The following is a 277,876-nucleotide window of genomic DNA, read 5'->3' on the forward strand; positions in this document are numbered from 1 at the left end:
TGATTCTTTTTGACAGAGGCAATGGGTATTTTCTTTGATGTCTGCATCCAACTAGAGTCAAATATAGTATAAATTATGGCACCATAGTAAAAACTGACCATTTGCTCTTTCCTGATTTTGGTAAGGTATTTATCATTGGCAATCCTTGAGCTTGCTACTTCATTCTCCCCACCCCCAGTGTTCCCCTGTAGCTCTGTTCAAGGGCAAGTGCATCCATCAACTGCAAGGAGAATAGGGTCTTTAACAGCTAGGACATCTTTTAGTGTCTTGACAATAATTTGGTATGAAAATAGCAAAAAGAAAGACATCCCAACCAAAATGTAATGTGCTCTTGCTGACTAAGATTAAGAAACTCTGTATCTCCAGGGTTGCAGAAATGCAGGGGCCCCTATATATCACAAGGCAAGGTCTGATGTATAATGAGAAACATCTAGATTGAAAAAATAATGAAAGGCCATTGCTTCCTACATCCTGGGGACACTAGACTCTGCTGCAAAGTCAGCCAGAGCTGCTTGAAATGTTAATGCTGCACTAATGACTCTATAGTTTTAAGCATCTGGAAACTGATTTATAACAACTTTAGCAATTGCTTACCCTCTTAGCTGAAATTTCTCCTACCTCTTCACAGCTCCAATGTGGTAAAACTGTTGAAAATCATATTTCAATCATTAAAGTATGTGTGGAGCAGGGAGAGAAATTCTGCTTTTTACATTTTTACACATGGGTAAGTAACTTACTTGTTTTCAAAATGTTAATTTTATCACATTGTTTCAGAAAAATGCCTTTTTATATCAGAAAAAATTGGATTAGAAATACCAAAATTACAAATGTCAGAAAATCATGTTTTGGGCATGCCTGTGGATTATCCACAAAAATACATGTTCAGGTTCGTAGCTGGTGTAGTTCTATTTACTTTAGTAGAACTACGCTGATTGACACCAGCTGAGGATCTGCCCCATGCTGCACAATGCTCAAGAAAGCCCAAGGCAAATAGGAAACTTTCCTTGATGATGTGAGGGTGTAGACCAGCAATTTCTGCAACATTAACATTTCCTTTAAAAAAAATCTAGTCCAATGCATGCTGAATGAAAAGTGACGGACTGTTGACGTCTTGAGTATTACTCCGGAAAGAATTCTTTGCCACTATGTGTGCGCAAAATTTATGTCCCCCACAGATTTCTTTGCTTCCCCGCAGAAAAATGACTTTCTGACAGGGAAGCAAAGGGAAGCCACAAGAGCAGTCATGCAACCCTACCCTGCGCCGGGGGCTCGGCTGCTAGTCCTGGCTGGGCTGGGGAGGACGAGACTTCTTCTTCCCCTGCACAGCATCTGGGGCTAGGTCAGACCCACTCCCAGATTTCTCCCCTGGCTGCAGGAAGCTCTGCAAACTCCCCCTCCCCACTTCCTGCACCCATCGCTCCTCAGCTGCAGGGGGAGGGATCCCTGTACAGGGAGCTGCTCCCCCATCTGCCCAACCTCTGTGCATCCAGACCCCCTCAGACCCAGACCCAGACCCTCCTGCTGAGCCTCACCTCCCCCCCCATGAACCCCACTTCCCCTGCACCTGGATCACTTCAACGAGCCACCCACACCTGGATCCCCACCCCAAGTCCCAACCAGCTGCACCTGGATCGCCACCTCAGAGTCCCACTCACTCAGCATCTGGACCCCCCACTGAGCCCCCACACCCAGACCACCCTGCCAAGCTCTAGCCCCCCCACACCCAGACCCCCTTGCTGAGCCCCCAATCACCTTCACCTGGACCCCCCTTCAGAGTCCCATTACTATTGCATCCAGAACCCCCAACAAGCCCCTGTGCATCCAGAACTGCCCCCGACCTCCTGCATCTGGATCCCCCACAGAGCTGCCAACACCCAGATTGCCTCACACAGAACCCTCTCAATCCACACCTGGATCCCCCCACACTAAGTCCCTCCACACTTCTATCCTGCCTTGCTGAGCCTGCTTGCTCACATGGAGGGGCAGGGCCCTGGAGTGTTTCTGGGGCAGGCCCAGTCCTTGTGCTGCGTCAGGGTTGGGTGCAGCCTCTCTGCTGAATCTGTGTCCCGGGGGGTGGGGGGAAAACAGGTGGGGAGCTGTACAGTGATCTCCCACCTCTGTGCAGCCAGTGGCCTGTGCTCCCCTATGCCATGCTGGAGCCTACACATTTATTTGACAAATAAAATGTGCAGAATTTTAAAATATTGTGTGCTGAATTTTTATTTTTTTGGCACAGAATGCCCTCATGAGTAGAGTATGCAGATAACTCCTGTACCTTTGAAGCTGTTCCTCAGACCAAATTCTTCCCTCAATTCAACATGTGCAACACAACTGATGTAATTGGTGTTATATAGGTGTAAACTGGAGGGTCTTTTCACATTATTTCCATCTTGTGTTATACTAATGGTCAGTCATACTTGTATATGTGATAACTCCCGCTCTTTTTTTTCTTTTCCAGACAATCCAAAGATACCCAAATGCAACAAAACTATGATATAATATGGATGGGAACTTAAGTGCTCTTGTGATGAAATTCAAACATGCGGTCCCACAGAAAGTGCAACTTGGCCATATTGCACCTCTTTATTAAGACATTAAATAACATTCCCACTAATACAAAAAATAATAATTCTCCTTGATGTAAGAACTTATAATTCTGTATGTCTTAATTTTTGTCTGCTTAAATTCTTAACTGTAGCCTTGCATTAATACAGCTTTCCACAATGAATATATCGTAAAACAAAATCATTAACTGAGGGAACGTATAACAAAATCCTCACTCAGCCAACGTGAAATGAAACACTGCAAGTTACTCTCCTTTGGTGGTTTTCAAAATCTTCCCATTAATTCAGAATTGAAAGATTAGTTGCCAAGCAAGTAAGTGTTAGGAAGTGTTGGCTAAATTATTTATTGTGGCTAGATGCTGGTAGCTCTAGAGTCTCGGTGATCAGCTACCAAAAATACGAAGTTCAGAAGCTGTAGATCCTGGTGCCGTACAAGAGTGGGTAAGAAAAACTGAAAAAGGTGCTTTCAGAGCCAGATGATGGTATTGACTTAAAACAAGGTAGGCAAAACTTATTGTTTTCTTGGATCAGCTAGAAGTAATTAGATACTTCTCACATAGCACCTTGTTTCAGCACTAAGTTAGACCGCATCATTTTGTATGTATAGTTGGGATCATGTTTTCCAATGTGGATTACTTTTAATTTATCAGTATTGAATTTCACCTGCCATTTTGTTGCCCAGTCACCCAGTTTTGTGAGATCCCTTTGTAATTCTTTGCATACTGCTTTGGGCTTAACTATCTTAACTATTTTAACTAGTGCCCATCCTCTCCTCCACTGACCAATCTGGTAGATGAGTGTGACAGCTAAGGCCTTGCACAAAGAATTACATCTCAGGAGTGACTGGTATATGTGCCACACTAAGACTCAGCACATGTGCAGTGCTATAAGTATTCATACCAGATCACAGACATTAACTAATTGATGAGATATTGGTCAATTTTTCCATAAACTGCAGCTCAATCCTGCTACTGAAAAAGCACAGGAAGCTGGGACTGAGGTCTTCATGTATTGTTCCTGAAGGCAGAAGTTGAAAGGAAAATAGCAAGGCAATGAAAACTTGCCACCTATGTTTCTACTATTCACACTATTTAAAATAAACAAACAGCTGGGAAATCAAATTTTTCATTTTACTGGAAAAACTGCATTCAGGCTGGGATTTTCAAAGGGGCTGAAGAAAGATAGTCTCCATAATCTAATTGAAATTCAGTAGAATTTGGGCACTTAAATCCCTTAATTGCTGTTGAAAAGTCCAGAGTATATGCTGTTGGCTGCCTTGTTAGAGTCTAAAAACTTTGGTCTAATGCACAGGTGAGCAAACTACAGCCCGCGGGACCATCCTGAGTGGCTCTTTTGCTCCCATCTGGGTAGGCTAGCCCCTGTCCCCTCCCCCCCACAGCCTCAGCTTGCCATGATGCTAGCATTCTGGGTGGCAGGGCTGAGAGCTCTTGCTGGATAGTGTGGCAGCATGGTGGCCAGGGTGCGTGGCTGCCAGGCCTGCTGCTCTGAGTGGCATGGTAAGGAGGTGGGGTGCGGGGGGGTTGGATAAGGGGCAGGGGGTCCCGAGGGGCAGTCAGGGTCGGATGTTCTGAGGGGGGCAGTCAGGGGGCAGGAAGTGGGAGGGGCCGGATAAGGGGTGGGATCCAGGCTGTTTGGGGGAGCACAGCCTTCCCTACCTGACCCTCCATACAATTTCAGAACCCTGATGTGGCCCTCAGCCCAAAAAGTTTGCCCACCCCGGTCTAATGGCTACCTCAGAAACTCTAGTGCAATGGTTTTCAACCTGTGGTCTCCAGACTTCTGAGGGGTCCACAGCCTATGTCTTAAGGGTCTGCAAAAAGTGACTATGGAAATAAAGATTCAGAACCCAGAAAAGGCATTCTGGTTTTCTGATCAAAAGAAAGTGTCTACCCCCCACCTACAGGACAAAACCCAGAAGTGTTGGCATTACCACAACAGCCCACAGTTTAGTGCCCTGGCAAATGCCATGCTGAGCTTGTGGCAACATGTACAGTTGAATTTGGTTCGATCAATTTTCAGTCTCAGACTTGGATGGTAGGGGTCTGCGGACCACAGGCTGAACTCCCAAAGGGGTGCACGCCTCTATTTGACATATGTTAGGGGTCCGCAAATGAAAAAAGGTTAAAAACCACTGCGCTAGTGCAATATATGAGACACCTCCAGTCCCATGTTGCTGGTTCACCCACAGGACTCTAGCAAAGCACCTGAGCTGGAACCCGATGCCTGGGCCTCCTGCAAAGCACCTGAGCTGGTCCCCAGACCTAGGGCCGGACACTCCCCAGCTCTGCTGCGCCCTCCCGCCCCGGCTGAGTGGGGGCGCAGGGGGGCACGTTTGTCACGCGCCTGCGGAGAGCTGAGCCCAACTTTTTCTGGCTCAGGCTCGCCGGCCGCAGGTGTCCGGGCAGCCGAGCCGAGCCCAGCCCAGCCCCGGGCCGCACTTGGCGGCCGCCGCTGCTCCGCTAGCCCAGCAGGCGCGTGCGGGGGGGGGAACACGCCTTCGAGGGAGGGAGGAAAAAAAAGCCCCGAGTTCCGCTTCCTGAAGGCGCCTTGGCCGGGGCTGCGCCCGACGGGCTGCAGGGGAGCCGGCTGCTGCGGGCACTCGGCGCGGGGCTCGCTGGGCACATGGCAGGGGAGCGGAGCCGCCGCTTCACCCGCAGCCGGCTGAGACCCGGCTTGGCGGCGGAGCTCCGCCAGAGCGTCGCCTCGGCAGCCGCCGCCCACCACCAGCCGCGCGTGAGTTGGAGCCTCGTCTCCGCGGGGTCGGGACCGCGCGGGCGGGCAGAGCGAGCTCCCCGGCGGCTCCCGGGCGGGGCTCCCCCGCCCCGGGGCGCGGCGCGCAGAACGCCGCGGTGTGGAGCTGGGCGGGAGCGCTCCGCGCTGTGCGGAAGGGGCGAGAGCTCTGTGCCCTGGGGCTGTGGGGTTTCAAACTTTTTTTTTCTGGCAACGCAGTTGAAGAAAATTGTTGATGCCTGGGGATGAGGGGTTTGGGCTGTGGAGAGGGCTCTGGGCTGGGGCAGAGGGTTGGGAGGGGGCCAGGGCTCTGGGCTGGGGGTGCAGGCTCTGGGGTGGGGCCAGGGAAGAGGGGTTTGGGGAGCAGGAGGGGGCTCTGGGTTTGGGGGGGCTCCAGGCTGGGGCAGAGCATTGGGGTGGGGGAGGGGGTCAGGGCTCTGGGCTGGGGATACAGGCTCTGGGCTGGGGCCGGTGATGAGGGGTTTGGGGTGCAGTAAGGGGCTCTGGTATGGGGGGGCTCAGGGCAGGGAATTGGGCCATGGGGTTACCTCGGGCAGCTCCAGGTCAGTGGCATAGCGGGAGTGCTAAGGCAGGCTTCCTGCCTGTCCTGGCAACGCGGATTGCCAGGCAGCAGGTCAGGCTCCTAGGTGGAGGCGCGCAAGCGGCTCTGTGTGGCTCTCACCTGCAGGCACCGTCAGTCGTCCCGTCCCCAGATCCAGTGCTCGGGGCGGGGGCAGCACGCGGAGCCCTATGGCTCTCTCCGCCTAGGAGCTGGACCTGCTGCTGGCTGCTTCCAGGGCACAGCACGGTGTCAGAACAGATAAGGACTAGCTTGTCTTAGCTGGGCAGCACCGCCGACGGGACTTTTAATGACCCGGTCAGTAGTACTGACCAGAGACGCCGCGACCCAGTGCCTTACATTCCGTGACCCAGTACTGGGTCGCGACCCACAGTTTGAAAACCACTGCCCTAGAGCCCTCTGTAGTGTATGGTAGGGTATTGAGAGGTCTATAATGTATACAGAGTTCGAGTATATAGAGAGGTGTGCAGTAAGGTATGGAGGCTCTAGGGTAGTGAGCGGTCTATAGTGTACCTTTTAGTATGGACATGTTTAAGGGTACAGAGAGATCTATAGTGTACAGTTCTCCATATGGAGAAGTTGGCATGTTACAGTGGGCAAGGAGGTCTCTAGAGTATAGAGTGCAATGTATCAGTTAGTATGTACTAGTATATATTGTATAGAAATACTCACTATATTGATCAATTTAGAGATCTCCATTGTATGGCTCCATGTGCCAGCATATACTCCATAGTTACCTCTTCTATATGGAGATTTCATCCATCAATCTTTTATAATATGTGTACCATTATATGATATACAGATATTTTAATTGCATAGATCTGTGTCTCATCTAAAATGTGTGTGACTTATGTACTTGTATAAACTGTATATAGATCTCCAAGCAGTTCAGATGACTTTGTGGTAGGGTTTATGGCTGTCATAGATCTAGGACTGTTTTGGGAATGAGCAATTTTAATGAATGAGATTTTAACAGTTTTCAGTGCACATTACAAAATCACACTGCATATGCACCTTTTCACAAAAAATGAGATACTCTTAAAAACTGCCGGGAGGGATTCTCCTTCCAAATGAGTCACACGTGGCAAGTTTGTGGACAAGTAGTATCCATGATTTAGGTGGAGAAGAAAGTTTTTCAACCATTTTTATGTGTGTGTTTGAGGCCCGTGTTTTCTGTACTGTAAGATCAATCTTGTAAAGACTTAAGCACATGCTTAATTTAATTCACTGTGAGTAGTCCTATTCATGTGGGCTATTCAGAGTCTGTAAAATTAAACAAGTATGCCTAAGGCCTTGTTTACACTATGGGGAGAGATCGACAGCTGAAGTTGCGTAATTTAGATCTATGTGTATAATGTAGCTGAAGTCGATGTACTTTGATCTACTTGCCGTGGGGTCCACATTACACAATGTCGACTGGAGATGCTCTCCTATCGACTCCTCTTGCGCTTCTCGTTCAGATGGAGTACAGGAGTCGACAGAAGAGTGAAAAGGAGTACTTGTGGCACCTTGGAGACTAACAAATTTATTAGAGCATAAGCTTTCGTGAGCTACAGCTCACTTCATCGGATGCATACATACACAGAAGAGTGATCTGTGGTCAGTTTAGTGGGTCTCCCATGCATTGAACCTCCGGTAAGTGTAGATGAGTCTTTGCGGGATCAGGGTAAAGGAATGGACAAATTGCAAGGTAAAAATGCCTTTTGGAGTGTATAAAACATCCACCTGTAACATGCTCCTTAGAGCATAAAGGTACCTCTAATGAAGGCCACTTTAAAGATGTTAGCCTGCATGGTTTTTAGCACCAGTGTACAGTAAGTACAGCAGGAAGTTTTTAAGTTAAACTTTTAATTTGTCTTTTTGGGGGTCAAGCTGTATCTTGTACCTAGACTGATTTTCATTTGCTACACAAGGGCACAAAGGTTAAGTATGGAAATCTCTGAGTAAGCTGTTCTCATTCCCATGTGATTTTAGGTACTTCACAGGATATTTTAAATATTTTCTTTGTGGTTATTTTTTTATTGAAATGCTTGTAAGTTCCTGGTTATTGCCGTAGAAAATCCCCTGGGTGAAAAGGCCAAAGACACGACACTTACACAGAGATTCTTGCCCTCATGTTAATACATTCCTGAAAATCATAATTATAAGGCCTGATTCGTCATTTCCCTGCATCTTACGTAGTTGTTATACTGGAGCAAAAGGGGTGTAAAATGCTTTTTAATGACCTGGTAGCATTTACATCCTTTTTGTACTGGTGTAAACTGCAGGACAATGGAGAATGAGGTCCATGCTTTATAAGCAGGAAAGAACATAATTAGAATTGCTGAAGTTCACAGAGAACTATCAATTTACCTTTTAGAATGAGACAAGATATGTTAGCAGCATTTTCAAAATTAAGAACCCTCTTTGATTTATTTATTCATTTATATATTTTTAAATAATCCATTAAAGGGAGGGGATAAATGGCTCCCTCTTGGATGAATAACCAGACGATAACTTATGTGATTGATCAAATTTATACAGGTAAATATTTCCCTTTCGATGTTCTAGGAGAAGATATCTGACTCAAGTAGGGGAAAGAGTTTGACAGACCAGGGAAAATCAACAGCAGTTGCCACTAAAAAGCTAGCATTTGTTATCGGTTACCACACACTGGTGCCTAAGTCACTGCAGTTTCCCCCTGTACTTAGAATAGGAAATAACTGAAGTAGCAATGTCCCCACAGGCTGATGGGCAGTTTGTTTGGTTTAATGGGCCCTGTACTCCATTCCCGATGGACAGCCCTGGAAATGGAGCTGTCTGCTAAGAGAATAGCCAGTTCAGTCTTCCTAGCTATCTAAAAGCCAAATACAATTCATCTTTTCCCCTACCCCATTGCTTTCTGAATTTGCAGTGCTTTCCCTAGTCATCCTCCAGGGTCTAGGGGAAATGATTCATAACCTCTGACACTGAGTCATGAGTGAGGTGGATTGCATAAGAGCTGTGCTGCTTTCCGAAGACAGTTCCACTCGTCAAACCATCCTTTCAAGAACTAAAGGAGTCTCCATAGCCTGGGCAAACTGTTTCACTGCAGCCAGCTCTGCACTGCTGAAAGCTGGGGACTAGAATTTGGACCATTTGGAAGTGCCAGATTCTATGCATGCAGTTTTCACATGTATTGAACCTGCAAACTTTTAGACCTGAAGAACTTTATAGGTAGCACAAAGCATGCTTACACACGCGCTAAAGAAATGTGGTCCTTCTTCAAGGAGAACATTGCTCAACGCTATGGTCTTTGCTTTTTCATTTTTAGATATAATTTTAAAGGGGGTCAACTTAAAATCAGATACTGTAAGCAAACTAAGGCTATGTCTACACTACAACCTTAAGTCGACCTATGTTAGGTCAATTTTCAGCCTCCACGTTAATTACTGTGGTGGTTGATGTCCACACTACCCTTCTTCTATTGGCAGTGCGCGTCTTCACCAGGAGCACTTCCATCGACTGAAGAGGGGCAGTGTGGGGGACTGAGAGCCTGGGCTCTCAGCTCCATGCAGCTCCCCACTGGGAACCGAGTTGTCCATCAGGGCTTCTCGCCTTCCCACTCCCAGTTAGGAGCAGGGGGGGCAGCGGCCTGAGGCTTCTTGTCTCTAGCAGGAAGCTCTGCACCTGGATCTGGGTCAGCTGCTGTGCTCCTGGCAGGGAGACACCCGGGTGGGGGAGACAGCAGGATTCCCAGTGGGTACCCAGCTGGGGAGCCAGAGCTGGTTTTCTTGTCAATTGCACGGCTCCATTAGAGCCCTGAAAATTGACAAGAATGACAGCCAACAGCCAATGTAAGGAATGCAGTGTCTACACAGACACTGCATTGCCCTAACTACGCCAACATAAGCCCTATGGCTCTCACCAGGGTGGTTTTATTATGTAGGCATTACAGGAGAGTTACAAACTGTGTACTGTAAACAAGGCCTGATTTGTAACATTTTCTAGTTACAACTTAGATTATTAAAACTGACAGTATTTTAGAAATACTTTCTACCAAAGAAAACACTACTGAAGAAGAAGCAAAAATGAAACGGAGCAGTCTAGTTTAACTGAACAAGGTGAATAAAATGCAAAACAGTAAACCTGATGCATAAATGGTGGCAAGCAAATTTAGATTTAAAAAATTCTTTCAGTTGTAGTAACATAAAGTGTATTAGTGACCTAAGTAAGCAATAAAATACAAATCCTATATTAAAGTTAACAATATCCCTTTAAAATATCCCTTTATACTTGAACAGCAGTCAGGAATTTTTGTATGTAATTTCTGAGAGCCTTGTTCTGTTGGCTGGTGGAATATAACCTTGCTGGGATACGTCAGAATTTATAGTTTGGTTTCTAAAACAAAATACAAAGGGATCCTCCAAGATTTTTGTCTCTTACCAAATATGAACAGATGCCTATTCAAATTGAGTTTTCAGTTAGATGTGTTAGTGGAGGCTCTTAGGGACATTCAGTTTTTGAGCTCCATTCACCATCAGCAGGAATAATGGTTCTAAAGGTGTGTTGCGTGTTTTGAATGTATACCTATCTTTGGGAATATTAATGAAGTTACCATCTTTTTACAGTGGTTTTGTGGGGGATGGGGATAGGTGGATTGTACCTTTACTAACTTTGCCTGTGAAAGCCAAAGTACATATTTTTATTCTTTATGCTTAGAAACCCAGGCCAGGATTCAAAGCTATTCTCTTAAGGGTGAAATCCACTCTACTCATATAAAACCTGAGTAGCTGGGCTCTGTATGAGTCCAGCATGGGAGTAGGGAGGAAGAATAGGTGTAATCCACCCTGATCACCTGAACTCAGGGCCAAGATGCATGGCTACAAAACTATTTGCTGGAATAGTTATCACAGCCTCTCTGCACCTGTTGGGCAGTGTTGGAAGCCACTGGATCTGTACAGACACAGATTCCATGGAACCTTCTCTGGCCAGCTCCCACCATGGTCTTCTATGCAGGGCTGGAGATTCTTTCTACAGTGCTCAAGGTGTGTGTAGGCATTGCTGCATTTCCCCTTCAGCCACAATGCAGGGCCCAAGCATTGTGGAATACCCTCATTGGTCTTCTGCACTATGGGTGAATATTAGTCTAGAAAAGAAAAGGAAAATGTGACCTGTATTAGGCAAGAAATTATGGTAGCTATTTTGTTTCTTTTATCTCAGCCTCTTCAGATGGAGTAAACATGCTTATTTGTCAACAAAGTTACCTTATTTTATTTAAAGTGCAGTGTGAATCCTGGCTTCTATTCTTGTTTACTGGAGTAATTTGCGCAGGCTATGCCCTTATTTATCCCATGATGATGAGGCTCCATTATTGTAAATCGTTCTTATTAGGAATTACCATGGGACATGTGCAGCTTGTTCACAGTATAGCAGCATCTTTAAGTATTGCAGTCATGTTCCACGTGATCTTCCTTCCGTACTATGACTGCCTAAGATGTGACATTCTGGGACAAAATCCCCATGTGTTGTGATCCCTTTATGACACTCTGAGAGTGACAAGGAGCTATAAATCTGGGAGCCCTGGCTACTGTGGAATAACATGGCTTTCTGCCTTGGCATCAGAAGTGTGGCAGGAGAAAGAGGGCATGGCCAGAATCTACTGGCTCTTTTTGACTTGTGGGCTTCCCTATGCAGGTTCCTCCAACCACTGTAAAAAAAAAAAAAAATTAAAAATGAAAATTAAAAAATGTCCATTTCCTTTTCATACACTCGCTTTTATCTGTCATTGAAAATAAAATGTCAAGGGCCATTTAAAACTTAGTACAGTATTCTGTTCATGTACTGGAGGCACAGGAAAGTGCCTCTGCATCATCTGGGAAGAAGTGTGAATTTGTATTTATTATTTGGAGTTATATTATGTAAATCAGAGACTTCTCCAGTGCCCAAAAATGGTGAATGAGAAAGCAGAGATTGAAGGACAAGTGTATGTGCAACACTTCTTGGCATGTTTTAGAGAACATAATATTTCAACATTAACGTATTCTGCATTAGTTGCACAAGCATTTTTTCCAGAAACCTACCATGCTGTCTGAAAGCTCTGTAATATTACTCATGCTGTTCCAATAATTGCAAAATGCTTAATTATTTTATTTTAATTCTTTATAATTAAAAAATGCAATTTACAAATCTGTTTAATGAAACAGTCAAGTATAAACAATTTGCTTAAACTATTCCACACATTTCTTCTTAAAACAAAGTTCCAAAAATGTTGCAAACTTTTTGTTACTTTGTCTTAAATATGTGGGCTTGTTTTGAAATTGCTAGGTACGAGTTAACTATAATTGTCCATGCAAGTTGGGTAATTGTTTACACAAATAGCAAGTTAATTTGTTTGTCACTCAGTTTGTATGTGCAGTTGTAGTAATACTTAGGTGGGAGCTCCTGATATGTGAGCCAATATTAGTCATGACACACATCTGCAGGTGGTGGTTCTGGATCGCTAACCTATTGGCCAAATACCTTCGCGGTGCGCCTCTATTTTCCGAACAAAATCAGTGGCTGACAGTTTATGCAGGCAGTGTGGAATGGTTGACATTTACCCTTCATTTTAATGAGCCTTAAGTGATTTCTCGTCTCATCTCTCTTACTAACTGGGTTAATAGCAGTGTGGAATCAGGATCTTGTTCCATGTGCCATTTGTACTGGCAGAAATTCCTTTCCATTGTACTGTGTGCAGCCCAGTGCAGATGGTTATGGTATTTAGTGACCTCTCTGGCCTTTTGGTTCTGTTTCTTATAACAAAATGTTAGGTATCTCTCTCACACTGTTTATCCTGTGTCTGTATTCCACTTTAATGATTCTTTGGAATACTCATGCTTCAAATGTATATTCTGAGTAGTGGGTTTGAAATGAGCAATACAAATTCCATTAATATGGCGAGTTCACAGGTTGCTGGGGATTTTTAGTTTCAGGTCTAACTTTTAATTCTGAAGATAGTTATCACTTCTAAATGTGGTGGTTTCCTCAATACACTCGTGCTACATCCTTCTTTCTCCTTTCGTTCTCTTGCAGTGTGTGAAAACAAAGTTGTGCACATTCACTTTGTAGAAAAAGTGATCAGTTTTCAGATGACAGTGTCAACAAGAACACATAACCCATTAGTATTCAAAATACTAATCAAGACATTGAGCTTGGGTAGTAGAAATACCCCTGGGCCAAATCCTGAGGTCCTTATTCAGTGTTTACTCAGTCCATAGTCAGGTAAAGCCCATTGACTTCAGAATTATTACAAATACCATGCTTACATGAATGGAATTTATATTGTGAATTTTTGATATTTGGAAGGTACAGTGTTGACTTGAACACTTTTGGGTACATATGTTATTCTGGAGATGAGCTGTGAATGGGCTCTTCACTTCTGAGAATGTTCTAATGTCCTCTTTATATCAATTATGTATTGAAATCAGACGGACATCATTTGAGATAGTATTAGTGCCATGCTTCCAATATATAAAATGTGTGGTATATATTGCTCTATCTGTAGATAGAATGCACTCTGTAACTTAGAGCAGATACTACATGTTAGCCTGTAGACTTTTTAAAATGTAATGATTTATTTTAAAAACAATTCATATGCAAAGATGTTATGTTTGTGATACAAACTCAAAAACAAGCAAAGGTGAAAACTAAACACACATTGAGTAAAATATTGATGCTGTTGAAATCAATAGGCATTTTGTCACTAATTTCCGTGGGGGCAGGATTTCACCCATTGTTGTCTCTATTACTTAGGCAAAATAGAGCACTACCTGAAGCCTCAATCATGTGAAGCGATCTGCTATCTGATTCTTTATACATCTACTGCTGAGGTCAGTGGTGTTCTACTCATACAATGGCATCTCTCCTCAGCCTGCCCTGAGTAGCCCACAGAAGTCTGAACCACCAGGTCCTTTGGCTGCAAGATCAGGTTCCCCAAAGCCAGCTCTGCCACATCCGCTGCTGTCAGGTCCTGTTAAACGAAGTCTCCATTAGATCAGCTACTGCTGGGATCTGTTCCACAAAACAGCCTTGTTCCATTTGATATGTTGCTAGGTTCAGCGCCACAAAGGCTCCGAAATCTCTGAATAGAAAACCCAGAGCAAAGCAAGATCCCCAGAGTCCTTCTTTTCCCTAACAGTCTCTGGTTGACTTCGGGCTCACTACACAATCTGAGTCCCATTACCTGTCTGTTCAGTGTGACCCACCTTTCCCAGGCTGTACCTTTCAGAATCTTCCCACCTTTTATAAATTCACCTACATGAAACATTTAATATCACTTCCAAAACAGAACTCAAACTCCAATCAATGCCACGTACAACACTATACAGAAATGCACTGGAGCAAAATGATGATTCATATCAATGAAGCCTGCCAGAGCTAGCTTTCTCTTTTTCCTCTATAGGGGGAAAAGAGAATTTTCTTTCCCTTTAAACCTTCTAAGTCTAACATGTTCCATTAATTTTTTTTTCTCCTTGTGTTGTTGATACGTATTTACAAACTTAACAGTAGTCGAAATACTTTTTTGGGGGTCTGTTAATTGGTATCTTTGATATGTAATCTTTTCTAAGTGATAGATGCTTGAAAGGGCTTCATGCTGATTATTATTAAACATTTACATATTGTACATGGTGGTTTACAAGTATAGAGTAAGACCATTCCCTTGTAGTGCTGTAGGCAATGCTAAGTAGCCTCCCCTCCCCAGGACTTGTAAGGAGGAAAGGGGTTTCCATTGCTCCTTCACATCTACACAACACCAGCCAAAATCTGGCCTTAACTGCTATGCCTGTTTTGGAACAAAATGCTGAAGACCTTAGATACTGTGATACGAGTTTGTTTTAAAAGCTTAAGCAAATACATAAAATTGGTAAACGTATACTCATTTCACTCACACTAGACTTGTACTGGCAGCATTCCAGCATCTTTGCCAACTGGGATTTTCAGAGGAGGCTAATTCAATCGGAGTGGGGTGCCAAACTCCTTTAGGATTCTTTCAGTATCTCAAATGGCACTATTCATTCATGCAGGCTAATAACAAAGGGTAAAAATCTCATGTAAGGAAATGATGTACACTATTATTGTTTAAAACAACTAATTCATTATTACATTCTCTACATAATATTGCTGTTATATCTCTACATTTTAGTGGGGGGTGTGTGTGTGTATATATATAATATAAACAAACACCAAAATGTAGCAAGATATATCTGAATAGAATCATTTCTTTGCTCTATGTGTGGAATATGTGTAATTCCCTCCAAATTCTGAATTCCATATGATATATAAGAAGTAAAAGGCTTTTCTATCACAGAGTCTGAAATTGGCTTGTTTACCTTTCTCATCTTTGAGGGTAATGTAGACTGACTTAAAGCAAACATGATTCTAGGTTGCTTTGACATGTTGACCTAAATTAAATGATGTAGATATAATGAAATTTAATGAATGCAACTGAGTTAGATATAATAGGGGGGAAAGCTTCCTTTCTAAATGTAATCATTTATCAACAAGAATAAAATAGAAATGTCTATTTCTGAAACAGGAATGACTAAGTATGTTTAGCACAGAAACTTTTTTTCTTGCTCTATTGTACTTGGTTTCGGTTAATATAGTAGATGTTGATTCTTTGAATCTCTCATTGTTTGAACATGTCATTGCCCGCTATGTGGAAATTGTTTTCTGGTAGGGGCACCCGATCTTGTTCCCACTTACACTTGTTATAAACTGATGCATCTCCTCTGACTTTAATATATTAACTCCTAAGTTACAGTGAGATAAGTAAGAATACAGTTGGGCTCACCAGTGTTTTATAAAGCATGCATATGCATTTCCTAAACATATGTGAAAATACAGTCAAAATGATGTGGTTAAGCCAGTGGATAGTCAGAGATAAGACTGTTGGTTTTATCTGAAAGCTAGCAGGAATATTTAAGGTTAACTGTATGTTAAATATATCTGTATTTAATGTAAGTTCACCAGTGATTTTTTTTTTTTTGGTCTGAACTTGAGTTTACTTTTACAGACTCAGGTAAAAACTGTCTAGAATTGGGGATCTCCTTTTGAGGTCTAGGTTTTATCAACCTTTGGAACAATTTTGAAGGTTCACAATACTAATTTGACTTAGCGCTTCCCTCCCCTCCTGTTATTTAAAATAAGGAATTACCCGCCCACCTTTTGGATGATTCAATTAAAAATCAAACAAATATATTTTCTGGCTGAAGGAAAATCTGCATTTTATAATAGAGTTAGAAGAATTCCCCAAAGCTAGTGGATGGTACAAGCAGGTTTCCCAAATAGATTTCTATAGACTGTGCTGTATTTATCTTTTTCATTTTAATGGCTTTGTTTTTCTCTGCTCCATTTTTAACATGCCCTCCATGGGCAGAGGAACCATGTAGACGAGCCAGCACAAAGTCTTTGCATCACTCAAGTCCTCAAAGTGGAGCTTAAGGCAAATTTGAGTGGTTCACAGGCTGTGTTCTGGCTTTCTCCTTGGGGTGAATGTTATTGTGCTCACTCTCTGCTCCATTCCTCGCTCTTTTTTTCCATTGTTTTTTCTCTGTGCTCTGTTTTACATAGTCTCTCTCCTTAGTCAAATTGATTTCAAGTTTGAGTTCAAGACAAACCCACTGTGTTCAAGAGCAGTTTATAATGGTCTAAACCAGTTTCTCACCTCTATTTTAACCCAGACATATTCCTTTTCAGCCCTGACTATGGGCCCTATGCTTAGCTGTTCCTGAGAGGTACTGAGTTGCTACTGACATCATTGGGAACTGAGGATACTGAGGATGTTCAAATCCTCTGATGGTCAATGTCTGTGGTATTATCATTGGTTGCCAAGTATTTTGGGTGGGTTGTTATGCTGATGGTGCATTTAAATATGCTGTGAAATAAATTATATCAAAGTGCATGAACTCTTTACTATGATGAGTGAATGTGTCCTTTCATCTGACTAAAGTCATCTCCCATTTTTTCCATTTAGAGTTAGCAGAGAGCCATCCAACTAGAGTGGAGCATGTTATCTGTTTACTATCCTTGATTAATATTTTATTTCGCTTTTAGAGTAAATTGATGCATTTTACATTATTTTCATGTGCCTTGGTGTTTTGGAGCAACACATACACCCTGCGCCCCCATGTTCATCCTTATAATGTGATTGTGTGGTATCCAATGCAAAGTTTGTCATGTTGGATGTCTTCAGAAGGCTCATGATGCACTGAACATTGTTGTTATAGTAATGTTATAGGTTGTAATTTCATGTATATAGTTATGAGGCTCAAAATGTGTCCTCATGGCTTAAAACAAGCCCAGGCAAAACTCTCCAGGAGCAGAGGGGCAGTTCACACCTCATCAGGGCATGTATGGGACAAACCCAGCCAGCCTCACAGGGAGAAAGGACACTGGCCTAGGCAGCAAGAAAGGATCTTTTGGACTCTGGAGTGAGTCACCCCCCTTTACTTGGTCAGTTTGGGACTACGATGAGATAATGCGCACCTGACTCTGAAGTGGGGGGGGAGGGGTGAAGCCAAGAGGGAAGAAAGAACATGGTAAAAGGGAGAGACATTTGCTATGCTCTCTCTTTCCCTCCCACCTCCATCTACAGACACCACCACCAAGTGACTGAAGTGTTGATCAAAGGGGAGAGCCTTGCTGAGGGGCAACCAGCCAGCTTGTGGTGAGAAGCATCTAAGTTTGTAAGGGCACTGAAAGTGTTAAGATCAGCTTAGAATGCGTTTTGCTTTTATTTCATTTGACCAAATCTGACTTGTTGTGCTTTGACTTATAATCACTTAAAATCTATCTTTTGTAGTTAATAAGTTTGTTTATTCTACTTGAAGCAGTGTGTTTGGTTTGAAGTGTGTCAGAGACTCCCCTTGGGATAACAAGCCTGGTACATATCAATTTCTTTGTTAAATTGACGAACTCATATGGGCTTGCAATGTCCAGCGGGCATAACTGGACACTGCAAGATGGAGATTCCTAGGGCTGTGGCTGGGACCGGAGGTATTGGCTAGTGTCATTCGGTTGCACAATCCAAGCAGCGGCTGGCCAAAAGCATGCACTCATGTAGCTGGGAGCAGCTTACGTGCTAGAGGCTGTGCGTGAACAGCCCGGGAGTGGGGGTTCTCACAGCAGAGCAGGGTAAGGCTGGCTCCCAGAGTCGAGAATTGGAGTCACCTAGCAGATCACCAGTCCAGATAACACTAGGGGAACATCACAACCTTATTCCCCGTGTCATGTGCTGAATGCCCTCAACCTTGCAGTATCTAGGCCATAAGTTTCCATAGGAGTCTCTTTCACCAAAGAACTTTGTATTTCAGTTCTCCTACATCTGTTTTGCAATATCGTTTTCTCTTTTGTCAGATTTTGTAGGTTATAAAGTAACTGGTGGTGTTGGCACCAGTCATTCGCATCAGTCAGTCTCTCTTTTGAGGTTTGAAACTTCTATTTATTTTTGTGGGCCAAATCTTGGCTCCATTGAGGTCGATGAAAGTTTTCTCATTGGCTTCTTTGGGACCAGAATTTTTAGCTATTTCATTGGAGGATCCTTTGTGTATCCCTGACTCATCCTATGAGAGTACATAGGGCCACCAACAATAGAGAACACAAAGGCAGGAACTTCTAGGGCAGCAAATTTTAGTAACACCAGAAGCACTAGAATGAGCACTAGTGTAAATGGTAGGTTATAACTTGAAGTCTTTAAATCATGATTTGAGGACTTCAGTAACTCAGCTAGAGGTTAGGGGTCGGTTACAGGAGTGGGTGGGTGGTTGAGGTTCTGTGGCCTGCAATGTGCAGCAGGTCAGACAAGATGATCATGATCAAGATGGTCTGACCTTAAAGTCTATGAACACACTATGCTAGAGCAGTTTTGCTACCTTATATTGGGAAATCAAAGAGTTTCTGGTTTGCATTTAGCAATATTTATTCTACATTTTGTACCTGCAGTGTTTGCATTCAGTTCTAAGCACCACCTTACTGACAAATTTCAGACAATTCAGCAACAAAAATGATCATCAAGAATTGGAAGGACTGACTCATGAAGGAGGTTTAAAAAGAGCTAATATGGATAGTATGGCTTGTATATATGGGATGGCTAAGATGAAAGGTAAAACTGCTCTTGCCTTACTCATGTGAGGAGTCCAATTAAAGTCAGTGGAAGTACTTGTGTGAGTAAGGCAATCACAGTTTTGTCCTGTGAGACATAACAATATACAAATATTTGAAGGATGTGTAAACCCCCAAGAGGGAGAGGAAATACTGAGTATATTATGCAAGGAAAGGTACAACTAGCACTAGTGAGATGACCGTGGGAAAATTTAGGCAGAGTAGTAGAGGAATCTTCCTGACGGTGGATCCATTAGGTGGAGGAACTGTCTCACTTAAGGAAGCCTCGTGATTTGGGATTTTTATATGTAGACTGAACAAAATATGGCAAAATGTACTGCACAGTACCATTTTGCATTGGCAGGGAGGTAACTTGGATGAGTAAATGATTTGTTTTCAATTCTGACTTTCATGATTCTGCATACAAGTTTATTCATCAATAAATATTTAGTATAATCATGAATAGACTTCAGTACTACTTTCAAAATAGCGCATGATCAGTATAGGTGTTTTCCTATTCTTATACATGCAAAGTGTACTAAAATATGTTCTGAGCTATCAGATGGCCCCATTCTCAGTACCTGAACATGTGTTTCCTTTTCTCCTGTTGATGAATCCCAGACAGACAATTCATCATCCCATTGGCACATGGAGAGCAAATGTAGAACAGAGAAAGTATGGAAGTAAAATATTGTTCTAAATTGAAATTCAGTCCGTAAGAAGCGTCTGTGTATTCCAAAGCTCACAACTCATTTTAAAGCATTGACTGGACTTTGCCCCAGATATGAATCATTTGACTCTGGAAACTGTGTTATTGCATGGCATTTCTGCACTTACTGAAACCATTTAATTAAACAATTTAATCTGCAAACACTGGCTGAGGCCAAGTCATGGAACATGAGTTTGACTTGTGTATCCTATTTGGATAATACAAATCCCTATATATTTAAAGCAATGTTATCGGGATTTAGTCTCATAACTCCCACTGACCTTAATGAGAATCACACAGCTAAAACATAGCCTGTTTCCAGGGGTGAAAGTAAGTTAGAGGACTCATCGGTACGCCGGAGTCCTGAGCAGGGGGCATGGCCTCAACTGGAAGAAGCGTGGCCTTAACCGGAAGAGGCAGGGCCTTAAATCCCTGGGCCCTTTAAATCTTGATTTAAAGGGCCAGGGCTCTAGCTGTGCTAGTGGCGGCTGGGAGCCCCGAGCCCTTTAAATCACCCCCCAGCTACCAGCTGCAGAGGCGGCTGGGAACCACGGGGCTCCGGGGTGATTTAAAGGGCCCAGGGCTCTAGCTGCCGCTACCACAGCGGAGCCCCAGGCCTTTTAAATCACTGAGGAGCCCTCGGGATTCCCGGCTGCCAGAGCCCAGAGCTTTAAAGGGCCTGGGGCTCTGCTGTGGTAGCGGCTGCCTGAGCCCTTTAAATCCCTGCCTGAGCCCTGCTGCCCGAGCCCTGGGGTAGCGGTGGCTGGGCTCCGTCAGGGATTTAAAGGGCCCCAGGGCTCTAGCTGCCGCTTCTGCCCCGGCCCTTTAAATCCCCTCCGGAGCCCCGCCACCGCTACCCTAGGGCTTTGGCAGCAGGGCTCAGGTGGAGATTTAAAGGGCCTGTGCGGTAGCAGCGGCTGGAGCTCCGGGGCCCTTTAAATCCAAGCCGCAGATCTGCCGCCACTACCCCCAGGGCTTTAAATTGCTGTCTGGGAAAGCCGGTCCTGGTACGGCGCACCGGCTCTTACCAGTACACCGTACCGGGGCGTACCAGCTTACTTTCACCTCTGCCTGTATCTGAGAATTTAGGAGGAACTGATCAAGCTGAAACTCAACAAATGCACGAGCAGAGATTTAGCTTATTCTTGTTCCTAATCAGCAGCTTCAGGAAGCCTTCACAAAGTAGCCATAGTATATTTAAGCCTGAAGGAGTATTGTAGTCTCTCTCTCAAAGGTTCCCTGCCACTTTCTTCTTGGAGTCAAATATGGTTCCAAAGATTCTGATTACTCCATAAAGTTTGTAAAGAGTTAGACCTCATATCATGTAGTAGATGCAGTGAGGTTCTGTGCTTGTTCGGAGAATGGAAAACTATGGATGACCAAGAAGATGTAGCACTTAAAAGAACGATGTGGACATGAGAAAAACACCTTTTGCCTGGTTTATTTAAAAGTATGTCAGTAAGGATAAGTGTAGGACCACCAGTCCCTGATGGAATGTCTCCCTTCAGTCCCCATGTATCCCTCCAGTCACAACACATGACAACAGGCATTGTAATGGTGTGCTTTGTTGGAATGGAGCACAATGCAGTACCGAATGCCCCTTATTAAAAAGGAAATCTGCCATGTATTTTAGTTGCTCTTGCAATAACAACCCTCCATATTTGTCTTGCATTGCCTGTACGGTACACTTACATGATCCTCACACATGAACATCGAACACCCACTTACTGGCTCTCCTCTCCTTCTGTTCCCCAGACTGCTGCTCTTGCGCCTCCTGATCATCTCTCCTTTGTCTCTTTCTCTGATTCTGCTCTGAGCCTTCATTCATGCTTTTCTAGACAAGCACCCTATCTCTTCCTGCCCAGGGCCGCACTGAAGGGACCGCTGCTGAAGTGCTGCCGAAAAAACCCGGAGCACCGCTCTGTCAATAAAAGCGCCCCTGGGTGAGTGCCTTTTTTGTGGTTGCTCTCCCCGTTCACTCCACCTGGCTATGCCACTGGCCCTTCCATAAAAAAAAGTTGCAATACTATAGAATACTATATTCTCGTGGGGGCCCCTGCGGGGCCCAGGGCCTGGGGCAAATTGCCCCACGTTCCCCCCCCTCTGGGCAGCCCTGTTCCTGCCTTTCTTCATAGCCCGTCTTAAAACCCACTTCTTCCAGGAATTCTTCCTTCCTTGTTCCCAAGCTACTAATCTCTCTATTCCCTCTTTTAACTGAACTTTAACTAAACCATTTTTCAGTGTCATATTGAGTATTGTATGTCTTTGTGTTGCCTAAATTAGATTGTAAACTCTTTGGGTCTGGGAATGTGTCCTTCTCTGAGTGTCAAGTGCCAAATGATGATATGGTTCTATATAAATAATTGCTAATATAATCATTATAATATATATTTATAAGATGTTGAAATGTAATTCAAATAATAGCTAGTGCATCTTTTTGAAAAGGGAAAAATATACTCATACATTTTTGATATTCATGCTTCTTTAGTGTTTCAAAAGCTTCATATTTATTACATAGTGGTGGAATGCCTTGATATACAAAGTTTTCTTGTTTTAATGAAAGCTTGGAGAAGTACATAAATATTAATGTAAAATAAATAGCTGCCCGGTCTCAATTTATATTCCTTGGAGTAATGTAATATAATATATATAAGGAGAACCTCTTTTGGAAAGACACACTTTGTTATTTAAACCTCATGCTGCAGGGTATTGGGATGTGCCTCCACTAAGACAAGTTCTTGAAGTTGTGTTCTTGCTGTTAAACCCTTGATGCTTGTGAGTATGTTTCTCTTCTCATTTGCTGATGCATTTTTGAGTAGCACTAACCAGAGGAAATCTCAAATCACAGTGCTAAGGGCTCAAACAGGAGATTCCTGTTTCTAAAGCTGAAATCTGGTTTTTGGTTTCTTTGCCAGTCTGTGGGTGAGTGCTGGAGCTTAGTGCAATGATTGTAGGTGGCAGAATTTTGTAAACTAAAGTTTGCTGGTATGGTTAAACCCTGCATAGTCCAGACATTATAGGGATGCTTTTCAAAGATGTTTAGCACCCAATGCTCTAACTGAAATCAACAGGCATCGTTAGCACTCAGCACTTCTGGAAATCTGGCCCTGTGTCCTCACTAGCATGTTTATCACAAGTGTTCAAATAACATTCACACTAAGAAACATGGGTTTAAACACAAGCAGTGTTACTTCTTCATAGGCCAATGGCACATATGCACCAGTGATTTTTCCAGCATTTGGTTTTAACATTTATATTTGTTAATACAATTTTTCCACCCCAACAGCACATGTCCCGACCCCTCATTTCATGAAAAAATGTTCTGTTTAGTTTTAGGTTCCGGTAAAAACCCCTTTTATCCAAACTCTCACTGGAGTCTGTGGGAATTCAGTGCGAGGATTGTAGGATTGGTCTCTACATTGTTTGAAAAGTCCTACCTACCTTGTGCTCCCATTGAAGTCCATGGGAGTTTTAACAGACTTCAATGAGACTAGGATTGGGACAGTCAGCTCTAATGCTATTGTGATGTGCATGTTGAAATATCTAAACTCATGTCACTTACAACTGGAGCTGGCTGGAAAGTTTTGGTGAGGAAAACTTTCTCCACAAGACACAGTGAAATGTTTGCAGAAAAAAATTGTCTCCGTTTCTGATCTGCTAAACGTTTAGTCCCTGATTTTGCAAAGAGCTCTGAGTACAACTATAACTCTGTGCCTTGTGAAGAGCCCCATTGAAATTCTTGCCCTATGTGAGGCCCGTAGCTGTGACAGACTAGTAATTAGACCCCCTCCATTACACATCCCCTACAGTTTCTTTGGAGGCCTCTTTTTAAAGAAGACATTCAGAAATGATCATCCATTCATACAATCCCATATGCTGATTTGCTAATAATAAGGCCAAATGATGTAGTCCTGACTCTTGCCCAGATAAGGACTGCAGGATTATCCCCACAGCTAGTAACACATAATTAGTTCTGTTAGTGTTTGTTTACAAGGAAGTTTTAGAAATATTTTTTGTTTAAGGGGAAAAAAAAAATCTCCAAGCCATGACCAAGCAGTGACGCTGCTGCTCTATTCAGCATAAATTAACAGTTAATTTTGCTCTAAGATTGAGATAATGAAAATGTAGTGAGGCATAATTGCAGACTGTATAGTTGATTTTAGACAGCTTGGCAGGAAACAGGTTTACTGTTTCCTGTTCTGTTTGATGTGTTGTCAGCTTGCTCATAAATATGTTCATGTGACATTTCAACGTTTGCATCTGGTGTGACTTATCTGCTGGGCTGAATGGGCAATGCTGGTAACAGCTGAATGTAAATATTGTTCTAATTAAGGTGTCGGGCAGATTCTAGTCTGTTACACCAATATAATTCCCCAGTAACTCCACTGGCATCCGTGGAGTTATTCCGGATTCATACCTGTATAACTGAGATTAGAATACTGGGGATCAGATTTTGTCACTAAGGCCAGGCTCACACTGGTTTGTGGAGCTACTCTAACCCAGGTCAAAGTACCTGGAATCATTGTGACTTAAGGAGGCGCTATGCTTCCTGGAGCTTCTAAGATGGGTAACCACTGCACCGCCTCTTGGGAGGGTCCACTGTGTCCTTCCCTTTATGAATTGCCAAATCAACTGACTGAGTGTGCAGCAGATGAGGTGGGCATGTCTCCATCTTCTCCCGCCCCTTTGGTGATGGCTTATATCCTTCTTTCCCTTGAGCACTCAAGCAAGTGCCAGCCAGAGTCTGGCTTTAAGTGTAACCTAGCTGACTTTATAATGACTTTCCTGTTTCAGTTTTCTGGTTTCATTTTTGCACATCATAGAATGCCCCTAGCATTTGGCCAAAATTGTTATAATTGGCAGTTTCTGTGAATGACAAATCCTGGCATGGAATAGCAGCAGTATCAAGACTGAGCTGCAGTTGCTAAAGCTACCATGCCACAATACTTGAGTTTGCTATGCTTGGCTCAAGCTAGTGGTAATAGCTCCACATTTCCATAATCACTAAGGGCCAGATTGTGTTACCCTTACTCATACTGAGAAATATTTTACACTATGAGCAGCCCTATTGATTTCAGTGTTACCACTTAAGGAGTAAGATAGTATTCAGGGAGAATAAAGGTATCCGTATATTCCCTGTGTGTGGGTGCATTCATTCACAGCTAAATTGCTGCTAAACTGCTCCTAATTTGCTATACAGCTTGACAAAAGATTAAATGTCAGTACAGTAAAGTAAGTGATTTGTATTGTTTAGCTGCATCTCTAGATATTATGAAGTCAACTTAACATTCCATGTCAAGTGATAAATGATGGTTAACATGTAACACAGATTTCTTCTAATTTTATTAGAACACTAAGACTGCTGTAGTGAATTACAGGGTACCCGACACCAGTCACTGTCCTGGCATTGTACAGTTTACCTGATGTTAACAAAGGTAGAAATTAAATATATTCCTGTCTCAGATTAAAAATAATAGGGTTGAAGAGAAAGTGTCAAAATGTCTGATGAAAACTTCCAAGAGCACAGATAAGTTTTTTGTTAGAAAACAAGCAATGGGCTGATGTGTCCAAGTTGAAGGAAGTGACAATCTGCAACAATTAAGCTAGTTAGTCATGCAATTGCACTTTTCTTTAGTGCCACCTGCTGAAAGTGGAACACAAGCCTACTGAAAGCCTAAATGACAGCAGAAAAACAACTGGGGTGGTCTAAGAGGGTTGGTCATCTATTTAAAAAATGTAATTGCATGTTCAGCACAAGTAGAGAACTAATTGCTTGCCTTAAATTAGTCAGTGCGTTCACATGTGTAAGTAATTAGGATTTCTTGACAAGAACTCTTTGATTGCTTTGTCCTCCATTTCCTACCCTTGTGGAAAGTCCTGCAGAACTAGAGGGAGATGAAATCAATATCTGGGTTTTACAAAAGTTTTCAAGTTTTATAAAATTTCCTCTGAAACCCTTCAGAATATAATAGAGAATGATATTTCTTTAATGTTTTGCATCAATTTGTAGGATTCTATGCAGAAGGACTATAATTCTCTATTAAATCTTATAGGATTGGTCTAAAACTCTAAAGAAAGTTGGTAGCCTTTCCACTAAATTTTATAGAACTTTTCCATAAGGCTATGATTTTTTTTTAAATTCAAATAAAAGAAAAAGAAAATAAATGATTAAAGGAGCTTAAAAGTTAAAAAGAAGTTTTGCCAACCAGACATTTCACTGAATGAAAATGAAAACTACTTGTATTTAATGTATTTAGCTCATGTAGTTACTACCCACATTTTAATCTCATTTAAGGTACAGTATTAATCTTTCAAGTAATAACACCCATGATACTAATCAAACTATTATTTTTCTAAAGACTATAGCTTGAAATACCAATCAGAAGATGTGTTTTCAAACACACTGTTACAACTTGACAAATGCAGACCAAACAATTTATACACAGTTTGGGTTGTTTTTTGCTAACTTTGCATTTAATTGAATAGAGAGCCTTGTGGATGTGAATATTATTTGCTATCAGCAAGGCAGGTTCATTAGTTTTGCTTTTTAGAAAGTTACCCTCCCCCCATTTGGAGACCAAGTAAAAGAAATGACGAGTGAAATCCAGAAGGGAGACATGTAAATTAAAAACACATGCTGAACGAAAAAGGGAAAAAGCTGTCCAGACTGCAGAACACCACAAGATGGCTCATTAGATTTTAACAGTCGATACTGCAAGAGCATTGCTGGGCTGCCAAAAAAGCAGAGCAAGATCACATGTAAAAAGTGCAAGATGTTTTCTTGGCATGATAACTGTCTTAGGGCAAAATTGTGGTTTTAAGGAACTTCTTTAGTTGGGCCGCAAGACTTAGCAGAAGAGCTGAGCACCGGTAGCTGCTTCCAGATGCCTTGTTCCTAAAAGAGGCACAATACTGCATTGGGAAAGTGTAGGCCTTTTTTGGCATTCTCTTTTAGGGAGCAACCTGGACGTTCTTCTGTACAATCCACAGGCTAATGCAGAAGGCACAGGGCTGGCTTAGTCCTACCTTATTTGGCAACACTAGACCTGCTGCCCACTCTGGTCTGATCCAAAGTCCATTGAAGTCAAAGGAAAGTCTTCTATCTTACAGGCAGGTCTTTCTACCGACTGGCAATAGATTCTCATGGGGCCCCATTCTGGAAAATGATCTGCCCTTGGGGAGTTCCATTTACTTCAGTGGGATTCCAGGTGGGTGCAACAGTCTGATTCCTTTGCAAGATTAGTGCCATAATCCTTGTGCACTAGACATGTCAGGCTTGGGATTGTGCCTGCTGCAAAGACAGGGGGAAGGCTTGTTTGTGCCCTCTCCCCCTGCGCGCTCCTACAGGGCTAGACACAATTTAGCCATGTTTTTTTCTTATGGGATTAATTTTTCAGTTTAATTCATTTTTAGGTAATTCATTAAAAAGTGAGGCTTTTGAGAATTCCAAGGGCCTGACCCTGATTCCCATTGGAATCCTTGGGCATTGTCGTTGAGTAAGGGTTACACAGTCAGGCCAGTAGGTGTAAAAAGGTATGAAAAAAATGGAAATATATAATATTACATTGATGGCACAAGTAAACTGTAGCTGCTTGTTCCTATTATCTATTAGTAAAGATCCCACAGAGTCTCTCCCGCATCTGAACTCCACTCAACACAGGAGAGTGGGGTGGAGGAACATCAGAGTTTAGTATAACTTCCTGATTCTGTGGACCTGTTTGTGCCAGCCTATGTTTAAGTGAACTGCATTAAGCCAAGGGATCATACGCCAGATGAGCATCAGCAGAGCAGAGAACTCCCCTGAGTGAAAGAGCCAGGTCACAGATGAAAACTGGTCTCATAATTTCAGCTCTGTTGGGGCATGCAAATGGTGCCATATGTGTCATGATAACAGTCCACTAACTCATGACTGAATAACTCATTTACCACAAGTGATTTATTTTTCCTTTCTTTTTCCCTTTGCTTTGCTGTTCTGCCTTGATTTCATTACACATCCTTCCTTTTCTGTCACCTTTACTTTCTTTATCCCCACTTTTGGGCCTCTTTTTCCTGTCTCCAACTGTAAAAGCTTACAGTGAGCAATTGCCTGTGATTGTTCATTTTGCTTCTAGGCAAAGCTCTTCACGTATGGAGCCTACTACAAAGTCAGAGTGAGTAAGAGGAGTCTGTTTCCCCTTTTTATCTGCTTCTGCGTAGAGATGAAATCAGCTAGTAACCTATTTCATTTCTCTTTCCATGTTATATAGAGAACCTACTGCAAAGGGAAAAAGAGGGTTAGTCAATTTCTCTCTTTTCATCTACTCATTAGTGCAGCCTCCACCAGCTTCTTCTCTCCCTGTAAATTTAAGACATTCAGGCTGAGATCTTAAACAGGTGATCATATGGGACAGGAAGGATTAAATGCATCAGATTAATAGATATTTGACCTGTCTAGTTATCTCTTCTGAACCTTGAAGACTTTAACAGGTTAATCTGGTATTTAGTTCCTCGCATAATCTTGAATTTTAATAGGCACAATGATACTCACAGCAGGAAGAAAATGGAGCCAGCAGAGTGGATTCTGTTTTAAAAAAAAAAAAAAATTGGCATTAAGCAGGGAATAGCCATAGATCAATGTAGTTAAATAATTCATTTAGTAATCCATGTTTGATTACAGGCAAGAATCACAACTCTGAGGTCCTAATGAGAAAGGCACAGGGCAGAACAAAACCCTCTATAGAGGAACTTAGACATTTCTCCTCTGCTCCTTCCTCTCCGCCCCCCCAGTGTTTGGGTGCTATTCTCCCATTCCTCTGGAATTTCTGCCATGTGTGCTCTTGTTTCATGTAGTCCCAACTGTTGAGGTTACTGGCTGCATAACAGAGTTTCTCCTTTGCAAACGGCTTTAGTTAAACAAACTTGGTTGTGAATGAAGCCTGCCTCAATGGTTTATTAGCTGCATGCTGTTCCCTTCTGTGCAGTGCAATCTAACAGTTTATGTTGTCCTCTGTTGGATTGTATGGAAAGGCATTAGACCATAAGAATTCCTTTAAATCCCCTAAAAGATTCCCAGGCATGTACATTTGTCCTGCTCAAATACATTGTTTTATGGATAAGGGAGGTGCACAGGAGAAGATGATTATGTGTCGATGGAAGGCATCTTCTGAGTTGTTTCTCTCCTAGGCAGAGTATGGAGAGGTGTAGCTACTCTGTTCACACATTTACAAAGCAATAACTCTCAAACTGTATTTCAGAAACCAAGTTGTGCATTTTTTTCTTATATAACCATCTAAAGAAACCATCAGCCTGGAATGAAGGCAGATCGGAACAGAGGAAAGATATTTCACCTGCAAATTGTTTTGTGGGTCAAGGTGTCAGTACTTTAGAATTCTGAATTCCTCCTTGCTCCAAATTTCGGTTGCTTCTTTCAGAAACTACGTCTTGTCTCAATAAATGTTGGTCTGGTGAGAGAATCCCTCATTAGGGAGTGTAAGAGAGAGGCTGGCAGAAAATGCAAACTTGAATGGTACTGCTGAACAAGTGCATTAGGGTCCTAGGAACTCTGGGGGTTTTGTTTTATATTTATCCTTCCTCACGCCCCTCCTGTTGTAATATGTGCATATCTTTTTGCTTATACCATGTATGTATTTAATACAGTGGTTCCCAAACTTGTTCCGCCGCTTGTGCAGGGAAAGCCCCTGGCGGGGTGGCCGGGCCGATTTGTTTACTTACCGCGTCCTCAGGTTTGGCCGATCGCGGCTCCCAGCGGCCACGGTTTGCTGCTTCAGGCCAATGGGAGCTGCTGGAAGCAGCGCGGGCCGAGGGACCTACTGGCTGCCGCTTCCAGCAGCTCCCATTAGCCTGGAGCAGCGAACCATGGCCACTGGGAGCCGCGATTGGCCAAACCTGTGGACGCAGCAGGTAAACAAACCGGCCCGGCCCGCCAGGGGCTTTCCCTGCACAAGTGGCGGAACAAGTTTGGGAACCATTGATTTAATATTTAATGCTCTGGCATGTTCTGTGCAGGAGGATAAAAAGATGCAGTGCACACAAAGTAGTCAATATAGAAATGCAAACCAGACAAATTCTTTGAGGCTGGTGCAGTCAGGTGTAGCTAGATGAATGCAGCAGATGTACGTGCAAGTAGCAATATATGGCCCTTTGTTCTCCATCACTGGGGCATCTGCATGACAGTATTGCTCCATGGATATTTTGGGTTCTGTATGACCCATGTGTTCTACAAGCATTATCATGAAGCTGCTCATCACCCTCAGTAAATAAAGGTTGCCCAATCTTTTGTTAGATTTGTTTTGTGTTGGTCTTTGGTTGGCATATCCCTCAGGTGATTTCTGGCTTTAAAGGATATCCTGATATAATGATGGTGCCTCCTAATAGGTAGCCATAGTGTCACCCATCTTTGAATGTGTGCCTCCAGTCTCACCCTGTGTTCAGCCTATGCTGGGTTTGCGCTACTCACTGCTGGACAGTGCTGCCTACTGGCTGTTCTGGGGATTAGCTCAGTCAGGCTGATGCTCCTTCCAGTGGTTACACCCCGTCAGTTTCTCCTCTGCAGCCAATCTTGATATGCCCTTTCCCCACACCAAAAACAGGTCCTCCAACACAATCGCTTATTTGGTCGGCTCTCTGGTCCCTCACCTCAGTCCTTGCCCCCTAGTAAGGCTCTTTGCTTCCTTTCAAATAGAGGTATTCCCACTTCAGGTGCCCCCTGCTCCCACAGCTATAGCACCTTCAGGGTGGGCTTTTGGCCTCCTAGCTCCGGAGCACCTTTCCCATTCCTGACCCTTACGATGACTCCTGCTTCTTCCCTGCAGGATTCTGTACGGTTGCTGCTGTTGCCTAGGTACCCGCACCATGCGGTCTTGTAAATACAAATGGGCTTTCTACAGTATCTGCTGGTTCTCAAATATTGGTCCTCACATAGCATGGACCCACCCTTGTTGCTTCTCAGCTCCCCTCTGTGGGAGCGGCAACTCCAGCATCCACCCTAGTAAGGGACAACTTACTAAGGGACAGAGTCCGTACTGTGAGCATTTCCATTTTTGCCTTCTTTAGGGGTTCTCTCTCTGTTATGGCCCTTTGCAGCAGAGTTCAACTACCTTACAGCGTGTCTCTGCCACTCACTTCATGGTTCTTGTCAGACACGGTCCGTTATTGACCCCATGTATCAGAGGTAACCATCCTGCCTGCATTCTCCTCCAAATGTGCCAGGTTTGCTCCACTCATCCCTGGACAGTGTCACTTCCTGGCGGTTCTGGTGATTAGCTCGGTCAGGCCAATGTTCCTTCCAGCAGTTATACCTCATCAGTAGAGCCCTGCGCAGTTACAAAGTTTATATCCATGGATGAAGATATATAAATAAATACATAAATCTGTATCCACAGAGCTGCAGGGCTTTACCAGGAACCACAACAGTGAAAGCAGCAGTATGTCGGGCTGCCCCTTCCAGAAGCCAGCACCCAGCCCGGGCAGCTGCTCTGGTATGGCTGTACTGCCCCCAGCCCGACCCACTGGAGTGGGCACCAGGCTCACCAGGAGCTGTTCCTGGTTGCACTAGTGTGTGCAAGCAGCTTCCGTGTTGCTGGACAGAAGTCCCTTCCATGCAGCAGTCTGCATCTCCTGTCTGGCAGCATGCAAGCCACTTGTACACACTAGTTAGACCAGGGCCCGGTGCCTGCCCCAGTGGGCCCGGTGCCTGCCCCAGTGGATGGGGCAGCTCAACATGCTGCTGCTTTCATTGGTGTGGTTCCCAGTAAATCCCTGCAGCTCCGTGTGTACCAATTTATATCTGCAGATATAAATTTTTTATCCGTGCAGGGTTCTACCCATCAGTTTCTCCTCTGCAGCCCTTCTCTTGCTCCAGGAACCACAGCATCCTCTCTGTGACTTAACCCTGTGGCCAGGTCACTATTATGGTTTCCCCTTCCAGGGTGAGTATCAAGGTTCTTGCTCTCCAGCAGTCTCAGGCAGTCTTCCGTTTCACTGCCTCACAGTGCCACTCTGACCGTGGGTGGTAGGAGAACCTGGGCCTACCTTCTACTCCGGTTTCTGGTTCAGGGACCCTCTACACAGCAGCCAAGGTCTATTCTCTGCACCTTGCTGCTTTTCCCTGAGCTGCTTCCACATCTGACCTTCCCCTACTCCTCTGGGTTTGCTAGTCTCTTCACTCCCCCCCTCCCAGGGAGTAATTTTAGCCCTCCAACACTTCTCCCTGCTGCCTCCCCTGCTTCCAATTTCCTGCCTCTTGTAGAAACCACACCTGTCCTTTGCAGGTGAGCTTCTCTCTAATTAGCTGCATCCAGCCTAAAATTCCCTTGTTTGCAGCCTAATCAGCTGATTGGGCCCACCTGCCCTAACTCAGCTCTTGCAGGGCCAGTGTGGGGAGCACACCCAAGTACATGGCCCTTTCCGCTTCTCATTCAAATATGCTGGACTTCAACTATTACTGTCCTGAATGTCAGAGATTAGCTCTGTTTCTGTTCCTTTTTGTTTTTTTCCCTTAGCAAGGGTGTGCAGGCACTGAGCAAAATCTCCTCCATGTGGCTTTGCCAATACTTCTGAATTTTGATCAACAACATACATACTTATATTCCTGGCCCTCACCTGAACAGGGACTGCTAACTATGAATCAAGGCAAGGCATGGTGATTTTACAAAATACACAAATAGGGACTAAGCTGAGATCATAACAGATCTTTTTCAGTTGTGACAAACCCAAAGTTCACTGAAGTCAATAAGAGCCTGTCCATTGACTTTGTCAGGTTTTCAGTCAGACTCTAAAAAGGAACTTAATAGTGCATGAACCTCCCATGGTATTGAATCCATATTCTGGCCATCTTCTATTCTGAACATCCTTGTGCTATGGACATTTGAGCCAAACCCTTATATTATATTCTAAATTTCATTACCCTTGGCTGGTTTATTTTAGAATAGTGAAATTTGCTGTTACAGCAATAAGCTGCCATACATTCCTGAGTTTTTGTTAAGCGCTTTTTATCTTCTCCTCCCCCCCCCCCCCCACGTGGTTCCATAAGGAGTAGGTTTAGTTCTAGGATGGTGAGTGAAGAATCCATTTGTTCCCATGTGGGAAGAGTGACTTTTAGTGTATCTATGACTTTTATTCTTAAACTTCATTTGTGAAATCACATATACAAGAATCTTTAAAGAATCTCAAACCATAACAAAGATAACAGCATAGTGTTCGTTGTTAAAATTGGTGAGCACTGTCACAAACATCAGTGTGTTTTATTGAGTGAAACCAGACTGACAAGTTTCAGAGTAGCAGCCGTGTGTGTCTGTATTCGCAAAAAGAAAAGGAGTACTAGTGGCACCTTTTTCCTCCAAGCCAACTTTACATTTCAGGACTTATCCTCTTGGTCTAGTAAAAAGAAAGCATCTTAGGAACAGGACCAGCTTTGTTAGACCACTTGAGGGGTTGTTTGTGAGTCCAGTGTGACAATTTAATGCTCTATTTTCCTCAAATCTTTTTGAATTCTCTACAATGACTTCATGGGGCAACTTAGGTCCTTTCTGGGAACCACTAGTACGTTGTCTGGTTTTGTAATATGGCTTATTTGCGCAGAATTCACTTCACTAATATTAGTCTGGCATTATTTTTAACTTCTGGTAAATGTTCTTCCCGTAGCTTATTTTAATGTGTGTTTTTATTTAGTGCTATGCAATGGTAAGGGTGGATTTAGGAGGATCTAAATAATACACTTTTATTGGATAATAAAGGATCTAAAAAAGACATTTGTTTTTTAACTCCAGTGATGGATTTATGTTTTTCTGGTATATACTTAAGGAAAACTCAGTAAGAGCTATTATTTTCTTTGCATTAGAGTGCTCTAGCCATTCTGTTCTTTAGCCAGTACAGTTAAGGACTGATCGAAAGCCTCTTGAACTCCATGGAAGCCTTTCCATTAAGTTCACTGAGCTTTGGATCTGTTACTTTATGCATACTGAGAGAACTACCTTGCTGGGCAAGTAGTCCCATTGATTTCAATAGGTTTGCTCTTATAGCAAGCTACTTTTCAAAGTAAAGATTGGAGAATCAGTGTGTTCCTGCATGTTTCATATAGATTAAAAATCAGATTGCAACAACTACTTTTAAGGTGTGCATACGTGCATGTAGATTTACATCTCACTGTATGTATATATCACCTGTTATTTAACATCATACAGTTTTATGGAAATTAATACTAAAGGAAAGTTATCAAGTAGGGAGAAAAGGAAAAAAATATATTGGGAAGGAGAAGAGTTAAAAACCAGTGCACACCCTGCTTATATGACCCATATCAGCGCCTCTTTGCAACTGCCTAAGGACAGTGTTTTCTAGAACTCCCCATGCAGCAAAGTTGGCTCTGCATTGTCTCCAACACAGGCCAGTGGCGAAGTCTGAACCGGAGTGTTTCAAAAGAAGATACTAACTGACATTGTGAAGACTGTGTAGTAGCTCTGCACCACACTCAGCGATGAACTGCGTATGCAGCTTTCACATTGTCACTTCCTCATCTCTAGCTGTGCTTGCCACTGCATAGATTAGATTCGAACTGTTTCAGCCTACGTTCTTTTACTAGTTCAATACAGACTTTCTAGACCTACTCCTGTACTCCTTACTCAGTCTGTACTTCCATTAAATTCAACAGCAGTTTTATGGTCAAGAAAGGGCTGTCTCAGGATTTCAGGTTTTGAGTCTTACACTCCTATTTTTATGTTAAAAAAAACTCATAAACATTATGGATGGAATAAACCATGTTGCTATGATATCCAGCCACAATGGCTAAGGGTTTGATGATATATCTGTCTTTCAACTACTACTCTCTAGAGGGTGCCACATATTAACTTTCTGCAGGCCCTCATTTAATGGTTTATCGAGTAGCTGGGTGATAAGTCATCCTAGGATATACAATGTCCTAAGTATATAGCATCCTAAATATTTCTTAGTAGTATAGGGTAAGTGTGCTAGAAATTAAATGACTGCATTTTGTTCAGCATCTTACTCACTGTCTACTGAATAAATTCTTAAGTGATTTAAATTTTATTTTGATTACAAGTTAATAAATATGAATTGAAAAAACCTTAATGTTATCCAAGGGTGAATGCAGCATAAACAAAATATAAATAAAACTAATTATATATTGCACAGAGACTATCTTGGCCAGTTAATGAAGTAACCAGTTATCTGGATTTACCAAGAATATCTAGTGAAGATCAGTTTATTTAGAGTGGATGGGGTGGGTTAACATAGAAGCTTGACTAGATGCGTGAAAAGACATCAAGGTTTTGCTTCTGGTTTTGCGACTGACGCATTGCATGACCTTTGGCAGAGCCCTTAGCCACTTTGTGTCTCAGTTTAGAACCCTGTACAATGCTTATAATAATACTTGCCTAGTGTGTAGTTGTGTTTTGAGAATTCATGAATTAATGCTTGTAAAATACTTGGAGATCCTCCGGTAAAAGGCATGATAGAAGCACAAAATATTAATATTATTTATCAGTAGCTCCTATTTATTGTGAGTGTTTGAACTTTCTTCAGAATAAGCTTACACTCCACAAATGTGCTTTAAAATGCTATCCTGAATCACTGTAGTACAAGTTAAACCTTCAGTACAAGCAGTACAAGTTAAACCTGCAGTGATAGGCATACTTGGAAAAAACATTGTGCAAGATGTTGTGGCCCAAAACTTTGGCTATGGGAAGGAAGTGGACAGTGCAGCTCTGGAGGAGATTGCAAGGTGACATTTTTGCTCCCATGATCCTGAGCGAAGTACACCGGAATGCTGGCTCTGTGCTACTGTGGGATCCCCCAACAGTGTGGTATGACTCCCTTGTCTAGCTTAGTTGGCTTTTGATCCCTAATGCATAAAATGGGGTATGCTATAGTGGGGGATTTGGCCTTATATCATTCGTTTAGTGACACTATCTTTGTGGTTGAGGAGATGCTTTAATTATAAGCCTCTGCTTCCAGGGGCTTACTGTGCTTTCCAGAAAGATTATCCTTTAGGCTATTTCCTACTTATGATCTCAGCCTCAAAGTTGATCAGTTTGGAAATTGGGTAAGATCCCACTATTCTTCGTTTGAAGTGTCTGAGCATGAAGAGAGATTTGCTCACTTTGAGAAATTTTCCTGGTGCTCTTTTTCTTGCAATTGTGTACCTCAAAACTTTTAAAATTCCGGATGTCCTGGAGACAAGGGCCTCTGGCGTGTCTGAGGAAAATTGCCTTTGCCAGGAAGAATAGACTTTCTCGAGACAATGGGTGAAGAGACCCTGTCCAGACTTGTGTTCACAGGGGTGCTGTGGATGGTGGTGAGATGTCTAGGATGCTGGGCAAGGAGCATTGTAATTCTTAATGCCTTACTGGAAGATGCTCAGATAGTACAGTGATAAGGGTGATATAAGAACCATATAGAATAGAAAGAACTAAAGATTTGTTATTATCTTCATGACAGAAGAATACATACTTTTTAATTATGAGGGCTCTGATAATATAATTCCAGATGCGTTGAACAAGACATGGTCAATTTACTGTGCACACATCTGCATAGTAGCAAAAGAACTGAGATATCCCCATCTGCCATCTTTATTAAAGCTGTCTCACACTACAGCTGTCCAAATTCTTTGCAGTGAATCATTTTTTTCTCTGTTTGAGAGTTCTGTGAACAGACTTTGATTTTTACAGATCTGCTCAATATTTGATGAACTGATTCTGTGAATAGGTTTCAGTCTTTGGATTGTCTGCAAACCATTCTCTGTGACTATGACTTTGAGTACATTATAATTTAAGACAGACTGTGTCATTTTTACTCACATGGAATAGTTCTTTTCTCCTCCACTAGGTCCATTGTAACCACAGAGCAATAATATGGATGTTACCCTTTGAAATTTGTTACTTATTATTATTATTTTTATGACTATATCGCTTTGGGGCTCCATGCCTACTTGGGCAAGACTTAATATGAACATGTAATAGCTGCAAGCCCCGCCCTGAAGAGTTTATAATCTTATTTGTGCTGTGTGGTTGGTCCCTTAAATCACGGGTTATTTCTGTTCTGACCAAATGACTGAAGATTTATTTTAGTGCAGACACTTCTAGTGTGAATCTTTATGCAAACACATATTGTCATGGGAATTTGAGGCATGTGTTTTCTACAAACAAATGAAAAATCACCCAAATATTCATAAAACAGGGATTGTGCATACAGTTCAAGTAAATTCAGAGACGTGTGTAATCAAATACAAATTGCAGCATTCCCTAGTTGTCCCAATCTGAGATATTAGAGATGAAAGGCCAGTGCTTCATTTACAAAGACATTTCCTTAATTAGATAATCTCCTTTTAAGGTGAATTCATTCCTCCTCCCCAAATAATGCCCTCAATCCAGGGTTTGGGGGTGCTGCAGGCAGGATGGTCCACTGGGGTTAGAGCATTAGTCTGAGACTTGGGTTCAATTCTCGTTCCGACCAGAGACTTGCTATCTGATCTTGGGCAAGTCACTTAGCCTCTCTGTGCCTTAGTTCCTCATTTGTACAGTGGTGATAATAGCACTGCCTTAACTCACAGGGGTGTAGTGAGGATAAATGCATTAAGGATTGTAAGGTGCCCAAATACTTTGGCAATGGGAGTCATATCAGTATCTAGATAATGCCCTCTGGCTTCTATTGCAGCTAGATATGGAATAGCATTTGCAGCCCTTCCACACCAGATGCTTGGGGGTGAAAGAGCCATTAGATTGTCATAAACCTGGAGGCACTGTTCTATCAAAAATATGTTAATAACTTTAAATAATTGTATTATTTGCTTGATGACTGATAATTATAGTCACCTGGCTGATATTTAGTTACCTAAGGTGTATTGTGGTGATTAGTTAATGTTTGTGAAGTGTTTTAGAGATGAGATGTTCCATGTAAGTGGTGAATATTTTTTTTTAACCTCAGAAGTACTAGCGAGTATTATGGACAATAATCAGAACCAACATTATTATTCTCCTGTATCACTGTTTGAAAATTGCAGACAGTGCAAAAATACGGTTTGTCTAAAGTATTTTTAACTTTTTTTTTCAGTCTTATCTCACTTTCCTGTCTGTCTTGAGGCATGAGTGACTGAATGCAACAAACATATGTAAAGTTCAAAACTTTTGTTTCTCTTCATTCTGCCCTTAGGTTTTGTGAAGTGTTTTGTAACGGTGCTTTCTGGGAAGGACCCATATTACAATACTTTCTAGTTTGTTTTCTCTTCTATGAGACTTTGTTGTGAACTTAAGAACTCAGACATGCTACTCATTGGCGTTCTGAAAACATCTTACAGATGGTCTCTCCTTATCCTCTGTTGAAGGAGATTAATGAGCTTCAATTCTAAGCAACCTGCACAAATGCTCCACCATCTAGTCTACACAGAACAGGTAGCTAAGTTTATAAATCCACATCCTGTGGATCTTAATTAGAAGCCACATGTACTCTTATCAACCATCTTTTGGTATTTGTTTACCACTTCATGCCTCACTCTGCTGTAAACCTAATTTCATTGTCATTTCCTTCCTGAATGTGCATACTCTTTTTACTGTGAATTTATTGACTGAATTTAGGCATTGAATTTAGTTACTCTAGATGGGCCGAATACTGCAGTCTTTATTGGGACAAAACTCCTGCTGAAGTCCACAGGAGTTTGGTTAGAGCCTGTGCAACTGAACGGAAGGTGTGGTCTCTGAGAGGTACATCACAGTGTGTGTAAATTTGCACAGTTGCCAAATTACTGAGAACTGGGTGTTAATGGATATATATTGTATCCACACGATGAATGAATGAATGAAGAAGATATATATGTCACTGAAGACTTAAAGTTGATAGAACTGCATATTGTTGGATTCAATATAAGTGGGGGAAGACATAAATCTATATCTAGAGTGGGCAAATCGTTGTCAGTTACATTATATCCTGCTAGAGGAGGGGACACAATCAGACAGATAATAATTAATAAAATTGAGAGATTGGTAAAATAATCATGATTGTTAACGAATAATACAATATTAATACAAAATATTAATTAAATTTGTGGTGACATCTTAAAATTCTCATGGTTGGAGCCTGAAAAAATATACACCCAGAAATAAAGGATGGTCCAGAGGTTAGGGTCCTCACCTAGGGCTTGAAAGAATTTGAGAAGTGAACAATATTTCCACCAAGGCCAATGTGTGAGGAGTGTGCACACAGAGAGGAAATGGGGTGTTCCCATGTGAAACCTATTCCACAAGTGTGGTGCTTGGAAATGACAGTGTGAACAGTACGAAGATGGATGATAAAGACATTTTGAACAAGTTTTATAAACAGACCTAGTAGAGGGTCACAGTAAAGAGTATGAAGAATCTTGGTTTGGTCAGGGAAAGACAAGAGATCACCCCTTTATAGTAAAAAAAAAAACCAAAAAAAAAAAAAACAAAAAAAACCAACCCCAAAGTCTAAAATTCCACAATCTGAATCCAAATAGTCTTTATCATATTAAAACAATGTAATAGACTATTTAATTAGTCATTTAGAACCACTTAAAGCCACTTTCCAGGAGCATGGTAGCATGAAGTACTGAGAGCCCTTCCCTCCGGCTGATTTTGGTGGCCTGATCCTGATGTCAGCAGGGTTTGAGAGTGCTGTTTTTCAGAATCAGGTCCTTGATACAGTGCAGGAAGGCAGATAGATGTCGTCTCTCTTTCAGCTTTGCTTGCCTACCCCAAACTCTGCAGACACAGTAAGAGCAGCAATTCTGAACAAAATCCTCTTAAATGAGCTATGATACCCTCACTCTGAGCATAAACTTAATCATCAAATGGCCCCATTGACTTCAGCTTAGTAGCAAGGTACTAAGAAAAGGAGTACTTGTGGCACCTTAGAGACTAACCAATTTATTTGAGCATAAGCTTTCGTGAGCTACAGCTCACTTCATCGGATGCATACTGTGGAAAGTGTAGAAGATCTCTTCATATACACACAAAGCATGAAAAAATACCTCCTCCCACCCCACTCTCCTGCTGCTAATAGCTTATCTAAAGTGATCACTCTCCTTACAATGTGTATGATAATCAAGTTGGGCCATTTCCAACACAAATCCAGGGTTTAACAAGAACGTCTAAGGACATATATGGCATATATCACATTCACCTGCACATCCACCAATGTGATATATGCCATCATGTGCCAGCAATGCCCCTCTGCCATGTACATTGGTCAAACTGGACAGTCTCTACGTAAAAGAATAAATGGACACAAATCAGATGTCAAGAATTAAAACATTCATAAACCAGTCGGAGAACACTTCAATCTCTCCGGTCATCCGATTACAGACATGAAAGTTGCTATATTACAACAAAAAAACTTCCAATCCAGACTCCAGCGAGAAACTGTTGAATTGGAATTCATTTGCAAATTGGATACAATTAACTTAGGCTTGAATAGAGACTGGGAGTGGCTAAGTCATTATGCAAGGTAACCTATTTCCCCTTGTTTTTTCCTCCCCCCCACAGACATTCTTGTTAAACCCTGGATTTGTGCTGAAAATGGCCCAACTTGATTATCATACACATTGTAAGGAGAGTGATCACTTTAGATAAGCTATTAGCAGCAGGAGAGGGAGGTGGGAGGAGGTATTTTTTCATGCTTTGTGTGTATATAAAAAGATCTTCTACACTTTCCACAGTATGCATCCGATGAAGTGAGCTGTAGCTCAAGAAAGCTTATGCTCAAATAAATTGGTTAGTCTAAGGTGCCACAAGTCCTCCTTTTCTTTTTGCGAATACAGACTAACACGGCTGTTCCTCTGAAACCTAGAAAGGTACTAGTTATCATGGGATAGTGCCTGATGCTGCACCACTGAACGTGAGGGGAGTTTTGCCATTGGCTTCAACACTGTTAATAAATAAAATACAGGTGTAATATAAATTTAAAAGATACCTAAGGGGCTGTCTTATTTTGATGGCTCTAATGCATCTGTGTGTACAGCCATTGTATTGCTGGATTTGAGGAGTCCTTCCCTTGGGCCTATTACGCTTCCCAGTTGATTCTGGGAAACTTTCACGGGAGAGTGCATCAGCCACTTTGTTAGAAGCTCCTGAGATGTGTTGGATGTCGAAATCAAAATCTTGGAGAGCTAAACTCCACCGAAGAAGTTTTGTTATTTCCCGTGGCGGTATGAAGCCACTGCAGCGCAGCATGGTCTGTTTGCAGGTGGAAACGCCGTCCCCAAACATATGGGCGTAGCTTTTCCAGAGCTTAGACAATGGCATAACATTCTTTTTCACTGACTGACCAGTTGCTTTCCCTCTCAGACAGCTTTTTGCTGAGAAACAGGGTGGAATTCTTGATCCGGTCCTTCCTGCATTAAAACTGCTCCTACACCACGCTCTGAGGCATCTGTGGTTACTAGGAACGGTTTGTCAAAGTCTGGGGCCCTTAGCACAGGGTCAGACATGAGTGTCGCTTTAAGCTGGTGAAAGGCCTTCTGACACTCTTTGGTCCACTGAATGGCATTTCACTGTTTCTTTTTGGTTAGGTCTGTCAGTGGGGCAGCGATTTGGCTATATTGCGGTACAAATCACCTGTAATATCCGGCCAAGCCTAAGAAGGATTGGACCAGTTTCTTTAACTTTGGGACAGGCCACTTCTGGATAGCATCCACTTTGGCCTGTAGGGGGTTGATAGTTCCTTGACCCACCTGGTGTCCAACGTAAGTCACTCTGTTTAGGCCTATTTGACACTTCTTAGCCTTAACAGTTAGTCTTGCCTCCCTTATGCACTCAAGGACTTTTTGTAGATGTTCCAGGTGGTCTGCCCAGGAATCTGAAAATATGGCCACATTGTCAAGGTAGGTGACTACATATTCTGCTGATCCCACTAGGAGACCATCTACAAGTCTTCGGAAGGTGGTGGGTGCATTCCGCAGCCCGAAAGGGAGTACATTAAATTCATACAACCCGAGATGTGTGGTGAAGGCTGACCTTTCCTTGGCGGATTCATCTAGTGGTACCTGCCAGTATCCCTTGGTAAAGTCCAAGGTAGAGATGAACTGGGCCCATCCCAGTTTCTCTAATAGTTCATCTGTGCGTGGCATTGGATGGTTGTCTGGGCGAGTTACGTTTTTGTGTGGACTACCATAAGCTAAATGCTGTATTTCCCCATCTGGTTTGGGAACTAGAACCACTGGAGATGCCCATGCACTTTCAGAGGGGCGGATTACACCCATCTGTAACATATCCTGGATCTCCCATTCTATAGCAGTTTTAGCTTGAGGAGACACCCGGTAAGGTTGGACTTTAATTGGGTGAGCATTACCTGTGTCAATGGAGTGGTATGCCCATTCAGTCAGTCCTGGGGTGGCTGAGAACGTCGGCGCGTAGCTGGTGCATAGCTCCTTGATCTGCTGTTGCTGCATACGCCCAAGGGTCATGGAGAGGTTCACCTCTTCCACACCACCAGCACTTTTCCCTTCAGAGTGGACACCTTCAGGCCACTCAGCATCATGTCCTCCCTGGGCTGTAAACAGACAAACCTTTAATTCTCTTGAATAAAAGGGCTTTAGAGAATTAATATGGTACACCTTAGGCTTTTGGTTGGAGGTGGTGAATGCTATGAGATAATTAACAGCTCCCAGGTACTCCTGGACCATGAATGGCCCTTCCCACGACACTTCCATTTTATGGGCCTGGAGCGCCTTTAAGACCATGACCTGATCCCCTACTTTGAAGGAACGCTCTCTGGCGTGTTTATCATACCAGGCTTTTTGCTCTTTTTGAGCATCCTGTAGGTTTTCTTTAGCAAGGGCTAAAGAGGTTTGGAGGGTGTTTTTGTAGGTTGGTTACAAAGTCCGGAATGTTAGTTCCTGGAGAAGGTGTAAACCCCTCCCATTGCTGTTTCACCAACTGTAATGGCCCCTTAACCTCGCGGCCATATACAGGTTCAAATGGTGAAAACCCTAAATTGGGATGTGGTACAGCTCTGTAGGCAAAGAGCAAGTGCTGCAACACTAGGTCCCAATCATTGGAGTGCTCATTTACGAATTTACGTATCATGGCCCCCAAAGTTCCATTAACCTTCTCCACCATGCCATTTGTTTGATAATGGTAAGGAGTGGCAACCAAGTGATTTACCCCATGAGCTTCCCAAAGGTTTTTCATAGTTCCTGCCAGGAAATTAGTTCCTGCATCTGTGAGGATGTCGGAGGGCCAACCTACCCTGGCAAAAATGTCTGCTAGTGCCTGGCACACACTTTTAGCCCTGGTATTGCTTAGAGCTACTGCTTCCGGCCATCGGGTGGCAAAATCCATGGAAGTCAGTATGTACTGCTTTCCTCTGGGTGTCTTTTTCAGAAAAGGACCCAGAATATCCACAGCTACTCGCTGAAATGGAACCTCAATGATGGGGAGTGGCTGGAGAGGGGCTTTGACCTGGTCTTGGGGTTTTCCCACTCTTCGGCATACCTCACAAGACTGGACATAAGTAGAGACATCCTTGCCCATTCCCTCCCAGTGGAATGACGTCCCCAAATGGTCTTTGGTCCTGTTCACCCCAGCATAGCCACTAGGATGATCGTGGGCTAAGCTCAAGAGCTTTACCCGGTACTTAGTTGGAACTACCAACTGTCTCTGAGGATGCCAGTCTTCCTGATGTCCACCAGAAAGAAAGAAAGAAAGAGTTTCCTTGTATAAAAGTCCTCTTTCTACAACAAATCTGGGTCGATTAGAAGAGCTGAGAGGTGGTGGGTTGCTCCGGGCTGCCGTCCAAGCTCTCTGGAGGCTTTCATCTGCTTCCTGTTTGGTCTGGAACTGTTCCTTTGATGCTGGAGACATCAGTTCCTCATTGGATTGTGGACCTAGGCTTGGTCCCTCTGGAAGCGATGTAGGGGATGGGGCTGTTTCCGTTGACTGTGAACCTCTCTCCGCTGGTGCTCTATGTTGGGGTTCAGGCTCCGGCTGAGCCTCTGGTGTAGGGTTATTGGCCGCTGCCGGTTCAGGTTTGCTGGGGCCCTCAGGTGTTGGGGTTGCAAGCAGTGGATTCAGTGCTGGCAATGGGTTTGGTGCTGGTTGTTCCGCTGGTTCCGGTTCTGGGACTGGCTCTGTCTGGGTTTCTGGGACAGGATCCACTATTGCTGTTGCAGACATTGGCCTGGTGTCCGGGTCCATCACCTCTGACCGGGACCTGGTAGAAGTTTCCGGAACAGAGCTAGGCGTGACGGCTTGTTTAGCCTGGCTGCGGGTGACCACTCCCACCCTCTTGGCTAGCTTCACATGTTTGGCTAAGTCTTCCCCCAACAGCATGGGAATGGGATAATCATTGTAGACTTCAAAAGTCCACGTTCCTGACCAGCCCTTGTACTAGACAGGCAACTTGGCTGTAGGCAAATTGAAAGAGTTGGACTTGAAGGGTTGAATCGTCACTTGGATCTCTGGTTTGCTTATATTGGGGTCCACTAAGGAAGCATGGATAGCTGACACTTGTGCTCCGGTGTCCCTCCACGCGGTGACCTTCTTCCCACCCACACTCCCAGATACCCTCGGAGCAGAGGGAAACTGTGAGATATCTGGGCCTGAGGGACCTCTGGTGTGATTCCGGTGCAATGAACTGTAATCTGTTGGGGTTCTTGGGGCAGTTGGCCTTTACATGCCTCGGCTCGTTACATTTAAAACATTGTCCAACTGACGGGTCACTGGGGCGAGGTGGGTTGCTGGAGAATGGTGTGGCGGGACAATAAGGTGGCTGGAGGGTTCCTTGGGGGGTAGTTGTGGCCTTGGGCTGCCCCCGGTAGTAGGGTGTGGTCTGAGGTTGTCCCTTCTGGTATACACTCCAATTGTGACCAGTTTTTTTCTTTTCTGCCACCTCCACCTATTTGGCTCCAATCTCCCCTGCCTCGATTACAGTTTTGGGCTTCCCGTCTAGGATGAATCTTTCTATTTCCTCAGGAACACCCTCTAAGAACTGCTCCATTTGCATTAGGAAGGGAAAATTTACTGGAGATTTAACACTTGCTCCTGATATCCAGGCATCCCAATGTTTCACAGTGTGGTAGGCATGTCGGGTAAATGACACGTCTGGTTTCCACCGTAGGGCTCTGAATCGCCAACGGGAACGCTTGGGTGTTAGCCCCATTCTGACTCTTGACTGGTTTTAAACAGTTCATACTGGTTCATATGTTCCTTAGGCATTTCAGCCACCACCTCAGCTAAGGATCCACTGAGCTGCGGCCTCAGCTCTACCATGTACTGGTCTGTAGAGATGCTGTACCCAAGGCAGGCCCTTTCGAAGTTTTCTAAGAAGGCCTCAGTATCCTCGCCTGCCTTGTAGGTGGGGAACTTTCTGGGATGGGAAGTGGTACCTGGAGAAGGATTGCTAGGGTTTGTTGGTATATTCTGCTGAACCTTTTTCCTTCTCCATCTCCAGTGCATGCTTCCTCTCTTTTTCCTTCTCCTCCAGTTCTTTGTCCCTTGCCTCCATAGCTCTCCTATGGGCAGCTTCTTGGTTCTTTTCTGTCTCTCTCGCTGCCTCCAGTTCTCTCCTATGGGCAGCCTCTTTGGCTGTTTCTGCCTTGGGTTCTGTCATGTTTGCCTCTCTGTTTTTAACTAATTTTATACCAGAGAGTAAGAAATAAAACAAACAGCTTGTCTTGTAAAATTTTGCTGTGCTGTAATATGATACCTATATTCTCTGATAGTGATTATCAGCCTACAGAAAAATCCTTAACAAACAAACAAACCTAACACCTTTGTCTCCAGTCAAATAGACAGAAAACCCCTCTAGTTGCTCTTAGGTAAAAAAAAAAAAAAAAAACTTCTTCAGGTCTGTGAAGACTTGTGAATTTCCCTGCAGAAGTAACTACCCTGCCTTTAGGTAGAGAAAACTCCAGCTCACAAAAGACAATTCCCTTTTGTCTCTGCTCTGGCCCCCAAGCAGAGACACAAAAAAAAAAAAAAAAAAAAAAAACCCTCTAACTGCTTTCAGCTTAAAATCTGCTTTCCAGCAGCCCAAAGGAGAAAAAAAAAAATTTCCTTTTTAAAATCTGTGCTTCTGGTTCAAAAAATCTCAAATTGATCTCAAAATGATTTCAAGTTAATCCACTGCTCTGCCACCATGTCAAGGTTCCTTCCCCACTCTGAACTCTAGGGTACAGATGTGGGGACCTGCATGAATACCCCCTAAGATTATTTTACCAGCTTAGGTTAAAACTTCCCCAAGGTACAAACTATTTTACTTTTTGTCCTTGGACTTTATTGCTGCCACCATCAAGCATCTAACAAATATATAACAGGAAAAGAGTGCACCTGGAAATGTCTTTCCCCCCAAACTCCTCCCCAAACCTTACACCCCCTTTCCTGGGGAAGGCTTGATAAAAATCCTCACCAATTTCAATAGGTGAACACAGACCCAAATCCTTGGATCTTAAGACCAATGAAAAAGCAATCAGGTTCTTAAAAGAGAATTTTAATGAAAGAAAAAGTAAAAGAAAAACCTCTGTAAAATCAGGATGGTAAATACCTTACAGGGTAGTCAGATTCAAAACATAAAGAATCCCTCTAGGCAAAACCTTAAGTTACAAAAAGACACAGAAACAGGAATATACATTCCATTCAGCACAGCTTATTTTATCAGCCATTTAAACAAAACAGAATCTAATGCATATCTGGCTAGATTACTTACTAAATTCTAAGACTCCCTTCCTTTTCTGTTCCTGGCAATGGCATCCCACAGACAGAGAGAACCTTTGTTTCTCCCCCTCCAGCTTTGAAAGTATCTTGTCTCCTCATTGGTCATTTTGGTCAGGTGCCAGTGAGGTTATCCTAGCTTCTTAACCCTTTCCAGGTGAAAGGGTTTTTCCTCTGGCCAGGAGGGATTTAAAGGTGTTTACCCTTCCCTTTATATTTATGACAGCAACCCACAAGGCAGTACAGCAGTCACCATAACAGCCAGCTACAAAAGCTGTGCAGGAAATAAACCAGACTCAGATTGATGCTCCTGGAATTAGTTAGGAATTTGTGTCCCACAGGCTTCCAAGTGTATTTTGTGCTTGGCCAAGGTGTCAACTCCAGTACTGGAGCAGATTGGGTATTGATGAAAATATAAACAATGCCCCCAAAACAGGTGAGATTACTGATTTGGTATGGAAATTACACAGCTGTGCCACTGGGCTGCTGTGATCCCATTAGAAAAGTTAGACTTATAAGTGTATTCATGACGTGGGGCCTCCTCTTTAGTGTGAACATTTATGTATGATGGTTTTGTCTATATGAGAGTGAACGTCTGTGCCCAGTGAGAGAGCTGGAGGTAGAAGAGCCAGGATTGTTTTATGTTAGGACTGAGGTGCATTGACAAAGCTGTGAGTGAGTTTGTGCAGTGCCTGCCCGTGCTAATAGCTTTTTTTCTATAAGTACTGAAAAGAGATAGAGACAAGAAATACTGGCAGCAAGTGCAATGCTTTTAAAGAACACATTTCACTTCTCTGGCAAATGCTTTAATTAAAATGATGTTGTCTTTTGACAGATTACTGGGCAATTAAAGCCTAATCAAACCCAGCATACAATGGTCCTATGGAACAGTGTGGGTCCTATTCCCATTTTATGCTTAAAGGAACAGTATTTCCAAACATCATAGTAACAGAAAATTACTGGCCTGCTCATGCCCCCATGCAAATCACTGGCCAAACTCTCATTGCCTTCAATATGAACAGCCCCTTTATGTAATATAATTGTATTTTTGGATGCATATTTGTTTAAGGGAAAGCTGCTGCATTGGAAACCCTATTTGGAAATTCTTAGTTCACATTTTAAGAGAAATCCATTTTCTGCGAGATATTTTTAGTGCTAACTTCCTCTGAAGCAGTATTACCTTACACTATATATCATTAGATGTTGATATGTTTCCAAGCTGATCATATGATTTCTAAGCACAGCTTTTACTGCTTTCTGAATGACTTGTCTGGCAGGAGTCAGAAGGCTAAGTTGTTAACTGCTAACAGCTTCTTTTCTTTGCCTGAATTCTTACTGATAAAACATTAGAACAGCTTACAATTACCTTTCTTAGAAGGTCAGCTGTGCTTTATTCAGCTTAAGACCTCATTAGCAAAGATCCTTCTTCACACAAGCTGCCTATGTAAATGTAAAAATGTATTAGTCTGCAGAACAACTGCATGTGTGGGAACACACAACAACTATATTACTGAGAGGCATTTCAGAGCTGAACACTGGCATTTCTCATTGAGACACTGATATTTCAACATGACCTGGGAGAAACAGTCCATATTTTTGCATTTATTATTGCTCATTACATTTTCCAACTCAAGTAAGTTCACTGTATTTCAGAAAATGACAAGACGTAAAAATTGCAGCTCAGATCCTTCAGTGAGCCATAGCCAGTTTCTTTTCTCAGGAAAAACACCCTAAATGGAGAATTTTATAAATCTGTCTGTCTGTCAGTGCTAAGTTTACTGATTTGATACCATTAATTATTTTCCTGCACGTGATTATTACCAGTCATTTAAACTGCTCCTGTCAATTTTTAACAAACAGCTGGTTTATTTGAACTGGGAATTTTAATGCTTTCAGTTCCATTAAACTGGAATCAGAGAAGGATTATTATAAAAGACAGGAAGCAAATGTTCTGACATGAATTCGGAAGCACACAGAGAGAAAAATATCTTAATACTACATGCGTGTGTTTAGTTTCAGTGGATCAGATCAAATCTTTCCTATATCTGCATCCAAGCTATTTGGTTGTGATCAGATGATCAGAATTCAAGGAGGCGATTGGAGAGCTAACTGGCTGCAGCTGCATTGTAGGCTGTTTTCAGGGACAAGGAGCCACTGTTTTTCAAACATAGCATAAACATAGAAGTTATTTTGTAGGCTTCAGGATGCAGATATGGGTTGTGCTGCCAGCATTGTTCTGCTTCAAGCCTTTCGTTCTGTGGTACAGAGGAACTGTCCACATATTTGTAGACGACGACAACAGGAATTGTCACATGAAATTCTGCCACTGGATAGTGATGATGAAATGAACAGACCTAGAATCCTCACCATAATGGTACAGTATACTTTTAGCAAACAGACATAGCTGACAGGATTATTATTACAGATGTTATATGATTTATTGACTTTAACTATGTAGATGGAGGAAAAGAGCATTAGATAGACTGTTTGCAAGTGTGTACTAGCTTTCTGGTAGATTTGCTGTCTTTGTTATCAGAGCTGAAATTTTACTTTCATCTATAGCTAGAACTGTGAACTGCACATATGCTGCCTAAAAAGCAACACTGTTATTAACTTTCCTTTGTGTTTTGTGTTATAAGATATATTGCAAGCATTAGAACCATAATATTGTTTAAAGTATCTTATTTCACACTCTGAATTCCAAAGAGCCAGCTCAGAAATTGTGCACTAAGTCTGTTCATCATAGGAAACTTTGCCTCAACCAGGATGCAGACAGAATGTATAGCAAGGTGTATGCAAATTACTTTCCATAGGTCCTGCAACAGGCTGTTTGTATGATAAAAATCCTTTGCTGATTTTTTAGTTCCAAACTCTGAGCTACCCTTAAATGAAAAAATAAAATTTGTTAGCTAGCTAGTGAGTTCCTTGGTTCTGTATCTCCTTGTTTTGAAAGATTATCAGCCTTTAAATGAGTGTTGTTTGCTTTCTAAATTAGACATTTATTTTTAACTTAAGCTGTGATTGAAATAAAACAAGCACTGCAGGTCATTTATTAGGATTCTGTTTGATCAATCAATGTGTGACAGAGCATTTCCTTATTTAAAGCACTGTTTGAGATGAAGAATATATGAACTACTTCGTTACTGCAGTTCCTCTCTGGATATAGACACTGTTATAATTTTCAGAATTTTGAAAGGTTTGGATCTAAGTGCTGAGTTATAATCACTTGTCGTCTCTTATATAACAATTTGATACTGTATTACCATTATGTAGTAATCATATTAGAAAACCACTGCAGTCATTATTATAGACAGTACATCAGAGCCATCATGTACATCATTTGAATGATACAAAGAGACTCGTCACTAAAGCACATTATAAAGAAGTCCAGAGTGTGTTCACTGATCCCTTACCTTATCATTATGCATGTTGATTTGTATATAAGTGGGCACTGGGAACAATAGGTAATTTATACCTATTGTGAGATTAACAGAGCGTTAGAAATACTGTGTTGCAGTCATGGTAACTATGGTAAGACACATTGGGTCAGATCCTAGTAATGCCAGCTTACAGCGGCTGAAGATCTGGCCCAGTATTCATGGTGTTGATAACTTGTCATGGCAACAAAAGGGACTCTTTTCATCACTGTAGCTCTGATATCTTAAATCTGTTGTTTTAAACTCTGGTTCCCATATAATGCACAGTTTATTCCTTCAGTTAAAAGTTAAATAACTGCCCAAAGAGAAATTTAAAAATAATTGTGTCTCTGACACTAGTAGTTACTAGGATTGCATAGAATATGCTGTGACAAGGGACCTAAAGAAAGTGCAGTGTGAGAAAGTACTGACCACCCCATTTAATCTGTTATAATGCTTAGAGTAAAAGCATAGAGTCTTGTTTCAGTTCAGATTGGAGCTGATGTGCAATGCATTTTGGTAGCCCTGTCACAGTCCCAAATTACATATAATCTGGGCTGCATCACCCCCGCACCCCCCCCCCCCGGGAGAGGGGGCTAAGAAAGAGGATCTCCCTGCAAAGATCCCCTTGCAGTGTTCCTCCCAGATCATATTGTCAGGGGGTGGGATTTACCCCCACATGGAATGAAATGTGGGGTCTACCCACAAACCTGAGGGATTCTTAGGAATCCATAGGAGGTCAGTGCCAACCAGAGGGCCCTCCGCCAGCAGCCCATGTCCATTCCCCACAGAGCTGTGCTTCCAGGGATTCCTTCTGATCTCAAACGGATTTCCGTACTACAAAAGTGGCCCTGCAAAACAGGTACTTGAGACATAACTTCTCATGGGCCAGATCAGTTAGCGTGTGTTGCTTGGGCCCCACCTTCACCCAACGTGAGGCCACTCACTTTTATCAACAGCCCACTCAGTGTCCCCCCCCACCCCCCGTGCAGATCTGTATCCCACAGAAATCCCCCATAAGGCATCTTAGTAAATTGAGGGGAGGACATTGTTGATCCCCACTTCCTTGTGGGAGAGGGGAGATTTGGGTGCAAAGTCTAGCTCTCCATTTGGGCTGGTTTAGGTTTAGACTAGATTGAGAGTGTTGCCTACCAAAAAAGCTACTGAGCAGTAACAGGCTAAAATAAATGGTCTTTCCCTTGTGCATGTTTTTTTTGTTTCCCCAGATCTGAGGGATTATTTCATTCTACCATTAAAAGCAGTTAGTTACCATTTAAGTTAAATAGGATTGCACCTGAAATAAATTGCTATCAAGCTTTGCAGTTAAACTCTGTAATGATATGGAGCATGAGTAACTTCAAAAGAAAGAGCTGCTTTAGAATTCTTAAACATGGCAATAATATACAGTACTGTTTTTAGTAGATTTCATATGTTCGTTGAAAGGGCAGCATGAGAAAGAAGAATGATTGAAGGCTGCTTAATCCTAGTAAAATGTATGTATGAGCCTAACAGAATCTTGCTTGGTCTGTGACAGATCAGTGAAGTTTATGTATGGATAATGTGCTAGAGACTGTTACACGGACATGCAATAGAGCATTTGCATCCAACTAACGTTGGTCACGTTACAATGATTTCAGGAGCTAAAGTGATCGTGCCTGGTTTATTATGACGTTTTCATATTTGAAGGTACTAAGGGATTTGGATGCCCAAGGAATGCAGGATCAGGTCCTAAAAATACGACATACACCAAAAATAATTACATTTTGTGGCCGGATCCTCAGCTGTTGTAATCCAGTATTTCAGTGGAGCTGTCAGCTGAAGATCTGGTCCTGTGTCTCCAGGCACTTAGTCCATCTTTCACGGGAGAGTGAGTCCCATTTAACCTTTGTGCTTGTTGCACTGGAAATAGACGATAGGATAAGAATTTATTTCAGTATTAAGGTATTCAGAGAAGATTGTATTTTTTAAAGTATCTTCTATATGGAATAACTGCTCCAAGCATCCCTCTTGCTTCATACCTTGTGGAATTGTTTTCTCAAGCCTATTTATTACGTGGACCAGAAGTGAAATTTGTAAGTCACATGATCTAGATTAGAGAGCACTCTCTGAAGCACTGAATACAGCAATTTACCCCCAAAGTACTTCTAACAACTGGGCACCTGTACTTTATGTTCTACAGTTTTATAAATTAGCTTACACTTGCATCCCTCTTCATTCATCAACACAAACATTCTAATGTGGTTGTGGTTATCTCAGGAATTGTGCTTTACCACATCACATTCAGTAGGGTCAAGGATTCAGGGAGATGCAGGAGGATTTGGTTCCCCATTTTAATATGATTTCAGCCATTTGGCAAATGTAGGTGAAAGGAAAAAAGAGAGAGGAAGAGAAAAAGAAGGCAGAAAAATGAGAGAACCTCTCTTTATGAAGTTCATTTATTGCACATCAACTGACAAGGTCCTCTCGGTTCCTCAGCTCATGATGACTTTCACTTGAACATTTGATTCTTATTTATTATTTGTATTATGGTAACACCTAGAGCCTAGCTCCAACAGTGCTAGGCACTGCACCCACATAAAAAGATGGTCTGTGCCTCAAAGGGCATACATTTTCAGTATAAGATGAGAGACAGCAGGATACAGCAAGCAGACAAGGGAAACACAAGGTAACAGTGAGATAATTGTAAGTGTAATGGTCTGTGACCACTGTTTACCAACTGCCTAGTCATTGACATGAGCTTTATCACATTCACAGCAGAGGATTCTAGCATTCTAGTCATTACAGAAGACCAGTCTGATGTCTTTGTTGGCTGATTTTTTCAATTTATATTATATTATATTTATATAAATCCTGATTAGATGGATTATTAATCATTTTCTTAGATGTATCCCTAAAGGTACTTATATCTGGGAAATGGTATAAATGAGACAAGAAAAACAGAAAGAACTGCCTGATGGCTGAGGATATAACCTTGTCTCTGAACCTGAACAGAATCCTGGAGCCACAGGAAATGAGCATCCAGTGACCACTCAGGAGTTGTATGAATTGATTCAGTGTGATCAGTGGCTCAGCACTTAGAAGTCCATCACATTAATTCATACATCTTAGGAGGATATCCCATTGATGACCTCACTCCAATTCACTATGAAATCAACAATGTGCTTGTGTGGGTGTGAGCTTAAAAAAATCAGCACAGAATATAAACAATCATAAACAGTATGTGTGTAAGGGGAAAAACAAAAAAAGAAGAGACTCAAGCAAAGGAAAAAGTACTAAAAAGGAATGAATACCTCTCTGTATGTAGATTTTATTTAGAACTATGCAAATCAGTTGGTAGGTAAAGTGTTTAGAAAGGGAGGGGTAACATTTGGGGAGAAATTTTGCTTCGAAAGCACATGACTGAAAAGACCTTGAATTTTGCCTCCTGGATTGCTCTTTGTCTTTTCTGATGATACATGCTGTTGTATTTGTGACAGCTGATAGAATAAGAACAAAGGTTGATATTTGTTGAGGATACAATGGTTTTTCTCAATGTCCAGTTATACCCAAGCCAATAAGCTTTGTACTTTTATCAACATACTATGACTTGAACTCAGCAATAGCAAAATAATCATACTTAACTCCTGTATAACATTTTTCATCCCTTGATCTCAATGCACTTTGAAAAGCAAGGGAAGTATCATTATTCCCCTTTGTATACATGGACAAACAGAGAGGTTTGAAGTGACTTTCCCAAGTATGCTGTATGGGTCAGTGGCAGATACAGGTCAGATTCGGCTCTCTGTTACACAGGTGACAATCTGGAGAAAGTCTGTTGGGACAGATTCTCATCTCACTTGCATTGATGTAAATCGGAAGTAACTCCATGGATGTCAGTGGAACTGTATATCTATAAAACCAGTGAGAGTGAGATGAGAGTCAGGCCCAGTATGTTTTCACAGGGTCTGGAGACAGAGCCTTGTTGTGTGTCTGAAATGTAACTCGACAAAAGTGTTCTTCAGGTTCTGTTGCATAATACTTATTAATTTACATGTAAATTTTAATCTGTGGTGCACTTATCATTGCATCATATGTAGGCATTTACTTAATTAAAACCAATATAGTATCTGTACACCCTATAATAATTACCATCAATAGGTGCCCATCCCTACACATAATTTCAAGATCTCCCAACCATAATTCAGTATTAAGCAAACCCTTGGCCAAATAGAGGAGACTAGCACATTGTTCTGAAGGTCAGTAATCTAGGTTCTACTGGATGCCAACTCCGTGTGACAGAAAAGCTGTCTCTTAATTAGCCAAATTCTCTAGGGCTTGAGAGATCAAAATCAACAGTGCAAATAAAATATATATTATTTTTCCTTTTAGGGGTAAACTTTCATGTTTATCTTGATTTGTGAACACATTTGACATTTTCCTTTATGCTTTAGGTATAGGCAGGGCTTAAATTCAGCTGGAGTCCTCCAGAGTAGAGCTTCAGTAAATATTTTCAAACCCATGAGAGCCCCAGCAAGCCTCATGGGGAAGAAGCCCCAAGCCTTAGGGCTCTAGAAAATATTCTGTGAGAATTTAATCCATGGATATAGGGCCTTATCATACTCCCATTGCATACAATGGGAATTTTGCCATGGACTTGAGGAGGAAGCAGGCCTTTACTTTATATAAATTGTTGGCAAAAGAGTTTGGGAGTAGGGGAAGTAATGTAAATGATACATACAATGCATTTGTCCCATGAAAAGTTACTCTCCAACAGTACTATTGTGGGATTCCTTGATTATTGCTTTTCAGAGACTTTTTTCATGTAACAAATGATCTACACGCTCAGTGATGACTTCTCAACCTACTGAGTTCAGTAGGCTTGCACAGTTGTAATTGGTTGGAACTTAACAAACAATTCTGTTGATGGTGGATGAGAAGGTATAGAATCCATCTCACTCAGTCTGAGCTGGGTTGGGTATGCTGTGTTAAAAGAAGTAAACTTCTTTTGCCAGTGTAGTCAGTAAGAATTGTTGAACAAGTGCAGGGAGTAGTAAGAAGTAAGTAAGTAACTCAGTAAGAAATAGCCATTTTTACATAGTCACTTTTCAAAGTAAGGTGCATTTTCATTCTCTACAGCACTGTAATTCTGCTTAAAGGGTGCATATTGTCTGAAAAGTGACTGTTCACTCAGTTCTGAGCAGATCTTCTCCTTTGGATATCACTAGTTATGCCTCTGATAACTTCAGTGACACATTTATTATTTATTTAATTATTTATTTTCTCCTTCTGTTAGACCTGCACAGACAGTTCTAATACAACAGAATGAACTGGATTTTATTCTGGCTTGCACACTTATGGAATTGTTAACTGAATTCTGGTGGTGGAATATTAAATGTGTGTGTTCAGAAAGCTAGAGTTGAATAAGCAAAGCATCCTCCCACAGGGCAAAGAAGAGCCTGTCTCTTGTTTGTGAGAGGTAACTTATCTATTATTAAGCAATCTGCAGTTGTACAATGGAGGCAGAAATTAAGGGAACAGAGAAAAGTCTGTGGCAGTATCATCCTGCAAAAGCAACAATGTTTAACTAAGGGTGCTGTGCTTAAGCAATTTGTAATAGTATAATATGTTGCATATATATGGTAATTCACAGGTCTGAAATGCTCTTCAATAAATAATTTTAAATAATTTGTTCTCCATAATGTCCCTGTAAGATAAGATTGTTTGTTCTATTACCCCAATTTTACAAATGGGGAAATTGAGACAAAGTAAAGTGACTTGTGCAAGGCTACGCAGCAAGAAGGTTGTAGAGATGGGAACAAAATTCAGGATTTCCTGACTTTGATCATTTGTAGCCACATATTTCTCTGTTCTTCCCAGAGCCTCACATTGTGAACACATTTATACACAAATATGTTCACATGCGTGTTTGAGCTACTTATCTGGACCACCGTCTCTGATTCCTTGTCAACAATTCTGTCTGACTCTAGTTCCAATAAGCTATAAAAGAGATTGAATTCTCTAGTTGCTCTTCAGATTCATCTCTTGATTTGCCAGTCCATGAGTTCATGTCTTCTGAGGCTGCAAAGCTACACACGTGCATGTAGAGAGAATGGATGCAAGGAAGGAGATTCCCATGGAGGATGTCCTGGACCCTTGGACTTGGGGGAATGAGTACTCTTTCGGGTGGGACCTCTTTTGATCCTGACATGTTACTTCACATAGGACCCACCCAAACGAAACTACCCAAGAAGGCAATTCCTGCATTGATGATTGTTCTCTCTCTTCTTCGTATAACAATTTCATGTAAACCAGTGTGCCGATATTCCCTGAGGACCAACTATGGGTAGAATTTCTTTTCTCGCAGTAAAGAGGTAGATATAGATGTAAATGTTAAGACAGAGACACACTAGTCAGAAATAATCACAAATATTTTTCCTGCAGTCTCTAATATTCCCAAATCTCCATAATAATAAATTAAAGAATCCATCTTTCCTTGGTGCAAAGAGGCAGAATCATTGGCTTCAGCAGATGGACCCAGATTTACACTTCAGTAGATAAAGCAGTGACCCTAAGATCAATAGATAGAATCTGAACTCAGGAGTTCTACAATGTGAAATTGACTATGTTGTATATCTTCCTAGATTCAAAAGTCTGTGCTAGTGCATTATTTTACCCTATTGTACCATGGAGATTCTGTTGTTTCCTATTAAATATATACCATTACCATTGTTAATACATCGTTAGCAGTATGGTTTAAAGATTTTAAGTGAAGCAATGTTTTGCTGGTAGTCTATTTTTTGCCAAAACAAAGCCATTTCACCCTTCTCCTGTTAGACCAAAACCAAACCAAAATCTGAGTTTCAACTTATCGCTTGATGGCTTTTATTTTGTGGCTAATGTACTCCCTTGCCTCCTCAATCTCTTTTCCGAGAAATCTATTGGCAAATTTTACTTCCAGGGGTAAGTACTAAGAGTAAAACTCAGCCTAACAGCAGCCTGCAGTAAACAAGTCCAGCTTTTAGAAAAGTCTCTGGGCCAAAGTGACAAACTAGTATAACTTAATTTGAACTGATTTGACACTCTATGCAAAATGAGTGTAACTGGATGGCATTTAGGTACCAAACTGATGGGTGTGTTCTACAAACCTAGGCAAGTGAATATTTTACAAGCCAAGAGGGTGCAGCAGGAAAAGCAACTGACAAAGAGGATGTAAAGTAGAGAAGCACTTCCCCCACCATCGCCTCTGCCCAGATTTAATTTACTCCCTGTACCATCAGAGCTCCCAGTCTCCATTTCTATTCACTAAAAAAGCCTGAAGTTGATTCAAATAGAATGCAAAGTAAATGTATGTTGTTCTGCACACCCTCAGAATGCCATAGCAGTGCCAGTTTGACTACTTTGCCATTAACATTCACATCCATTTCCTGACCAATGTACTGTATGCCCAATACATATCTTACACCAGCATTTATACCACTGCTTGACTTTGGCTCAATTTTTTATCTTGTTTCTACCAATGTAAATGCAGACTAGCTTGAGTAGAGTTCTGCTGGATTTAAATGGATATAAATGACTCTGTCCCAAAGTCTCTGGTTGCACACATGGGTGTGTTGACTTAACCTGGAAACAAGTAAGCACTGTAAGAGATCTAATGCATGAGCACTGTAAAGAGAAATGAACTATCTGAAAAAGCCAGCCATTGGCGGGGAAGGGGTGGGGAAAAGAGAGAGAGACAGAAAGAGATCAAGAGGCAAAGGAGAGCTGATTGAGGAGAAAGAGGGAAGTCAAGTGTAAAATACTTTTTTCTTCTCATCTCAAATAAAACTGGTATGTTGCTGTTAAAATATATATTTGTAAAATTTACTTTTTAATCACTGGCTCTCATTAATTTGTCTTGATGCAGCAAGATGTTCCAATCAATGACATGGCTTTTTTTCTTCTTTTTCTACCTGAAAGATGCTTGGGGCTTTTTTTTTTTTTTTAAAAGGCCTATTCTTCCCTTCTTTCCACCCCTCGCCCCCCCCCCCCAGAAAAAAGCCTTGATTGCTGGATAAATATTTATCCAGCTCACTCTTGGTTAGGTTAGAAAACTGAAGGAAGGGAGTGTGCCAAAGCTGTTCCTGCTGTTCCAGGTTCAGATACAGTTTTTCTTCATCATCAAGCAATCGCAACTCACAGGGCTTTATTCTGGTCTCTGCTATACCCATGTAAATCCAGAATAGCTCCATCAAAGTCATCAGTGTGGCTTATTTCAGAATCTGGCCCCATGCAAATGGCCACTGCTCTTGGAAGACTGGTAGGTTAATCAACAAACAATTACTCTCCCAATTTTCTAGCTGACCCCCATCAAATGAATGGCTTCTAATGCCTGTAGAAGTTGCACCTTATTAAGTACCCTTCCTAGCAGCCATAATTTTGGCCAGAGGAGTAGGGGAAAATGACAATGTCTCCTGCAGGAACCTTCCTCCCTGTCTTTGCACAACAACATCCTCTAAACAGTTCCAGGGTTCATTCTTATAAGAACGGAAAAAGGGTGGTTGGGGGGTGGGGGGTGGAGGGAATGGAAGAGGAGGTAGAGGGGTCAGATTTTGCTGTTGATCAAGTTTAGGTACTGAATGGCTGAGGGATAAAGTGGTGATTGGATATAGAGATTTTCACCTGTAGATCATTGGTTCAGATCTGACCTAGGCTGGGATACTCACTGAAAGGCATTAACTCTTGATGGCCACTGGTGTGTTATAGTAATGATAAGGTACATTTTGGGTCTGTTAACCTTGACTGTGTCCCTAATATGTGCTCCTAAAAACTGATTTGAAATCTTTTCTAACATTTTACGATTGTGATCTATTATTTAATCCAAAGCACATATTGACAATGATTAATTTGATTGTTTGTTTACTGTATATAGTGTTATACTAAACTAATATCCAATGAAAAATAAACATATTACAGCGTTTTCAGACTTGCTGATGTCTCCAGGATCACTCTGAAACAGTATAAAACATCTTTATAAAACATCTATTTTCTGTTTCCTCTTCCTTCTCTCTGTCTGCCATCTATCACACCCTATTTTTTTCCCATTACTTTTGGTATTTTCTTGAAAGTACAGAGCCAAATTCTGTTCTCAACTACACTGGTATAAATCCAGCCAAATTTACCCTGGGGCTAGGCTTTTGTAATACAGCAATGGTCTGGTCATAGGATTCTTATACATGTCAAGAATGGAACAATTAAAGGAGGTAGAATGGAAAATAGATGTGTTCCTACCTCAGACCAAAACACAGGGCTGCTATCATACAGAACGGTGCATATAATAATTTGAATAGTCTGCTTGACTGTATCAGGGGACTGTTTTGTACAGCACCTAGCACAATGGGATATTGATTCATGACTAGGACTCCTAGGCACTATGATAATACAAATAATAAGTAATAACCTCAGAGATCAGCTATAAAACTAGCCTATTAGGAGTTGAAGATCATGCCGCTCACCGTTTTCTTTGGCTTTTCTGTAAGGTCTTGGGTTTGATCTATGACCTTGATGTCATCAGGATTTTTGTTTGGTCTAAAGGTAATGTACAGGGGAACACTTTTTTGGTACATATGAAGGAATTGTTTCATTTACAAGGATAAACTCAGTTAGTAGAAATAATTTTTAAAATGTAATTTGCTTGCTCAGGATATCCCCTTTGAGATGTTCCCCCTTAGTATATAATATCTGCAAACATGTTTCAGCAGTGTGTATAGCAGAACTTGGGCCACATCTGCCCTTTGGTACACCCCATTGCAATTGGTTGTGTAGGAGTGACTAAGGGTGGAAATGAGCCCAGTAGCTCTAAGCTTTTGAAACTTAATGTAAGGGGACTGTTGTCCCCTTACTAACATTCAGTGGGAGTGTTTTAGTTTCTAGCTCCCAGTACTAAAGGGGGAAGGGTCAATGGGGAATCAGGACCCTGAGACTGACAGCCCCAGAAACAATGGGGAGAGGCCAATCCTCCAGGTCAGCGTGAATGACAGGGCGGGCAGGCTAATCAGGAGGCCAGGGAGGTCCTGTCCTCTGTGTGAGCTGGAATTGCCTGGGTCAGACAGAGTGGGGCCGAGCTAAGCCGAGCTAAGGAGAAAGTAGGGGCCCAAGCTAAGCTGGGGAGCAGAGCTGTGCCAGATACAGGGTGAGCAGACCCTGTCCTGGGAGCAGAGCTGCAGCCCCAAAGCCAGAGGCACAGCCCAGAGAGAGCAGACTTGCCCTGGGAGGAGAGCTGCAGCAACCAGAGCCAGAGGGGCCAGAAAGCAGGTCAGTGCTGGGAGCAGAGTCACAGAAGCAGCCTGCAGAGCAGACCTGTCCTGGGAGCAGAGCTGTAGCAACCAGAGCCAGAGGGGCCAAAGCAGCAGCCCAGGGAGCTGGAGGCAGAGCAGCAGCAGCGCTGAGACAGAGTGGTGGAGCCTGAGCAGTCCAGAGGTGGATGCGGTGAGCAGCTGCGGAGAGCAAGGGGGGCCCTGGGCAGCGGGCCCAGCACAGGGAGACGCCTCAGCCAAGAGGCTCTGCAGGCCAGGCTTGGATCGTAACCCCGACAGGGTGGGCACAACGCTGGGAAGAAGGGTCCTACCACTTAGAGCCTGAGAGCGTGTGGCCACCACCAAAGCAAGTGTCCAACCCACAGCATCCCTGCAGCACAGTCAGGGCCTGAGAAGAAGGCCTGGGACTTACAAGGAGCAGACTGTGATGTGCCCTGACATTCCAGAGACACTGTTTGTGATGTTCCCTGCCACAGAGCGGGTTGATGTGTTTCCTTTAACCTTTCCCATTTTCCCTTATTCTTTTTAAAATTAATTGTTGATGAAATAACTTGCATTTGCTTTAACTTGTATGTAATGGTCAGTGGGTCAGAGAAGTGCCCAGTGTAGAGAGAGTACCCCGGAGGGGGACACCCTAGCCCCTGTCCTAGGTGACCACAGCAAGGTTGGGGATCGAGCCCCCCAGGAATCCTGGGCCCAGCCTTGTTGGGGTTACGAGGACCCTGCCAGACAGGAGAGTGGAAGGGGAGCCCTCAAGGGCAGGGAGGCCTCTGGGTGAAGGAAGTGGGACCGAGGACTCAGATCCTTTTGCTAGCCCACTTCACTGGGGTAGTGCAGAAGCCAGAAAAGTTCCCCACAAGAGCGGGACTATTCCCCCACTTACATTAAGGACAGGTTCCTAAGTGAGGGATAACAACTAAGCTAACTCATCTCTCCTCCTCCTTTATTTCCAGTGCTGCCATGACCCCAGCTCTTTCCCTGGCTTTCACTCCACCCTTCAACATGCTTAAGGAGCTTTTGTTCATCCCCCTTGGGCACCCACAGCTCCCTAGAAACACCAGGCACCAACATAGAGCATCCAGTCCCCTGTTCTCCATTCATCTGCCAAGTGGCCTCTAAGCATGCATTTGCTCTGTAACCCTGCTACACTAGGGTTGCTGAAGCTACTCTCAACCACCTACCACCAGCAGGTTCTCAGCATTAGGCCAGAGAGTAAAACAGGGTCCCCGAGGAAGTAAGGTGGACAAAGCATGAGCCTGGAGACAGGTTCTGCCAGGAGTGGTACTGCCTACCCTGACCTCAGAACCCTCACCTCTTCTCAGCACAACGTCTGCTATGGGCTTCCTCTCGTCTTTTGGAACTGGCCAGGTAAAAAGAGTAAAGTTCCTTGTAACTGGCCAATCCCTAAGAGTTAAAGACCTAGAATACTACAGGAAATGTTCATAAAACACAGTACATTTCAGCAAGCACTTTTTAAACTGAACATGAGCAGACAATAGGAAAGAATATTTCCTAGCAGAGCCAGTTCTGATATTCGCAAAAAGAAAAGGAGTACTTGTGGCACCTTAGAGACTTAACAAATTTGTTAGTCTCTAAGCTGCCACAAGTACTCCCCATTTCTTTCTGTGAACACAGACTAACACGGCTGCTACTCTGAAACCTCAGTTCTGATATTGGCTTTGTTTGTTTGTGAAGTCTCTGCAGACTTTAATATTTACAAATGTATTTGCTATTCACAATTGTTTGGCAGAACATATTTCAGCCTGTGGCTTGCAGGGTGGATTGATTTAAATCATGGCTATTTAAATCAGGAATTTAAATCATGATTTAAATCATCAATTTTAATTAACTTTTCCATTTGTACTTCAGTTATTTTCTAAAGAATGGTGCATTCTCATTGGTTGGCTATAACCATCACCATATGTAGATTTACAACTAAATAGAACCTTTACACTAGATTTGGTACATCTTTTTGCCACCAGTTTGGGTACACTATAACTACATACATTTATTTAAGCAATTAAATGGCTTATTATTTTCAGATTCTTATTACTTGTACATTTTTAGTATGTCAGAAAATGGTGAATGATATATTGCTTATTATTAGATAATTTGTATCAAGCTGCATTGGGATGATAACTGCATTAGAATGGCTAATTAAACACACAAAACAGCATATAAATTTTATTTTTAGTAAACAGAACAATCCTAAAATACAGTATATGACACATTGTGCCATATTTGTAAAGTTTGACCTCAAAAGTTATATGTTTTTTCCTCTGATTCCTTCTTTATAGAGATAAACGGCCTTTAACTCAGAGTTTTTGATAAAGGCTCATGGATTCAGCGTACTTATTTTTAATTTAAATGCTTTAAGAGATTATAATAAGGTTAGGCCTTAACATATTTTGTATTGAATTCAGATTTCATTTTGAACAGGTTTATTTTTAAACTTAAATAGCAAAATAATAAAATCTGAGTTAAATAAAAAATCTGAGATTTTAAATTTTTTTTAAAATAAAATGATTTTTATCCAGCCTGATGGATTGTTGATGAACTGTTTGCTTTGCGTATGTCTTCAGCTCTTTATTGTTAACTCCTTGTATTGTGTGATAGTGTATTGTGTGCACCTAAGTTGCATGGCTTTGTTTCCACTGACTGCATGACAGAACCTTTATTAATAAGGGCAAGGACTTGCGGTGTGACTAATGAATATAGCCATAACTGTGTGCAAACAGCCTTGAACATGGGTTTTCACATGTAGAACACTTATTCTTCGAACACTGATACAAACAGAAAACAATCTGCAGGAATATTTGTGAGCAAGTGAACAAAAAATGGTGCACACAGTAAAACTGAAGAGTTATTTGTAAATAGTACAAATGGTTTGAGAAAGTGCTCAGTTCTAATCTTTATGCAGTAGATCATTATTCATATTAGAATTACTGTAGGACACACCAATTCATAGTATAAAGCTGATGTCTGAGCCATGTGTTAACATCCTTGCTTTTGTCAGTGTGAGTGATACTGTTCACATTTAGTGCAGTTTATTTTTAAATTTATGTATATTTTAAATGTTTGTTCATTAAACAAAAAAGACATGTTTTGACAAACAAACAAAAATTTCCCCCAAAATGTCTGAGAGGTGAGTTGAATTTGTACCAACTCCCAAGGAGAATTTTTACACAGTATTTTTAAACTGCCAAAAACTATTGCATGCTTCAGTCATTTATGGATTCATAGATATTAAGGTCAGAAGGGACCATTATGATCATCTAGTTCGACCTCCTGCACAACGCAGCCCACAGAATCTCACCCACCCACTCCTGCCTGTCAGTTTTCCTTTTAAAAACAAAATTGAAAGCAGTTTAGAGTTATACAAATATGGCAAAGCATTCCAGCCTGGTGATCTTGTACATTATCTGATACATATTTAAGAGACAAGGAGATTTCTTGGGAAGGATTTGTTCCAAGGCTGAGACTATATTTGCTTAGTTTAGCACACAAAAGGGAACAGACTGGGAAAGAACTGCAAGCAGGCTCTGCTTTAGTAACTATCCACATCCCTTGCTAATGTAAGGGGACTGTTGCCCCCTTACTAACATTCAGTGGGGGTGTTTTAGTTGCTAGCTCCCAGTACTTAAAGGGGGAAGGGTCAATGGGGAATCAGGACCCTGAGACTGACAGTCCCTAAGAGCAATGGGGAGAGGCCAATCCTCCAGGTCAGCGTGAATGACAGGGCGGGCAGGCTAATCAGGGAGTCAGGAGGCCAGGGAGGTCCCGTCCTCCATGTGAGAGACAGAGACCGGCCGAGCTAAGGAGAAAGCAGGGGCTCAAGCTAAGCTGGGAGCAGAGCTGCAGCCCCAAAGCCAGAGGCACAGCCCAGAGAGAGCAGACTTGCCCTGGGAGCAGAGGTGGAGCAACCAGAGCTAGAGGGGCCAGAAGAGCAGCCCACGAAGCAGGTCAGTGCTGGGAGCAGAGTCACAGAAGCAGCCTGCAGAGAAGACCTGTCCTGGGAGCAGAGCTGCAGCAACCAGAGGCAGAGGGGCCAAAGAAGCAGCCCAGGGAGTTGGAGGCAGAGCAGCAGCAGCAGTGCTGAGGCAGACTGGAGCTGGGGCTGGAGCAGTCCAGAGTCGGGTGTTGTGAGCAGCTGAGGAGAGCGAGGGGGACTCTGGGCAGTGGGCCCAGCACAGGGAGACACCTCAGCCAAGAGGCTCTGCAGGCCAGACTCGTGCGTGCAGATTGGTAACCCTGACAGGGTGGGGGCAACGCTGGGAAGAAGGGCCCTGCCACCTAAAGCCTGAGAGCGTGTGGCCACCACCAGAGCGAGTGTCCAACCCACAGCATCCCTGCAGCACAGCCAGGGTCTGAGAAGAAGGTCTGGGACTTACAAGGTGCAGACTGTGAAGTGCCCTGACATTCCAGAGACACTGTTCGTGATGTTCCCTGCCACAGAGCAGGGTGATGTTTCCTTTAACCTTTCCCATTTTCCCTTTTTCTTTTTAAAATTAATTGTTGATTAAATAACTTTTAACTTGTATGTAATGATCAGTGGGTCAGAGAAGTGCCCAGGGCAGAGAGAGTACCCCGGAGTGGGGACACCCTAGCCCCTGTTCTAAGTGACCACAGCAGGGTTGGGGATCGAGCCCCCCAGGAATCCTGGGCCCAACCTTGTTGGGGTTGTGAGGACCCTGCCAGACAGGAGAGTGGAAGGGGAATCCTCAAGGGCAGGGAGGCAACTCGGTAAAGGAAGTGGGAGTGAGAATTCAGATCCTTTCGCTAGCCCGCTTCACCGGGGTAGTGCAGAAGCCAGGAAAGTTCCCCACAATAGCGGGACTATTCCCCTGCTTACACTGGCACTTGTTTCTGGTAGATGCAGGATGTATTTGTAGAGAATCAGAAGTTAACCGCTTAGCTTCTGAGCTCCTGACGCTCCCTCCTTTGTTGTGTTTAAATGCTGTTTCATTGAAATCATCAACAGTATGTTCCATGTTGCAGTACTGGTTGAATGGATTAATTGGACTGACATGGTACATAACCCAGCTAGCTGGGTAGAGCCAGATTGTCCCTGTCCCCAGTGTAGGTGTATGTCAAGGTTCCTTCCCCACTCTGAACTCTAGGGTACAGATGTGGGGACCTGCATGAAAGACTCCCTAAGCTTATTCTTACCAGTTTAGGTTAAAAACTTCCTCAAGGTACAAACTTTGCCTTGTCCTTGAACCCTATGCTGTCACCACCAAGCGTGTTAAACAAAGAACCAGGAAAGAGCCCACTTGGAGATGTCTTCCCCCTAAAATATACCCCCAAGACCTACACCCCCTTTCCTGGGGAAGGCTTGATAAAAATCTTCACCAATTTGTACAGGTGAACACAGACCCAAACCTTTGGATCATAAGAACAATGAAAAAACAATCAGGTTCTTAAAAGAAGAATTTTAATTAAAGAAAAGGTAAAAGAATCACCTCTGTAAAATCAGGATGGTAAATACCTTACAGGGTAATCAGATTCAAAACACAGAGAATCCCTTTAGGCAAAACCTTAAGTTACAAAAAGACACAAAAACAGGAATATACATTCCATTCAGCACAGCTATTTACCAGCCATTAAACAAAAGAAATCTAACGCATTTCTAGCTAGATTACTTACTAACTTTTTACAGGAGTTCTGAGCTGCATTCCTGATCTGTTCCCAGCAAAAGCGTCACACAGACAGACCCTTTGCCGCACCCCCCCCCCCCACTTTGAAAGTATCTTGTCTCCTCATTGGTCATTTTGGTCAGGTGCCAGCGAGGTTACCCTAGTTTCTTAACCCTTTACAGGTGAAAGGGTTTTTTCTCTGGCCAGGAGGGATTTTATAGCACTGGGGACAGAAAGGTGGTTACCCTTCCCTTTATATTTATGACAGGGTAGGATGATTAAGGCTCAAGAGGAAAGGATCATCTTTGTGCACGCCACACAACGGGAAGATTCCCTTTGGAGAAAATCACCCCCAGGAAGGTGGGGAGGAAACACGGCTGTGGTTCTACCCTCTGTCAGCCCCCAGCAGGCTTGGGCTGGAGCACCTAGAGGAGCAGGTTTGCCTCTTGAGTTGTCCTTGGGGCTGCAGGGATCTGTGGAGGCCTTTAGTAAGGGTAAATTCCACAATCTAGCCCTTAATGCTCAGTGTAACATTCATTCTTTTTCTTTCCTAGCTTTTGAAATATTATTGCACTTTGTTGTATCCTCTTGCCTGTTTTCACCTGTACTTCATTGGCTCTACTCACATAATGCTTTCAGGATCAGGCTAATAGTTTGCAAAGTATGTTTATGAAGAGCTAATAAAGGTGTCAGTTGTAAAGCAAAACAAAACTGGATAGCACGTTCGCTGTGAATGCCATGATAGAAGAGCTCTTTGGAATGATACTAGGAAGTTACCTTCCTATAAGAAATAAAACCACATGATATTAACATTACCAGCACTGGACAATATATCTCTTAACTCTTGGAGCTGAAGTGAAATGTTGGCTGAGATTCACATGCGTAGTTCTATGTGCAAACTGGTGGGAATGTGTAGCAAAAATCCCAGAAAACCCATAGCTGATAAAAGTACCCTTGCCTGCATTGTAACTGAAAACAGATATACCTAATACAAAGAAAAGGAACAAGGAAATGGATGTTCTGCTAGTTTCTCTTCCCAGGTCTAGGCATCTCAGGTTGAGTAACTAGGTCCACCATAAATTCTTGCTGGGGTGTCGCTTGGTTTGGGGGGTGATGGGAGGGAGTATTCAGAGCCTAATGGTAGGAGATCAGGAGAAACCTAATAGGCAGAGCTGGGTTCAGCCCTACATGTTACTTCGCACAAGGCCCCACAAAACTAGGGCCAGTTCTGGGGTACAGGATTTCCTCTGTTCCTGTCTGTCTCTTCCAGCCTTTCTTCATGTTCATAAATAAATAAATAACTACTTCATCAGTGATTTAAAAAAAACAACAACACCCATTTATCACAAATATCTATTAGGGTTCCCAGTTATCAGCTTCTAATCCCAGCTAAGCCATAAAATGCCCCCCCATCCAGAGCTGATGAGCCATTAATAAGTCCAGGTGACTGAAACTTTAGTTGTAGTATTACAGTAATGCCGACAGGCCACCGTGGCAGCTGGGGGCATGTTGGGCTAGGCACTGTTACAAGCACATAGCAAGAGAGTCCTTGCCTTTAAGAGCTTATGGTTTAAGCACCCAAAGGATGGGACAGGAAACGGAAGTGAAGTGACGTGTCGTCGGTTGTACAGTGGCAGCGCCAAGAATAGAACACTGGTCTTTTGACTCCCAGTCCAGCGCTGTGTACACTGGCCCAAACTGGTTCTGCCTCCAAACCTGTGCAGACCATCTAGAAGAGGAGAGGGGCTAAGAGAGCATTTTGTTTTGAATTCCTTTCCCCTTGCTGCGCACTAAACTAAATTAATGCAAATCTTACTAGCAGGACTTCACATTCATTCCTTATGTAGTAAAAGAAAAAGGGAGTCCATCACAGCCGCTTTTGAAATTCCTAATCTTTTTATATGTCTGCCAAAATCACATTATGAGCTGGGTATTTCAGAGTATCCAAAGGATAGATTATCACGTGTGGTCTGTTTCCACTGAGCTGCTCAGAATAGACCCAGGAGCTGTGAGGATATGCACATATGTGTCTGGGGCCACGAGAATGCAATATTTAACAGAGTAGCTCTCAGGCACAGCAACACAGACTTATGCACATAGTACAGTATAAGGAGAGAGACCAGTTTAGTGGTTAAGAACAAAGCAGTCAAGGGGATCCCATGGTCTAATCCTGACAGAGCTACTGATAGACTGTATGACCTTGGCCAAGTTGCTTGACCTCCTCCTGCTTCAATCATGCTAGCTGGGAAATTGGGTAAAAATGTGGAATTTCTCTGTAAACCAGATGTTGTGTTTGAGCTGAGCTTTTCTGGGCAAATAAATAAAGAAAAACAATTCTTTTTGTAACTGACAATAGACATCAATGGCACACATTAGAACCACCGCGTGCAGTGGAAGCCAGAAACTGCAAACAGCATCATGTCTGGAAATAGTAAACAAAGATGATTAAATTATTTAATGGCCTCTTATGGCCCTTCATCATTATTCGTGTTTTGTTATCAAGACATGACTCCAGCCCTACTCTATGAAAACGAGTAATTTTTTTTAAGATTTCCCAATGGAGTAAACTAAAGAAGAAATTAAAGTAATTGCTTATTTTGTTTTTGTCTGAATCAGCAGGATTAAATGGCTAATGGAAGGTTTATGTTCACTGCCCCGATTCCTGATGTATGAAAGCTGGGAAAGAATTCTGTTTGTTTAGGGGGAATAATACAGCCCAGTTTTGATGCAACCTACTTAGGGGCACTAGGGGCCAAAGCCGATGAAATACTGTATTTTGTCTGTGCTGCTGGACAGCATAGCAGAGAACCCACATATAGAGACTCCACACCCCCAACTAGGAACCAAGGGCTGCTGTACAATATGTCACCTCCCTTCCCCCTACCCTCATTGCTACTACTCCTGAGAGATGTGGGAGGGAGTGCTGGTGGTGAAAAAAGAGAGTTGGGGCCAGATTCTCTTCTCTCCTCTCACTAGTTTTATGGACATATAAATCCATTGACTTCATTGGAGCTACTCTTTGTTGGCACCAGTGCAAATGAAAGGAGAATCAGGGGCGAGGAGTAGCAGATGAACATATCATGCACCCCTTGGGTGCAGGTGGATTTCCAACGTGGAAGTCTGCCCAGAAGTTGCAGCTGATCAGACCAACAGTATCTTCCATTGCAACCTCACTCCAAGATGCATCTGATAGCGAGTTGCAGCATAACAGCAAGGTTACTATGAATGACATGCTGAGAAGGGGAAATAGGAGCAACAGATAGCTGTGCATCCGTTACTAGCCTCCCAAGATCCGCATGGATGTAGGGACTGCTCCTTCCACACACAGCTGACCATGCTTCCCAAATGGGAGAACTGGGAGGAATTTTCATGAGTAGAAACTTGGAAAACCAATGAAGGGGTAGCAGGTGGCTCAGGATGTACTAACAGCAAGCGCCCATGAATGCTGTTCAGGCGGTTTGAGGTTGTGTGTGTGTGTGTACTGTAAGACCCATTAAGCACTCTATGTGAAATCAAACGCATGACTGACAAAATACCCTCACCAAGACCTCCCTCTTCCTCTCCCCTCAGAAGGAAGTTTCAACCAGGAAGGAGTCCCATGGACTCTGACTGTGAACAAAGAAGCTGGCAAGTGCAACCCATTGAAAGCTCATGACACCACTACTTCCATGAGAGGGTGTGTCTTCACCTTTCATGCAGTGGACAGAAATAGAGGAACCTTTCACATATTTGTTCTGCATGAGATACACTAATACCTGTGGCATGAAGCGAAGATAAAAGCACAGTGAAAAGAACAGTTGGAATCAGTGCACTGTCAGCCTCAGAAGAAAAGATTGACATAGCTGGAGCTGGTGACCTCAGGAGCCAATGTCTGGAAAGGCACATTAGCAGGGCCCTGGCAGATATTATAAAAGAGACTTGTGTTTTCCTTTCATGGCTGTTTGTTGCAGAGATGTTGTCACACTGCCTTGGAGAGCTTACCTTGTGTGCTAATGTCACAGTTATCATGATGAATTCTCAGCCCTCCATGTGGTCAGAGCTAGTTTTACAGATTTGTAGAGCAAGTGAAAGAATGAGCTTGTTTAACCCTTCAGCTGGACTGATCACATGCTTAAAGTTAAGCAAATGCTTAAGTGCTTGGTTAGATCAGAGCCTGGGTGCTCAACAGGAACACGTCCTATTTGCCTGGCAAATGTCAGCTTTGTGCACCCTGCTGATTCGGTGCTAGAGCAGTTCTGAAAAAAGTTGTTTGTTTAATACTGAAGTAGGGTTTTTTCACTCTTCCTGTTCTCGAAAATGGTAGAACTGTTTTTTCCTCAGTAAAAACATGCTTTCGGGCAAACACTAACTTGGAACATTTCAGCCCCAAAGGTGACACTTTTGTAAAGTTTTGAGCACCTGAAGACAAATGGTTAGAATAGAAAGAACTATGCAACTTAAATTGCAATAGCTGCTTCTTCTCCTGCTGAAATGTTTGGTTTACCTGTTTAAGGAGGAGATCTTGACAAGCATGGTGTTCCCATTGGTGCATTCACAAACCACTAATGAGCTGTTAACATGTTCAACATCATGAAGAGGCAGATAATAGTGGTCTTTGGCAAAGAAAGATTAATGTCTGACTTCTGATACAATATCTTTCTCTCTGGATTTTTGGCATTTAGACCATGGAATCTGTGTGGGGTGTATGACATCGATCATAATTAATTTCTTAGTAGTGCTCTGACAAATCTCTGAAGGGATGACAAATTTATATCTGATATGATTCTGTCAGTCCAATTGCATGACCTACTTTTAGCAATGTTGCATTGTTGGAGCACGCAGGATCAGATGAACAATAATTATGTGCTTCTGAATTGAAAATGAAAGCAAAGATGATGAATATAAACAGCAATAGCAGTGTATATTTATGTAACTTATCGGCTAATGCAACCTATACACTATTATCCAGATTATCATTCTCAGTTTCTGAAATATACTAGCACAGCCTTCAGCTCTTGTGACTCTCACGCGGCATCCAATTGTTGGCCAGAAAAGATGGGGGAGCCCAATAGAGTATGTAACACTGAACATCTTGCAGAAGATTGCCAGAGGAATGATCACAATAGCATTAAGTGTCAGACTCTCAAGTCTCCCCACAGGGCTCCATCTTTTGTATTTTTTTAACTTCTTATTGGTTCCTGAGTTCACGTCCATGTGCTGTGAGTGATGGGAAGTGAATTTGCAGCTACTTCTGTTTCCTCTGCAGAAGTCAGAAATTTGGCATGATCTTTGCTATTTAGCTCTTTATTTTTTGTGGCTCACGCAGGAACTGCAACAGATTAGGAAATGCTGCATGCCATTCAAAAGAGACAGAGAATGATTTTGTACTTCTTTTGGTGGAGGAAATAACGGAAGATTTCTGTACAATTAATATAGTTTCAGTGTTGGCCTGATTTTACAGAGGCTATAGTCTATATTCCTTCAGCCAGGCTTCTACATCTCAAGAATTTAAGTAATGTGCTGTTTTGTTTTGTTTTTACCCTGCCACTTGGCAGCAATTAACATCAGGAAATATAATACTCTGAGTGGATAGATGACTTGGCTTTGGCAAAATAAGCAGTATAAGAGTGAGCAGAAAAGATTCTCCTTTTGATTTAGTCACTGATTTTAAGAGTTAAGTGTTATTCTTATTAGTTATTTTTAGTGGTAGTTATTTTTAAGTAAGCCAATTTAGGTTGATATGGAAGAGAATGAACTCCTCTGTCCACACAACACTGCAACACATGTGGTGGCAGAGCAGCCTTTCACATATCACCTCACGCAGGTTCCTCACCTCTGATGTATGCATGAGAAGGCCTAGAAATGAGAATGGTGTTTAGTCTCCATGTCACTCGGTCATCACCTCTTTGCCAGTTAACGCATTCCCTTCCAATATTTATCACCTTCCCTTACAATTCTTTTCTTTCCTTTATTTACTTTTCTTTTTAAATAGTCCTTCCTTGTTTCTTTCTCTGGGGGAGCATTTTAGAAGTGTGATGTTTTATTATGGTTTTGTATATTCTATTTGGTTTTATTGTGTTGTGAAGAATGTGTGGGGAAAAAAAAGTCCACATTTTCCAAAGTCCATCTCCAATGCATGCATGTGCAAGTTCTTCCTATGGGTGCACAAATCAGGGACACATTTTCAACCTGCTCTATGTTGTATGTGTCAGTATCCTTCTGGGACAAAAGTACTGAGCAGACTGCAATGCTTTCATTCTCCTGACACTTGCTGTGAGTTCTTATCATTGCATGTGAGTTCCAATGAGTCTAAAGAAATTGAGGACTCTGAGTTTGTTGAAAGTGCCAGCATTGTTACTTGGAGCTAAGGTTACATTATGATTCATTTTTGTAGAATATAGACAGATTATATAGTTTTGGGAGGACAGTATGATTTCAAGTTCAGTACATCAACTATAAGTTTAAATATTTGGCCTAATATCCTTAGAAAGTGTCTTTATATTTGAGATTGTTAACTGAAGATGTGGATCTTTGACACTTAATATTCATATTTCTGTAGGGCCACCATCAAAACACTAATGAAACAAAGGACAGCAAAGCACATTGATGGTTCATTTCTGTGTACAGCTACACATGCGCGTATCAGTGCATATCATGAATCCAAACTGAAGTTAATGACAACATGAAATAATTCATAGATGTAGGGGGAAAACAAATTACATCAGATGAAGATTTGAACAGAAACAAAGAAAGAAAGAGAGTTGTTATTTTTTAATTGGAGTTTCATTGAAGATAAAGCAGATCAGATACCAACTGGCCACAAAGCTAAAGAATATATAGCCATTTCTAGAAAAGAAAGAAAGAAAGAATCACATTGATATCCAGATACTTCATATTGTTAGGTTCATTCTAAACACTGAAAACTTTGAAAATGGTCAGCTAAGACATTGGAGCAGATGCTAGTCAAACACTGAAGTAACTAACTGACATTTCATCATTTCGCTGAATACTTCAACATTCTCTGGAACCCAAATGTCTCAGCCAGATGCAACAGCTCCCAGTTACCAGGCAAGGATCCTGGAAGAGGGAGAACCGCTTGTGGTGATCCAGCCTGTTTAAAAAAAATAGTTGGGGCAACACTGAGGCTTAGTAACATCACTTTGTTACCTGGGGACGCTCATAATACAAATAATAATGTTTACATTGCACTTTATGGTTGTGACTTTTAAAGCAGTTCAGGGGATTTAGCCATATTAATGTATCCAATTTAATAGACATTTAAGCTGATAATTATTTCAAGATCAGTCATTCAGACCTGCACCAGCAGAAATTGGGAAGGTTTCAGAGGCAGAAATGCTCAGTGCAGGAGGAAAGGAACACCTTACAGTGCTGTCTGGTAGCTACTGTCTCTGCCATTTAAGGGCCTGACCTAAAGTCAATAGGAGTCTTCCCTTGGCTCCAGTGGGCTTTGGATGAAGACCTAAAAGAGTGGTGTTGATAGGAGAACCTCTGTAACAATAAGTTCCTTTAGACAAAGGTGAGAGAAGAAGAGGAAATAATAGGGATATCCTTGAGCCCCATGAAGAGTTGCATGGAGCAAACTGCTCTCACCAGCTCTCACCCATCATGGTCCTACTCAGCTACTGGTATATATAAAACAGCTTCCAAAAGTATAAAAACAAGAGAGACTTGTGTAACCCACACCCCTCCTGGGTGTGATGTTCTGTCCCAGCTAGTGGCTCTGAGACCACATAAAGAGGGAGAGTTAAATGAGTCTGCTGTACAGCCTTAGTTAACAGCCAGTTGGCTTTTAGCTCATGCGGTAGAGGCTCATGCACTAAGCTCCAGAGGTCCCCTGCCTGCTGATGACTGGGATCCGTCAGCCTTACACTTGCACTCTCCAGCATCTGCTTGACAGGATCCTACAGAGTGAATCTGTTCCAGAGGGCTGAGAGAAGTCTATTATCATTCTTTCAATAAAAAAAAAAGTTTAACTACTGAATGCTTGCAACAATTATACGGAAACATCAGTTTACTGTTCTATTCGCAACATTAATGTGTGTGGTAATCTAAATGATGTAGTGGTCAAGATCTGTAAAAGTCCAAAGATCTCTAAAGATCCATAATTTCCTTGATGTAATTTCCTTGTAAGGAACTTGCTGGCTGCCACTGTCAAGATTGAGGAGTAATTAGGATATAAATTACAGTAGGTGCCAGGAAAGTTTTATTTTACACTTTTACTAGGAGATAAGATATTACTGGTCCCAATGATATTCCCTATTATAGGTACAGAGAATACCTGCTCAAAACAGCAATGTCTTACCCACCAGAAAAAAGGTAAAAGAAAGATTTTTTTTATTACACCCACCAGCGTACCAGTCCTACTTATATATATTTGTTGTTCCGCCACCTCTTACATGTTTTCTGTTGATTTCTCAATATTCAGACTGTGGGCTTCTCAGCACAGAGACGGTGCCTTCAGCTATGCATGTAACACTCAAAGCCTGCTGCGGGTGCTACCAGAAATTATAATAAATAATACTGGGAGTCACATCATTGAAGAAAGACAGGAAGATTCTCAATAGGGATAGAAAAATGGGTGTAAGTAGAATAACAAGCAACTTGAACCTAAAATCACCTTTTATTTATGTTGAGGTTCATAGAAGTTCAGTTAACTTCAGGAAGCAGAAGTGACAATATTCCCTGCTGCCCTTGCAGGATCTCCAGCCTGACCAGAATCCGGAAGGATAGGAGAGAGCCTCCAGTTTCTTGTCAGGTCTCCAGTTTCAGTATAGAGACTTTAGAGATTGGATAAAGTTCAAATCTGCATCTTGATTTTGGAATGTTTTTCTGAGCCAAACTAAGGACCAGACTCTGACAGGCCTTTAAATATGTGTGCTGCGGGGGGCAGGAAGTGTGTGACAGATATTGTATCTTTTGGGCCATTAAATATATAAATTATTTATGTATGATTGTGTTTTACTTCTTGGGGTGGGGGTACCACAGCTCTTTTGGGAACTTAAACAGTGGGAGGTGTCAAAGGCAAGTCACTGCAACTAAACAGCTCTATAGTGGTATCAGCCCCTGGAGGGGTTTATTTGTACTGGTTCAAGCTGGGTTATCCAGAGACTAGAAGACAAAGAAATGGCTTTTGATATAAAAGGATGAGCTTGAAGTGACACAAGGCTTTCTTTCTGATCCAGCAAATGGACAGGACCTTCTGTCCAAGAGGGCCCCATTGTGGCAGGATTGAAAAGACAGCGGCCAGCGAGGCCCAATAAGGCTGAGGGGTAACTTCTGGTAAGCTTTTAGCATGTGTATAGGGACTTTTATTGGGTTTTTTTTGTAAATATGTTTTGTCTGTAATGCTTTTACCTTAAGAATAAATGTACTTGCTTAGAAGGAGGTGTGTGGTAACTTGTAACTGCTGGCAATACACTGTTCATAGTCCTCAGAGAAAAAACAATTCAGAGACATTGGTCGTCACTCATTATTCCCTTTTCAGGGTGGCGGGCAACAATACTATGCTCATTCCAACCTGGGGCAGTGACTAGAAGTCACATTTTGGCCCAACACTTCTGTCCCTTCTCAGTTTCACTCATCAGTAATGTTCAGCCTATTTTCCTGCAATTAAGCAATAGTGAAAGAGGTCTGAGGAAAGGAAACCTTATGGCCCTTTGGCATGATAAAGTGTTAGAGAAAGTGGTCGATATTCTAAAGAGACTCTGAGAGGAATCTATACCTGAATTAAGTTAATTCAACAGAGCTGAAGTTTCCAGCATTAAATTTAATGTCTGGCAAGGATGTTTTGTCTTGGCAGTTCCATCCACTGTGTCATGTGAGAGGCTGTTAGGAATCAACTAGAGTAGAGTGGTTTGAGAGAAAATAAGGAAGAATTCCAGCTTTGTTAATGTTGTGGTTCTGTATTGTTAGCCACTGGCAATGTCTGCATGTCTTGGCAAAGGACTTCTCTTTTCCATCTCTTACTGCCAGACAGTGAAGACTTTCACTGCTTTGCTTAATGTGTGTACAGTGAAACCTATCTTAAGCAATCAATGGAGAGATCAGCAAAATTCATTTGCTTAATAGAGATGGTCTTCTAATAAAGAAAAAAAAGCAGAATTTTGCTCAGTAGGGGGGAGGGGTGGTCTCTGAAGGCAGGAAGTGGCCTATTAAGAGTGGTCTGTTGTTCAGGTTTCACTGTATTCTAAGTTGTGAAATGTCATAGACAAAAACAAGCAGGCTGATCCAGCTGACATACTGTTTCATAAGGATGTGCTGTAGCAGTTCATCCTTCCAAACGGCCATCAGAAGACAAGAACTCTCACATTTGGCATGGGAATACTGCACATGGGTTACTACTAGAAATATGGAATACTGCAGAGGTTTTGAAAGATGCCTAAAGACATTCAGGAGTTGAAAAGGGTTTGTTGGAAATTGGAAGGAAAACATGGCACTCAGGACAAAGTCACAGGCCTCAGACTATGTGCTGCATGATGACTGTAAAAAATTATAGGAATGTTATTTTTACTGCAGTTTGAAGCTTTTTGAAAAAGGAATGCATAGCTAGCTTTTGCACCCACAACTCAGGAAGAGAGAATAACAGACAGACATAGCTCAGCCATAGTGAGAATTAAGGAAAACTGCCAATTGTCTTGGATCAAACACATCATTTAAAAAAAAAAGAGTGACCCATAAAGAGAATATGTGATGGGAAAATATAGCATGACACATATCCTTAGCTATGGCCAAGCAGTGGTGGTGGAAAAGTGTCCTTTGTGCTCTTCCAGTCCTGGGATATCTATATACTTGTCTAATCCCCTATCTTAGTTTAGAGTAGCTTGACAGCTGCCCTAAATTATATTGCTGCCATTGTCTTCAAGAAGCTGTAGCCTTGGCTTGCTAGAATGTAAGAAGCTCCAAGATCTGGTCCCACATCCAGTATATCCCCTATCCTAGCAGCAGGGACAGAGATGTTTAGGAGCTGTTATAATGGCTCTATATCGCCAGAGGAACCCTGTACTCTGTGATTGATCCTCCTGTGGTTAGCTCTGTGGGCTCTAAACCTGTTTTGTACCAGTAATGCCTATGAAGGGGACTGCAAGTTAATTGACTGAGCTAGCTTTTGCGGAAATGGCTATACAGTATATCAGGTAGATCTAATGTGACCTGAGGAGATCATGGGACTGTATGCATCGGTGATACTTCCTATATGGTTACCAAAGCCTTAGATTAATAATGCTTCTATAGAAATGCAGCCTGGATGTTACAGAAAGGTAATCTTTTAGCCTTCCTGTATGTGACCCTGTAGAATTAGAGCTAGATGACCAAATTCTGTTCAGTTAGAATGTTATAAATGCAGAGTAATTCAGATGACACCAAATGGACAGATTCCTTTTTGAAGCCAGCAGAATTACCCTGGATTCAAACTGTTGTTAAAGGGAGAATACGCTTAAAAATCCCAACGCAAAAAGGAGGATGTAGAAAGTGTTCTGAGAAGTGTTGTAAATAGGAAAGAGAGAGGGATTTTTTTTTAAATTGAGAGTATTTTCAGAAGATATTTTCTCTTCAATAGTTTTTTTAGACTACATTCTCTGGTAATAAATATTCTTTTATTCAGATATTTTATACATCAGTGGGGAGGAAAAATTAAAGCAGAGATTTCTTGTATTATATCTTACAAGTCAAAAACATAATTTGAACAATCATATATCAAAAATGTCTATAGCTGTCTATTGTCTATAGATGTAACATTTTACAGAGCTTTTCTTCCTCTTATTGGTACCTCATACCGTTGAAAAAGAGGAACTGTTATTCAGATACAAAAAGCGGAGTTTATTTAACCTCAGATGTCTGAAAATGATGACCTAAGTAACTGTTCTCAAAAATGGGAGTTATGGTGGATAGCAAAGAAGATTCTTGTCTTGAGAATAAACTTTTTCGGTTTATTCAGATTGCAAATGCATATGTAACAGCAGCTGCGTCCATACAAGCAGAACTCAGTCAGAGGCAATGCGTAGTGTGTGTGTGTGTGTGTGGGGGGGGGCGTATGGTTATGCAGGGTCACGTGCCCCCTCCCTTGATTTCTGCCAGGGTTTATATGCCCTGCCCTGAACCCTGCTGAAGACCGTCAAAACCTTAAAATTGTGCCCCCGCCCCACTATCGTCTCTGAACTCAGTCATTTTGGCTTTTGACCAATGAAGAGTTTGGCGGGGAGGGGGCTGGGTAAAGGACATAAATGTTTTTTTGGAGGCAAAGATAGACGTTAAGCTGTAATAATTTCTCTACAGCTTCCTATTTCAATCTGCTATAAAGACAAGGTGCTAAGCTTTTATTTATGGCTTAATGAGATACTGTCTTCCCAATAGCAGAATATTACTCACAGGAAGCAATGAGTTATTGCTGGTTTTCTTTTCCTTTCTGTTCAGTTACTGTGGATACAGCATGTGTTAAGTTTTAGACACACTTCCCTCTTGAACAGTCTTCATTCGGGTTGCTGAAGCTGCTGAAGCAAAAAGGTTAAAGGAACACAGTTTTTAAAGAGCGATTTGTTTGCTGCTTGAGTTCCCATTGATACAATGAGCTTTCGAGGGAAAGTTTTCAAAAGGGAGCCCAGTGAACTATGGAGGAAGAGAAGGACTGTTAGGCGAGTAAATCAAGGGGAAATTCACAGATTAAGTTGCGTATGTATATTTATTTATTTTTCTTTTGTCTACTGCTTTTCAAGCCTCGTTAAAAATCACAGGGCAAATCCTCGTCAGCGGCCTACTCATGGGTAGTAAGGGGCATGGGATTTGGTCCTTGGTGTCTCCATATGAAAAAAATCAAGGAATGATTGAATGAAATGAAAGCATTGACACCTCAGTGTGTATGACGGAACCTATGATATAGCACAACGTGTATAAAGCAAGTGCTGATACTCCTACTCATGCAGAATTATACTTTGTAACACACTGAAGCCAATGGTGCTACTTGTAAAGTGCTGCTCTTTGTGAATAAGGGTATCACAATCTGACTCTATACAGATTGTGTTTGTATTGTATTTCTGAGAGGGGAAAAAAAAAGAAAACCAATATTCTTTTACAGTGGTGTGGACAAATGGAGAGGGCCTGGACAAAAAGACCTGGGTAGAAATCCTGCCCCATTGAAGTCAATGGGAGTTTTGCCATGTACTGCAATCGGGCAAGGATTTCATCTCTGAGATTTACTACTGGCCCTGCCATTAATTCACTGTGGGACATTCGGCAAGTCACTTAACCACTCTACATGTAAGTTTCCCTTGGTGTCAAAGCTTACCGGCCTTTGTAAAGTGCTTTGAGATGACAGCATTACTTTGAGAGATAATAGGTCCTTTTCCTCACATAGGTATTATGAAAATTTGTGGAAGACCTGGGTTTATATGTTATATCATGTATTTTTTTTCTTATATTAGTGGAGACCCCTTTTTCTGGTTATTGTAAGAAAATTAATTAAAAGTTAATACGCTTGAAGTGAATTTATTTTAACTAGCGCTTCCTCAAGAGGAAAAAATCCCAAACCTTTGATACATTAAAAATTGGTCAGCCAGGTTGACTTGAGACTTAGGTTCACAGTTCCCCGAGATAAGTGTTTTGTTTCTGCTTGCTGAGATATCTCTCAGCCTGCCATGTAGGAGATATTTATGACATGGAAATGAATCAGCTGTTAGGATAAAAGCAAAAATAACATTAAAATGTAGTTCTTGTTGGGCTAGCTCATTGTCAGGCAATTGAAGACACCGTGTGCCAGCCTTCCAAGTGAACTCAAAAATGCTTCTGCAGTTTCCACAGTATGCATCCGATGAAGTGAGCTGTAGCTCACGAAAGCTTATGCTCAAATAAATTGGTTAGTCTCTAAGGTGCCACAAGTACTCCTTTTCTTTTTGCGAATACAGACTAACACGGCTGTTACTCTGAAACCTGTAAAAAATGCAGGCAAATTTTCAGAAGATCTCGGCTCCCATTTGGGTACTGAAATAAATGGCCAGGTTTTCAAAGTATCACAGCCGGGGCTACTGAGTGCTGCTGAGCACTTCTTTAGGCTGAAGTCCTTCGAAATTCTAGCCCTATGAGTCTACTCCAGTTAGTGGCAAAACTCAGTGGTACAGGATCAGGTTGTATGTGCCTGAAAACAAAAACATCTTAAGAGCCTTAAAATTGGCAGCACATGAAATAAACACATGTCTTTTGCAAAGCAGCACAGTCTTTGTGGCACATGAAATAAACTTGTGTTTTTTGGAAATTTTTGTAAACTGAAGCGTTTAGAACATACTATTCCTTTTAGCCTTTGCTAATGATAATTATTCTCTCTCTCTTGTTTTGTTCTGACAGCATATAAAGGGAAATCTAAAACTTCATACCTTTTGTCAGCCTTTTATAGTCAATCTGCATTTCTCATAGCTTATAGATCTCAACATTTAAGCTTCATAGTACCTTGTTGCTTTATAATAAGGGCTTAATCTTGGTCCCATTGAAATCAATAAGACTTTGATGGGTGCGGGACACTGTTGCATGATTTATCACATAAAATCCTATGCTAAGAGGACTTTTGGCCTCATCCTGCAAATCCTAATGTATGTGAATAATGACCACTAGTGCAGCATCAGGCCTAAAGGAAAATAGGATCGCAAGCTTGCTAGTGATAAACTATAATAGAAGAAGTGAAAGTAAACACATTGTTTTTAAATGGATGTAAGTACATTTGCTAATACTTGTTCGCATTTGTGGCCAGATCCTCAGCTAGTGTAAACTGGCCTAATTCTTTTGATTTTTAATGGTGCCACACTGATGTACAGCAACTAAAGTTCTGGCCCTCAAAAGTATAAATAGTGATTTATAGAAGATGATAAAAACAGTATCCTTTGAATTATGCATCTAGCCATTCTGAAGGAAAAGGGACTTAGGACACTAAAAGGTTATCCAGAAGCAGTACATAGCATCAGTTTCAATCAGACATCCAGACATTCTTATTACATTTTCCTTTAGCTGACTGGCTGTTGTAATTTCTGTGTTCATTTAAGCGGGATTTTCTTTTTTTCTCTTTTAACAAAGCCTGGCATTTGCTCTGAACTGTGTTCTTTTTAAGTTCAGGTTACAATAAGATGGAACCACTGTCACATATTATTCTGCCAGTGTATTTCTCCATAGTTTGTTTAGTCCCTAGGCGAGTAGCAAAACATGGGTTCCCTCAGATTTACTTCTGTTGTTTGCAGCCTGTCTTTCAACCCAATATTTCATAACTGGAGTGCACAAATTCTTTTGCCAAGGGCGTTTTTGCTGTCAATCAGTAGTTGTTCTTTCCAGAGTGGCTGCAGATATCGTCAGTGTGTCAGGATGCTATGGATCCAAGTTGTGGAGTACCCTTTGCTCAGCCTGAAGGCAGTGAGCTCAGCACCTCCCAGGAAGCAATTAGCGATATACAGGATCAGGCTCTGTGTTTGCTGTAACGGGTTGTCTAATATCTGCCAGAAACTATTTTATAAATACTTAATTACCTCGGAATGATTTAGAATGTCTGTAGATTTTGGATGAGTTCACTATAGTTGGCCTGGTTCTGTTCCTGTTTACAATGGTGTAACTATTAATTTCACTAGAGGTGTTCCTGATAAACATCAGTGTGAGGGCGGAAACAAGCCCTGTATATCTGTCTGGGCTGTTAAGACATTTGTATAGCCAGTGATCACTTTTACAAATGAATCCTTGATAGAATGTAGAAAAACATAGTAAAATATAATTATTTATTGAGATACACTGCATGAAAAGTAGATATAATTGACTATATTGTAACTGACTGCAGAATAGATAGAAGAAATAAGAGAGATCTCCATTGTATGACAATGACATATTATTAAATACTGCATAGAACAATCTCTAAAGAATATTTGCTAAATATTTAGAGTGGATATAAGAGTTTGTGCTATGTGTATTTTTGCTTTTGATTACAGAGATTTATAAGATGGTACAGCATTTTAAAGGACTATTTAACAGTAGTTTTATAATGTCCCAGATCAAAACTAAAGGAAAATTTAAAACCTACCCCTGCCAAAACATATTCTTTGGCCACTTATTGTGATTTTATCATGAAACTCATGATATTTGGTGTTTTGATTAAAGCTCCAACTTATGGATTCATTTGATGTTGAAAGCCTCTCAGTTTTCATGTAAGAAAAGAAAAATATAAAAAAAGAAGTTTCTAGCCCTCCTTTTTTCCAGACAAACACTGGAAAACATAATCCAACTGTACCCTAAGGCTCAAAAATAAAAAGAATCCATTTTAAAAAATCTCATGATTTTAGAGGCCTCATTCTTGATGTTTAAATATTTCCGATTGGCAGTGTTGCACACATTCACAGACATGCCATCTCTTAATCCAAATGCTACGTATTACTATTTGTAGTGCACATGCCACTTCCTGTCTTAGTGGAGGAGGTGTGCCAGATTGGACTGGCAGAGGAATGACCACTCCTGGGGTCCTGTTTGGAGTGAGTTATGTTCTCCTGCAATAGAGCCCTCACTCTTTTTCTCCATGCCCAGAACACAGGTGGAAAATATCCATGGATGGAGCTGGGGAGAGATAGATTGGTTTGGGGCAGACTCCACTGCTCTAAAACACCCACTGGCCAATTCCAGGGGAGGTAGGGAGCCATTTGTTATTTGTGGGCCCATAGCCATTCTTGCTGGTGCAAGTTGCCCTTCCTGCTTTGTTCTACAGGGCTTAGTTGTCAGAGCTTGGTAAAATAACATAATAGGAAGGGATGATATATATTAGTAAATATTTTAGCAACTTGTGGCTGGTGTCCAGTGCAGATCAAAAGGCCAGCTTCTGGGGTGATCCTGATCACAGTCCCAAGAGGGACGGATGGACCCTGTTAGCCTGTGGGGTGAGAGGAGGTCTTCAATCTTCAAACATTGAGGTCTTCCTCTTCTGTACCCGCATTCTCCCATGCAGTGGGAGGGTGGCAGGGTGAAGCTGAATCAGAAGTTGGGATTTGGGTAGGGGAGCTAACTCCCATTCCTTTGTTGTATGACATCAGACTATTCAACCCATGCTGGACCCGATTAATGCCTGGTGGCCAACCTGTGTCCTTAATATTAAAAATAAACTAAAGTTGTGGCCTGTTGCTTTCAATCCATTTAGGTGTGTATGTCATACTTCTCTTGTGTGTCCTGACTGAATGCAAATAACAGAAATGTGCTCTATTTAGCCATAACCCAGATTTAAAATACTTGCAGTAGTATTAGTTGGCCATGCCAATTCATAATTCAGCAAAGTTGTTGTTCCAAGACAGCCTTTCTTAAGCTTTTGCAGACATCATTAATGTAAATTCTCCAAGTATTATATGGGTGAAATTTACACTACCTCCAAAATGCCTGTTTAAATGAGCTTTGTGCTGAAACCGCTGATAGAATTCTCCACCCCAACCTGCCAGCAGGCCCAGTGGACCACTGCCACTTTAATTCCTATGTGAGACAGTGGATCCATATAATTGTGAATCTCTTGAGCATGTTGTCAAACAACCCTGACACAATAGCTTAATCAGGGCTAGTGCAGAGTCCCCCACTATGATCCATAGGGAAGGCAGAGATACACCTCCCTCCACAGCGTGAAGTAGCTGCTATGGGGCAGCTCTGCTGCAGCCAAATTTTCTGGCCCAGGGTTTGATATCCTCCTCCCAAACCTGCCACCTGTCCCCTATATACAACCCAAGTGTTCAGACTCTATGAAGGTGAAGTGAAAAATCATCATGGGATTCTGTCACCTCTGCATAATGGCTTTGAGGTTGAAATTAACGTGATGGCTTTAAAAGAAAACATTTTGCCAGTGTTGTTATATTCCGTTCTGATTAGTGTCATATAAAGGGAGAACAAATGGAGCAGCTGTTTGGAGCCAAGGGATGTTTTATGTAAATAAAACTATAAACCCTAGGATATTGACAAGACATTTTTCACCCTAAGTTACCTACGAACAAGTATTTAGTCAACACCTGTGAAATATTTATAATTTAGAAACCTGCTAGCAGCATTTTAAATTGAAGAATAAAAAAAGTCTACATTTTTAATGAATTAAATTAAAAATTTCACCAATATGTTTAGGGATCATAATGCCACCTGTATAGTAATGGTAAATCCAGCAATTGGTTTATTGTATGAGATTTATTTATCCTGTTCCCCAAAGTGTTTAGAGCTAAACTTCCACCTACTGTGTAAAGTGGGCCAAACAATTAATTTTCTTGTTCTTTTGAATATTATTCCAAACCTTATCTGTAATTCTACTTAATTGTAGACATTAGGTAGAATTACAGATAGTATTCGGACATTGTAGATATGTCAAGTCCTAGCCATATGGGATATACATACAAATATATAGCCCTGATGCAGGAAAGCACTTAGGCATGCATGTAATTTTAAGTACCAAAACAAGATTTCACTATATGCTTAAAGTTAAGCACAGGCTGAAGCATCTTTCGTGATCCCTGGAAAAGATCTGTGGCTTTATGTGTCACTAAAATCCCTGAAAGCTATGGGAGACCACACCTTTCAATGCCAGCAATGCCCCTCTGCCATGTACATTGGCCAAACCAGACAGTCTCTACGTAAAAGAATAAATGGATGCAAATCAGACGTCAAGAATTATAACATTCAAAAACCAGTCAGAGAGCACTTCAATCTCCCTGGTCACTCGATTACACACTTAAAAGTCGCAATATTACAACAAAAAACATCAAAAACAGACTCCAATGAGAGACTGTTGAATTGGAATTAATTTGCAAACTGGACACCATTAAATTAGGCTTGAATAAAGACTGGGAGTGGATGGGTCATTACACAAAGTAAAACTATGTCCCCTTGCTTATTCCCCCCCACACACTGTTACTCACACCTTCTTGTCAACTGTTGGAAATGGGCCATCCTGATCATCGCTACAAAAGGTTTTTTTCGCCTGCTGATAGTAGCTCACCTTAACTGATCACTCTCGTTATAGTGTTTATGGCAACACACATTTTTTTCATGTTCTCTTTGTGTATATGTATATCTTCCTACTATATTTTCCACTGTATGCATCCAATGAAGTGGGTTTTAGCCCACGAAAGCTTATCCTTCATGGAAACTGGCTCTCTCTCTCACTGCTTGCTGTAGCCAGGGCCGGATTTCCAATTAGGCACAGCAGGCATGTGCCTAGGGGCCTGGCATTCTAGGGGCACCTAAAAGTTAAAAAGTAGGTTAAAAGTTTAAAAGTTAATACAGTAGAACCTCAGAGTTGCGAACATCTTGGAAATGGAGGTTGTCCATAACTCTGAAATATTCCGTAACTCTGAAGAAGAGCTCAGCCACATGGGGGGGTTCGTGCTGCAGCTGCTGGGTGTGGGGCGCCAGGCTGTGGGTGGGGGGGAAGTTGGGGCTTCTGATTCTCAGGGTGCCAAAGCTTTGGGCTGGGGGCTTGGGGCTCCTGCCCCATGGGAGCACCAGGGCTCAGCACTTTAAACCTGGGAGAGTGCCTCTGGGGTTCCCCACAGCTCTGCTCCCTGCTTCAGTGGGGAGGGGGACCCAAGGGCTCGAGGTTTTAGCTACGGGGGGAGCGCTGGGGCTGAAACTGGCTCTCCCCCTGTAGCTAAAGCCCCAAGCCCCGGCGCACGCGCACGCACACACACACCCCTCCTGGGGCTGAAGGTGGGAACAGAGCTGCAGGGCTGAAACCCAGAGCTCCCTTGTGGGCTGAAGTTGGGAGCGGATCCACAGCTGAAGCCCAGAGCCCCAGTGCTCCCCCTGTCTAAAGACCTGAGCCCTGAAGCCCGAAGCTGCAGTCTCAACCCCCCGTGGCTGAAGCTTTAGCCCCAAGGTAGTACAGTATTTGCTTTGCATGTGTGTGTATGCACGTACTGCTGTCTGATTGAGGACTTACGGGTCCACAGGGTGTCCGGTAGACGTGTAAGTCTGTAACGCTGGTGTTCATATCTTTGAGGTTCTACTGTATTTAAATTATTGTTTATATATATTTTCGTTTAATTTTTTATGGAAAACACAAAGGTCATTTGTAGACATGGGGGGTGGCACACTGAAGATGCTGTGCTTAGATGTGTGTAAGGTATAAATCCAGCCCTGACTGTAGACCCATGGCTTCTTCAGTGGTAGCCACAACAAGATGGGGATGTGTGGGAGGGAAGAGAAGGATGTCAACTGCCTGGTGTGAGAGAGGGTTTGAATATAGCTGGGGGGCTCTCTGATACTTCTAGCTCAAACACTATTAGGTGGAGTGTTGGGGAAACCTTAATCTCCATTTGGTAGCACTGTCTCCACTTCCTGGATGGAAATTCCACTTCGAGGTTGTCAGCCATAAGTGGTGGTGGGCCATCCTGCCCATTCAGTCCCACTGTCACTGACTGTCTCTCAAGTTGGGATGAATCAGCACAAGCACGCACACACACTCTTGCCTCCTAATCTTGCATATGGTAGCACATCACCTTCCAGGACCAAATTGTTATACTGTATTTGATAGCTAGGTTATGCAGTCACATTACTCTGCCCTTGTAGAAGGCAAGGTGGGTTGGGTGACCGTGTAGATATTATGTGGCCACCTCAGATACTACATAGCCTCACTGTCATCCATTTGGATATGCCCCAGCGTCCATGACTGTCAAGTCTGGTGGTGCCATGTAGTTGTTGTGGAATACTTACAGTGAACGGTGCTAACGCCAGGATTAAAATTCAGTCCTATCCCAAATTTACAAAATGCATGATGTTAAAAATACGTAGTAGCTTCAACTGTGGCAAGATTGGTAAAGAGATATTTAATATAAATAGGCCCACCCTGGTGACATAATATTAACTATGTATGTATCCAGGTAGACAATGTCAAAAATGTGAAACTGTATAATATGCTAGATACACTACTTGATTACCAAAAAAAATCTAGTGCTCAAGTTACAGTGCAAGAATCGTTGAAGCATTCTGCAGCCATGTCACCTGGGGCTCTTAGAAGTTGAGCAGGATTGGTCCTGGTCAGTATTTGGGTGGGAGACCAAAAAAAGCACAGTGCCTGAGGGAGTGATATTTCTGTAAATGTCCCTTTTCCTTGCAAGTCAGTTTTGTTTCAGTGTTTCAGCATGGTGTTAGGGTGAACTGTTTTTTAGACACCACATTTTGAATGAGATATAAAATTAAGGTCCTGGCTCTGTTGGTCATCCAAAAATCTCATGGCACTTTTCATGAGCAGACAGGGTCTATCCTGGAGTCCTGAGTATATTCCAGTTTGGGTAATGATGTTCCATCTACTTAAATTCTTTCTCCCCTGCATCTATGTCACTTAAACTTCAGGTGATTTTCTGCCTTTCTTGCATGAAGCCTCTAAAAGAGAATACAGGCCTATAGCTTTTGGATAATTTAAATAGTATCTATGAAAAATAATAATATAACAGTTAAAATGATAGATAGTAATAGAATTGTATTATATTATATTTTGTTTAGTACCAGAAGTTGGGATTCAGTTTGGTTTTTAGGATTAGAACATTGCCTGGAAGGACTCTTGAGAGACTAGCAGTCTCATTGACATCATTTCTCTAGCACTCAAAGAGAAGCTTCTTCAAGAAGATGGTTTACAAATCATTTTGTCCCACAATTATGAAGAAGAAATTGGTACCAGAATTAACACACAATGTTCCTGTAGCCTTTGGCAAGCCATAGTCAGTCATGTACCATATCTGTTTCTGTAAAATCAATTATGTGGATATTTTGGGTCATTATTGCTGAGAAAGTAACATCATTCCATCTGGAAGAGAAGATTATGGGTTTAGATCTCATTGTAGGAGGTGGGATTTTGCTCAATGCTGATGAAGCGATACATCACTGGTGGAAAAGTTATGGGCTGGTTTACATATGTGAAATTAAATGGAGATTATCTATTGCTGGTATTGGCCCAGGTGCGCATTATAGATCTCTCAACACTATTCAAAAAGGCTATGGAAGAGTCCATTGTCCTCAACAACACACTTTCTCTGGATAGTAAAAGGTGCTGTCATAAGTAGTTATTATAGTAGGTAGGGTGATGGTGAGTGCCTCTTTTATATTCACATAATCATTCTAGCACAGCTACTATAATTCATTTCTCATTTGAGATAGATAATATAAAAAGCACGATAAAAATCTAATTCCAAGTAATACAATCTTGGCTGCAAGATTGTCTAATTGGTCCATTTCCAAAAGAAACAGACAAGTTAAATTCAGGACAGACCATCTTTTGGTGGTTAAAGCTGTAAATCAGCCCTACTCCATTACAGATCTCTCTGCCAAAAGTGGTGGGGAGAAACACACTAATCCTAACATTCTAAGATTCTGTCTGCCCGTGACAAGAAAATTTGAGCAGTCAGTCCCCTTCATCTAAAGATATACTACTAACTAAAGCAGCCAGGATTTCCCATCAGAAAATACATCAGTGCTAAGCTTTGCCAAATCTTAACAATTGACTATATAGAGCAGTGGCTCTCAACCTCTCCAAACTATTGTACCCCTTTCCGGAGTCTGATTTGTTTTGTGTACCACCAAGTTACACCTCCCTTGAAATACAAAAATACAAAAGTGTCATGGCACGCTATTACTGAAAATTTTTTTACTTTCTCATTTTTACCATGTAATGATAAAATAAATCAATTAGAATATAAATACTGTACTTACATTTCAGAGTATAGTATACAGAACAGTATAAACAAGTTGTATGAAATTTTAGTGTGTACTGACTTTGCTAGGCCTTTTTATGAAGCTTGTTGTAAAACTAAGTAAATATCTAGAGTCATGTCTACACTACGAAAGTACTCCGATTTTACAGAAGTCAATTTTTGGGAACAGATTGTATAAAGATGAGTGCATGTGTCCACACTAAGCACATTAATTCGGCAGTGTGCGTCCACAGTACCGTGGCAAGCATTGATATTCCAAGTGATGCACTATGGGTAGCTATCCCACAGTTCCCGCAGTCCCCGCTGCCCATTGGAATTCTGGGCTGAGCTCCCAATGCCTAATGGGGCCAAAAATTTGTCACGGGTGGTTATGGGTAAATGTCATCAGTCAACCCTCCCTCCTTCCATGAAAGCAACAGCAGACAATCATTTCGCGCCCTTTTCCCTGGATTGCCTGAGCAGATGCCATAGCATGGCAAGCATGGAGCCCGTTCAGCTCACCGCAGCAGTTATGACCATTTTAAACACCTCACGCATTATCATGCAGTTTATGCAGAACCAGCACCTGAAAACCAGGCGAGGAGGCGACGGCAGTGCAGTGATGAGGACGTGAACACAGATTTCTCTAAAACCACGGTCCCCAGCAATTTGGAGATCATGGTGTTACTGGGGCAGGCTCATGCTGTGGAACACCGATTCTGGGCCCGGGAAACAAGCACAGAGTGATGGGACCGCATAATGTTGCAGGTTTGGGATGATTCCCAGTGGCTCCAAAACTTTTGCATGCATAAGGGCACTTTCCTGGAACTTTGTGACTTGCTTTCCCCTGCCCTGAAGCGCAAGAATGCCAAGATGAGAGCAGCCCTCACAGTTCATGAATGATAGCAATAGCCCAGTGGAAGCTTGCAATGCCTGACTGCTACCGGTCAGTCGGAAATCAATTTGGAGGGGGCTGCTGTGATCCAAGTAGCCAATGCAATCACTGACCTTCTGCTAACAAGGGTAGTGACTCTGGGAAATGTGCAGGTCATAGTGGATGGCTTTGCTGCAATGGGGTTCCCTAAGTGTGGTGGGGCGATAGATGGAACGCATATCCCTGTTTTGGCACCGGACCACCTTGCCAACCAGTAAGTAAACCTCAAGGGGTACTTCTCAATGGTGCTGCAAGCACTGGTGGATCACAAGGGACGTTTCACCAACGTCAACGTGGGATGGCTGGGAAAGGTTCATGATGCTCGCGTCTTCAGGAGCTCTGGTCTGTTTAAATGGCTGCAGGAAGGGATTTACTTCCCAGACCAGGAAATAACTATTGGGGATGTTGAAATGCCTATAGTTATCCTTGGGGACCCAGCCTACCCCTTAATGCCCTGGCTCATGAAGCCATACACAGGCAGCCTGGACAGTAGTAAGGAGCAGTTCAACTGTAGGCTGAGCAAGTGCAGAATGGTGGTAGAGTGTGCATTTGGATGTTTAAAGGGTCACTGGCGCAGTTTACTGACTCGGTTAGACCTCAGCGAAACCAATATTCCCACTGTTATTACTGTTTGCTGTGCTCTCCACAATCTCTGTGAGAGTAAGGGGGAGATGTTTATGGCTGAGTGGGAGGTTGAGGCAAATCACCTGGCCGCTTAATACGTGCAGCCAGACACCAGGTCAGTTAGAATAGCACAGCAGGAAGCGGTGCGCATCAGAGAAGCTTTGAAAACCAGTTTCATGACTGGCCATGGTACTGTGTGACACTTCTGTTTGTTTCTCCTTGATGAAAACCCACCCCCTTGGTTGCCTCTAAATTCCCTGTAAGCCACCCGCCCTCCTCCCTTCGATCACAGCTTGCTTGCAAAGGAAATAAAGTCACTATCATTTTAAAAACATGTATTCTTTATTAATTGATTATAAAAATAGGGAGATAACACACAAGGTAGCCTGGGTGGGGTGTGGGAGGAGGGTAGGAGGAAAGGAAAAGGCCACTTAAAAACTTGTTGAATGACAGCCTTCTGTTGCTTGGGCTGTCCACTGGGGTGGAGTGGTTGGGTGCCCGGAGCCTTCCCCCCCGCCGTTTTTGGGCGTCTGGGTGCGGAGACTAGGGAACTTGGGGAGGAGGGAGGGTGGTTAAACAGGGGCTGGAGCGGCAGTCTGTGATCCTGCTGCCGTTCATGAACTTCCACCAGACGCCGGAGCATGTCCGTTTGATCGCTCAGTAGCCCCAGCGTTGCCTCATGCCTCCTCTGATCTTCCTGCCGCCACCTCTCCTCACATTCATCTGCCATTTTCCTGTACTCTGCTGTTGTGTCCCTCCACGCATTCTGCTGAGCTCTGTCAGTGCCGGACGACAGCATGAGCTCAGAGAATATTTCATCACGCATGTGTTTTTTCTCGCCGCCTTATCTGAGATAGCCTTTGGGAAGGAGAAGGGAGGCTTGAAACATTTGCAGCTGCCGGAGGAAAAAAAGGGAGTGAAGTATGTAAAAAGATACATTTTATAGAACAATGGCTATACTCTTTCACGGTGAACAACATTATTCATATTATATAGCACATGTGATTTTGGTACAAGGTCTCATTTTGCACCTTATATTGAGTGCCTGCGGCTTTGGTGTTAGAGATCACACACGCATTGCCAGGCAACAGAATTCGGCTTGCAGGCGGCCATGGTAAGCCATAGTCTTTCGGCTTCTGCAACTTTCATAACAGCAGCGCCCTCCTCTCCCATACCAAGCAAAGCATGTTGTGTTGGCCATTTAGTGCTGCAGTTTTCCTGTAAACGTGCAGCAACAGAAACCAAACTAACCCCTCCCATCCAATTCTCTGGGATGATCACTTTACCCCTCACCCCACCGCATGGCTGGTATCAGGGAAGATCCCTGCTAGCCAAACGTGAACAGCTCAGTGCCAATGCCCCCCCCCCCCACCCCATGGCTAACTGCGGGGAGGATTTCTTTTCAGCCACAGGCAAACAGCCCAGTAGGAACAGTCACCTCTGAATGTCCTCTTAATTAAATTCCCCTATTTCAACCAGGTTACCATGAACGATATCACTCTCCTGAGGATAACACAGAGAGATAAAGAACGGATGTTGCTTGAGTGCCAGCAAACACCTGGACCATACGCTGCCAGGCTTTGTCATGGAATGATACCAGATTACTTGCTACTAGCATGGCGTGGTAGTGTCCTACCATGGAGGACAGAATAAGGCTGCTCTCCCCAGAAACGTTCTGCAAAGGTTTTTAGAGTACCTCCAGGAGAGCTTCATGGAGATGTCCCTGGAGGATTTCTGCTCCATCCCCAGACACGTTAACAGACTTTTCCAGTAGCTGTACTGGCCATAAATGCATCCCAAGTCCTCAGGGCTTCTTAATCATTAAAATACGCTTGCTTTTATAACAGGTATTATATTTTAAAAAGGTACACTCACCAGAGGTCCCTTCTCCGGCTTCGTTGGGTTGGGAGGGTGTTTCAGTCAGGGTGATAAAAAGATCCTGGCTGTTGGGGAGAACGGTGTGCTGTGTGCTCTCCTCAAGCTCGTCCTTCTCCTCCTCATCTTCCCCATCCGCAAAATCCTCAGGCATGGCGGAGAGTACCCCATCATCAGAGTCCACGGACAGGGGTAGGGTAGTGGTGGTGGCCCCCCCCTAGAATTGCATGCAGCTCAGCGTAGAAGCGGCATGTCTGGGGCTCTGTCCCGGAGCGTCCATTTGATTCTTTGGTTTTCTGGTACGCTTGTCTGAGCTCCTTAAGTTTCACGTGGCACTGTGTTGCGTCCCTGCTGTAGCCTCTGTCCCTCATGGCCTCGGAGATTTTTTGAAATGTTTTGGCATTTCGTCTTTTGGAACGTAGTTCTGATAGCCCGGATTCCTCTCCCCATACAGCGACCAGATCCAGTACCTCCCATTCAGTCCATGCCGGAGCTCTTTTTCAATTCTGGGACTGCATGGTCACCTGTGCTGATGAGCTCGCCTGGCCAAACAGGAAATGAGATTCAAATGTCCCGGGGCTTTTCCTGTACACCTGGCCAGTACATCCGAGTTCAGAATGCTGCCCAGAGCGGTCACAATGGTGCACTGTGGGATAGCTCCCGGATGCCAATACCTTCGAATTGCATCAGACTAACCCTAATTCAAAACGGTGATGTTGATTTCAGCGCTAATCCCCTCATTGGGGAGGAGTACAGAAATCGGTTTTAAGAGCCCTTTATGTTGAAAAAAATGGCTTCGTTGTGTGGATGGGTGCAGGGTTGATTTGATTTAATACTGCTAAATCTGACATAAACTCTTAGTGTAGACCAGACCTAGATGAGTTGATGTGCCCCCTGGAAGACCTCTGTGTATCTCCGGGGGTACACGTACCCCTAGTTGAAAACCACTGATATAGAGAGTAGAGTTGGTATTTACATTGCACAGTCTTAACATTAATGAGAATATAGAGATCTTAATATTTCAAGGTGCAGGGATCTGTACAGAAGGAGCTCATGAGCTTATTACACACTGATGCTTTGACGTCAGGAATTTCAGATAGACATAATTCTCTCTAAAGCAGGTAGAGTTAAAGAGGACTAAACCAGTGTGTTGAAGAGAATGGATTATTTTACATCATCAGAAATGCTAACAGGGTTTCTTTGCAATTATAATTATAATTATATATAGCATATGCTGTCCATGATCCTCAAAATACAGTGATGCATCTTTTATACATTCTTGTTTTAATTTCATGGTAGCAAAAAAAAGATAACATTTGTCTCTGCTTATTGCCGTGTATACTGGTGGGAAAACATCAACATAAATATTTAAGTGCTGCACTGAATGGTCTGCTAGCAATTATTGAAAACAGCAGTTGACATTGTTGAGTCTAACTGCATTCGTCAGAGAGCTTTGGCTTAAAGCCTGGAAATCAAAGAATAATTAATGTAATCTTTTGTTTTTCACCCCTTCCTGTTAACGTCATTGTGCATTCAAAAAATTGTAGAAAAGAAAGTCATCATGAAAATTAAAAAAACAAATCAAGGGGAAATATAAATCACTATTTAACATCCAATTCTCTGTCACCAAAGTCTGAACCAATTAGACACCAAGAATCAATATTTTATAAAAGTTGAATGAAGGACAACTGTATTTTCATTTTCTCTCTTATGCTAGGCTACAGTGCTATGATGGGATGTCATGACATAGTGTGTAGACAACATGGCATGATGCTTTGTGGGAGTTTATCATGCTGTTGCGTAGTGACTCTACATCACGACATTGTGGTGCATTTATACTTCATATTGGTATTTTGCAATATCATGTTGCTGCACTGATATCAAAGTATGTGTATGAATTAGATTTTGATCCCTAAAAGTTCATCTGAAGATCTCTGCTGACTTCAGTTAAAGATCCTCTGCCAAATAATACTCTCTGTTGAAGAAGATCTGTTGAAATCTCTCTCCCTTTCTTTATGCTTTAGGGTTTTCTACAACACCCATCTTCGTAGCATCTAAATGCCCTAAAATCTGTCAGAGCAAAAAGAAAGCAAGTTGGAATGTTGAGTGTGATGGTGCTCCAGGATCCTAACGTTAGAGGATCTTCTAGTCTGAGCACTTTTCAGTTTCTGAGGAGGAAGGAGGGGCCAATATGGCATCTACATTCCTCTCCTTGAGCTGCAGAGTGGCCCCAGTGTGTGATCTCTGTGAGTTTGAAGCTCCACTTTTAAGGGTCAGGAGTAGATCTAATAATCCATTTCCAACCTCACAGGAATTTTCAGATGTTCTATAGCTCCCCAAGAGACAGGGTGTTCTTTAGTTGAATAGAGAACTGGGGAATATCACAAAGCACGCTGAGTTTTGTGAGAATGGCCTGACATCTGTGGAATTCCCCTGCTCATCTCAGTGCATTGGTAGCTTAGGAAAGCCCTTTGACTATTCATTTTGTGATTTAGGCTCTACTCACTCTCAGTTTGATTTATAAGACGTTCTGTGAGTTGATATCCAAATAGTGCCTTGGTCATTCTTCAGATTATTGGCACAGAGGGTATGATTTGGCACATATTTACCTGATCTGCACAGTCATATTGCCTGACACGTCCACACACAGGGAGACTGGAATGCAACATCCCATAATATTAATGTGTGGCAAACCTAAGGGAGCTAGAAGTTGTCATATAGCCCTAATGCAAAAAATTCTCTATAATTTCAATAGATTGGGGGGCATCAATATCTTGAGACAGTGTAGGGTTGGGGAGAGAGGTGATGCCTATCACACTAGTATAAATGTTCTGGAGAAAAGTCAGTCTGCATGTTCGCAGAACCACCAAACAGGAGAAAAATAATACGTCTGAGACATTTCTCCATCACGATTCAGATAGCACTTTTAGTTTAACTCTCCTTTTTTAGTCATCGCTGTTGGTTACACCTTATTTCTTCTTTATATCTCAGATGCCTTATGTCAATTTTAAAAAAGGGGGGAGGGGATTGTATGACAAGAATTGAAAACTTTGTACCAAAAATCTCCAACCCAGCACTTACATGTAATCCTCTTCCAGATTCATATTGGCTCTTCCCCAGTGATTTGAATACTAGAAAATTTGTCTTTAGAGTCTCATGAGCTGTAATTTGTAAGATAACTGTACACACTAGACTTGTGGTGAAGAGCCATTGTTGCCAACTCTCATGATATTATCATGAGTGTCATAATAGTTAATGTTTTCTTAAAGCTCCAGCTCCTGGTGTCATGTGTTTATGTGAGAATCCTTAAAAAGTTTCTAGTCCCGGTAATTGCAGAGAAAAGTGAACCCTAAAGGCTCAAAATCAAAGCAAACAAAAAGGACAGATTTATTTATTTATTTTTAAAAATCATGATTTTTAAGTCCATCTTAATTTTGGAGAGGCCGACTTGTGATTGTTGAACACTTGGGGTTGGCAATACTGATGTCCAAATGAGCTACCATAAATAGAAAGGAACTCTCAGACTGCTCTCAGTGGTGAGATGGCAATGGGAGCCAGTTGTGCTGCTGTGGCTGATGACATGAGGTGATCAGCACACCACCTATCAACATGATCTTTTCAAATTAAGTGTTGATGTTTGGATGCAAGAAGCTATGGCATCAGAGAGATTTAGGGCCTGATATACTGTATTACTCACTAAAGTCACTAGGTTGATCAGAACCTTACAGAACAGGAACATCTAAGAAAAGTTAAGTGTTTTACTTTGCCAGGAGAGAAGACATAAAAGAAGAAAATAAGCAAAGGTGGAGGAGAAGGTATGAAGCAAAAAGCCATTTGGGGGATTGGTGTGACAGAGAGAGGAAGAGAGAATGCAGACTGAGAGCCAACCCACCATATAGGGATGCATTAGAAAGTCAGTAGTTACCAGCGACCACCCCAATACAATTTTGTCCCCAGCTCATTTAACATCTGGACCAATGGGGTTCCTCTTGCAGTTTGAACTTGCTCGGCAGATCAATCATCTGCTTTCATGACTTTTTCTCCCTGTGCAGCTGTACTACATCCGCCAGGTGACTCTCTGTCCAATCACTTCCAAAGCCTATAATACTATGTGGGTGATTGATCTGGTCCGTCAGAAACATTGCACCAAGACAGCTAAAAATCACTTGGATCTTAGAGTTCTTTTAGCAGAGGTGGGTTTTGTGTTGTCAGGTAGTACTCTCCAGGAACAAAATTCTGCCTTTGAGACCGTCCAAAGAAAAATGAATGGGTTGATACTGAAGTCCCATCCCCTTGTCAAATATCTTATCTAAAATTAACATTTGATTCCCTAGTCCTGCCATGGAGTCTAAATTTAGTTATAAAGCTTTTTCCCTGCATTTTGAGTCTATAACCAATTTTCACCTAGGCTCCCTCTCTTTAAAAAAAGGACTTTGGCCAAGGGAATTGGAAATAGTTTCCCTCTCTTATGAAGAAGTTCTCAGAACAGTATGAGGATTTATTTGCCCATCAGTCTTCCGGTCATCTCACTCAGGAAAGGTCTTTCCCTCCCAAGTCAGTGGGCACTACATAGACAACTACTTGAGCAGGAACAAAAAGTGAGAATTTCCCTACCTATAAATTGGGTTTCCACTATCAACCATTCAACTTTGATTCTCTGCTAGGGTGGATCCCAGTGTTATAGTCTCTTTTGTACAGTGTATTATTGTTATTTAGTTGAGTTTTCCAGGGGTATTTCTGAAAGCTAGAGAAGAATCCAATTTAACAGATGGGGCTGGGGAGAGGTGCAGCTAGGTGCTGAGGAGGAATTTCTGGGATAACTGTGACTTGTATATCTATGAAGCAGGTTCAAAGAACAGAGGGAGACCTATAGATCCAAAGTGATAAATCCTGTGTTGGAGAAACCTGTTTGATGGGTCCCTTTATGAAACTCCATGGTTACATGCTGGTCTGAAGTACCTTGGATAGCATAGTGTGATAACTGTGGGTAAATGGTGACTTTTCAGTGACAACCACTATGTTGCTAGAACTTGGATCTTAGAGTTCTTTTAGCAGAGGTGGGTTTTGCGAACTACATGCATCTGTGGGGCTGTCTCCTTCTCTCTCATGCCTCCCTACTTTCTCTTCCTCTCTGTCATTTTCTTTTCTCCTCCCCATCTTAGTCTCTTTGATACTTACAAAAAGACTCTTAGAATGAGAAGATGGTTTGTCACACTCTGTCTGACCCTTGAGGTTTTTATTTTTGAAAGTGTGCTTGCATGGTATGTGGGCTCTTCCATCTCTATTTTTGTACTGTATATTGAGGCACTGTGAATTCACCTCTTCTTGGCTGTTTCCACTGAGAATTTTTCTATACTAACCCCACACTTGGGCAATAATAGCACTATTATGATGGTTTACGAGGGAATAATCCAGTTCCTGACTGGAGAAACTATGGGGCTGACTGCCAAATAGTTTATCCTGACAGAGGAACTAGATCATTGCCAAGTAAAATAGTGCAGTGGTACTTTTATTGCTAGCAAGCGACCAGCATTTAAGAAGTGGCAAAAAACAAGAGAGCAAGGGTGTGAATCAGTACTCAGCTAATGGAAACAATTGAAATTAAAGTAGGTCATTCATTCTGCAGTTGATTCACTCAAAATAATATTGTCCATATGCAGTTCAAATGGTTTGTATTAAAATAAAGAAAATTTCGGAGAGTAATGAGTAGATTATCATGATGCCGTGGGGTGCAGTGATGATGTCTGCACAGCACTGTTAACTCCAGGGCATATTGGTTATCAGGAAATAATCAGGATGAAAATGAACATTCTGAGTGGCCTGCCTGGCTCGCTTATACTGTATTGACATGGGTATTCTCAGTTCAATAGCAACGTGCTGTTTCTGAGCATAACAAAACTCATTAATACTTTAATGTCCAAAGAGTATTGGAAAATGAGACCCAGTTCAGTTTGTGAATTCAGGGAGAGTATGAGAGTCAAGACATAATATTGTGCTTTCTTATTCCACAGCAGGAGAAACCCAAACTTTTGGAGCCCTTGGATTATGAAACTGTCATCACAGAGATTGAAAGAAATACTGAGGACAACCCTCTTAAAGATCTCATATTGTTCCCCAATGATGACTTTTCAGTAAGTTTAATGAAATGTGTTTTATTTACAGTTTTTAATCTCTAGACATGGTGGGAAGGTCAAATGTCACAGAAGAGGCTCCTAACTGGTCCATATATTTTTTATTTTGGGGCCACTTTTTACTCCTTTCTCTCTCCCTGCTGCACACCTCGCACTCTCCAAGAGTAGACACAGTGCATATCTTCAATGATTGCCATATATATCTCAAGAGCTCAGGAAATCTACCGTGTCTTAGACAGCGTCCAGCATGATGGGCCAGGGTAGGCCATTTTCAGCTTGGCTCTGCCAGGCAGCAGGAACTACTTGTATGCAGAGATACCCAATTCTGGCTCACGTAGAGTATTCCTTAACCAGTCTGGTTCTGAATGATATTCAGTCTGATAGTACCCCAGGAAGCTATGGACCTTATTATTAAAATATGATGATTAGAGGTACTTCAGTCCCTGTGGCCCCAAGGCCTCAGACATCCTCAGCCCAGCCCTGATTTGTGCTTAGTTTGTAGTCACCTAATGTGGACTAGGGTGTTCGGGTATTTTCAAAATAAAGCAAAACCAAAATAATTAACTGAGCTGTTAAGGTATTAAAATAATATTTATGGATCCACAATAAGTAAATTCATTGCATGCTTCAAAACAGTACAGCCAGATCCTCACGTGTATAAATCAGCAGAGCTCCCTGAGGATCTGGCCCTTTGTTTCAACTTAGGACAGGGGTTCTCAACCTTTCTCTTTCTGAGCTCCCCTCCTCCTCCCGCCACTATAAAAGCTTCATGGCCCACCTGTGCCACAATAACTGATTTTCTGCATATAAAATCCATGGCCCGTGTTAGGGGGTAACAAGTAGGGCAGTTGCCTGGGACCTCATGTCACAGGGGCTCCCGCAAAGCTACATTGCTCAGGCTTTGGCTTCAGCCCTGGGTGGCAGGGCCTGCAGCACTTCCCGCAGCTCCTATTGGCTGGGAATGGCGAACCGCGGCCACTGGGAGGTGCGGGCAGCCGTGCCTATGGACGGTCAATGTAAACAAACAGTTTCGCAGCCCACCAGCGGATTACCCTGACAGGCTGCAGGTTGCCTACCACCATCTCCAAAATGGTCCGTCCTGCTCCATTCCCCTAGTAAAAGTCTTCTTCAGGCCCTGGTCATCTTCTTCCTCGACTGCTGTAACCCCCCAGCTTCTCATCTTCCTCTCTCTGATTTGTCCACAGTGCTGCTGTTCAAATTATCTCATGGGCATGCTGCTTTGACTATATAACTCTCCCATCAGATCCCTCCCTCTCACCACCTTCTGCATCACATCCAAGCACCTTGTCTTCATCTCAAAGGCCCTGCACACCTTAGGTCTTGCTTACCTCTCTGCTCTGATTTATTTTCACTCCTCCACCTTGACCACTTTCACTTTATCCAACCTTCATGCCTTGTCGCCCCTTTCTTCTCCAGCCACTTCCCTGCATTTCTTTCCGTGTGGTCCTTTGTGGCTGGACACCTCCAGCACTACCCCTCTTGATGCTGATCCACCATACCCTCAGTCCTCTCCTTTCAAGTCTTTCCTGAGCTCTCACTTCTTCCATGAAGCAGATAAACCTGGCCCCTTCCCCTAATGGAGCAACAAGCTTGATTCCTCACTGTCTGCACCTTTGCTTCTATGAAAGCAAAATTTGGCCCTGCGTGAATGTGTATTAATAATCATAAAAGGTGTTTGGCTAGATTTAATGGGTACATTGATATCATAAAGAGTGTAAAACGCATTGGACTCAACAGGATGTGAAAATTTATGTTCTTCTTTTTTTCAAATTCTTTTTGTTAACTCTGTCATTCAAATTCTAAATTAAATCTCCCCCAAATGAACTATAAATATTATCATGTATCTAGTTGGAACCTTGAAATTGAAGGAATTCATAGGGCTGGTCTAATCTTTTTAGTAGAGAGCATCAGTGGGAGGTGAATTCTAATGTGCACAAACGTCACACATTAGCTGGCCCAAATGGACCCAGCTGGCATGCACTAAAAGTTCCTTAGTTCACATTAACGGATCCCATTTCAAACTGAGTGATGCAAGTCTAACATTATTGTTATTGTTTATTGTTGCATGAATGCTTTGGAGCCCTGGTCACAAACTGGGACTGTGTTAGCTGCTGTATGAACCCAGACCAAAAAAGACAGTCCCTTCCTCAAAAACCTTGTAATCGAAGGATAAAACAAGAAACAACAGATGGCTACACACAGACAGATGGGGGAGTGCAAGAAAAGAAATGAGACAGTATTGGGCAGCATGATAGGCAATGGAATCAGCACATCAGCAGCTTAACTGTTCTCAAGCTTTTGGAAAGCATCATGGGAAAGGAGAATTTTAAGGAGCGATTTGAAGGAGGATAATGTGATAGCTTTGCAGATGTTTATAGAATATACAATAACCTTAGACTATATGTATAGAGCCATTCATGTTCAGTGTAGCAATGTGCACTCATACAGAAGTGATATTTAGTGTTTAGTTAGGGTTAGCTTGTTCTTTGTTTTAAAATGAAATTAGTGATTTTTTGCGTGGAGGGAAAAGAAGGGCGAAGGAAGGTAATGTACTGGAATTAGTATCAGAGCTCCTCCTTACGGAATGTCTATGAGCAAAATTCTCTGCTGGAGTAACTCCATTGAATTCAATAGAATTACACCAGCAGAGAATTTCACCCTATAGATTAGATTGGTATGGGAAGCACTATGTAAACACATATTGAAGATTCCCCTTAAAATGTTCAAGATTGCATCTCTAATTCTTTCCCTTCAGTATGTACTCTCAGTTCCTATTGATTCCAATGGAAACATATCCGAGAACAGAATTTGGTCCGCATAAAAGTCCTGTTTATACCACAGATCATGTGCTGCAATCTGTGGGATCATTGAGGTTCCATCTTCTCCTGTCTTTTTAATTTCATGGGCTCATTCTATCTTACTTTCCTTAAAATTTATGGTAAATCTGTTTATTTAAATGAGAACAGGATTGAGCTGCTTTTCTTTAGTGGGTTTGAGTCTGAGCCCTAATATACCCCAACATGTTTTGTGTGGTTAGCAGTTTGAAAGGTCTTTGTTTTCTAACCAATTAAAACCAATTCTGACCGTCTGTGGTGCATCAGCCTGAAAGCTATATTTCTAGTTGCTTTCATTCAGAGTTTTTAAAAAAATGAGACAGATGTAGAGTAAAAGCACCTAAGTCATCTTTGAAAATGGGACTTAGAAACCTAAATTTAATCAAAAGCTAATGGGATTTAGGCCCTTAATTCAGTTCCCCCTTGTCTATTATTAATGAGCAGCAATATTTTCATTTGGCTTTTTCTGCTGAAATACAGTCCCACCTGAATCTAGAAAGAGAGATGATCACAAATCTTAATTTAATTGCTCTTTTTTACTAACCAAACACCTGAGGCTGACAGCCATGTATATGAATGTTTCACAGAATCATCATTAGAAGCAGGGACATTATATTTGCATGCATATTCTGAGGATAATTTAAAAATGATTATGTGTGCTTTTGACTCTATGGTTAGGTCAGAATTTCAGAACTCTGCATGCAATTGCCTATTAAAAAAAAATGAACATGCAGTAGCGTAGCAGGGAGCTGACCCTGGAGCTTTGTCCTTTGGAGTCAACAGGAAGATTCTCATTGACTTGAATGGGCATTAGATTAGGCTCCTAATGTGAACATCTAAAAACCATAATTGTATGCACAGTCACTGTATTTGGCACACATTTACAAATGCAGAATTCTGTAAATCTGGGCCTTCATTCAGAACGTAAGAATGGCCATACTGTGTCAGACCAAAGGTCCATCTAGCCTAGTATCCTGTCTTCTGGTAGAGGTCAGTGCCAGGTGCTTCAAAGTGAATGATCAGAATAGGGCAATCATCAAGTGGTCCAGTCCCAGCATCTGACAATCACGAGTATGAGTGTCTATTCTTCACACTCAGGTGTTGTTATAAATAAAGGGTCTCTGCTGTGATCAAATGCAGTAACAGATCAGGCTTAAAACCATTGAACTATAGCAACAGTCAACAAAAGAGTTTAAGCTCTGAACAGGAAGTGCTCTTGTGGCAAGGCAGTTTGTAGCTAGTGGTCTAAACACAGCTAATTCTCAGAAGGGAAGTTCTGTGCAGCTTTTAAAAACAGAGTTAACTATAATATAGTACAAGATCTTCATGTCCCAGTTCTGTGTAAATTTAGCTGTTGTATTCCTTTACTTTAGAGAATTTTTAACAGGAGATTTGGCCAAGTCCACTTAGATGAATAATTGGCAACACAGATCCACTTGTATATGAAGGCATGCAGTTTTTTATTTGCTTTATTCCAGTCCTTTATGTAGTCCAAGCTTCTTGAGAGGCAGTGTTGTATGTGCAGTGGATAGAGCACCGGTATGGGAGTCAGCTGACCTGCATTCAGTTGCTTGCTTTGCCATTGTATTGCTGTGTGTGACCTTTGCAAATTATGGGGCATCTCTGAGCCTCTGTTTCCCTACCTGTAAAATGGGGAAAAATAAAGATTTACCACTTTTTGCTCAGCACCTTGACCTCAGTTGATGAAAAGCAATGTAAATCCTAAGCTTTATTAAGGAACAGTCTTGGTAAAACAATTAAAAATTCTGCATTCCCTATAGTAGCTATCGTGAGTGGATTCAACCTGAGGTCTTCTTCATTCCTGTCAAGCAAAAGAGCTTTCGTTTGGGTCTGTAGCTCAGCCACCATCATGACAATGATAAGATTCTTAGTTGTAGAATATACCATTAGGCTTTCCATTACACCCACCAGCCCCACTCAATCTGCAAAATTTATAGCCATGGATAGCATATGGTCCTTAGTAATGATGGACTTCAGTTTACAAGCTATGTTGCTGATGGGTCTTAGATCCCTGATCCTGCAAAGAGCTCTGTACGAGTGGACCCCCAGTGTAGGCAGTGGGCCTCCATAGGAGCACAGGGATTCATTTAGATTTTCAGGTGCATTTTGACAAAAGCAAAGGAAAGGAGTGGCAATTCAAAGTCATTCATGAAGACAAGAAATAGTCGTTGGACCAGCAAAAGAGAGTGAAGTGAGCTGTAGCTCACGAAAGTTTATGCTCAAATAAATTGGTTAGTCTCTAAGGTGCCACTAGTACTCCTTTTCTTTTTGTCTTTACAGTGTGGTAGTTATGGCACTCATCTAGAATATGGGACGCCCCAGTTCAAATCCATACTCCAGTGACTACTTAATTATTGGTGCAAAATGCTCCGGCTTCAAGAGGAGGCACTGAGAAAGCCCCATACCTGAAGATCCCATGGCCTTGTGGTTAGGAGACTCTCTTGCAATGTGGAAGACCCAAGTTCAAATCCCTTTTCCACATCAGGCAGAGGGGGAATTGAACCTGGTCTCCCATGTGCACTGGGCTAAAGCTCAAAAGGAGGTGGCACCACCACCACATCCTCCTTTGGTCATTTTGTGAATCCTTTCCTTCGCTTATGTCCAAAATTCCTGAAAATCTAAACAGTGGGTTTTGGGTACAAACAAAATGTTTTGTTTTGACATTATCAAAATGTTACAGTTCATTTTGACTGGCACTATTTTTTTTCAAATTTTTTAAATTTTCATTGAATAGTTTTGAAAAAAATGTCATTTTCAGTTTGACCCGAAACAAATTTGAAATTGCCAGGGAACCGAAAAATCCATTATTCAGCCAGCTCCATTACTGAGTTCTCCATAGTTGCCCTGTTGTGAAGCCATAAATCACTGAGGGGACCTTCACTATCATAAAATTGGACCCTAAAATTGTAACATCCTGAGCACTGCCATCTGTCCCCACTTCATTTCTTTAACACTCATGAAAGCTTATGCAAGTCTCCACTGTACATAGACCTAGAATAATAAGACAGTGTTCTTTGGTAATAATGGCAAAGCACTCCTAAGAGATACTTAGTTGGGAAATCGGAAGATTCATTTGTAAGACGCACAACTGGACACAATAGAATAAAACAATAGAATAAAAACAATGGACAAATACATCCTCACAGCTGTTCACAGGGAGCTAAATAGCTAACTATGGATACTGATGGGACTGGAAATGGAAAGAAATTGTTTTGCTCCGTCCCATCCTGAATCATTCAAATGAAACTGAGAAAAAGTTTGGGGAATCCCATCATGGTTGCACCTGCCATACAATGCATACAACTGTTTCAGAATTGCTCATGTGGAAAGCAGAGAAGGGGAAGCTGCGTACTGCAAGTTAGATGCAAGTAAGAAATTCTTCTTTTTAGATTATGCATAGAGGGCTTTGTTCTGAGCCAAATTGTCATGTAAAGTCTGGTAAATGGACTTTCCTCAGAGGTTGCAGGGAGGAATTCTCACCTTTAACTTGGAATCAGGCCATGAAACAAATGCTCCAAAATTTGAAGTAGCAGAGGCTGCAAGCCATTTAAGAGTATACTGAGCAATGATTCTGCATAATCCACTGCTCACAGTCCCCTCTTTTGCTCCCAAACTTCCTGTGCTGCCCTGTAACTGAGGGTAGAATTTGAGCGACTGAGTCAGATTTTGTTCTCTGTTATATTGCTGTACATATGGAGAACATAAGAAAGGCCATACTGGGTCAGACCAATGGTTCATCTAGCCTAGTATCCTGTCTTCCGATAGTGGCCAATGCCAGGTGCTTCAGAGGGAATTAACAGAACAGATAATCATCAAGTGATTCACCCCTGTCGCTCATTCCCAGCTTCTGGCAAACAGAGGCTAGGGATACTTCAGAGCATGGTTTTGCATCCCAGTCCATCTTGGCTAATAACCATTGATGGACCTATCCTCCATGAACTTTTGAACCCTGCTTTTTTGAACTCTGTTATAGTTTTGGCCTTCACAACATCCTCTGCCAAAAAGTTCCACAGGTTGACTGTGCGTTGGGTGAAGAAACACTTCCTTTGGTTTGTTTTAAACCTGCTGGCTATTAGTTTCATTTGGTGACCCGTAGTTCTTATGTTATGAGACGGAGTAAAAAACACGCCCTTATTTATTTTCTCCACATCAGTCATGATTTTATAGACCTTCATTGTATCCCGCCTAAGTCGTCTCTTTTCCAAGCTGAGTAGCTCCATTGGCTTCACTGGAATCACTCCAGATTCACTCCAGTGTAATAGAGAGCAGAATCTGGTCTACCATGCCAGTTACAGAAAACCAATGGGACAGATCTGTGGATTAATTTGAAGATGTGAAAAAAGTACCCCAGGGTCTTGCAAGTGTGAATTTACAGTTGTTGCCTCACCCTTCCCTCAGTGAAGCGGGATTCCCAGTCATGCAGAGGGACAGTGTGAGCATTTGCAACTAGGTAGAACCTAATAATTAACACAAGGAAATCTAGCCCATCCCTGCAGATCTCAGGGTACTGTCTGGAGAGCTGCTTCTTCACTCTGCTCCCCACATTGGTCCTGACAGCCCAGATCACTCCGGGTCCCTACCACAGCTCTGCAATGCCCATTTTCCCTGAAAATGGTAAAAGCTGTGAAAAGGAAGTTAAATAGTATTAATAAACCCCATGGGCAGCAGGTGAACGATCCACTGGGAGAGCCTAGCCCTCGGCCCCGCCCCTTCTGCCTGACGCCCTGCCCCTCCCCTTTGGCCCCACTCCATCGCCGGAGCACAGAGCACCCACCCTTGCAGCCACCAGCCCCCCCACGTGCTCCGTGCCCTGGAGCGCCAGGCAGGCAGCACAGCCGGAGCACCCCCACCCCCCGGTGCACCAGGCGGGTGGTGTGACCGGAGCTCCCCCAACCCCAGCGCTGGGTGGCGTGGTCCCAGTGCCCGCATCTCCAGCCCCAGAGCGCTGCACAATGTGCAGCACAACGTGCCCCAGCTCCTGCAGCCCCAGTCTTGCAAGCAACAGCCCCGGCCTGCCTATCCCACTGTCTCCACCATGGAAGAGCAGGAAGGGAACTGGAAGCAGGCAGGAGGGGGGAGTGGGGCAGAGCATGGGCGGGGCCACGCCAGGCTGTTTGGGGAGGCACAGCCTCCCCCGGCCTATGGTACCCACCGCCCACGATAAGTCCATGAAGATTCTCACGGGGCTGCTAATGGGGATGCTACATAAAACAGCTACTTCCTGGATCCATCCCTCTCTGACCCAACACCCCTTTCTCTTGCCAATCTTTCTCTTGCCAATGTCATGTGGAGGTTTTTTTGTGGCTTGTTGGGACTCTTTGTCTGAAAGCCCCTCCTGCTCCATTCCAAGAATTTCAAACCCTTTATGTCCGTTTCCCTACTTCTTTACCTCCTTCCATGCCCTGGAGCGGAGAGGGGCATGTAGCACAGCTGGGATTGTAGTGTACTTTTTGTGGAGAAAAGGTTAAAAAATTCCAAAACACATTTTTCCTTTTAAAGTCACTGATGAACAAGGATTTAAAAGATTGAAGCAGGCCCACCTAGAGCAAACCCTGTATTCCCCAGAAACCTACTCCAATGCCCTTCGTTTCAATGACTGCTTCAGCTGATAGACAGTATTGCAAATAGCGTGTGTGTGTGGAAGCCAACAGAAAGTAGGCATCAGCAAAAATGCTGGCTCTTAACCCTTTTATGGACATGCCTTTGATTCTTTATATGTATTTTAATTGTTTGTTGATCTGACTAAATCTTTTGTTCTTATTTCTTGTCAGACAGACATAATTCCATGGGAAATAAGAACTCTGTACCCATCTGTACCTGAAGATGCAGAACAAAATGTAGAAAATTTATTTGTTAAAGAGGTAAATATCCAGCATTTGTACTCCTTGATTTTAAATAAGTCCAGTCACCTTTTTTGTTATGTTTAATTATATGAGTCTAATGGTGATTTCTCTTTTGTTTTAGTCACATTTTTAACCAGTATAATATTTTTGGGTGGCCTGGTTTGCATCTAGAAAACTTGCAATTGTATTGCACTTGCCTCTCGGATGTCATTGTTTTAGTCCTGCACAGCTGATCCTTTTGTATTAGGCACGTTTCTTAATATGAGCACTGAACTCTGGAGCTAGCAAAACCTGGGGAGTTTTGTATTTCAAAAAACATTAGATGTTTTGTACTTCAAAAAACATTAGATGTTTTGCAGAACATTTTGGAACTCTTAGCACTAGTGAGATCTTGTCTCATCTTTATTTTATTTTGAGACCTATATTGTGGCCTTATCAGCTGATCACATTAGGGATGAGGAGGAGGGATTCTGCAGTATTGGCAGTGTCTGGAGGCATTTCACCTGTATGGTACACATGCAAGCAGAATGCTTCCCAGGTACTTGAGGAATGCAAGCAGGAGCACAGTTGGTCCCAGGGAGAGCAGGAGAGATGTATGGTTTCAAACACTGCTCGTGATTTTATGACTCCCCTGCAGCTTGTCTTAGAGAGATTCTGGCTGCCTCTTGCACAGGAGCTCAAGAGGTAGACAGCTCCTTGCACCTTTTCCACTGTGTGCTAAAGAAGGCAGAATGTGGCCTGACATTTGTATTAGAAACACAGATATATGAGAGCAAATTTCAGGCAGCTTCCAAATTACATGCAATGGTTTTACTTGCATGCACAAATAACCATAGCCCTTAAAATGTGTGTGCGCCCTGTTTTTTGTATCCAGAGGAGGGAGTTACACATCCAGCTTCCTAATTTGTATGGGCATTGACTGTTTTTGTATGCACCATGGCTGCATATATATTTCTGCAGGAAAACTCATTTGTACACAGAAAAGTAGGTAAATAAACTCAAAGGCCAGCCTGAAAATTTGGCTGACAGATTCCCATGCAGCATAACACTTTACAAGCTGCCCCTAGTTCTCTCTCCATCTGTGTGACTGGAAACTCACTGCCAGCTCAAACTCCTTCTCTCCCTGCCACCTTTCCAATTCTGACAATAGGGTTGGAGGAGGAGGCAAGTCATTATTTCCCTTCTTTTCCTTTCACCAGGGTGGGGTCTGTCTGTTCTAAAGTTTGAGGCTCCACAAATTGTAAAGCCAACACAATCCCCATTGCTGTGCTCAGAAAATGGAGTCTAAAAATGGAATGTAGCGCACAGTATCTGGGAATTATTACTGCTGAATACTCCAAGGAGGTGCTAATGACAAACTGGCACAACCCTAAGCCTTTTCTGCAACACTAGAGAGCCAAGAATAAGAGAGAGCGGTAGAATAATGGGGGGGGGGCGGGGAACAGCACTAGAGATTTAGGACTGTAGTGGGAGTGCTGTGCATGGAACAATAGTAGGTTGAAGCCCTTAAACTAAATTTTAAAATAGAAATACATGTGTTCCACTTCATGTTTCAAAAAATATATAAAGTCAATAAGTTCCAAGCAGGAAATAGTTACCAATATCCAATCGTCTCCTTATTCTGCCAAGAGCGTAACGCCAAGTTCCTCTGGAGCTGGGGTATTATCCTTCTTGTAAATGAAGATAAAAGGTGTAGATATTCCCTTTCCATTCTGCACATAATTTCACCAGATACGGTATTACAAATGAAGGTCCACAGGACAAATTTATGGGTGAGCCCTCTTCTCTCCCAAGCTGGATATAGTCTTAATGGTAATGAGTATCAGAGGGGTAGCTGTGTTAGTCTGTATCCACAAAGACAACGAGGAGGCAAGCTGGAGGTATGTAGGTAAGTATAGTGGTCAGTAGGTTTCCAGTATAGGGTGGTGTTTATGTGACCATCACTTATTTGCACTGTAGTGTCCAGGAAGCGGATCTCTTGTGTGGACTGGTCCAGGCTGAGGTTGATGGTGGGGTGGAAATTGTTGAAATCCAGGTGGAATTCTTAAAAGGCTCCTTCCTGTGGGTCCATATGATGAAGATGTCATCAATGTAGCGCAAGTAGAGGAGGGGCGCTAGGGGATGAGAGCTGTGGAGCCATTGTTCTAAGTCATGTGGGTACCCATAGCAGAACACAAATCAGACTTCAGGAATGGTAACATACAAAAGCCAGTAGGAGAACACTTCAATCTCCCTGGACATTCAATAACAGATTTAAAAGTAGCCATCCTAGAACAAAAAAACTTCAAAAACAGACTTCAAAGAGAAATTGCAGAGCTACAATTCATTTGCAAATTTAACACCATTAATTTGGGCTTAAATAGAGACTGGGAGTGGCTGGCTCACTACAAAAGCAATTTTCCCTCTCTTGGTATTGACACCTCCTCCTCAATTATTAGGAGTGGACCACATCCACCCTGACTGAATTGGCCTTGTTAATACTGGTTCTCCACTTGTAAGGTACCTCCCTTCTCTTCATGTGTCAGTATATTTATGCCTGCATCTGTAATTTTCAGTCCATGCATCTGAAGTGGGGATTTTTACCCACGAAAGCTTATGCCCAAATAAATCTGTTAGTCTTTAAGGTGCCACCAGACTCCTCATTGTTTTAATGGTAATGGAATGCCTTGTGAGCCAACAGTTCTCATCTTCTTGTTGCTCTTAGTAGATTTTTTTTCCGGTGCCAAAGGGCTATCACAACAATGGCTTGTTCTTTGAAGGCTGACAGGGGTCTGAAAAACTAAACTGGATTCCCAGATAATTGAAGATCCCAGAAACTTCGTAAGCCAAAGTAAAATAAGGTCTTCAGGTTCCATTTTTCTAAATCACCCCTAAAGGCCTTGAATTGTGGACCCCAGCTTTGTTGTTTAAGTTCTCTCTCATATTCTGCAGTACTCTGTTATCCTTCCTCACCGCCTCAGCCACTGCTTCATGGCCAGAGGCTAAAATATCCAAATAAACCACTGTAATTTCTTCTTCCTTTATCATACTACTAGTCACCTCCATTTTCTTTTCAGTGCTGGTAGGGATCAGGCTGATCCAGGCACACATATATAAATCGGTCCCATCAATTTGTTAAATGAAAGTATCCATTTTAAAAATGGATATTTCAACCCCTCTTGGTGTTAAAGGAAGGATTCTCAATGTAACCTTGTACAGTCCTGTCTTCTGGAATATGCAGATAGCTTAGTGGTCCTCAACATTTTTCCACTGCCATTGTAAAGGATTATGGGATTGGGTGTGTTACAGTTAGTGTTACAGTTCTGGGCCTCAGAACTTCCTGTGGTGTCTAACTGTAATATACTCTTCCCCAGTTGCAAACTGGTGTGCATAGCTAAAAGGGAGAGGGAAAAATCGGAGCTGAAGTCACTATTAATTTCTGTCTTTCAGCTTCTTTTACAAACAAACGTGAGACCAATGTTCTCTTTAAAAATGATGTCTATCACCTTGTTATATTTTGGGAGGAGTGTTTGTGCTGGAGCTGACCACCTGTCTGAGAAGGGAGAGATTGTGGCTGATTCTGAATCATGTGCAAGGGAGGAAGGAAAATGGTGCAAGTTGGTGAGGAAGTGGGTTGAGCTTCTCCAGCTTATGAGACTTTGCAATGGGTAGCAGCATGCCCAGTCCTTGTGCACCTTGGGTCTGATCCTTTGCCCATAGAAACCAGTGGAAAGGCTCCCAGGTACTTCAAGGGACATTGGATCAGGACCCAGAGCCCAAGGAGATATTTTGCCAGTCACACTGAACTCCCCAAAGACTGGAGCTGGGCTCTCGCCCCATCCAGGTCTTATCAAAGTGGATGGAGCACATGCTGCACCTTTTAAATGCCTATAGCAGTAGCTGCTCTACTCTGCGCTTCCCCAACATTCCCAGAAGCATGCTGCCTTCTTCAGCACTAAGGGCCTGATCCAGAGCGTGTTAAAGTCAACGGAAAGACTTCTTCAATGGGCTTTGGTTCAGCCAGAATATCTCAGGCAGCCAGAATACCTCCAGCTCCTGCCAGCTCTTCACCCCAGCACAGCTGTAACATTAAAAGCTATCCTTAGTTTCTTCCAAATGCAGTTTTTTGTCCAGTTATTCCTTTATGACTCTGTGACAAATGAAATTCATAAGAGAACTGGAAACTAAGTATTAACAGGACACAGCTGCTGATAACACCTTGCATGTGACATCTAAAAAATCTAACCAGCATATTTGAATAAAGGAATTTTAGGTAAATAAACCACAGAGTATAAAAATACCACTGGATTACAAGTGCTTTTTCTCCTAAAACAAACCTAATGGGCTCAATTCTCCTTTGTCTTGCACCTTGTGGAGTCATTTACACCTGTCCAGTGAATGTGCAGAGCGCTGCCATGTCAGAATGGCAACATTTTACACTCCGCACAGATGTCCCTATTTCTGAAGGGCAACAGAAAATCAAGCTTGTTTTGTAGAGTTGTTGGGTCAGAATAGCTTTCTTCTTCCACCTCAGAAGTGGTTGCATTTTAACTGTGGCTTTAAATTATCTTTACAATCCATAAAAATCCTCTTTTAAAGTGCTTTGAGATCCATTCAGATGAAAGGCAGTATATCAAAGTGAAGTAATAATAACTATTATATCCTTAATATTGAAATTTCATGTAGTAGATTTATGTGGTTTATTTCAACATACCTACTGTAGTAAGAATATTATGCATGTTCCTTTTAGTCTGTCAAGACAGGCTTCCTAATTGCAAAAATGGGGTAATACTCAGTTTTCCTTTAGTACCCAAGTCATTCACCATGGAGGATTTCTGTATTCACGACATTGTACCATATCTCCATAGGACTTGTAAATGTTATTGGTTATTAAACCAAGATCTTTATTAATCTTAATGCTAAAGAAGTAACCGCTTTAGTACTAATCTCTCTATAATTATTGGAAGGGGTTCTATACCAGTGCAGTCAATTACTCAGGCCTTTTTGTCCACTATACATACTGGACACTCATTTTGTTCTTTTAAATTTCAAAGTCAAATTAAAACAGAAACTTAAGTTGGTAAGTGTCACCATCTAAAATAAATCAAAGGCTTTATTATCCATCATAATGAAGATTTTTTTTCAGGTTCAAAAGCTAAGTGTTTTCAATGTTTTAAAGAAGTAGTGTATCAGTACGCTGCCAACAATGTACTGAGGCTCTCTTACAGCCTACATTTACATTACTTGGAGAAGTAAGCAGTTTATTAAAATGTTGTACATTAATTGCATATTTTAATCTTTAGGCTTGGTAAAATCTAGGATTCTCAATCACTAATTTTTATTTTATATCTGAGCAGTATGACATTGGAGAGTTGTAAAAATGAGGTCCTGATGGCTTTTGGCCAATAGAGATGGCATCATGCTTTTCATATGAGTAGCGGGATTAACCTTAGAGTGCTGGCTAAATTCCAAACTAGATAATTCTAGTAAATTCTGCCAAAATCCCTTTGTAGTTTCCCTTGAGTATGATTCTTTACTTCCTGTTTTACAACTCTTTCTTAGTGTTGCCCATCTCTGTTTAATAGCTGCTGCTTTCCACCTCAGAGATGGCAGAATTTAAGTGGTGAATGAAGAGACATAATGCTTTATGAATCTAATATGTGTGTAAGGTGCTTTAGGATTCAAACACTGCATCCAACATTCCATGTTGTTGCTGTTATTATTATTATTATTATTAAATGAATGATTAATTGAGTACCTTCCCCAAGCTTGCAGAGATCTTAAAGAGAATGTAAACTGTGAAAGAAAGGGGAACTCTGGCCATTTTCAAGGGGTTTCTAGGTACTCTCTTCAGTTCTGCTTCTCTTATTTCATTTTCTTTTTTTCAAAATGTTAATTTGCATTTCAGGGCAAACCTGTAACATGGCTTCCCTATGAAGTGCCCCTTTCACTGTGGCAGCCATTACACTGTCACCAGCAACACAAACACTGGAAAGCTGCAGGTCCTGAGTTTTTGCTGGATGATCTCTCTAGGGGAAAGTCTGGCCAGTGGGGAAAGGAGAGAAGGGGAAAAAAAAAAAAGGCTTCAAAGCTGACAGCAGGTGGATGGAATAAGAGAGCTGATGCAAATGCGTGCCAAGCCTTCCCCATCCCATAACTAATCTCCTCACCCTACTAGGACTAAACATCCTTTTGGAATGACTCTCCATTAAGGTTAGGAGGCAGTTGTATCTGGCCCAAGGGCCTCAGCTGTTCCTGTGGAAGGGTTCCCTCCTTCTGATCAACAGGATCTTGTGTGTTTTCCTCCATAATTCAATACTTTCCCATCAAAGATGTTGATGAAATCAATACAAATATTTCCATATTTTCTGTGGAAAAATGTTCGGCTGGAAAATGTTTAGCCCACTCTGGTTTATAACAGACTACAATTCCTAACCACAACAGGCTGGCTAGAGATAAGGAGTAGCCATTGCTCTAAATTTACTTGCCTCTGTGATTTCTCTGAATGTTACTTGAATGTGCTTTTTGTTCCTTTATATTTTAATTTTGATTAGTCTCTTCTTGAAGAAGCACAAGAAACCTTTATATTTAATAAGTTAAAACATTGTGGCCTGCTCTATATATAGTTCATGGCTTTTTTAAAACACATCAGTAAAGAGCCTATAATGTTAACAGAAAAAGTCCTGTGTTGAGTCCCTATTACATGAATTGATTGCATCTTTTAAGCATTCTAATCAGTAATGAAAGTAGGACAGGAAAAATTAGTCCTTTCTTTAAAGGACTCAGTTTCTTTTTGTGTCTCAAATAGACAGTGTATGAAGTATGAATTAGTGGGTCTGCACTCATTCTGATCCAATTCACTGTATGATCTTTTTCACTGGCTCATGTAATACAGTATATATATTGCTCCTCTGCAAATATTTACTTACTATGTCCCAGATGGTCACCAGACTGACTTAACTAAAGCTTAAACCACAGAAATACAATGGTGAGATTGTTTCTGTCCACCTGTGAGTCTGCAGAAAGGGCTCAGTTTTGCTGTCATTGGAGTCCATAGTAAAATTCCCACTGATATCAGTGTGCCATATTCAGGTTTGGGCTGTGATCCTGCAAGGTGCTGAGTGTCCTCCATTATCATTTAAAGTCAATGATTGCATTAGTCTGTCTGTCTATCATTTAAGCCATAATATATGATTCTATGTGCCTGTATGATCTGGTCACGTTTTCTCCCACTTTTTGTGCAGCACCATTGAATTCAGTGAGGGTGTAAATCAGTACTGAATTTTGCCCTGTGCATTCAGAATGAATCTATTACTATAGCGATTTGGATGTCATATATGTTAATATATTTCATTCAGCATTTATGTGGGAGGGGACAGCTTATGAATTTGCAGCTGTTTCCTTGTAATTTTGTTTCATATACCGTAAAATCAAAAAGAGATTTGAAAAAAAAAAAGTAATTTAAAATGATCCTGTGCCTGGCTTGTGGGTGGTTTTTTGTTTTTGTTATATATATATATATATAAAGATGTGGTCACATCTACTAAGAAGTTTTATCATTGACTTTAATGGGAGTAGTTTAGGCCAATGCTGAGCCCTTTTGAAAATACCACCCACAATTTAGAATATCATCAGACCTCACTCCAGAAGGCTGATAGTATTTTCCATATTAATGGCCAAAGTCTGACTGCTCCCCTCCCTGTCTGTGAATACAGAAGGCTCTACATTTAGTGACACCATGGTAAAGCGAGGACAGGCTGTGGAGAGGTCATGGTCGGAACGTTCCTTGGAGTGGGGTTTAGTCTCACTGACCTATTCCATCCTTCTGTCTCTTTATTGTCCATGTTCTCCTAACTTCATTCTGTCAAGCCTTTACTCCCTGCATTCTCAGTTCTCTGTTCCCCCGCCCCTTTGAGCTCTCTCTCAATCAGTTCTCTCTCTCATCTCCATCCCTCTGTTTTCCATGAGACCCTCTCCCTCTCCCCACTCTGAAATGTCCCTCCACCTCATACTGTCTCCTTCCTGTGGTTCCCTTTCATCACCCCCTAACCCCCACCATCACTGATATATCTCCCTCCCCCCCCTTCCCCCTATGTTTTCTCTTGTCCCACCTAAGGGGGCCACTGCTGCTGTTGAAGGGGTGTGCTCAGAGGGCAAGGTCTAAGTCCCATTATGTCAACTGCTTGTATTAAGTGATCTCCACTGTGCCACCACTCCTGCAGTCACAGAGTCTCGTGATGCAGATGGCAGCCCTGTTTTTCCTCAGAGGGCACTCCGATACTATAATGATGGGAGTCATACCTATCAGTATCTGGCTAGCCTGGGTATCCCCACTATAAATAGCTCCAGTTCTTCTTTCCCCCAAACAAGAGGACTGCTGGTGCTGGGCTTTCCGGGCCCCAAAGGCCAACTCTAGGTGGCTGATCCTGCAAACACTTCTGCTTAACTTTTTGCATGTGAGTAGTCCCGTTGAGCTTGACAGATAGATCGAATAAGGAGAGCAGGACGATAACCAGATAAATGGGTATAATTAGAAAGTTCAATGGGTAAGTTAAATGCATGCTGAAGTGCTTTGCAGGATCAGGCTGTTAGTTATTAGTACAGCCAAAATCTTTTTTCTATGATTAAAAACCATAAATGCCATAACTATTTTATCTGCAGATGCTAGTAACTGCAGAAGAGGAAGAATGGTCTTGTGGTCAAGGAGCCAGTAGCATGGGTCCATTAATATACCATTTAACTCTAATAAATTGACTAAGGGACCAAGCTTGCTTATGATGACAGAATAGTGGGGTAATTTTTTTTAACATACTATACAATTATTAATCCCTACAGTGTGCTTTATAACCACAATTTCCAGAAGTTTATGATATAATCTGCTCCATTCTCCTTGTTGCAACTTTATAGGCTACCAATAAAATACACATTTCTTGTTCCTCTCCACCAATATTTTCTTGCCTTGGCAATTTGAATCTTTGTTAAAATGAGTAACATGATAGTAGGTCGTAAATTAAACATGACTCAACAATGTTGTATTGTTGCAGCTAAGGACATCATGCCATACTTACCACATTAATAATTTTCTATAAAAATGAGCGGTACAGTAATTCTGTTCTACTTGACACAGCATAGACTTCAAATACAACTTGCATTCAGCTTTGGGCACCACATTTCAAAAGAGACATGAACATATTAAAGAGAGTTCAGAAGAGAGCCACAAAACCGACAAAAGGCTTAAAAGTAAGAACTATGAGGGGAAGTTAAGAGAACTGGAGAAATTCGGTATGAAAAAAATAGGACTCAGGTGAGACATAACAGTCCAGAAATACATTATGGGTTGTTATAAAGAGGATAAGGATCAGTCCTTGAGGACAGAACAAGAAGTAATGGGCATAAGCTGTAGCAGGGAGAAATTTAAGTTAGGTAGTACGTTAAGTCTAGTTACTGTGGAAGTTAGGTAATGAAGCAAGGTGCAAAGGGAAGACATAATTTATGTCAGTGGAGATATTCAGGGACACAAAGGTATCAATCTATCAAGGTGATATAGTAATAATTTAATAAATCCTTCCATGATGCAGGAGGATAAAGTCAGTAATCTACTTTAGGTTGCTTCCGCGCACATGAGTCAATTAAAAAACATCACCTTTGATTTAAATGGGAAATAGTGCTTTAAAACTCTAAGAAATATGAAATTGATTTTCCTTTAAGAATAGCACTACCAAGCTATGAAACAAGAGAATATGTGCTTCTGCTGGGGTTGTTTCTTTGTTCTGTAGCCTTTCCTGAGTGTGAATAAGTTGAAATAATCTATTTCTTTCCTTTCTTTTTAGGCTTGTAAATATTACAATTCTCAGTGGCACGTTGTGAACTACAAATATGAAAAGTATTCAGGAGATTTTCGACATTTACCACAGTAAGAACTTCACTAGTTTTCCATTTTCTTCTCCCAGTTTGGTACTGTTTCACTGAGTCATGTCAATCTTTCCACTTTCCCCGATCCTGTATGTGCTTCCTATTTGTTTTACCATAAACATACTGGGCCACATTTAAAAAAAAAAAAAAGGCAGAGACAAAGATCCATGAGCAAAATGTTCAAGACTCTGCAAACACCTTCACTTATACCTACTGAACACTTTTAATGTACATTCAAATCAAATTACTACTCTTGTATTAATATTTGTATGTGCAAAATACTGATTAGTTCAGACAAGTCTGGCTTTTTACTGTTACTAAAAAAACATAAATGTCAAAACTATTTTACCTGGGCCTAATTCTCCTGTCAGTTACAGTGGTGTAAACCTGGAATTACTCCATTAATTATTTAGTTACTCTGGATTTACACCACAGTAAATGAGGTCAAAATCTGCCCAATGCGTATAATGCAAGAGTGTATGTGCACACACAAACACTTTTGATGCTTCCAGTGGTCTTCTACTTTTTCAGTATTTGGTCATTGTGTGAATAATGAACTTTTCCATGACACATAGGGTACAAAATAAATTCATGGTTTCATTATAACCATTCGCATAAAACAAACTGACGTTCTGCAGCCATTGCGCATGATTCTTTTCTCATTTACACTGATGGAAATCAGGAGTATTTCTGTTGAGGTCAGTGGAGTAAGAGCAGTGTAAAAGTGGTATAAAAGTACAGGACAATTGTGTTGCTTGACTTCAGGAATAAGAAATGTAAGTCTTTGGGCCAAATTCTTTATCTTTAAGGTATAATACATGTGTAGTTGTTCCCAATACCACGTTTTCCTGACAAGCGGCTTATGCTTTAAACTAGGGATAATTATAGTGAGCAGCTAATTAAATTACAGAACACTGAAATGAACAACATTAACTCCATCTTTCTCAGAATTTGAGGCATAAAATTGTGATACTGTATTCTTGTAGAAAAGAGTGTAAAAAGAGCAATAAATAGCAAACAACAGGAATCGATTCTCTGGACACTGATTGGATTAAGGATGAGAGGTGGTACAAACTGAATCCATTCTTGTAGCAGTCTTAAGATTGTCTCTTACAGTCTTCTTCAGATGCTAGGCACACAAAGTCGTGTACTATAAGCCTTCCTTTGTATCCACAATTCCCCTCTTGTTTATGAAACTTACTATGAACAGAGAGTGTGTTAATCCTAGAGGCAAAGGAGAAGAGTGACACTAATTAGAGTTCTTAGGTGCAGTTTTGTTTAGGTAACTTTTTACTCAGTGGGACAGCTTGTATTTTCTAATGGTCTGTCTGCTCAGGAGAGGAAATTGAAAATGCAACATTTTTCAGTCCAAGTTTGCAAGTACTGTCCCTCTTATGAAATATGCAACAAGCTGAACTGTTTCTCAAATGGAGTTTGCATTATTCTGCATGAAAGTAATTTGTAGTCAGTATGTACATTGTCTTCCATGGAGTTATGTTAGTCTATTGACACTGCTTTCAGCGTTCTCTATTTTTCACATCCACCTGGGATATTATGGGGTCTTCTAATCTTGTTTCCATATAATGGGTTATTGTCAAAACCAGAATAGTTTGCTTATATCACAGAGTGTAATGACTGAGAGAGCTTTTAGTGTACAGTCTCTTGAATCTCTAAAGAAAATTTACAGCAGGTCTGTCCAAACATTGCCCAACTGATAGCTCCACTGGCATTTGGACAAGAGAATTAACCTAATTTGCACCGAATGAGGCCAATTGCAGACAACCTCTTTTTTTTTTTTTTTAGTGCATTAGGTACAACCTGCAAAACATCCTGCCAAACATTGCTCCAACTTGATCTAAACAGCATCTGCGTATATCATGATAGAGCATCACATACTGTGACCCTTGTAGGCTGCACCTCTATGTTAAAAATAAGGGTGGCCTCAAGTCATGCTAAGTGTCTCACATTTAGCCATCAGCCATAGTTTTGAGCATTTTTCACAGAGCTCCCTTCACACTGCACTGAGCATTTACCCTAAGCATTAACACCCAGACCCCAAACCAGCTGCGCCCACCCCACTAAAGCCCACTCCCCCAGCACCTGGACCCACCTTGAGCCCCACACACCCAGACTTCCCCCTGCCGAGCCCCATCCCCTCCCTCACCCAGACCCTCCCTGCCGAGCCCCAACCACCTTCACCTGGACCCCCCTGCAAAGTCCCATTTCCTCTGCATCTGGAACCTCCCAGTGAGCCCCTGTACATCCAAATCCCCGCACACCCAGACCCCCCAACAAGCTACCTGCAGTGAGATAGCTCCACACAGAACCAGCTCACCCCCACACTTGGATCCCACACACACTAAGCCCCTCCACACTTGGATTCTGCCAAGCTAAGCCTGCCTGCCCACACCTAGTGCACCTGGCAAGGAAGGGCAGGACCCCAGGGTGTTTCTGGGGCAAGCCCAGCCCATGGACTGTATAAGGGTTGGGTGCAGCCTCACTGCTGAGTCTGTGTTTTGGGGGCGGGGCTGCAGGGTGATCTCCTACCTCAGTGCAACTAGTGACCTGTGTTCCCCACTGCCATGCTGGAGCTTTATTTATTGACAAAATTTGCAGAATTGCAGAATTTTAAAATATTGTGTGCAGAATTTTAAATTTTTTTGGCACAGAATTCCCTCAGGAGTATATAATGATACTAACACTTCCCTGATGCATCTGAAGATTGCATTAGCCTTTTTTATGGCCACATCACATTGGTGCCTCATAGTCATCCTGTGATCGACCAGTACACCCAGGTCTTTCTCCTGCTCTGTCACTTCCAATTGTCCCTAGCTTATACCAGAAATTCTTGTTATTAGTCCCTTAGTGCATGACTTTGCACTATTAAATTTCATCCTATTTCTATTACTCCTATTTTAAAGCTCATCCAGATCTTCTTGTATGGTATTTTGGTAATCCTCCTTATTGGCAATACCTCACAACATTGTGCCATGTGCAAATTTTATTAGCACACTCCCACGTTTTGTGCCAAGGTGATTAATTAATATGATAAATAAGACTGATCCCAAAACCAATCCCTGAGGAACTCCACTAATAACTTCCTTACAGCCTGACACTTTCTCCTCCTTACACCACTTTCTTAAAAATAGGAACTATATTAACAATTCTCGAGTCATAAGTTATGGCCCCAAGTTTACAGATAAATTAAAATTCTTGCTATTGGGTTTGCAATTTCGTGTGCCAGTTCCTTTAATATATTTGGATAGAGATTATCCAGGCCCTTTATGTTTGAGTTTGGCTTCCACCTTGGATGTGGCAATTTCTACTTCCTCATTTCCATTAGCTACCCTGTCACTATCTCTTAGCCCCTCATTACCCTTATTAAAAATTGAGGCAAAGTATTTGTTTAGGTGTTGTATCATGCTTAGATGATCTTTAATGTCCACCCCGTCCTCAGAGTTTAGTGATCCCTCTTTTTCCCTTGTTTTCTTGTTGTTTACAGAACCTTTTACTATTGGTTTTAATTTCCTTTGCAAGGTCCAACTCTGCTTGTTTTTTCCCCTACACTTTCTGAGCTCCAAGAGGTAGTTTTCCTTGCTGATTCACCCCATATTCCATTCCTTGTAGGCTTTTTGCTTTCTCTTAATCACCTGTTTGAGATACTTGCTCATCCAGGTTGGTCTGCAACTCTTCCCGACAATTTTTTTCCCCTTGCTTGGGACGCAGGCTTCAGATAGTTTCTTCAACTTTGACTTTAGTAATTCCAAGCCTTCTCTACATTCAGATCCTTTAGTTCTTCAGTCCAGTCCACTTTCCTAACTAATTCCCTTCAGTTTTCTAAGTTTGCCCTTTTGAAATCTAGGACCCTACTTGTAAACCTATTTTTGTTTATCCTTCCATTTAGTTTAAACTGAATTAGCTTATGATCACTCAGATCAAAGTTGTCCCCTACAACCAGTTCTTCTCTGAGGTCCTCACTTCCATCAGGGCAGTTTGTCATTTCACACACTTATGCATGATGTAGATTGATAGCTGCATAGGGAAGCACTTTTCAACAGGCTGAAAACTTCCCTGTTCTGAAAATAGCACTTTCTACTGGGAAGTGGTTGCAATTTGATGATAAATACCTAGAGTAGAAACTTGGGGCCAAATTCATCCCTGGCGAAGTTCCACTGAATTCAATATGTTACGTGGGTGATTAATTCAGCCCTCTGAGTATGAAGTGACATTATGTAAAACGCTAATTTTCCTCTGGATATGTTCCTTCTTTGAGGCTTTTTGCAGACCTTTCCACCAGCTAAATTGTATGGTGCTTTGATGTCTGTTCCCTCACTGCTTCTTTTTGCATGACTGTGCATATTGTGCTGTATTATGCTTTTTTTTCTTAGTGAGCATGGAGGAAACATATTACTGACTTTGAGCCTGAGTTGTGGCATTGCTTTCAGTAGGAGCAGGCTTTGATCCATTAGTAGGGTCTCTTTTTCATTTGCTAAGTAAAAAACCAAAATTCCCAATTGAGTAATTCAGGCTAAACTACTCGAGGTTCTGCATCTTTGCATAGCTATTTAGGTGGAGTATATGGAGTGTGTGCAGAATAGAAGAGACATGGTCAACTCTCTGACACAATATGTTCTCTCTACTGGTCCTGAAGAGTTAACAGCATGGCTAAAGGGGTTATACATCAAGATAGGACAAATGACTTCTTCTGTGGAGTGTGATACAGACAGCATTGATTGGATGGGCATTCAGGAGGGGCCATTGACGGTCCACCTGGAGAACTTCTGGTTATCTCAGCAGGAATTAATCTACGGCTGCTAAGGCAGTGCACCATGGATCAGCAGGTCTTTTAAAAATGTTCAGCACATGCTGAGTTTTGCTGGCTGGTGCAGAGGGGAGCAGGGCCCCACTTTCTTTGGGTTAGAAGGTATAGCCCTTGCATCCACTCAGGGCTGGCCTGCGTTGGCAGGAGCATTCATAATACTTCCCAAAGAGCTGGGGGAAGCTCACTCACAGCAGCAGTTACTACAGCTTTACACACACCCTGTTCCACAAAAACAAGCAGGGCCAGAGCAAATGGCACACCCCTTGTCTCACTCCGCTGTCGACTGTAGCAGTTGGGTAGAAGCTTAAGAATTTTATCTAAAGATGTAACACTACAGGAATCCTTTTGGTCTCTCGGTTCTTTCACAAAAGAAAAAAAATCAAATAATTGTTACTTAGTTCAATAAGTAAATAACCTGTCCTGTTAGTACATCAGATTCTAAAGTGAATATGTATTAGCTAGAACCAGTGCATCTAAATCTTGCTAGCCATTTGCATTTGAGAAAGCTCTTTAGTCAATTTGGTACCCAAATTTCTCGAAGAACATTTAATGGTAAATTTTCAGGACTGAACAGCAGATTACACTCAGAACTCCTGTGAGTAAGAGTGGGAGTTGTTTAATAAGGTGCTGAGACTATTTCTTAAAAGAGACCTGCAAAGCATTTGAAAACAATTAGGGTTCTGCTTTCCCCCACCCCTCACCCAGCTTTATAATTTACAAAAGCTTGAAACCATTGTTTATTTTGGTTTTAGAGCATGATTGTTCCTTTAGGAAGGTTGAAACTGGTCTTCCCAGCTTATAATGGATAACCTCCAGGAGGGTTTATTCAGAATACTAACACCTTATTTGACAGGTGTTGAATCTTTATTCAAAGTGTTAATTAGTCAATGAAGTCACATAGGTGTGAAAAAAAAACCCAAAACAAACTTAAGCCAAAGAGTTTTAAATAGTCTGATTAAAGAACTCTTTTATTGTCTCTGTTGCTCCACTTCCACTCTCTTGGCTTTTGTGACATTGCCACTTCATTTATAATAGGCCATTCCAACCTCGACAGGAACTGGTTTGCTAATGTTAAAAACAAGCAGCAAATTGTTTTGTTTTTTTCTAAACCCTTTCAGACTTACTTCATATAAAATAAAGAAGCAAAAAAGGACATAAGCCCTTTTATTTTATTTTCCTTCACAGACCATGCTTAAAAATTGCACTACAGTTATTGCAAAAAGTCTCTGAAGTTATGTGAGGCAGGGATTTGAGATATATGTTTGGGGTAAAGTTAGCCCAGGGTGAGGACCTTAGGAAGGAAATAACTAATGGATATGTTATTCATGAACTTTTACTTGAGTTTGGGTCTTTTAATATTTTGATTATTGTTGGCTTGTTTGTTTGTTTGAAGTCTGTTTGACGTTCCATGTTTAACATTTTGTGCAGGGTTTTAAATAGCTCGGTAATAGTGTGGATTCTATAAATACATTTTTCTTTATACAGTACTAAGAATGGGGCTTGATGTGACCATCTTAATAGCTTGCCTCTTAATAGTCAAAGAGGTTTCTAAGGTGATGACCTTTAACCTTGGACAAGTTTAAAACAATTTAAATTTGTCCATTTGCTGGCAGCAAACATTTAAATTAATTTGTTTGTGAATAAAAAACATCCATCAAGATGTATTGTGTAGCTGGCTGACTGTTATTTAGGGCTTGATCCTGCAAGGTTTTGAGTGAACTGGCTCTCAGTGGGACTACTCGTGTGTAGAGTTAAGTGCATGTGTAAGTGATTAGCCTGATCAGGGCCAGAGTGCGAGGACACCATCCAGGAGATCTTGCAGGATGCTGCCAAGATCGACGCCTCCATGCTGGCACCGTGGCAGAAGATAAACGCCCTGAACACCTTCCTGATCCCCCGCATCTCGTTCGTCCTAAGAGGATCCGCCGTGGCCAAGGTAGCCTCAACAAGGCAGACAAGATTGTCCGGCAGCTGGTGAAGAAGTGGCTGTTCCTTCCTCAGAGAACCAGCAACGAGCTGGTCTATATCGCCCACAGGCATGGTGGTGCCAATGTCCCCCGCATAGGCGACCTGTGTGACATCACGGTGATCACCCATGCCTTCCGCCTGCTGATGTGTCCTGACTCCATGGTAAGTAACATCGCAGCAAACGCCCTCCATGACGCAACAAAGAAGCGGATCGGCAGAGCCCCCTCCAACCAAGACACCGCCACCTTCCTGAGCAGTTCCCTGGATGGTGAATTCGGAAGGGACAGGCGCGACAGCGCTTCACTGTGGTCCCGCGCTCGCAATGCCACGCGTCGCCTGGGGAAGCGCATCGGCTGCCTCTGGGAGTGGTGCAAGGAGCACCAGGAGCTGGGAGTCCTGGTGCCGCAGATCAATGCCCCCAGCGCCAGGGGCATGCTGGCGAGGACCCTGAAGGCAGTCATCCACTCTCTCTACATGGAAACCCTGAAGCATAAACCGGACCAGGGTAAAGCCTTCGAACTGACCAGCAAGTGGGACGCCAGCAACCACTTCCTTGCTGGGGGCGGCTTCACCCGTTTCCCTGACTGGCAGTTCATTCACCATGCCCGGCTCAACTGCGTCCCACTCAACGGAGCCGTCCAGCACGGGAACTGAGACAAGCGTTGCAGGAAGTGTGGCTACTCCAACGAGACCCTGCCCCACGTCCTGTGCAGCTGCAAGCCCCACTCCAGAGCCTGGCAGCTGCGGCACAACGCCATCCAGAACCGCCTGGTGAAAGCCATCGCACCGCGCCTGGGGGAGGTCGCCATGAATGGCGCCATCCCCAGTACTGACAGCCAGTTGCGACCTGACGTGGTAGTCACCGACAAGGCCCAGAAAAAGATCATCCTTGTTGATGTCACAGTCTCCTTTGAGAACAGGATCCTGGCCTTCCGCAAAGCCCGAGCTCGTGAGCTGGAAAAATACCCCTCCCCCGGCCGACACCCTGAGAGCGAAGGGCTACGAGGTGCAGATGGATGCCCTGATGGTTGGAGCCCTGGCGCTTGGACCCCTGCAAGGAGTGTGTGCTGCAGACCTGTGGGACCGGTCGACGCTACGCACAGCTCATGTGGCGCCTCATGGTCTTGGACACCATCCGATGGTCCAGGGACATCTACATCCAACACATCACATCCAACACACATGGCTGTGATGATTTAATTGGGGATTGGTCCTGCTTTGAGCAGGGGGTTGGACTAGATGACCTCCTGAGGTCCCTTCCAACCCTGATATTCTATGATTCTATGATCACCGGTCACCAACAGGAGGCGTGAGCCAGTATGACATCGTGCATCAACTATGGGAAAGGGACTGAGAGACTTTTTCCATTGGACATATGAACTGGAACCATAAACTCACTGAACATTAAATCCCACCAAATGAGGGTAAATCCATCCTCATCATCGTATCCACTCATTATACTCCACATCTAAACATAGCCATTATATGAACAACATACCCCCATATCTCAATGTCTGTACTTTGACCCGTTAAACTTTTACCCCCAATCGGGGAGATTGCAGATTATGTATTCCTTAGGCCACCCGTTCCTAAACCGAATTTCGCACCCCTTGATAATCTGTACCTTATTCGCTGATAACCAGAAACTTCTATGCCTAAACTCTGTACCATTTTCTTTTTACTTCAACATCACCTTAATAAACTTATTAAGTGCATGTGTAAGTGATTAGCCTGATCAGGGCCAGAGTGCTTAGCCACTTAGAGGACTGAATTGTTTTATGGCACTCATTAATAAGATGCCTGAGCACCTTCCACATTCTGAAGGCAAATACATGAAGCATCATTGCAACTTTGAGTGTTGAGTCATCCTAATATTTGGTGGGAAATGTATTGAGATTGAATATGGTGGAAAAAATCAAATATTGAAATTGTCAGATGAAAGAAGAATAATTGTTTTCACAAAAATGGTAGTGAAACAGTTGATCCACTCTTTCTACCAGCTCTAGCTGGGATGCTTCTTTTTGGGGAGGAGTGATCCAAAATCCTTAATAATTTGGGGTTTCTGACTGTTCTTACCGGTTATAAAGCAAAGACCAGAAGGATTTCAACTAAAGATAAAATTGGCTACACTTTCAAAAGATGTTTTTTACAGAAGCTCAGATATATTTACACTTACAGCATTAGATATATTTGAAGGTGTCCTGGGAGGTTTGCATCCTCAAAAGAGCAGTCACATAAAAAAGAATACTCTCTTCCAGTTATGAAGCTCAACATTAATAAGCTTTTTTTCCTGCCCTAGAAATGAATATAGACCAGAGAAATTGCCTTCACATTCCTTTGAAATTGATCATGAAGATGTTGATAAAGATGAAGTAAGCATATTGATTTTTTTCCCCACTGCTGAGTTATTTATTCGTTTAACATCAAATAAGTAATGATAACAGAGTCTCGTTATCTTCTGTGGAATGTTTCATATATTAGCTAACTCTGGATTTAATGGAACAGCTTTGTCTCTTATGTCATCATGTGCCCAGCAGGAGAATTAATAAAGTGTTTTTGAAAGGAATGTGAAGATTGAATTGTTAAGAGAAAGCAGATATTCAAATGCATCGTTCCCTTTGGTCTTAAACTCACAAAAGCATGTCAATGCAACAATAATGATGTCTTTTATATAGGATACCACATCCCACTCGTCTTCAAAAGGTGGCGGCGGTGGTGGAGGATTTGGAACAGGAATTTTCAAGTCTGGCTGGCTTTATAAAGGGAATTTTAACAGTACTGTAAACAATAGCATTACTGTTCGGGTAAGGGGACATCGTTATTCTTTCTTTGTTCTGTTTGGCTTTAATCCTCTACACGCTCCTCCCCACCCACCCGCAGCGGGGGAGCTGATGTTTTCAATTCTCATTTAGCTGTTTTCATCTCAAATTAGTTTGTTTAAATTGCATTTAATGATAGTAAAGTGGATGTTACTATTGTCTGCAGAGTAGCACAGTTGAAATGCAGTTAGCAATGGCATATTGTTTAAACCCTTTGAATAAAATATCCATGAAAACAATTTGCAGTACAGCAATTGTGTTTTTGTTTTCACTGTAGTCATTCAAAAAGCGCTACTTCCAGCTGACACAGTTGTCAGATAACTCATACATTATGAATTTTTACAAAGATGAGAAAATATCAAAGGAACCAAAGGGATGTATATTTTTGGATTCCTGTACGGGGGTTGTACAGGTAAGTCACATTTATTTTCATTCTATTATTTTGGAATGACATGGTGGGCCCAATCCTCAGCTTATGTAAATGGTTGTAAACTCTGTTATCTTTAGTGGAACACTCTTACAGATCTGGCTTTATATCATTAACTACAAATTTGATTGGAGGGTTTTTAATGTAAAAAAAAAGAGAGAGAGAGAATGATGCAGGTCAATGATGAGAACATACGTATAAGTCTGATACTGGCCTCATTTTCATTTGTAACTCCACTGATTCCAGAGAGTTACTCTTGATTTACACCAGTATAAGAAGGACAAAAGTAAAACCATGATGTTTTGTATAGAAATAGGAGTATTACAAGCAAACATTGATACACATACATATAAACTAACTAAATGGCTCTGGTCCTGCAGTAGGATCTGTGTGGGAAGATATTTACATCCATGCAGAATCCCACTGACTGCAGTGAACTCCACACTAGCATGAGGCTTAGCCGGTGTGGATGTCATTGAAGAATCTGGGACTAACATTCTGATAAGTACTGACATAATGGAGGATCTTAAAGAGGAAAGGCATGCTAAAGCCTGCCTTAGTCCTAAACTGATATCTTGGTAAGACATTTGCACTGAAAATCTGTGGTTGTATTTCTGAGGAGGGAGGCTTTAAAATCTACATGGTCATCGACTACTTTTTCTTGTGTTTCAATCTGATTTCTTTTTCTTGACAAGAAGTAGTTTCTACATGCTGCCATGTAGAGGGATTTGAGTTTGGCAAATCTCCTGAATCAGGAAAGGCTGGGAATGTTTCAAAGGCAGCTCAGCTTCTGGAGTAGAGTGTAGTATAGCTTCAGTTTGGAGTTGCTGTGAAACAAACCTTTCCGGCTGACTTACTGAGGTCCTTGACCACCTGTATAGCTCTTCGTGGTTGGAAGGATAGGGTGTTTTGACACAGGGCCTTCGAAATGGGGAAGAATGGCAGAAAGTGGATGGAATTTACCCTGATGACAAATGACAGCTCAAAGTTCCACACACTACTTCAGCCCACATTGTTGCACTACCTGAGCAGATGGCTATCCATTTTCCATGTGCAGTGCAGACTGATTCTCTGTACCAGCCTGGCATATGGCAGTATAGGGACAGGCATGCAGTTGGGTCTAACACAACGGTCCCTGATTGGGAATATGGGAATCCCTGTACATTTTATCTGTGTAAAGGCATGGGCAGAAGGTCTGGAAGTGGATTTCAGTCCGAATAAGGGAATCCTGACAGACCCACCCCAGAAAAAAAATATAAAACATCTATAGTTATAAATAAAACAAAATAAAGCATGACCCCTTAAATGTATTGCAGCCTCTACAAGGGCCTGCAAGCCCTTGCAACAGCTGCACCTACATGTTGAGCAAGAAGAGAGAGAGAACAGTGCCCCTCATGAGAGCCTTTAGGGCAGATACGTAATGATTCAAACTAGCTTTACGTTCCCTCCAGAGTGAAAAATAAAAATGTTGCTACTCAAGAGCAAGTTAGTCCATCCCTGCTGTGGCCACACGTATCAAATATATGATACAGAATTGCTAAATTTACCAGGGCCCATACCAAGTAAGTGTGCAGTAGTGCATATACAAAGCACATATCTCCACAGTTACTGCATTCTTTAGCAATTCGTGCAGTCATGTAAAGCTTGCTTTTATTACACTCTGTGTGTGGGCAAAATGATTTGGCTATGTGTCTTTGAAGATTGAGCCATTGAATACATCTGTGGAAAAGAATGGAACTTTCCTTGGGGGACAGCATAATTGCTGAAAGGTTACAAAAGAATACTGATATTTTGACATACCAAAGGCCCAAACCAGTCACTTTCATATAGCTTACTGTAGTAATGTGAAGCCTTTCACCTGTTGTTATTTCTGAAAGGATTAACATAGAAGCTTTTTAAAATAAGTAAATGGGGCCCAATATGGGTCTACAGCATGGATTTTTATCTCAGAGATCAAGATATATCAGAAATCTAACTGATGTTTTATTTTGAAAATGTGTGGTGGGAGAGTGCATTCAGGGCTGTTTAGTTACTGTCAATTACCGACTTTCTGTTGTTAGGTGATATTTTATGTTCTTCATCTGTGCTTGTGAATTGGTGCTGCCCCATTGGTGGCATGAGTTTGCCAAGTCCCTCAGTGTTCAGAAGCCTTGAGAAGGAATGCTTTGTTCCAGATTGCTGTGACTGTGTGCTCTTCTTAGAGACAAGCCTCAATCAGAAATTCAGAGTTAGCCCCCAGTACCTATACCACCAAAATGGTTTTGGACTTGGGCCACCTCCAAAACCAGAATGTGTCTCTTTTCCAGGTCCATTTCAGAGGCAGCCCACGATAGCTGAAATTACAAGAACAGTGGATTTTAAGAGATTTCTAGCATTCTGGTCTAAATCTTAAAAGAACAGGTCAGGAGACTGACACCTTTGAATTAGACCTGCTTAATCTCCAGCTTCTGGCCACAGGCTCTGAGTTTCTGACTCTTGCCTACCCCCTCAATCACCAGCTTTTCTGCCAGCTGTCCAGAGCTTTTGGTTATATCCCTAGATTGTTTTTTTCATATCTTGTCCATCATTGGAAGCCAGTCTCTCTAGGTGCTGGGCAGGTGGGAGGCAGGCAGATGGGAGGTAGCCAGCTGAGACATTGCCTCTCCCATTGCATGACTAAGACACTTAGCATGGAGTGAATGTGCTCATGAGCTATCCACACTGCAGAAAGGCAGAAGTCTTAGGCTGGCAGCAGTGCAACAGCACCAGGAAAATCATCAATCTTTGTTCCCCACCACCACTCACAGAGTGTGATGAATGGAGGCGAGGGGAATGGATGAAGAGGACAAAACCTGGTGTAAAGCTGCAGTAAGTGAGAAGGAGTGGGTCCAATGGGTGTAAGTAATTATGCATTTCCAAGTTTGAGGAAGACTCAGGTCCTCCCGCCTACATTAGTTTCACACCATTGTAACCTCAGTGACTGCTGTTAAGTAACTCCCGAGTAACTGAGGAGTTACTCTGAGTAACTGAGAGGAGAATGAGGTTTTGAGCTGGTGTAGCATACATGTTGAAAAGGCCAGAAGTCAGTGGAAATAATACCATCTTTAAACTAAATTAAATTCACCTCTGTAACAACCCTGTGATTTTAGGGGAATGATCCTGTAGGCATTGGGTTAAGCCTTCTATTTCACTGCTATCTCATCTTTTGGTTTCTTATTTCTGAATCTGAGATTTCTTCCAGAAGGAAATATTACTGAACTTCTGGTGTTGAAGATATCAACGTTTTAAGTCACAGGCCAAATTTCCATAGTGTAGGGGCAATAAAGAAGCAAATGGAGAAAGGAGGCATTTCTTTCTATTAGTGGCTACACAAGAAAATATTTAGATATAGACTTGAATCAAAGACTTGCACTGGATTTCATCTGCCTGCCAGGACTTTGAAGTGCATATGGAAAACTGGATATTAATGTTTTCCTTCCAAAGTCTTTAAGATTCAGCATGTGAGTTCTATTGCTCTTTTAGATAAAGTCTGATAGCATTATATTATCTCATTTGAACATCTTAGCACAGGCTGTAAAGGAAAGTGGATAATACAGACAACAGATGCGTTCATTTTAATAATCTTTGTTCTCTTTTTCACATGAGAAAATTGGAAGGTGATTTCTTCTTTATAGATCCCACATAACCCACTTACATGGATATTTAGTGTACCAGGACTGCAGCCTCTCCTGGATGGAGACCAACATCCCCCTCCCTTCTGCCAGTATATTTCCAGGCTCCATAGTTCCCTATATGTGCTGGGTTATCTGATAGAGGCAAGCTGCCCAAGCACACCTGCTTGCTTTCTCTTACAGATGGTTAACAGGTGTAATTTCTAAAATTATAAGTTACCACATAGCTCTTCCGAGGCAAGCCTATTTTATTCTTAAAGTAAAAAACATTACAGAGAATACATATTAAAAACAATAAAAGAACCTACACACATGCTAATCAGCTTACCATGGTTCAGCCCAGCTCTAAGATGGGTTCCGGCAGGAGCAGTCCTTCAAATCCCCACCCAAGGAGATTCCTTGTGGTTACAAGTTCAGCTTCTCCTCAGAACAGGCACACAGTCTTATGGAGCCTCAGTAGGCCCAGTCCTTGCAACCGTTTTCAGCAGTCTAGGGCCTGTCCATTTGCTGGCTCAGGAGGAAGGCCCGGAGGCAGTGTAAAACCAGACTATTTCTCCAAAAATCCTTTCTGGGCCTGTTGGTCCCTGGAGAATCCAGTTTGAACTAGTGTAGGCACACCTCTCCTGGGGGTGGCTTCAAAGGCTGATAATAGAAGAAGTACATTAGCATCCCCTTCTCTGCTAGAGGAGGTACATAAAATGCCACAATAACGCATACACAACTGCATTTTTAATGCAATTAAAAGGGCTGGAGCACCCACGGAAAAAAAATAGCAATTAGCTGATCAGGGCCCGCAAACAGCTGATTGGAGGTGCCACCAAACAGCTGGGAGAGGGACTTGGGGGAGGGTGGAGAGCAGTGAGCAGGCGGGGACCTCAGGGAGTGGATGGAGCGGGAGGGTGGGAAGAGTCAGAGTGGGGGCGAGGCCTCGGGGCAGAGCACCCCTGGGGAAAAGAAAAACTCAGCACCTATGAATCCTAGATCAATAAAGCTCAACTGAATTCAGTAAAGTTTATCTTAATTCCGTAAGGTTTGTTCAAGGTATTACCGGATATTGTCAGTCTGTCAAATCAAGCAGCCATGAATGAGTTGTTACAAAATGCACATTCTGAAACCCTTTTCTTATTTTTTATAGCCTCTATCAATAGCGTTTAACAAAAAAAAGTGTCTACACCTCTGTTCTAAGATGAGGATTATTTCTATTACAGATAGAGCTGGGTAGAAAATGTTTTTTCTCCCCTGTGAGAATTTTTAGAGTTTGGACATTTTTCTTGTGACAAATCAACAACAGAAAAAAAATCTAGAAAATTTTCACAATCAGTAAACCTGGAAAAAAATCAGTTTGGGAATGATCAGAACTTTCTTTTTTTATTTTAACCTTTTTTTATTTATATGTTGTAATTAAATTTAAATTTAAAAAAATCCCAAAATGGGAAGTTTCAGTTTTGACTAATCAGAATTTTCTGGTGAAAAAAATTTTTCATCAAAAAATTCCTGACCAGTTCTAATTACAAAGCTATTCCTCAAAGAGGAAACCCATACCATCAGACAGATTCTCCAATTCAATTACATGACATCTATTTATGCCAGCTAAGGCTCTGACCTCATTTTCCTAACTCTAGCTCTCTTACTTAGAAGAACATTGTGCTATAACTTCACAAGCTGGTTGACTTGAGAGCTACACTTAGAAAACAATCTAGAGGTCTTATTCTTTGCATTGGGAAATAATAATGATGTATGGAGCTATAAAACTAGCATGGCACAATCATCAGATTTAATTAAGGCTATTAACTGAAAAAAGATTGAAACCTCAGACTTAAAAAAGGCCAGGTAGCACTACTGCCTGGATGAAATCTGCAGGGTTCTTCGATATCTTTACGGTCATGGCTTAATTTTTGTTAATGACATCTTTCTGAAATACTGAAAACAAATGAGTGAGCTTTGACAGCTATAGTAAATGGTTACTAATGCTTTATTATAAAGAAGGGCCATCCTGGTATGAGATCTCTTTGAAGTTTAAAAGAGTGTGATAAACGAGGCTTATAACTGGTGTTATAAGAGTATTCCATAAAATTTTGTAAATTTGGTAAATGTGAAGAGAGAAATGTACTGTATTAGCATTAGAGAATCTTGTAATTTAATTCAATTTCAATAAGCTATTTCATTAACTAAAGAGCTCATAACTGGGCCTGATGCATTAAACATTTACTGCAAGTACATCATGATGATATAGACCAGTTTTAAGTCTGATTGCCATTACATTGGGAATTGATTTTTTTTAACCTTCATTTAAGAAATATATAGCTACATTCATATACACATTATCTCATTTTTTGTTTAAATTACCATTCAGTTTTCTCTTCTTAGAATGACTCTAACATGCTCACCAACAGCATCTTGCACTTTTCCAAAAAGCCATTTCAAGATGTGGTGACTGGTAATATCTCATCAGAATTTCCCACTGTCTTCTTTCCATGAAGGGGAAAATGTATTGTTCGCAATGGTCAGTTCTTCCAGTCTTCTGGAGAGATTTGTTGGTTGATTTCTTAACCTCATATTAACAAAATTGTCCTGGAGTTGTGTAGAAAAATGGGCAGACAATATACCTAAGTTTTTTCCATGGAATCTTTGAATTTCCTTAAACAGTCCTCTGTTGGGGGAACAATCTAATTTAAAGGCTATCTAATGCCTATGGTTCTGTAAATAATATTTAACTGTAAGAAGAAAGAATGAAGAGGAATGGTACAATTTACAGCCTGTATTAGATTAACAACTGGCCTCAATTATGTAATTGTCACAAAGCCATTTATAGAGGGAGCAAACTGTTCTGGAAGAAGGAAGGAAGAGATGGTGCTTCGAGAGGCACAGTCTCTTTTATGGCTGTTGGATGTACGCAGGGGGACTTCAAATGGGACTATTTGTGTAAGATAATTTTCACCAACATGAATAAGGGTTCTGTATTCAGGTCCTATTAGTGAAACCCACTCAGACATTTTAATCTTTCAAACTGGAATTTTCCTTGCACTTTAAAAGTGGATGGAGAAGAGGAGAAATGTTATTTGAGCAGAGATTAAAATAAAGTGCTTTCTCCCTGAAAGCCTGTTCTGAAGACAAAGTCTTTGGATGTTATGTACTGCCAGAAAAAAACAGTTTATAAGGAATACAATGGAGTCGGCAGGCAGTTCAGAAGCCTTGTAGAGATTAATCATTCATATTTTGTTTAATACATTTTTTCACAATAATGTTGGTAGGATTAAATTAAGTCAGTGTTCTAGATTCTTCCTCTGGTTCTTTTCTGTTCTAAGCATTGTGTTATATATTCACAAGGCGTAACTGCTTCAGTACTTCTTTGAATATCACTAGAGCCCTGCAAATCTGTGGATATCCGCTCTATAGCCACAGATATCCACAGACCTTGTTTGCTGATCGTGGATGGACATGGATCAAAATTTTATATCTAGAGCCTTGCAAATCTGCAGATATCTGCTTTATATCCACAGATGCGGATATCCGCAGACCAATTTTACAGATCGTGGATCGGATGCGGGTACAAATTTTGTATCCATACAGGGCTCTAAATATAACTTTACCTCTCTGTAAAGGTTAAAAAACAATGAATATAAACATTGGGGTGAAGAATGGATAATGCACATGGCATACACACAGGACAGTTATATTTATTAGATGCATCCTGGCCATGCCAAGCACTTCAGGCCTTTAGGACTGGTTGAGAGTACTGTACAGACAGTGTCCTACATAATAAAGGGATGGTTGTTAGTCTCCATTGTCTTAGAGACATCTTAATACTATATTGTGATGACTCAACAATATTCGTGTGCGAGACAAACTGAAAAGCATAGGGAAAAGAGCAGAAGTGGGAAGGCTCAACAACCTTGTTCCCAGTGCTCTGACCCTCAGCCTTGGAGAGGTGAGTGATGTGTTCAGGGATCATGTTTTCCCCTAAAAAGTGAAAAAAGGTTATTTTAACTTGAATTTTCCATTTCTGGTAGGGTTTGGGATGTAGGAGGAGCACTAGTAAAAGCTGTTGGGTGTCAGCGAGAGGAACTGACTCAAGTCTCTAGTGATTTTACAGGAGTGTCCATGGAATGCAGCAGTACAGCAGTTGTGTTGGGGGAAAAAGAACAAAGGGGCTCATCACTTTTCTAACTTCATTAGTTGCTCTGGAACTAGTCAGCAGCTTCACATAGTTGGTAGTATTTGTAAATGTCTTGAAATGGGAGACTGCATGAAACAGAGGATTCATCATAAGCAGCAGAACCTTTGACCTCAGGGTCACTAGTTCAATTCCAGCCCAAGTTGGTGGTGACTGAATACTCTTACCAGTTTACTGATTTACTGGTTTACTGATTACTCTTACCAGTAGTTGTTTGATGGAATGAGTTTGGTGGAGCTAGTCCAGTTCCTAGTGGGCAAATATCCACATCACAGAAACTACATTTAATACTAATTGGTGTCTTTCTGGCGTTCTCAACAGAATGTTGTATGACTGAATGGGTATGGCATAGTTCAGCTGTAGAGGTGGTCTCTCCAGACAGCACTGAAACACATAACAATGCTTAGCACTTGTATAGTGCTTTCGACTTCAGAGAGCTTTAATTATTTATCACATAAGTTGCAACCCACATGTGAGATACTGTAGGAAAGTACTGCCAGAAGTTATGTAGGAAAGCTATACTGCCCATGGTATAGCAGTTTTATAGCTGAAAGAGGACTTCAGTCTCCTGGTGAGCATAGACAATGTTTCATGAACATTAATATCACAAAATTTGTCATTTATGTTTTGTTTTTTAATGCCACTAAATTTCCTTGAGTGTTAGTCCGACGGTGGTTTGCCATATAAAAGCCCCACCACTCCATGTGACTTTTTTCAATAACTTTTGAAAATAGTTCCTGTCTTCATTTTAATATTTTTTTCTTTTTGATACAACAGAATAACAGGCTTAGGAAGCATGCCTTTGAGCTGAAAATGAATGACCTGACATACTTTGTGCTGGCAGCTGAAAATGAGCAGGATATGGATGACTGGATTTTCACTCTCAACAAAATCCTGCAAATAAATCCGGAGGGGACCATTCAGGAGAGGAAAAGCGCAGATCTCACCGATATGAAACTTGGTAAGAATGAATGTATTTGCATTGCTTTTTGTGCTGAATACAAAAAATGCATCTTCAGATTTTGGTATCAGATTGTTTTAACTGCCAGCATCTTTGATGGATTCTGCACCCACAGCAGTATCGATTTTTGACAGAATGGCTCCAAAGCTTTTACATTCACTGAAAGTATCAGTTAACTCTTGGGGGTAATTTTCAAAGGGCTATGTGGAGTTTAAGCATCACAGCTCCCAGTAAAGAAGTGTGAGTCATGTGACAGCCTTGCACAAGTAGTTCTATATAAATTGAGTCTTGCCTATCGGTCTTCCATTTAATGTGTTTGTATGTATACTTTGTGACTTGCTGTCCTGATATTGTCTGAAAGTTTTAAGGAATTTTAGTTTGGAGAGGTCGGTCAGTGTTTTATGTTTGTTTGTTTAGTTTTCGATTTTACCATTTTTTTTCCTCTTTTATTTATTTATTTTACCTCTGGAAGAAATGCAAAATCCCAGCTGTTATAAGTTTCCATTTTGATGGAGGCTTAATACATTAATGTGCTAGCATTTATTTCTGGCAATTGTGAATGAATTTGTGTATTAATGCCCTTTCACTATGTGACAAGACTCTCTTGGCCAACACACCAGGGATTGAACCAGGGACTTTCAGACTTAAAAGCATAAGCTAAAGCTCTAGAGCTGGGAGTGGGTAACAACTAATATCCCCTGTATATTGGGCATGAAGGGAGAGGCATAACACACTCACCAGTAGGTTACATTCTTTTTCAGCTCAAAGAAACCTTGTCCCAAGTGTCAAAGGCCACGGGTTCAAATTTCATTGAAGTCCCCACTTATGTGATGACCATCCTCTTCACTGGTATACCAGAGACTGAACCAGGAACCTAAAAGCATGAGCTGCTACAGCTTGAGCTAAAAAGCCACAGATCAGTAGCTGGAGGCTGTAACAAATAGCACTGGGAGTCAAAATCAAAATGTTCCCTGGGAGTGAGTTGTTTGTGATGTATCTTCCAACAGAGGAAAGGCAGGTTTTCTGTTGGAAACCTGCCAGCTGACTGTCCCACTATTTGGCAGCCTACCTGGTTGACTGCCAGTCAGAGTTGTGAACCTAGGACTTCCATGGTCCATGGCTCTGGGGCAGCACACCATGCAGACTGCTTTGGAGCCATGGACTCCAGGACTTCCAAGCTCCCTGCAGTGGAGCCAGGACCTGTAAGCTATGGGAGACCTGGCTAGAGCACTACAGTAGGGGACCTCTGTAAGCCCTGGAAACTTTCAGGGCTTCCCAGTTTCCTGCAGTGGAGCTGGGAGCCACGGCTGAGCTGAGAGCCTTGGTGCTTGGGCTCCCAGATAGCATTTCATTTTACATTTTTATTTTATATATTTATACTTTTCAAAAGTAATAAACATGACATTTTTATTATGCTGTGCTGGTATAAAGTACTGTGTGGGTCACATGTACCAAACAATTTGAAAGATGATTACTAACACAAAGAGAGGTTTAAAAACCCAGCACATGTCATTTTGTGTTTTAAGGCCATGACAAAGCAAAAGTGGTTCCGTTATTTTCTATTAGAGCTCTTGGAAGCTTTATCTGAAACAGAATTGCATTCAACCATAAGTAACGCTAAGAGTTTTCAGGCCATATTCTCCCCTAAAGTAATTCAGCGTAGCTCCTTTGAAGTCAAAATGAAATGTTTTGATTATTTCAAAACATTTTTTCTCAGAATTTCTCTTTTGTGGGAAATTTTGGAAATTCTACTTTTCATTCCTAAAGAGAACAAATTTATTTTTGAAGGTTTTTGGAATTTCTCACCGAACGGAAATTCCAACTTTTAGTAAGTTCTAGTAGTAACTCATATCATCTGCACCACAATTGGCTAAACTACCAAGGGGAAATAAAAATAAAAAAAGGATCTTCTACAATTGGAGAATTGCAGAGTTACATAGAATGATTCTCTACAGCTCCCCATTCTGGATTTATTTGTCCACAGCAGACAAGCCCTTGGAGTTTTTGGAGCCTTAGGACTTGGTCCCTAGCTGGTGTAAATCCATCACGGGAGTTACACCAGTTTATAATAACTGAGGATCTGGCCCATAAGATTATAGTAAGTCCCCCGTGCTACCTCAAGAGGGATGGAGAAAGGTGAAAAGGCCCCTTCAGTAGGGGCATTATTATTTATTGTGTATGCAGTGCTCATAAATGTGCTAGATGCTTCAGAAAACAAATACAGACATGACCTTTGCCCTGTAAAGAATAACATCCAATTTTAGTTATGGCAAAATAAGAGGCAGTAACAAACAATAGTGGGAGATGGGGTTGGGAAGGACAAGGGTCACAGTGATAAAACCACTCTGTTAAACAGTTACAGAATATGTATATCTTGATAATTTGCTGTGCTAAAAGTGACAAAATATGGAATAGATAAATAGGATGTGAACTGGATTTTAAACCTGGAGGTTAATTGCAGGTGTAATACAAATCTTATAGTCATTCTCAATAATGGTTTTCTTTTTAAGATTCTGAAGAAGTTTCGGAGAATTATGATTGCCCACAAGAGGAGACTGATTCTTCAGAGAACACCTTGCACCCAGACTTTGCAAAAGTAATAAACATGACATTTTACTATGCTGTGCTGTTATAAATTACTGCATGGGTCACATGTACCAAACAATTCGTAAGATGATTACTAACATAAGGAGAGGTTTTAAACCCCAGCACATGTCATTTTGTATTTTAAGGCCATGACAAAGCAAAAGAGGAAGTGGTTCTGTTATTTTCTATTAGAGCTCTTGGGAGCTTTATCTGAAACAGAATAGCTTTCAACCATAAGTAACGCTAAGAGTTTTCGGGCCATATTGTCCCCTGAAGTAATTCAGCATAGCTCCTTTGAAGTCAATTTATTCAAGAATGATTCATTCTCTTCTCTATTCAGCATCACTGCATTTTGGGAAACTTTGCCCTCAAGGAGGCAAGATTTCCAGTATTGCCTGCAGAGTTCCAAGGAAATTGGCTGTGTACTGGTGGTTATCTTATCTAATTTCACTGAAAGTTGTCGGTAGTGCTGGGGAGAAAGGAGTATGGTTTTTTTTTTCTTTCTCTGAAACTCTGGCATAGACTTCTCCATCAAGATGAGCTAATTTAAAAACAAACAAACGAACACACACAAAAAGTGAATGGCGGCTACTTTTTAGTTATTTACGGTAACAAATGGCTAAAAAGCTATGATAAAAATATTATGTCGAGCTATTTTAAATGAATGCAGCTGGGTTATGATTGTCTATCTGATCTACTTTCTAATGTACATCACCATGACAAATTTATCTAAAGTAGATGATAATATGATACATATAAAGGACCAAATTCTGCCCAGATATGTGGGTGTCTCACTCCCCAGTTACTTCAGTTATGAGTGGCACATGAATCTGAGGGTAAAATTTGATCCCGGTCGTACTGTGTAATGTGCTTATGAAACAGATTGACCTGAAATTTCCAAAATAATATTAAAGTATCACTGAATTCACGTGTTTGAAAAAATGGAATCCAAATGTCTGTTTTGTTTTTAGATAAATTATTCAGCCTTTATTGGCACAGAAGACTGATGGTTAGAAGTTTGGGTTCTATTCCTGGCCCTTCACTGTGATTCTTGGGCCAGCTGCTTAACCTCTCCATACCTTAGTTTACCTATCTGTAAAACTGAGATAAAATGCATCTACCTTACAGGGATGTTGTGAGGTTTAATTAAAGTTTGACACTTTGGGCTCCTCAGATGATAGCTACTGATAAAAATAAAAAGTATTATTTTTATAAATGAAGCATCAATAATTTTTCTAAGTGTTACCAACTGTATCTGGAAAAAAAATGTCTGTATACAGAAGACTAATTTATTAACTATTGCCACAGTACATCGCGGAAACAGAAGAAACCGTGAAAGCTTCTCGAAATACGGAACGACTAAATCTGTTCTCCTTAGATCCTGATATAACTGTAAGTGAGAATCCTGTTTTAGTTTCTAACGGTATTGAAGATAAAGAGGCCCAAACTGACTTGGTTACCAAAAAAACTCAAGGGTTGTTTAGAGGTCAGCAGGCAGGTTGGGTACTTACCTATGCAACAGAATTCCACATCTGTGTTGAACACTATTTGGAATGTTGCATCTTCTCCTCACAAACAGTGTTTGAGCTACCCATCTTGGCGATGGCTGCTGCTGATTTGTTGATTATGTAGCATTATTTATAGCTGATCTGCTTTTTAGATGAGTGGCATTAAAACCTAGCAGTGGGTGATTCTCAAAAAGGTTTCAATTTTGCTTTCACTTGAAGTCAGTGGCAAAATATTATTGACTTCAAGAAGTAACTGCACTGGGACCAAAGCTTGGTTCAGCTGGAATAAGAATACCAAAGTTTAGTTCCTTCTCTGAACTATGTCTCAACCTCCTGAATCTCCCAAACTGGACTGGAAATCTCACAAGAACAGGCTATCTCAAGATTCCTGGTACTTCCTCATGGTCTGGAAATACTACAAGAATAGCATTTTTCATGGTTATTCCCTACTTTGGCTTTTACTGCAAAGATGCATACAGAAAAGATAAGCAATGGGAAGAAAAGTTCACCAAAGCTACTTAAGTAGCTTAGCTGGGGATTTGGAAGGTTCAGGTTGGTTTTAATTTATTTGAACATCTTTAGTAGCTTAATAGACATTAAACTTCAGGATTCAGGGCTTGTTACTTCTCTCATTGAATGGATGTTTTGCCAGTGGTTAATGGGGAACAAGACTGGAAAAACAGTCATCTTTATGACAGGTTTCAGAGTAGCAGCCGTGTTAGTCTGTATCTGCAAAAAGAAAAGGAGTACTTGTGGCACCTTAGAGACTAACAAATTTATTTGAGCATAAGCTTTCGTGAGCTACAGCTCACTTCATGCATGCATGCATCTGATGAAGTGAGCTGTAGCTCATGAAAGCTTATGCTCAAATAAATTTTTTAGTCTCTAAGTCATCTTTATGTTGTTGAGAAATAAAAACCTTGCCTAAAGCTGTAGTCAGGACACCCCTCATTCAAGTCAACTGAAATATAGGGTGATAGAGGTCTGAAATCTACTACACAGATGTCTTTGGAGTTACATTCTGTAGTGTTTTGTCTACATTCATCTAAACAGGGAAATAAACAATTCAAATTGGTCTCTGTTTTTCAAATTACAAGAAATTGACACCAAGGTGCTGGACTGGAATTCAGGGGATGTAAATTCAATTCTCAGCTCTGCCACAGACACCCTATGTGACTGTAGGCAACCTCTTTCCCTCAGCTCTTAATCTCTAAATTGGGAGTAATAATACTCTCCTTCCTTATAGGGGTTATATGGGGATAGATTATTCATGTTTGTGAGGTGTTCAGATACTGCAGTAGTCAATAGTGCAGATAGAAATCTTATTTATAATGTTGGATTTTTTTTTGTGTATACTACACATAAATAATCAGCCCAAATTGTTTATTCTAGGCCTCAAATCTTCAGAAAAAGGAGTTTCCAGGAACAGATTCAGTGATCAAACCATTTGAGGAAAAGGATGCAAAGAGGATCATGATAACTTGTAAATCCCTCAGTTTGAATCTTCAGGCTTGTGTGACTGAGAACGAAAATGATCCTATAACCAATGTAAGCTATGTATATTTCTCTGCATATGCATGTCTCTTTTTCTCAAGGATGGGACTGCTTAAATCTGCATTACTGCTGCAATTAGGAGGTGTGATGAAAGCTCCTTCTTCCATATTCTAAGCTCGCTCTTCCCTCTCCCTGTGTGTATGCATTAGGCTTTAATCATGTACTCAGGGAGTTCTTAGACCAATGTTCTGTGGTTAATAATTGTATTGAATGTAGCAATAGAATATTTTGGAGGTATTGATTCTTTGTGGATCTAAGTGCAATAGAAAACAATCTGTGAAGATCCCGGTCAGCCTTTTCTTCACTCTGCATTATGGCCCTGATCTAAAGCCCATTGGCATCAAGACTCCCATTGACTTCCATGGGCCTTGGATCAGGTCCTATAAGCACACAACAAATTGGTATCAATGTAGAGCGGGCAACACTCTATCTGATAAAGCACAGTGTTTTGTAATGCTAATGTGCTCCCTCCATTGTACAAAGTGGGACCACAACCCAGTAGTTCACTCTGACTTTAGGAGATGTGTATATCTGTTGTGATGATGGAAGATTATTATTGCATTAGGATAGAAAATAGCACTGGGCCTGTATACAAGCTAAATGAAAGTAGACAAACTTTCATTTTATTGATTAAAGTGCTTACAGACTTTATAAATCCATGAAAGCACAATAAATATTGAGGCACAAAACTTAATCTGTAATATCCTCCTCCCGCTCTTATTCTTGTAAAAAAAAAAAAAAAAAGAAAGAAAGAAAACCTAAACCATCAATGCACAATCCCTGGATCTTGTTAACTTCTGCTTTAAGTGGGAGAATTTCAAATATTTCATCAAATCCCATGTTCTGGCAATTCAGCTTCCATCCATTACATATGAGACATTGATTTTTCATTTGCAGATCACCACTAGAGTGGGTGCATAATCGGCATATGGTGGTCAGTACTTTTACAGCAGAATGAAGGAGCTGGGGAAGTAAAGTAATGATGATTGTAGCAAGGAAATGCAATAATTCAGTCCAGAACTACGAAAGCATAGAATGGATTATCTGCTAATGCACCCTGCATCCATAATTTCATTAAGGGTCCTGTTCCACAGAGCAATGCAAAGCAGCTGTAAACTGTAATGACTGCAGCCAAGCCTTTTGTGTCAGGACATTTGTGAAATGTGTTTCTCAAGGGATCCGTTTGGTAACCTTAACCCTTATCTGTGAACTAGCTGGTCTGCATATTTCTCATTCACATTTCCGATTTAGATGCCAAGTGTACTGTCAAACCCAAGTTTTCAGAAATCATGAGTCAGGCCCCCCAGACTCATGAAACTGGTTTAAAAATCCAATGAGATAAATGTTCGGTCTGTTTTTTGAACCACAGGGTTCATGTTTTCATGCTTTTCTCTGCAACCATGAAGCTAAACACTTTTTAAAACAATGAAAGCTGAGATTTTGACCTAATCACTGAATTCTAGGAGCAGGTGCTTTAAAAAAAACACCAAATATTGCAGGACTGGTGAGAAAATGGCAACGTTGTGTCAGCAAAGTTCTTTATTGTTGTTACTGCATGCACAATTGCAAAGGGATGCTATAAAGCAGGGGTTCTCAAACTGGGGGTCGGGACTCCTCAGGGGGTTGTGAGCTGTCAGCCGCCACCCCAAACTCTGCTTTGCCTCCGACATTTATAATGGTGTTAAATATATAAAGAAGTGTTTTTTTAATTTATAAGGGGGGGGGGTCGCACTTAGAGGCTTGCTATGTGAAAGTGGTCACCAGTACAAAAGTTTGAGAACCACTGCTATAAAGAGCAAGATCAAGGAGAGCATGAGTGCTGCAACGTCCTCCCAGAACAGTGCTGTGTTTGTTTTGCCCTTTGTGATTCCAGCTCTGCTAGCTAACATGAAGTGCAGGCAGAGCTATCACTATGCCTGACCTCTGACCTGAGCCTCTAAGTGCGACCCCCCCCCTTATAAATTAAAAAAAAACTTCTTTATATATTTAACACCATTATAAATGTCGGAGGCAAAGCAGAGTTTGGGGTGGCGGCTGACAGCTCACAACCCCCTGAGGAGTCCCGACCCCCAGTTTGAGAACCCCTGCTTTATAGCATCCCTTTGCAATTGTGCATGCAATTGTTTTCTGGGTAGTCTAACCCTGCAGGCAGAGCTAGAGTTGCAGCCCTGGAGTTCAAGGACTAAAAACATGTACTGCACCTGCACAGTGGTGCAAGGGTGGGAGAAATTTCTTGCACCCTACATCCTCTGGTGGCTGCACAGTCTGGCACATTGGACATAGAACTGATAGATTTTAAACCTCTTGTGTTCTGATAATATTATATTTTAATCAAGCTGTTTCTGATTTTTATCTCTAGATTGAGCCTTTTTTTGTGAGCGTGGCTCTGTTTGATATCAGGGACAACAGGAAAATCTCTGCTGATTTTCATGTGGATCTGAACCACACACTTGTTACACAGATGGTTTTAGGTTCCTCGTCTTCACTGGAAAATGGCAATATTGAAACAATGGACACAAGTGAAGCAAAAGAACCACTGGTCAAGGGATTTCCAGAGACTTGGTTGAAGTATCCAAAACAGGTACTTGATGCATGATGTGTCTCACTGATGTTTAAATGGGACTGTTCACACCACTAATGGTACTTGTGTTCCATATGCACTGTGCACATCCTAAACTGGGCTCTAATGGCTCCTTTGAAACTATCAGTATCTGTCATCTAGAGAAACCCATGAAGTGTGCAGCCATTTTTATGCTAACTCTTCGGGCTCAATCATTGACCTCTCCCAAACCAGCCAAACAAAATCACAATTTAAAATCTCATCTAGATGTCTGCATTACTCTCTAAGTTATGACACAGTCTTGTTATTGTCACTCTTGTCCTCCATTTACTCTCCATACCAGTTTTCTTTTCCATATTATTAATTTATGTTACATCTGTTTTTAGGCTTTGATTCAGGAAATCACTTAAGCATGTGCTTGGGGGATTTCCTGAATAGGGATGTTTTCCTGAACTGGGTCCTAAGATTGTATGGTAATGGGACCATCTCTTCAGTAAGTTCTGTAATTCATCTTTTTGCAAAAGGATGTTTGGCTTTATCGTCGGGCCAAATTCCAACATGATGTATCACATTTTGACTCCAGAATTTCCTTATAATTTCAGTTGAAGATACGATTACACTCAGGTATTAAACTGCATACTAATGAGTCCGTTGTATGGCTGTGACCAAATTTCTTAAAAAAATAGGCATCTATGCTATCTCATTAGAGGCAATATTTAATGGAAAGAAAGCTCCCTGGTTACCTGGGATATCATAGGGCTGCCCCAGTAGAGATGGTCAGAAACTCAATTTTTTGCCAGAGAAAATTCTGTAAGAAAAATCTCCTTTCAAAATTTTTCAACCAAAAAGTGGTGGGTTTTCTAAAGGAATTTTCAAAATGACGTGAAAGAAGAGTGTTAATTTTACTTCGTATCAAAACGACATTTCAAAATGAAGACTTTCATTTAGTTTTCAAATGTCAAAGTGATACAACATTTTTCATTTTGTTTCAACTTAAAATATCATTTCATTACGTTTTTATTTCTGGAAACTGAAAAATTTCAGCTTTCATTTTTTGTTTTTTAAATTAATTTATTTTTATCCTTTCTCTCGCTTTTGTACTTTTCCCTCCTTTCTCCAATGGGATACAGGAGAGAAGGTAAAGAAGTGTGTAAAAGTGGGGAAAGCACCGATTTTCAAGCTTTTTTACTGTTTTCCAAAAACTGAAAATAGATTTTTTTTTATTTCCCAAACTGAAACAAAACAATATTTTAAATTAAAATGAAACAAAACATGTCATTTTATTTTAATGTTGACTTGAAACATTTTTAATTTCAAATTTTCTAATCAGAGAATCAAACATAATCCTCAAAATTGATATTTTCCAGTGAATAGTTTTAATTTTAGTTACATTTTTGTTTGAAATCAGCTCTGCTATTTTAACATCCAGAAATACAGATTCCTCTGTATGTAAAGCAAAAGGAGAATCATGATGAAAAATACAAATGATCTGATTTCTTGTATTGAAAATATATCACTCTGGTATCATATTCAATATTCGCATCTTACATATGAGTACATATCACAAAACAGATAACCAGTCAATATGAGCCCTTTCTGGGATTCCAAAGAAATTCAAAAGTGAGGCATTAATTCGACTTCCCTTTAAGTTCAGTTAGACTTCCTTAGTGCTGTTTACATACACTCAGTGACTTGAGGATAAGTCTCAGATGAGCCTGCATGCTATAACCGACCCTCTTCAATGATTATCTAGAAGAAACTTTGAGAGCAACTGATGGAAACCTACAAGATGGTGTACCCATTGATGGATGAAAAATTAGTCATCTGTGGTTTGCTGGTGATGTTGACCAGATTGGATCATCGGAATAAGAGGTGCAAATATTGCTCGAAAGAGTAGAGATGGAAGCCGAGACTGTTAGGTCTAAAGATATCACATGGAAAGACAAAGACGGTTGAAAAGTTGAAGATATTTCTACCCAAATTTGAAGAGACATTGGAGTGTGTTGAGCACTTCAAATACCTGGGTAGCTTGACCACAAAGGATGCTAAACATCACTTAGAGGTCTGACATAAAATTGGAGTCACTCCTGCTGCCCTAGTGACATGCAACCACATTTGGAGAAGCAAAGGTATTACCATGAAGTGCAAAATGAAATTGCTATAGTCTCTTGTCTTCAGCATCTCGCTGTATGTATGTGACACATTGACGCTAAGGAGCCAGGACATTAAGAAGCTTTCCGCCTTGTAATTGGAAAACTACAGGTGATTGCTGAGCATTAGCTATACCTCATACGCGACTAATGAGGAGGTGATCCCTCAAATTTACAGCATAACTGGAGTGATACCGTCAAGGATACTATCAAGATGACCAGACAAAGAAAACTTGAGCTGTGAGACCTATGGGCCAGATAAGTTTTGCAGGGATTGGTGCCAGGTGCAAGGGGCAGAGGGCACCCACAGCAAGTTGGTTCGACAAGGTGGTTGACTGGATGAGATGCAGTATGGCACACTTCTGTGTGAAGACTGAAAAATGAGGAGGAAGATTGCTGGCCAGTGACTCCTGTGTGTTGTGTTTACTGTTCATTGTGTTGTGACTCTGTGGTTGCTTTGAACTATGAGAGAACATATGTATGTGAGTAACTCTAAGAGAGACTAATGAACCATAAAGGGCTTCAGTTTGTGTAAATGATCTAACATTTACACATCACCTCTGTATTTGGCCCTGTGAGTCCAAACAAATAAACCTAAGTTGGCCTAAGGAAGTGAAGTCCCGGTGACATCCCCATTAAGGGGACTAGAAGAAAGTGCAAGATCCACCAACACAGAAGCCCTCTAGGTTCACTTAGGCTCAAACAGGAACTTCCTTTCCACCAACTGGGGGCATTGACAATGTCTCCACTTGTTACAGAATTGTTATATGCTTATTAACTATACTCTTTTTTATTCATAGGCTCTTTTCTCCATAAGTAACCCCCATTCTGAGATTGTTTTGGTGGCAAGAATAGAAAAGGTGCTCATGGGAAATATTGCCAGCAGTGCTGAACCTTACATTAAGAATCCAGACTCTAATAAGGTAATGCAGTATAAACATAAATTGCCTCTTTGATTGTTCATGTAAATGTTGTGGGTGGAAAACACTGCACACTATATTTTCAAGGCTTATGAGTTTATGGATGCTTAATTGTACAGGCTCACTTAGGATCCTCTCCTATTGAAGTCAGTAGCAATATTCCTCTTGACTTCAGTGGAAGTAAGATGAAGCCCTTAAACATGTAATGCAAGAATAAACTTAATATAGTAGATGTAGTTTGCATCAGGACATCTGGCAATAGAACTGAGTTGGTAAATATGCATTCTAGATGAAATACTATGTGATTATAATCTATTTGTTGTGTACTACTTGTGCTGGTATTATTCTAGCTGAGTGAATTTCAATGCCCCCATAAGTAACTGCCCTTTGAGAGGGGACTTAGGTGGGTGTTTGGTTCCAGCCATCCACATGCTACAATCTAAAGGCAGGCAGCATGACTACATTACCAATGCTGCAATGGGCTAAAAGGATGACTGCTTCCATTATACAGTGATTTTGGAACATCGGATCCTAGCTAGTCTCCCGCTACAGTCCCAAGTAGGCAGGTGTACAGCCTACTTCCATGGTGCACATGGGATGCAGAGGCTTCTTTGTGGGTACGTGTACACTGCATCTGAGAGGTGTGATGCCCAGCAGGGGTAGACAGATTCAAGCTAGCTCAGCTGGCACCAAGTGTCTAAGAATAGCAGTGTGGATATTATGGCACTGGCATACCTCCCTGCTGCAATGTAGACATACGCTGTGTGGCCAGTTCACACTTGCCCTTCCTTCACATAAGGGTTTAAGAAGGGCTCTGTATGCTAAGGAGATATTTACCACTCTGATATCTTGACTCTACATAATGATTAGGACTTGAGTGTGTTGCACAGAGTGCTGCAGCAGATTTGAGGTCCCCACTTTAGAGGTTTCAGAAAATTTAATTTCAATTAACTGGGAGAGAGAGATTGAAATTGTAAACGCCTAAAGGTACCTGCCATGGTACACATTTTCCTGACATGTATTTTTTTAACTATTTCAACAAAAAATATTTCCTCTGTTGGTGTGCCTGAACAATTTTAAACTCCAGGGTTGATCTGCTACTTGGATTTATATGCACTCAAAATGCTTTGCAGACACTACACTGAAAGGCCGAATTCTGTCTTGACTTAGGCCGCATGAAACCCCATTGATTTTAACGGGGTTGCGGAAATTGTAAGGCAAGACAGAATCGAGGTTGACATCTGCTGGCTGCACTATGATATCCCAGCTCTGAGACCAGAATATCAATCTTACCATTCAGTTAATTTAAACAAGAGAGCCGTGGTACCATGGAAGGGATTAATTTGCAGGAAGAACATGTAGTATTTCCACTGCTTCCCTTTCCCAGTGGCTTCCACCAGAGGGAAGGGAAGACTAAATTTCTTCAGGGGCTCCATAAAAGACCCCCCAGCAGAGGTTGCTCAGAGGATGTACTTAAACAGTGCATCCCTGTTACCCTGTTCTCACCTCCTCCCAGGGCCAGCGCCACCCCCTGTGGACCTCCAGCAGAGTGCAACTTTTCCCTAGTAAACTTCTCCCATGATGATGCTCCACCACTCTGGTCTGATTTTGTTAACCCTTCAGATAAACACCACCTAAATTGCATTTCCGGTACGCATAGGTACGCACCTTGTTTCAAAAACTGTGATGATGACATTGATGATACCAATGGTATTTATTTTTCTTTACCTAGTGTGCACAAAAAGTGTTAAAATCCAACAAACAGTTCTGCGGCAAGCTGGGGAAATACCGTATGCCATTTGCTTGGTCAGTGAGGTATGTATATTGATTATTTTTATATAACATTTCTAACAACATCTTACAGCTCACCCTGCTCTTGGATTCGTGTACTTTTATTATGAGCCACATTTTCAGTTTCAAACTAATACTTTCTACTTCATCCATGCCCCTGGCTGATCCTGGTGGCTTTAATCAATTCTGTTTTGTCCTATTTCCCTTTATTTATGGAAATGAATTAAAGTCATGTTCCCATTAAATACTCGTGTGGTAGCATCTATCACTCACACACCTGCTGAAGTTGCTAAAAAGCATCAAGAACAATGTCAGTTTATGACAATAATGCAGGAGCAGACCCACTCTGAGCAATTTTGTGCTAAATATTCTAAGAGAGGTTTGAAAGTTAAAATTCTTTCAGGAGACTTTTAAAAAGCTAATTCTTCTCTGAAATGGGAATTGAATACGTACTATAGGAGCCTAAATACAGATTTAAGAGCCTACATGTAGGTATCCAAGACTGGAACTCTGTCCCTGTGATTACACCTGTCGAGTTTTGAGAAACATTGGCCAAAGATCTGGGAGTTGCACAAGCTCCTAGTAGCCCCAGTGCCTATGTCTTGGTGGTGGTGGAGGGGGAGAATGCCTTGGAAGCGCTTGCATTGTTAGCATTCTCAGCAGGCATTAGAAAGCTGGAGGTTTTATTTATTTTGTCTTTTCAGTAATAATTAATGACAATAATGTGTTTATTGTTGGATCCCCTCTCTTGTAACGCTTAGCCTCATGACCTCTACCTCTTCTCCTGGTTGCTTCCTGTCCATTTTCTTTCCATAGTACATCTGCACGTTCTACTCTCTCTCACTTCCTCATCTCTCCTTTGGGACTATTCCCTGCTTTCTTTGTTGCCTTCTCCTCTTCCCAGGTGTCATGGGGGTGTGCCAGTCCTGGAGTACCCCCCTGCTGGCCAAGTGTGGCACTGCAGATGTTCCCTGCCTGTTTCCTTCTCAAATGTGCATCTCATCCACTTTCTACAGGCCTGTACTGGAGATGTCGCTTAGTCCTCCAGCCAAGTCACAAACAAAACTTAACCCTTTCTAGGGTAATAAAAATCCAGTTGAAAGATCCCAACAAACAAAAAAGTTCCTTTGCCCTTCAGCGGCTTCTCTTCAGCCCATCCTCTGGGCCCTGTTCTTAGCCCCTTTCTGGGCTTTGAGAGTCTTTCTGTCCCTGGGTTAGAGCACTCAGCGCCCAGGCTGACTCCCTGACAGTACCAGTATCAGTCCCTTTCTAGGATCTGCTCTCAGAGGTATGGCTGGCCACGTCTCCCCTTAAAGGGGCCAGTCACCCTGTGATACCTGACACCTAGATTCCTGCCTTCTGCCTTGGTTTTCTCCCTCCCCGTATTGTTCTCCCTCCCCTCTGTCTCTATTTTTCTTTGATTCCTTTCTTCCTCCTTTTCTCTTTTGGTCTCTGCTCCTCAGCTTTGTCCTACTTCTCAATTTATTGCTGTCCAGAGAGCACTGCTCAGTGGGGTCCAGTAGCACCTCAGGCACTGCTCCCCATTGTGTTCGTAGTATATGCACCAAGTGGGGAATGGAACCTTGCTCAAAGGAGTAAGGTCTGCTAGAGGTAGAAGCACTTTTCTTCTATAGCTTCTGTCCTGCCATTTTGTTTCAGGAATGGTAGAGCACTAAATGGAGGCCCTACAGAAGCAGTTGGGGAGCAGCAGCTTCCCCCTCGCCCCACTTGACAGCTTTCTAGTTGAGGGGCTGTCCAGGACAATCAGGGGTAGTTGTAATGCACATGGAATGGGTCTGGAATGGGTATACTCCTGCCTGACTTGGAGCTGTGGAGCCCCAAGGGGGAACTGTCGCCATCCCCAGGGCAGATGGAGGTGGTGATTCTATAATTATAGAGGTTCGGAGATGAAGAAGTGGGGAGGGAGGCAAAAGAACAACGAAGCTGAGCTATTAGAAGCACTCATTTATATTTTATTGGCAGACAGTTTGGTTGCTCTCCAGTAAAGTAAGGAGAGGGGTTTACTTGTTCAAGGAAAAGGAAGATAATTTGTTCTGCTGTACTGTACCCAGTTCAAGGATGCACATCAATATTTATCAACTTTATATGGCCAAAGGACCATTCATCAAAATTACATGAATAGTTGTCTGTTGGTTTGGCAGAACAGTTTCAACATATAAGGGAAGGTACAATGGAGGTATATGCAGGCTAGGAGCCAAACCTAAGCTATTTCTTTCTTAACTCTCTCCTGCCTAGCTCATTCCCACTGCTGTACCACTAGTGTGGCAGGAGAAGAAACTGAGACTCCTTTGCACAGGGACTACTCCCTGCAGGCATGGGGCGGGGGTGGCAGAGGCAGAGCTGGCTGGTCACGAGGGGGACATGTGCAGGGGCTGCATTGTTCCAGTGCATTGGTTAGCTTGAGAAGCATGGTGACTGAGTCAAGAACTCCCACCAGCACAGCACTACTCTGCAATAACCCCACTGTGAGCCGAGTCTAGTGATCGAGCCCTTCATCAGCATCCCTAAACCCTCACACCCATCGAGCTAAGTGGGATGTGAAATCTCTTGGCACCTTTCTGGATCAGGTCGTTAGTAAGCAAACTCAGCTCCAGTCTGGGTGACAGGCTCCCCAGTTAGAGTGTGTGAAGTGTTACCTGCCTTGAGAAGGGATTTTATGAAGCCGATCAGCTGAAAGGGGAGCTTCCTAAGCTCGCAAGGAGAGAAATGCCAAGGAGAGGGGCTTAAGTGCCTCAGGATCCTCAGCCACAAATCCTCTCCTGGAATTAGGCATCTAAGCCAGGTCAGCCACTTAAGTAGTCCATGTCCTAGTAACCAAAAACATCCCTGTCTGCTGCTGATGCTTGATATCTCTCTTGTGCTCGCTCCCTGTGCCCCCCAGTGTCTTTTGATCACTAAGGCAGTCTGCTGCCCCTCCACCTATTGGTTGCCTGCCTCTGGCCCTCCTGATGGTGGGGCGGGGGGGGGGCTGGCAGCTCACAGGTGTTAGGCATGGTCTGAGCACACCCACCAGAACAGGACCCACAGGTGAGATTGGTGCTTCCCTGCTTAATTTGAGAATCCTACTTTGGGGCCTCAAACTACAGACTTCTTTTCCACTCTGAAATATGTTGTGGTCTAATTATTGGCTCTTCTTAAACTTCTCCATCGTTAATGAGAACATGGCAGATGACACGGTGTAGCAGAAACACATTAGTCCAAATTCACTACATTCATAAACACATTGACAGCACTGGTGTTATGCCAGGGTTGAATTTGGTTCAGTAGGTCACGTTCTGCTCGCATTTATGCCAGTGTAAATCCAGAGTAAATCTATTGCCATACTCCCAGTGGCATAAGAACAATGAAGTATAACAAACACTGATATAACAAAGAATTTGATCCAACAAAATCTATTTCTAATTTTGTAGCTTGAAAATAGATATTTCCACAAGACACACATCACACCACACAAAAAGTGTTTTGACTAGGATAAATTGCAAAAATCTTGGGTTGAAAATGTATTTTCCACTTATATATTTTCTTGCATTAACTGTGTTCACATTTTATTGTGGAAATTTTCCCTTTTGAGTTATTATAATTTAAAGCAGTTACAGATGGCCACAGTGTGATTTTTACATATTCATTCACTCAACCAAAATATGACAATTGCATATGTGTCATGTTGTCATTTGTGCAATTGAAACTCTGATTACTTTATTTAATAACAGAATTGTATGCACCCTTCAGGTTGCTGACTCAGGTTTTTGCCAGGATTTCTCTCTGGCATTGGTCTCATTTGGTGCACTATAGATATTTGCAAGTGACTGTAATTACACTATACATTAGAATGACAGTGTGATACATCAGCCTTCCATTCTCATATTCCTACCAAACCTGCCAAGATTTGTAGATGTATGTCTGGTCTCCATTTAATAGATGTGGGGAAACTTTACTCACTCAGATTAATTTTTACATTACCCTCTTGCCTTGAACCCCCTCTACCTACACAGATCCCATAGTATGACTCTCTTAACACTTTGCAAGGTTTGGGGCCAGATTCTCAGCTGGCGTAAACTGGCATAGCTGCTCTGAAGCTAATGAAACTATGCTGACTTATACCAGCTGAGGAGCTGGCCCTGTATCTCTGACCAAACAGGTGAGCCATCCCTCCACAGTATCTTAGCCAACCCTTAAGAAATGTCATACCAAGTTTAATATTAAATTGTGACCTTTCTACAGATATTTTAACCTACAGAACCAGTATAATTACAATGTAATAGCTAATGAAATCCATACTAAAAAATTATATAGAAATGTTTAAAAGGTTAACAAAGGATCTCATTATTTATTAAATTCTGTTGGTTTTCAGAGTATTTTTATAGAGCAATATTAAAGTTTAATTCCTTTTTAGTTATCTAGGACTTTTCCAAAAAGGAGGCTTGTAGTACACAAGGAACGATCAGTAGAGAGTCAATAAATTATTATTCAAATGCTAAATTCCTGGATTTTATGAGCATTTTATGATCCATCCCTTTCTTTGAATTAACTCAAGTTTTGTTCAATGTCAGCTGTCATTATCAAATAACTGTAGATTACTTTCTATGGTCAGGGACTCTCACTTGCAAGTGTGACTCATAATATAAATCTATCTAGCAAAGTTTAAGGCTGAAGTTAGTTAACTAGAGCTGTAATACACATAATGCTTGCTCCAAAAGCAATTCTTCAGCTTTTATTAAGCCCTAATAACTGAGGTACCAGTATGATCTGGCAAGCAAAAAGCCACGTAATTCTCTTCTCAGTGTATATACATAAGCCCCATTATAACATGTGCCTAAAGGAGACCAAATTTTCTAACTGCATACACAAAATATGAATAGTAGCAAAATAGGCTGTAAAGATGGTTTATTGCAAGTGGGTGATTGCTAATGTAAGAATCTATTTGCATACACGGTTGCCTATTCTGTTCATTCACGTGCATAGTTTTCATGCAGTTTTGGTGTTCAGTGATCACACAAGGCTTGCAAGGAATCTGCTTTGTTCCATGTTTGGTTACAACTGGCTGTGTATAACAACAAGAGCTTCTCAGTGCGCTGAAACTCTGTCTAGGAAGCTCAACCCTTAAAGGTGCAGCACCTAATTCCACAGCAGTTACCTGTTTGTATTAATATATTTATATTTTGTGTGCACTACTTACATACCTTTTCTTTTTAATCTGCAGTGAAAGTCCATCAGTATTTTTGGACTGACATCTCCCCACCTTACTCTTCTAGCCTGGATGCTGTGTTTTAAGGCCTCAGTTGCTAGAGCAGTGGCTCTCAACATTTTCAGACAACTGCACCCCTTTCAGGAGTCTGATGTGTCTTATGTACCCCCAGGTTTCACCTCACTTAAACTACTTGCTTACAAAATCAGACCTAAAAATACAAAGGTGTCATAGCACACTATTACTGAAAAAATGCTGACTTTCTCATTTTTACCATATAATTATAAAATAAATCAATTGGAACATAAATATTGTACTTACATTTCAGTGTATAGCATATAGAGCAGTATAAACAAGTCATTGTCTTTTAGTTTGTACTGACTTCTCTCGTGCTTTTTATGTAGCCTGTTATAAAACTAGGCAAATAGCTAGATGAGTTGATGAACCCCCTGGAAGACTTCTTTGTGCCCCCAGGGGTACGTGTACCCCCGGTTGAGAACCACTGTGCTAGAGTAACTGAATGCATGGAGAACAGAGAGAAAGAAATCTTCCCCATCCCACAGTGACTCTGCAGTCACTCGACAAATTCTAGTGGCACAAGGGAGGCTACTTATTGGTTATTTCATACATCTCTCCTGATAATCTGGAGACCTAAGGCTTTGGAGAATAGAAACAATGCTAAAAGCATTTGATAAAACAGAGTTAGGTTACTTCCCTGTAGTTATGGAGAAATTTAATGTTGGTCCCTCCACCTCAGCTAACTGAGTTAAGACACTGTACATTTGTCCTTATCAGTAGAATCTTCTTCTCGGGGTTTACTCCGTTATTTAGTATCTGGCAATATTTCCTGCTGACATCAATTATTTTTTCACTGGCAGTATAACAGAGAGGTAAATTAGGGAAGAAAGCCTGGCTACTTGCTTTGTGGAGTAGCCCTTTGTGTCAAAAGCATTTTACTTTTCTTAAGCAATCTTTTTTCGTGATGCAGTTGAATCCAATGTTGTTTGATTGCACAGCTGTTATAGTATCCAATCCAGCCAGAGTGTTTGAACCCTTGGGCAATTCAAAGGGCACTGGAATGTCTTAATTAAATCCTGAAACTGGCAGTGAGCAGAAGTGCAAATATCTGAGAATGATTTCCTGTGCAATCAAAAGCTGATATGTATTTTTCTTAATTATAATATGATATTTCTTTTTTCTACAATTAGTTGTTTATATTATCAAAAGTGTAGTTAGAACTCTTCAAACATGTATTGAGACAAGTTACACCAGTGTAAATCTACCCTTGTGATTCTGGAGAGGTGAAAAGCAGATTTAATGGGCTGGAAAATCTGGCTCAAGGTCCCTGCCCCGAAGAAGTTACATTCTAAGTCCCCACACATTCTAAGTCCCCACTCCGGCAAAGACTTACAGATGTGCTTATTTTATCATAAGCAAAGCCAATGGCTGAGAGCTGAAGCTTTAAAAATTCAGAGGGGAAATAAGGTGCAGTGTGTCTTTGGGGTTTGGGTTGTTTGTTTGCTTGTTTGTTTGTTTTTACAGTCAAGGCAATTAACCATTGGAACTGTTTACCTCAGGGTGTGATTAATTTTCCATCACTTAAAGTCTTTAAAATCAAGATTGGATGTCTTTCTAAAAGATATGCACTAGCTCAGCCAGAAGTTATCAGCTTGATGTATGAATAACTTGGTGAAATTTTGTGGTCTATCTTATGCATGTGGTCAAACCAAATGATCAGAATGGTCCCTGTGAATCTATGAACTTTGTGCACTGTGAGTAATCTTATTTAAGTCAGTAGAACGATTCACATTGCATAAAATTAAATGTATACCTAAATGTATACCTTTGCAGGACTGGCGCCTACATACACACATAAATTGTGTCCCTTTGGAACACCCAAGTATGATTCAGCTACATCCCCTAACAGGAACTAAGAATAGCATGTTTGCTTTAAAGTATATGTCATGGAGAGCAATTTTAACTATCTATTCCCTTTGACTTTTGCACAGGAGTTCATACTGTGTCATCAGTGATGAACAATTATGTGTGAATTGAAAATTCTCTAGTAATATGACTAAGAATGCGTGGCTGTCATCAAATATATGTTGTTTTCTCTCTTTGTAGACCAGTGTTTAAGGATAATCAGGGAAATGTTGACAGAGACTCCCGATTTTCACCTTTGTTCAGGCAAGAAAGTAGCAAGATTTCAACTGAAGATTTGATTAAATTAATAGCAGAATACAGAAGGTAAGGAATGGGTTTTAGGTCAGCTTTGGAGAGGCCTAAGGTTATAATGCTATTTTCACTGGTGTCCTTGTTCGCCCGTTGGCGAGTGTGTCAAAATAGCCATATTAAATGCATGTTTTTCACGTTAGTCCATTATCTGCCAAAGAGTGTTTTTTGACTGAGCTTTCCAGGATAATTGGAAAGGCATTTGACATTAATACACATTATTACAATTAAAAGATAGTGATTCATGGAATTAGTGTCAATTAGGGAAGGTGCAGGTGGAAGAACAAGCAAGAACACACTGTGAGAAAAAGAGAAATATACATGAAAATGAAAAGAATCCTTTAATGGCTCTCCCATCCCTCCCTATTTTTTATAATTGGGAACTCCACGGCAACCTGTATAGTGGACATTGGAATCATCTACTTTTCTCAAATGTTTGCCATTACGTGAATTCTGAAATTCTGATTTGGCTGGTTCTCCTCTCACAGAAGTGTAAATCAGGAGTAATTCCATTGAAGTCGATATATTTACACCAGTGTGACAAGAGAATCAGGCCCAGAATATCTTCCTGTCTCCTCATATCCCAAAAACAACCCTCAAAAAACACATTAATTTGACAAAACATCACAATTCCATTTGTAGGAAATTCTTTGTGATTTGATCCAATGCTGAAGTCAATGGAAGGACTCACATGGGCTTTGGATCAGGCCCTTAATCCTCATAGTTACAAGTATACTGCAATACGTTCACTGACATCCCCAGTAAGCTAAGGGGTTGGCCATAGATGCATTAGTCAGCTTGTCTGAAGCATCTCCTTTTTTAGAGAAGAACAAGATCACTTTGGCATCCTCAGGGCATCCATGCAGGCACAATGCCTGTGCCTTTGTCCCCTCTCAATATAGCTGCTGCAGGAGCCATGATGCCCTAAGCTCCCCACAATTGAGTGTTCTCAGAATTCCCATTAAAGGGGGGCATGTTTCAAATTGTAGAGCAGTAAGCAAATTGAAAAGCAGTAAGTTAATGCTGATGAGGTCTTCACTAATTCACATGCAAAAGTCCATGGGTCCTTCATGACTCTCTTCCATATGACTCCTTCCTTTCCCATGAATCCCTCTCCCCACAAAATCCCCAAGGAAGTACTTCCACAGAGAAGGCAGGAATGAAGCAACACTTCTCACTTCTGCACCCCTGGGTTTGGATCTGCTGGAGTCCAGTCACCCTTTGCTGAGGAGACGGTAGGGAGAATATGGGCCAAGGGTTTTGTGGGAGCATATGAAACTATTTTGCGAGTAGAAATAGTTGGAAGTAAGATTTTTCTATTAATCAAAGTGTTATTTTGATTTCATATCTATTAACCCATTTTAATTTTATTAGGAAAGTAATTCACTTGTTTTTCTTACGCAGTTTGGTAGCTCTGTTAAATACGGTTTACCTTTCACTATTTCATGATTTAAATAACTGGTGATATTTCATTTTGCTCTCTTAAGTCAGAAAATACATCCCCTCTTGCATTCTCTACACCAGCTTCCTAAAATGTTTTCATTTCTGTCATTCCAGAGCAGAGAAGATTAGCAAAATACAGACCATACCTGGCAACCTAGACATTGCAGTAAATTGTTTCCCTTTGGAACACCCAAGTATGATTCCATTTTATAATTATTCTGGGTTTATAAAATTTAATGTGAGCCTTTAAAATTAATTATTGCTTTGATACAGTTCTGGAAGACTGGAAAGAAGGAACTGTAATTTGGAGGTTTGTTTTGATTTTTTTTTAACCAGTGCATATTCAACTGTTTTTTATCTTTTTCTGTGCCTTGAAGTAACCTATTTTGTATTGTAGGAAGAGCATGTCCTGTGTTCATTTGATGAGTCACAGTCTGTGCATGTAAAGGGGCCTGATTCAAAGTGCACTGAAATCAATTGAAAGACTAATTGACTTTCATGGATTTTGGATCAGCCCCTGTAGGAAGCGTTGTTATTGTAGCTATGCCAAGTCTCCGAACCCAAATTTATTTCATTTGTTCTCTTTCTACTTCAAGGGCCACTCCTCTCTGTGGCCCAGTCTTGCAAAAAGCTCAGTACATACCAACTCCCCTCGCCATTAGGAGTTGAGTGCCCTCAGCATCTCACAAAACTGACTCCCTGTAAATATACAGGAAAATGTCAGTGAATCAATAAGTTAACACTGAGTCTTATAAAGGAGTTGAAGTCTTAGCTGTAGTGGCAACATTTCTACAAAAGTGAGGAATACAGCTGAGGAAATAATATTTTTTTTCCATTTTGGAGGGCTGAACCAAAAAATCTGGAAAAATAATCCCACTTGATTGGAACCAAAAATGTTTTTTTGTCAAATCAAAATTAAAAAAATCATAAAACTGAATAAATCAAAACACTGTAAGTTGACCCAAAACAATTTTTAAATTTTTTTTATTAGTTTCAAAATGATTTGGCTGACTTGATTTACTTTTTCTGAGTTTTTTGTTTCAGTTGGGGCATTTTGGATGCTTTTTAAGGCCAAATTAAAAATCAAAACACTATTTTGAATAAAAAGTTGAAACAAAAGGTTCAACTCTTTTGATTTTGTTTTCCCAACCAAAACTATTAATCAAATTCTACATGAATTTAGCTAATTTTTTCAGGGTCTGAAAAATGCAATTCATTGAAAAAACAATTTATTAAAAATATCTGCCGAGTTTTAGTGAGGAATGAAATTAACAGCCTCTCATTCTCTTATGATACAATCACTAGAACACCAGACTAACTGAGGCATAATCAGGGCAACCAAGTAGGGAGGTAAGATTCTTAAAGGATATAAAACACTTCTCTCTAATGATATATGTTTTATTTATACTTAGCATTTAAATTTGCATCAATTTTGAGAAATTTTCACTTAAACTTTAACTACAAAATAACTTCACAAAAATGTCAAAGGTATTTTTTTTAATATAAAATTAAGGGAAAGTTCCCCGTTTTGTTGCAAATATCACTGTAGGCAAAACGCCCTTTTTCACACAGATTTTTGTGCTATGTTGTTGCCTAATTCAATATTCACTTTTGATATAGGGCTTTTCAAAGAGCATGTGGAAGTTATTATTTCCCCAGGGGTGCTGTACCCCTGCTCTGCCCCAAGGCCCTGCCCCAACTCCGCCCCTTCCCTCGAGGCCCCGCCCTGACTCTGGCTCTTCCTGCCCACCACTCCAACTCCTCCCCTGAGGTTCCCGCTCACTGCTCTCAGCCCTCCCCTGAGCTCCTCCCCCAGCTACCAAACAATTGATCATTGTTTAACAGCTGTGACTGCTGGGTGCTGAGCATCCCCTATTTTTTTTCCGTGGCTTGCTTCAGCTCCAGAACATGACCAGGGTCAGTGCCTATGAAAGTTATCAAAAGTCAGTGGGATCTAGCCTCCCAGATCCCATTGGCTCCGTTGAAAATCCCACCGTGAACTATTAATAATAGTTTGAAAAGTCCTTTGGCATCAGAAAATTTGCCTTCCTCTAAGGGCCTGATCAAAAGCTCATTGCAGTGAATTTAAAGACACCTCTTTACTTTAGTGGACTTTGGACGAGGCCCTAGAGCAGCAGTCTGTGTTTAACACCTCCTTTTCCATGAAAATTTTAATTATTCTTAGCCAATGCTAAGGAAAGTTAATGAAAAGAGAGTTGGCCAGCAATCCCAGCAAGACTGTCTTTCTAAGAACTGACATTACACTGCTGAGGATTAGCATCAATTTGCATTAGACATCAGAAGGAGAATCTCTATTTTAATAATGCTTGATTTACAACATGTCCAGCAAGTGCCTGAAGTACTGAAAATTAGGAGACGTTGTCAGTGTTTAACCTGATATAAAACCCCTGGCCCCTCTGCTGACTGATGAAAGGGAGCCAAACATATATAGATCCTGCAAGGGGAGTGTTGGCAGCTACGTGAGATGTCCCTCCTATGCTATATAACCAAAAGTCTCCCTTCTGCAAAATATCCATGTATCTACCAGACAATTCACAGGAAGGGAGCAGGGCTAGAGGGTAGGGTAGGAAGGTAAGCAATAAGTGCTATAGTTGGGGTGTTCCCCATTTATCTCAGACTAAATCCACATTTGAAAAAACAGGGCTCTGAGGCTCCACTCAGTGGAGTCACAGAGAATAGCTAGTGGCCTGGTAGTCAATAGCAACATGACCAGATGTGTGTGTTTGCACTGAAAACGACTTCATACACTGACTGGGATCCACAGTTCCTGGATGGTGATGGTGTGGTACAATTTTCCTGTCATGGACTCACAGGTCGTGCCCCCTCTTGGCCGTACGGTCCCTGGGGGGAACCCCCTTCAGTGTGACAGCCCTGCCCCGGGGGTCCACTCTCTCTCAGGGGCTAAGCCCCTCTGCCTCCTGGAACCGTACCTCTCTGAGCCTTAACATGCCTGTCTCTCGTCATGGGCTCCCACTGGACCCCCAGGGCCTCCACTCCCAGAGTGAATAATGCAACCCTGTTCTCTAGAACAGAGTGACTCTCAGCCGGTGTAAAACAGGAGGGTTTATTTGAGTGTCTGAACACAGCATAGGAAACTCTCAGGGCTTTCAGGCCTGGCCTCCCTCAGCATAGCACATCTAAGTCTCTCCTGCATCCAGGTGGGCCCTGCCTGCTCTCTCTTTCCAGTCCCAAGCCCCCATGCTTTCTAGCTGGGTGTCTGATATCATCTCCCCCAAACCCCGCCTCTGTCCATTGTCTTAGAATCATAGAATCATAGAATATCAGGGTTGGAAGGGACCTCAGGAGGTCATCTAGTCCAACCCCCTGCTCAAAGCAGGACCAATCCCCAATTAAATCATCCCAGCCAGGGCTTTGTCAAGCCTGACCTTAAAAACTTCTAAGGAAGGAGATTCTACTACCTCCCTAGGTAACGCATTCCAGTGTTTCACCACCCTCCTAGTGAAAAAGTTTTTCCTAATATCCAACCTAAACCTCCCACACTGCAACTTGAGACCATTACTCCTTGTCCTGTCCTCTTCTACCACTGAGAATAGTCTAGAACCATCCTCTCTGGAACCACCTCTCAGGTAGTTGAAAGCAGCTATCAAATCCCCCCTCGTTCTTCTCTTCTGCAGACTAAACAATCCCAGTTCCCTCAGCCTCTCCTCATAAGTCATGTGTTCCAGACCCCTAATCATTTTTGCTGGACTCTCTCCAATTTATCCACATCCTTCTTGTAGTGTGGGGCCCAAAACTGGACACAGTACTCCAGATGAGGCCTCGCCAATGTCAAATAGAGGGGGACGATCACGTCCCTCGATCTGCTCCCTATGCCCCTACTTATACATCCCAAAATGCCATTGGCCTTCTTGGCAACAAGGGCACACTGCTGACTCATATCCAGCTTCTCGTCCACTGTCACCCCTAGGTCCTTTTCCGCAGAACTGCTGCCGAGCCATTCGGTCCCTAGTCTGTAGCGGTGCATTGGATTCTTCCGTACTAAGTGTAGGACCCTGCACTTATCCTTATTGAACCTCATCAGATTTCTTTTGGCCCAATCCTCCAATTTGTCTAGGTCCCTCTGTATCCTATCCCTGCCCTCCAGCGTATCTACCACTCCTCCCACTTTAGTATCATCCGCAAATTTGCTGAGAGTGCAATCCACACCATCCTCCAGATCATTTGTGAAGATATTGAACAAAACCGGCCCCAGGACCGACCCCTGGGGCACTCCACTTGACACCGGCTGCCAACTAGACATGGAGCCATTGATCACTACCCATTGGGCCCGACAATCTAGCCAACTTTCTACCCACCTTATAGTGCATTCATCCAGCCCATACTTCTTTAACTTGCTGACAAGAATACTATGGGAGACCGTGTCAAAAGCTTTGCTAAAGTCAAGAAACAATACATCCACTGCTTTCCCTTCATCCACAGAACCAGTAATCTCATCATAGAAGGCGATTAGATTAGTCAGGTAGTCTTCTACAGGTAAACCCTCCTCTTCTCTCAGCTGTCCTTTGCACCCTTCTGGCTGGAACCAGCTGGTCAGGTCACCAGGGTCCTCTCTTTGCAGCCCATTGTCCTCCCACTGGCCAGAACAGGCTGTGACTCCCAAGCTGGGCCTCCCGGTCACCAGTTGCTGGGGTATCCATTCTCCAGGCCATTGGCTGGGGTCCCAAGTTCCCTCGCTGGTCCTCTGTAACAACAAACTCCCTCTCCCATCACCTTGTTAGATCAGTAACACCCAGGGAAACTGAGTCCCACCCCCTCCGCATGAAAACCATTGAAAAAAAACAAGAGAACCCCCCACTTTGTCACAGTTCCTGTGCCATTGCTCTTTAAAAGTTGTAGTGTTTTTGCATTATTTTCTCCCCTTTACGGTTAATTTGACAAAGTAGGGAAATATATGGCTCTATATCACTATATTCTGTGAGCTGCTAGAAATGCAATACATTTCAGGGAAGGGGCTGGAATAAAGAGTCCTCAGGATTCTGTGTTAGGTAATACTGGGTACCAACAAAATAGAAACTGTCTCTTTCTGAGAACCTAACAGAGACCATTGCTGGTACAACAGAGGTGCAGATATTCAAACATGGAGATGGTCTCATTCCAGAGATGGCAGAAAAAAATTGCCTTTTTTTTTTCTGAAAACTTTAACAAAACTTTTCCTTAGTTTTTGTGGAAAATTTTAATTTTTTCAGCAGAGCTCTTCCTAGGTCATTTAAAATAAAAGAAATAGGTTGAAGGCAATATCCCATTATCCTCTTAAGGCCTTTCATTCCTATCTTATATATCGGTTGTTTCAATCAGAAATATATCTATCACTGCTGCTAGCCCAGTGGGGCTAATCATTTGGAGGCAGTAGAGCAATAATGTATCCCCTTCCCCAGAGCAGAGTGCTAGGACTCTGTCCAGCCAAGTGCTCATGGAAAAATTACTGGACTGTACTATGCAGGCCAAGACATCCTAACCTGGGATCAGAATCTTCCAGGATGATGGAATGTTAGTAATTTGGGAAAGAACTCTGAGTGTGACCATTGAATTTTTCATTGGCTGATGGATGGATTTTTGAGGTCACCTAAAGTGATCAACTTCATGGAGCTAATGGGAATAAATCAGATAAAGAACCACTTACGGTAGCCATTGGCCCATATTGGCTGATCAGTACTAAGGGAATGTAATTCAGCTATTCACCTTTGACACTACTAGTATTCATTGGGAAGTAAAGGACAAAGGCTTCCATGAATGGCACTTTCTAGCTTATTTCAGGAATACACCCGACAGCTAGGGATGAAAATGACTGAGAGCAAGCATGAGAAATTGGCTGGAAGGAAGGCTGAACCCTTTAAGTTTGTTAAAAAGAAAACTTAGTAATTGATCAGAGAAACAGCCTTTACATTGGGGCAGGCAAACTTTTTGGCCTGAGGGCCACATCGGGTTTCCAAAATTGTATGGAGAGTCAGTTAGGGGAGGCTGTGTCTCCCCAAACAGCCAGGCGTGGCCCAGCCCCTGCCCGCTACCGACCCCCCTGCTTCTTACACCCTGATGGCTCCCCTGGGACTCCTGCCCATCCAATCTCCCCTGTACCCTGTATCCTGACAGCCCCCTCGGGACTCCTGCCCCATCCACCACACCCTGTTCCCTGTCCCCTGACTGCCCCCTGCCACCCCATCCAACCCCCCTGTCATTCCTGACTGCCCCCCCCAGGACCCCTGCCCCATCCAATCCCCCTGTTCCCGCCCTCTGACCACCCCAACCCCTATCTACACCCCTGCCCTCTGACCATCCCCCCCAACTCCCCTGCCCCCTGTCCAACCCCCCCTGCTCCCTGCCCCCTTACCTCCCTGCCTGGAGCACAGGTGGCTGGTAGCCAGGTCAGGCCGCAGCTCTGCAACTGCACTGCCCAGCCGCCCAGAGCATTGCGCCGGCAGCACAACACACTGAGGCTGTGGGGGAGGGGCCAGGGACTAGCCTCCTGGGCCAGGAGCTCAGGGGCCGGGCAGGAGGGTCCCACGGGCCGTAGTTTGTTCACCTTTGCTCTACATCTTGCTGTTACTCTGTAGTCCCATAGAAGATTTATTCCAGCCTGATAGTGGCATGACTTCTCATTGTGGAGGTTCTGAAGGGAGCAAGGGGGAAAGTTAGGATATAAAAGAGGCAGGGAGAGCTTGTTTGCATGATCTGACTACCTCTTGGTTGGCTCTAGAGTTTGCAGGGTTGAGCCTCAGGTTGCTTTTCATTTGAATAGGAATCAGTGTCTCTGTCCTCCTCGGACTAGTGTAGTGCAGACAGCCATGGATATTTTCCTACTGAGACCAAGCTTGTTGCTGATTTAGTAGCATACATTGGAATACCAATCTGTGCTTTTGTGACATCTGTGCTGAGTTACTCTGCTGTCTGGATGACAGGAGACTTCTGTTCATCAGCTATCTCTTGAACTTAATTCAGATACTCTGATTCTCTAATGTATTAAATCTAGTTCTAAGTAACGTATCTCTTGATTTCATTGGCTGCCGGTTAGATAGCAGATGAACTTTAAAAAGTAAATGAAAAAATGGGCTAAATAGAGATGTTAACTCCAGTAGAAACAATCTATCTTTTAATGACACTTCAGTTGTATTTAGAGCTATAACTTTGCTGAAATTATAAGAGTTGGAATGATACTACTGTGCTTTGTCTTGGATACTGCATATTCAAAGGTTATTTGGTGCTATATTTAACTTAAATGTAGATCAGTGCAATTACTATAGATTTACACTGCTGTAAAAGGGGTTAGAATTTGGCCCTTTGTGTCTTGATATTGGATATTACATCCTACATACTTATTATTAGTGTGTTTATAAAATGACAACTTCATTTTCTGATTGTTTTTTTATTTTATTTTTTTGAAGATTGTGTAACGTCATCTTTTATCCCAGTCAAGCCATTTTATAATACAGAGGAGCATCAACCTACGGTGGAAGTGGAAGAATTTGTACAAGAATCAACAAAATATTCCCGGCCTTATAGAGTGTATAAGAACCAAGTATACATCTATCCAAAACATCTCAAGTACGATAGCCAAAAAAGCTTCAGCAAGGTACAGTAGAACTACTCATCATAGCTAAAGGTGGCAGAATAGGATCCTGAATTACTGAACTAACTTGCAGTCTATTTAATTCTTTATGGAACCTTTAAGCACAGTAAGAATTTCCTGGAAGTGATTTTACAGATTAAAGGAACCTTTTATGCTATGAAGGCATTTCAAAGAAGATGTAGTTCAGTAATGGCTTTTTGGGCAATATTCTAGGGAAATATATTTTAATATAAATGTGTGTACAGATGATCCTCTCTTAAATGAACCTTGAGAGCTTATATGCATATTCATACTGATTGAATATGAATTAAACTCAAGACAGGGCTAAATACTGGTCCCTTTACGCTCTGCCTTTGCACAATGCATTTGAAGCCTAGTTTGGTGCCTGCAGGTCCTTCTCCTTTTTACACATTTATTTCCAGTGATTTTTGCGGGGAGCTGCAAGTATTTAGGATATGGCTCATCATTCATAGTGTTCTCCAGCTTTTAAGTAGAACCTGTTCTATTTCACACATCTTAGTTTGTATGTATTTTTATGGGCTAATGATTTCTAATTACACTTTTAACGCATCACTATTGCAGGCGCGGAACATAACAGTATGTATTGAATTTAAAAGTTCAGATGAAGAAGGAGCCAAGCCAATGAAGGTGAGCAAAGACAAAGTACATTCACAGAATAATGTGTCAAAAGCGGTTTCATATGAAACCCTGCAATTGAGAGTATTCTAATCAGCAGCATTTAAAGTGTGAATATTGTAATATATTCTTTTAAGTTTCCATAACAATCCTGTTTAATACCAGTTATTAACTATATCAGCTGGAAATGTCAACCCTGCAGTGCTAGTTCAATGATTAGGCAAAAAAACTTGCAAAAGATGACTATTTTCCATGTCTTCCCATTCATTTTAATGGAACTCCTGTCTAAATCCCTAGATTGTCTTGGAAATCTCAGTACCTGCATCCTTATTTAACACTTAGACATTTAAGTGCCTAAACTAATATTCAGGGTCCAAATTTTAAAGCAAGTGCATGCTTGACTTTGGCATACAAATCTCCACACAGTAAGACTATGTGCGTGCACTTAGGTATAGCAGCATATAGTTCCACCTCACATGAGCACACTGAGGGAATTTGCATACCAAAGTTAGGCATGCATACTTTTGCCTATGCCTGTTTGAAAATTAGGGCATAGACACTTAAATGTGCATTCAGGTGCCTAGATCTAAATCTGAAAATCCAGGCCTTACTTATCATTATGATGAGCTACTTAAAATTAAAGGGTGGGATTTTCAAAAGCGCCTAAGTGACGAAGGAGCATAACTGCCACTAGAAATCCTCCCCTAGACATAGTAGATTAGATACAATAGAACTAGGGTGACCAGACAGTAACTGTGAAAAATCGGGATGGGGGTGGGGTAATAGGAGCCTATATAAGACATAGCCCCAAATATCGGGACTGTCTCTATAAAATCGGAACATCTGGTCACCCTAAATAGAACAGCCCAATTTGTTATTTTACATATTTTTCACATTTTCACATATTCTTCCTTTCATTTTAAGCAAAGTACTGGTAGATATGGTCTATTGAGCCTGAACCTGCAGTCCTGATGCAAGCAGAACTTCTGATTTATATGGTGGTTTTGCCTCTGTGAGGGCTGCAGGGCTAGTCCTACTATCCTTACCTAACCCACTGGTAGGTGTGTGTTACAGTGGGTTAGTTACTGGTAGGTGTGTTTACTGTGATGTAAATGAGTTGGTTCAGCCCCCAGCTACAAAGCCTTGACTTTTTAGTTCAAGCTGTAGCAGCTCTGGCTTTTCACTCTGGAGGTCCCCCGTTCAGTCTTCAGCATATCAGCCAAGCTGGTGGTCGTCACATCTGCATGGCTCACTTAGTGAACAGCAAAATGTATAGCTTGTGCATGTTGAGGTATGATGCATTAAAATGGCATTAGGGAACTAAGATTATCTGTGTTAGATTTCCAAACTAATTTTATGGTATATGGAGTTGTTCAATGAGTATGGCACAAAAGTGGGAGAACCTGCACCTCAGTTTTCCCATACATAAAATAAGCTAATCAAGAATCATAGAAGCTAGAAATAGAAAGGGCCTATTAAATACCCTGGTCCTGCCAATGCAGGGGGGAGTTGTTGTGCCTAGAACCCCAGTAAAGCATTGGAGTTGAATTGTGTAGGATGAGTCCATATAAAGGAAAGACACTTTTGTAAACCCCCTTTGAGCTATGCCTATATTAGTATTATCAGCATGCCTTGACAACTGAACTGAAGTATAATATTTTAACAGTGTATTTATGGGAAGCCTGGCGGATCATTATTTACAACAGCAGCCTACACAGCAGTGCTACATCATTCACAGAATCCTGATTTCTATGATGAGGTCAGTTCATTCTTCACTGATTAAACAATATGACAATATGCATTGAATTAAAGGCATAGAAATGGAAAAAAAAATTACCTGCCTGCTATAAGTGTTCATGTATCCAGGTGAGTGTGAATTTCATTAGATAGAGAGATTTTTACTTACTGAAATAAACATACAGTATGAAATAAAATTTCACCATTTCTCTGAACACATCATAATGGTCAGTCTTTCTACTTCACCAACATAAAGCCCGATTCCTCAGGCTTTATGCAGGTGAATTGAGTTTCACCCTAACCAATCCAGAGTGCTCCATAGCCTTGAGTAGTTAGTGCTTTTGACAGCACACTCACAAAGGATTGGAGTACTTGTGGCACCTTAGAGACTAACAAATTTATTAGAGCATAAGCTTTCGTGGGCTACAGCTCACTTCATCGGATGCATAGAATGGAACATATAGTAAGATAGGTAGATAGATATAGATATATACACATACAGATAAGTTAGAAGTTACCGTACAAACTGTTTCAGAGTAGCAGCCGTGTTAGTCTGTATTCGCAAAAAGAAAAGGAGGACTTGTGGCACCTTAGAGACTAACCAATTTATTAGAGCATAAGCTTTCGTGAGCTACAGCTCACTTCCTCAGATGCATATCTGAGCTGTAGCTCACGAAAGCTTATGCTCTAATAAATTGGTTAGTCTCTAAGGTGCCACAAGTCCTCCTTTTCTTCGTACAAACTGTGAGAGGCTAATTAGTTAAGATGAGCTATTATCAGCAGGAGAAAAAAAAATCTTGTGTAGTGATAATCAAGATGGCCCATTTAGACAGTTGACAAGAAGGTGTGAGGATACTTAACTTAAGGAAATAAATTCAATATGTGTACTGACCCAGCCACTCCCAGTCTCTATTCAAACCCAAGTTAATGGTATTTAGTTTGCATATTAATTCAAGCTCAGCAGTTTCTCTTTGGAGTCTGTTTTTGAAGCTTTTCTGTTGCAAAATTGCCACCCTTAAATCTTTTACTGAGTGGCCAGAGAGGTTGAAGTGTTCTCCTACCAGTTTTTGAATGTTATGATTCCTGATGTCAGATTTGTGTCCATTTATTCTTTTGCATAGAGACTGTCCGGTTTGGCCAATGTACATGGCAGAGGGGCATTGCTGGCACATGATGGCATATATCACATTGCTAGATGTGCAGGTGAACGAGCCCCTGATAGCATGGCTAATGTGATTAGGTCCTATGATGGTGTCACTTGAGTAAATATATGGACAGAGTTGGAACCTATCCTTGCAACAAAGCCCGATGCCCATTCTGTCCACATATTTATTCAATTAACAACCTATGGGACGTATGACTCATCTGAGATCATAAATAAAAGTTTTTTATTTTCACGTCAATCCTTGTTCACCTTCAGTCTTTATAATAAAATCAGTTATGATGACATATCATTAGTGTTTTTAATGTAAAGGGTATCCAGGCTGACTCTCTCTTATGCTAAAGGAGAAGAGAAAGAAAGAATGGCGACTCTTGGGTAGGGTCAGTGTTGAGTCTGATTGTATGGAGATGATTGGTTCTAAGCAGCCTGTTTGAACAGGGTTCTTCAGTTTTCAATTCTGTGCTGTTTCATTAGAAACACAAATATTCACTCAAAGGAAAGAGAAGAAAAAACAGTTTAAGTGAGAGTAATAAATGGTGCCTCTCAATGATTTCTTTAAAAGAACAGTTGTCACATCATTAAAAAGAGCAACACACAAAGAAGCAATTACCAGTCAAAAGGCCAGCTTTAATTAGAGATATATAGAAAGAGAGATTTCTCCTTTAGAGCCCATCTCTTACTCCTGGTTGATTCCCTTTAAACTAAAGAGAGGTGTAACCTTTTACATTTCAGGTGAAAATTGAGCTTCCCACTCAACTCCATCAGAAACACCACATTCTGTTTTCATTTTATCATGTCACCTGTGACATACATGCAAAAGCTAATGCCAAAAAGAAAGAGGCTCTGGAAACACCAGGTACCTGCAGTAGAATTACTTTCAAATAATTCCTTGCTAATGTTTGTCTGCATTATATTTATAGTGATATATGTTCATCTGAGGATTTCAGAATTTCTGTTTGTGGCTATAATTTACTATGATCCTATGATCCAAAGATCTTATACTCAAAAATGTCATATTGATTTGCCCTTGTGTGCAGTTGGATATGCTTGGCTTCCTTTATTGAAAGATGCCCAGTTAGCTTCTCAAGAACATAACATTCCAGTGACAACCAGTTTGCCGCCCAGTTACTTAAGCCTTCAAGATCCTGCAAGTGGAAAGGTATTAAGTAATATTTATATATTATTCAAAAGGAATAGAGAGATTGAAGTATGTGTGATTAAAATGATAGGGCCAGCTTCTCATTTACGCCTTGCTGGCAATGTAAAGGAGTCATTGTATGAATGATAAACTGGACCATACTGCTTAGTGTGTTCATATGTATAGCATTCAATTTTTAAGTTAATATGTGTACCAACAGATCGGGGGAAACTATGCCTCTTCCAGTGGTGTGCTGGAGATACCACACCTGACTGGCGGTGCATGGATAAACCATACATTCTTCCTAGCTGGTGGAAGCATGGTGAAAAGTGGTTTTTCATACAGTTTTAGCTGGGGTCCCTGAAAAAGTCTGACTAGCACAAGTCCCATGATCCTTGCCATAGTGCCCAGGATTGTCCACTGTTCCCTCAGCTGTGCCTGGTTAAGAATCCTCAGCAGGAAAGTTATGGGCAGTTTCCTCTCCCTTTGTACTAACTGAGCAATGGAGAGAGAGCTGAGTAGGCCTGTGGATCTAGTCTATTGCTTTGTGGCATTGACAGGGTAGTGGGGGAACTCCCATTGTGACTGCTTCTACAGTAACTGAGAGCTGAATATTTAAAATAGTGCAATATCCAGGCCCCAGTGAACTTGCACAATCACAGAGCTGTGCAGCAAAAAGTGATGCAGAACTGAACAGTGTTGACATGTTTACACTTTTATGGTGTTTGCAAGTGTGGAAATAAGAAAATATTTTTTACAGCAGAGTGGAAGTGACATTAAGTGGGTAGACAATGGGAAGCTGCTTTTCAAGGTGTCTTCATTTGTTGTATCGACTGTAAATACTCAGGTGAGTTTGCATTTTCTCTCAGATATCCTTACCTGATAATCAGAAATGCATGCTAGAAAAAACCTGACAAATGATCATAGAATCATAGAATATCTGGGTTGAAAGGGACCTCAGGAGGTCATCTAGTCCAACCCCCTGCTCATGATCTTAATATATCTTAAATCTTGTATGAATCTGTTCGTCTAACATTAAAGATAATCTGAATGTAGGAGTGCTAACGAGAGAGGAGTGATAAACTAAGGGAGTAAATACCCCTTTTAAGGAAAAAGGAGGCGTTATTTTGGATGATACAGGAGGTTGTAACTAGACATTTTAAAACATCCTGATGTTGAGATCTGTTAGATCGTGGGAAAACCCCATTGCTCAGGACACTTAAAACAAGACTGGACAAAGCACTAGGAAATGCACTTTCTGATGGTAAGCCGATGGACTACATGGTCTAATCCTTGTTGGGCTTTTCAATACCTATTATTCTGTGATCCTTTGTGCTGTATGGTGTAAAGTGTAAAGTTCCTGGATTCGACCCACCATGACCAATTCATCGAGATGGTTAGCAAATATTTGAATTGCAGTCCATGATAAAATAGGCATTAACTTTAGCATATGTTTACCATTTTAGGATCCATATCTGAATACCTTTTTCCAGCTCTGCCAAAAAGGAGAAATGGATCCCTCCCCCCCTCTTACCTCAAGCTTTGTCACGTCCTGTAAGGTAAAATAATTTAGAAGTGTTACAAGTTGATGTAGGTAAATAAATGTAAAGGGCCAAATTCTAGTTCTCTTTGAATTTGCCTCCCAAGCAAGCCCATGGCCTGCTTATGGTTCTAAATTGCCACGGGCTGGATTGTGTCCCAAGGACACAGATCATCATAAGGGAGGGCACGTTGCTGTGCTGCTCCAGGAGCATTGCAGAGAAGGAATTGGGGCTTGGGAGGCCACCGTTATCTTGCTGCTCCCCTCTTGCTCCAGAAAGTAATAATTTTTTCCATGCCCACTTCTTCCCCTTCCCTTCCTGCATGAGAGATGCAGTAAGAAATGGGGGTAAGAAATTGGCATGTAGTGCTACATACCCCTGCATGCCTGGACCAAAGATACAGGTAACCCTGATTTGCATTCTTGTATGGATGCTCAGTCCTACAATGGATTCTTAATCCATTTGGCAGTGAGCAAATCACATGGGCTCACCCTAAAATATGTAGTTTGGAGCGGAGCAGGAAGGAGCTAGAATACTGAAGGGCAAGTTATGAAACATATTAACTTCTTTGGTGATCATCTGAATCTAATAGCAGTTTCTAGGTTTAGAGATTAAAGTGAAGGATATTTTTCCCCCATTGCTCCATTTTCCCAATTAAGCTGATTTTATTAAGCTGCTTAGTAAAAGATAATTTTGCTGTAACTTTCCAATAGTCGTAACATTTCTCTGGGCAACTATTTAAAGATGTCTTTTTTTTTTTTTTTTTTTTTGTAATATGTGTGGATGTACCTGAAATCAGTGAGATTTTTGTTGTTGTTGTTGTTTTTTATATGTAGTAGCAATTAGTCCTGGTTGAATTTAAAAATTGTGACTATTTTCATAAATAAAAGCATTAGGTTAAGTTTTCTCTATTATATAAATTATTTGTGTATATTCAGATAGTTACTAGGTATTGGAGAAAATGTTTGTGAATACCCAAAAGGTGCACAAATTTTAGCATGAGTGATTACACATCCAGAAAAGCATGCTAGAAGTGCACTGTTCATTGTTTGCTGCTTTTTGTCTGCCTCTGTATTATATTTCAATCATCCAATCAGGAAACAGAAATAAAATCACCATTCGCACAACATAAATAGATAACAAATATTCAAAGTGAACAGTTCATGAACAAACAATAGGCAGAAAATATTTGCCCAAACTTTCGGCTTTTATTTACAAATCACAAATGCATTTGCAGAAAATCAGAGAGCTAAATCCATAATTTTAATGAATAACTATATTATATTAGTTATTTTAATGAATAACTCAATTAGCTCTATCAGTTAAGGTAATGGAGCATCATTGTCCAGTCAGTTTAGAGTGTAACACTGTTTTTAATAAGTGTGATTTTGACTTGGTCATAAATATTTTATCCAAAATGAAACACAGCATATGAGGTCTCAGCCCAGGTAAAAAATTTTCTCAAAATTTTAGGGGAAAAAATCTTTAAAAGTAAGAACTTCAGTCCTTCACAACTGGTACATATTTTCTGCTTTTTCACTGAAAAAAAAAAAAAGGGCAGGTAATAGTTTCTGCTTTATAATCACAAAATAAACAGAAACTATAAAATCGCAGGAATAAAAATTCTGGGTACAAAGTCATACTTTAAAAAATATCTTTGACATGGAGCATGATTCTCCACTGTCTTACACGGGTTTAATTCCACTTACTTCTCTGCAATTACCAGATGGTGAAACCAGTGTAAAGGAGTGGAAATTCAGGCCCTGGTGGATTGTGGTTTATGTCCGTAATCTATCGTTATTCTGCCTTGTATCTGATACAGAATTTACTGAAAATTGAGAAGATCCATGTAATTATGAATTTTCTTCCTGTGATCCTGAATCAACTCTTTTGGGTTCTGGTACAAAACGACGTGGATGAGGTTACCACTGCTGTGACAAGGTATCCAAAAATTTGTTATATATAATAGAATTAGGGCCAAATTCAATCCAGTGTGTGACTGTTGACAAGAGTCTACTTATGAACCAGGACTGAACTTGGTGTTTAGATTTTAATAGAAGATGAGCTCATTATCCTAAAATGTCTGACTCCTAGATCTAACACAGAGCTTGGCAAGTAAGTCAGGTTACTAAGTATAGGATATGACATCACATAATTGACTTCATCCACAAAATTATTGTTCCTATGCAGACATTGCTTTCGCTACTGTTTCAAATCAGTTGGCACCAACAGGTAAAGAGGAGGGTTTGCTTTAAAATGTATAATTCTCTGAGGTGCTGAGCACTTCCTGAATGGTGCTTAGTGTCCTCAATTCCCTCTGACTTCCTTGTGGGTTGCGGCTGCTGTGCACCTCAAAGAAAGAGATCAGTGTCTTCTATGATTAAATTTATAACTAGCTGAGTCAGGTCACCCCCTTTTGGACAGTTTGCAATGAAATGTTTAAGCCGTAACAATGAATAACAGGGAAGGCATCATCCAAGTAATTAACAGTCAGCTGGAGAGACGCACCAAGGATCTGTGACCTCCAGGAATGTCCAACTAAAATATTTGTTTAAAATAAAATATTTATTGCTATTATTAGCCATGAAATCAGAAAATAAAATAAAAAGAATAAAGTAATTTCCAATGGATGGGCTGAAAAAGAAAAGTTGTACTGCATAGAGATTTCTTTGTTGGCTTTTCCCCAGCCATTAAAGGCCTGGGTAGTAACCAGAAGACAAACACAACTTAATCCTCAGCAGTCCCGTTGGGTTTACAAGTGTTGTTAATGTATTTTATATGTTTACTGAAGCTGGTTTGCAGTATTTTAACTGTTGAAGGGAGATTCATTGTAAGACTTCAGACTCCTGATGCTTGATTCCTCAAGTTGACTTTAATGGCAGCTTAGGGGGCTCAACACTTCAAAGGTTTTCAGGCGCAGTACTTTCATGAATAGGAAATTATGTCTGGAATGAATTCAGCAGTGTCATTCCCTTGGCTGGCAGAGACTGAGCTCATCCCAGTGGTCATGTACTCAGTCTCCAAGAGAAGGATGTCAAACCTTTTCCTATGACCCCTAACTGCCCAATTAATTAACACTAATGCCAATTGGGGAATAAATGGTTTTGTCCCAAGCCAGAGTTAGTGTTAGTTGGGGTGGCTGGAAAACACAGTAGTGAAACAGTTGGGTTAGAAACTGGAAGGGCAGCCTTTTTTTGTGCTCAAATACTTGGCTATCCACCCACCTGGTAGAAAATGGCTTCTCAGTGTTTACCTTCTCTGTGTACAGGCTTTGTGACAACATTGCTGATGTCAACAGCAACATGCACAGCTGTGCACTGACAAAACGCTGTGCATGCCTTTAATTGTTTTGCCACTATACATGTATGCACTTTGTATTTTGTTTTGAATAGCTTGAAGTAGCTGGCGTTGAACAAGTTAAAAGCTACAGAACAAGAACTCAAAATTGTTCATGGTTGTGAAAAAACACTTTCTTTATACTTTGTCTTGATTACTGACTTGCCTTGGGCCACAGTCATGCAGTCATGACTCTGTCTTTACTCTGCCAAAATTCCCACTGATATCTGAATAGTAGAGGAGTAAGGACAGAATGACTGGAACCTTGGTGAATAATTTCGGTTATTTATTTATTTTTCAAAAGGCCCTAATCACATTAATAATAATAAATGAGAAATGGTTTGCAAAACAAATTTAATAAAATAGAAGCTTTTTTGGATTATGTATCAGGAGTGCACAGAAAGCATCTTAAAAAAACTAACTCGGCAGTTATTAAGTCAGGTAACCCATGTGGTACCTGGGTTGGTTTATCAGAATAAGAATCCATTATTGTGATACTGATTAACAGATATACCAAGAACTTTTGAGTTTGGAATGTGGTCCACTAGGTCTTTGCTAGAGTTCTAACCCCTGAAAGGTTAGAATAGAAATTCTGACACAACAGCCTTACATAGACTTTGATTCTCAACTTCATTAACACTCTCTCTAATTGTCTTCATTGTAACTTCTTCATAATATTCCCAGATCCATATAAGTGTTGAAATGTTCTCCAGTAACGTGTAGTTTCATCTCCCAATAATGTAATAAGATCAACATCACAACTGTTAAAATTGTTATAACTGGGTGTATTTCATTGAATAATAGTAACTTTTTAGAGTAAGGCCCTGATCCACCATTGTGACCTATACAAGAAGGCTGCTGTGCCCACATGTCGTGCTCATGAAGTCAATGAGTTCCACATGGGCACAGCAGATTGTCCACATGGATTTTGCCTGGATCAGACACATAACGGGTAATTTTGAATCTGATGTATAACAGTGTGATACAATGTAATGCATATAAGGATATTTTTCTGCCTCATGTTGCAAGATAGCTCAATATCTTTCTTTTCTAGGGTTCTTACTGACATTGTTGCCAAGTGCCATGAAGAGCAACTAGAATACTGTGTCCATTCTTATGTAAAGGTATGAAATATCCAATTGACCTTTGATCATCTCCTGTGTGTTGCACATTATTTCTGTTTTCTCTTTGTGATACTTTCTTGTAGTTTTTCCAGCATTTGGATAGTTGCCTTCTGACCTTTTAGATGGTGCAGTGATTAGGTTGCTAGCCTAGGCCTTGGGAGACCCAGATTTCATTCTCTGCTTTGCCACAGACTGTGTATTTAACCTTGGGCAAATCACTTAGCTTGTCTGAGCCTCAGTTTCCCATCTGCAAAAAATGGGGTTAATAGCACTGCCCTTCCTCACAGTGTTGTTTGGAGGATGGATACATTAAAGACTGTGAGGTGCTCAGATACTATGATAGGGGGCCATATAAGTACCTAAGTTTGATAGATTTATGTACAGTTCAAGGAGGTATTTTGCAGCATTCACGTTAAGTGGTTTTATTGCTTCATATTGACCTGCCATGTGTACTGTATGTGTAGAAGGTGTTTCTCCAATAGCATTTAACACATTACAAATGGTCAAGTGAAGCTTAGTGATAATTTTTACTAAGGAGGTGTTCTTGAAAGCTTTTCTTTGTGCTTGTAGATTGCTGTATGTTTCTTCTATTATATATTCTTAGTCTTCTATTGTTTTCTCAGGATATCTTTTGTTCCTCCAAGTAACTGTATATTTGTACCTGGTTCTGGGATGTGAAATACTTTATTTTCTGACATGGTTCCTTGCACATTTTTTGTAATTGGGGACTGCTTGTTCAGTTTCTTCCACCTAATTCTCATTTGGGGGAAGGTGGCATATGTCTATACTCAGTTACACTAGTATTTTGATCTCAGTGAACTTGTGATGACATTGAGAAAGTCAAAACCCCAATGTCTTTAAAAATGATATCTTTGTTCCCAAAATCCATCGAATACCCCTTGAGTTAGCACAAATAATGCTACAGACCAACAAACACCTAAGCAATAAATAGTTTATCTGAAGTAACAATCTAAGATGACAGGTTTCAGCCGTGTTAGTCTGTATTCGCAAAAAGAAAAGGAGGACTTGTGGCACCTCAGAGACTAACAAATTTATTTGAGTGTAAGCTTTTGTGAGCTACAGCTCACTTCATCGGATGAGGAGCTTAGTACAGAAATGTATGTTGTAAGTAGAAAGATAGGGGAACCATTCATATTGTTATTGACTAAGGAACAAGGAAAAGGCAAATGCTCTTCCTTGGATTTTGGAAAATTTGTACCCAGACATTACTAGATTAATCAAGGACTTGGCAGTGTAGTTGAATCGCCTGCAGAGATATCAATCACTCTGTAATGATTTAATACACCTTATTTTTGTACCTACTTCATTTAGTCATTCATCTCAGAATGAACAAAGGAGAATCTATAGTATTTAAACCCTGTCAGGAGAGAAAAATAAAAATTATTGTTGCTTTGCCTCTACTCCTCTATGCATAGAGGGTTTTCTTCTTGTCTATTCATGTTCAGTGGTGGTCGAACAGATACAGGAAATGTCAGATATAAAATAAGAGAAAGGCACACCATTCCAGTAGTTATGGAAATAAGCTTGAATGACATATATAGCGACTTATAAATTAGTGAATGACATTCTTATTTATCCTGAAACAAGGGAGGCTTTCACAAAGTCTAATAATAACTATAATCTACCGAATGGAATGTATGCAACATAGAAGATAAAAAACTGCCCTTCAGGGCCAGTGAAACCAAAATAAAACACACACTATTAACTGAAACTCTCAGATCTTCATGATCAGAATAATGAAAATATGAGACAAGTTCTACTAGGAAAGAAACCAAAGACTCTTTCAAGTCCAGTGAAGCTAAATGCTACTGAACTAACTTCGACAACATGCAAAATGCCTTCATACTTTGTCGTTATATACTTTATGTCCTTACAAGGGATATTTTTCAACATTCCTTGACCCACATTCTGATCTCAGTTACACTGGTATAAATCCAGTTTCTCTGAGTCTAATGGAAATATTTGGACTTGCAGTGGGATAAATGAGAGCAGAATATGGTCCTATGTAACTTTCAGTTTAGTGCATTTTAATTGTCTAAAAACACAGTGGACTGAAATATTGTATTGATCACGTGTGCTAGTGAAAAGCCAAAGAAGGGTGCGTCCGGTTTATATTTCAGCAGTGCTTAAAATGAGCTTGTGAGCCAGTGCAAATGTCTGCTGCTGTATTGCACACTGCCGTGAGCACAGCTGCAGTATGTAAATGATAACTCTTCACTTTTCATTGCATGCTTCAGCTCAGTGACTGAGTCATAAATATGTTGTGCTTCCTCATTATTCTAACCTTTGGAGAGAGGGTTCAAGTCCCTGCTCTGCCACAACCTTCCTGTATGACCCTGGGCATGTCACATAGGGCCAAGTTTTCAAAGGTATTTAGGAGCCTAAAGCTGCAGATCCCAGTGGGATTTTCAAAAGCACGTAATCATTGATTTCAACGGGTTTCAGGCATGTAATGTGCTTAGGCACTTTTGAAAATTCCATTAGGCACCTATATGCAACTTTAGGCACCTAAATATCTTTGAAAATCTGACCCTTAGCCCTTTCTTGCCTCAGTTTTGCATCTGTTTAAAAAATAAGAAGGGGGGAATAGTACTTCCCTACATCACAGAAGTGTTGTGAGGATAAATGCATTAAAGATTCTGAGGTGTTCTAATACCAGTTTCTAGACTGATCATTATGTAAGTAAACCAGGATGCATCAAGACCCATTGGGAACATTCATGCCACTTAAGTAGAGCAGGTCAGGAAATTTTCACCGAAACGGTTTTATGTTGAAACTGAAACTTTTTCTGGGAACATACCAGCTTCAATGACAGCTTCAGCAAGAAAGATTTCTCGGGTCCAGGATGGAATTTCTAGTCAGAGAGAGCCAAAATAGCCAATAGCCTGGTGGTTAGGGCACTCACCTAGGATGTGGAAGATGTAGGAACTTGAATCAGGGTCTGTGGGGATGTCTTCACTAGCAATGTTAAAGCACTGCCGTGGCAGCTCTTTAATGTGGCTGTCTACTTGCGGCACCGGCACTGGGAGAGAGCTCTCCCAGCGCTGTAAAAAAACCACCCCCATGAAGGGAGTAGCTCTCAGCACTGGGGCACTGTCTACGCTGGCGCTTTCCAGGTAAAACTTGCAGCGCTCAGGAGGGTGATTTTTCATGTCCCTGAGCGAGAAAGTTGCCGTGCTGTAAAGACAAGGCTCACACATGTTGGATGCATGCCTTAACACTAGGCTATTGGCTGTTTTAGGGCAGAGTGTGCTCACTCTCTTTCTCGCAGAAAAAGTTCAAAATGTCTCAGTTTTATCCCGGTGTAGAACAGGAAATTTTTTTGAAATCTCAAAAATTTTGCAGGATGGGAAAACCACTTCTCACCCAGCTCTATAATTAGGGGTTGAGCTGTCAGTTGTGGCAAGAAGACTTAATATTTAATAGTAGGGTGACCAGATAGCAGCTGTGAAAAAATGGGACAGGGGGTAATAGGCGCCTATATAAGAAAAAATCCCCCAACACAGGACTGTCCCTTTAAAAACAGGACATCTGGTCACCCTATTTAATAGGAATGCTACTTAAAAGTATCATTTGTTTTAAGCTGCTGTTATTTCTGAGACTCCAGTGGATTCTTTCACTAAAGAAATAGTTAAAAAAATAGGTGAGGGAAACTAATTAGTAGCAAATATATGATTTATGTCAATGAGCAATCTAGTGGCAGAGGAATTCTTGGACTCAGCCTGGAAGGGGATGCTATTCCCCTTCTGACCATTCTAGTGGGCGCTCTACCCCTTTCATGGTGAAGAATTGCTACCAAGTAAGCTGTTGCCATTGGAAGATAGGAACAAGGAAAATGTGATCCTGATCGGGTGGGTGAAAACCCTCCTTTCTTCCCTTACAGGTTTATTGTTCTTCCTTTTCTGGTGAACTGGCTTGGAAAGGAGTTCAAAACAATCAGATTCTGATGCCCTAATGAAAAAAATAATCTCTATCATGCCAGTGATTTTTAAGCAGAAATTCCCTTTGATTCAAATCAAGTTGAAAGTAATGGGGAGTACTGCTTAAAAGTCAGATTCAAGAGGAGGAGTTTTTGTACCATTGTTGTTCAGTGAATTAGGCTTTATGCCAATTAATTTTTTTCAGTCAAGCTACTTTGGTAGGCAAAGATCAGCACTACAGCTATTCTTAGAAGATGCGTTCCTTATGCACCACTAACTGTTGCTGGGATTTATAGCAGTTTGTTACAGTACTATTATTGATCTCTCTTCAGTATGTGTTCAAGACCAAGTCATCCGAAGAAAGGACTGTTCATGAGGAGCTTGCCAAGAATGTGACTGGTCTTTTGAAATCAAATGATCAAGTAACAGTGAAACATGTTTTAAAGGTGAATGATACAGTTTTAAAAATTAGTATGTTTTCAATATTACCACAATTTCTGCTTCATCTTCCTCCTCTCTCTTTCACATTCCTCTGTGTGCTTTGCACATATCAAAGCCCATAATAATCCAACAGCTTTATGAGGCTTTCTTGCTGTAATTTTGTGAATTCTCAACATAAGTCATTGCATGGTACATGGTGATTTTACATTGTATAATTCCTCCTGCTGGATTTCCTTTCTGTTATTGCTCAACCACTGTGAGAAATATAATTCTTACACAATACAGTGAGTCAGAACATTAAGGATGATTTTTTTTAACTTCACAAATGGTTCCAGGAATCACAGTTCAGATACATATTTATAAATAGGATATATATTCAAATAACATGATTTTAATACAGTTACTATTGATTTGTAATTAGCAAAATGTAAAAGATAATTATTCTGATAAGCATGAAGAGCTGCCAATGTTTTTGGGGTTTTTTTTAAATAGCCAATAAGAGGGATAGCACCCTGGCCACATACATCTGGCATATCCTCCGTACCGAGGCTGGCAGGGAACTCATGTAAGAGCTAGCTATGCCTGCTTTACCCCAGCTGAGGACGTCCCCACACCAAGGGGATTCTCTGTTGTCCTGATACCAAGGGGATTCTCTGTTGTCTTGTATACCACCATACTGGCAGAAATGAACTGGAGAAGGGGGAGACAATCTGGCCCATAGTGTACTGTACATGCAAGAAATTAAATGGCTGTTATATAACATCAAAGTCATTATAGTTATATGTGTACACTCTACTGTAAATGTTTTAATAGGTCAATTTATTTTTACTAAAAGGTACTAGAGATTGAAGTCCTCTGTTCATTTGTAGTACCATCATATCATGAGATAAGCTTCCCATCACTCGCCCACCAGCCTGTGCAAACGACTGCTAGGACATATTCTCTGTGCCCTTTCAGTCGTTGACCTCTCTACTGAGACTGCTATGAAGGGTTCCAGTTATCCTACTGTAATTATTATGTGTCGTGTATTTCTGCCATATCTACTTGCAAACAAAGCACGAATTAAGACAGAGGTGTAAATATGAATGGAAATGATCATTTGTTCACTCCTTACTTCTTAATAAAGGCACAATCACAATTGCCAAATGCCAGACCCAGCAAGGTGCTGTGTGGCTTCAACTCAAGTGACTTAAATATCGTCATAGTGAAATGTAAAGCTTTCTAATTTTTCTGTGGTGTAGATTCTATCAATATACACTACTGAGAACTCCAGACCATTCCTCTAAAAAAGGAATTCTTAGATGTAAAAAATATCACAAAATAATCTATGCAGTGTCATCATAGCTATGTTGGCCCCAGGATATTAGAGAGACAAGGCCTCTATTGGTCTAATAAGAGTTATTACCTCACCCATCTTGTCTGACAAAATAATCTGTTTTTCAACACTAATATTATCAGGTGACTTTCTCCATAATATTTTTACAGCATTCCTGGTTTTTCTTTGCAATTATCTTAAAATCAGTGGCACAGCACTTGGTTGATTCAAACAGAACACAGGTAAGAATATACATTATTATGTAATAAACTAAATTTTAAGATTAATTTCTACCCAAATACATTTAACCATGTAAAGTAAATGTATTCTAACTCTGTTTACTCTGAAGTAATAATCTGAGTTTTTCTTAGATTCCTCGAACTCAGAGACTTCCAGAATCATTCCAGACTGAACTAGACACACTGATAATGATCTTGTCCGACCATGTTGTTTGGAAACACAAAGATGCTCCTGAAGAAACAAAAAATGCAAACCACAGCATTGCCAAATTTCTTAAGGTGAGAGGTTCAGTCATTACAGCGCATGCAGTTATTCAGTCATAGTTAATGCAGAGTAAAGGATATTAAACCTCCAGTCTGAGGGAGAAAGAGCAATCCAAGCAAATCATGGCTGAAGATGGAGAATCAGCACTGATTTATAGTACGATTGTTTCTGTGCTCTTAGGTGTGCCACTGCGTCTGTGGAAGTCCAATGGCTGCATATAAATCTACTAGAAAAGCCTCACCTGTACATATTTGTCCTGATAAAAGATGTGGCAAGGCTCCTCTTTCATCATGTCAGCCTCCACGTTTCTCCCCAGGAGTAAATAAATCCTACTCTGGAGGTTTTTAATTCTTAAGTGTGGTTTATTTACAGTATTTACAAAGTGGGCTTCAGGGTAGGCCCAAGTCATTCTCTTAAGCAACCCCCCCCCCCCCCCCGGAACACATACATTTCTTTTCCCCCATCAGAGCACTGACTTGTTACACTGGCTTCTGCTCACCAGCCCTTCCCCAGACAGAAGAAAACTTAATAATTCCCCTACAGGAGGATATAGCTCTCTACCTAGGAGAATCCTTTTCTCCCTGTTGCCCCTAACCCTGCTTCAGCTTATTTGTTTTCCCTCCTCCCACTATTTTAGCAGAAGAGGGTTTTTTAAAGATCCCTGGCAGCCCTTAATTGGACTCAGGTGTCCCTAATTAACCTGAGGTAACCTCTTTTCATTTCATAGAGAAAGGGCCTTGACCATTCTAGGATTGATATACCCACCTTCCACCACTCCCTTATTGAGGAGCAGTCAGGTGTTCTCTGCTCGGTGTCCCCTTCAGGTTCCCTAGTTTTGACCCTTTGACCTTCACATCTGTCCCTGTTTTTTTCTTTGTTGTCCTCCATATTTATTTGTGTCCTGGGCTCAGTGGCTCTTCCTCAGTGGCACTTCCCCCAGAACCAAATAGGATCACTCTCTTATAGCTATCTGGTCTCTCTTCATCACAAAGGGTCCACACTGGCAAATAGTACAGCTCATGGATGTAACATTTAAGTAGAGGAGAAGTGTATAGACGAATGGAACAATTGTTACAAAATCAAGCTATTATAATTTCTTGATCAACTACAGGACTGAAGTAGTGGACTAATATGTGACCATCATAACAGCATAGGTAGCCAGCTTCTACACACCTTTTTAAATATTGCAAGTATTCTGTAAACTGCTGAAGCATGTAATTATATGTACATTGTATCTCTGGAAAAGTTGTATGTGTTCCAGTCATGAATGATAATTTTTTCACAATTCAACAATGACTTTTGCCATCACAATCACTCATCAGTTTTGTCTGTTGAACCTAAATAGTAGCTGTTGTGAGCACAGTATAAAATTGTCAGCAGTGCCTATGTCCCATTTTCAGAAGTGATTTAGGCACTCACATCTCATTGAAAGTCAGTCACTGAATTCAGTGGGAGTTCTGTGCCTAGTTGCTTTTGAAAATCCTACTTGACACCTGTCTGCATCTTTAGGCACGTAAATACCTTTAAAAATCTGTCCCCCTCATGAGATTAACAAAAGTGCCTAAGTAAGTTAGGTGCCCAGTTCCCATTGACTTTTAGTGGGAGTTAGATGCCTAACTCATTTAAGCACTTTTGAAAATTACTCTAATGTATGTGTTGGATAAGTAAAGCAATCTGAAGTAGTTTATCTGCCTTTGTGCTAGTTTTTCTCTGATTGCCCAAGGATGGGTTTTGCAGCATTCTTTCTTTCACTTGATAGACCAATTCATGCCTACTTTTTTTTCCTCTTGTTGCTCCCATATGGGATGGGAGTAGCAATAAGATTCCTTTTTTTCCTGTATCCCTCAATCATTTGGACATTCTCCAATATCTGCTGTGATCTCATGATTAACTATGCGGTGGGGAAAAATTAACATTTAGGACACAGTGTGGTCAATTACATAACTGGACAGCTGGGGACAGGAACAAAAAAAACCTTGTGACATAGTGACATATAGAGTGTCCTGTACAACATAGACTGAGACTAACGGGTGAATCTCTCTGAGGCAGATTGAAACACAGCTCTTGGAAAAAATTGACAGGAAATAAATTGTTCCTGTGAAGTTTATCAAGAAAAGCAGCAATACAGAGGATATAGTCTCTCTCGGCACACTTTAATTAATAAATAATAGATCTGCAGTCCTCTGAAATGGTCTCCATTTCAGGTGCTGTGTGGAAACCTTATCTGGTGTTATCCTAGCTGGCATGAGTTTTATTTACCCAATGCATTACATCACTGAGAGGGTGACATTGCTTGCCAGTGTATCATGTCAGTATTACACTTGTGTTACTATTGCAGTTCTGTCTGTTACTTTTACATGTTCTATTTTTGAACAAGCGATTAAGCAGTGTTATGCTACAATTGGAATCATCTGGTCTTTGCTTTTTTCTGATCTGCCATAACAAATTATGTAGACTAAAGAGATGGCTTGACATCTCCAGACCAGATTTTGTAGCAGCCAGATTTGAATGCCATGTACTGTACATTCTGGGGGGTTTTATTCTTGTACAGTTCAAGAGCAACTGTGATCTGGGTGATGGACCTGGTCCCCAGGATTACAGTCCTTGCTGACCCTGCAAGACTGTCCCACTCTGGGGAAGAATATCAGTAACTGTTTGTTGGCTTGAGCATTATAATAAACTTTAAAGCTCCCAACCATTTGGCCTCATCAAGCTGCTGTTCTCATCATAACGTAGAGTAATAACATGAGTATTTGCTCCCAGAGAGACAACCTAGTTCCAGAGGTGAAAGTACCGGTAAGAGCCTGTGTGCCTTACCGGGATCGACTTTCACAGACGGCAATTTAAAGCCCTGGGGTAGCAGCGGTGGGGCTGCAGTGGGGATTTAAAGGGCCCCGGAGCTCCAGCCGCTGCTACCGTCCCGGGCCTTTAAATCCCCGCCTGAGCCCTGCTGCCCGAGCCCTGGGGTAGCAGCAGTGGGGCCCTGGCAGGGATTTAAAGGGCCCCAGAGCACCAGCTGCGGCTACTGCCCTGGAGCCTTTTAAATCGCCACCTGAGCCCTCTGCCAAAGCCCTGGGGTAGGGGCGGCAGGGCTTCGGAGTGGATTTAAAGGGCCGGGGCGGTAGCAGCAGCTGGAGCCCCAGGGCCCTTTAAATCCCCGCCAGAGCCCCCCCCCCACCCCAGGGCTCGGGCAGCAGGGCTCAGGTGGGTATTTAAAGGGCGCCGGGGCTCCGGCAGCCGCTACCACAGCAGAGCCCAGAGCCCTGGGGTAGCAGTGGCAGCCGGGAGCCCCCAGGGCTCCTCGGTGATTTAAAGGGCCCGGGGCTCCGCTGCGGTAGCGGCGGCTGGAGCCCTGGGCCCTTTAAATCGCCCCTGAGCCCCGTGGTTCCCAGCCACCTCTGCAGCTGGTAGCTCGGGGGTGATTTAAAGGGCCCTGGGCTCCCAGCTGCCACTACCACAGCTGAAGCCCTGGCCCTTTAAATCAAGATTTAAAGGGCCTGGGTATTTAAGGCCCTGCCTCTTCTGGTTAAGGCCACGCCTCTTCCAGTTGAGGCCATACTCCCTGCTCAGGACTCTGGCGTAGCGGTAAGCCCTCTAACTTAACTTTCACCCCTGCCTAGTTCATAGTCAGTGAGTTGTTTGGCTGGATTCAAGAATCATTGCTTTGAAGCAAATATTTAGGTCAGCTTAAAGAAAAGGAGTACTTGTCGCACCTTAGAGACTAACAAATTTATTTGCACATAAGCTTTCGTGAGCTACAGCTCACTTTATCAGATGCATACAGTGGAAAATACAGTGGGGAGATTTTATATACACAGAGAACATGAAACAATGGGTGTTACCATACAGACTGTAACAAGAGTGATCAGGAAAGGTGAGCTATTACCAGCAGGAAAGCCGGGGGCTAAGGGGGGGAGGGGACCTTTTGTAGTGATAATCAAGGTGGGCCATTTCCAGCAGTTGACAAGAACAGTGGGGGCGGGGGGGAATAAACAAGGGGAATTTTTTTTACTTTGTGTAATGATACATCCACTCCCAGTCTTTATTCAAGCCTAAGTTAATTGTATCCAGTTTGCAAATTAATTCCAATTCAGTAGTTTCTCATTGGAGTCTGTTTTTGAAGTTTTTTTATTGAAGAATAGCCATTTTTAGGTCTGTAATTGAGTGACCAAAGAGATTGAAGTGTTCTCCGACTGGTTTTTGAATGTTATAATTCCTGACGTCTGATTTGTGTCCATTTATTCTTTTACGTAGAGACTGTTCGGTTTGGCCAATGTACATAGCAGAGGGGCATTGCTGGCACATGATGGCATATATCACATTGGTAGATGCTCAGGTGAATGAGCCTCTGATAGTGTGGCTGATGTGATTAGGCCCTATGATGGTGTCCCTTGAATAGATATGTGGACAGAGTTGGCAACGGGCTTTGTTGCAAGGATAGGTTCCTGGGTTAGTGTTTTTGTTGTGTGGTGTGTGGTTGCTGGTGAGTACTTGCTTCAGGTTGGGGGGCTGTCTGTAAACAAGAACTGGCCTGACTCCCAAGATCTGTGAGAGTGATGGGTTGTCCTTCAGGGTAGGTTGTAGATCCTTGATGATGCGCTGGAGAGGTTTTAGTTGGGGGCTGAAGGTGATGGCTAGTGGCGTTCTGTTATTTTCTTTGTTGGGCCTGTCCTGTAGTAGGTAACTTCTGGGTACTCTTCAGCAGGTGGGTATTGTAGTTGTAAGAACGCTTGATAGAAATAAAAGAATAGATAGAATAAAGACAGGGAGTGGATGTGTCATTACACAAAGTAAAACTATTTCCCCTTGTTTATTTCCCCCCCACCCCCGCACTGTTCTTGTCAACTGCTGGAAATGGCCCACCTTGATTAACACTACAAAAGGTCCCCCCCCCTCAGCCCCCACCTCTCCTGCTGGTAATAGCTCACCTTTCCTGATCACTCTTGTTACAGTCTGTATGGTAACACCCATTGTTTCATGTTCTCTGTGTATATAAAATCTCCCCACTGTATTTTCCACTGTATGCATCCGATGAAGTGAGCTGTAGCTCACGAAAGCTTATGCTCAAATAAATTTGTTAGTCTCTAAGGTGCCACAAGTACTTCTTTTCTTTTTGCGGATACAGACTAACTCAGCTGCTACTCTGAAAGTAGGTCAACTTGCATCACATGCTACCTCCCCTTATTGAGTGCTACAGTATTTGAAGTGCCATTTCCTCAGATAAACTCACTCCTAATTATGTGTACACTATGGTAGTAATTTCAGCCTGTAGTCCCATTAAAAACGAAATATTTAACTTATTTATCACTACTATTTTCTTAAACAGTCCGACAAGCCTGATTCACTCTATGCTCTGGATGCTTTGCACTACTTTGGTGACACAAGGCAACTATAAAGCAGGTGTCACTGGTCATTTAACCCAGACTTACAGATGCCACACATCATTGGAGAGGCATAACGCAGGCAGATTGTGCTGGTAAATCTAGCCCTGTGTTATTGGTAGTAGATATACAAATATAAACATTCTATTTGTTTCCTTAGCGCTGTTTTACATTTATGGATCGTGGATTTGTATTTAAGATGGTCAACAACTATGTAAGCATGTTCGGCCCAGGAGACCACAAGGTATGAGTTATATTTTCTTAAAGTGGACTTGATAGCAGAGTATTTTCAGGATGAAACAATTTAGGATCCATTCTGTAGTTACTCCATGCTCAGAAGTAGAGTTGATCAAATTATTTACTATAAAGATTGTGTTACAAATTTAGGTCCTGATCCTGCAAGGAGCTTCACATAGCTGGACTCCTATGTCTGTGCAGAACTCAATTGAACTTCAGTGGGGATATGTAGATGCACAGAGGTCAACCCATGTGTAGCTCCTTCCAAGATCAGGACACTAGCCCTATTTTAGGTTAATGAATCATTTGTGAACTTCATGCTCATTTTCCTCTAATGTATTTGTAAACACTCACTGAAATAGCTTTACCAATAATTTTCAAAATATGGGTGATTCAATCACAAACTGGTCTGGTCAACTCTTGACTATTTATGTGGTATGAGTAGAAGCATAAGTGAGATGGTTTTGTTTCTGCTCCATGTTTGGATCAGAGAAACATATGCAGGATAGTAGCAAATAATAAACAGAGCACTCTTGGTATCTGGCAAAAGTTTGTGAAATTTTTATGATTCATGAATTTTTTCACAAATTTTCATAGAATCATAGAATATCAGGGTTGGAAGGGACCCCAGAAGGTCATCTAGTCCAACCCCCTGCTCAAAGCAGGACCAATTCCCAGTTAAATCATCCCAGCCAGGGCTTTGTCAAGCCTGACCTTAAAAACCTCTAAGGAAGGAGATTCTACCACCTCCCTAGGTAACGCATTCCAGTGTTTCACCACCCTCTTAGTGAAAAAGTTTTTCCTAATATCCAATCTAAACCTCCCCCACTGCAACTTCAGTAGTGATCTAAATGAATAAGATGACCCTATGAATTATAAAGAACCAAACTTGGTGCCTTTGATTGTGAAATTATTCACAATTTTTTTAACTGTACATCAAGCTGTACTCAGATCTCTCACATAATCAGAGGAACAGCTGCAGAATCAGGCCCTTAGTTATTGTGTTATACATGAAGATCATAAATCTGCAAAGAATTCTATAAAAGCTGCAAATTGTTTCCACATTTTTCAGTCCTAACTGCCTTCAGCAACAAAAACAGATGTTCAATTAAAACCTCCAGTTAATGGCTACCTGAGCAGTTCATTATCAGAGATTGGTCAGTCTGTATAGCAGAAATTAGCACATCCTCAAAGATAAATGTATGTATGATATCTACAGCATAGCGTCCTTTCCAAATAGTCTGCCAGTAGAAAGTAGAGTCAATGAGGAGCCAAGACAGATGTGCCAATGTAACAGACTTGACGCCGATGAAAAAGAATATACATAAAATGAGTTATAAAGATTCTTATGACTTTGAGGAAATACCAAAATATCCTCAGTGTCTTGGCTTGTCTTGCTTTGTAACTAAAGAGCAAAACAAGAGCCAGTCATTCAGTTTTGAAGCAATGTTAAGCTTTCATTGGCTTGTGTACTTTGGTTTTTAACTGCTTGTTTACTTACAGAAAAATTTGCTGATCCCAGTCTTCTAGAAAGTTGAACTGTACATGTAGCCATTTGAAGAAATAATACATGTGGTTGTGTCAGTACATAACATTGTACCAAGTAAATTTGTTCTAGGTTTAGATGAAACTCAACGGTTTCATCTAAACAGTTCCCTTTGAACTGATCCATTGAAAATTTCAATATTTTGACGTTTGTTTTATCCTGAATAGGGGCCAAAATATTAAAAAAATTGGATTCAGAAATATTGTAATGCTGCATTTTAACGTTTATTTGTGTTCCTCTGAGCTGCCGTGGTGCATCACTGGAGTTTTAGTTCAGGTGTCTCATGCCCCCATTCTCTTTTATCAGCCCAGTTCTGTGGCTGATTGACCATGACCATGGTGCATCATGGAGATACGATCATTCCAATGGAAGGTTCCTTACCAGCTCGACTCAACAGGTCCTGAAAAGTTCAGATAAGCCACAAAAGGTTTCCAGGTTTTTTGGTCTAGACCCTTTTCTGTGCTTGTGGCATCCTAGCTCTACTGCCCAGCAGAAATTAAAAGACTGCACTTGTGACATGGATCCTTTCCACCCTTTAAAAAGGGGCAAGATTTGGGCCTTTTCAGATACATGCAGATACTGGGACGTTTGATGTGGTATCCGCTTATTGTTGCTTTGATGAATTGGTCCTACTGCATCCTGGGAAGCAGTTTCTTATGAGTTAGAACACTGTTCTGGGAAGAGGAAATGAATCTACATACTCCTTGTAGGACCTCAGGCAAGACAATTTCCCATCTGTAAAATGGGAATAGTTATTTCACATGGGAGTTGCAAAGCTTAATTCTTTAACAGTTCCAAAGCAATTGGAGCTTTTGGATAGGAAAGTGCTATAGAAAGGCAAAATATTGTTGCTAAACAGTATTCATTCTTATTAAAATGCTCTGATACACGCACACACACAGCAACATGGGAATTAGTTTTTCTCTTTGTTATAGTTTGTATAGTTCCCTTTGTATAAACTTTGTTATACTTTCAATGCTCATTAAAACACTTTAATGAGCAGCCCTCCCATTACCAACTGGAAGTAATGACTAGAGTTGATGATGTGTATTATCAAAAGCAGTATGGGCCAGATCCAAAGCCCAATGAAATCAATGAAAAGACTTACCACTGACTTCAGCTGACCTTTGTGTCAGGACTGATACTACCGAAGCATGGTACTCAGTTCATAAAAAGAGTGAGGAGGAAAGGAAACACACAAAATCATTGTAATGTTGTTGTTTTTTAGTGAGCACAGGGTGCTGGGCCAGTGAATGATACAGACTATTGAAATGATTGCTACAGCCCTGAATTATGTGAAATGGAGGTGATACATCATACCTACTAAGAGTTTAAGTAACAGCATATGCCATCCAAGGGAGCCAGTGTGGGGTCTTAAAGTGACAGCTGCTTTAAATGTGTCATTTAGTTAAAGTCATACAGAATCTGTGTGAAATTAAATTTCAGGAATCCATAAAAATAAAGCAAGCATGGTTCTGACAAATGCCTTTAATAACATTTGGGGGAGGGGGAACCAAGTTTTTTATCTTATTCTGTACTATAGCGTTACATAACAGACCATTAGTTTTCAGTGGCTGATGTGAATGATTTTGAGGTAGAGAGAAATATTAATGTAATTTTTAACCTTGTTTCCTGTTGTCATTAAAGTCCATACCAATTATTTAATATTGTGGTGTTTCAGATTTTACATCAGTACAAATTTGACTTTCTTCAAGAAGTTTGTCACCATGAACACTTTATTCCTCTGTGCCTGCCCATACGATCTGCAAACATTCCAGGTAATAACTCACCTTACATATTGGCTTGTGAAGTGTATTAATTGTCATATATTTTTCAGGCCAATTAGTATGGGTAGTATTATAGACTCTCCAAGAATAACATCTAGACATTAGATATGAAAGTAGAGAATAGGATATAGTTGTGATGTTAACAAGGGGTAATATAGATCTCCCAGTGTGAACGTCTGTTTATTTCTGAGACAAGGTGGGTGAGGTGATATCTTTTATAGGACCAACTGCCGTTGGTGAGAGAGACAAGCTTTCAGGCTACACAGAGCTCTTCTCCAGGTCTTTCTTTGTTTCTGTTCATCCCAAATATGCATGCAAATCCAGTTATAAAGTGGGTCATTTAATGGAAATTTTGGTTTAGTGACCTAGGGTGCTTGCAGAGAGAGAAGTACTAAAACTGAAAATCTGTTGAGAGATGGGAACCGCAAGACGAGACATCTGAAACTGGGAGGAGGTTTGAGAGCAGGTGCAACAGAAAAGAAGGAAGTTAAAGCTGTGAAGGAGGATGGAAGCTTTATCCTCTTCAGCTGGGGGTTAGTGATAGGAGTAAGCAGTAACTCGGGGAGATGGGAGGCTCTTCTGCTCCTGTTCATCTGGTGAATGTACATTCAAGCCATTGTGTCCCTAATATTATGAGCTGATTATCCTTGGGGAGGAGTAGATCCCCAACAACCTGTAGTTCTGAAATGTAGGTTTCACTGCCAATAGGCTGAGGATACTTGCTCTCCAAAGCTAAACTCTGTGTATGGTGTTCCAAGTGTGGCCTCCTAGTTGTGGCCAGTACTACTCCTTCCCTCCCCCCCCCTTACTGAACTCTCTTATAGACATGTATACTGACAACTGTGAGTCACCTTCAGGCCACAAATAAAGTGCCTTTTAAGGCAGAAGAGGCCTTATGATGCACTGTCTAATCTCCATGTCTTTTATGCATCCTTAACCATTTCTGCAAAACAGAGTAAGAGAGGAGCATCTTCCCGCCCCCCTTTACATCTGGAACAAATTCTTTAGTCTTGGTTTTGTGGTTAAAGGGCATGATTGAGCAGTTTTGCTGTTGACTTTAGTGAAACCTGGATTTCACCCGAGGCTCTATTCCCAGTCATCCTGTTTGACCTGGGGCAAGTCACTTAGGGTTTGATCCTGCAGGGTGCTGAGCATGAGTGTAACTCCCACGGAAGGCAGGAGCTACTTGGTACCTCCATGAGTATTTTCCTGTCTCTGTGTTAATTTCTTCATCAGCAAAAGGATAATGTAGTACTTCCCTCACAGAGCTGTGGTGAAGCTAAATGCATTTCTGTTGGTAAACTGTTGGGAGACTTTAACATAGCAGGCTTTACAGGAGGGTAAAGTATTAATTATTCATTATTACTGCATTAATATTTTACTAGGAGAGGAGTGATATTTCAGTCACATTTTGTTGAATTGCCCCCAGCCAAAGTCACTTTTGCCAATGTATATCTTGTGGCTCAAACACCATGATTTCTGGTTTCTACATTATTCTGCAAGAATTTGCTATCCAAAGCTGTTGGCTGGGGTAACTTGGCAAATGTGAAGTGTGAAAATCTCGCCTGCGTATAGAGAGGACTCTGTTAAAAAAAAAACTGAAATGTATCTCATAGTCCTATTCTACTATGCCAAACTGAATTTAAAAAAAACCCTATGTTTATCATGCATCCATTATAAACGAAATAGACAATTATCCAAGATCTTACTCTAAAGCACAATAGTAACCTTTCTGTTGAATCTGATGGGCTTTGGATTAAGCATCAGAAGAGAGAAAGAAAATCAAATATATTTTTCACACATCATCATAATGTCATAAATTTGATTTAGTAAAAATGCATAATTCCTGCTTTTTCTTTTCTTTTTTATTCATGATAAATCAAGACTCTGTGACATCTTCAGAATCAACACAGGAATATCACGCATCAGGTAAGAGCCTAATTTCTTACAGTGCTACACGTGGAGTGTTAGCAGTGAATAGATAAAATTAGGCATGAGGAGTTTTATTCCCAGCTCTATCACTGAACTGTGGTGTTACCTTGGGAGAGTCATTTAAATAATCTCACAATAGGATGTTTCCATCTCTGTGTTTCAGTTTCTTCAGCTATAAAATGGGGATAATACTTGATGCTATGTGTTTGAAGGCTTATTCCATGTTTGATTGAACCTCAGATGGGAAGAACAATATGTGTAAATCATCATTCATTTATAAATTATACAAACTTGCATGATCTTAAGAAATATTTGTTATTGATGTTTGTTAATTTGTTTTGAAACTCACACATGAGCTAAACTGGATTTGGCCTTCTATGAAATCCTGTATATCGCAGGTGTGTGGTTAGATGGGTCACTCCGATGTGAAACAATTTAATAAGCCTGCCTGGAGAATTTTTGTCAGAATCTTTATTTCTGGAATGTATGTTAACATAGTTCATTTAAAAATAAAATGAGATCCTTGTCTGTTCTGATCCAGATATTCCAGAATACACCCTGACCAATGAATTTTGCCATAAACATTTCTTAATTGGGTTGCTGCTTCGGGAGGTTGGCTATGCACTGCAAGAGGACCAGGATATTAGGCACTTAGCCTTGGCTGTGCTTAAAAACCTAATGGCAAAACATTCATTTGATGATCGATATGCAGATAAGGTAAGTGTAGTATTTATTCTTTCCACTGATATTTTCATGCAGTGAAATACATTTGAAGACTACTCGCTCCCCAGTTTACAATGATTTGTTTCTTTGTATTTTTTTCTCTTTCTTAGGATAAACAGGCACAAATAGCAAATCTGTACATGCCTCTCTATGGCATGCTTTTGGACAATCTCCCAAGGATTTACATGAAGGATATTTTTCTTTTCAATATAAATACATCCAATCAGGTAACTTAATGCAATTTTTCAGAACTTTAATATGAATCATTGTAGTTGTTGATATCCCTTACTTCCTCTAGCATTAACAAAAGGAGAGGCCACCCACAGTTATCAATGGTACTGAAGATTTTCAGACTAGAGTTCCAGAAACACAATCAAGAAGGGAGCGGATACATCTCGAGAACTATGGGAATGAAGAGTGAGATGAGGGTGGGGAAGGGAGAGAGATTTGCAGGGTGTTTCATGCTGAGTTGGCCTTAGTGGCAGCTTTCCAAACAACACCCATGAGTTCAGGTTCATAAAAAGCAGTGTTGGTTTTGCATGCCTCTAGTGGTGATGCTGCTCTGGCTCCTGAGAAGCAGAAGACCTGGCAGGAAGTCTGTACCACTTCAGTACAGCCATGAGTCCTGAGCCTACAAACACCTGTGCATGTGCTTAACATTATGCAGAGGAGTATTCCTTTGATGCCAGTGGGAACACTGACATGCATAAGTTTAAACACATGCATGAATGTGAGCAGGATCAGGGTCTTGGCTGTCCATTAGCAGTTCAAGATCTGTTCTGTGGGAAACATACTAAAAAGATGTGATATGAAGCACTGAGAGAGAAGTCTGAGAGCTGCTTTTTTTAATCTTGGTTGATCTCTATTCAGCATTCACTGACCAAATATCAGTGGCTGAGAAATGGGGTTGCCTCATCTCAGGTTAATCACAATGGACCAGATACTGATCTCAGTTGCTCAGGAAGAAATCTGGAGTTACTTTCTTGGAATTTACACCTGATCTGTAGCACAGATCAGAATCTAGCTTAGCACTACTCTGTAAATCACCTGGTAGGAGTATTGTTTAGAAGAATGCACTTGTGGTCTGCCTCTGCCTGTAAGGAGATTAGATGTGTTCTTTATATGGCCATATTCAATCTCCAAAAAATAGAAGCAAGTATCTGCAGAAGCTATGGCCCTCCTCAGCTTCCAGCAAACGAACCTGTTTCACTTGATAATTGCTAGAAGTATTAAAATGCCCCTTTTTCTGACACTTAGGCAAGTGGTTTAAGAAGCAAACACACTCTTAGACTTGATCTGTCATATGCAACTCTGCTTATGAGCAGGTTTCATATTGCACATCATTACTCAATGTATTATGGTAAGCCTTGATCTCTTCTGACTGCCTTGTCTAATCAGCTGAAAGTAGGTTTTTAAGCTCAGTGTCTAAGCGATCTGATCAGATGTACTGTAATTATAAAATTAATGAACAGTCTGAGTTTGAGTTTGTAAAAAGTGATATTATATAGCTGAGTTCTTGTTTCTGCCCACTTTTGAAATGCAGGGATCTAGGGATGACTTGAGCACTGCGGGAGGATTTCAGAGTCAAACAGCAATGAAACATGCAAACTCTGTGGATACATCTTTTTCCAAAGATGTCCTGAACTCTATAGCAGGTACTAAAGAAGTGCTGATACACAAAAATCTCTGTGCGTGTTATTTCACCCCATTGTGCTTTCTGCTGAAACGTATCTTGCATCGAGAATATCATCATTAGCCCGTTTATGTGATATACAGTGAAACAAGCGATCCTGTGTTTCTCCTCCTTTCCCATATTTTTGGATCCATTTTATTTTTCTTCTGAAGCTACCCTACTTTTCTTGGTTTTCTTATTGTACTGCCTGTCGTGATGATGCCAACCTTGCATTTAGTGTTTTATTAATCCCTAATGTATTCTTGGAATTGCCTCATGCTTTAAAAATATTTACAGAGATTCTCCTGTAATTCTAAAACCTCATGGAATGGGGAGTTGCCACTTTCTTCACAATGTATGCTAGGTACATCAAAAAGTCATGCTCTGAAGAAGTCATTACATGCTGTACTGCAGGTGTGAATTTTTAATAAGGCAAGCATTTTTATATTTTCAAAATATAGTGGAGGGGAAGAAACACAACTTACTTTGTTTACTTCATCTAAGGCCCCTTTCTAAGCCCACTGAAGTCAGTGAAAGTCTTTCTACTGACTTCAGTGAGCTTTGGATCAGGCCTTCATAAAAAGTAATAGTTTTTTTTTAATGCCATGAATAACAGCAAAAGTGTATCATTTTAGTTCAACTTGTTGCATGTTTTCAATACCAAATGTAGTCACCAGTAACTTCATGACAGAGGTAGACAGTTCAAAGCTGTCCATCCTATATACAACATATTTTTGGTTTTCCATTATTACTGTTAGTTTTTGTACCCATACACATTATTTTAGCATGTTTGCCGTGACTTTTGATTACAGCCTTTTCATCAGTAGCTATCTCTGCAGCAAACCATGCTGACTCCAGAGCTTCCTTAGCAAGTCTTGAGTCTAACCCAAGTACCAGTGAAAAAAACAGTGAGAGAACTGACACCTGTGAAAAGGTACATGCATAAACACTTGAAAACAATTCTTAGAGTTAAAAAGTCTGTCTTGATACTCAGTAAGCCAGTGTGTTTCCAATTCTGCAGATTGTGAGACCTTTGTCTTTGATTGGATCAACTCTTCGCTTCGACAAGTTAGATCAGGCTGAAACTAGAAGCCTTCTTATGTGTTTCCTTCACATTATGAAAACAATTTCAGAAGGTAAAAAAAATCCCCAAAATGCACTTTTTTACTTGTAATATTATAAAATCCTTAGGGCCTCACTAATGTTATGTCTATGCTACACACTGCTTTCAGCGGCATGTGGGATACGCTGCAGCGACAAGCCGGCTGTGTCCACACTGTGGTGCACAGCTATGTGTATCAGTGAAAGGCTCTGGCAGGAGGGAGTCAACAGGGAAGGGCTCACAGCCTGCTACCTCCCTGCTGCCAGAGCCTTTTGCCATTGCTGGAGTCTTCCCCTGCAGCGGGGAAAGGCTTCAGCAGCAGGGAGCTGCCATAGTTCTTCCCTGTGGCAGGAGCCTTTCCCCGCTTCCTCGCCTCTGCCAGAGCCTTTCCTTGCTGCTGGAGTCTTTTCCTGCGTAGTGGGACACTACAAGATTAAAAATTGCAGTGTAGAGGGAAGGCACAGTTTGGATGAGTAGACAGCCATGTAGGGTATGTACTCGGGTACAGATCCACACCTGCAGGTGTATTCTACTCGCCTAAGCTGTGCCTCACTGTCTACATTGCTATTAAACCTGTGCTGGGGGGCTTCTCGCGCACATGCTCTACATGCAGCCAAAAGAAGCATGCAGTGTTAACTTAGTGTAAAGTCAAGGGAAAACTTATTACAGTCTTCAGTGGGCTATGGATCTGGCCCTCAATTTCCAATAATTGCTAAATTCCTGCATTTTGATGTCTGGTTCCAGATACATTGATTTCCTATTGGCAGAGAGCTCCATTCACAGAGATAGCGGACTTTTTCAGCATTTTAGAGTAAGTTCACTCTCTGGTTTGTTTGCTGGTTTGTTAAATAATAATGTTCTCTAGCAGCTGCTGTAGTAATAGTATGTTTTACTCTCTGGGGTAAAATTCAGGCATGCTAATGCTTAAAGACCATATTCTTATGTTGGCTATTTCCAGGGAAAGGATAGGAAACTCTTTGGGGTTTTTCTCACAGAACTTTGTATGAATTATTCTGTTTGGGGTTGAGATTCTCTGCCCCTTCTCTTCCTCATGGGAAAAGGAAGGTCTTTGCCTCCCCAAACCAGTGGATCTTGTGAAAAATCTATGGATTCCAGAGCTATTCACATTCCATGGGCCCTTGTCCTGACCCAATTTCCTCTGGCTCCTTCTGAGCACAACTCCTGTAGGCTCCCTGCTTAGAACAGAACCCCTTAACCAGCTCAGCTGTGAAAGATGAGTAAGATGGAACTGACTGGGTCACCATTTACTTAGCCACACAAGTTCCATAAGGTTGGTGGAGAAACTGTCCTCCTGCAGACGTCCCCACAGGGTTTTCCCCCTGACCACACAGGAATCCCAAACCCAGGGAGAAGAGATGGGCAATAATAGAGTGGAAGTGATAGTCTTCCCTTCGGTTTCCTGAATTCCGGGAGTTCTTGAATCATTTGCTAACAAAGTGGTGCATTTATCAGGGGGTTCTTAAAAAGATCGAGACTCAGAATTTTTGAAAAATAGTATGGTGTCACTAAACAGAATCATTACAAAATGTACTTCATGCTTTTCAGGGTTTGCCTGCAAAATTTCAGATATCTAGGAAAACGAAATATAATAAGGTAATTTATTTTTTACTTATACGATGTAGAATGCATTGTTATTTTAAGTACTACAGTGGGGATTAACACGTAGATAAAAGTCATCAATGTACATCAATTCCGTTCTGAAGGCATCGTTCTTAAATATGGTAGCTGACCTACAGCTACGGTAGCTGATGTACACTTTTTTTTTTAATCCCATGAATGCTTGAAGCTCAACTAATATAGCCATTTTCCTAGGCAACCAGGTGGATTACTTCTGATAGTGTATTAAGCTGTAGTAAAAAGAAAAGGAGTACTTGTGGCACCTTAGAGACTAACATCCGATGAAGTGAGCTGTAGCTCACGAAAGCTTATGCTCAAATAAATGTGTTAGTCTCTAAGGTGCCACAAGTCCTCCTTTTCTTTTTGCGGATACAGACTTACACGGCTGCTACTGTGTAAGCTGTAGTAGTTACACTACTTGAACCAATCTTGTTTTTGAGTGCAAATACCGGAGAAGGACAAGCAGATCCTTCTGTTTGTCACCATAGAACTGTGAGGGAATGGCGCTATCGTGAATCGCTGAATGCTTCAAAAGCATTAGAAACTGAGATTCCCCTGCCCCCAGTATTTTTCTCTGCCCATTATGCTGAAGAGCATGAGATCATTTTTCCAGCTGTCAAGCATGAAACGTGCACTTCTGTTTCACCATGTTACGATGCTTCATTTTTCATTTCATGCAACAACAATGAACTTTGCTGTCTATCATAAGTTCAGTAGCAAAATGAAGAGTTGCTGTATTAACCAATTCATGCTTTGTGTTATGTTTTGCCAGGCACATATGTGTTTTTCACTGACCTGACCTAATCAGGGGCACGTACCATAACAGAGTTAACGTTTATTTTCTCTTAACAGGAAAATAGCTGCTGCCTTTAAGTTTGCTCAGGCCACCCAGAATAATGGAACACTTAAAGGATCTAACTCATCTTGTCAGACATCTGGTATACTGTCTCAATGGTAATTATTAAGCTTTTAACATCTTAAACCAAATCCAAATCAAAATAGGTCTAAACACATGGTCTAAATCTCATTTACATCCACCAAAAGACCCCTTTGCAGTGCCATGTATTGGGTGGGTATGTTTGGCCCCCATCTGGTTACTTCCACATTTACATGTAGTATAGTCATTTATTATTGTGTCCATTTTGTAAGCTAGGTGTATGTTTCTTTTTCCTGGTCTTTTTTTCTCCAAATAATCAATAAATTGTACATTTTAAGCAGAATTTAATGGTTCTATCCTATGTCATCTGAATAAACTGCAGAAGTAAAATGAAGTAAAATGTGCATTGTAGTAATAGCCGTAATGCTCTCTTGAGGGGAAAATCAGTGTGTGTGTTTATAACAGATACTCCCATAAAGAAAAGGAGTACTTGTGGCACCTTAGAGACTGCAGTGAATGCATCCGATGAAGTGAGCTGTAGCTCACGAAAGCTTATGCTCAGATAAATTGGTTAGTCTCTAAGGTGTCACAAGTACTCCTTTTCTTTTTGCGAATACAGACTAACACGGCTGCTACTCTGAAACCTGACATACTCCCATGTTACCAGGTGTTGATCCTGTTGGGGAAAGGTTAAGTAGTTTTTGTTGACTCTTCAAGACAGGTGACTTATTGCCTCATCTGAACATCAAGGAAGTGGGAGTGGCTTTCTAGATAAAGAAGATCAAGGGTATGGGCTGCATGGCCTGAGGTAGCAACCCTAAGAGCAGCCAAGCCAGGAGAGAAGGACTGAAGGGAGTGAATTTCTGATTCTATGTGGTTTGTAGGCTTTGTCTAAGAGCAGGCTGAAAAAGGCTCTATTCACACCGCTCTGTGCTTTTCAGATAAAATTGTTTATCTATGCGCATCTGATTCAAACCCAATAATGCCCAACATCATAAGCCTGTATCATGGCATATGGCTGGAACAAATGAAACATGAGGAAAAGGAAACATTCCTTTTTCCCTCCTCTAGAATAAGCACTGATCTCATTTCACAGCTGGAACTGGCAAGGTGCCTTTGAATTAAAGCATGAAGAGGCCATTGTTTTGCTGCACGTTTACAGGAGAACCAGCATGGTGGAACAAAATTTTAAAACTACCACAAATGAGGCATGCTGCAGCTGTTTCAAGCGACTGCTACAGTCTGCATCCTCCCAAAGCAGCATTTAGCCCTTTTGGCTATAAAAAATATTTGTAAGGAATGGCAAAGACATATGTTAAGAGATAAATAAAATATTGTTACTTTTCAATGGCTCTTCTAACTTGCACTCTGCTTTTGAAGGTGTATGTTTATTTATTTACATTTGGTGACCAACAATGTATTTTCATGTGCATGTGGAGCCAGATTTTCAAAGTAATCCACGGTAAGCTTTTCAAGTGCTCAACAGTTGGGGTCAGATTTTCACCCAGGAGTTTCCATTGCAGCACTTAGAACCAGTTTTGCACCATGTTGGGTAGCAAAAATTTGGCCACTGAAAGGGAGCTGAGCTCTTTTGAAAGTCTAAAAATATTTGTAATATAATCAAATAATTACCAACAGATCAGAGACATTTTTAGTTGAGTGGAAAGTACACATAAATGCTCAATTTATTGCTGAAACTGTTAGTGCCTTGGGTCCTGATTTTCTACCTTACATGTCCACAAGTAGAAGGGCCTCTTCTTGGGCATGTTACTCTTGGTGGGAAAAGGTAAGGGCAAAGCCCACCCTTTGCCTGTATGTATTTGGAGGAGATGGGACTCCACTCTTTGGGAGAGCAGGACAGAAGGTGATGGAGTGGAGTGGAGCCACCATCTGTGGCATCCTGCTCCCTTGCCCACAATTCTGATGACCCCATCATACACCATGCAGCCAACCCTCCCCTCCCCTGCGAAAAGAGGGTTAGGGTATCAGAGCGGTCTGGGTAGCACAGCTAATAGGCCAATATTTTTCACAGTCAGGGTAATTTACCATTGGAACTACTTGGATGTGGTAGATTCTCAATCAGTTGAAGTCCTTAAAGATTGCACAAGACAAGATTGGTTGTCTTTCTAAACGACACACTCTAGCTCAGCCAGTAGTTATGGGGCTGATACAGGTAAATCTTCCTGGCCTGTGGTATGTAGGAAACTAGATTGTCATACTGGTACCTTCTGGCCTTAAAGTCTACTAAAGAAAGATCTCCTTCAGGGTCATGTAGAAATGGAAGCTGTGGGGAGTCAGGGTAGGAGTGCTGAGGCACAAGCTCTCCACTTGGATGGCTTTTGGCAGCTCTCCTGAGTGTTGTGGCTTTCAGGAAACTTGTGATTTTCAGGAAACAAACCTCCTTCTCATTCTGTGGTAGGGCATGGGGTTGGAAACCATGGAGGAAGGTTGCGGGTAACCCTCCCTCCTCTCCTTCTGAAGGACTGATCATGCGCTAACTGTGCAAGTCAAAACTCATACAGATTCTAGGCCTGTATGCAGAAAATAAATTGTGCAGAGGACAAAATTTTCAAAACTGTGTACTTAAAGTTAGGCATCCATATTTAGGCACCTAAATAAAAGGGACCTGATTTTCAGACATGCTGTCAGTTCTCACTGAATTCACCAGTGGATGCAGATTCCCCGTACTTTTGAAAATAAGGCCATTTTTATTTTGGAACCTATGTATGAATGGATGTGCCTTTATTTGGTGCCCTTAGTTTTAAATGTCTTCTATTTAGCAAAATAGTCTATTGTATTCATTAGCAGAATACAAAAAAAGAATTTTTCTTTTTTGTGATCAATGTCCATTCTAAAATCATGAGTCCCCCATTATTTATTAATTGTGTTTAATACTTTGTGGTGTAAATAGTTTTTTCTGTATTCTAAACCAACAGAACTCAGCTCAGTTCCTCTTCCCCTAAGGGCCGTTGTGTAAACATTAGTCAGCTGTTTAAACCAATGCTTCTCCTAGTAATAAGTGAATGTTGTTATGTCTCCTGTGATCTCAAAAAATCACAGAACATCTACTTGTGTTATATATGCCTTGCTGACTTTGTTCTTCCGCTATATTAACCTGAAATATTTTGCATCAGTTGGTCTCCCTTTGGGTCATTGAGAAATACTGCAGATAATTCTGAGAGACATGGAAAAACTATAGGGATATGATAACAACATTTAAACAAAAAACGGTGCTCTCTCAATTTCAGGATGCATTCTACTTCCAGTCATGATGGCCACAAACATCACAGATCTCAAACGTTACCAATAATCCGTGGCAAAAATGCATTTTCCAACCCCAAACTCTTGCAAATGATAGACAGCAGCATGGCAAGTAAGTATGAAGGAAATGAATCTACTTATTTGTCTGTCTCTCTATCTTAGCTTTCTCTATAGAGCCCAGCACCACGATGTATAAGAGACTGATTCAAAGCCCATTGAAGTCAATGAGAGTCTTTACATTGTTTTCAGTGGGCTTTGCTGGGCTGAAATGGAACTTCTATGAATATTAATAGTTGGACCATAGACCTGTAAAGAAAAAAAAAGCCAACACTTTCAAACATCAGAACCTGAAAATAGGTACTTAAACACATAGTTTGAAAATGAAATTAGCAGCTTGCTTTTCAGAGGCGCTGACTTCCCACAGACTTCAGTGGATTCATACCACCCACTTTTTTGCCAGCTCATTAAGTTCCATGGTAATTTGCACCATCTGAGAACCTGCCCCTGGAAGTGTTGTACAGTCAGGTGTGCAACAGCTGAAATAGGATAAGCACTAGAGCTGATAAAAAATGGGGACTCTGTTTGCAAATATTGTCAAGAAAAAATTGTCCTGTTTTCCATCAAAAAATTTCAAAATTCTGAATGTTTCAACCGTCTTTAATCATGACAAATAAAGCTCTTCAAAATAGAATGTGGCTGTAACTGCTGCAAATTGTCATCTCTTTGTCATTTTCATATCCCGGTGCTTTAATCTGTAGGAAGCAGATTTTATGAAAATGGATGCCTCAGTATTTTTCACAGCAATTTTCCTTTTAATCCCAAAATCAAGAGGTAATATTTTATGTGCTCATTAAGATGTAGTGTGTATTGGACATTTAAAAAATAACAGGTATCCTTAAAGCATACCTACACATGTCTCTGTTTAACCATAAGAATGGCATTCTATGTCAGTGAGCAAATACAGTAATGTGACCTCTGAGAGTAGAGGCTTTAAAATATAAATATCCATTTTTTCCCCATCAGCATTGTAACTCACTGAAGTGAATTGTAGCATTAGAATATCATTCTAGAATTATAGCATTTACAAACAAGTCAAGCATTTGCTAATTCACCTATGGAACAAACATTGCCAGATTTTAGCAGTCATTGTATGCCTGTGTGAGGGGAGAAGGCTTAGGGATTCTTTCTTCTCCAATTGCCACCCCCACTGTGTAGCCAGAATTCTAGTGCTTGTACTCCCTGACTGGAAGGTGAGGCGGAGTTTTGATTCCAGCAGTGTTAAGATACCCTAAACAGGTGAGGACAGTGTACCATTCCCATTTTGCACAGCTAACATCTAAAGGGGATGCTAAAATGAATGCACACTGCTCACTTATATGTACTAATTATTATGTAAGAGTTCACTTTTCCCGTGTCCTCTGAAGGCAACCTGCATGCCCTTGTCCTTTACAGGTAGAGTGCATCCATCAGCTGCTAGTGGTTTCATGCCCTCTGCACACACAGCCTGATGTACCCTACAGTTAGCCCTTAACAGACCTAACAGTTACAGATAGGCAGACCTGAAAAAGATATGTAACTAGTGGCAGACGGTGTGACAGAAAATGTCAAGTATACATTTGTTTATTGCACATAATTTTTTTCTGAAGGAGATGTGATAATAGGATATAATTCATGGTTCAAATCTCTTGTCAGGCTGAATGTAATCTGTGATGAAAAAAAGCAAACAAAGAAACAATATTCTGCAAAGTTGAAAAGTTGTTACAAAATTAACAAAATTAAAGCAAAGAACCCTCTTCCCCCCTTTAGCTAACATGCACGCTCAGGAATGAATGTTTGTACTGACTTTGAAAGCAGTTCTTGATCTGATTGGAGGGTTATTTATCTTGATACTCACTTGTTGTTCTCTTCCCACTTCTTTTGCTGCAGGCAGCTCCAATGAAACAGACATTGTACACTACGCAGACACAGAGGCAAATATTGCCACAGAGGTTTGCCTCACAATTCTTGACCTACTGTGTCTTTTCACTCAGAACCACCAGGTATGTTCTATTGTTGGAAATTCTGCTTGAAATGGTGTCACAGGTTTGAGCAAAAAGAGAATTTTTAAAAAGTTTCAAAATGCCTGTGAGTACACTACAAAGAAACAAATATAATGCCAAATCATTCTATTATTGAGGGGTTTTGGTGGAGTGAAGGAAAGGGAGTAGTAAGCCCTCATGTAGGTACTGGCCTAAAGTGTCCTGGCTGAGCAGAAGAGCTAGGAAAAGGGATGACCCATGGAAACAGCATCACTTGCTACAGTGTGATGATAGTAATGGTTTGACCTCATATAAACCTGTCATTAAAAAATCTCAATACCTTTACAAAGGTGGGTAAGTATTACCACATTTTAAAAATGGAGACACTGAGGCACAGAGAAGTTAATGCCAAACTTTTCAAACTTGGGTGCCTAAAGCTTAGGCTGCTAACTTCTTACTGAGGCACCTGAATAAAAGGGCTGGTCTACACTACTGCAGCAAGTTGACCCAAACGTGAATAACATACGTGAATAACATAACTGAAGTCAATGTAGCTTAGGTCGACTTACTGCAGTGTCTACACCAAGCTGTCTCAATGGGAGACACTCTCCCACCGACTTCCCTTTCCCTTCTCAGAGAGGTGGAGTACACAAATCGATGGGAGAGCACTCTGCCATTGATTTAGCGTGTCTTCACCAGACCTGCAAATCAACACCTGCTGTATCGATTGCAGCAGTGCTAAGTGTAGACATGGCCAAAGTCATCTGAATTTCAGAGATGCTGAAATAGCTTTTTCTGAAGTCAGCGGGAGTTGTGGATGCTCAGCACCTCTTAAAGTCAGGCCACTGATCAAGCCATTCATGTAATATGGATTGAGAAGTCTAACTGTAGGCATTTAAGTTAGAAAATGTTGACCTAAGTGACTTGCTCTAGGTCACACAGATAGAAAGTGGCAGCCATCAACAGAACCTAGTTCTCATGAGTCCCACTTCCCTGTCCTAAGTGCTATGTGTAGTAGTTTGTGGGAAAGAGAAGGGAGAACAAACAGTGGAAGACAATGGTCCCATATTACTGTAGGTATGAAGAGCCCACAGCCCATGGGGAATGCCTCATGTTGCAGGTAACTTCTAAGCACTTGTAGGGCTGACATTAAAGATACCATCACATTTGGACACATTAGAACTTGGTGCAAAAAAAACAAAGGAGCCATTTTCTGTTCCATTATTTTAAAAATATTACAATCCTGTTTGTGTGCTAACTTTTCAGAGACAACTCCAGCAATCTGATTGCCAGAATGCACTGATGAAAAAGGTCTTTGATACCTACCTGCTCTTTTTGCAAGTCAACCAGTCAGCAGTAGCCCTCAAGCATGTCTTTGCTGCCTTGCGGTTGTTTGTGAGCAAGGTAACTATACTTTTATTCCATTTGAAAGCTGTTGCATAAGGTTGGCAGGGCAGTGCAACAAATCCAACCTGGTGGAGGATTTCACACTTTAAGGTGCTTTCTGTCTCTTCCTTTCATTGGTATTTAGGGATCGGTGTTGAAAAACACTCTCTGATTTACTATCTGCAGTTTTGTAGGTACAAATAATTATGGGAGCATTTTCTAACCTCTAGACACTGAACTACCTCGCTGTGCCTGGGAACCAGATCTAAAAGCTACAAAATCGGAGCTGGAGTTGAGGACCTTTCAAAAAAATAATCAGGGATTTGGCAGATGGATTATAGTGGTGGCTGAGGAGAAATGCTACTGTAATTTAGTAACATTAAACAAAATAGATCTGATTGTCCAGTCCCTTGCATGGAACACAGTAGTGGAGAAAAGTTTAAGCTACATGCCATTCTTCCAGAATGGTTGTAAATTGCAAAAAAAAGAAATATGGTCATGCTTCTCCCAGCCACATAGCTCAAAGGCCAAAGGAATATAAGATAAACCAGCCACAGCCTGCTTTAAATTACACACCAGACTGCCAGGAGCCAGAGGAACATGTGCAGCGGCAGGAGAGTAAATATCTAACATCATCGCATCCATCCATCCCATTGCGTGCAGGGGTTGTGTTCTTTCTCCGAATGGCTGTAGGCATATTGATCTCAGTAGTGGCTCCTTTGGGGATAATAATCTCTATAGCAATCTAGATCTGCGCCAAACGTGCTTATCTTCTCCCTCCTCTCATTCCTTCTGTTTTCTACTGTCTCCATCCTGTGATTAATAGCTCTCAGCAAACAGAGTCACTTGGACCTTTACATCCTATACTCTCTGCCTTCTAATGCTGTTCAGACTTGGCCACAAGAGGAACACTAGCTTAATGTGGCATAAAGCTATGGTAATCAATAGAGAGGAACGAAATTTTTCAGCAAAATGTTTTCTGGCAAAAATATCAGATTTGGCAACACTGAGACGTTTTATGAATTCATGCCAATTTCACCAATTGTTTTGAAAATAACCTAGCCCTCTCTCCTTACCTCCTCCTCCCTTTACACCCCCTCCCCTTGAATGTTTCCAATTTTTGGTTTGAAATAACTTTTTGTTTTGAAACTTATTTTAAATGTCTTTATATAAATTCAAAAACGTTTTAAAAATGCTCAAATTGAAATGTTGTATTTCAGGTCAACTGAAACATTTAATTCAATCCAAAACGTTGTTTTTTTTAACTTTTGGATTCACCAATATTTTGGAATTTTTGTTTTCAGTCCAACTGAAATGAATTTTTTCAACCTTTCCATCCTTCCACAAAACATCCATTATGTCCTCAGCTGTAGTGCTATTCCAAACTTTTTTCTCCTCACTGGTCAGCTTTTATAATGGTGTCTGAACTCTCCCCACTTCCCTTGACTATGCTATTTTCATTGCCACTGCTGCCCCTCACTATGCTTTCAGTGCACATGATGATATTTGTGCATCAAATACAAATTTGGAAGGTCAATTTGACTGATGCTTTGTACACAACAGGTTTTGGTTAATGCTTTGTACATAACTTGCACACACCGTTTTCACTTACTTTCATTTTTACACAGAAGAGAATGCTTAGCTAGTGGCAGATGTTTTTGCTAGACACTGGAGTGTCTGAGAGAGAGGCTTGTTTTTAATGAAAGTTTGAAACAAAATATGTTGATTCAAAATGAATGTAGCAGGGAGTGGGAGAAGTGCTAAACATTTTGACATTTTTTCCCTGTAGTTTCCTCCAGCATTTTTTCAAGGGCAAGCAGACATGTGTGGATCATTCTGCTATGAAATCCTGAAATGCTGTAACCATAGGTCACGGTCAACTCAAACAGAGGCATCTGCTCTTCTTTATTTTTTCATGAGAAAGAACTTTGAATTTAACAAGCAGAAGTCAATAGTCAGGTCCCATCTACAGGTGAGTGAAGTGTAAGATGCACTTAAAACAATATATACGGGCTATATAAAATAGTCCACTGAAATGACTCTTTGAATTCTGCAAATCACAGTTTCTCTGTGTCATTCTAATTTTTCTGGCATGTCTGAAAACATTGGGCCATATTCACCAGTTCTTTCCAGCTGTTTCGCTTTGTGCTGGTGATGCAAAACAGCTGCAAACTTCGCTAACTGGCCAGTTAAATCAGGTTTATGGCTTCGTTGCATCAGAGGCACAGCACATAGCTGATGGAGCAAATCTGACCCAGTGTGTCAATAGTGTGGGCTTAATTTTCCTCTCTAATTTTACAGCAGTGTGATTCAATCAGTACAGATACATGAACATAAAACTGGAGTAATACAGTGATGAGACGGGATCTCACATTTTAAAATGTAAACAATTATAAACATATAGAAGATGATCTGTTATTTTTATTTATATATTTGCTTATATTTTGTCTTGTTAAAATATTTGTGGAAAGCCCTTTTCTCTCACCCTATCAGTTCCACCTCTTGCTGGTTTTTTAAAGCAGAGAATTAAAATTACGTCCAGACTTTGCTTTTCGTTAATAACCATACACTGTTCTTTGTTCCTCTTCACCCATAGCTCATCAAAGCTGTAAGCCAATTGATCGCAGATGCAGGGATTGGTGGATCTCGGTTTCAGCATTCACTTGCAATTATAAATAATTTTGCTAATGGAGACAAGCAGATGAAAGTAAGAAAGGTTTTGTGTCTATCACTACCTGTTATAGATGACTGAATGATCGGAAGAACTGATTCACAAATACCTTCATGAATAAAAGGACTGACTTAGTTTTTCATGGTTCATGTTATTATTTTCTCAAGTAGTCAGGCAACTACCAGGAACTTAGGTAAATGTTTGTGAATCCCAAAATCTTAATAAATATAGCATGAAAGTTTATACATCTGAACTTATTATTTGTTATTCACTATTTGTCATTCTCCTTTTGAAAACGTTTCACTCATCCAATCATGGAGCAGAAATTATGCCATACGACCAGTGAAACACCATGAATAGCATGTAGTTGAAGTTAACAGTTCCCAAATGATATTTAGGCTAGAAATTATTCTTCCAACTATTTAGCAAATACTTATGAATAATAAATATGTTAATAGAAAATCCAGATTGGTTTGTGAACAATTTGCTAACCCAAAATAAGGGGTTTAACTCCTAATAAGTATTATTTTAAAAACTGTTTAGACCCCACTCTGCTAAATAAATTAGAATACAGTTTTCAATCACAACTTGGGTATTTTTATAAGCTCTTGTCAAATGCTTTTCAAGAAACATTTTCAACTTTATATTTGTGGGGCTTACTCTCCTTTCACTAACAGTGGTGTAAATCAGGAGTAAGTCCATTGAAGTCAATAGTTACACTGATGTAAAATTAGTGTAAGTAACATGGGAGTCTCGCCTGTATTTGTTAAAGGGCAGCTTTGATTTTCTTTGATCTGCTAACCTTGTATCTGTGTGTTCTGCTTTTGTAGCATTCTCCGCCCTACCAATCAAAAGAAAGGCACAATTTTATTTTTCTCTGTCGTTATGCTCTCTACATGTATGCAAAAAAACAAACACAAACAAAACCCTGAATATCAGAATTTATTATTGTCCATCTCAAAAAGAAAAACAGCAGAACTGACATAAATATTTTGAGGAATAATCTATGATCTGGCTGATAGGAAGACCAAATTTTTATCTTGTGTGGTTTGAAATGGCTGAGATACCATTTTTCACACTGAATAATACTACCTTCTGCCATTGACGTTAGTGAGGCTACCTGTGGAGTTAAGGAATTACTTGCATCAGTAAGTGTATCCCAATCTGGAAATAAATTTAGCAGCCCTTTACAAACATATGATCATATTTTTGCTTATTACCCCAGCCTCAGTCCGTTGACTTGAGTGGAATTACTCCATATAGACAGTGATGTAACTGAAATCAGAATATAGACTAGGGTTTCTAATGGATGCTGTGACACATCAGTAAATAAATGGCAGAGAACTGTGTAAAATATGTAAATATAATGGGACTATGAGCATGATCTAAATAGGAGTCTATCCATTGACTTCAGGCCCAGTCACCAGTGATACTATAGTTTAACATGATAAAAGTATGGCTTTGTAGGCCTTTTCAATGATTCGTTGCTTATGTTTTCCAAAGAACAGTCACTTTCCAGCAGAGGTAAAAGACCTGACCAAACGCATCAGGACAGTTTTAATGGCCACAGCACAGATGAAGGAACATGAGAAAGACCCAGAGATGCTTGTAGACCTGCAGTACAGCCTAGCAAACTCATATGCCAGTACACCTGAATTACGAAGGACTTGGCTTGAAAACATGGCCAAGATTCATGCTAGAAATGGAGATTTATCAGAGGTAATTTACGTAAGACAAAGAAATCAGTCTGTATTTAGATTGAGATCTACAGATGAAAAGAACTCTATAAAAACTCGGTATAATTAATTATGATTATTGTCATCTAAGCTAAACGTGCAGTTTCCCTCAAGATGACTAAAATAAGATGTGGACTGGGTTGAAGAATGCCTGAATATGCATTCTATATAACAGGCTATATAACAGGAATTAACCATGACTAGCTGACACATTCCTAAGCATGATTTGTTCTTGTCTACAGTGACCACAAGGTCATTGCCAGCTTCATGTTAGCTAATTCAACTGTTAAAATTGTGTTTAAACCATGTAATTTCCTAATGAAGACAAAACTATGTAGTTTCCATTCCCTTCTGGGTTGTTTTTTTTCAGCACAGGAGATGATTTGGGCCAAAGCAAAAAAATTTCTTTTTGGCAAAAATGTTATTTGTATTAAATTGATTAATTGAACCACAAGATCTTAGCCCAATATATCTTGTTTCCAAAGTAACCATGTATTTTCTATGGGTCAGATCCTGATGCTCTTGTTTAACCCTTGCTCTATACGTACATAGGCGAAACTCCTATTAAAATCAATGATAGTTTTGCCTGAGTAAGGACTTCGATATTTGACGTGTGATTTCTTCAAATTGTCAAACTAAGTTTGTTTCCCCTTTTCCAAAACATATTCCAAAAATGAAGAGGGTTTCTGACCCTCAGCAAACTAATAATGTAAGATCTGGGGTGTACTTTAATATATTTATATGGTCTCTGGTTTCAGGCTGCTATGTGCTATATCCATATAGCTGCCCTCATTGCAGAATACCTGAAAAGAAAGGGTAAGTTCAATGTATTCAAATGCAATAATTAATGTAGAGAATTATACAACTGTTCTACATTATACAACTGTTATACATTTTGCAACTGTTTTATTTCATTCAGATCACATTTGTGTTCTTTTCAAGATATCCTGCTGCTTGTACCCTTCACACATGTTTAAGATATGAGGCTAGTAAATTCTTATTGTAACAGCATAATAAAATATGTATTTTATACATAAGAGGTTAATTGAATGTTTAGCTTTTTAGTGCTAAAAGAGAATGCTTAATTTGTTAGTGCGTCATTATTAAATATGCATGTTATTAACACATACCAGTAGCACTATACTAATAACATCTTACACTACCATAGGTTACTGGAAAATGGAAAAGATTTGTACCTCACGTATGCTCCTGGAAGATGTTCAAGTCTCTGATAGTAATCTGTTACTAACTACTCACAGTGGAGGAAGTGAGTGTTCTAACCATGCCTGTTTATGGGTCAAATAACATCATTTAGGAAATGGAATTACTGCTCTTAAACTGATCTAGTGAAAGAAGATGTTCTCAAAAGGGAAAAGAATTATGTTGCATGATTATGTTTTTAATAGAAAGCAATTAATACTAGGAAATATGTGTGATACTTTTCTGATGCTCATTTTGGTTGGACTATTTAATTATCTTGATGAATTGTACGGTATGTCACTAGTTACAGTGTTTACCAACAATAAGCCATTCTGCTACTGATCCAGGCAGGGAACTCCTACTTTAGTCAGTGGGAGCTTTGCACAAAATACATCATAAAAGGATCCTGTAATTTTCATTTCAAAATGAGATAAACTGCTTAAAAAGGACAATTATACATCATCAATGACCAATAACAGAAGTAGAAATAAGACCTTGATTGTACAGTCAGAAAAAATTAACATCCAGATAATGATATTATACGTAGTACATGATGGACAGCTTTTTAACTGGAGTTCATTTTCTTCCTTATAATATGATAAAACATTAAAAGCCCAATTCTGCAAGGTGCAGGAGTATCTCTTGCAAGATAGTACATGCCTGTATCTACCACATCAAGTCAAATGGAGCTAAGTCTTGCAGGAGAGACACTGCAGTTTGTATGATTGGGTCTTAGTCACCCTGCCCCTCCCCACCCTCCCCCCTTTTTTTTTGACAGTTTATGATAAATCAAGTTTTGTGGTTCAACCATTTATTTGGTGTAATAGTGAAATGCCCATGCAGAAAAAAATATGTGATTACATTTTGGATTAAATTCCCTAACTTTGTTAGGACTTTTGGACCCTCATCCCCAACTGGGTGACTTTTTCCGGCCACAAGAGTTTTATGGCTACATAAAATCACCTGATTTCAGGGGGAAAAATAAAGGAAAAAAAGAAATGTTGTTGCGGTTACTGTAATGCTGCTCCTCTCAGAATTGATGTTCAAATTAATATATTCAACTTCCCAATCATTTGCAAAACCATTTTCAGGGTCAACAATAATATATTTCTTTTTCACATTAACACAGAAAACCCATTAAATGCATCGATTAGGGCTAGAATCTATTAAAAGGAGGAAGCGTTAAATTTTTTTTTTTAATGTAAAGTCTTCATTTGTACCAAGCCTGAGACGAGTGGAGCCATGTAAAACTCCTACAGAATGTCATTTTTCTGAGGCTTATATAAACATCAGTTGTGTGACTGGGGAGTCAACCTGGCAATGAGACTGATCCTGCTCTTACTGAGGTCTGGGACAAAACTCCCAGTTGACCGCAGTGCAAGGAAGATCAGGCCCCATACCTGATTGTCTACACATAATTGCCAGTCTAGATTATTTTACTTAGAGCATAGCAGAGAAATAAAAAATAAGATTTTTTGTCTTTAATTATATTGTTCCTCTGCCAATCTCTGTTAGTTTATTAAACTTACATTTCAGGGTTGTTCTCAGCATGAGCTAGCTCTATTGGCACAGCTTCCATAAAGAATTGCTTCTGTGGAAAAGAGAATAAATATTTTGGGTGTGGGGGAGAATAAGATGTGTGTTTTAGAAAGGAGAGAGTAGTCTGATAGCTCATAAATGGTGAAGTCACATCATCTGCAGGAGTGAGACAAATGTATTAAGGGAAGTACGCTTTTCGTCAAGTGGGGGAGTGTGATAGGAAGTCATGCGTGTAAAGAATGAACAGCTTAAGGGTAACGTCAAAACTCAGAGGCAGTAAAACGTCAAATAAGTCAAAACAAATAGTAATAGCAACCCCTTTGTGGTGTGTGCCTCTGTGTTTCCATGCACAGTGGTACAGTATATTTCACTCTAAATTTAATAGATTACCGTCCTTCAAATTTTTCTGCTGTTAAACTAAACATAATGTAAAGAGAACAGGAGTACTTGTGGCACCTTAGAGACTAACAAATTTATTTGAGCATAAGCTTTCGTGGGCTACAGCTCACTTCATTGTTAGTCTCTAAGGTGCCACAAGTACTCCTGTTCTTTTTGCGTATACAGACTAACACGGGTGCTACTCTGAAACCTAAACATCGTGTGTTTCTGAAGTTTGTCTTAACATCACCTTCTCTGGCAGATTTTCCTTTTAAAAAGCACTAAGGTATTAGTGGCCTAAATCACTATGGGTCAGATTCTGCCAATCTTACCCTTAGTGAGTAATACTGTATTTTGTACATAATCTAGCTGAAAACCACTGAACTACTTACATGCTTAATTTTATGCACTATGAGTGCTCTCATTGACTTCAGAAGGACTACACATAGTGTGTCAAGTTAAATATGTATGTAAGTCTTTGCAGGGATAAGGGCCGATTGTACTAGTCAACATGAGTAAGGGTGAGAGACTCTAGCCCTGTAGTAATGCTATTGTACCATTATTGTAGAATACTATCTTCTATGTGTAGTTTTATATGGGTTGGCAGAGTGATAGAACACAAGTAGAGTAATGACACGCAGAGGAAAGGAGAAGATTTTTCTGAGATCATTGCCGTATGAATACATATTAGTGTATCTGCCTAGACAAGCGGATTTATGCCACAGAGGGAACTTAGAAGAATGTGTCATAAATTCAATCAGTTCTATTTGTGGCACTCATCACTTCGATTGTAAAAAAATAAACAAGTAATAATCCTAGCTAAATAAAATTGGTTGTCATTTTACAACATCCTATAGCCTTTTAAAATCCATGGTTATACAAGTATTAATTAGTATTGTTATGGCTTGTACGTCAAGGCTTATTTTCCATGGGATGGCCAGCTTTTCTAAATATTACCCCAAACATTAAAGAAGAAGGAGCTATGAAAGAAGATTCTGGAATGCAAGATACTCCATATAACGAGGTTAGCAATGGTAGCATTTAAATAATAGTGTTCTGTATTCTTTTAACTTTATTACTTTAAGGGTTTTTTTTTAACTATTTATTTACTTATGAAGTGTTAACCGGTTTATAAATCCTTGTCATGTAAATTTCTTTCCTAATTCACCTGATGCCGTTACGTCTGTTAAAATTAGCTTTCTGTATAAAACAGTTTTTCTAGAAAGTTAAGAACTATAATGCCTAACTTGAAAACACTGGTACCACCAGAGAGTGGGACAGTCAAAGATAGTTTTGATTACTAAATAAGTTAGAAACGTTTCTTTACTGAATAGTTGGCCAACTGTATGTATTCCATGGCTCTCCCAGTCTTTAAAAGTCTCTGGTTTCTGATATGGATTAAGATCTGAATTATTTGCAATGGCTGTTATTGGTGAGGGAAAAAGAACTTTTCTTTAGTTCTATCCCAAACCTGTAGTGTAGCCTTTGCTAAAAGATACGCATATGTTTCTGGAGGGCAATAACATTTTTATATGATACCTGCGCACAATATAAATGTGATAAACTATATTAAGGGATCACTTTACCCAATGCAGACTCTTTTCACCTTAAATATGACAACTGTTTAACAATGCACAATAAAGCCACAAAAACATCCAATTTAAATAACTGGGGTGGAATTTTAGCTTGGCGGATTGTAAAATACCAGAATTGGAATACGGGGAACCGTGACTAAAACATCCCTCTGCTTCTCCAAAAAAGTGCCAGGGGGTCTTTTTCTGTCTATAAATGTTTTATATCTCATCCATTAACTTGCTAATGGCTCTGATGGAAGAGTGCTAGTGATCCAGTAGGTAGCACCACTTTGTGTATCACCTGTGGGTTCTTCAAATGCCCAAGCACTTACTGAACCAGCCTGGCATTACTTCTCTTGTGGTAGCTTGCAGAAGCATGGCTGCAGATATATGATGGCTGGTGGTTTCTGAAGCTTTAGGAATTTCTTATTTGGGGCATTTTGAATCTTTAAAGTGGTACATAGTCCTACATGAGACTGTAGCAGGTTGCCAAATGATTTTCACCAATTTCTTACTAAACTTCTTATGACTATATTAACCTACTGTATAGAAGAAATCATATTGAAATAAAACAATATATATGTACTGTTGATGTCATCATAATTACCAAATGCTATCAACAAGCAAGTCACCATAGAATTTTTATTTGTGGGATTACAGAATATCCTTGTGAAGCAGCTGGAGTTATGTGTTGAATACCTGTGGAAGTCTGAAAGATATGAACTGATTGCTGGAGTTAACAAGCCTATCATTGCTGTATTTGAGAAACAAAGAGATTTTAAAGTAAGCTGGGTTTCCAATTAAAATGTCTGTCTTAAAAAAACAAAGAGTAGCAGGAAAACACAGACTAGTGTTGTTCTTTAAATTGGCATATTTCAATTTTATTTTAATATTGCTGGAGGGTTTTCTTTCGTCTTTTGATGACTGAGTTAAAAATATCTTGTCTGAAGCCTGTGCAAGGTTATGGAAACCCTGTGAAAATACATTTTCTATGGTTTCTGTAGCTCTGAGATCCCATAGATATAGTTTTCATTATTCAGACCTACGTTAGTAAAATTACCATATACTGTCACCTATGAAGGTAGTGACCAAACATTGTTCCATCTTCATGGCTATTCCATAGCCTACATGAAATGAGTATATTGGCCTTTAGCTCAGTTCCAAGAGAATTGGGGTCCACATCACTATAATGACCGTTGCCCTGACATGCAATGAGCTCAAAAAGTGAGCAGGCTCCTGTGCCTATTTGAAGTTCATTGCAGGATTGCGGTCTAAACAATCCCCTTTTAGGCAGTCAAAGAAGAAAGACTAACTGGATGGGGGGGGGGGAAGTATCTACTCTCTAACCCACAAAACTGATCCCACCAGCTCAGGGTTTGGGTACACTGGTGGGACAGAGGATGGAAACTCACATTGCTATCACCTATGCTTTACCTGTGCCATGAATGGATAAAGGGCTTTGCTTTCAAATCCTGTTCCTTTCATAGGCACTAAAATCACACTTGCAAATTTCTTCGGACAAATGAACCTGTAAAGCTCATTAAAACCATAATATTGTTGCCTGGTGAAATTATATCAAAATTCTAGCTATTTTTTATTTAGATATTTTAGTCTATGTCTAGCATTATATGACCCTTCTAGAGGTCTATTCTTATTTTTACAACCCCTTCGACCAACTGAATAGGAATTCCTATATGCATTTATCAGAGAGTTGATTTGTAGCAGTGAAAATGTTTAGATATACCTAAGCATCAAAATAACCAAAATTACAGGATAAAGGATTTAATTTTGAAATTATTCCATGTTTGCTTTTGTTTTTCTTTCATTTAAAGTAGAAAAGCAATTACTTAATAATAATCCAAGTCATTGATTTCCTTGTTTAAACTGGAAAAAAGTAACAGCATGGGATGTCATTTAGGAAGCATGGCCCCAGTGCAAAACATGGCTTTTACCAGAAGTTCACACTATGATGATAAAGTTATAGAATAACTGAAACTGAGAAGGAGTAAGGACTGTATCCAGCCAAAATACCCTGGAGCTGATTCTGGCTTGCGATGGCGTATAAGGGCAGTAGTGCTCTATCTGATGGTGGGGGTGGTTTGGTGCAAAAGTGGTATAAAGAGACTCCTGATGCCCGCCCCGAGGCTGCCCCTTCTGTGCTGTGTCTCTCAGGATGTGCTCTTAATTCCATTCCATGTCCACTGAATCGCAGTTCAGTAATCAGGATGAGTAGCCTCATCACTGGCCATCCAGATGTGGGGGGACCATCCCATTTCTTTTTCTACACGTTGGGACAGATTTATACTGTAACTCTTTCCTTATGGAGCTATGCAAGAAGGCTACTACCACCCTAAAACTGTGTGGCCAGGAGAAGGCAGGAGTCTTGAAATTGACCTCTTGCAGCTGCTACTGAGAATAAAGAAGGTAGCCACCTCCAAATGACTGGAAATCCTATGGAGGCAAATTTAGCCTGAATAAAGCCTTTAAAAATATAATTTTACATTGCACTTCTTCTGTTTCCTTTTACTTTAGAGACTGTCAGATCTGTACTATGACATCCATCGATCATATCTGAAGGTTGCAGAAGTAGTGAATTCTGAGAAACGTTTGTTCGGGCGATACTATCGTGTTGCTTTTTATGGACAGGTACGTTAGCCTCAGATTTCGTGTGTATGTCCTTGTATCTATAGATATAAAAGTGCACATTTTGGGAAAATCATTCTGGACACACTTTTCTTAAGGAAATTAAACTAGGCAAACACGGTCAACAATGAAACTATGTTGTAATAGTTCATTAAAAAGCCTGGGCTGAGCCCAGAAGTCTTTACTTTACGTCAGTGTAAATTGTTAGAATGGATTTACACTGGTGCGATTGAGAGCAGAATTTGCACCTCAATTTCTAGTCATTCCTTACTCAGGCTAAGCTGATTCTGAAGTCAAGGTTAGTGATGTTTTGTGTGATAAGAATTTAATAAATCCTAGTAATGACCTCAGTATTCAGTCCCATCTTTCTAAGCACCATAAACTAGAGCTGTGAACAGTAGCTAATTTGTTGCGTTTCTTCCTGACTTTCTGACCTTTGCTTTTCAGCCCCTTCTGATTCTATGCAATATGCTATACAGTAGTTTTATGCAATCTACTGTGCTTTAGCCTGTTCAGAGCAATCCCTGTGGCATGAATTTACGCTTTTTCCCACTGGAAACCATTGTGGGAGGCCAGCATGTTCCTTTAAGACATGTTTGGCAACCTTGCAATTTCCATTCCTCTGTAATAATAAGGTGTGTAAACAACAGATTGATATGAATCATTCTGTTTGCTAATTAGTTTTTAATGCTCTTTTCTTCTTTTGGTCTTATTCAAGGCTGTGGTAAGTTCTCTGTTCTCTTGCATGCTTTCTTTAATTCTTCTCACTCATCCTCCCCTGCCCCCGGTACTGTTTACTTAACCTTAACTGTTTGTGCTTTTCACTATTCAATGTGGCAGATTAAATAACATTGCTTCATTCATTGTCACATCTTGCAAACTAATTTTTGTTTGTTTTCCCTGAATCCATTGGCCCTACTGCCAGTGACCTCAGCGAGAGCGTTGCTATTGACTTCATTGGGAGCAGAACTGCACCCCGTGTTTCTTCTGGTGAAATGTTTATTGTAGCTCTAATTTTAAGTGCAAAATTGTGCACTAGGTTTAAGCAGCTACTCAATGGAGTAAAAAGAAAAGGAGTACTTGTGGCACCTTAGAGACTAACCAATTTATTTGAGCATAAGCTTTCGTGAGCTACAGCTCACTTCATCGGATGCATAAAGTGGAAAATGCAGTGAGGATGTTTTATACACACAGACCATGAAAAACTGGGTGTTTATCACTTCAAAAGGTTTTTTCTCCCCTCACCCCACTCTCCTGCTGGTAATAGCTTATCTAAAGTGATCTTATCTATCTATCTTAGATAAGCTATTACCAGCAGGAGAGTGGGGTGAGGGGAGAGAAAACCTTTTGAAGTGATAAACACCCAGTTTTTCATGGTCTGTGTGTATAAAACATCCTCACTGCATTTTCCACTTTATGCATCCGATGAAGTGAGCTGTAGCTCACGAAAGCTTATGCTCAAATAAATTGGTTAGTCTCTAAGGTGCCACAAATACTCCTTTTCTTTTTGCGAATACAGACTAACACGGCTGCTACTCTGAAACCTACTCAATGGAGTATGACTCCTAACTCTCTGCTCAGCTACACAGGACCTACTCCAATTATAGCTGGAACAGTGGCGCTGTACACCTAACGATCCCCTCTGTGAGTCGGGGAGAGGAAGGAGTAGAAGGAAGGGACCAAGAATTGGTCCCTGTTTGCTGGTCAGCGGAACTGGACTCTTCAGGTGCAAGGGGGAAAAGCAAAGTGCAGCCTATAAAGGACTTCCGTGACTTACTTTCCCCCACCTTTCTAAGAAAGAGGGAAGCAGGGGAGCCATTGTGACTCTGAAGTCACAGTTTCTTCCCAAGGCAATTCCTGGGGCAGTGCAACTGCATGCCAGTCTTCAGTAAAGGATGAGCCTTAAGTTTAAAACTAGTCCTGCATGAGTAGCTGAGCTGCGCTCAAACAAACAGGATTAAAATCTCCATTACAATGCAAAAGCTTTTCTGCAGCCAGTGAAACAAGGGCAACTTCATTTAAACAGCCTTAGTGATATAAAGAATATGATTGTTTTGCAAACAAATGCCGCTTGGTTTATACGCTGGAGCATGCTTAATTTAAGCTGTGAACAAACACATGGCTTTAAAATACATTCATGGAATTTTTAGTTTCACTAAGAAGTAAAGAGCTTTCATGTTGTGGGAGGCGAAGTTGGCCTCGATTGTTCCTAACAAAGCCCCAGTGACAAAAGATAGGAGTGTAATGTGAAATTAAAGGTAAGTGCTTTAAAAGAACAATGATGGGTAATAGCATTTACCAGCGGAAATCTGAAGTGCACTTAGTCGGTCAAAGAACATCCCTTGGTTGCAAACAAATATTCTTAGCACCATATTACCAACCGAACATGACAACCTTAGAAATAAGGCCTGATCTGAAAGGGAAAAAATCAATCCATTTCCATTTGTGGCTTTTGCCTGCATACTTTTCCCTCCGAAAAGTATCATTTTTGTAATTCTCTAAACTCCTTTGCCCCACATGCCAATAACGTCCATTTTCATTATACACCTTAGACTTTTTCATCCATTCATTGCCAAGAGTATTTGAAAACCTCAATAATGAAAGGTTATTTTGATCTTCCTTAAATTAATTTAAAACTGTATAGACACATTCTTTTTCCTACTTTAGTCCGGCAGGCAGACTAAGTACCCTTTACATCTAAGTGATACCAAGTCCAAACTTTACAAAATTAGACACCCAAATCCTTATTTAGGCATCTGTTATTTTTCAGAAGTGCTGAGCATCGGCAGCTACTATTGACTTCACTGTTGTATTCACGGTGGAAGTTGTGGCATGTTCAGCATTTCTGAAAATCAAGGACTTTTATTTAAGCACCTCCATATGGATTTGGGTGCCTAGCCTGAGGTTTTAAAATGCTGGACGACAATATCATAGGTATTTAGCCATATAAGCAAAAAGTTCTAACAAAAATATAGTGAAAAAGTAACTTTTCAATAAAACTACAGACGTTTAAATTGATGTAAATTAATGAAAATTGCTCTCTTCAGTATAATATAACTGCGATACAATAGAGTGAAAATCAGCATTTAAAAATTAAATACCTATTCAAAAGTGGCAGAAACATCATAATGCAAAATACTTACTTATCCTCTGAGTAGCAGGAGCATGACGTGCCACATTTGTATTTCTCCCCTGCAACAAAAACTACCCATAGAGGGCAGATTGGATAAAATACTCTTAGAACAGTGCAGCTCCTTGGTGTGTGCATTCTGTCTTGACCCCAAGTGAGGATTTCAGAGGTTCACAGTGAAATTTTAAAATTGCACTATTTTAACCCTGTCTGAACAATGGACAAAAATCACTTTATAGTATTTTCCAGTGTATCTGACAGATTCGCCAGCCATAAAAAATGGGCACAATTCTGATTGCCTCTGGGTGTCAAGATTATAATCAAATCTACAATAACTTTACATGGGAGCTCTGGCTTCTCCGTGGTGCAGACCTCTTAAATGCGCCCCCCGAGTTCTCAAGCGCAGCCATTCTATAGGAGAAAAATCTGCACTGGCATCTGAAAATCCACAGTTCCACCTGCAAGGGCCAAGATTCTACCAGGTGTGTTGGAGGTCTCTGCGGATGGATTCCATTGCTGCTAGAGCCCTCAGGAGAAATTGTAGTGCACATGTGAACCAACAGCTCTGCCATCCTTAGAAGGGGTGAAACTCTGCAGCCCAGTTGGCTGGGGTGGTGATCATGATCAGTGCTCCCTTTTAGGCAGCTAACACCCACAGGAGCTCCACAATGGGATCTCACCAGCCCCTTGGAAGTTCTTGTAAGCCCATACTTTTTGTGCACCTGTGCAAGGGCCAGCTAAAATTTGCGCCCAATACCTGTACCTGCATGTGCAAATCAGCATTGGAAAGGTTAGGTCCCTACTTGCCTTGGAATAATGCAGGTTTTAACAATGCAGAACTGCACATTCTGATTTAGCTGATACAGTTAAGGAAGCCCACTCAATGACCCTTTAAGTCTTTTCATTTAGTCACAGCTGCATAGTACTTGCTACTACTTCAGCACAGCACAACTGTGACTGAGCAATGAGATACCCCAATATTTGTGCCTATTTATTAAAACCTGAGATTTCTGATAAAGCCAATAAAAACTTGGCTTCCCTTCTGCATTTCAGTGACCTATGTTATCTTCACTGAGCTGGTAGTTAGATTACAAAATGAATTCAGATTAATTCGTCTTTCCCAATGCAGCTAGGAATTTCTCTACTTTCAACAATGCACACTGCAAGACACATTTACACATTATCAGGCTTCTGCATCGACTAGAGCATAGAAGCAGTTTATTCCAAGGGGGGCTGTTGGCTCCCCAGTAAGATATAGGACTGGTGAGCAAAGTTTCATTAAGCTGGTTCAGCTTGACTTTGGTTGAATAGATCCCAACGGGTCACAAATGGGGGCTGCTCTTTCTTCCCAAAAGCACTATGAGTTCTGCCAACGGCATTCAGAACTGGTGAGGTGGTGAGACACTATGGCCTTCTGCACCAGCAATGTGCTAATGAGACCCAGCTCAATGTCTCATTTCCAGACAGTGCCATGATTCAGATATCTGAGCACCTGTGCAAGATAAGTGCCTGGATGAATTGTAGCTAGCTCAGACTCAGTATGGACAGATCTTATGTGTTGCTGGTAGGAGAAAAAAAGAAATTCAAGACCATAAGAACAGCTCTGAATTCTCTTACCAATTGTCAAAGTCATATTGATCAATTATCAAGGTCAAGGCCTCAGTGTCCTGTTGTATTTGTTGCTAGTTCTTCACACCCAAAAAAGCCGTGAATGCCTGAAATATTGTCTCCATCTTTGGCTGGTTAGGATACTGTGCCCTTTTCTATCTGATCTGAACCCAGCAATGACAAACCCATGCCTTCATCACCTTCAGGCTATACTACTGCGGTACATTCTGCCTGGAACTGACCATAAAGGCCACACAGAAGGTCATGCCATTCCAGCAAGCAGCAGCCAACCCGCTCTACAGACATCATTCTGTTGCTTCGTGTCCTTAACTGACTTCCCAGCCAGAATAAAAACTTCAGGGTCTTGGTGCTACTCTTCGAAGCCTCACTGGACTGGGGTTTACTCTTCCCTGAGACTCACTTTCAGAGACTGATCAGTTTGGAAACTAAATTTGATGGTGTTCAAGGTATAACTGTTGGGAGCTGAATGCCAAGATTCACAGTGCCAGGGCAACTGTTGAACCCCTTATGTATGAAGATCAGGATGAGCTTGGGCCCTGCCACTTTAGGGGTGTAATCCAAACTATCTTACAATAAAAATGACCCACAATATGCTAGGCACTGTCAGGATCTTCCCTAGGAAACAGGTGAGACCAGCAACCTCATGTACCACAGAAAGTGGTGATGTCAAAGGGGGGAGGGAAAATGTGACTCTTTCAAAAGCTTTTTAAGTTGCATATGTGTGTGGCATCTAGATAACATGGTGATGGGCTCATTACAAACACATCAGATAGATGCTTTACCCATACAGCTGGCTCAACAAGTCATTACGCTTGCCAGAATTATTTACCAGAAACCTCTCCATAAACATTTGCCAGTGGGCTGTTGCAGTTCAGCAGTTCATTTCACACAGCCATCCCAAACTTGCTGTGTGTCCCTTTGTTGTACACTAACTCCATCTTAAACTACAGTATGTCCATTCCATTTCATTCCTTTAAATAGGGGCAGAATTATGGTGTTTAGATCTCAGAATGTAATAAAAAATATATACCACTTAAAGAAGGTGAGGCCCAGATTGTCTCTGGCCCTAACATGTGTGAACAGGATGGGAGGGTGTGAAGAACTTTATGGGGCCCATGAAAGGGCCAGGAAAAATCAGGAAGCCACAGGCAGTGCTCCCCCCATGCACCCATAGAAGCGATGGGCCCATGCTCCTGCACTAGAATGCATTGTTAAGTGGTCTGGGAGTAGTGAGTGGAACAGTCTTTATCACCCAAAGGCACAGCCTCACTCAGAATCTCAAAATTACAGGCTGGTATTTTGTGCTAAAATACTGGATTTGTCCAGCACTTCAGTATTTAATGCTGACTATTATGACTGTTTATTTGTACTGCAGTAGTGCCTATAGCAGAGGTGGGCAAACTATGGCCCGCAGGCCACATCTGGCCTGTGGGACCGTCCTGCCCAACCCCTGAGCTCCTGGCCCCTCCCCTGCAGCCTCCCCTCCCCCGCAGCTACGCCACCACGTGGGCAGCAGGGCTGTGAGCTCCTGCCGCTCTGAGTGGCATGGTAAGGAGGTGGCGGTGCACGTGTGCTGTGGTGAGGGGGTTGGGTAGGGGGTGCCGGGGGGCAGTCAGGGGACAGGGAGCAGGGGCAGTTAGGAGCAGGGGGTTCGGGGGGGGCAGACAGGGGACAAGGAGCAGGGGTGGTTGGATGGGGTGGAGGTTCTGGGGCAGTCAGGGCGTGGGAGTCCCGGGAGGTCTGTCAGGGGGCGGGGGTGTAGATAGGGGTTGGGGGGGCAGTCAGGGAGCAGGGGGGTTGGATAGGGGGTGGGATCCCGGGGAGGGCGGTCTGGGGCAGTCAGGGAACAAGGATCAGGGGGGGTTGGATGGGTCCGGGGTTCTGAGGGGGTAGTCAGGAGGTGGGAAGTGGGATGGGGCGAATAGCGGGCAGGGCCCAGACTGTTTGGGGGCACAGCCTTCCCTACCTGGCCCTCCATATAGTTTCGCACCATGATGTGGCCCTTGGGCCAAAAAGTTTGCCCACTCCTGGCCTATAGGCACCAACCAGATTGGGAGCCCCATTGTGCTAGGCTCTGTACAAATACATAGTGAATCTGTGCCCCAAAGAGCTTATAATCTAAATAGACAAGACAGACGAAGAGTAGGAGGAGAAACAGAGGCAGAGCAGTCTTGCCCAAGGTCACAAACAAATCTGTGGCAGAGCAGGAAGTATTTGAATGGGAAATGTACCCTTCTCCTTTGAAGCTTTGAAGGCTTTGTGTCTTAAAGATGTTCTTAGACCAGTTTAGCAAGGTGCTCAGCATCCTTGAGGTCTGTGGGAGTTGAGACCTTGTAGGAGATACTCAGCATCTGGTAGGATCAGACATTTCCCTTTGCCAAGTTAATGGTCATATTGGGGCAAAGGGACCTGGCCAGAGTGCCCTGTGCTCCATCAATCCTGCCTGGTGCAATGGCCCATGGGGGCCATTTCAGGCAACATAAATTAGAGATGCAGCCTGCTCCCTCAGGTGCACCTGACCTGCCCCACAAGCCAGTGCAGAAAGGAGGTAACATAAGGCCATGCTTCACCATAGCCCAACTCCTTTGAGGTGATATGCTGCACCAGGAATGCACAAAAGGGGAGGTCCTTTTACTTCCTTGAGCTTAGGAGCTATGACAGAGACTCTTCTTTGCATGAGGAAAGAGAAGCTCCTTCAGTTGTCCCCACACTGGATAGCCATTCAACGTCAGTCACAGCCTGGGCCTAAATGAATGAAAGTTTACTGGAAACCAATAACCAGTGTTTGAGAGTTCATTTCCACCATTACATGCAGTTCATCACACTGTCCTTATAAATCAGTAGCAGGCAATATGAAAACAAGATGTTGCTATACATTAATAATGTGACCTCAGCTACTTAATATTTTAAAATCCCTAAACTGGAGGATATTTGATTCCTATACATTTTTTTAATCTGACTCTTAATGGTCTTTGCCAGATTTGTGGCATATGGCAGACAGGATTATTATATGGCTTCCAGAGAATTCCTGCTTCTCATTTGAAGTTTTGTTAGAGACCACGCTTTTAAATAATATTTCTCGCATTAAAGAGTAGAAGAAATCTGTCAGTTATCTTTTTTTACTGAAATGATTAGCACAAGTATCATCTCAAAGTGCTGTATTGCATCAGCACGGCAATCTGACACTTACATGTAAACGCTGTGCTTTAGCTAGCAAAAATGTATAAAGTGCCAGTGACTAAGAGGATATGCTACCTCAGCTCAGAGCAGGATTAATTTCAAAAATATCTTTTTTTAATTCAGTGGTTACATAAAGCAGATGGTTTTCAGTCAGAACAATCTAGATTAGCTTTTTATTGGGGTTGGATAGAATTAATGGAGTTTTCATGTATTTTCACCCAAAGTAATTTTCCATTGACTTCAGTGGGGGTGAGATCAGAAAGCAACTTATGTCCCATCAAAATCAATCACCTGAGTAAGAGTTTACAGGATGTAAGCTCCTCAGGCATGGTTTTGTCCTTCATTTGTCTGGAAACTGCCTTGCATGCCTATGATGTGATTTCAATGATAATAATAATAGGTTAATAATAAGGTTAAATAGGTTACTATTACAATTCTCCTTCTTCATTTGTTTTCAGCAATACCCACAATGTGCTGGGCACTTTCTAATCTTAAAAAAAAATAAAATTAAAAATCACTCCTCTGGAACATTTTACAGTGAAAAGGAGACAAAATAGGCAAAGAATGTGAGAAAGTGTTGGGTTAATTTTTACTAAATGATGTGAAAGAAGAGGGAAATTTCTTTCTGTGTTTTCTGTGTAGAAGAGGGTGATTAAAATTATCATGAATCTAGTTGCTGTCTGTGCCCCTAAGAAATGTGCATGGTATAAGTCAGCTTTTGTAAGCCATAGTGGCAGGTACCATATTTTCTTTTAACAACAAAGTTTTATTTCCTATTCCCAGATTCATAGATTTTAAGGCTGGTAGGTACCATTAGGATCATCTTAGTCTGACTTCCTGTATAGCACACAACTACCTGATGCATCAGAACTAGTTTCCATAAGGGGATCACAACATTTTCTTTTTATTCTATCTCAGAGGCATTCTATAATTAATGATGCTGCACAGTGATATCTACGTTATAGTGTAGCATACGGAAATAGTGCCTCCCTTCATTAGAGGTACTGCGGGCCCACTTTGCTGGAGAAATTGGGAAGATGAGTTATGGCCAGATCCTTCTTTCTCTTCAGCTCTGCTGAAATAAAGATCATTTCCTTTTTCTCTTTCACATGATCTAAAAGAACATTAGCATTTTTAGTTAATTTATTTTTACAAAGCTGTAACTGTCTTATGTCATTTTGTAATGATAGGCCCTGCAGATAATTAACAATTAATCTTTTTTTCTCTGTTTTTTTCTCCTGGCGCCAAGGTTGAAATGCGATCAGGTGTAAAAATACTACTTTTTCGCTGGGGCTTTCCAAGGTTCCACCCGTAGGAATTAGACCCCCCCCAACTCCCAGTAACTTTCAGTGGGAGTTCAGTGCCTTACTCCCATAGGCGTCTTTGAAAGTCCCAGACTGTATTTGCGCTCTTCTGCCTTCCAGTAGGTCTTACAGATGGGACTTTTCCTCTGATGCTTACTAAGGAATATTACAACTTCAGGCATCTTTCCCACAATATGTTAGGGCTAAAGGGTTTTATTTGTATGTCTTTTACTGTCCTTTTTACCCTTATCATTCTGACTTGCTGCCTGTATTGTAGCTGCTGACCTTTACTGACGATCTCCTCTGACATCCAAGCTAAATGAGTTATTTTCCATTGACAAGCAAGGGGGCATTGTTTGGGTATATGCTGCAATATTTGCATTGCCAAAAGTCCAGCAACAGAGTATGCAACCCATCCAGCTTATGCCCCCGGCTCCTTGCAAGGGTGAGCACCACAGGTCAGGATTTAGCCCTATTTGTATTTTACATTTTACACTCGGATACTAAATAAAAAGCTGGTTTTCCCACTGAAGTATAAGATCATTGTCAGTGGTAAAGTCCAATTATTGTTAATGGGTGTGGTACATGTGACCTGTTTCATTCAGCCAGGAAAGATTTTATCCTAAACTGTCAGTATACGCCAGTTATGTATGTTTTATTTGCATATGGTGTATTTTATATATTAATTTTCTGAGGTCAACATTTCTTACGGAAACTGGCAGGTTCTTGTTTTGTTCTTCAACAGACCTTTTATTAATACACTGCCAGCTACGTCCAATGTTGTAAGTACATGGCTTTGCAAAGACTGTGCAGCAGTCTTTTTGTAAAAGTCAACAGTCTGTGCAATTTTATCTTTTCCAGTGTAAATAAGATGTTACATTGTCTTAGAAGATATCACAATGTATTATTGGTTTTTTCAAGATTACAGCAGAATACTCTATTTAAATGAACTAAGATACAGATCAGTTCATTTGTTGTTCCCACACAGTTGTTGTGCATGGCATCCTAACAAGATAGTTTTACACCCAATGAATTTTATGCTCTTATTGCTTGAAAGATTTGTTGTGTGAAGAGAGAACAGTATTTCATGTAAATCCATGAGCCATTACTAATTTGGTCATCTGTAATTTATAACTAGAATGTACCACTAGATGGCAGTCTCTCCACATAGGCAAATAAAAGCATGCATTATACACAAATCCTCTGATATCCAATGTTGTTTACATTGTATTTCACAATAGTTGTCTTGTCCAGCTGATTAAAATTTAGACGTATGTTCTGTCTAATGTCGAAATTTGTGTAATGTGTTAGGTTCCTTCATCAACCACATGCTGTAGCACTCAGAAAAACCAATCAATGACTCCAATATCTAAACAATTGGATACATTAAACCTTATGTCACAGTAAACATGTATGTGTTATTTTCTGTTTACACTTAGTTTGCCAGATCTGTTACACTGAGTGATCTTTTCTGTTTGTTTTTGAACAGGGGTTTTTTGAAGAAGAGGAAGGTAAAGAATATATCTATAAAGAACCCAAGTTAACAGGGCTGTCTGAGATCTCGCAGAGACTGCTAAAACTTTATGCAGATAAGTTTGGAGCAGACAATGTGAAGATGATACAAGATTCCAACAAGGTATGGGAGAAATGCTGCCCTTAGATGCATGTTCTTTCAAAAACACATGCTGCACTTCTGTGAATTGGTTTGGTAATTGGTGAAAAACCTGTTCCTTTCATTCAAAATATTATGGGCTGGATTGTGGAGTTACCACAAGCCCTGAGTAAGAGGCAGCACTTAGTGGCAGTGATGCAGGAGCAGAGTTACAGTCTGGTCCTGGTTCCCTCTTAATCCAGGGGTATATTAAGCAGTGGAAGCCTTTTACCTGGCACTGCTTAGTCTACCTTCTGCAATGGTTCCACTGTACTTGCTGGTACATTAGGGGGATAGTAAGAGCTCCACCCCCTTCCCATCCCAACCTTCTCAGATCCGGGGTTGGGGGGCAAAGGTAGGAATAAAACCCCATGTGGGTGGCTCTCCTACTCTAAGACTATACTTACACTGTGAGCTGGGGTGTGACTTGTCCCCCGTCCCTCCTTGGGTACATATACTCATTCTAGCTCTCATCAAGCTAGCAGGAGTACAAATAGCAGTGTAGCTGCAGTAGCATGGCTGGCAGCAGCTGAGTACAATCCCACCTGAAACTGGTGGCTTCAAAGCCTGAGCTCCAGCCCAAACCACCACATCCACACTGCTGTTTTTAGCGCTGCAGCTCAAGCCCCACTAACATGGGTTTGTCTACCGGGTCTGGGTGGCTTGCTCCCAGCTGCAATGTAGACATATCCCAACTATGACTCATGATGTAGGCAGTCCATTGAGGGGAGTAATGAGTCACATGCCCCCTTCTTCCCTGCATGGGTGAGTGCCATGGGTCAGTATTTAGCCCTATTATTTTATATTCAACACCCATATACTAAATAAAAAGCTAGTTTTCCCACTGAAGTATAAGATCACATAACCACACTTTACTCTACACCACACTGGCATTCTCGCTGTAAGGCTGTTCTGGGAGCCAAAGATTTAACACTGTTGTGATACCATAAATGTTTCCAAGAAGGTGTTTCTAATGGATATGAGCAAAGTACGGAACTAGTATGCACGAGTTTTATAACAAAAATGAGCCATGCCTTCTAGCAGGGCCTAGGGACTACATTGTAATCACAAATGTGATCACAATGTACATCACAAATATGTATTACCATTGCAAGGCAGAAATTGGCTATTTTCTTTCTAATTCATTCAACCCAGATCCAACGTTGCCATTGAACTGTACTCAAAACTCCCATTGACTTCAACTGAAAAACATGCCCCACAGTCAGTGATCTAAATGTTAATGTATGTGTCCAACATTACCTTTAAAAATCATGAACTGTGTTTACACAAATATCAATAAAACCACAGTGGGTAAAAACAGCAAGCCTGTAAACAACACTCAGAGATTGTATTAATAGTAATACTAAGTATCAGATACATTGTTTCATCATGTGTAACAATGTTAACACAGGTCAACCCCAAAGAGTTGGATCCAAAATACGCCTATATCCAGGTCACATATGTCACGCCTTTCTTTGACGAGAAGGAGGCTGATGACAGGAAGACCGACTTTGAAATGCATCACAACATCAACCATTTTGTATTTGAAACGCCTTTCACGCTGTCAGGAAAAAAACACGGAGGGGTAGAAGAGCAATGCAAGAGACGCACAATCCTGACAAGTATGTTGCTGCCTTTTTTCTGTTAAGAGTTCTGACTATAAGAAAAAAATTGCATATGATTTCAAAGGCAATGCTGCTCAAAAATCAGTGAGCATAATATGGTCCACAATCTGTTGTTTGCCGACAGTTTTGTGTCAAGTGAGCAATAATCATTTGACTGTGTCCGTATTTCTGTGCATAGTCTTTAATATGCCCAAATTGCACACATTATACGATTTTGCAGACAATTAAATAACAGAAGAAAAATGATCTGTTTGTAGAATAATCAGCTGACATTATTCTTCCTTGTTACTCTCCTCTCACTCACCCCACTTTCTCAGTAAAGTTACTCCTGATTTATACCAGTTTAGTGAAATCAGAATCCTCATTCTTTATTCTTCTTAGCTTGCATAGACTAAAGATAAACCAGAGTGGACCTTGCAAGATTTACCTGTTTGGAAAAATAAACCACTTCAGATATGAGTATTTGTTAAAAATTAAAACATGATACCAGGTTTACAGAAGGCTACTATATAATATATAATAACTATATAAAAAGCATAACCCCATATATCTTATGTCTTGTCAGTGAGAGATATGCCCAGAAATCCCTGTGTTCTAAGACAGGAAGGTACCCTTTTGCAAGAAGTATTGCAGGCACCAGTTTCCATTGAATCAGATTAAACTGTGGTGCTGAACAGAAAATGTTCAGCTTTTTGTCATGATTGAAATCTCATCTTAAAGAAAAGTGATAAACATCCACGAAATTACTGCTAAAACTTGACATATCTGAAATTTTGGATGAGTGTACAAGAAACTGTCTGAAATGCACTTGATGAGCTTTGTTCTCACAAGTAGAAATTAATACAGAGGCTGACATTCACGGAAAGACTTCAAAATGACAGAAAATTTAGAGCCCATCTGACTTCAGGATATATAATCTCCCCAAAGGGCCAAATGGGAAAAGCTGCCTGCAGCACAGACTTAGTCACCTAAATGTTTTGTGGAGTCAAGGTTGAAAAATACCTGGTATCTGGAGGCATCTCTTTTATGATACAGCTACAAGGGTGAGGGGATGAAGCACAGAGAACAATGGCTGTTGTTTAGTATCTGAGCAGTACTAAGTTCTTTGATGTTGACTTTGGGGTGGGGAGGGAATAGTACTGTTGAACTGAAAGTGCGTGTATTACGGTGTTAGGGTATTAGCCTACTGGTGTGTAAACTTTTAATCAGTAGATAGGGTTGTTTGATCAGCTCCCCAATTTCCTTAGCCCTGCTGCCTGGCCAGATCTGCTCCAAAGCATGCACTCAGCCTCCATCCTTTGCTTTATGTACTGGGCTGGAACCTTACGTCTCTCTCCAGCTTCACTACCACTTGTCCATTGCTCGCCCCACATCCACCCTCCCATCCACTGTCTCATCCCACTGCCTCAATACATTAGATTTTACATGGATAAAATGGATACATTTTAGAAGTTTTTACATTTATAGAAATTATACACATAAAAATGAAGCATTTATTGTTTACAAGAGAACTGGATGTAACACTGGAAAGAGGAGCAGCTGTGGGGGTTGAGGCAGCAACTGATGTGCATTGGGGAAAGAACACTGGACACTCAGAGCAAGTGTAACCCACTGGTCAGGTTATACCTGCCTCTGGAAATTCCCACTGCGTGCATCTGATGAAGCGGGTATTCACCCACGAAAGCTCATGCTCCAATACCTCTGTTAGTCTATAAGGTGCCACAGGACTCTTTGCCACTGGTCAGTGTGTATTACAGGTGCCCAGTCTACAAAGGATATGAGTCTTTTGCAGCCCCACCTACAGAGCCGTGGCTCTTTAGCTCCAGCGGTAGCAGCTCATGCTTTTAGCTCTGGAGGTCCGTCGTTCAACCTCCAGTGTGTGGGCCAAGATGGCAGCCATCACGTACATTGGGCCTTGTCCAGGGTTCCAACTGATCGGTAACTGATGCTCACCATTGGGTTACATGGGGCTGAGGAGGCTTCCTAACGTATGCAGAAGAACCAGAAAGGAGCCTTAGGACAGGCAAATTTTTCTGCCAAACTTCCCAAGGTCCAGGAGACAAACTCGCTGAGTCACTTTGCTGGCTGAGCTGTAAGGAAGTACGTTGGATAGAGCTGGTTAGAAATTATCTAAACTGTTCCTGGAAAGGGGCTGGTTTTCAAGAATTTCCCATTTTGGAAAAGGTTTTGGGGAAAAAAAAGTTTTGAAATTGTCAAATTATCCTGTTATGATATTTTCAAAATGAAAAAGTTCTCTTTTTCATGTTGAATTTTTTTGTTTCAAAATGTAAGTTAACGTATAGTTCATAAAAAAGATTTAAAACGGTCAAAATCCAAAGAAAACATTTTGAAATTTATCTTTTTTTAATTTTCAATTAACCAAATATTTTTTTTCAGATTTTCGATTCATGAAAATGTTTGAGATTTTGACTTTTCATCCGAATTTGGGACACGAAAAAAATTTGAAATTCAAAAATTCTCACAGGATGATTTCCTTCCCAGCTCTTGCTTTTGATGAGGCATGTCCTCCCTGTCTGCTTCTCTTTGTGAATATGACAACAGTCATGTCGGATAATTACTGTTTCATGATTGATTTGTTACAATTAGCAAATTTAGGAGATCTAAGCCTCAGCTAAGCAAAGGGTTTAAGTTCATGCCTGTCTTTCATTATGTGAGTAGTCTTTTTGATTTTAGGGAACTGCTGAAGTGCCTAAAGTTAAACACAGGCTTATGAATCAGGGCCCTAACACAGAATAAGAAAGGTGTGAATTTTAAAATCTGTGAGTTTTGAGAGTCATGTGCTGTCAGGGTCTGACAAATATATGAGACAAATAGTGCTAGATCAAAATGGAACCAGAAATGACTGCATCAAAATGTCTGTTTAGACCTGCTGAGCCAATCCTGTACATGTATTAATTTTCCTGGACCACAAAGGTGTTTATAAAATGGAAAAAATGAGTGCAGTCTAAACTGTGAACCCACTAGCATTGCTTCCAAAATTACCAGCTTCTGGGAGCGGAATCTCTTTGACTGTTTTACATTTGTTTTTGAGCAGCCAGTCATTTCTTTCCATACGTGAAGAAGCGTATTCAAGTCATAAGCCAAACAAGTACAGAACTGAACCCCATTGAAGTAGCTATTGATGAGATGTCCAGAAAGGTTTCAGAACTTAAACAGCTTTGCACAATGGAAGAAGTGGACATGATTAGACTGCAACTCAAACTTCAAGGAAGTGTCAGCGTCAAGGTAACAATGGCTCAGTTTTATGTTTACGTACCAACCACCTTTTTTATTTGGGTCTTTGCAACTTGTGGAGCATATTTAATCTGTTTTACTCCAGGGTATTCGAGTCTTGTTCCAGTGCCCATTGAAATCAGTGGAAAGACTCCTATCAACTTTAATAGGTGTTGGATTGATGCCTGGCAGTGTTGCTATAATTAAGTCTGTTAGGGTATATTGACATTGCAATAAAAGAGTCCTGGCTGCAGCTGACCCGGGTCAGCTGGCTCAGGCTTGCAGGGATCAGGCTGCAGAGCGAAAAATTGCAGTGTAGATGTTCAGGCTCAGGCTGGAGCCCGGGCTCTGAAACCCTGAGAGAGTGGAGGGTTTTTTTAGCCTGGCAGCCAGAGCCCCACAAGCCCAAGTCAATTAACCTGGGCTCTGAGACTTGGTGCCATGGTATTTTTCTTGCCGTGTAGACATACCCTTAGTGTTCCTCTAATAAATGTTAAACTCTTTCTAACCTGAACAGCCTGACCATATTAAACTAAAGCCTGGTACTCAAATGAGCATTCAGATACTTTTTTAATGAGAACCTTGTACAGGTCAGTTTAATGATTTCTTATGTAGAAAAACTGGGATTAGAGAGAAGAACATATTTGGCCCTTGTGATTCAGTGTGATTTGTTTTTCGACTACATTAGCTAATGTCCAGTGCACCGTTTGCATATGAAACTTTCTAAGATATTCATCTATCTGGCACATGGGCCCAGATCCTCAGTTGGTGTAAATCAGCACAGCTCCTTTCCTTTCAATAGACCTATTCCAGTTTACACCTGCTAGGGATCTGACGTACAGTCTAATTTTGGTATTTTTGTTAAATTGAAATACCTACCATATTTGTATTTGGAAAATGGCACCTCGGAAGATTAACAGTTTCTCTTAAGTCATTGATTCAGAACAAATGTGTAGAAGATAAATACCGATGTGTTTAGCTTCAGTTGGGAAATGCTTTTGGCACTTTCCTGAATGCAGCTTTATGCTAGGCAGAATGTCTTCAAGATGCAGAATACGGAACAAAATCTCTATTCATATTCACCCTGTACTATCCATTTGAAGTCAGTGTCATTTCACTCACTGTAAGCACAGAAATTGACCCTGAGCCTTAAACAATGAGAATTATAAATTACAGTCAAAGTGTACTGTTCTGCTCCCTAATCCAGGTGCTTTTCCCCCAACAGGTAAATGCAGGACCAATGGCATACGCCCGAGCTTTTCTTGAAGAAACAAATGCTAAGAAATATCCTGATAACCAAGTCAAACTTCTGAAGGAAATCTTCAGGTAAACATACTGGTTTTAAAGTAAACATTAGACTTTGTTTGGCCAGTACAAACAGATGAGAAACATTCAGTGATATGACATGAAATTAGACAGAATGTTTTATGTAGGACTAGATAAAGCCACGCCTTGCAATTCGTTCTTGCGTAAAATTTCTCTTGACATCTGTGTAAATCACATTGGCCTGAGTACTCCTAGGGATTTATAACTGAGTGCCATAATTTGCCCCAACTAGTATATAACTTTAAGTTGGGGGCATAATATTTTTTCACTGGAGTTTTTTGTACAGATGTTCTTTGGTGTATGTTTGTGCTTGTAGGCAGTTTGCAGAAGCATGCGGGCATGCTCTTGAAGTTAACAAACGCCTTATTAAAGAGGACCAGTTAGAATATCAAGAAGAAATGAAGTCTCATTATAAGGATATGCTCAGCGAGCTCTCTGAAGTCATGAATGAACAGGTCAGATGTTCTATTTTAACTTTTGCTGGTGGGGATGGAGGTGGCTATTTGTTTCCTCTGATGAATGAATACAATTAACTTCAGGGTTAGTACAATTAACCACAAGTAAAATACTAATAATGCAGACTGCAACCAAGAACAATGCAACAATTATTGTGCAAACTTATTTGTGCAGTTTGACCAATGCCACTCAATCCTGACCTGTATAATTCCTGCTATATTATGTGTAAAGCTCACTAACATCCACCAACATAACTAAACTGCCTTTTATTCACACCTTTTGTTATTTTGGTGCAGTGATTGGGTGTGGACTCTTTTACTTTAAATTAAGAGTGTCTTGTTTTGATTTAGGTCAAGTAATAATTTATCTACAATAAGAGATTCCACACAGAAACTGAAACGAAAATAACAAAAAGGGTGAATTAAAACCAATTTAGTTACTTTGGTGCATGTTAGTATGTAAACAGCTCTAAATTGCACCTGGAATGTTTTCACACATGAACAGGTAATTGTACGTGAAAAGTGGCTAACTGCACATATAAGTACCATTTGTATGCAGAGTTGCCCAGTGTACATAACTATCAGTGTCATAATTACTGGTATCTAACAAGGATATTTAATGAACACCCCCTAGACCCCATGGCAGCTAATTTATATTATATATCTTCACGGGTAAGGTGAATGATAACTACAGCTTGTTGAATAATATAAGAAGTGACTCATAAATGTATTTGCAAATAAACATGGCAAGTTTGCTTCACTGTCATTGCGCCACATTCTCATGTGGTGCAAATCGATGTAGCTCTGTTAAAGTAAATGGAAATATGCTTATTTCCACCAGCTGGGAATCTGTTCCATTATTTGCTATGATTTGTCATCTCAGGATTCTGATTACCACTAGTTTATTTGTGAAAATGTTTGTTGAACTCCAAACATTTCATACATTTTATCATATTCTTCAAGAAAGTCATCCAAAAGTTTTGTGTTAAATTTAGAAGTGTTGAATGTGTCATTTTTTGCTCATGGGTCTCCTGTTTAAATAGTTTTAATCGTCCAATCACTCATCAGAAACAATTAACATGTGACTTAGTTGAACAAATTAGGCACCACAAATAATGAAAAATGAATAGGCAAAATGAACAAGTTACTAGTAGTCCACAAACTGAAATTTGCATAAGATATTCAGTGAATACTTTTCAAATACAAATATGAACCTGAATATCATTTAGCTGTACGTTTTTTCAGTGCAGGAAAATATTGATAGATTAGTACATAATTACTTGTACATAACAAGGCTTTTATTTTTCCAAGGGGTTTAGTAACACCAAAGCCTGTGAGAGCAAAAGCCCAGATAGTTGGTAATTTCCTCAATACCAAGGTGTTTTGAAAATCTCTGTTAAAAAACTAACTAAAAAATATGTGTCTTCCTACCGCCATCTTGTTCCAGCTTCCTTTCCTGCCAGGCAGGTTTCAAAAAGAAAGACCTTTTGCAGCTTTCAATATTTTTCTCCCTGCCAGTTGACCAGTGTCTTTGGAAACCATTGTATCATATTCTCACCAGTGTGAAAAGAATATTTATGGGCACAAAACACCAATTCTCTGGAAAGTTCTTCATACTCTAGTTGCTGTGTTCCGTTAATAGATCTCTGAGAATTTTTTTTTTTTTTGCTGTTGCAGAAATATAATTAAGGGCAAAAGAACACCAAATATTTTGCTTTCTGAAAATCTAGCAATAAAACAGGATTTTTTTTCCAGCTTTCCAAGCAATATGATTTTTTTGCACAGCTCGAGCCCTCTTGCTTCCCTACTTCTGAGCAGAGAGCACCATCACCATACATTTTACACACTCTAAATTGCAGCTGAAATATTTATTTCACAGTGGGAAACATCGAGGCACTATCATAATGGTACCATGTTCTCTACAATGACATTATGGTCTGGTGTGTTGCTCATTGTTATATTTGAGGCTGTTTTGATAGCACACCCACTGACAGTGACTCTCTCATTACATAGTCTCTTCTCTCTCTTTTTTTTTTTCTGGCAGCTCTGTCATGGTCCATGCTTATACAGCTTCTCTTCTTCCCTGTCTAACATTTCCCTCAATACTGTAGACAAAAGTGGTATGTTTATTTTTCTTATGTCTATACTTTCCTTTGGTGTCACGTGCTTTCACTTGCTGATTTTCTGTTTTACCTACATTTTACGTCCATTTAAGTGTCATGTCTAACTCTTGTTGAACCCAGTGAGGGGTTGGGATGGGAGACATGATACATGTGCAGTCTGAGTTCATGAACAACCTTGGCACTAATGATTCCTGCACTGTTAGGATCATGGAGCTTAGCAGAAGGTGATATCCTCAGTCTTTGGTGGGGAAGTGCATTGTCCATGATACGGCATGGTAACCTGCTAATACCAAATGGTTGGAGAAGGATCACTTTCTGCCATCGTTGCCATAAGGCAAGTTCTGCAATGATGGCAGTGATGGCTGGAGGAGGGGGTCAGGAACACACATCTTAGGAACTGCCCAGAAAAAAAAAAAAACAGGTGTAAGAGCAGCATTGTTTTGTCTGTGGCACAGGCTGTGGGAGCTCATGCACAGACAGTAAGTGTGAGTCCTGGGGAAAAGGATGGCAGCTGTCTCACCACAACCCCGGACAGAAGAGGAAGCACTGTGTTTGTGTATGAAGGTGATTTGGAATTCCAGGGTGGGGAGGGGTATTGGTGGAAAGGGATCTCAGAATCCTTCTGTACTTACTTTCTCTAGAAGCCAGGAGTAATGAGGAATAATGTTTGCCAAATGCCTGAGAAGTACCTTTGCAAAAGGAAAGGGGAAGGAGAAAACTTTTGAGTTGCCAAGGGGACAAAATATTGCAATAAACACCTCTTTTTGCCCTCTGTGTACTTGTTCTGCCTGTGTTGTTTAATCTTTACATAAATGTTTATTTTATTTCTAATAGTTAAAGATAATAGCCCAGTTCTACCTTGAGACATAAGTTCACAGCTCTTATTGGCTCCAGGGAGTATGTGAGGTAGAATTGGGACCAATGATTATACAGACATGTATGCAGAGGTACTGTTAACTGGTGTTAGGCAAAACATTCAGATTTAAGAAACCTATTCTGTTTAAATACTCCATTGCATTCTTGTGACGCCAAACACAACATCTTTGTGCTACTTCATGAGAACCAGGAATGTAAGCTAAAACTGACCTATTTTCATTATTGATGCTGAGTAAAATAGAAAAAGTAAACACAATCAACATAAATGATAAATAGCAAAATAGGCTTCTAGGGCCACATTTTCAGGTGCAATAGGAAAGTCATGCAAAATGCACAATCACTAGTATGTACAAAATCTGTCTTTGCATTTATGAATTGTGTGTGCTGAAGTCTGGGTTTGGATGCATAGTAACCCACGTTGCAGACCCAAACACCCGTTTGCATGCATAGATGTAGGATTTCATTTGTGTAATGAGTGCAAACTCAGGGCCAGATTCTGCCACCCTTATTTCCATTAAGTAGTATCTTACTCCCTGAATAACTGAGGTCTATGGGTCTACTTGAAGAAGAAAGTACTAGTCAGTGTAAGAGTTTCAGAATCCGGCCCCCTTTTTGCAGTGCTTTCCTATTGTACGTACGGATTTGTCCTTTACAATCCTTTCAGATGTAATAATCTTCAGTGTAACAGAGGTAAGGGTTTGTCTTTTTTTTTCTTTTTTTTTTTTTTTGTAAATGTGACTGTTATGTCCAGATTGTCTCTTTAAATTTTTCTAAGCCTAAGTAATCACTATATGCTGGAGAATGCATATTTCATGAGCTCCAGGACAAGAGAAAATTCTTTTCAGTCACTCTTGTCCCCAAGATCAGTATTCATCAGGAACTCTGATGGTAGCTAATTCCCAAGTAACAAATAAAGTCACAAGAAGGAGTTTAGGAGAAATTCTAACTTCTTTAGCACAATTACTGCCAATATCTTTGTTTTAAATTCAGACTTGCTAAAGAAGTGTTGGCAAAGACAAGAAACACTGGTGATTCCTAGTGGCTTGAGCACTGGCCTGGGACTCAGGAGACCTGGGTCCTATTCTCAGCTTTGCCACCAAGTGACCTTGGGCAGGTCATTAAAATGGGGTTAATGATATTGACTTCCTTTGTAAAGCATTTCTATATCTATGAATGAAAAGCAGCACATAAGAACTAGGTGGTGTTGTTATCCTCAAAGAGCATCATTAAAGCATTGTTATATTCTATTATCCACTATTGCCAACTGCAACATGTTGTGAGACAATGATAATGATGTTATTTCTGGAAATGTTTCACTTCTTCATGTAGTCTTCCTTGAGAGAAGAAAAGCTCTCCATCTATTATTATAATAAATGGCAAAAGTAAATGTTACTGGGACTAAAGGAAACTTTTTCTAGCAGTTGTATATATCTTTATCACAGCTGACAGTGACATGTGGCAGGGGGAAGCATTTTTTGCTGTTGAGTTTCTCTCTGACGCATCTAGGTCTAATTGTCTATGTGCCTTACCCTACATACCCTTCCTAATGCAAGGGAGGCTTGCCGAGGGGAGTAAAATTGTGCAGGCTCTATTACTGGCCTTGATCCTGCTATCAGGCAGATCCTTGCAACTGCCTGCATCCCCATGCAAATCAGTGGGGTTCTGTATGGGCACAGTGGTCCTACAAGGGTCTGATCGCAGGATTGGGGTGTGCATATGCAACATTACAAGTGGTCAAATAGAGGTAAGTCTAATGAGTTTATAAATTGTAGGTGACTACTCAATTTGGGATTACTTGACGGTATTGTTGAAAAAACATGGTTTAGGGAAGTATGCAGTACGTTGATTGACAGAATGTTGAGGATTCCAACCAGGGGCCCGATTCTGCTGCCTTAATTCCGGAAACCCTCTTAATGAGAGAGTAATAACTGCAGGATTGGGTCTCCAAATGAAGTTAATTTTTTGAACTACAAGTTTCCTTTATCAAGCATCTAAAATAAATAATGCATTATTTAATAAACCAAAAATATAAGATAATTGAAAACAGTAAAAATTGTTGAAATAAATACTCAGTGGGTTCATTTTGTTTTCATCTGTTTCTTTAAAAAAAATTTTAATAAAAAGATTATGCACAAGGAGGATCCAGCAAAGCCACAAGGAATGGAACGAACCTATTCACGAACCTTCAGTAGAACAAACACAGCCCTGCAAGAGCAGTGAAACCAAATCCTGACATTTGACTGAAACATCTGTGACTTTTTGCATACCTCTGGAGGACATATTTTTTTTAATGTAAAGTGATCATGAACAATACCATGAAAATGGATTGTGCGGTATGGTTTTAATTTATTGGGAGTCTTCACAGTGATAATATTTTTTAAAACTGCTAGCTTGATTTTTTTTGTCCAACCTTGTATTTGTACATTTCCTATCTTTTTTTGTTTGTTTGTTTGTTTGTTTGTTATTGAGAAGTCTTTATTAAGCGAGGCTGAATATGAAATTTCCATTGAACGTTTAGCTCCACAGCAAGCCCTAAGTTTGCTGTAAATGATAATATATCTAATACTGAGTCCTAGTATACATATATTTTAAAGGTCAAAAGTGGGTGTTTTATAACATTTAAGTATGTCACAATTGTAAATAGAGGATGTGTAAAATATGTCATTTTTACGAAATTTAAAAGACTATCTTTTTAGTTAATAATAAGTGTACTAAAATATGAATAACTTTTCAGATACAATTATATTAAAATATTTGTGTATGTGTACAAAAAATGGCTATAAAGATTTCTCTTTGAAGACAGTTCATTGGTTTATAGAATTAGAGAATCATAGAAATGTAGGAGGGAAAGTCTCCTGGACTAAGTATCTACAGCATCTCTGACAGGTGTTTGTCCAACCTGGTCTCAAAAACCTCGAATGATGGAGATTCTAAAACCTACCTTGGTCATTTGCTCCAGTGCTTAATCACCTTACAGTTAGGAAGTTTTTCCTAATGTCTAACCTAAATCTCCATTGCTTCAATTTAAGCCCATTACTACTTGTCCTATCCTCAGCAGATAACAAGAACAATGTATCACCCTCCTCTTTATAGCAACCTTTACATACTTGAAGGGTATTGTCATGTCCTCTCTCATCCTTCTCTTCTCCAGACTAAACAAACCCAATTTTTTTCAATCTTTCCTCAAAGGTTTTCTAGACCTGTAATAATTTTTGTTGATCTCTTTTGGACTTTCTCCAGTTTGTCCATGTCTTTCCTGGAATGTGGTGCCCAGAATTGGACATGGTACTCCAGTTGAGGTCTTATCAGTGCTGAATAGAGTGGAAGAAATACTTCTCGTGTCTTGCTTACAACACTCCTGCTAATACATCTGAGAATGATGGTTGCTTTTTTTGCAACAGTATTACATTTTTGACTCATATTTAGTTTGTGATCCACTATAACCCCCCAGGCTCTTTTCTGCAGTACTCCTTCCCAGGAAGCCATTTCCCATTTTGTATGTGTGCAATTGATTATTTCTTCCTAATTGTACTTCGCAATTGTCCTTATTAAATTTCATCCTATTTAATTCAGACCATTTCTCCAGTTTGTCAAGGTCATTTTGAATTCTAATTCTTTCCGCAACAGCACTTGCAACCCTTCCCAGCTTGGTATTGTCTGCAAACTTTGTTAGTGTACTCTCTGTGCCATTATCCAAATCATTTATGAAGATATTGAATAGAAGGGGATCCAGGACAAATCCCTGTGGGACCCCACTAAAGATACCCTTCTAGCTTGACAGTGAACTACAGAAAACTGCTCTCTGAGTACAGTTTTCCAACCAGATGTGCACCCATCTTATAATAGGTTCATCTATAGGCTATATTTCCCTAGTTTGCTTATGAGCAGGTCATGTGAAACAGTATCAAAAGCCTTACTGAAGTCAAGATATATCACATCTACTGCTTCCCCCACATCCACAAGCCTTCTTACTTTGTCGGAGAAGGAAATTAGGTTGGTTTGATATTATTTGTTCTTGACCAATCCATGTTGACTGTTACTTATCACCTGATTACCATATAGGTGCTTACAAATTGATTGTTTGACTATTTGTGCCATTATCTTTCCAGGTATTTAGGTTAAGCTGAGTGGTCTATAATTCTCTGGGTTATCCTTGTTCCCCTTTTTTTGAAGATATGTATAGTGTTTGCCCTTTTCCAGTCCTCTGGGATCTCTCCCATCCTCCATGGGAGAATGGCTAATGCTAATGGCTCAGAGATGTCTTCAGCCAATTCCTTAAGTATTCTAGGATGTATTTCATCAGATCTTGCCAACTTGAAGACATCTAACTTGTCTAAGTCATTCTTAACATGTTCAGATCCTACCCCATTTACATTGGTGTTCACTATGTTAGTTACCAGACCACTGCAAATCTTTTTGGTGAAAACTGAAACAAAAAAGGCATTTAACACTTTGGCCATTGCTAAATTTTCTGTTGTTGTCTTTCCTTCCTCATTGAATAATGAACTTACCCTGTCCTTGGTCTTCCTCTTGCTTCTAATGTATTTGTAAAATGTTTTCTTGTTACCCTTTTATGTCCCTAGCTAGTTTAATCTTGTTTTGTGCCTCGACCTTTCTATTTTTGTCTGCATGTGCTTGTGTTGGTTTTTTTTATATTCATCCTTTGTAATTTGACTTAGTTTCCACTTTGTTGTATGACTCTTTTCTGAGTTTCATGTCCTTGAAGATCTTCTGATTAAGCCAGGGTGGTGTCGTCTTATACTTCCTTTCGTTCCAAAGCATTGGGATAGTTTGTTCTTATGCCCTTAATAATATTTCTTTTAAAAGGTGCCAACTCTCCTGAATTCTTTTATTCCCTTAGACTTGCTGCCAACAGGATCCTACCAATTCTCTGAGTTTGCTAAAGTCTACCTTCTTGAAGCACATTGTCTTTTATTCTGCTGTTTTCCCTCCTACCATTCCATAGAATCATGAACTCATGATCACTTTCGCCCAAGCTGCCTTCCACCTTCAAATTCTCAACTAGTTTCTCCCTATTTGTCTTGTCAAATCTAGAACAGCCTCTCCCCTACTCACTTTCTCTATCTTCTGTAATAAAAAATTGTCTCCAAATGTATTCCAAGAACTTTTTGGATAATCTGTGCCCTGCTATATTATTTTCCCAATAGATGTCTGGGTAGTTGAAGTCTCCCATCACCACCAAGTCCTGTGCTTTGGATGATTATTTTAGTTGTTTAAAAAAAGTCTCATCCACCTCTTCTTCCTGGTTACATGGACTATAGTAAACCCCTACTTTGACATCACCTTTGTTTTTTATCCCTTTTATCCTTACCCAGAGACTTTCAACACATCTGTCTCCCTCTTCTGTCTCTACCTCAGTGCAAGTATATACATCTTTGATATACAAGGCAACAGCTCCTCCCTTTTTTCCCTGCCTGTCCTTCCTGAACAAGGATATAACAATATACCAATATTCCAGTCATGTGAATTATCCCACCAAGTCTCTGTGATGCCAGTTATGTCATAATTGTGATTATTCACTAGTATTTCTAGTTCTTCCTGTTTATTCTTTATACTTTTTGCATTAGCATACAGATATCTGGAATTTTCATTATGTTTTCCCTCTATATTCCTTCCTGTTTATCTTTTGTCCCTCTATCGTTGCCCACGTGCCCCCAGATTCCAACCTTTCACCCAGGACTCTCTATTCTGGACTTACCTGTGGACTTTTGTCTCCTACTCCCATTGAACCTAGTTTACTGCAATTTCTGTGCTCTCCAAAACAATGGAAATGAAAATGTCATATACGTTCATGATATATTCCATACAGATTATCAAAATAGACATTTGCCACAGGTAATTGGACATTTCAAGAGATCTCCAGTTTCCCCCCTCAGATTCCAAATTTGGAGCTGGACTGTGGCCTTTAGCTACTGGTCTGTATTGGGAACAGTGTGGAATTGGACTATATCATTTTTTAAATTCCCTATTGAATAACTCCTATGCTCTCATAACATTCATCCCTTTGCTCATAGATGCTGGGCTGGCGGCCTTTTATTTTTGTATTCTTTTATAAATTAATTTGGCTGTTTTCACCTTTCTATATAGACTATCTCCCTGATTCTCTCAAATGATGAGAGAGAATGCCTCTACCTCTAGAGAATGCCCTCTCCCTTGCATGGGTACCTGAGGCCCCCAGGGAATAGAGTGCAAGAGGTTTGAAATTGATCAGTTATGCTGTGCACATGATGTTTCTAAAGATGTCATTGGGATCTTCCTCTCCCCCTCCAACAGTTCTTCTTCTTCTTCTTCTTCTAGAAATGTCTCTATGAGAGCTCCACTCCAGGTATGCTTGCGCCCCCTGTACCGTTGATCTAAGGTTTCTCATAGCAGTGTCCGTTTGGCCCATGCACATATGTTACTCAGCCTCATGCCCCATGCTATTGTTATGTAGCACTGCACGGGCTAACCATCCTTTTCAACCAGCCCAGCTTGAGATGGATCCTTAGCTAGTTGGAGTTTCACCTCAACTGTGTTCTCTTAGATTTTGTAGTTAGTGTATTATAGTAGTTAGTATTTAGTAATAGTTGTATTCGTTTTTAAAATAAAACAAAAAAGTGTTATGTATAGCTTTTAGATAGTTCCCCCCAATCCCTGGGGAGGTTTTGCCCTTTCCAAGGGTATGCCCAGTTCTCCTGGGTTCAAGCATTGCTTATTGTGTTGGGAGGCAATCCTGATGAGCCACAGACACTCCCACTGCATCCATTGCCTTGGGGAATCTCATATTTCCAAAAAGTGAAACTTATGTCTGGAGTTCAAATATAGCACCAGAAAGAATAGGGAGATAAAACTTTGACTCCTTTTGATGGAGAGCTTGCTGTGTCCAGCTTCTGACCCAAGCCAGGAGCTCCCAGCATACATCGGTCTCCGAGTAAGTCAGCTGCCTCCTCTATCTCTGATCTGCACTCCTCAAGGGTATCTAAGAGGAAGACCCAAGCTTCCTTTCATAAGTCTTCCAAAGACCGTGCCCTGAATTCTCCTGGTAGGGTATCTACCTCAAAGAAGTCAAAGTTTTCAGCTCACCTAGATCCCATTGGTCTCTGACATGGTACCCACAAGGCAGCTGGTTCCTTGCATACCGAGAGCTCCACTAAGCATAGAAACTCTGAAATATCAGGCCCAGAGAAAACATTGGTATCAACAGTAGACCACAGCAGCAAGAAGAGCTCTACTATCTTACCAAAAAAACCCATTTGGGCTCTGTCCAGAATACCCCAGAGCATTCAAAACTCACAGTACCATTGCATCCTTCAGCTATCATTACTTGAGCTCAAGGCCTGGACACAGTACCAAAAACATTTTCAGTAACACAAAAATTACTTTTCCCAAGACCTCGCAGCGTCTGAGACTCCTGATTCACCATTTCTCAGCTTGGATCACTTCTCAGTACTGAGAACTGCCAGATATCCGGACACCCGTCCAATACCAATGATGGTACATCAAGCTGCTTCTACTGCCCCACCATTACCAAGTGACTTATAGGAGGAGGATTCTGATGAAGATTTTGCCTCAGCCTCACAAATATCTGTACAAGGCTCTCCACTCTGCCCCATGAAAGTTCTTTTCCTGAAGTCCCTGAGGAACCTGAGCTCACTCCTGACAGATGTCCACAACTACCATCCCACTGGGGCAAGCACCTGTGGATTCCACCGCCCATGCTATATGAACCACCCTCTTGGCCCTACTGGGACCCCTTTGTGGCTTATCGCCATCAATTCTCTAGGGCAGGGGTGGTGAACCTCCAGCCCACAGGTCAGATCTGGCCCGCTGCTTAATTTAATCTGGCCCATGGCAAGTCTCCACACCGTGTGCCGGAAGCCCCAAGCCTCGGTGGCCCTCCCTGGCAGAGGGGCAATCAGGGAAGCTCTGCATGCTGCTCCCGCTCCCAGTGCCAGCTCTGCAGCTCCCATTGGCCAGGAACCGTAGCCAATGGAAGCTGAGAGGGCAGCACCTACAGGCACGGGCAGCACGCACTGCACAGAGCCCCCTGGCTGCCCCTCCACCTAGGGGCCAGACATTCTGGCCACTTCTGGGAGTCATGCAGAGCCAGGGCAGGCAGGGAGCCTGCCTTAGCCCCGCTGAGCTGCCAACCAGGAGCCACCTCAGGTAAGCGCCACTTGGCTGGAGTCAAAACCCCCCGCCCCAGGTCGGAACTTTCTGCTGCACCCTAACTCTCTCCAAGACCTCACACCCATATCTGCACCCCAACCCCCAGCCCTGAGGTCCCTCCTGCACCCAAACCCCCTCCCAGATCCTGCACCCCTACTCATACCACAACCCCTTGCCCAGTTCGAAACCCCCACACACTCTAAGTCCCACCCAGAGCCCACACCCCCACCTGCACACCCACTCTCTGCCCCAGGTCGGAACCCCCTCCAACACCCAAACTCCCTCCCAGACCCTGCACCCTTGCCCCAGCCCTGAGCCCCATCCCGCACTCCAAACCCATTGGCCCCAGCCTGGAGCCCCCTCCTACACCCCAAAGTCCTCTTTCCCTGCCCGACCCAGAGCCTACACCCCCAGCCAGAATCCTCACCCCCTCAAAAACCCCAACCCTCTGCTCTAGCCCGGAGCCCACTCCAACACCCTGAATCCCTCGTTTCTGGCCCCACCTTGGAGCCTAGGGGAAGCCCCAAGCCTCCGTGCCCCACCCCCGGGGGGCTGTGTGTGGTCCTCAACTGATTTTTTCTGTGAGTGAGTGGCTCCTGTTAGAAAAAAGATTCTCCACCCCTACTTTAGAGCCTTGAGCTCTGCCCTTCATAGAGATAGACAACCCTCCGCACCCTCCCCGTCCAGGAGGCCAGAGCTGAGGAGGTCTCTAGATTTGCACACTTGTGTGATCTCAAACACATTGCACCAACAACCTCATCATTACAAGGTGTACTGGACTACATTCTAGAACTAAAGAGTTTAGGATTATTGCAGAGCTCCATTAGAGTTCATCTGGCAGCCATCATGGCCTTCCATTCTCCAACAGATGGTTACCCTGTATTTGCCCACTAAGCGAGGTTCCTCAAGGGCCTCAGCAACCTTTTTCCACCAGTTAAACACCCTACTCCAGTTTGGGTCCTCAATTTGGCCCTTAAATGCCTTACAAGACCACCATTTAGACCTATGGCTGCCTGCTCACTCTTTCATTTATTGGTTGCTATCATGTCAGCTTGATGAATGGGGAAAATAGAGGCTCTTATGGCATACCCTTTATTCACGATATTTTTCAGAAACAAGGTCACATGACCACACCCCAAGTTTTTGCCAAAAGTGTATTTTCATTTCCATATTAATCAACCCATTCTGCTCTCCATCTTCCACCCTAAACCTCACCGGACTAAGGGGGAGACGTTGTTCTACACACTTGATGTCAGGAGAGTCCTGGCTTTCTACCTTGATAGGACTAAACCTTTCAAGAAGACTCCCAGATTGTGTGTCAGTCGCAGACAGAACAAAAGGAGCGTCAGTCTGTAAGCAAAGGCTCTCTAGGTGGATAACTGGCTGCATTAGTAGCTGCTACCAATCTCATAATCTCAAAGCACCCACTGACATACAAGATCACTCCATGAGATCTATCCCCACCTCCACAGCCTTTCTTAAGAATGTTCTTATAACTGAAATATGTAAAGACACAACGTGGGCTTATATGCATACATTCGCTGAACACTATGCAATAATTCACAACTCTGCTTCTGATACTGTGTTTGGCTCAGCTGTACTTTCTTCCATTCTGGACTAAACTCCGAAGCTCCCTCCTCTTTAAAGGGGAACTGCTTGGTAATCAGGTAGAGTGGACCACCCATAGGGACACTAATAGAAGAAGAAATGATTACTCACACTGTGCAGTAATTGTGGTTCTTTTAAATGTGTGTCCCTATCTGTGCACCACTGCCTGCCCTCCTTTTCTGCTTCGGAGTTCTCTGTCATGGGGCTTCATGGTAGAGAAGGAACAGTATTATATAGCAATAGCATATAGCACAAGGCTGAGAGACATCCATGCGTGGGCTTACTGGACATTGCTATGAGAAATCTCCTATTGAAATCGCAGGGAGCGCAAGCGCACCTAGAGTGGAGCACCCATGAGGGACACATCTTGAAGAACCACAGTTACAGCACAGGGTGTGTAACCATTTCATCCTTCTGCCCCACAAACATGTCTGAGTCCAGAACTGCTTCATTGGGGTTACTGAGATTATAAAGGACTGCAACTTAGTGCTGCTGGGAGGAATGGGGTGGTTTCTACGCTCCTGTAGACACAAAGTCCTAGATCCCTGGGGATGGGGTGAAAGAGGTCCTCAGCTAGTCTACTCCTTCTGCCTTCTGGTACTGCTGGCACTGGTGGCTACTGCTGCAGACTCTTTCCTTCCTGGGAAATTCGACAAAGAGACCCGCCCCATATGGTACTCCTGAGTGGGGTGAGGGAAGGAGCACCTGGGACTACATGCCCTAATAAGCCCTGATTCTGCTATGACCTCCATACAGATGGGCCGCTGCACCTATACAAATCTTCTGTGAAGTCAGTGAAACTCTGACAGGGGGAGGTGAGGGGTGCAAGAAACTTCTCTGCGCAGGTTTGCTGAGGATTAGGGCCTAAGTCTTTCACTGTGGGTGAGGTCAATTTACATTCCACATAGGGGAAAAAATAATTTGCTCTGATTCAGACCCCACTGCATTTGTTTTGTTTTTAATTCAGAACTTCTGAAAGTAATAACAGAAGACAATGTCATGCCCAATATTTGAATAAGTGTTTCCAAATTAAATACTACTTCAGTTCTTACCCTGGTTTTCATCTCTATTATTACAAAGGCATTTCCATTCATAGGATTTTTGTTTTAACTAGATATAGCAACTTTGGCAAATTGAAGGCTGACTGATGTGGAATTGTGCAGCTGCACCATGCACAGAGCTAATTTCTTCTCCATTTGTGTGATGACAGCGTTAGCTCATGACTGTAATTATAGATAATTGCTCAACTTTCCACCTCTATAATACACTGCACTGAGTGACGTGCTTCTCTGTGATGAAAATCAGGGTGTATCTTCTTATCAGCTTCAGCCACATCATCAAATGAACAGACATTCGTGTTTCTAGTTTGCTCAGCTCTGCCCTTCAGTTTCTACACGGTTGGAATTCAATAGGTTTACTGAAAAGAATAAATCCTAGCTCAAATGTTCATGTTCTTACACAGTTTATATTATACGTAATAATACAATATTATTAAATTGCACAGTGATCTGGTCTAATGGAATTAGTGATTAGTCCATAAGAATTGGCATAAACAGTGCCTATAGAATGAGTCCTTGACCATTGATCAGATAACAGAATCAGCTACCCTTGTTGTAACTTCAGTATAAGAGGTCAAATAAATTTATCATCCAGCTCCATTTGCCTCACTGATTTTACACCAGCCATTAATTTGGTCCTTTGTGTTTAGCAAGATTCATGTTTTATGGGTGAGGTTTTCAAAGCCACCAAGGTGATTTGGACAAACTCAATTCCTATTCATATGAATGGGAAATGAATGTCTAAACCCCCTTTGCATCTTTGAAAATCCCATTCTATATTTTCGGTAGTGTGGTGTTCACCCAGGGAATGCTGTAAATTGTTGACTGCCTTATCTCAAAATAAAGGTGTTTTCTGAAAAATGTACAGATTGTCATGAGGTCTTTTATTGTCTCTCAATAACTCCCACATCAAACTCATTGAGTTCACATAAGAACGGCCATATTGCGTCAGACCAAAGGTTCATCTAGCCCTTCTGACAGTGGCCAATGGCAAGTGCCCCAGAAGGAATGAACAGAACAGGTAATCAAGTGATCCTTTTCCTGTCACTCATTCCCAGCTTCCGGCAAGCAGAGGCTACAGACACCATCCCTGCCCATTCTGGCTAATAGCCATTGTTGGACCTATCCTCCATGAATTTATCTAGTTCTTTTTTTAACCCTGATATTGTCTTGGCCTTCACAACATCCTCTGGCAAAGAGTTCTACAGGTTGACTGTATGTTGTGTGAAGAAATACTTCCTTTTGTTTGTTTTAAACCTGTTGCCTATTAATTTCATTTGGTGACCCCTAGTTCTCATGTTATGAGAAGGATTAAATAACACTTCCTTATTTACTTTCTCCACACTGATCATGATTTTATAGACCTCAATCATATCCCTCCTTAGTTGTCTCTTTTCTAAGCTGAAAAGTCCCAGTCTTATTAATCTCTCGTCATACGGAAGCCATTCCATACCCCTAATCATTTTTGTTGCCCTTTTCTGAATCTTTTCCAGTTCCAGTATATCTTTTTTGAGATGGGACGACCACATCTGCACACAGTATTCAAGATGTGGGTGTACCATGGATTTATATAAAGGCAATATGATATTTTTCTGTCCTAATAGCTATCCCTTTCTTAATGATTCGCAACATTCTGTTCGGTTTTTTGACTGCCGCTGCACATTGAGTGGATGTTTTCAGAGAACTATCCACAATGACTTCCAGGTCTCTTTCTTGAGTGGTAACAGCTAATTTAGACCCCATCATTTTATATGTATAATTGGGATTATATTTTCCAATATGCATCACTTTGAATTTATCAACACTGACACATGTCAAAGGGCTGGCTTTCTGACTGCCAGCCTCGTCCACTCATCTGGGGATCTCAGAATCCCGCTCTGTTTCTGGCTCTTACCTGATCACTTGTATTAAGAGATCTCTAGATTTGAATTTAGCAGACAGCTATCCCAGAGGGCATCTTCTTACCTGCCATGCTTGGACATTTGCAACATGGATATGAGAGAGCAGTTAGAAAATGTTATTTTTGGTCCTGGTCATTGACATCAAGGGACGAGATAATCATGTTGTGGGCTGACTGCTCCTTTGACAGATCGCCTTTGCCAAATTTGGGATGGATAGTAATAGATATGGATGTGGCTCCTTCCTTCCCAGCTGGGACATGGAGTTGCAGAGTTTTCATCACTGAGGACACCACTTGGCCCTGTAATTATAACTTAATTAACAATTCTGTTGAGGATGCAGGAGCCAGAGTTGAATCCAGCTCCCTGGCCCACAGAGGTGTTGGCTGTGCAGTGCGAAGAGGACTAAAAGGTACTAAACACTAACATTTGACATTAAACTAGTCAAATTGGACAGGATCCACACAATGAGCAGAACTCTTAACTAAGAAGATGCCATTTTCTTATAGTCACTGCTCTTTAATCTTGTGGAGTTTCCTAGTATCTGCACTTTTTCCTGTTGCATAAGGAGCTCCAGTACTGGAGCTTCTATTCTTGGTAGTCTAGCTACTAGATGGCAACTAGACGGCATGATCATATATATCTTGTCAATATTACATGTTTTTACACGTGGATGATTTATTTTGTATCTGGTGTAAAGTTTACAAAAGCACCTAAGTCTTATTGAAAATCAATGGGTCTTAGGCTTCTAAGTCACCTAGGTGCTTTTGAACATGTTAACCTTGTCAGAAAATTTAGCCAAAAACAAACTTTTGAGAAAATATGGAAACAAACATGTTTGTGATTTATTTTTTCATTTTCTGACAAGCTGTAGTATGATGTATGAATAATGCAGATCTGGGAGACTAAACTACAGAGAACACGATTATATTTTTAGAGAAGTATGATTGACGTGAAGTGACATTGTATAACAAAGCACACACTCGAAAATTTCTGCAGTTGGAAAAGTTCTGTTGTTTCTGGTGATGTGTCCTATCAGTGGGTAATGCTGGAAACTGTAGAATCTTTGTAAATGGTGCCATTTTTTAAAGATGGCCACCATAAACATATTGGCCCAAATTTAAAAAAATGAGATTTTGGCCTCTAAAATGCTGCAAACTCTTAGATATGTACTTAAGTCTATGGGTGAAATCCTGGCTCGGTTGAACTCTATAGGAGTTTTGCCATTCACTTAACTGGGCCAGGATTTCATTTTATGCAAATGAATAGTCCCATTGATGTCAGTGAGATTATTCGTGATTTAAAAGCTACACACACATGTTAGCAGGACTGGGCCCCATATCGGGGATCTGCTGAGCGCTTGGCACTTTTATAATCAGATCACTGATTTAGGTGCATAAGTAAGGATCTAGAAGTTAAAATTTACTCTCCCATCTTGGCCTTCATATGCAAACAATACTGCACCATCGGTCCTCTAGATTGTTACTGAGAAGATAATAAACAGCAGAACCATAATTAGGTGAACTGTATATTAAGTTTTCTTACATCTGCTAAGAAGTTTATCAGAACTGAATCTGATCATTTGAATCTCATAGTAATGTTTTAGAAATGAGCTGGCTAGCTAGCAAGTGGTTTCCTTGAGGAATTGAGCCAGCTCCAGCAGGCAGATTGTGTAAGACAGTTTATGTGACACCTCCGGTCATGCTGGAAAGTGATACATGGTTTAATTTAGGAAATCAAGTACAAATAAATGTTATAAATAATGTTTTCAGTATACACTGTGCTTGTTTGCAGCAAATTTGGGAGCGGATGAAAATCTAGTGCTAAGCAGTCAAGCCACGAGCCAATCAATCCATAGGTTAATTACAGCTAGATACTTCTTTCATTACATTCTCATTCCTTTTCTTCATGGCAGTATATAATGCTAATAGTCTCAAGGTAATGAAATATTCTACTGCTCTGCTGCCTGATTTACATCAACATTTTTCAAATGAAATGTAAATAAGAAATCAATATCTCCACATATTTGTATTTATAACAATATGATACACTTGATATCCTACTGTGTTTACATTTTCCAGGATGGGATGTGAGAAGTATATTTCCCAAAAACTATATATGCAGTAGGGAATTGTCTCCCCTCTGCCAAACAGTAGCAGATGTCGGGGCCTTTGAGGTCAGCTTCCCTATGGAAGAGAAATCAGTGATGCAGAAGCTGGGTATATTCTTAAAGCAGCTTTTTATTTTACTTTATGTACATCAGTCATGCAACACAGGTTGTCACAAACAGCATGCAGGCAGTCCCCTCTTTCAGGAATTTCAGCCAGTGCCTGATTCTCAGGGAGCAATTCTGCTTCAAGAATTGCCTCTAGCCAGAGAGAATAAGGCAGAGAGCAAACTCCTTTGCTGCTTGTCACAGATGCCCCCAAAAAAACTACAACACAAAACTAACAACTGTACGGTATTGCTTCAAAGACTGAACAACAGTTGCAGGCTAAGAAAACAACTTGTAATACTAAATGTAACAGCACCATCCGCTGGGTCCTGCCATAGCCGGGTAAACAGTTTATTTTGCTGGGTCCTGGACCAATATTTTCATAAGAGTGTAATAACTTTGGGGCAGTGTTGGTTTTGGATGTCCAGTTTGAGATGTCTCTCTGATTTTCAGAAAGTGCTCAACATCTGGCCTTTGAAAATCAAACCCAAGTCAGGTGTCTCAAATTAGGCACCCAAAATCCCAAGTCACTTCTGAAAATATTGGCCTTGAACTCTATTTTGCTGCTGTTGGTACAGTTAATAATTACTAGAACTGTCAATTAATCACCGTTAAATCACACGATTAACTCAAAAAAATTAACTGATTAAAAAAATTAATCACAATTAATCGCAGTTTTCATGCTTTGGCCACTATTCCAGAGGACATGCTTCCATGCTGATAATGCTTGTTAAAAAAATAATGCGTTAATTAAATTTGTGACTGAACTCCTTGGTGGAGAATTGTATGTCTCCTGCTCTGTTTTACCCGCATTCTGCCATATATTTCATGTTATAGCCGTCTCGGATGATGACCCAGCATGTTGTTCATTTTAAGAACACTGTCACTGCAGACTTGACAAAACACAAAGAAGATACCAATGTGAGATTTCTAAAGATAGCTACAGCACTCGACCCAAGGTTTAAGAATCTGGCGTGCCTTCCAAAATCTGAGAGGGAGGAGGTGTGGAGCATGCTTTCATAAGTCTTAAAAGAGCAACACTGATGCAGAAACTACAGAACCCAAACCACTAAAAAAGAAAATCAACCTTGTGCTGGTGGCATCTGACTCAGATGATGAAAATGAACATGTGTCAGTCTGCACTGCTTTGGATCGTTATCGAGCAGAACCCATCATCACCATAGACGCATGTCCCCTGGAATGGTGGTTGAAGCATGAAGGGACATATGAATCTTTAGCACATCTGGCATGTAAATATCTTGCAACGCCGGCTACAATGCCGGTCATGCAAACGCCTGTTCTTTCAGGTGGCATTGTAAACAAGAAGTGGTCAGCATTATCTCCTGCACACATAAACAAACTTGTTTGTCTGAGTGCTTGGCTGAACAAGAAGTAGGACTGAATGGATTTGTAGGCTCTAAAGTTTGACATTGTTTTATTTTTGAATGCAGTTATTTTTTGTACATAATTATACATTTGTAACTTCAACTTTCATGATAAAGAGATTGCACTACAGTACTTGTATTAAGTGAATTGAAAAATACTATTTCTTTTATTTTTACAGTGCCGATATTTATAATAAAAAATAAATATAAAGTGAGCACTGTGCACTTTGTATTCTGTGTTGAAATGGAAATCAATATATTTGAAAATATGGAAAACATCCAAAATATTTAAATAAATGGTATTCTATTATTAACAGTGCCATTAATCACGATTAATTTTTTTAATCGCTTGACAGTCCTAATAATTACCCTCTTTAATAAGGTTTCATTAATAAAGAGTTTATAAGGAGTTAATAAATGATTGGTAGATGTTTAAATAAATAGTTACTCACTTGTTATAGAGCCCAGCAAGTCAATAGGTTCCATTATAACCATGAAGCCTTTGAATGAGGTGCTTGTTTTTACCATCTACAACACATACTACTCATGTGTAACTTGCTTATTACCTCTATGAGTCATTCAGGGCTATATTTCTTCAGGTATTTAGGTGCCTAACTCCCATTGATTTGAATGGTATTTAGGCACCTAAATACCTTGAAAAATCTGTCCCTTAGTAATCTTTTATAAACTATTTCTAAATGGCAACTTAATGTAAAGTGTGACCCACTTAATGTTGTGAGATGCTTGGTATTAAATTTAGTTGGACAAATGTCTTGACCTGCATTCTCGTCCCATCTTCCAAAACTGTATTAAAGAAACAACTGAGTCAAGCTGCAGCTTTCTTTTTTTGTGAAATGATTTTCTGTTTACTGCACTTGAACGGCATATTAACATGAGTATAGCAGGAAACTTTGTAGTTTTCTGCTGACTTCGAAGTAGAAATGTGAGGAAATACTGTCTGGATGTTCGGCTCCTTTCTCAGAGCAATGACATGAAAAGGAGCCAAGCAGAGCTTGCAAGCAGACAGTAAAAAGATATACTCGGAGAAAAGATGCTTGGCGTTCTGAGAGTCTTGCTAGGCTCATGCTCTAGATATGTTTTGTCTCAAGAAACATAAGTCAAATCTCTTGCAGAGAATTAAAAGTTTAGAGGAGCTTTCTCTGTCTTTTGCCTGTGATGTGTGGAGTTCCCTCAATTCCCTTACATCCAATGGGCATGTAAGGAGCAGACTCTTATGTTGCTTCTCACACAGGTCCTGATCCAAAGCCCAGTGAAGTTAGTTACTGAGTCTTTCCATTGTTTCAAACAGGCTTTGTATCAGTCCCTCGGAAGCTAATGGGAGCTCTCAAGAGATGCTCTTATCCCAAAGGCAATGAGATAAAATAATTCTCCCCAGTCCTGCAGACAGATCACTCTCTGTGTGTTAAAAGTCAAGTTAAGCAAGATAAATGCAGAGTTTTCTAACTCTTTCATTCTCTAAGATAGTCCCACGCTGTCTTACGAAGGCATCCCTCTGATTTAATTCAAGTTTTGTGAGAGTGTAGGAGTCTGCCTGTGCCCATCTCATTGCAGGCTCATGGCCTTAGGCAGGATGTGAGGGGAGAGGAGAGATTTTCCCCCTTAAGTCAACCTTCGTTCCATATTCTGAAACTGTTGTGTTTAGCTTTGCCTTGGTAAGACTGCGTGGCACTATTTTAGAGAATGAAAGAGCTAGACAACTCTGCATTTATCTTGTTCAACTTGACTTTTAACACACAGACAGCACAAATTCTCAACACAGGTCTGATCTGGAGGCCACTGAAATCAATATGATTCTTTCCTTTGACTTCATTTAGTTGTGGATCAGGCCCCATAAGAGCTCTCAATGCAACCTTGGCTCTCCCACGAAAACGTCATTTCACTCAAAGTGCTATACATACCATCATGAGACTGCATTCAACTTGAAATAAGTAAGCGCTTGTTTCTCAGCAATGATAAAAACTAAAATTACCAATAAAATAAATGGACCAAAGATACATTAATATCTACCCTCCAGCTTTTTCATTGAAGGGGCAGCAGGTAGTCAAAGAGGTCACACATGAGCCCATTGTTGTTAGATCTGATCTTTGGGTCCCCTAAAGAAGAATTCCAGCTCTCTGAGACAGGGTCTGTTTCTTATGCCATGTCTTCTCTATGCTGCACCTAGCAAGCTTGGATGTGAGGCAGGCTGGGGGGCCAGCAGTGCAAACAGATTGTTGTGATTAAAATAGATACATAGTTGGATTCTACTTCTGCAGCAAGAGGCTGAGTGGGGCCCCAAGATTCCCTACACAACACATCCCGGCATCTTCAGACTCTGACCCTGCTTGTTAAAATCTTTGGTCCTCTCTGTGCATGTCCCACTAGTGTTCCTGCTGTGGCAACAGCTGCCAGGGGAACTCTCTTTTTTACACACACCCCCATCTGTGCCAGCAGGTGTGGGTGGGCAGATGGATCATTAGTGCCTGAGGAGGAGGAAAGGACACAGTGCAAAGCTGCTGCTGTGCACTGAGTGGGAATTCTACAGCTACTGTAGCAAGCCTCTCTTCTTCTAGTCTCTGCTTGCCTAGCCCCAGCCCTGTGTCTGAAGAGCTGGCACTGGGTGAGAGCCTTAAGAGACTCACTCCCCTGACCCTCATCAGTCTAGAGAGAGAGAGATACACATACACAAACAAGGGGAGAGAGACCGCTCCAGCCAACATGGGAAACCTGTCCAGCTCAAACACCAAAGAGGACCCCTTCCTCATACTACCACCTGAACGGAGCCACTCCCCTTCATACAATCACTGCACCGCCAGAGACTGCAGGATGACTTGCATGTCACCATGAACGTCAACAGACCAGGACAACCCGCACACCACCATTGCTGATGTGTGGAAGAGCCATCAGGAAGGAATCTACCCAGAGGGGTCTTGCTGAGGTACTGAGGGATGGGAGCATGGTGGATGGACAGGTGTTGGCTCTGTGGGATGGACTGGAAGGATTTGTGGGGAGGAGGAGTGATTGATTTTTGGGGAGGGAATGTGTAAAATTGATGGATTTCTATGGGAGGAATGAGGAACTATATTTAACCCAGAGCATGGCACATGCTTTGCATATTGATGTGGGCAGCTTTTGAAGCAGCTTCTTGTTAACCTACTTTGGCCTGGACCCCTGGCTTTTTCAACATCCAGCACCACAAAACTATAGCAAACCTATCCCCCACTTTTTAGATGCAGGTGGGTGAGGGAGTGGGTGGAGCTTGGCTCTGCTTCCCTGGCACAAGGGAAATGTTTGGTGCAGTTTAATTCCCCTGCAGAGCAGGGGAGAAGCAGGAACTTTGAGATTCAAAATTCAGCCCTTGTTCTCCACCTGGGGCAGTGCAACTATCTGCCCAATTGCTTGCGATGGATTGCAATAAAGGGATCAGAATCTGGCTCACTGTAAGTAGGATTGCATATCAGGTCATCATTAAGGCTCACACTTCATTTCACCAACACAGACTTCTTGCACAGTGTCTTTTTCAAAATGCCCTTCTCACGCTATCAGGAGCACAAGCCCTGGACGAGAAGGAAATCCATATCAGCCTTCTTGATTTTCCAGTAACTTCCCACAAGAATAATGATTCAGTGACAAAGAAATCTTATGCATTGCCTTCCGGTACAATAGTTAAAGTTTGGGTAATTAATTACTGTAGGATTATAAAGGAATTCCTATAGGCAGTACAGAGGTTCACTCCAGATATATTGGTAGCACGTGAAGCTCAGTGTGTTCCAAGATTACATATGGATAAAGCCTGCAAAATCTGGCAGCTCACCAGCCCTATTGAGATTACACTTTGCTTTGCCCCCTCACTCTTTTTCCTTGTCTCATTCTCACAGTCTAACCAGATTCCCAACTACATCCTTGTTTTTTTTTCTCACCTAACACCCCTCCCTGCCCCCGACTCTGCTCACCTGCCAAATTCTGGCCCCTTGACAACCATTTTGTTATAGTTTTGAACTGCTGGATGCTGAAAAAGCCTGACTTTTCCCAAGGGCTAGCAAAACAATGGAGTCAAATACCTTCCAGATTTATATCCAGAGGAACCCCTAGCAATCTATCTTAGGTAGTTTTACAGTCCTCAACACCATAGTATCTGAGCGCCTCACAGTCTGTGATGAACATATGCTCAGAACATTCCCTTGAGATGGAAAGCATGGCCAGCCTCATTTGACAGCTGAGGAAGCGAGGCACAGAAAGACTTGAGGATCTGTCCAGTGCCATACAGGCTATCAGTGGCCAGAACACCCTGCTCTCTGGCGAGCATCCTAACCATTGGACCATTCTTCCTCTAGAGGGAGGTTCCTGAGGTGGCTCATGTTGCGATTCAGGGCCATGTCTGGTTTGCTGTGAGGCAGCAGCTGCAGGCCTGGCTGGCTCTCAAGTTCTCAGAATACTATGGGGCCTCTCCGTCTGTTGCACACTTGTGCCCTAGGGAATGCCCAGGAATGCACATTTGAAAGAAAGCAGCAAGCCCCACACAACTGCACAGGAGCGGAAACCCCATCATGAACTTAGCCAGATTTTAGGAGAGGTGAGACAGAGGCTGTTTAGAATTTAGGAAAAAATAGGATTTGATCATGTAATTAAAGACTGTATCAAAAGGCATCTGCATAAGGGGGCTGAATTAAGGTTGCACAGGCAAGCTTAATCCTGGCATTTCCTAACTTTTGAGTACTTGATTTTGCAATCTTCACATTCTTTTAACATATTTTTATATAATTAGTTATATCATGGCAGTGATATGCTAATTGCTTTTCAGATAGATAAGACAAGGACCTTGCCTCAAAAACCTTTATGTTCTAGATAGATTGCAAACAAACAAGGGGAGAAACAATAAAAACAAAAACAATAGCATAGGAACATAAGACACAGGAATTTCCATAGTGGATCAAACCAAGAGCCTAGCTAGTCCTCTAACTTGCCTCTGATACTGGCATATACTGGCAACTTCCAAGGAAGGTGCAAGAAACCCGGCTGTATACAGTTGTGGGATAACCCTTCCCCCGAAGGAAAAGTTTCTCCTTAACCCTCAATTAGTTAGAAGTTGGCTCATGCCCTTACAAAACCATTGTTAATTGTTTTAATTTTTCACTGTGATAACTTGATATTCTTGTTATGTGTATAAATGCCCGGTCCTTTTTGGAATCTCACTAAGCTCTCAATCCTGTAGCAGTGAGTTCCACACAGTAACTGGAGAATGGAGAAGATAAGCATGTTTCGTATTAATAGCTGGATTTTGAGGTGGAAGAGAGGACGATTGTAATGTTTAGAAGAACTAGCTAGGGACAGAAACAAATCAGGTTGGATTAGAAGGTGAAGCTCTTTGGGGCACGGACTGTCTTTTTGTTCTGTGTTTGTACAGCACCTAGCAAAATGCAGTCCAAGTCCATGGCTTGAGCTTCTGGGCACTATAACCATACAACTAATAAATAGTAATAATGATCTAGTTTTGATTTTTCCTTTGGAACTGCCTTGCCCACACTTGTTGTGTATCCCTTTCTTTCAGATGGATTAATGAATGATTGTAAGAGCACGTCATGCAGTTTGTTATCGCTGCCTTGTAATAATTACTTACTAGTTCTCTATACAATTCCTGTTTTTAATCTATATTTCCTATGTTAAAATAATTTGACTCCTATCAGTTGTTTTCACCACCTCCACCAATGCACTGACATCATTAATATCTATACCATATTCTTTATTCACTTGGACTTTACTCAAGCAAAAATCCCACTGAAATTGTCCCTGGCATCGTTAGTTTGAAAACCAAAGCCTTCATCCTGCCCAACTGAATTTGATGAGAGTAGGATCAGGCCCAACTTCTGCTACAAAGTCTTGTTTTCTTTTATCTTGGTTCCTCCACTGGAGACGTCTTCTTCAAAGTTGCCTTATTCCCTTGAAAGTTGTAATAAAAATGTCAATAAAGGAACAGTAAGAAAAAAATACAGCCTTCCCTCCTGACATATAGTTCCCTCCAGCTAACAACTGAAGCACATCTGAGAGGAGTGCGTTAGGGGCCCTGCTTCCACTGTCTTGGGGCTTTGGGTAAAGAGAGGGCTTCAGGCTGCAGAGCAGTCAGGCCAGCACCTTTCACAAGCACCAAAGTCAGACCAAAGAAAAGAATCAAAGAGTCCTTTGCTGTATGGTCAAATGGCCATTTGAGTTTCCACTCATCCAGGTGACTGTGGAATCTCAAAAGATCTGGCTTCCATGAAAAAGACAGGAGAGGGAAAGCAGAAGCATACGATATACAAGAGGAAGCCTCAGACAACAAAACTAACCTAAACTGGTCTGACTGCAACATAGTATGATTGCTTCTAATCCTTCCTAGGCCAACTGTCAGCACCTAAGATGTAAAATGAGCATGCAGGAAGGCGGGTGTCGTAAAGCATTGAGGCTGGAGCATACTGTTACATTCTGCATTCTCCGTGGGCTGCTTTCCATCCTTTCTATCTGTCACAGGGGACGCAAGATAATAAGGATATTCTATGTATTTTATCTTTCTAAATGAGTTCTGAGCCAGAGCTGATAGGGCTTTAAGACTCTAATGTTATTAATGATCTGGCTTGACGTACCCGTCTCAAAGGGCTGAATAGGAAGCAGATGCTTTTCTCCGTTACTCACTGTTGAGAGGCTGCCATTGAACATTCATGGATTAAATATTTTAACCCCTTTCTTATTTACCTGCCAATGCACTTGCTGTGCTGCCAAAATTAATTGACATTCCATTGGCATCAGTGGAAAGTTAGCTCCATTAAAGGCATTGTAATAACAATACAGGAAATGTTGTCAAGTGGCTACAGCATGGGACTGTAGTCCAGATTTCAGTGGCCACCTTCTCCCCTTTCTGACATCGCTTTTAAACCAGTGTGACCCCATTGACTTGAACAGAGTTATTCTGATGTACTCCAGTGTGAGAGGAGTATCACACCCTTGGGTTCTATTCCCAGTTCTGCCAATGATTCTGTGGGGGACTGTCTAGGTCAGGGGTGGGCAAACTTTTTGGCCCGAGGGCCACATTGGGGTTGCAAAACGGTATGGAGGACTGGGTAGGGGAGGCTGTGCCTCCCCAAACAGCCTGGCCCCTGCCCCCATCCACCCTTTCCCACTTCCCGCTCCCTGACTACCCCCCTCAGAACCGCTGACCCATTCAACCCCCCCCCCACTCCTTGTCCCCTGACCGCTCCCCCCAGGACCTCCATCGCTAACTGCCCCCCCAGGAGCCCACCCCCATCCACACACTCCCACTCCCTGTCCCCCCATCCCAGGACCGCACCCCTATCCAACCCCCCCGCTCCCTGTCTCCTGACCGCCCCCAAACCTCCGCCCCATCCAACTGCCCCTGTCCCCTGACTGCCTCCTGGGACCTCCTGCCCCTTATCCACCCTCCCACCCCCTTACCATGCCTCTCAGAGCAGCAGGACAGGCTTATTGGAAAGCCTGGGAGGTAGACTGGTGCAATCCGCACAGGGGAATAGCAGGGGAGGGGACAGGGGCTAGCCTCCCCAGCCGGGAGCTCAGGGGCTGGGCAGGACGGTCCCGCAGGCCGGATGTGGCCCGCGGGCTGTAGTTTGCTCACCTCTGGTCTAGATGGTGCATTAGCCTGCTCCAGGGAGGTGTAAATTCTTGTGCACTCTAGCGTGTTATGCACTAACTGGCCTGTGTAGGTCCTTCTGGCGCACATTAAAAGGTCCCTAGTGCATAATAGTGTAGTCCTGTTTCAAACAGGCTACATTAATGTACTCTAGGGAACTTTTAGTGCACCAGCTGAGTTCCCACAGGCCAGTTAGTGTGCACTAGAATTTGTACCACTCTAGTGCAGGCTAATGCATCTTTGTGCATCTTTGACAAGCCCTTTGTGTCCTTGTGCAGGGAGATTAAATGGCACCTCAGTTTATCAATCTGTGTACTGGATATAATAATAATTCTTCTATCCCACAAGAGGGTTGTAAGGTGAAATGAATGAGTCCTGATCCTGATCTCATTCCATAGAAGATTAGGACTGGAAGAGACCTCAGGAGGTCATCTAGTACAACCCCCTGATCAAAGCAGGACCAACACCAACTAAATCATCCCAGCCAGGGCTTTGTCAAGCTGGGCCTTAAAAACCTCAAAGAAAGGAGATTCCACCACCGCCCTAGGTAATCCATTCCAGTGCTTCACCACCCTCCTAGTGAAATAGTGTTTCCTAATATCCAACCTAGACCGCCCCACAGTAAATTGAGACCACTGTTCATTGTTCTGCCATCTGCCACCACTGAGAACAGCCGAGCTCCATCCTCTTTGGAACCCCCCTTCAGGTAGTTGAAAGCAGCTATCAAATCCCCCTTCACTCTTCTCTTCTGCAGACTAAACAAACCCAGTTCCTTCAGCCTCTCCTCATAAGTCATGTGCCCCAGCCCCCTGATCATTTTTGTTACCCTCTGCTGGACTCTCTCCAATTTGTCCACATCATTTCTGTAGTGGGGGGCCCAAAACTGGACGCAATATTCCAGATGTGGCCTCACCAGTACTGAATAGAGAGGAATAAACACTTCCCTCGATCTGCTGGCAGTGCTCCTACTAGTGCAGGCCAATATGCCGTTAGCCTTCTTGGTGTAAGGGGACTGTTGCCCCCTTACTAACTTTCAGTGGGGGTGTTTTAGTTGCTAGCTCCCAGTACTAAAAAGGGCGAAGGGTCGATGGGGAATCAGGACCCTGAGACTGACAGCCCCCAGGAACAATGGGGAGAGGTCAACGCTCCAGGTCAGCCTGAATGACAGGGCGGGCAGGCTAATCAGGGAGTCAGGAGGCCAGGGAGGTCCTGTCCTCCGTGTGAGCTGGAATTGCCTGGGTCAGACAGAGTGGGGCCAAGCTAAGGAGAAAGCAGGGGACTGAGGTGAGCTGGGGAGCAGAGCTGGGCCAGATCCAGAGGGACCAGAAAAGCAGCCCAGAGAGAGCAGATCCCTGTGCTGGGAGCCGAGCTGCAGCCCCAAAGCCAGAGGGGCCAGAAAAGCAGCCCAGGAAGCAGGTCAGTGCTGGGAGCAGAGTCACAGAAGCAGCCTGCAGAGCAGACCTGTTCTGGGAGCAGAGCTGTAGCAACCAGAGGCAGAGGGGCCAGAAAAGCAGCCCAGGGAGCTGGAGGCAGAGCAGCAGCAGTGCAGAGACTGGAGCTGGGTGCAGTGAGCAGCTGGGGAGAGCGAGGGGGACCCTAGGCCTAGCACAGGGAGACGCCTCAGCCAAGAGGCTCTGCAGGCCAGGCTTGGATCGTAACCCTGACAGGGCGGGGGCGACGCTGGGAAGAAGGGTCCTACCACTTAGAGCCTGAGAGCGTGTGGCCACCACCAGAGCAAGTGTCCAACCCACAGCATCCCTGCAGCAAAGCCAGGGCCTGAAAAGGTGGCCTGGGACCTACAAGGAACAGACTGTGAAGTGCCCTGATATTCCAGAGACACTGTTTGTGATGTTCCCTGCCACAGAGCAGGTTGATGTGTTTCCTTTAACCTTTCCCATTTCCCCTTATTCTTTTTAAAATAATTGTTGATGAAATAACTTGCATTTGCTTTAACTTGTATGTAATGGTCAGTGGGTCAGAGAAGTGCCCAGTGCAGAGAGAGTACCCCGGAGTGGGGACACCCTAGCCCCTGTCCAAGGTGACCACAGCAGGGTTGGGGATCGAGCCCCCCAGGAATCCTGGGCCCAGTCTTGTTGGGGTTACGAGGACTCTGCCAGACAGGAGAGTGGAAGGGGAGTCCTCAAGGGCAGGGAGGCCACTGGGTAAAGGAAGTGGGAGTGAGGACTCAGATCCTTTCGCTAGCCCACTTCACCGGGGTAGTGCAGAAGCCAGGAAAGTTCCCCACAAGAGCGGGACTGTTCCCCCGCTTACATTGGCAACAAGGGCACTGCTGACTCATATCAGATTTCTCATCCACTGTAATCCCCAGGTCCTTTTCTGCAGAACTGCTGCTTAGCCAGTTGGTCTCCAGCCTGTAGCAGCAGGGCTGTCCCTGGCTATTTTGGTGCCCAGCGCAGCCCCCCAGGCCTCCACAGGGAGGAGTTGGGGGGGTGGCCCCAGGCCTCCATCAGTGGGAGCAGGGGGTGCTGTGTGGGCCCCGCCCCAGGCCTCCGTGGGGGACAGGGGCTGGCCACTTCCTCTGGGAAGTGGAGTGACCCGGCCCCAGTCTGCTCCGCTCCCCTAGCTCCCAGCTGTGCCGCCGGCGAGTGCTGGGGGGCGGTTCTCCCCTCCCCCCAAGCCTGGGAGGCAGGGGAATGGAGCAGGTTGGGGCCAGGTCACTCCACTTCCCACAGGAAGTGGCCAGCCCCCGTCCCCCAAGGCAGCCTGGGGCCAGCCCCCCCCCACCATCCCACAGAGACCTGGGGCCCCACACAGCCCCCCCTCCCGCCCGTGGACACCTGGGACCCCAGGCTGCTCTGCTCCCCTAGCTCCCAGGCTTGGGGGGAGGGAGGAGCCGCCCCCCAGCACTCACCAGCAGCAGGGCTGGGAGTCAGGGGAGCGGAACAGGCTGGGGCCGGGTTGCTCCACTTACCATGCGGTGAGTGCAGGGTCCAGCCTGGCTGCAGTCCTATGGGGAGTGGGGGTGGGGTTGGGGCAGAGCAGGGGCGGGAAGAGGTGGGGCTGGGACGAGGAATGGGTGGGGCAAAGCTGGGGCAGGGGCCATGGGGAAGAGCCGGAGCAGGGGCTGGAGCAGCATGCAGCTGTGCAGGGCACCAGGAAATTTGCCTGTTGCCCTACGCAGCTGCGTGCTTTGCGTATGGGTAAGGACAGCCCTGTGTTGCGGTGCATGGGATTTTTCCATCCTAAGTGCAGGACTCTGCACTTGTCCTTGTTGACCCTCATCAGTTTTCTTTTGGCCCAATCCTCCAATTTGTCTAGGTCACTCTGGATCCTATTCCTACCCTCCAGTGTATCTGCCTCTCCCCCCAGCTTAGTGTCATCTGCAGACTTGCTGAGGGTGCAATCCATCCCATCATCCAGATCATTAATAAAGATGTTGAACAAAACCAAGCCCAGGACCGACCCCTGGGACACTCCCCTTGATACTGGCTGCCAACTAAACATTGAGCTATTGATCACTACCCGTTGAGACCGACAATCTAGCCAGCTTTCTATCCACCTTATAGTCCATTCATCCAATTCATACTTTTTTAACTTGCTGGCAAGAATACTGTGGAAGACTGTATCAAAAGCTTTGCTAAAGTCCAGATATAGCACATCTACTGCTTTCCCCATATCCTCAGAGCCAGTTATCTCATCATAGAAGGCAATCAGGTTGGTCAGGCATGATTTGACCTTGGTGAATCCATGTTGACTGTTCCTGATCACCTTCCTCTCTTCCAAGTGCTTCAAAATGGTTTCCTTGAGGACCTGCTCCATTATTTTTCCAGGGACTGAGGTGAGGCTGTAGTTCCCTGGGGTCTCCTTCTTCCCTTTTTTAAAGATGGGCACTATATTTGCCTTTTTCCAGTTGTCTGGGACCTCCCCCAATCGCCACGAGTTTTCAAAGATAACGGCCAATGGCTCATCAATTCCCTCAGCACCCTCGGATGCATTACATCTGGACCCATGGACTTGTGCATGTCTAGCTTTTCTAAATAGTCCTTAACCTGTTCTTTCATTTAAACCAATGTAGCTCAGGACCGATTCCACTGAAGTCCAAAGGATCATTTACCCCCACACGAGCGAGATCAGAATCAGGTCCAACATGTGTAAAAAGCCTTGAGAGCCTGAGATACAATGTGCTACAGAACCACAAAGGAATTTTTAATATGAAAACTTTCATCTGAATTTTCCCAGAGAAGCCTGTCCTGTTATAAATGAGAATGTTGGGCCATGAATATGGAAATCCACAATCACTGGTAAAAGGTTCTCTCAGAGAGTGAGTCAGATGCATTGCGTGATGATTGAAATTCAGCCTGCCCAAGCGTTACAGCCAGTCTCCCCCCTGTGAGCTGTGTTTATCCATTTCCCAAAGTGAATGCATTACAAATTATTCTTACTCCGAAATGAAGAATAAAAGACTTGGGAACAGATTAAGGAGGTGCAGACCAATGCAACCCTCTGCATAAATTAAAGTAGTGCTTAGAGCAGTGGTGGGCAACCCGTCAGGGCTGTGAGACCGTTTGTTTACACTGACTGTCTACAGGGTCGTGCTGGCAACGGCGAACCGTGGCCACTGGGAGCTGCAGGCGGCCATGCCTATGGACGGTCAATGTAAACAAACAGCCTCGTGGCCCGCCAGCGAATTACCCTGATGGGGCCACAGGTTGCCCACCACTGGCTTACAGTATGGTCTAATTTACAGAAGTCTTCATCAGACTGCCTCGGGGACTGTTCTACAGCCCAGAATCTCTGTAGCACTACGGAGACTTTCCCTTCCATTCGTAGCCCTACACCACAACCTGCCAGTGGAGCAGAGCAGGGCTACGTATGGTGGCCCCACACAGCTACTGTGCCAGGGGAATTCTCCACCAGACAGTTGTGGCCCCTTTATGGCGCTTATATACCACTGAAGCAATGTATAGGGTCTGAGGGGCCAGAATCAGACCCTGGGAGTTTATTTTGTCCCCTGAAGGCACTTTAAATAACAATTACAAAATAGGGCTGAGTTACAGAATTGAATTCAGCTTCATGTCAGGAAGTGTGGACCAAGCCCAGAGTGAATATTGTAGCTCAGGGCTCTTTTCCAGAGAGTCCAAAACAAAACACCACATCTATATCCCCCTAACTTTGACAAAGATCAAATTCAGCTCCATTTGTAAATATAACCTCTTGCTTGATGCTTAACTGATTTTTATTAGCTCTACATTATAGGATGTTTAGTGAGAAGAGCCAGTACAGTACTATGCGTCCAAACACAGACAAATGATTCAGTAAAAAGCACCAGTAATAAGCTAATATAGTAGTAATATACCAGACACAACTCCCTTCCCTTGAAAGTCCTTCCTTTATAACTGCCTGTTCCCTGTTGCCTCTCTTGTCTGTCACATTTACCTATGTTTATAGAAGCTTTCTCTCAATATGCATTTCTGCAGCTTGCCATTTATACTTGGCAAAGGCAAGCAGCTGCAGCCCTAACGTAGCCATTTTGTAAGTGTCTGCTGCTTCTCTCTTCCAGTGGGTGAGTATTCATTTTATATTTCCCTTTTATTCTTCAGAGGCTAGTATGTGCTTTCTAACCCCAGCTGAAGTCAGTGAAAAGCTTGGCTTCTATAAAAGTTGGATTGGGCATCAATCTTTTTTAACTCTCATTAACTGAAGATATATACCATAAAGGATGAGATTTTCTTCTGAGCTGAGATCTGTCCAGGGCAGGAGAGAGCTATCAGGACACAACTCTAGTTCCCTAATGTTGAAGCCTCAGTTCTACAGTCCTGCATCCAACAAAGATTATTTTTCTTGTCCTTGAAGCCCCCATAAGTTATTTTTGCTGACTCATTCTGAAGTCAAATCTGGCGGATCTTATTAGCTGCTGTCCAGAATTGGGAGACCCTAGTAACAGCTAATCTTGAGAGAAAGTTTGAGTTGCAGGTTGTTTTGTTGTTCTATTAATGAAGGCAAACCCTGGGAAGGGAGTAAGCTTGGACTCTAGCCAGTGCATGTGTTTTCTTCAGAATAGGTGAGAATGCTACCTGTTTCCAGTAGTCTAAGCATCTGGGGTCACGTTGTTGGGGACTTTCCCTGAAAAGGAATCCTCCCATGCAGGGTAGGGAAGAGGAATGACAGGGCTTATTCCCACAGAACTGCCAGAGGCTTCGGCCCTTAAAACCTGCATGGATCATGGGCCTATTCAGGGTCCTTGCACTGTTCCCTGCAATCCCTCCTTTATGGCACTAATGCTGGATGCTGTGTGAAAGGAACATTCCCCCAGCCAAAAACCCACACTGCCTCACATTTACACTTTGGTGCACACTGTTATTCATACCCACATAGTCCAAACTGCAGTGCAGTGTAGACAACCTCTACGTTTAAACAAGTCTGTTGGTTTTGGGTAGAGTTGGTCGGGAATTCTTCTGTGAAATATTTTGGGTGGGAAAATAGCAATTTGTTGAAAGTGAAACTTTCATGGAACTGTGTCAGTTTCAATGGTCTGAGGATGAGGAGGGTTGGGGGAATAAAGAGAAAGCAATTGACTCTTTACCCAATAGCTCAGTGATTAGGGCATTCACCTGGGATGTGGGAAACCTAGGTTCAAGTCCTGGCTTTGAGTCAGCCTCTCTCTCTCCTATTGGAGCTGTTCTATTGGGCCCCAGAGAGAGACTGACTAGGATGTGGGTTTTCTATATCCCACAGGAGAGCCCTAACCACAGAGTTATTAGCTATTCTGGAGCGGGTGTCTCTCTCTCTCTCTCTCTCTCTCTCTCGTGTTTTTGACAACATAATTCTGAAAGGTGTTGGTTTTGTTCTGCTGCAGAACAAATACATATTTCAAAAACTCACATTTTTTGTAATGAAACATAACTTTTATCTTGTAGCCAGCCCTAATTTTGGGTGCCCAATTTGATGCACCTTAAAGGGGCCAGATTTTCAGAAAATGCAGAGCACCCTCCCTGTAAAAATCAGACCTTTTAAAAGTTTGCCCTATTGGTCACCTAAATATCAAGGTGCTCAAAATCACTAGTCGCTCTGAAAAATTTAGGTTCATGGCCCCAGACTATTGAGAGCTTTAAAAGTAATCACCAACACCTGCAATTGTTGCCAGAGGTGAAAAGGGAGTCAGGGCACCAGAGATTGAGCACAAATAGTGAGATCCCATTAGTCTGCACTGTGAAGGAAGCAAGCAGCTGTGTTCAGACAATGATAATCTCTGTGCCTTCCTCCTTCTTCCCCCATACACCCTGCCCCCACCATGGTATAAGAATTTAAAGAATCTTTTGAAAACAGTTACACTCTGTCAAGGAGCCATTCTCTGCCTTGTAGCCCTCTACTTCTAGCAGGTCCCAAGTGTGAACCATCAAAACTAGCCCCCTCCGTGGACAAGACAGGTGTGTCCCAGCAGGCCAGCCTCAAATCACAGGAGGCAACAATCAGTGTGTGACGTGAATAAAATATCAAACTGTTCAACCTCCAATTACATCTCAAATGCTGATACAAGACATGTTACATCTCTGCATCCCTCAGCAGTTTCCTTAGTTAATATGTCTATATTAATTTGCTTTGGGTTTTTCGGGGGGCACTTTTTAACTAAGTAAGTCTTTGTAGGTCACATATAGAAATAGACTGGGTACAATTTAGCCCATTCAATTAAAGTCATTCTGGTTTTGAATCTTTAATCAGTCATCTGTGAAAAGGCAGCAGTTATTCCATGTGGATGGTGATAGTGCTCCAGATCACTCTTTCATGCATTATATATGGTAACAATTTTATAAGAGGGAAAATGAGAATGTGTGACCATGTATTTCATCTCATTTTAGATTCCATTAGTGCTTTCATTTCTCCTCACTCCCTGAATGCGTTTGATCAATGCCAAAAAACAGAAACATCTGTTTTAAAGCCTAGATCTATAATCACTGCCCGGCAGAGCTTATTAAAGCCTCTGCCTTCCTTTTTTCTGATACCATCTGTCCCATCAAGGTCCTATCCAGATGAAAATATCTACGGCCTTCTAAGCCACGCAGGCTTCGTGTCATGCTGAGAAGCCGGCCAATTTATAAGAGACAGGATGGCTGTTACTGAATGCCAGTGAAAACGTCTTCTACAAGCTCTTTGCAGCAGGTCATTGCACAGCTGCTCAAGGAAGCAAGGCATTCTTTTCTCCCACATCAACGCTCACTACCTTGCACCTATGTCTCTACTCACACCCCTGCTGGTGCTATCCAGACTTCAATAGTTACTACATCCCCATCAGTGGAGTAACCTGAAGTTAGGGAGGTGGAATTGGTCTGTCTGGCCTAAGAAACAGGACATTAAAAACAAATAATTTATCTATTGGGTGGGGTACGTCCCTGATTCCAATGAAGAAACAGAAACTCCTGCCTCCGTTAATCGGGGGAGGCACTTTAAGCCAGAAAGTGAAGAATGCTGCATATTGGCAGTCTTTGGGGAGTGTCACATCTTTGAAGAAGGCAATATACAAGTCTCTAATCCAGGAAGAACAAGATCAAGGGTGAGTAAAGGATTCTAGTTTCCTGTTTTTTTCATAGCTTTGTAAATGTAGGCAGTGCAGGAGAAACCCTTGATCAGAAGAAGGATGTCATCTGCATCAGAACAAAACAAACTGATAACCCTGAAAGAAGCTTTATGGAGCTAGAGAGAAATTATTTATGCTTGTTCCTGAGTTGGTGCTATCTCAACACCCCTAAAGGAGTTAAGAGTTATACATATTTTATATTTAATCACATCTTCAGAGACACCCAACCACAACCAAAAGGCTTTAATTTCAATTAGAGGAAAATACATTTAATGTTTAATAGGAATCGTTCCTTACAAGGTAATTATGTCTTAATGTTCACTAGAGAGATGTTACTTTGGCAACACAAGGTTGATGTGAATAGGGATTGTTCTGGATAATTTCTAAATGGAGGAATGTGATGACAAACTGCATCAGCAGTGACTGGTGTATGTGTGTGCTTGTGGCATTGATTTTCATTGAATTTGTACATATCTTCATGGGCCAAATGTTCAAAATTTGAATCCACAGCAACTGCACTCACACATGTACCTGTGTGCAAAACCTGCAAAATACCAGAAACACCAGATATTTACATGCACAAATTCCCGACTGCAAATGTGTGTAAATTCAGCCACATATATTTTCTGTGACCATATATTTTTAGGATCTTAGGTTTCAAAAATTAGGCCATATATGTACTGAAAATATCAAGTTTCATATAAGTTTTTACTTCATTCTTTGGGTTTTTTTTTTAATTAATATCTCCAGCCAGTTCAAAGGAACACTTCTACTGAACCTAACATATAAGGCTGAAACTTTAAGATGGATGGTCTGTCACAAATATTCAAAAAATAAACAAAAAATTGGCATGGATTTGATTTGTATCTATCAGTTCTCTAGAAGCTCAATACACATACAAAAGATTTTTTGCAGTGGTATACTAACCATCATATAAACAGACACATCTGTCAGCCCTCAATGGACTAATCACAGTGAAAAAATGAACTCTGAACCAAGAGAGTTAAAAATGCAACATGTCACAGGTTGAGGGAGAACAGAGTTTCTAGAGGGGTTAACTTTGTTTAAAAAGTAAAAATTAGCATGACTAAAATAAGAGCCAGTTCTGATGGAGAGTGAGCAACTCGATCTGTTCTCAAGACACTTACTTATCTGCCCCAATTAGGAGTAGCGATGATTATAAAAGAATTGGCTTCACTTCAAAGAAGCCAAATTCATCCCTGATGTAACTGCACTGAAGTTGATAGTTACATCAGGGAGAGTCCCTCATATGGCTCTACAGCTCTTCATCTCATGGTATCCTATGGAGAACTCCAAAGATCTTCCCCTGGAGGCATCCCATGTCTTGTTATAGGAGTCCTCCTCTATATGGTAGTGCCCTTTTTAGGAGTCAACTATAGAAGATTCCCCATTAAAACTGTGGTTAAAATGGGAAGGTAAAGGTGGAAAGACTTATTCAGCAGAAGTCTGAGTAAGATTTTGGGCAGGAGCATATGAAAGCACCAAAGAACAATAAACAAAATTTATAATTCAGATAACTTTAGTGTGATTCCTGTCTATGGGCTAATAACTGTACCTTGGGATCAATAAAATCCAGTGCAAAGGATGAAGAATTTGCCACCCCAGGATACACTTATTATAACAGCTAATTTAACAGGAAACACTTTCAGAGTATTATCATTTAATAATCAGTCATTTGGAAATGTGCTCTCCTCCTTTCCTGTGTTCTGATGAGTTACTTCCCCATCTGTTTGACTGTAAGCAACAAGTAAATGCCTCAGTTTTTGACCATCTCATCACCCATTCACCACACCTAACCTAGTCTTCCCAATTTGTCTTTGCCCGTTGAGGAAAGCATTGGACACAAGCTGAAGAGACTCTATCACTAACAGAAGCATGCTATTTTGAGGGTGGTATAAATTGCTCACAGGGGAAAAAGAAATGATGGCTATTCCAAGTTTCTCAACTCCTTCTGCATCTCAGCTGTTACCTTTCTTGGCTGGCAGTGGTAAGAAAGGTGGATATGGCAAATACTCTAGCCACTCCTCCCAATTCAAGCACTCGGAAATAACACCTATTGGACATCCAACAGAAGAGATTTCCTAAGAAAATTTAATGTAGATACAGCCAGAGAGCAATAGAAGGAAGATCAAGTGTTTCTTCTCCTTAGATAGACTTCATGTTAATCTCTGTCTAATCGAGTCTAGTTTGAGTCTTAAGGCTCGGTATGCAGAACAGTAATGTATGAACATTTATATACATGTTCAGTAATCACTAAGCATTGTACCATTTTTCTATTAGACATCAATAACAAAGCAGGTCTGCTGTAAATGTTCTGAAGCTATTAAGGGGTAATAAGTCCAACTGTTTATTTTATGGTTTCTATATTTTAGACATTATTTTCTCAATGCTGTTCTGACCCATTAGCAGACAACAGAAACAATAGAAGCTAAAAATGCTGGAGACAATAAGAACTTCACAAAATGTTTCTTTCGTAATTGCAGCAGAGACTAGTGAACAAAAGGACGACACTGAAGCACCAGGAATCTATTGAAACTGCTGGCTCTTGGGCTGATAAGATACACAGAGCTGAACGGCAATAATTTCTCCAGTAATTCAAAGTACATTCCTGTAGGTAAACATATCTGTGAAATAATGTAGCTTTTGCCAGTGAAGAATGTTCCCCTTGGGATGAGGAGAAATAAGATTTGTGCTGATAGTAAATATGTTGCATTGGCAGCTGCGAGAGCTAATAAAACCCAGAGTGTAAGTGGAAATCTAATCTTGTTTAGCATTTTTCTTTATATATTTGTTTTGGTTTTGCAATAGCGCGCGATATGTGCCTGGTGATTTCCAAATACAGAGGAAGGCACAATCCTTGCCCCAAAGAGCATGTAATCTAAAATCAGTGCCAAAAATATTTCATGCCCATTGACAGCAGAAATTACATTGGGTCATCTATGCTATAGAAATGACAGAGCTCAATCTCAGTGTTTGGATCCAAATCTAACTGTTCCCAGGGTATGCAGATGTAGGGATTAGCACATTGTAAAGGCAGGAACTTGTGGGAAGGTTCAGATCTGGAATCAAACTTGCCCAGTGTGTAGGGCATGCCGACTGAGGGAAGCAAAAGGGTTGGTTCAGGCTCATCACTAATTCACAGCCATTTTAGGACACATTTTCTGTAATACAGTCTCCATGTTTAGCACCATAACAGACAGTGTTTTGAGCATGAGTGAAACACATCTTGAAAGTAATAGTAGCTGAATCCTCACTCAGACAGTAAATCTGGGGATCAGCATAAAGATAATGGGCCAGACTCCCTGCTGCATCCAATTTAGCCTGGGTGCAGCAGAGGGAGAATTATCTCTGAGCCAGTTATGATGGACTCATTCTCTGCCTTGCCTCCAGCCCCAGCTCTGAAGCATTTTAGGGCAGCCTAGGGGATGTTCTAAACTGCACCAGGTGGCTATAGAACTCTAGGGCCCATCTGCCAGCTGGAAGTGGCTGAAGCATTTTGTGCTCTGGCCGTTCTCCCAGCCTGCCCTGCTTTGCCTTAACATTAGCCCTGAAATGGGGTGGGGAGGGAGGCCAAGAAGCCAGCTCTACTCACTCTACATCTCAGATTATATCCCCAGAGACTATGGGGAAGCTTCTGATCTCTGTGCATCACCTCAGTGGCAAAAGGGAGTGAGGCAGGCTGGAAAGTTTGGCCCACTGGTTTCAAGGATAAAACTCAAATCAGTGTCAGAAGAGAAGAGGAAAAAAGAGCATTCCTTCACTGAGTCACTCCACCAAAAATGCAAATGAAATAATTGGCGAATTCAGGTTTACCAACAATAGAGCTTAATTCTCCCAATGCCACTCTTATCCAACAGTATCTTGGTCCACAAATGGTCCCTCTGAAATCAATAAAACTATTTTATGTCATGATGTGTGAATAAGTGTGGGAGAACTGCAACAATGTGTAGGCAGCATTCTTAAATCTGCTCAGTCTGAGCAGTGCAGTGCTCTATTTTAACAAAACCAACTGAACAGAGGTGTGTGGAGGATGGAAATTCTGTTGCATGAAGGATTTCAAGATTTTGAAATTTGGCTTCAGTCCGGATTGGAACAAAGGCAGGAAATTTTGAAATTCTCTGTGAAGGAAAATGCCACCAAAAACCAAATCATTTTGGATGGATTGAAACATTTTGTTTCAATTTCAGCTTTTTAATGTGTAATGCAAAATTGCAAAAAATTCAAAATAAGCCATTTTAAAAATTGCACCATTACTTTGTAATTTTCCCCAGGGTTTTTGAAAATGAAATTTTGGTGGAATCTACCCTATTTTGTAAAGTAATTAGATTTTGATGGAAGTGCATATTTCAGTGGACTATATTCCATCTGAATGTCTTCAACCAGCACTACAAAAGAAAGCAGAATCAGAACACATTCAAGACTCTTCGTAATGTTTCATAATTAGGATTCCAACATATACAAGAGGTAAATTATTCATTTGATGAAAATGTTGCTAAATGACTAAGCTGCCTCCACTGATTTCTACAGCTTTTGGTGAGAGGAGATTTACAAGTAGGTTACTAACTTTCCAAGTGCAATAGACTCCTGGGCAGTTTAATTAATCGAGGAATGACAACAGCTGGCTTGAGAGCTAGTGGCACATGCCCTGCATTTACTGAATTATTTACTGTGTGAACAGAGTGTTGCACTAATATCGTTAACAACTGATATGCTTGAAGGATATCATGACACATCTGAATATGTATATGAGCTGGATTCTAATGACATCTAGAAGTACAGTCACAACAGTTCTCGCTTTGAGTCTTAGCAATGAATGTTTACTATTCTGTGGCTTGGATCCACCAGTACAGTCTGTGGTCTCTATTGTCAGTTAGGTGGTGAGTGACAGACAATCAATATTCAGGGGTTTTGGCTTCCTCCTTGCAATTTGTTTCTTGCAGACTTCCGGGCTGATTCCTCCCATAGCTCAAAGAACAGGTTAGTCTTGTCTGATTTCCCTAACAAGAGATTTGCATATGCTCTTTGGAGAGTATCATATTGGTGGAACCAATTCACAAGACACAGTAAGTAAGAATTTATTGCCATGTAAGTTGGTTGCCACTTTTATAGACTGAGGGATTCTGAATATCAGTGCCCTAAAATGCTAGGTGAGAAGAAGACAGCAGCAGAAGGCAGTTATAAGGGACATTGCAGGTGAGATGATGACATTTGGCCTGCAATGACTGTAAAACATAAGGAGAATGAAGCGGGAGGGACAGCTTTATATACAGAAGCTCTTCAATATACCTTTCTCTCCAGATTGTCTTACAAATCAGGCATCACCTTTGTGGAGTGGGTTCTCATCTTCTTCACGTAAAGGAGGTTAGTCAGCTCAGAGACTTCTTGCACATAGGATCTGCTCTGGCTAATGGGCACAAATGTAGATGACTTCCAACTTTCTTTGGGAGTCATGGCAGTGAGCTAAGTGACACATTTTTCGGCCAAATGGTTTGGATCTGCTCACAATTATTCCTTCTCAGCCTTTAGGTGAGAGGAGAAATGAAGGGGAGAATACAGAACGTTGACATTACTATAGGGAAAAAGCTTAGGGCAATTTGGAAGGATGACCTTATTTTGGCAGAATACTAGGTAAGGAGAATCTCCCTCCAAGCATATGTTATAGGTATTAGAAAAATTACTTTCGCAGATGACAAAGTTCCAGGGAGTCAAATGAATTTTGAAGGGAAAGTGTCACAGGGCCTAGCTCACCATATAGTCTCCAAGAAGGTATTAGAGACTTAAGCTGAGGTTAGAAATGCAGTGCTGATCTTTGGAACCTAATGTAGATACTAACAGGTTGTATGTTGCATTTTCCAACATTGCTTAGAGAATCTCAAGAGTGGAAAGGTAGTGTTATTCTTAACTGTACAACCTTTGCCGCTGCACTAATTTGATACAGTGCTCAAATACCAGGGAGATATAAATACCCAGTAAGAAAAAAGCCCAAACTCTGTAAAATATTGAAGTGCATGTCTTTTTCCTGGAAGATGGGATCTGCTATGACAGTGTTTCCCAAACATGGGACTCCGCTTGTTCAGGGAAAGCCCCTGGTGGGCCGGGCCGGTTTGTTTACCTGCCGCGTCCGCAAGTTTGGCCCATCGTGGCTCCCACTGGCCGCAGTTCACTGTGCCCAGCCAATGGGGGCTGCGGGAAGCGGCGGCCAGTATGTCCCTCGGCCCGCGCCACTACCATTCTCTGAATAGCAACCATAGCAACCCATAACCAAATCTCCCATGGCCATATTCAGTTCTCAGCACAACAAAAATTTACCATAGAAAATAGCCCAGCGATGAACTGAAATAATTGGAGTCAAATACTGCTCTCTGTGACCGCGGTGCTAGGCGAGAATAACTCCCTTGATCAGTTGTGGATTAGGCCCCAGTTAAGCACAGCACTTAAGTGCTTGCTTACCTTTAAGCACCTGAGTAATCCCATTGACTTCAGCGGGACTATTTACAACCTTAAAATTAAACATGTGTAGGGCTGGATAGAGAGCACCTTCCCCTTCCTTTCTCCCTTCTTCCCTCCCTCCTTTTTCCCCATACAAACCTGATTGGCTGGGGCAGGGGAGTGCCACTCAAAAACAAGGACCCAGAATTAACTCTGACCCCTGGGAGACTTTGAGTCAATGAGCCAAGGGGGTCCAGACCAGAAAACCCTTTCTAATGGCTAAGACTTAATACAACAAGCTACAGCCTTTGTTCAAGGTAGTTTCCTTACCAATCTACCTTCCAGCAAGATGGCTGTCCACCTATCTGGTCAGGATCTCCCACAAAGTCCAAAGTGCTCCATTCCTTTGTCTTCTCAGGTGAAAGATAGCATGGGTTTCTTCACCCCTCCATTTTATAGTCCAGTGAATCTTTGAAATAGATTCTTCTGAAAGTTACCCCCAAAGTATGTCATTCAAGCTACAAGGAAGGAGACATGGAGTCTGGTGGTGAAGAAAGTTCCATGCTGGTTTCTTCCCTTGCTGGTGTTTTGTAAAATGGAAGTGAATTGATCTGTTCCTGCAATCTCCTCCCCCTGTTGCTGAGTGGTTATCCCCTCCCCTTGTTAGCTTGATTGTTTTTATGTAAAGGCATTGCCATAATCTCTTAATGCATCTCGAATGTACCATCAAGGTGGCAGAACCCACTTTCCTTTGTCTAGGGTGGGGTAACTCCAGCCCCACCTGGGAGATGCTCTTTCAGAACATAATTCCCAAAATGTTTGTAATTTTGAATTTGTCCTCCACACATACTACAGCCAATAATATTAATGATCACTATGTTATTAGCTTTCTATTGGTATCTTACATGACACCCTTTAGATGCAGGTTATGACATTAGTGAGATAGGGTACACCGAACTGATCAGATCAGGTGAAACTCACTACCAGATACCAGTCAGCCCCTTGTCCTCTTTCATTGGGATGCTGTTACGGCACAGGCTCCCCCCGGAGTTAAGAGGCTAGGTCATTGTTCATACTGCACTAAAAATGGAGCTCCCCTGTCACCGGACTTGATGGATGATTTGTACATATATGGAAGTTAACTACGCATAAAAGAAAATCAATAAAAATCTAGTTTAGTCAATTTTTTTTTTATAAAAAGCATTGTTAAATAGACTCTGTCAGGCTAAATAGCACCCATTTAAAAACAAAACAGCCTTCTCTCTGCTACTTTTAAAGCTGACAACACTAAAAATATAATTTACTTTTTGCATTTCACTCACCC

General features: G+C 41.4%; 1 protein-coding gene across 2 annotated transcripts; it reads left to right on the forward strand.

The window, feature by feature from the left end:
* The first annotated feature begins 48,559 nt into the window (after positions 1-48,559).
* DOCK10 (dedicator of cytokinesis 10) lies at positions 48,560-240,301 on the forward strand. Of its 2 annotated transcripts, XM_084638464.1 has the most exons (57): positions 48,560-48,751; positions 97,788-97,907; positions 106,555-106,644; positions 116,436-116,518; positions 125,607-125,679; positions 125,983-126,111; positions 126,404-126,538; positions 135,155-135,338; positions 137,849-137,934; positions 139,233-139,316; positions 140,825-140,980; positions 143,346-143,567; positions 146,497-146,619; positions 148,349-148,431; positions 155,738-155,860; positions 157,403-157,482; positions 164,707-164,894; positions 165,474-165,539; positions 167,194-167,286; positions 169,159-169,282; positions 169,464-169,585; positions 170,325-170,411; positions 171,031-171,123; positions 172,928-173,046; positions 175,496-175,565; positions 179,839-179,952; positions 181,433-181,504; positions 181,634-181,780; positions 187,308-187,391; positions 190,612-190,708; positions 192,602-192,646; positions 193,191-193,366; positions 193,483-193,599; positions 194,916-195,027; positions 195,857-195,978; positions 196,066-196,180; positions 196,891-196,957; positions 197,713-197,760; positions 198,637-198,738; positions 201,910-202,034; positions 203,849-203,961; positions 205,207-205,344; positions 207,116-207,298; positions 207,923-208,033; positions 209,501-209,716; positions 210,492-210,549; positions 210,902-211,000; positions 213,768-213,874; positions 215,085-215,207; positions 216,957-217,070; positions 227,800-227,946; positions 229,373-229,583; positions 232,642-232,832; positions 234,046-234,146; positions 234,463-234,601; positions 236,646-236,721; positions 239,725-240,301. In XM_084638464.1, exons 1-57 carry the CDS (start codon positions 48,590-48,592, stop codon positions 239,790-239,792), a joined length of 6,633 nt encoding a protein of 2,210 aa, XP_084494590.1. In that variant the 5' UTR covers positions 48,560-48,589; the 3' UTR covers positions 239,793-240,301. The 2 variants fall into 2 exon arrangements, with proteins under 2 accessions (XP_084494590.1, XP_084494591.1); XM_084638465.1 differs by lacking the exon at positions 236,646-236,721 and having other exon boundaries at positions 48,562-48,751.
* Positions 240,302-277,876: the final 37,575 nt, after the last annotated feature.

This window comes from Lepidochelys olivacea, assembly GCF_965140295.1.
Source record: "Lepidochelys olivacea isolate rLepOli2 genome assembly, chromosome: 9".
NCBI lineage: Eukaryota > Metazoa > Chordata > Testudines > Cheloniidae > Lepidochelys > Lepidochelys olivacea.

What these genes read in the sequence shown, in the direction of transcription:
- DOCK10 (XM_084638464.1), top strand. Translation starts at nt 48,590, where the DNA reads ATGGGTTGTGCTGCCAGCATTGTTCTGCTTCAAGCCTTTCGTTCTGTG. An exon ending in CCTTAGATCCTGATATAACT is followed by an intron (nt 139,317 to 140,824) that starts GTAAGTGAGAAT and finishes TGTTTATTCTAG; the next exon opens with GCCTCAAATCTTCAGAAAAA. An exon ending in ATATAAATACATCCAATCAG is followed by an intron (nt 193,600 to 194,915) that starts GTAACTTAATGC and finishes TTTGAAATGCAG; the next exon opens with GGATCTAGGGATGACTTGAG.